Source organism: Lygodium microphyllum, chromosome 17 (assembly GCF_053477565.2).
Source record: "Lygodium microphyllum isolate KBCC chromosome 17, Lygodium_microphyllum_v1.1.10, whole genome shotgun sequence".
NCBI classification, from domain to species: domain Eukaryota; kingdom Viridiplantae; phylum Streptophyta; class Polypodiopsida; order Schizaeales; family Lygodiaceae; genus Lygodium; species Lygodium microphyllum.
The window spans coordinates 106,932,422-107,220,779 of record NC_141151.1 but is presented as its reverse complement, the minus strand read 5'-3'; the positions used below and the strand labels follow the sequence as shown (position 1 = coordinate 107,220,779).

The 288,358-nt window shown below is 40.2% G+C and overlaps 3 protein-coding genes across 3 annotated transcripts; all 3 read right to left on the bottom strand.

Moving 5' to 3' along the window:
* Positions 1 to 101,546: 101,546 nt before the first annotated feature.
* LOC148022240 (uncharacterized) lies at positions 101,547 to 105,044 on the bottom strand. The gene is made up of 3 exons (XM_087697874.1): positions 103,419 to 105,044; positions 102,154 to 103,048; positions 101,547 to 101,843 (listed from the first exon to the last, which is right to left on the bottom strand). Exons 1-3 carry the CDS (start codon positions 104,430 to 104,432, stop codon positions 101,659 to 101,661), a joined length of 2,094 nt encoding a protein of 697 aa, XP_087554000.1. The 5' UTR covers positions 104,433 to 105,044; the 3' UTR covers positions 101,547 to 101,658.
* A 2,543-nt stretch (positions 105,045 to 107,587) lies between these two features.
* On the bottom strand, positions 107,588 to 108,604 carry LOC148022239 (uncharacterized). Its single transcript, XM_087696722.1, has one exon. The coding sequence runs from the start codon at positions 108,602 to 108,604 to the stop codon at positions 107,588 to 107,590; it is 1,017 nt and encodes a 338-aa protein (XP_087552848.1).
* Positions 108,605 to 156,025: 47,421 nt separating this feature from the next.
* On the bottom strand, positions 156,026 to 271,635 carry UBP14 (ubiquitin-specific protease 14). Its single transcript, XM_087697873.1, has 20 exons — positions 271,316 to 271,635; positions 270,600 to 270,771; positions 270,411 to 270,523; positions 269,979 to 270,315; positions 216,181 to 216,275; positions 208,716 to 208,849; positions 208,556 to 208,612; positions 208,379 to 208,456; positions 207,772 to 207,826; positions 207,611 to 207,652; positions 159,469 to 159,549; positions 158,431 to 158,632; positions 158,284 to 158,341; positions 158,063 to 158,185; positions 157,857 to 157,945; positions 157,683 to 157,769; positions 157,433 to 157,594; positions 157,222 to 157,352; positions 157,020 to 157,143; positions 156,026 to 156,907 (listed from the first exon to the last, which is right to left on the bottom strand). Exons 1-20 carry the CDS (start codon positions 271,409 to 271,411, stop codon positions 156,729 to 156,731), a joined length of 2,415 nt encoding a protein of 804 aa, XP_087553999.1. The 5' UTR covers positions 271,412 to 271,635; the 3' UTR covers positions 156,026 to 156,728.
* Positions 271,636 to 288,358: the final 16,723 nt, after the last annotated feature.

Sequence of the window (288,358 nt, the reverse complement as noted above, 5' to 3'; positions counted from 1 at the left end):
ATTGTGCTAGAGATAATGCCCTTAATTTTTACGCGTCTACTCATGTGCACTCACTTCAGATGGAAAAACTAGCTTTAGCTTCTTGGGCATATGATTTCTCAAGTTTCATGCTTCATGGCTATGGATACTCTAGCTTCGATCCAAATGGTTATGCAAGTAAGATTTATGAATCATTACACTTCATATTTGATCTAGGAGCATTTGCACATATATGGACCTTTATTGGCGACTTGGATTATTACCTTCTTGCATTACCATTTGATCCACACATTTTGTATTAGCCATTTGTTATAATGTAATCGTGATACTTGGCTTAGAGGATTCATCACAATTTTGAGAATGAATATCCTCTATGGGGATAATTTGTCATGAAGTAGCATGCTAGGCTTCATAGCCTTTTGTTTAGGGCCATCCACACTAGATTGTCGGGGCATTCACTATATGTAAACCTTGTATATCATGTTGTCAGAGGGGTTTTTGTCGAAAGGTCATATCCATCGGGGATTAGAGATAGAAGGAAGTAGAGATAGGAGATGGAAGAGAAGAAAAAGAATAGATAAGAGGTAAACACGATAAAGATAGCATAAAGAATCGAACTAATATGTATTGATAGAACTTGGAATCCCTTGTCTGGCACTACTCAGAAGCACTCTCCAAGCATTAGATCTCATGGAGTTTCCTTGTAGACTAAAAATATGGATCAAAATTACAGCCTCCTCTTTGTTGCTTGGAAGCCAAATCTAATGGCTCCATTGGCTTCGAAAGGGGGATAAAACACAGCTGATCTAGGATTTCCCAGTTCACTCCTTCCAGTTCAAAGTGTAGTTTTCAGCCTATCAATTGCGATTGCGACGGTGCGATTTTGTCAATCTTTCTTTTATATGAAAATCCCATAATTGGCTGAAAAAGTAACTTGTTTTTTGCATGCCATCTTAATCTAGAAGCTTTCCTAACTTTTCAGGATTTTTACAATCAATGATTTCAAAAATAGGCTAAAATTGTTCAAAAATCTGATATTTTAGGACCATCTATGCCACGGACACTAGCAGTAATGACTCAGATGTCGATGACTCTCTTGATCAATAAGAAAGTCGGATGATGATGCACTCTAGAGTTTTTCACACTGTGCTCGCGTAGTGGCACGACATCCACCCCATCTGAACCTGCACATCCTCCGGTATGTACTAAAATCCTAGTTGTTATCAGATTCTGAGGAGGACCTCTATAACCATATCCTTTGCTTCTTCATCTTCCATATCTTCTTGGCTATCCCTTGTATCATGGCCACTATTCTCTTCCAGTTTTGGTAACTCATAAGCATTAGATTCTCACCTCTTGAATAATTTGATTCTTTTTCTTGCTACCGGAAGTTTTATGGCTATCCCATCTAGCTCATTTAATGCATAAGTAGCATTATTAAACACCTGTTTTACCACATAGGGTCCAAACCATTTTTTGGAAACTTTATGTATGGCACTATGCTGGTTGTCTAAACTGCTATCATAAACCAATACCCAATCTCCATCTTGTATGGTTCTTGGCCTCAATCTATGTCTTTTGTCAAACAGTTTCTTGTTCTGTATCCTTGCTGCCCTTAACTTTGCAATTGCTGTCTCTTATGTCTTCTGACTTTCTTTCCAACTGTCTAATGCGTAAGGCCAATAGCTCCTCTCGATTCAACTCCTCCTTCCAAGGACTCCATGTGACTGTCATCTCTTCTATCGGCATGATAGGTTTTTAACCATACATCAATTCTGCAGGCATATATCATGTAACATCACTATGAGTTGTTCTGTCAGCTCACAAGGCAAAGGGAGCAATCATGGACACTCTTTTACCTTCTCTCCACATGCTTTTGCCAATGCCTTCACAATAGGTAGATGACCTCTTTCACTTTTGCCATTTCCTTCAAGGTTATAGGCTAAAGTTAAAGCAAGCTTTATCCCCAACCATGCAAAGAAATCATGAGCTTCATCTGCATCCAACTCACGCCTATCTGCTATAAATTTGCCCATACAGCCATACCTACAAAAGATCTCTTCTAAGAGAAAAGTGCACACATCATTTGTTGTCTTAGTACGTAGAGCTCTCCCTTCCACTTGATTAGTCAAGTCTTCACGGGCAAGCACAAGATATCTCATTTGCTAAAGGCCTGTAGGCATCATGACTAAATCCACCACCCACTTAAAATGAAGAGACAATGGATATGTGGGCTGCAATCCATTCCAATGTCTCACAGATGAATACATTTGATATGTCGTACATGTTTTCACAAAGTGAGTAGCATCCTTATACATATCCTGCCACCAATATCTTTCTTTGATCTTTGCAAAAGTATCCCAAACACCTCTATGGCTAGCCCACAAGCTTTCATGGAATTCTTGCATAACATTTACTTGTGAAGCTCTATTACCCAAAACTCGCAATGGCATACCTTGTTTCTTTTTACCATGTTTCCATAAGTATCCATCTTTTAAGAAAACCCCATAGGCTTTCCTCTTGATCTTCTTAAACTCCTCATCTAACCGTTCATCTCTCTTTGTTAATGTATTGAGGTATTGACCAATTCTCAGCCACTCTCTTGCATATTTGTCTTTTAGAAATACTTCTACACAAGATACAAAACAACTAAAGTGTCTTCTCTTTATTGTCCAAGCTTCTGTTAATGATGTAGCAACATCTTACATTGCTTAGTTCATTCTTACAACATCATTTTCAGCCGCAAGAAAGTCATCTTCTTCCTCCTCATCCATCATCCCATCTTCATTCTCATAGCGTGCCCGAGATAACATGTCTACCACTGGGTTATCTCTTCCTGCAATATGCTAAAATTCAGGGTTCAAAAGATTTTATGTATGCAATCCACCGGAGCATAGCAATGTCCAGGGTAGTACAACTACTAATCATACCCAATATCGGCAAACAATTGGTCTCAATGACTACACGAGCATCCATAAAATACTCCTTATCACGTTTAAGGGCTGCCATAATTCCCCATAATTCTCTTTTTACCTGTGGATACCTTCTTTGTCATTCAGTCAATACTTTAGCACCAAAGTATATTGCATATCTTTGCCCTTCCTTATCATCTTTTCCAATTGCCCATCCAATTCCGATTGGGCTTGTATCAACAATAATAATGATAGGCTTTCCATGTAAATAGTCAACCTTTCTCAATGTAGGAGCAGATTTTAAGAGTTGCTTCAATTTCTTCATTGCTTTTTTATGCTTCATTTCCCAATGAAATCTATAGCCTTTCCTCAGGAGTTGATATAGAGCATCAACTACATGTGCAAAGTGAGGAATCCATATCAAATAGAACGCACATGCACCCAAGAATCTACGCACCTTTGATACATTCATGCATACATCTTGCATTCTATCAATCCCATCTATTTTTGCTAGTGATGGACTTCACCCATAGGGCCCACACACATGTCCAACAATCAAAACCTCTTCAACTCCAAAGACAGACTTTTGTCTAGAAAGAGTTAAATGCACCTCTTTTAGATGCGTCAAAATCATCTCACAATCCACAATATGGTTTGCAACAAATTGTCTGCACCCATGAGCATCCATCTCTTCATTCTTTTCATCCAATTGCACACCCTTTGATTGGAACATCATCCAAGAAGGGCATTGTCAATTGTGGTATAAAATCCTTGAGTACCCTATTCATAGCATTTGTCATGTGTGCCACTGAGTTTGTTGCACCCTGTGGAAGACTACACATCCGTACTAACCCCAAGGGAGTCTTCATAGTTGTGATATCCTTGCTTTCAACTGCAAGCTGAAACTGATCATACCCCAAGTAAAGATCACCCAAAGAATTGATCACTCTTCCTGCAAAAGCCTCTACAAATTCATTAACCACAGGACCTGCATCCACATTTCTTATGGTCACTTTATTGACCGATTGCATGTCTTGAATAAATCTCAAAGCCCCATTCTTTTTTGGCACAGTAAACCAACGATTTGAGTACGGGGTTGAAGAGGGCTCCAAGATCTTCATGTGAATCTTTTCATTTAGCAAATCCATCAGCTTTGGCAAGTAAGCTTTAGGTACTGGAATAGGCCTCAAGTTCCATGGTACACATGGCACAGTAAATAGTACCATAGGAGAGACAACATTTGGATCCACACAACCTATTTCAATTGCCTGAAATGCAAATGCCTTTCCATGCCTAGCCAACATCTGCATAAAACAGTCTCTTTGAGTAAGCAAAAGAAACCCTTCTGCACCAACTTTCAAATCTTGTAATGTTTTAGATTTAAATTGATGACCTATATCTTTAGGATCCCCTAAGCTTGGCTACCTTCATACTTTTTCATACAAACTCTCACTTTCTGGTGGAAGTGGCAAAGCAATTGGTTTCATCTTTTTGTCAACTTTCTTATACTTTGTCTCCACAAGTGCTTCAGCCCATTATAATCCTTCCTGCTGACCAAACAATGTTATAACATCATACATGTCCAAAGAACATATTAACAACACTCTGTTTCAACCTCATTTTTTGCATGTATAGTTTCTGAAATTTCAGCATAGTGTCATTAATATTCAGCCCATAAAAGATTCCTAAAATGTTTTCATTTTCAATTAACAATCCCAATGCTCTCAGTTCCGTAGTAGCCCGTTTCATAGATATGGATTTAGCCTCGCACATAGCTTCCATAGACTTAAACCAACATGAACTGTTTGTTGTAAACTAAGAATAACCACTAGTAAATACATGCTTCATTCCATCAAGAGGCGAGTACATCCTCTGAACAACACTAATGTAGCCCCACATTATAACAATGCTTAATGAAAATCCAGGGTCTTTGAATTCCCTTGCGTTTGGAGCCAAAGGAGACTCTCAAAGCGTATCCTGATTTCTAGAATGATTAACATAAATAGTAAGAAATTGGACTGCTATTCTCCCATCCTTGCTTCTGACTCTTGCATAAGTAGAACCATCATCAAGCACCTTTGTTTCCATACTCACTCTTGTAATATAGGGCTGTCCCAAAATCACTGCATATGAGGAATTATCTTGCACAAAGAAGTGTTGCTCTTCTTGTACATCACCAATTGTCACTTTCACATTAGGACATGCAGCATGAAGCTCTCTCAAAGAATTATTTGTAGCCCTCATACGCCAACCATGATCAGTGTCCACAGGCCATGCACCATTCTCATATAATTCAGGCTCAATGACATTAATCTTAGACCCATGGTCAAGCAAAGCAACACAAGGAGTTTCACGTTCCCCTATTTTCACTACCGTTTCAGTGGTAGCCCTGGCCCAATGGTTTCTTGTATAATAACTTTGAGGAATAAATCCTAGAGTCTTTTCCCCATGTTGTTGCATCTGCCTTACTTCACCATGCATATTGCTACAAGGCAATGCATTTTCAGCCACTTTCTTCTCTTTTCCACATGCTGTCCACTGATTAGTAGCATCCTGCATAGATAATCCTGTACTTACTTCATGCTCATATTCAGCCCAAATACCCAACAAACCAATTTCCTCTTCAAATTGCAGCAATACACTAGTGGTATCACCAAGAAACTAACGCTTCCTCTTAATTATGTTAATGATCTCATCATGAAATTCTCGCTTGGCGATGCCAAGCACCTCTCCCAAGGTGAATTCCACCCTACTGTTTAAGATCCATTCTTCAAGAACCTTCTTAAGATCTATGGTTGTCTCAATGTCAGACTACAACTTATATCATGGCTGCTTGCTCTTTTTTTTGCCCTCTTGTTTGCTATCCTGTTTTTGCTCCTGACTAACCTCTTCCATAACATGCTTGAGAGGTGGCTGATTTGTAGCTTTAGGCTGATCTACACTTCTTATTGTCACTCTTTTAGATGTCCGTGCATTATCTTCATCTCTCTTTTGTTTCTCTTCCACAAGTACATCTGTGTTTTGTACCTTTGCTTAATATGCATACACTGAATATGCATCTACTGGTGATTCCCAGCCAGCTATGTCACGAATGTCTTGCCCTGCATGAGACATTTCACTACCAGTAACCTTTCTCTTTTTAGTGATATGTAAAGCATGTGTCCATATTTCAGCCTTTGAACCAACCATCGCTTGGCCATGCATTCTATCCAACTGTAGACCAAAAGTAGAAGCTTGTAATGCCACATAAGCTTTTCGAACAACCAAGTCTTCCAACAACTTCTGCATACCTCCCTTTCCAAAATTCAAAGCAAGAGGAAATCCCATTTCTTGTGTATGGATCTTGCCATCTTTCCAAAAGATGAGCTCTCGTGCCAAGGCCTCTTGATAGATAGCACAATCCTTTCTCTCATGCTGCAAACTATCACACCACGTACATCTTTTTCTTGGCTTAGGGGGCTGTTGCCCGTCCCCTTTCCTCTTGTCCTTTTTCATCCAAATTTACAACCTTCAATTGAAGATCTCACATGCCTTTGACCAATTCATCTAAGACATATTCCCTAACAAAGGAAACAATAGTAGGTATAGCCATAGGGTTAGCCACAGAAGTGGGTGGCTTACTGGATAATTCAACTGTTTTACCTGTAATAGTGGGCAAGCTAGAGACATGTAATCTTTCTCTTCTTCTATGCTTTTTCACAAGTGCAGTAATAGCTTCCTTGACATGTCTCCACTCTGTTTTTAGACATGTCTTTGTAGTCTGGTCCTCTAGCAAATCATCAAGCTTCTCTTAAAGCTCAGGATCTGTTGCTTGTAGAAACAATTCAATTTTCTGACTTGCAAGAGCTTGATGTTCTGCAAGATTCAACTGCTCAAATTGACTTTCAAATTCTCTTAACAATTCTATAGCCACAAGACCCTTATTGGTTTGTAAAATCCACTCTTGAAAAGTCTTGTACATAATCAAATTGGTATCTTCAATGTAAAATTCTTCCCTGAGTGTCTTCTTGAAAGCTACCTAGTCAGCATCATGCATGTATAAATCAGTAATTTGCGCTTTCAGCTCATGTACAGTAACACGTACAAAATAATAGCTCCATGCAAGTTGAGCCACTCCAAAGAATTCCATCTTTTGAGCATAGGTATGTACATATGCAGACACATTCCTACCATTGAATAACTTCATCTCTCATGCTCAACTGCTTGCAAAGCATTCATCACAACACTTTCTGTTTGAGCAGAAGCTTGCATCACCTGTTGTTGTTGTACATGCATAAGCATATTCATATTTTGCACCAACTGTTGCAAAACATCACTGGAAATTGTCCTTGAAGGTTCTCCCATCTTGTCTTTCCTTCTGACGACCTTTCATATCGGGTTCACCAATGTCGGAAGGGTTTTTGTCAAAAGGTTGTATCCCCCGGGAATCAGAGATAGAAGGAAGTAGAGATAGGAGATGGAAGAGAAGAAAAAGAATAAACAAGAGGTAAACACGATAAAGACAAATCACAAAGAATCAAACTAATATGTATTGATAGAACATGGAATCCCTTGTCTGGCTCTACTCAAAAGCACTCTCCAAGCATTAGATCTCTTGGAGCTCCCTTGTAGACAAAAAACGTGGATCAAAATAACAACCTCCTCTTTGCTACTCGGAACCCAAATCTGATGGCTCTGTTGGGTTCGAAAGGGGGGAAAACTGTATGACACTTGCTCTAAGATCTTCCAGTTCACTCCTTCCAGCTCAAAGTGTAGTTTTTAGCCTATCAACTATGATTGCGATGTACGTGATTTCGCCAATCTTTCTTTTTTATGAAAAATCCCATAACCGGTTGAAAAAGCAACTTGCTTTTTGCATGCCATCCTAATCTAGAAGCTTTTCTAACTTTTTAGGATTTTGACAATAAATAATTTTAAAAATAGGCTAAAATTGTCCAAAAATCTAGTATTTTTGGACCATCTATGCCACGGATACTAGCACTAATGACTCAGATGTCATTGACTCTCTTGATCAATAAGAAAGCTGAATGATGATGTACTCCAGAGTTTTTCACATTGTGCCTACGTAGTGGCACGACAATGCGCATTACAAAGTCTATTTAAAAACACCCTTACCTATGAATTTTCTCTAAATATAATACACATTTTTTCTCTTCAATCTATGAATAATCCCTTTATATGGTACCTTTCTATGTTCAAAAAATATATAAAAATGACTTTTTAAACATCTCTTCTTTTGAATCCGTGTGATATACTCACATATTTATGAGTGATCCCTCCAAGTATTAGATGAGGGTTAGTTTTAGGGTCTCTCTTAGTTTGACTAGGCTAGGATATACATCTTGGTCAAGTTTATATGAGATGGGGGTTTTTTTATCATATAGAGATTTTGACCATTTTGGAGAGCTTGCCTCCTTCCATTCACTTTAGATGCATATGAGCTCCAACATGTCAACTGTATATTCTTAGTCCAACATAGCTCAGGGTGTCTTTGAGCTTGTTAGCCATTGGCTTGACATATTATCTTTGCCCTTAGAATGGTCTAGAACCTTAGTCTTAGTAGTTTCTTGTATGAAGTAGACTTAAAATGTCTCATGAAGTTGTATGCCTCATGTTACAGTTATATATGTAGTTTTCAGGCATGACTTGAAGAGGTATCTATGGTATCTGTCTTCTTTTTTATCATTCTTGATACTCATGACTTGTTGTATGATGGATATTCATGATGATACATGAGATCTGATAGTTGGCGCCATGATTCTCTGTATTTTTGTCTATTTTTAACATATTCTCTAATTTATGTTTTTGATTTGCAAATTATTAGTGATGTAGTGTGTATTTCCATATCTCTGTGCCATTATTTTTTGAGTTTCCTATGAGTTGCTTGATATTAGGTGTTCTCCCCATTGCTTACAACAGTGAAATGTATTTTTATATGAGGCACTATAATCCTATTATGCATAGATTAGGGGTTACAACATTTTGGCAATCTTGCAATTGTCATCTTGAATCTCCGGTGTAAAGCTTTGTGAAAAATAACTTTGTCTTATGGACAAAAGAAAATTTGTTGTATGCAATTCAAAGGGTTTTATGTGTCTATACCTTTTTATCGCTTCTTTGTATCTTTGGTTTAAAACACCGGAAAAAAAACCTTGTTTGATGGTAGAAATTTGGATTTTCTGTATGAAGTAGTGATACATTTCCTACAACAAGATGATGCAATTTCACCATTTCACCATTCTTAACTTGCATTTCTTATTTCAAGCCTACTTAGAAAATGCCTTTGTTTGATGCTAGAAATCTATAATTTGTTTTTGTCACAACCTAAAGCATTGATATATTGCCTGAAGAGGATGATGCAATCCACACAGTTAATTTTGCCTTTCTACTTGCATAACAGACAATTAATTTTGTTATTTTGTCTAGCAACAAGTCTCAGAAATTGAAGTAACAATTCGCAAAGCAACAATAGTAGGAGTTTTAGAAGATTGCAAGAGGAGAAGCACGAAGATTTTTAGTCGTGGATGAAAATAGAGACGGGTTTTTCACAAAGAACTTTCAAAATGCAAGGATTATTGTAGGGATAGCCTCTTTAGCTAAATCTAGTGTGAAAGAGGAAGCACTATCTTTTGCCTACTACATGAAGCCTATGCAAGATTCACGAGAGAGCATTCAAGTTTCATTTTCAGTTTTGAAGGAGAGAGAGCATTCAAGTTTCATTTTCAGTTCTGAAGTTTAAAATTTCAATTTGATTAATTACAATGGGTAAATCAAAGGAGAAAAAAGAAAAGAGGTGCTTGCAAAGTTTGTTTTGAGTTCGAACATATTTCAAAGAATTGTTCTTATATTCATGGGTCTTGTGAAGGAGGAAAATCTTGCAAGTATTTTAGCATGTTTGATTTATGTAATGAGTTTAATGGTATTTGCAAGAGGCTTTCATCAGCAAAGAAAGGTTCAAGTTTGAAGATGGATAAAGCATGAGAGAAGTTAGATTCTTTTGAGGATATTCTTCATAATGCTTATGAATGGCATGATGATCATGAAGGCAAGAAAGTCAAGTCTTGTTCAAGTGTTAAGCATATTGGGATATTTCTTAGAAGAATTGAAAACCTCAAGGAAAGATATGAAGATATTTTGGATTCAGATTTTGATTCAAGTTCAAGTGATGATGATGATGATTGGTGCTATTTACCTTTGGTCTTGTCAAAGATTAAGGTAAAGGGAGTAAGAGAGGACAAGAGCCAAAGAAGCCAAGAATCCTTGAGTGCCCCAAACCCAACACAACAACTTGCCAAACAGGAGAGTGGATCATCACACTCTTTACATCAAGAATCTCAAGGTGTTTTCTATATTTTGGTATTATGCAAACTATCATAATCAATTTTTGATAATCTTTAAACACAATATTAGTGAGTTTGGGAATCTCCCAATTCCCATTTTTTGAATACTAAAAAGGTGGCACCCAGATAACATGCTCATAAGTTTCTCAAAACCATATGATGTGACTATCATTGGAAAGTGCTTGAAAAATGGAATCTATTGAGCTATAGAGCACTTGATTTGGAGTTATGATCAATGGGTTGTCATTTGCAAAAGGAGAATGTTTCAAGTGATATCTTGGCCATATGCAATTTTACAATAGTTATTTGTTTCAAAAAATTTAGAAGAATCAATTCATGAGAAGGATGTTCTTAAGGAGAAGCTTGAAGAAATGCAGATTGAGCATGATAGACTTTTGGGTATGATTACTAAGTTGCAAAGTGTCAACAAGCAGCAGAAAATGTTGAAAATTAGTCCTTGGATTGTGATGTTGTGAAGGTTGATATCATTGAAGTACTACAGGATATTAGTAAGTAGATTAAGATAAGGGAATTTACATATGATAGATGTCATAAAGTTGATGCTATACCTTTTGTATCACATGAGAAACACGCACAAGAACAGTCCATCACTGATTCTCATGATGCTTATGAGCCTCAGCTCATGAGATTCTTTGCCTATCATTGTCAAACTTTGTATTTCCATCATACTTATACTTTGTATACCTATGTTTTGTGACACTTTTTTGAGTGGATTATGCAAACACAATAGAGGGATATAAGTATCCTATTAGAGAGGCTCTACTTATCATTTCTCTATGTGGCTTATTTCATGGTGCAAGGCTATGAGTAAGCATAATATTTCTCACTAGATATGTCAGTGTTGGATAAGGCATTTGATACCATGACATGCAAGGGTTCGAGTCATGGTTGTTCCAGCCGTCCCCCCACTGGGTTGTGCCGAGTGTTAGCCATTATCTTGAAACATTATCTTTGCCCTTAGTATGGTCTAGAACCTTAGTCTTAGTAGTTTTTATATGAAGTAGACTTAAAATATCTCATGAAGTTCTATGCCTTATGAAGTGTGATCATTCTTGATACTTACCACTTGTTGTACGATGGATATTCACAATGATATATGAGATTTGAGAGTTAATGCCATGATTCTGTATGTTTCTATCTATTTTCAATATATTCTTAGATATATGTTTCTATTTGCTGATTATTAGTGTTGTAGTATGTATTCCCATGTCTGTATGCCATTCTTTTTTGAGTTTCCTATTAGTTGCCTAATGCAATATTAGGTGTTCTCCGCACTGCCTACAGTAGTGAAATGTATTTCCATATGAGGCACTGTAGTCCTATTATGCATTCTCCATAGGGGCTAGAACAAAGCTATAGTCTTGGGTCCTATAATTGATCTAGAATGCAAACTACCATAATGCCCATAGTTGTGAGTGCATAGTTCAAGGTTTCATCACCATATTTGCAAAATTTCTATCATACATGTCTATATTCTAAGATTTCTTGCATGCAACTCATCACGTCACAACAAGTTACGTGTAAAGCCTCATGCAAAGCTTATCTGTGTATCATCAGAGTTACTAGAGATACCAAATACTGCTCAAGCTCAAGTTGCTCACCAACATTTTTATTAAAGTTAGCCTAATGTCCAATATAACCTTGAAAAAACTAGGAAAGACACCATCTCTTATCTCACATGTGACAAAGCGATATATCATAGGTAGGAGGTCTTGAACCCAATATATTGTTACCAATCTATTCACGAATGGAGGAGGCCTTAGTATGTTGAAAAAACCTCAAGTAGCATGCCTTTGATAAGAGGCCATGACTTCATTTATTTAATACTTGGATTAGACCCTACATGTAATTAACAATTATTTTGTAGCTTAATCTATAGAATGGTATTATGCTTTAGCTAAGTCCTTGAATCAATATACCAATTTGCTAGATGTTGAATAAAAATCTTATATGTTTTTATTGAGGACCTACAGGTTTATCTTAACGTGGATATGTTATCAATATTAGCATTACCAACAGTACTACCACCACATATGCTTACTCCCTAGCACTACATTGTATTATAATCAACGTCATGATAAAATTGTTGACTATTAAGACCCCAAAGCATTGCCATGCAAAGAAATAAACTTGGAGCTAACTCCAAGTGATGAGCTTTGGAACACACACATATGTATGTATGTACATACATGTGTGTGTGTGTGTGTGTCCCTCTCTCTCTGAGGGCCCTTATATACTTCAGGCTTAGAAGGCACAAAGCCACATATATCCAGAGGTGCTACGTGTGTTGCCACATCATTACAATACTCCACTCCTTTAGGTTTTTGCCCAAAAAAATAGGATCGATTCCACAAATCATTGTGGAGCTAGTAGATTACATAAGGCACTAAGTAGGGTGGGCTAATGATATCTCAAATGAAGCACAAATCCAAAGGTGAGGGATTGATGGATCGTAGAATGACAACTATCCAAATTGCCATAGTGTAGTCCATAAGGAGTTGAATGTGATGAAACTACAATAACTTTTGATTGGGAGCTTTGATTAAGATGAAAATTGAGTGAAAATGAAGTTCACAATGTGCTCTTTCCATCTATATAAGTTGTAGAAAAACATGTCACACTTAGAAAATCCTATGGCTAAAAGACTGCAATAGACAGAGCTGTTGCATCTTGGAATTTAGTGCTCCAAGGTGGCATAATCTCCAGCTACCAAATGGGGTTGCTCATCATCAATGAAAGAATAAGGGAACCTAGGGGAGTCATCATCATGGAGGCCTTGCCATAATCTTGAAGTACCTCATTGCATAGGGCTTTCTCAATCATGGCAACAACCTTCTCGTGTATGTACATGTCCAAACATTCCTCATCCAATGGGGGAAGCTCTTCCATTACTTCCATCACATCATCTACATATCATTTAGATTGATATACATGAAACACAATATGGATTCATGTAGTAGGGGCCAATTTCAAGGTGGTAAGCTACCTCACTAACCCATTTAAGGATAGAGAGTACTAGCTTTACAAATAGTACAATCATTAGACATGCTTCCTCCCTAGCACTACACTTACCAAAGGATTCTATTGTTGCACTATCAACACACATCATAATAGAAATATTAATTGTCAACAACCTTAAAGAGCTACCATGCAAAGAGCTAAACTTGGGATTCACCCCGATTGGTGGACCATTAACACACCCACGATTTAGGTGGGTGACAAACTTAATTAACCAATAAGCTTGTGACATGAACAAAAGGTGCTCATTTTCTCTCATAGGGCCCTCACATATTTTGGGTTTACAAGGAACAAGTCCATATGTATCTAGAGGTGGCATGTGTGCGGCCTATTAGCCCTCAATCACAACAAAAAGGTTGTTGAAGGAAAGTTGGAGTGGAAGAAAGGAAGACTAAAGAATTGAAGGGTACAAAAGTCAAATATTGTCAAATCACAATCAAAATTAAAAGATCTTAATGTGGTAATCTAGGCACCAATCATCCATAAGGTGCTCTTGTAATGTTTGCAAGTCATGACTTATAGATAAATATATAATATATGATTGTATATACTCAGAGAGATCCACAATCAACCTCACATGAGTTTTAATTATTCTCAGAGTTACACTTAAAAGATGGTAATTGTTGAGAAAGTTGCCAGAAATATCTATTCATTTTGACCTAAAAATGTTTCTATAAAAGCAAAAGTCTATGAAAAATGGACAAGGATCAATCATCATAGGGGTGGATTGCCAACTTTAAGTAGGAAACCCCAACCCTAACCCTAATGGATATAATGTGTCAAAATTGAATAAAGAGCTTATCCTTGTGTGTGCGAAATTTGGAGCTTCCATTCTTTGACCTTTTTTTCTGATTCTTGATTCTTGAGAGAGAGTGAGAGTGTGATCTTATGTGAAGACATATTGTGAGAGAGTGTGAGGGACTAGTTGAGGAAAAGCTATTATCCTTGCTCTTCTTCTCCTTCTCCTTCTCTATCTTCTTCTCTTGGCAATGGACCCATGTGATGGGGATGTGAAGGAGTTAGGGTGGTGGGGAGTAGGTAAAGTATACTACAGCTTGAATCTCTTGGTTTTTGGCATGCATAGGGAGTGTGAGGGGAAGCTTACTAGTTTATAGTATGAGCCAACTAAGTGAGAGATAGTTGCATCGTGGGAGAGTTGAGCTCTTAAAAGAAAAATAGTGTTATCCAACCATTGAGCTTTGCTTGAGTCAACCGTTTTGATTTTATTGTTGGAACCTAGGAGGCAAATGATTTACCCACGCTGTAAAGATAAGTAGGATTAGATGCATATACTTGCAACCCTAGACTTTCCATTCAAGAAAGAGGGATAGGTACAAGAGACTCATGAAAAAATGAGTCAAGAGGGGATGGAAGATCCCACTATACACATGCTACAACCTTGCATATAATCATTCTCAGTGTCAATGCTCATACTAAATCCAAATACATTGAAGAAACCTAGGATAAAAGAGGTTTGCACCCCTCTAACAAACTTGCACTTCAAAAGATACTCATACGGTAGCATTGGTACTTCAAGGATAACCCTAGAGCTACTAATTTTTGAAGAGGTCTTAGAGAATGCTAACTAGTAACCAAACTGCACCAAGTGTTATTTGATTATCATAATGACAACCTAGTACCAATATTAATGTAGACCAAGGGCTGCTGATGAGGAAGACTATTGTGAATCAAAAGATGAACCATTAGAGTATGAGAGTCTTGAGAACTCAGATAATAATTCCATTGTATATGACTCCGATGTGTGGACAATAGAGAAAAATTTGGCAAACCCAAAGCCCTCAAAAGATGAAGGTTTTCTTATTTATGTTGTCATAGTCAAAATAAAATTTGAATTGCAATGGCTAGAGCACCTTAAGGTCTTGGATGATGAACTATTAGGCTACGAGCCTAGAGACTTGATCCCCACTCTTGAAGTCCTTACACTTAAGGGAGGAGAAAACTCTAATTCTAAATTACCAAGGAAGTTAAAAGAGTCTGATATCAAATTCCAAATATAGCACAAATAATAACCTTGATATTTTTCAACTTGCGAACACGTGAAGAATGAAAAGAGATCTTCTATCCATGTGTGAAGAAGGAATTGAAGAATGCTCAAAGGGATGCAAATTCTAATATAGGAAGTTGGGAGAAACCTTACGATTCTCAAAAACGCTTTAAGAAATTCAAGAAGGGGGATTGTATCAATATGATGCATGGTGCAAAGAGACAATGTGAATTCAATGAGCCCATCAAGGGACCTATAGAGCCAAACTAAACCTAGTAGGAGAAGAAGAGACACCCGCATGAGTATATATCACTGAAGAGCTCACTGTAGAGGAACGAGAATAAGTTTATCAACTTGCACAATGAATTATGAGATGTGTTGGCTTGGAATTATACTAACCTCAAAGGAATTCCATCTCTTGTGTTAACATGTGCATTTTAATGCCAAGCCAATAAAAAGGCTATCCTACCCAATGAATCAAAGATATGTATGTCATTTTCAAAAAGAGCTAGGACAAGCATCTCAATGTAGGATTCTATGAAATTGATCATATAGACTTGGTATCACCCATTGACATGGTACTTGAGAAGAGTGAGAAAATTTGAGTATGCATAAGTTACAAAAAAGTAATGATAGCTATTAAAGAGAGACCACTACCCACCCATTACCCCAAGAAAGACCACTACTCATTATCCTACATTAAGCACATGATCGAGCACATGGAAGGCAAGGAGGTGTATAACTTTCTTGATGGTTTCTTAGATTATATTCAAGTGCAAGTCCATTCAGATGAGAGGTACAAAACAATCTTTGCCACAATGGGGAGTATTTGCATACACAATCATGCCTTTTGACTTTACCAATGTACTAGCCACATTCTAATGCTTGATGGTGAAAGCTTGATGTGCATGATCTTCAAGGTTATGTTGCATGGCTTGAAGTCTTCATGGATATCCTCTATGTCAAATCCATCTCGAAACACTTAGAAAAGTTAAGATTGGTCTTTCAATGATGTCTTATCTTGGGCCATGTTGTGTCCAAAAGTGGCATTGCAATAGATGTGGCAAAGATTTGGGTGAGTATGGACTTATGGCCACAAACAGATTGGAAGGTGATTCAATTCTTTCTAGCACATACTGGGTACTATAGGTGCTTTGTGGTGAATTACATTTCAATAGAAGTGAGAATCCTTTAAATGGTCCTTATGATGTAGGATTGGATTAAGGACTACCAAGCTACAAACAAAGTACTAAAAAGGGATCTGGCAACTAAACCCATTTTATGATCCCCAAATTGAACCAATCATGTTTCATGTGTATATTGATCTGTCTAAAGTTGTAATTGAAGCAATGATGTGCCAACTTAGCAAAGAAAACATGGATTTTCTAATGAGCTTTATCAACAAGCAAAGAATTGATGCAAGAATTATTTTGACCATAGAAAGAGAGAGATTGAAATGGTATATACAATTAAGAAATTTTGTTACTAATTGTTTGCCAACCCATTCACTTTCTTGGTGGACCATCAAGCATTGTTGTATCTAGTAAACAAACCATGTGCCATATGTTGCATCACTAGATGACTCCTACTTCTACTAGATTTCAACTTCATCAAGATTATGCATAAAAGAAAGCAACAATATATGGTTGATTACATGTCCATTGAGTAACAAGTGGTGAAAAGGTGATTGAAATTGATGATAATCAAGATGCCCACTTGTGTCAGGATCCAATAGGAGGATTAACTCTTTAAGGTAGTTCTAAAACTCTAGATGGTATCATGCAAATCTTAGAAAAGGATTTACTTGAACACCTGATAGAAAATGCAAGACTCATGCACCTTCTAATCAAGACCCCAACCTATCAAATGATTAAATGAGAACCATATAGGTTAGGGCAAGCTATCTACCTGGAGGGTGCACCTATAAAAAATAATCTATATAATGTGTGTTCAAAGGGCATTAAGAAATACCCTTTCTTTACATCCTATAAGGCCATAAAATGACCCCTTTTACTTTATTAAACTTACAAGTTTTTTTAAAACTATAATTAAAAAACCCTTTTGTAAATAGAATCATGTAAATTTTATTAAATAAAATATCATTTCATTTGAACTCACGTTTTATCTTACATGTTCTATAAGTTGGACTCCCCAGGGCTACCTATTGAGATGATACATGTGTGAGCACGAGGATAGAGGATGCACTACAATAAGCACATGGAAGGATCACCATACAATTTAGCCCAAAACCCATTAGTTAGACCAATATTAGAGAGCATAATATGGATCCTTTCCTAAATGGTCCTATTCAATCCAAAACCCATTAATTAGACCAATATTAGAGAGTGTACTATGGACCCTTTCCTAAATGGTCCTATTCATATTCTTAGCCACACCATTTTGAGCAAGTTTCTCAAGGGTTGTCAACTCTCTTTTGATACCACAGTTTGCACAAAATTTTGCAAAGGCATGAGAAGTGTATTTCCATACCATTTTTAGCTCTTAAGCACAATATTTTTGCTCGACTAATTCTCTAAAAATTCCAAGAAATTTTGAATTGCATCTATCACTAATTTCGCAAAAATTCCAAGAAATTTGGAAATGCATCTAGCAAATCACTCTTCCTATGATGAGGGTAAGTCCAAACTTTCCTAGTGGCATCACCTATGGAAGTGACCAAGATTGTAAAAGTTCAAACATGAAGCTTTCATTTTAGTATAATTCATATGTGCCCCAAATAGTGATTTCATAAAGAAATTGATGATTATTTAGTAATAGCTACAACATGGACTTTAACCCACCCCAAAAACATGCAAATGATATAAAGTACAAAATTTAGGCTCTTTGGCAAAAACAAGAAAATATTTGCACTTTTTTCATATATGATCTTCAAAGATCACAATGTAACCACATTCATCAAGCTATTCTCTGATCAAATTCTCAGTCAAGTCTAGAACAATCCGTACATTTTTGCAAGACAAAGGAAGATCCATTAGGCAATGTGACATATGTATATTCCCAACTATGCCACACACATAGTTATTACCAAGATGGACACCTCCTTGTATCCCAACATCATAAGTAATGAACCACTCTCTATATGGAGTGACATGGAACGATTCGCCCAAGTCCAAAAGTTGATTAATTATACATGGCAATCAAAAATGTATCACAAAAAATGAATGCATATATGCCATCTCCATCATGATTGCCACATACATTAATCTCTTCTATCTTTGCCTTGCCCTACTCTTCCCTTTTTCCATTATCCTCATTATTATTTTTTCTCTTTTGCTTATTCTTCCACTAATAGCAATCATTCATTATATATCTCTTGTTATTACAAAAGAAGGATTCCATATCCTTCTTGCTATGAGACATACTCCTTGACTTGTCTCTCTCACGAGAGTTTCCCTTGAGCCTTTCTCATACAAGTCATCAAGCTTCTTCCATATAGTAAATGCATCAATTTCCGTCTCTTTTATATTTAAGTAAACAGACTTTGAGAGTTTCAACATAATAGTTGAATATATCAACTCATCCATTTCTTAACATACATCTTCATCCATACACCCTTAGGCTCAACACATTGCATTTGATTGGCTTTATTTGCTTATTTTGAACCAATACATTATACATTTTCTCTTTCCAATAAGAAATATTGATGCCATCCAAAATTTTTCAATGTTGAATAATGTTTTTTTATAAATAGATGAAGATACCATAATATTTATAAAATGTTTTACACACCAAGATACCGAGATATGCCCAACTACAAGTCCAAAGGAGACTAACCAATTGTAATATGAGTGCCTTCCAAAGCCAAAAAATGGTTAGTAAAATTGTATCAATGGCCCAAAATTGAGACAAATTCATACACACCAAGAAACCAGGATATAGTTAACTAAAAGACCACAAAGCTGTTGTTATTCTTTTTGGAACTTTGTAGCTATTAATCTCAAAGCAAAACAATCTCCAAAACACAAATATCTTGTCTTTTTAGTGCAAAACCACTTAATCTTAATACAAATTTGCAAAAAGAGTTTTTATAAAAAAATAGATGTCCTATAGCTTTGAAAAGACCAAAAAATGTGGCAAGAAAAATGGAAGAATAGCCCCATGTCTCAAAAATCATTAAAGCCTCCTAGAGTACTTATCCCATAGACATCACCATCTAACAAAAAAATCAAGTCTCTCTCTCTCTTTGCTTTTGGATGTTGCATAGATTATAATAGGCCTCCTACTTAAAGGCCCTTCTTAGACCCCCTCTTAAGCCATGCTCTTTTGGCAAGTAGTCTCCCCTACTTTCAAATGTGAAGCTATTGTACTACTTAGGCCCTAGACTTGCTACATATTTTATACTTATACAAGGGGTACGACATGGATATTGGCCATTGACCTTTATCCCAACACATATGAAATAATAAATATGGCATCACTAACACACTCACACACCATATGGAAGGACCATAAACATATCTTTATAAAAAAGCATATTGATCCATGATAAAATTTTAAGCTCGAGGGGGTTCACTATATATGTATCCTCTATATAACGTGTGTTCATGGCCTATTTATAAATATCCTAATACGTGAATTTTTCTTGAATAAAATACGACCCTTTTCTATTCAATCTATAAGTAACCCCTTTATATGACACCCTTTTGTATGTAAAAAATATATAAAAATTGTGTTTTAAAAACCCCGTACATATATTCATGAGTGACCCCCCCCAAAAAAAAAAACCTTGCAAACACCAAGAATAAATCATCATTGACCTGCCTCACCCTACAATGCTAGGCAACATTATAAGTCTTCTTGTAGGGGGGAGGCATGGTTATCTAAGATAAAGATAAATGTTTAAAATTTCCAATTCTTAATGTATCAAGCCGAGTTCTTTACATAAAAAATGTCATATGAAAACTTTTTGCTGATGCATAGATGATAGGATGACAAGAAGAAACACCCACTAGAGATGCCAGAAATGAAGACAAGATTACCTTTACCACAGAGTAGCAAAACTAGTACAATTTAAGGCCAAAGTTGTCAAAAAATGGGGAGTTAAATTTCTAGCTATTGAGCAACTTATACATGGTTATTGCAAGCAAGGACTTGACAAAGAGCTTTCTTGAGAAATTGGTCGTAAGCATATAAAGAGGTGACTTATATACTAGAGAAGAGTATTACATGCATGGATTTCATTAGAACTTACAATCTAGGTCCTAAGACTAGATCCATTGTGTGTAGAACTAGAGTCCAACACTAGAACCATCAAATGTAAAACTAGAAATGATTGAACACTCTATTACATCACACTCACACCTAGGCTTGTGGAAGAATATCTAGGAATTATGAAAGGGAAGGGAAAGGATGATAATAGCAAGAAGTGTGTAACTAAGGAGGATTTGTGTATTACACCATAGGCTTTCTAGACTATCTTTACATACATCAAAATAATTTGGTAATAGAGATGGAAAATGAAGCAATAATGAGATCTCAAAGGATTCTCTAATAGGATCCAAATGAAAAGCTCACATGTGTTGATGCCAAAATGGGCATAATTGTATGTGGCAGTGCTCTAACGAAGGTCATTAACACAACCTTAGGAAAAATACCCCCCAAAATAGTGTTTCCACCTACCAAGTAAACCCTAGGAAGTCCAATCCTATCTAGGAAAGTCTCAACCCCAAATAATTTATACTCCAACTCTTTAGAGGAAGAAGGAGAAGAGGGGATAGTCAAGAAGAAGAAATCACCTAAGAAGAGGAAAAAGGAGGAAGCAAATCAACATGCTAAGGAGGAAACAAAAGACCAGGAGAAGAATGAGAAAAGTAATAGGAGGACCTCCTCTAGAAGCATAGTTTTATTCTAAGATAAACTAGAAGAATCCAAGTGGGACTTTCACTCCATAGAAGTTGACCATGCCAAATAATATGAAGACATCCTTGTGACTATGCAAATGTCCTTTAAGGAAGACCTAAGGAACAAAAGGAGTTCTTGATAGAATAGGTTGAAATGGAATTAACTAGGGTAAGGCAAGGCAAAAGCTCTAATAGAGTGAATAAGAAGGTAGTGAAAAAATCATCTTCATCAGTTGCCCGAGTGAGCTTCAAAAGTTGTTGGCAATGGTGCAAGCAATCCAAGATGATATGACTAAGCTAGAGGACACAAAGATAATAGAAGAAGTGAGGCCGTCACATCTCAAACAAGGTAGCTTGCTCAATCAAGAATTGATTTTTCAAGAATAACCTAGAAAAATGACTTACACCCTATGAATGTCATTACCATATGAAATATATGCGAGGAGACCAAGAAAGATACAGCTAGATTAGTCAAAGAGTAGTAGGAGATCTAATTGCAATAAGATGACGAGAGTACATCACTAAGACTATGTGCAAGATTCAACACAAAGAATCCTAAAAGTGCAAACCCAACTAGAGGAAAGGATTAAGGAAGAAATAGGATGAAAGAAATGGTGGTAGAATTGGAAGAAATGCAAAAAAAGTATGAGCAAGATAGATCCCCCATGGCAGAACTCACCATCCAATTGAAGCAAGAGAAAGCAAAATAACTACTCCAATCAAGGAGCTATAGAAAAGCCACTAGACATAGAAGCACGATGGTGGCCTATATTTGGTTATAGATCACCATAAACTCTATCTTCAAAGGAGAAACTAAAAGTTTATGATGCACTATTGAAAGCACAAGGGGTGGAAGAAAAGTTCAACATAAAAATGGCTAGAGACCTAGCAAGTGCAGTTTAGAGAGTGGTTTATAGTTTGCAAACACATTATCTCCCTATGGAAGGAGTTCTATCTAAATGCACTCCTCTCAACCACTATGCCACCCATTGCTAATGTGGAAGAGTTGAAAGCATAGTTTGGAGTAGCTATCACCTACTTTCAATATGACTTTGTTGTCAAAACCAAGAAATCCATGTATAAACAAGTCAAACTAGGGTTGGTGAAACACCTTTGATATGATTCCTATGGTAATTAGGAGTATAAATAAATGGGTTTTTGTAAAATTAAATCTTCATAGCTACCATACATATCAAGCATCTATTCCCATGAAGTAGAAGAAGGTTCCACTAAAACTTTATAGCACCAGAGATGACACTACCAATTCATTACATTGATCCATGGGAGTTGGATCTGCCCATGGAAAGGAGGGTTGAAGAGTCCCAATCCCTATGGGAGTGTTAGCGTGTTTCCCGCAGCACAGAGGAGCAGAAAATGGAAAAAAGAAAATAGCAAAAAAGGCACAGGATAAAAGCAGAAAAAGGTGCCTTGACCGATAACCAGACCCTGAAAAATTCAAATGTTCGGGCATAACCCTCAGAAAGTCTTTGTCGCCCCGAGACAACAAAAGAGTAAAAGGCGCACCATTAAATATGGAAGCGCTCTTGAATCCTTGTAAAAGAGTGCCAGGCTTGCTCCTATGCAAATTGTACGCATTAGTTGGGAATATGATAAAATTAGAGTGGTGGGAAATGGAAAAAGGGCCTAAGCTACGGCCGGCCATGTAAAAAAAGGGAAAAAGGGGATGACTGCCCAAAAGGGATTTAGGGTTTTGTATATAAAGTTGAAAAATGAATGAGAAGCTCATTCTTGTGTGTGGCAAAAAGTGGCTCTCTTCCTCTTCTCTTCTTCTCTTCTCTTGCTTGTGTGTGCTCTTGAGAGAGGGAGTGTGAGAGTGTGAGGGAGTGAGTGTGTGGGAGTGAGGTATTAAGAGGGTGAAGCTCTTCACCATCTCCTCTTCTCTTCTTCTCTTCTCTTCTCTTCTCTTTTCTCGCGCGCGCAGCTATGGAGGATGGAGCTTGGAGATGGAGGAGCATTGAGGATGCTTGAGCTAGCATCAAGAATCGTGGAGCTACCGGAGTGCAAGAGAGAGGAGGGTACTCGATCAAGCATCAAGGTAAGCTCACTACACTCGTAGAATCGACGGCGCGTCGGGTAGGTGAGAGATAGCCATTAGAGCTCGCTTGGAAGGCTTGAAACAATAAGCGGTCCGTGGGTCTTGGCGGTTGAGCGAAAGCTCCCACAGGGAGAAAGAAAAGATACCTGCAAGTACACAAGGGCACTACAACTAGATGATGATAGCTCACTAGGCCCAAACACAAAAGGTGATAGATATCCCTATGCCCATAGACCTCCCTGCACTTGTGTAATGATAAGAGGATCATCATGAGATACTCTAATAATATGAAGAACAATACAAATATGACATTTTTATGATATTTAATTTTAATATTTTCTAGGATTTGAGTTTAGGAACATTTTACAAATTTAGATTGTCAAGAAACTCATCAAAATAGGCACAAACATAGGGAAAAAAAAGATAGATTAGCACAATACTATAGCTCTTAAGGAGGCATGAAAGCTCTTAGGTGATCAAATGTCTTATCTCATCAAGGAGCCTTGAGAGGCATGGAGGATACATCCAAATTTTCATTTTCACTATCTTAGAAGTAGAGGGACGAGCATGGTTCAGATTTTGCTACTCTCTCTCTCTCTCTCTCTCTCTCACTAAAGGGCCAAAAAAATCTATTCTTCATATCTAAGGAGATGGTTCACATTTTTCTTCACACACACACACACACACACACACTCTCTCTCTCTCTCTCTCTCTCTCTAAAGGGTCAAAAAATTCTATTTTCCATATCCAAGGAGACAATAAATTAGCTACAATCTCAAGGAGGATGACATATATAGCTTCCCTAAGAGCCCCAATATGTGCATGACCGAAAAAAGATATACATGTTCTAGGCTAGGGATTTGAAGGAGTCATTTGCTATTTTCATCAAGAACTTAAACAATTACCCCAAACTAGCTTTCATCACTACTAATGTTTTATGAGATTTCAATTAAGATCATTGAAGCAAAATCAACAATATACAAAGACATCTTACCCCTGCTCTTCTTTGATATCAATATCGAAATCGACAGTGTTACGATGGCACAATATCCCTAAGAATTAATACTTCCATCCTACTATACCGCTCTAATAGAGGATATGGTTGATAGTAGGTTTCCCCATTGTGCACACTTATTCCTTCTAGAATCATTGGTTGCATTGTAGGAGTTAATGAGAGTTTGTCTCCAAAGCAAAGGTTGCCTCTCTCAAATGTTGTAACCTCTCCTTGCATGTTTGATTCAGCAAAAAAAGGAAAAAATTTAGAAAAAAGATCAACAAAAATACATCAAAGCTCTAATTAGGTTAGGTGCACCCACACCCATTATACCTAAGGGTCCTCAAAATTATAGATACTTGACTTAGCCACTTAACTTTATTGCTAACCCCTTAGCCCTTCCTTACCCCACCTTATAAACTTAGGACACATTAAGGGCATGACATCTTTCCACCCTCCATTACACACCATACCATCCACCCTATCACTAACTAGGTCTTCAAGTGTGAGATACATGCCAAGGGGATTCTTCAACTTGGTGACAAACCCATCTCCTAGTTGCACTTGCACATAATCCCACTACTTTACTATTAGGTAGACCAATTCCCAAGGAGAGCACAATTGATTTGTATAGGTACACAAAAGATAGAGCATGGGTACCCATTGTTAGGTGTGGGATTTCTATATCTTTGTCCCTTGCATGGTTGAACCAAGAGCCTAGGAGTTAGTATAAACTATAAGTAAAAAGTCATACCTTTTGAGATTAGGATCAATGTCCCATACTCCCACCTTTTGTGGATTTCCAAGATTGAATTCACAAAGAGAGAATAAAATGAGTCTATGTGCTATTATGATTATTCTTGTTCTTTCCTTTTGGAAAAAGTATAAGATGTTATTGGAAAGTGTGCATATAATGGATTAGGATTCGAGGCATGTTGTTCGTTATAGTATGTTTTCAATGTGGTAAAATAGTCAAAAACACCTAGTGATCCTACAAGTTTCTTATGAGTAAATCATGGGATTAAGAATGATCTTTGAAATCCTCAGAAAGAAGATGTTCTTTCTCTTCAAGATGAAGAAGGTTGTGGTTGGAAAATCTCTAAAGGAGCATTGCCTCACATGAATGTATGTTAGAAGGGAACTCATTTCCTAGAGGAGATATCTCAAATCCATGGATAAGAAAGAAGATAGTCTTTCTCTTTAAGATGAAGAAGGTTGTGGGAGGCAAATCTTTGAAGGAGCATTGCCCCACATGATTGTATGTCAAAAGGGAACTCATTTCCTACATGAATATTAACTATATCTAGAGCATGAAAATTGCACGAATTGCAAGAGAAGTAACACAAAGAAGATAAAGATGCCCCTTTAGATCATGATATCATTAAAGAGATTTAGGATGTGGAGGAAAATTAGAGTGCTCATTTGAAGGAGTTGGAATTTGAGAATGTAAAGAATAAGGACTATAGTCTTTTGTTTTTTTTGAGCACCCCACCTCTGAATTACTAAGAAAGTTACAAAGTTTGATTGTAGGTGCGCAGATCGGTCGCAGATAGCTCACGTGGTGAATCCCGAAAGGTCCCCAAGAACAAAGAACTCTACCTTTTTGCACAAAAAACCATGTAAAAGCATGCACGACAAGAGGCAAGAGACAAATTGGGTTCAATCTCCCCCATGCCTTGTGTGAGCGCTTCACAAAGCATGTATTTAATGTATATTTCTAATCTTCATGCTCAATAATAGCCCAATTTACAAAAATATGACAAGCTTTTAGCTTTTGAGTTTGCTTTCTACAAAAATAGGAAAATAAAGCTAATGGACGGTGCCCATAGAGTTTGGCACGCCCAATCTCAATGTCCAAATAGAAATAACATATCCGGGCGCATAAGCGCATACAAAATAATAATCGATAATCAATGTCTCAATAGACATAACAAAATATAGGCGTGGCGCCTATCAAAATATAGTCCAAATGTCGAATACCCGCTAGACTCCAATGCTTTCCTCCGCCACTGCTGCTATCTCTACACATCAACTGAAGCATTCACAATCGTTAGTAAAATAATACAATTAAACCGACAAAAGTGAATACCTAGCAGTCTTCAGCTACATAAATAAATCAACTGGTTAGAAATAAATCCTAACCTTAATTTATTACGAGTGCGCACTCTAAACTCATAAACGTTTATTAATTTAATATGCATTTTGCGAAATCACCCGCTATGGAATCACCCATGTACACACTAAATTAATGAAACGCCCGAAAAGGACAGGCGTCCCCATCAACTTCTCGCACAAAGAATCCTCTTTGTGTATGAGCCCCGGTCATCTAAGTAAGTTTACGGAATCCACCGTAAAACCTCACGGAATCCACCGTGGAATATGCCTCCTGGCATCATACCCCCGGGGTGAGATAGCAATTGACCTCAATTGCTATTAGCTCAATGTGGAGCTAACAGAGTGGGGAAAGCATTTAAGTCTCTAGCGTGCATCCATTGTGCTTCCTCTACAGGATGGTTCTTAAATTTTACTAAATATCTAGAATACCTTCGGCCAGTTCTAGTGGTCATGTAGTCAGTGTCTATAATGGCTTCTGGTTCAAGTATTTCAGTCTGTTCCTCTAATAAATGTGGGTTTTCATAGACAGGGTGGATAGGTAATTGGCCTCTAAATGGTCTCAATAAACTAATATGAAATGTATTATGAATTTTCCAATGAGATGGCAATTCTAACTTGAAGGCATTGTTATTAATCTTATAAATAATTCTAAATGATCCATAGAATCTAGGAGCTAACTTGACAACTGGGTGTCTATCTACACTTTGCAGTCTACGCTTTTCTATTCTAAGCCAAACATAATCATCAACTCTGAAATTCATGGCTTGTCTTTTCTTGTTGGCTTGTTTGGTATATGATTGTTGGGCTTTAGCAATCATATCCTTAACCTCATCAAAAATACTATTATGCATAATAGCAATATCATCAGCACTCTGAATTCTATTAGACAAAAATGCAACAGGTGTAGATAATCTATATCCATAAATAACTTCAAAAGGTGCTTTCTTTGTAGATGTGTGCGGTGTATTGTTGTATGCAAACTGTAATAAATGTAAATGAGTGTCCCATGTGTGAGGTTTAGAGATAGTGTATGCACGTAAAAGATCTAAAATAGTGCTATTTGTGGCTTATGTTTGTCCATTGGTTTCTGGATGAAATGCAGATGAGAAATCAATCTTTGTGCCTAGATTTGCAAACAGTGTGATCCAAAAATTGTTACAAAATCTAGAATCTCGATTTGAAATAATCACTTTTGGCAATCCATGGTTAGTAAAAACAGTTTTCAAAAATAACTGTGCTGCTTGTGATGCTGTTAAAGTTTTCTTACATGCAATGAAATATGCTTGCTTACTAAATCTATCTACTATTGTCCAAATCATGTCATGGTTAGATTTAGTATTTGGTAAACCAGTAATGAAATCCATAGATATATGTTCCCAAGGTTTAGATGGAATAGATAAAGGCATTAATAATCCATACTGTTTACCATGATGTCTCTTTATTCTTTGACAAATCAAACATTCAGAAACGAAATTAGATACATCTGCATCCATATGCGGCCAATAAAAATCTTCAGTTAACATGCGTAATGTAGATATGATACCTCTATGACCTTGATATGGGGGACAATGAATTTCATTTAAAACAAAAGATCGGAATGGAATAGTAACACACAGTCTCTTTTAAAAAAACATAAATCCATCATTATATGACAATGAATCAATAGGAATGAAATTATTTTGAACTAATTTTTGCCAATCAGAATGAAAAGTAATATCCTGGTGATATGTGTCTTTCATAGCAATCAAAGAATCAAAAGATATGATAGAAATATTATGAATTGCAGGTCTTCTACTCAATGCATCAGCAACTACATTTTCTTTTCCAGGTTGGTATTGAATGATAGGATGAAAACTTTGAATGAAGGAAGCCCATTTGATATGACGGTCAAAAATTTGGGGTTGGCTAAGTAGATGTCTAATGCTTTGCTGGTCGGTCTTTATCATGAATTTTGAACCCATTAAATAATGCTTCCATTGTTTTAATGCTTGTACAACTGCTAATAGTTCTTTGTCATAAGTGGAATATTTGAGCTCAGAAGGTTTCAGCTTAGAACTAGAATATGCTATTGGATGGTTGTCTTGCATTAATACGGCTCCTATTCCTGATCCGCTAGCATCGGTCACAACTAGAAAGAATGGTCTGTTAAAGTCAGGCAATTGTAGAACAGGGGCATTAGTTAATGCACGTTTCAGTAAATCAAAGGATTTCTGCTGAGTTTCAGTCCATTGATAAACAATTCCTTTCTTAAGAAGTTTTGTTAATGGTAGAGCAAGTAATGAGAAATTACGTACAAACTTCCTATAGAAACTAGCAAGACCAAGGAATGAGCGTAATTCATGTACATTCTTAGGAACAGGCCAATGCAATATTGCGTCAATTTTCTTAGGATCAACTTTAATTCCTTCTTTTGATACAATATGACCTAAATATTCTATTTCTGTCTTAAAGAATTCACTCTTGTCAGGATTTGCAAACAATTGATTTTCTTTCAGTAATTGAAAAAATAATGATAAATGCTCATAATGCTCTTTTTCACTTTGACTAAACACCAAAATATCATCAAAGAAAACAATCACACAATATTGATATTTCAGAAAAATATGGTTCATCATTCTACTGAAAGTAGCAGGTGCATTAGTTAATCCGAATGGCATGACTAAGAATTCGTAATGGCCAAACTGTGTCCTGAATGCAGTCTTAAATATGTCGGATCTATCTAGCCTCACCTGATGATATCCAGACTTAAGGTCAATTTTACTAAATATAGAAGATCCTTGCAGTTTGTCCATAAGGTCATCAACTCTAGGTATAGGATACATATTCTTTACAGTGATCTTATTTAATGCTCGGTAGTCAATACACATACGATAGGTATTATTCTTTTTCTTGACTAGGAGTACAGGTGCACCGAATGGGGAACTGCTAGGTCGAATTAAGCCTCTATTTAGTAATTCTTCAACTTGACTCTGGATTTCTTTTTGCTCTATTTGATTGTGCCTATATGGTGCTTTGCAAGGTGGTTGTGTGCCAGGAATTAGATCAATCTTATGGTCTTCTGGACGTGATGGTGGTAAACCTGGTGGTAGGTCTTCTGCAAAACAGTCCTTAAAATATGCAAGAAATTCCTTATGCCTAGGGTGCAGATGATTTTCCTTTGCATGCAATTCATTCACCCAAATGAGATATGATTTAGTATTCTTGCGTAGTGCACGTTTTGCTTGAGTATGCGAAAGTAGTGGAAAAATATGAGATGCATGCATACCATATAATGTAATAGATTTTCCTTGAAAATTAATATTCATTGTGTGCGTGGAATAATCTATATTTGGATTATGCTGGTGTCTCCATGGCATTCCTAAAATAATGTCGCTTGATTGTAATGGGACAACTAAGAAATTTCTTCTTTCAATATATGGACCAATTTGAATTTCTAAATCTTGTACTTCTTGTGTGCCATTGTACCTAGTGCCTAAAAATGCAGCTTTTATGCAATAATGCGTAGGTACAGTATGTAATTTTAATTCCTTTACCAATTTTGCTGAAATAAAGTCATGGGTACTCTGTCATCATGCAAGATAGTTCTTTCTTTTCCATGCACCATACATTTCATAGTCAACAATGAATGTGAAGTAGGCATACCTGGTAAAGTGTCAGAAGTAGTAGAAGGATCATCCTCATCTTCAGTGAAATCTGGCATATCCTCATGCTCGTCTTCATCCATAGCTCCAAGGTAGTTGATATGTGCTGATGGCTTCTTTGAATGACAATTTGCTGTGAAATGCCCTGGCTGGTGACACTTGTAGCATACTATTGGCTTGGCTTTGGTCACATTATTTGCAATGGCTGGGAGTCTGGGTACATTTGGATTTGCTTGTGGAATAGACTTTGGATTTGGATTGACAGTGGATGGTAATGCAGGTGGTTTAGGCCAATTCTTGCGGAAAGATGGTGATGAGAAACGACCTGGATTAAACCTTCTGAAATTGGAATTGAATTGTTTAGATCCATAATTACCGTTGGCTTGGAATTGCTGTGGTCGTCGATCTCTTCCGCGTAACTTATCTTCAGTGTCGTGAGCTAAGGAGATGGCGTCTTCAAGGGTAGCAGGCTTGAACATGTTCACTTCAGCGTAGTAATGTCCAAGAAGTCCAGACATATACTTCCGCTTATGTGTCGTCTCTGGTACGTCTTCAAGCATGCGTAGTTGTAGGAGTGCATTCCAAAAACGCTATGTATACTGTGGAATAGGCTCACGATCTCGCTGTTGAAGTAAATCCCATTGCTTAATGGCCTTCTCATGAAATTGCGGTGGAAGGAAATTCTGCATGAACTTGTTCTTGAAATCTTCCCAAGTAGCAGGACATTCTATGCTCTTGCGGACTACAGTCCACCAAAGTGATGCTCTGTCTATCAGATGATTAGTAACACACTTGATTTTATCTTTTTCGGGATAAGTTTCCTCATGGAAATAGTCATCAAACTGGCTATTTTTGTAGAAAGCAAACTCAAAAGCTAAAAGCTTGTCATATTTTTGTAAATTGGGCTATTATTGAGCATGAAGATTGGAAATATACATTAAATACATGCTTTGTGAAGCGCTCACACAAGGCATGGGGGAGATTGAACCCAATTTGTCTCTTGCCTCTTGTCGTGCATGCTTTTACATGGTTTTTTGTGCAAAAAGGTAGAGTTCTTTGTTCTTGGGGACCTTCCGGGATTCACCACGTGAGCTATCTGCGACCGATCTGCGCACTAGTGGTATCAGAGCGGAGCAGAGATCAAGAGCTTCCAATCGCTACCAATCTCGGGCGAAGGCGGAGCTCCAGGAACAAATGGGCTCTACAGTCAATCTCATCGCGAACCGTCGATACAGGCAGACTTCTGGCGATCAAGAACCCCTGTTTCCACTGTCAGATCGCGAAGGACCAGGCTCTGCAGGCGGAGGACCACGCATACATCTTCATCATCAAGTCGTGGAGTTACAGAGATAAGCTCTTCTCAAATTCAAGTTAATTACTTTATCAAAGCTTAATCTTAAGCTTAGGAAGGCTTAATATTCAAAATCGTGGAGAAAATGGCTTCAACCCGTGAATTTCGGCGGAAAAAACGGACCCCCCCTCACGAAATCGATGCCGCCTGCTAGTCCTTCATTAAGCTTCATAAGCTTAAGCCACTGCAAGTCACACAGGGCAGACAAGTTGGCAAACTCCGGGTCTCGCACTTCTGAAGTTAAGTTCCGCAAGTCGATGGTAATCAAGTTCTGCAAGTTCTGCAAGTCGGCCTAAGTTCAACAAGTCAACAACTTTGCAAGTCTGCTAAGTCTGCAACTTTGCAAGTCAGACTAAATCAGAACTGACTAGTGCTCAAAACTCCTAGAAGACTTGTTCGTATGCAAAAACTCTGAACTGGAAAGTTGTTCGCAGCAAGCTGTTCTACCTATCTACAAGTTCGTTGAAGTACTTTCAGCTAACGGATACAGAAATATTGCAGATTTTTAGAAAATATGCAAAGAAATACCAAAAAATACATAGCCTTGTAACCCGAAATTTGAGCTACGCTCATCCCGCTAACCTGATTTTGAGAGAGAAAGGTTTGTTGAGTTTTACAGGATAACTACCCCACATATGGATGATCCTATGACTGAAGACGACTTACCTGAGCCTACCATGGAACAAAAGCTGGATCTAATCATGCTACAATTGGAAGAAGAGCGAAGGGCTAGGCAAGCATTGCAAGCGCAATTGACAAAACTACAAAGAGCATCCACCGACAAAGAAGAACCTCAAGCTGAAGATTTGATTCGACGTACCATCGATGCCATTCTTGAAGCACAAACCATTCGCAAGGAATCCAAGATAAGTAAACGAAGTTTCAAGTTTCGCACTTTCAATGGCATAAGAGAAGGAAAGACTGTTTTATCATTGGTACATGCTAGTGTTAAAGGTAGTAGCAGCTAGCAACCTTTAATCTAAGAGTCATCAGGGATGCATTTACGAGCTAATGGGTACAAAAGCAGTGAGACTACCTAGCATGGTGTTCAAAATGCATGGATCTAGAGCATGGCTATGGTAGATGGAACACAAAGACAATGTTCATGATGACGTAGATTAGATAGACCAAGTGTTACTCAAGTGAATTAGGTTCCAAGATGGAAGCTTAGACTCATAAACATAATCTTGAGTATGACACTGACTATGATTGAAAGGACAAAGTACAATTGTATTCCATCATTGATTGATAAGAAGGTACATTACTGTTAACCCTCAGACGTAACCCTCAAATGAACAAGGTGAAAAATCCAAAAAATCTAAAGCAAAAGACAAGGCCAAGGCAAAAGTGAAATGGAAGACGAAGGTGCGCCAATAAAAATATGGAAACACAAGAAGTGAAGAAAAGTCCTAAATCAAGGAGAAAGGCACATTAAAAAAAGTGCAAGTCAATACTTTTGTAAAAGAGCGCAAGGTGCACCATGATTTATTTTAAGAGCGTCGGCCCGTGCAAATTGTAAAAGTAGATGGGCGGTAGGAGGGAAGCTAGGAAGATAGGAGGAAGATGGGAAAAAGGGCCTAGGCCACAACTAGCCATGTAAAAAATGGAATAAGGAGATGACCACCCAAAAGAGATTTAGGGTTTTGTATATAAAGTTTAAAAGTGAATGAGAAGCTCGTTCATGTGTGTGGCCAAAAGTAGCTCTCCTCCTCCTCCTCCTCCTCCTCTTCTTCTTCTTCTTCTTCTTCTTCTTCTTCTTCTTCTTCTTCTTCTTCTTCTTCTTCTTCTTCTTGCTTGCTTGCTTGCTTGAGCTTGTGCTTGAGAGAGGGAGTGTGAGAGTGTGAGGGAGTGAGTGTATGAGGGTGAGGGACCATGGTGGAGAAGCTCTCTATCTTCTCCTCTCTTCTTTTCTTCTATTCTCTTCTCTTGTCTTGCTCGTGGAAATGGAGCTTGGAGCATGGAGCATGGAGCTTGAGGATCGAGCTTGCTTGAAGCTTGCACTTGGATCATGGAGCTACCGAAGTTCTTGGGAGAGGAGGCAACTCAATCAGGCATGGAGGTAAGCTCACTACACTTGTAGAGAGATAGCACATCAGCTATGTGAGAGGTAGCCATTAGTGCTCGGCTTGAAACATTTGAACAATAAGCGGTCCGTGGGTTTTGGCGATTGAGCTTGAGCTCGCCTCTACAATCATTTTATTGGCTCATGATGGTTTCCTTTTTCTCCATTGTACTTATGGGATTCAAGCAACCTCTCTAGTAAACTGTTTGAGTCTTGCCCTATTGCTCCATACAAAGAAGCTATCACATGGGTGTGATTGCATAGTTCTCAACACCCCTCCTCAATCACAAACCAAGAAAGACATTGAGTATACAAATGTTGTCATGAGTATAACCTTGCTAAGTGTGGGTATGCCACAAACATGGTAAACATCAGAGGCTATCGCAGAAAGGCTAAGTGCGGACACCAAAAAACATGGCTAACATCCAGGGGTTGTTACAAGGCCTCATTAAGTGTGTAGAGGCTATTTATCCATAGGCTACATAAGGAGTTTTACAAGGTGTATGTCAGGAGCATTAATGGCAATGACATACAATAAAAAGTTCTAGTGAAAGATGGAGACAAGGACCGACAGGCCCTTGTGGTTTTTTTCATCAGATATGTCATGGTAGGTATAATAGACCTTCTTTTCTTTGTCTTCTTCTTTGATGTAGTCCATTTTGATTTTTTTGATGCTCTTTTTGTCTTCATGGTCTTCTTTTTCTTGGTTTTTTAATTTTTGGCATGTTTGGTCTTCTTCGTCATTGACTTTGCTTGCATTAATCTTCATGTCTATGTTCCCCTCAAGCACAGGTATCATCATCTTTGAGATTTGCATGATGACCAAGGCAGCTGGAATGTTTCAAAAAATTCAAATAAAATCATTGATTGCATTTTAGAGTAGGCATCTACATTTCTTCCTGTAGATGGAATAAAGGCATCTTCTATGTAGTACAATTTGGCAAGGAGAGTTGTATCACTCTTCATAACAAACATTTTCATAAAGGACTTGATTTTGGTCATTCCCATAATTAAGAACGAGCTTCAAATTTTGAGTTTGCACCGCAGAAGAGTTATATTTCAATGTGTTGATAGACACAAGAAGATTAGTATTTATCAACACTGAATGAGTATTAAAAAAAACCTATCAATAAAACTTTCCCTCAATGATTTGAGTGGTGAATATTGCTTGCACCTTTAGAGGAGCTTGATGATGCTTCTTTGATGCTTTGGAGCTTGTGGCTATAGTTGCCACAGTAGGGTTTCAACAGGTCAACTAGTTTTTTCTTGATTACAACAGCTACAGTAAAGCATTTACCACAAGATTTGGTGGGGGAGAAGCTTACATAAAATGCTTCAAATGCCCTATGGCTATAGACTGAATCGTGATGCGTGTGAGTGCCGAAAGCTGTATGACCGCTAGGATAGGGCATAGATCTGGTAGCGGGCTCGAGAATCCACAATGCTAGGTAGAGGAAGTAGCAATGTTGTGCTGTGATGTTATAGAGAGTTGCGTAGGGAGTTAAGGGAGAGAACTCCAAATGGATGCTCAGAGAGATAAGGCTTGTAGAGAGAGATCTAGAAGCTCCAAGGAGGCATGGTGCAGGCAACTATGGCTGCCCCAAGAAGGTGGAAAATGAAAATGAAGTTGAATATGAAGTCATGAGCTACCATTGAGCTGAGGTTGAGATAGACAGAGAGAGTGGAGAGAAGAGCTGATTAGAGCTAAGACATGCTCACCATGGCTTTGATATCATGTTGAAAATGCATGAATCTAGAGCATGGCTATGGCGGATGGAACACAAAGACAATGTTCACGATGACATAGCTTAGATAAACTAACTGTTACTAAAGTGAATTAGGTTCCAAGATGGAAGCTTAGACTCATAAACACAATCTTCAGTATGACACTGACTATGACTGAAAGGACAAATTACAATTGTATTCCATCATGGAATGATAAGAAGGTACATCACTTTATAGGGTCATGATGGTTTCCTTTTTCTCCATTGTGCTTATGGGATTCAAGCATCCTGTATTTTAGGCATCCTCTCTAGCAAACTGTTTGAGTCTTTCCCTATTGATCCATACAAAGAGGCTGTCACATGGGTGTGATTGCATATTTCTCAACACATGGAAGGTCAAATTTTTCCTTCCAATCTTGGTTCAAGTCCAACACCACCTATTGAAGCACCTGGATTCACTTCTTCACTTTTGCATTCCATTGCTCTAGTGCCTAGCACACTGCTCGAGATGGCACTTGGGTTTGGTGGAAGTGATACCTATGGAGAATTGGAAGAAGTCCAGGGTTGAGGTTGTTGGCAATGCATCTTCCTTGATACTGACGAGATCCTTTGTGGCAACCTACTTACCTTTATTAGTACACTGGCCTTATCTACTTGGTTGCTAGGCAGTCGGTTTAAAAGAATCCTGAGTATGGGTGGTCTAGATTGAGGCAACAAATTTAGACTTGGCCATGGATCCTAATGTAGAGTGGGAGTGAGAGGGAGTAGAGCCATGGAAAGGGTGATGTCAATGCATTGTGATGGATGGGGCAAAGGCATGAACGTCTATGGATGAGTAGGTGAGTGGTCTAGGCATTGGAGTCTGACTCATCGGTTTGTCAGGCAACGGAGGCGAGAGTTGGGAGCACGATTTGGTCATGGTGGCCCAGAGTTCTCACATCTAGAGCTTCTCCCATCTCTCTAGCCACTCCACTTCATAATCTCACTAGATTTCTTCAATGATCTCCAGGGAGAGTAGGGTCGTGCCATCAAGTTCTTTACTTCTTCTGTGCAGGACTAGCGGAAGACATACTCCTACTTTAGCTATTGCACTCTATTTGTGACATCATTAGCAAAGGCCAACTACACGTGTTGGCATGTCTCTAGCCTTTGGCGATGCTCTCAAAGAGTGGTGTCCTTTTGCTGAAGTTGCTCAGAGAGTGTGGTGTTGGCCTACTTGAGGCAATCCACCTAGGTTGCCATGTCATACTACTAGTGCTACTACCTAGTCAAGAACCCCTTCATGGGGTTTAATGACTAGTGGGCTATCTCTTACTAGCTGAACTCGAAGATGATGACGAGCTGTTGGGACGAGTTGGTAGGAAGGGGCATGGCTGTAGGGAATGTGCCATCTAGACTATTGATGGTAGAGGTGGGAATGGCTTGATGTCATCTATGATGTGCTCCTCTTTTGGACATTTTTGGCCCTTCAATTGAGGAGGGAGAGTTTGGTGGAGAGGCTAGTGGCAGAACTGGACTTCTTGGGGAAACTAAAATGTTGGGGCTCCTAGGGGGGTGGGAGCCTTGGTCGGTAGGTTGCTAGGCAGTGGAGCTAGGTGGCTCATCTTCCTTTTGAGGACTTGGTTTTCACCACTCTCCAAGGTGGCCTGCTACTCCTTTCTGAGCACCTACTCTTCGATGCTCTCTACGGTGGCCTTGGCAGGGTTGCAGGTGGATTCTACCATAGCTCCTATCTCAAGATGAGACTAGGAGATATCTACCATTGATAAGAAAAGCTAGCGATAGGGTCAACAAGGGTAGGTGGGGGGAACAGAAGGGTGAAGTGTTGTCCACATATCACCTTGATGGTTTTGATGGTGGAGTGCTTATGGGATAGGCATTTTGCCTCAATGAAGAAATGATCTAAAAGTACATGTGCCCAAACAATAGGAGTATTAATATGAGAGAAGAAAAGGGCCGTTATCTTTGTGGAGACACTTAATGCCTTGGCCAATAGGTAATAGAGGGCCTCGAGCAAGAATTTGGGGGTATCAAGTTTGCTCTTGTGGTCATCGACGACCAAGTTAGTTAGTCAATACTCTTTGTTGACAATGGGGCCAAAGGTTTCTTCCATGGTGGCACTGAGGAGGGATGGTGTGTCTTATTTGCCATGGGCAAACAAGTAGAGCATTCTATGCACTCTCTTTGTAGAGAGGTTGTATATGTGTTGCCCTAGATCTAGATGGTAGAGCCATTGATCAATTATTGCTGGATTGGATATCGGGTTGGATAGTGGTAGAGCCTCGTGGGAGGTTGGTGAATTGGGGGTGAATTGGGTGAGTTATAGGGACTAGATCCATACTTGATCATCTTTGAGAGTGGTAGGGTTGATGGCTGTAACCTCAACATCAGTGGAGACCTAGAAGGATGCCATAGCAAGGAGATCTAGAAATAAAAAGAGTGAGAAGGGGTAAATGAGAGATGTGCACAAGAGTTGGATAAAAAATAAGGGTGGCAAGGAAGAGTTTTTCTTTCTTAAGAAACGGTGTGATTAATTCAAATAGAAAATGGCCAATGCATGTGTGTCATTTTATAAAATAAACCATGACCAAATATAATTAGAATGGGTTTTTTATAATCTGCCCGCCCGAGCTATTCCTCAATGGTACGTTCTTAGTAGCCCATCAAGAGATATCCTAGGAAGCGCCATCTGATATTTTCATAAAACTCTCGAAGTTTGCTAATTAGGCTCACTTAAGTCTACTCCGCAGTGGAAGTTCAGGCTGCTCCCATGAGGATCAACCTGAGTTTTTCTCGTCAAATCTATTACTAGGGGCTAATTAATATTAGCAGATTCTAAAGCGATGTGAGTCAGTCTTTATGGTTTCTAACGATCCATCAAGTGCAATTTTTATTCCTTCTTAGGAAAACTCTCGGCTTACCGAGACCACCCAGCCATAGGTCTGGATCTCTCGAGGGTCCATCCTTCCACTTCCCTCAAGAGAGTAGTTTTAGTTATTTAATTACCTACCACTTTAGGTTCAACATATAAAATCAGCTTCCTTGAATTATCTCCTGATACAGATCCGTTACATACCTTTAATTTACAACACAAAAACATAGTAAAGCAATTCCTTCTTTATAGTTCCTTTTAAAAAAATGACTTTTACAATGTCTTCTGTTTGAAGTATTATTCTCTCCAAGTTCCGTTCCCCAACTAGTATTGGAACCCCCCGAACACAGTCTAGAAATCGAAGGGTAGTTGGCAGTTTGTAAGAGCCTAAGGAGTTTATGATCAAAGCCCCCTAGTATCCTCACCTCCTCCTATCGACTAGAGTTTCCTATGACAAGATGTTTCGCGTCATGATTGGTCTAAAGTCACTAACGTGAAACAAAAAAAGAAAAACCCCTTGGAGTAAGTTTTATTCACGTTGGCCTTGGGCAGGTCTAGTGCCATCAAGAATACTACCTCAATTGGCGTTCTGTGTTCACCAAAATACTATCTTAGTCGGTGATTTGTATTCACTCATCCATCTTTTAGCCTAATATTTTTAGAAAAGATTAATACCTAGCTTACAATCACAAATATATTATTTCGAATGCATTATACATAAACTTTTAACAAGTTTATTTCCAAGACAAATCTTTTCTTTCCAAAAATAATAACATTAAGGAAAATTAGCATAAGTGGCAAAATAACTTCGAGACAAATCAACATAGGTTCAAAATAACTTCAAATAGTCTTTCTGGATTCCCTCTTCCTTGGGGATTAGTTTGGATTGAATTTAAGCAAGAATTTCATATTTGAGGATAACTTCCTTGGATTTTTGTGGGTCTTTGCTCGCAATAAAAGAAAATCTTGATTACTTTAATTATAAAAAATATCATTTGGCAATTGTATCCCAAAGTCTCTTATATACCAAGGATTAGCATTTGTGATTCAGATATTTCATTTGATCAATACAAAAATAAAAAATATTAAATCTTTTAGGAATACAATACCTTCCTTGTACTCGCATAGGTTCATCTTGTACAAATCCAAGTTAACCCTTGAAATTGGCAATTAAGAATTCCTCAAAGAAATTGTATGCATGAATTGAATAAAATTTTATTTTTTGCATGCAGCTTCTGTTTCCTATTCATGGTATAAAGGCATGCTAGCTGCTTTTATTTAAGAAAATTAGTACCGGAAGATTCGTGATGGGTGCTTGGTTGATGATATTCGCAGCTTTGTTTCTAATCCTTGTACTCACCATTCCGTTTGTAGTAATTGTGTACGCATCGTTATTGGTAGCTCCTGCCTCCGTGACCTTCGTAGCTTTCTTCTTTGAAGCCATGGTCTTTAATTGCAAGACTACAAAAATAAGGGGAATTTGGCAAAGGAGCTTGGGGGTAATTAGATTGACGGAATTTTGATTGATGGGAGGGGAACAACGATCAGGAAAGATTTCAAGAAATCGAGAAGAGTCTTGATTGAATAGGAAGAATAGGAAAGAAGGGGTGGAGGAATTGAATTTGAGAGCTTGTAGAATATCCTCCTTGTCTTCTTAATGAGAAATTCCCATGCTCACGCTTCTCTTGCCTCACTTCCTCTTGTTCTATACTCCTGAGAAGAGCCTCTCCCCTCTTGCTCGAACTACTCTCAATGGCTCCCTACGCCTCTTACTCATAGCTAAATTAGAGAGGAAGGGTTGTAGCTAAGAAGAAGAGTTCTTTATGTAGGGGATCTTGGAAAAATTAGCAATCTGATGCTCAAATCACAAATCTGATGGTTCCATTGGCTCCAAAAGGGGGATAAAACCCCAATAAACTTGTTTAAAAATCTTCCAAATCAGTCATTCTTCTTCTCCCTATTCGGAATGTTGTTTAGTGCCTATAAACTGCAATCGCAACGTGCACAATTTTGCCAATCCTTCTTTTTTTTGTATTAAATCTCCAAAACTGGCTGTAAAAACCACTTGCTTTTTTTACATGACACCTTCTTCTAGAAATTTCCATATCTTTTTAGGATATTTACAATAAGTAATATTCAAAATATAAAAAATATACTAGTTTTGTCCAAAAATCTAGTAATTTTTGGACGACTAATGACTAATATGACTCATAACCCTTATTCACGCGGTAACTTCCGTGACGGGTGGCTATAGTCCTTGTTTATCTAGAAAATGTCAGGTTATGATCCCTAGGTCTTTTTTCTCGAGATCTTCTCTATTTAATGATTTAAAGTCCATTTGTGAAGAAGTTGAAAAAAATTTAAATTAAAGTCAGGGATTTCACATCTTCTCCCCCTTAGAGGAATCGAGATGTCCTCATCTTGAATGAAACTGGGGATATTGGCTACATAGTGATTCATGATCAATCCAAGTGGCATTCTCTTTAGGGTAGTCTTTCCACTGGACGAGATATTCTTTAAGGGTTTTGCTTCTTAGAGTCTTCTCTTGCATGTTAAATATATTTTCTGGTTGAAATTCAATGACTCCCTGACTTGGCATTACAAATTGTTGGTCATTTAAGTACATGGCCTGGGTTAGGGACATAGGCTTTCAATAGATTGACATGAAATACATTATGTACTTTCAAGTTGTTAGGGAGTTGCAACTTGTAGGAATATAGCCCTATACACTTTAGTACCTTATATGGCCCACAATACCTAGGACTTAGCTTCTTGAATTCCCCCAAAGATAAGGAACTTTTCTTCAGGAAAACTCATAGGAAAACCATGTCACATTCTTTGAAGATGCATTCTTGCTTTCATTGATTGGCATATGCCTTTTGTCGATCCTTGGAGGCTTGAATATCTTGCCTTATAGCTTTCACTATCCATTTTTTCTAGCATTTGCCTAGATGCTTCTACCCATAGGGTAGGATCGGAAAAATTTAATGGGGTAAGACAATCTTGCCCCATATAGTGCTTGAAAAGGAGTCATTTGAATACTTTGATGGTATGATGCATTGTAGGTAAATTCAAGTAAGGGTAGGCATTGGATCCACTGTTTGGGTTCCCTATTACAATAAGATCTCAGTATGTCCTCAATAACTTGGTTGACCCGCTCTGTTTGACCATCGGTTTGGGGATGGTAAGTAGTAATGAAGAAGAGCTGGGTTCCTATAACTTCAAACAAACTCTTCCAAAAGTTTGAGGTGAAGAGAGAATCGCGGTCGTTGATGATTCTTTGAGGTAATCCATGTAACCTACAAATTTCATTAATGAAAATCCTGATGATATCAGAAGCCTTGTAATTGGTTTTTACAGGAATAAGATGTGCGACTTTTGGCAGCATATCAATGACTACCATTATGGTGTTATATCCTCCTTGTACTATGGGTAATCCAACTATGAAGTCCATGCTGATATACTCCCATTTCATTTGAGTGATGTCAAGTAGATGGAACTTTCCTGGCATCTTGGCATGCTCGGCCTTAATTTGTTGGTAGTTTAGGCATTCGGTGGCATGCTTGAGTACATCACCCTTGAGTCTTTCCTAGTAGAAAACTTTTTTTGATTGTATTAAGAGTCTTAGCATAACCAAGATGACCTGAAAATGGGGAATCGTGAGATTCCAAGAGTATTTTCCTTTTGAGTTTTTGACTTGCAAGAATACATAGACTTGTCCTATAATAGGCAAGCTCCTCGTTTATGGAAAAATTTTAAAACTTAGTATTGAGTTTTAGATTTGAATCCTTGATGGAAATTTCTCTTAGCAAGTCCTGATAGCTTGGATCCTTTGCCGCCATTTCTAGGAGAGGGTTATTGGGCATTTAAATCATTGTGGCAAGATTTCCAGCCCTAGAGGGTTCTTCTAGGATTAGAGCATTAAGGAATGATTTATGGATTAGGGCATCTGCAATCACATTCTCCTTGCGTGGTCTATACTTGATCTCAAGGTCAAATTCTTACAAGGTTTTAATCCATCGGCGTTGTCTCATATTGAGATCTGGCTGAGTAAAAATCCACTTTAGGCTCTTATGATCAGTGATTAGAGAAAACCTATTATCAAGCAGGTAATGTCTCCATATTTTAAAGGCATGAATTAAAACAAGTAATTCTAGATAATGTGTGGCATATTTTCTTATGTGGATCTTTAATTTTCTTGAAGCATAGGCTATTGGATGTCCTTCTTGCATAAGCACATAGCCCAAAGCAAGAGAGCTTGCATTGATTTAACTTCAAATTCTTTGTTGATGTCAAGTAGCCTTAGGATAGGGGCAATTACTAAACTCTGCTTAAGCTTCTCAAAGCTAGATTGTTCGGTGGACATCCATGTAATGGAGACATGCTTTTTGAGAAGGTTGGTTAGAGGTGTAGCAATTGAGGCATAGTCTTTAATGAAGATTCTATACCAACTCATTAGCCCTAGAAAGCTTCTCACTTCCTTGACTGTTGTTGGGGGTGGCCAATCTTGTACATCTTGAACCTTGTCATGATCCACTGAAATGTCATCTATCGATACTATGAATCCTATATATTAAATCTGGTTCTTGAAGAAAGCACATTTCTTCTTTTTAGCATACAGTTTGTGGGCTCTCATTATTTTAAGAACAGTTCGTAGCTGTGGTTCATGGTCTTCTTTATTCTTGGAATATTTAAAGATATCATCAAATAATATGAGAACAAAGTCATTAAAGTAGGGACGGAAAATGTCTTACATCAACTTGTTGAAGGTGATAGTCTCATTTGTTAACCCAAATGACATCACAATAAACTCATAATGAGTGCACCTTGTGTTAAAAGCAGTTTTAGGGATATCTTCTTCCCTAGTTCTTATTTGATAATATCCTGATCTAAGATTAATCTTTGAAAAGACCTTTGCTCCATGGAGTCGGTCAAGCAACTCATCTATCCTGGGACGTCAATAGGAAGGGAATACATTATTTGAGTAGTTTGGGAGCTCATATTATTCTTGGAAAAGATTTTCCTACCACAATCTAAGCAAAGCATTGTGATATATCCATCGTATAGTAATTAAAATAAATAGAATAGATATCCAAAAATCTATATTTCAGAGGAAGATCAGGTCCATCCTTCTTGTAGTTGTGGCAACTAGAGCGTCCTACAACCATGACTTGATCAATCGGTATAACCCTTGTAACCTCCTCATAGATGTACCGGTTTAGTTTGACCTATTGCCCTCTAGTGAACATGTTTGAGTTTATTCTAGCCTCATAGAAGAGATAAATCTTGGCAACCTTAAGGGCTTCCATCCACCTTAATCTCTTTAAATTATTTTGGAGGTAAGCAAGACTGCTTGCATCAATGTAACAATACCCTCTGCTTAACATCCATCGCCTTTTGTAATACATGGGTGAAGGATTGTATATATGATCTAATATCTGCATCATATTGTCAAGATTGTGGGAGAGAAGGAAGGAGTCTCGCTTGAAGCTTTCTTGCTTGCACAATGGGGGAAGACACATAAGGGTGGAGGCTGAAAATAGTTTTCCTCTTCTTAGTTGTGTAAGCCAAAAGAACTCAAGTACAAAGAAATAGAAGAACCCTATATATGGGTCTCAAACCAAACTCAACTAACTAAGGTGGCATACTAACTGAGCCACGAACTAGAGTAGATAAGGATAGCTATCATGTAGCTATTATTCATGGGCGGTGTACCAACCGCGTCTGCAACTGACAAGTCGGTGACATAAATACACAACAGTCACCCTGGCGTATCACGAGTGGAGCTCGATATCTAAAACACTCCCCCTCGAGCTCAATCCCAATTCCTGCACACCAAGCAGGTCTCTGAACTTGCGCAGCTTCTCTGCGCCCAATGCCTTCGTGAATATGTCAGCTACCTGATCCTCTGTGCTGACATAAACTAGATCAATAAGACCTAGTAAAACCCTCTCTCGCACATAGTGATAATGCACCTCAATGTGCTTTGTTCTAGCATGATAGACTGGGTTATTTGCCAAGTGTATACTACTCATGTTGTCACAATAAATGACAACTGGTCCATCTGTAGGCTGATGCATATCATAAAGTAGCTTATGCAACCAAGCTACCTCACATGCAGCCATTGCTGCACCCCTGTACTCAGCCTCTGTGCTCGACAAGGCAACTGTAGGCTGTTTCTTGCTGCTCCAAGTGACTGCAGCACTCCCAAAAGAGAACACATATCCACTGGTAGATCGTCTATCAGAAATACTACCAGCCCAATCAGTGTCAGTGTATCCATGCAACTGTATCTGAACCCTAGTCTCATAAAATAGTCCATATTGCAATGTGGACTTCACATACCTGAGTATGCGTCTAGCCGCATCCAAATGTGGTTTCCTTGGAGCCTGCATAAACTGACTTACCAATCCAATAGCATAGCTCAAATCTGGCCTGGTAATAGTCATATAAATCAAACTTCCTAGTATGCATCTGTACATAGTAGGGTCTTCTAGAAGCTCACCTGCATCTGTGCTCAGCTTTACATTCTGCTCCAAAGGAACTGAAATAGGCTTACAGCCTGTCATCCCATATTTGGACAGCATGTCCAATCCATACTGCCTCTGCAAGAGCTGTATCCCACTTGGTGATCTAATCACCTCAATGCCCAAGAAATAACGCAGCTCTCCCAAATCCTTCATCTCAAACTTCTGCTTCAATAGCATTTTCACATGAAGGATATCTTCATCACTGTCACCTGTCATAATCAAATCATCAACATAAATGACAAGTAGTATAATACCTTTCTCTGTTTTTCTTACATAAAGTGAGAAATCTGCCTTGAAAATCTGAAAGTCAATAGTGACAAGATACTGTCCTATCTTGTCAGACCATGCTCTAGGTGCTTGTTTCAAGCCATACAAGGCTTTCTTCAACCTGCAAACAAACTCAGGATGAACAGCATGCACATAACCTGGTGGCTGCTCCATATAGACCTCTTCTTGCAAATCACCATGCAAAAAGGCATTCTTTACATCCATCTGATGTAAAGACCATCCCTTTGATGCAGCCATAGCAATGACTGCTCTTACGGTTGCCATCCTTGCAACCGGACTAAATGTTTCTTCATAGTCAATGCCATATGTTTGTGCATACCCCTTGACTACTAATCTTGCCTTGTATCTATTCACAGAACCATCTGCATTGTGCTTCACCTTATAAACCCACTTACAGCCAATTGCATTTTTACCTTTAGGCAAAGGTACCAATTCCCATGTAGCATTTGCTTCCAAGGCATCCATTTCTTCATCCATGGCTTTCTCCCATTTTTCTTCTCCCATGGCTTCCTCAAAAGAAGTGGGTTCTGGTTCCTGTATCACTTTAACCATATATGCATAGTGAATGGCTGTAAATCCATCATATTTTAGCCTATCCACAGGATACCTAGCTCTCATAGACCTGCGCAAAGTAGGTTCACTCCTAGGTACTCTCAAAACATCCCTGGTCTTCCTTACTCCAGGTGCAACAATAGAAGGAATACCCAACTCATCATCAATGCTCTATTCTGAGCCACTGGATTCACCATCCACATAAGAGTGACCTGCATTCACATCAAACATGGGCTGATCAACCTTCTCTTTTCCTTTTCGTGATACCTGCATACCACTATCTGCATTACTTTGAGAAGATTCTCCTGATCTCAATCTGCTTGTCCATGGCGAAGAATGTGAACCACTACTAGAGGACGCTCTAGGTCCACTAATATTTTGTGACTGCTGCTGTGAATTTTGTGCAGCATTACCATTTTGTGCATCTACATCATCAATCACATTTACTGGTTTATACCAGCTACTCATCTCATCAAAAACAACATCTCTGCTCACTGTAAACTTACGAGTAGAAGGATTATAGCATCTATACCCTTTTTGCTGCAGAGAGTAACCAATAAAGATGCACTTCTCAGCTTTTGGATCCAACTTGGATCTCAACTCATCTGGCACATGTACATAGGCAATGCAACAAAAAATTTTCAAATGAGAAATATCTGGTTTCCTACCAGTATACCTCTCCTCTGGAGTCATTCCATGTATTGCTGTAGTGGGAGTCCTGTTCATTATGTAGACTGTTGTAGCAACTGCTTCAGCCCAATAAAAATCTGGCAAGTCTTTTTCATTGAGCATGGCACGAGATACCTCTCCAACATGCCTGTTTTTTCTTTCTGCAATTCCATTTTGTTGTGGGGTATGACTGCATGAATATTGCTGCTTTATGCCATGCTCCTACACGAACCTTGCAAACTCATTTGAGAGGTACTCTCCCCCTCCATCTCACCTTAGGCATTTTATCTGCAAGCCTGTTTCTTTTTCAACCATAACTTTAAGAGTTTTGAAATGCCCAAAAACTTCACTTTTCTTTTACATAAAATACACCCAAACTTTTCTGCTATAGTCATCAATAAAACTGACAAAATAATGACAGCCTCCAAGAGATGCAGCTTTAGTTGTCCACACATCAGAGTGGATTAATTCCAATGGCTTCTTACTCTCTTGAACATGTCTAGGAAATGGTTTCCTTGCCTATTTTCCAAACTGACAGGCTTCACATACCTTATGCATTTCTGCAACCTTGAATTTCGGCAAACCTGCAACAATATTTTGGGCATGCATTGATTTAAGTCGCTGTACATTAACATGACCAATGCGTTTATGCTAGATATCAATATCTGCAACTACACCGGTCCCATGTGCAAACATTGCTGCACTCAATTCAGACATGTCTGCATCCAATGTAAACATTATGCCCTTCTTCTTTCCTTTTGCTATCAAGCGACCTTTATTTTTCATATCCTCAACAAAGCATCCATGAGGATTAAATCTGACCTGCAAGCCCTGCTCAATCATTTGACCAACAGAAACCAGATTCTTGGTGATATTCGGGACATGAAATACATTGGACAGGTATTTTTTTTTTCCATCCTACATAGACAAATGAATTTTTCCAATCTGCACAATAGGATGTGCAGTATCATCACCAGTCTCCACAAATCCTGGTTTTTCCATTTTCCTTGCATCCTCCATCCATTCTGCATGACCTGTCATATGGTTTGATGAACCTGAGTCAACATACCATACACCGTTGCTTTCTTCTGCACTTGTCATAGAATTGTTCATGTGCTGCACCATAAACAGATGCTCATTTCTTTCATCACCCTGTCTACTAGAGGATGCATAATTTCCTTGTTGCAGTTTTCCATTCATGATGTCATTCTGCTTTTTATAGCAGTCTTTAGCCATATGACCCATTTTACCACAATAGTAGCATTCAACATTACTGTTTGCATTTTGGCCTCTTTGCCATCCACCACGACCTCTTTGGCTCCCCCTGCCTCTAGAGTCACCACATCCTCCTCCATAGGACTGGTTTTCTTGAGTTTGCTGCATATTCTGAATTCTACCACGGCCTCCATATCGGCCTCCTCTACCTCTTCCAGCATTTGAGTAGAAGACAGCTTCTTTTGAAGTTCCTCTTGAAGAAGATGCACTACCATTTCTTTGCTCCTCAGAAATTAGAAGAGCAATCAACTCCTCAAAATCAGGAAATCTTTCACGAACTGAAATGGATGTCCGAAACTGTGCATAATCCTTTCCTAGACCATTCAAGGTCACAGAAACTAAATCATCATCTTCCACTGGTGACCAATGGAAGCAAGTGCATCTGCAATCTTCTTCACCTTCATGTGGTAGTCGTTGATGCTCATATTTTCTCTTTGCACATTGTGCAACTCTTGCTTGAGCTACATTTTCCTGGCTTGCGTATTTGTGCTATATATTTTTGACAAAGTATCCCATGCCTCCTTTGGCGTACTTGCATCCTGAATATGCACAATCATAGAGTCTGAAATGCTGATAGACAGCCAATACATAACTTTCCTGGCTCTCTCATGCCATGCTTTAAATGCCTGCTTTGCTATTGATTGGGAACATCAGGAAGAACTGGTTCTTCTTCATTTCCTGCAACAAATTCCCAATATGCTTTTCCCATGAGGAAATTCGTCATTCTAAACTTCCATGCTTGGAAGTTGTTCTTGTCAAGATTTTCAGTGACAATCTGTGAAAGAGAATCAGACGCCATTACAGAACACTGCAAAAAATTCTGTCACTGCAAAAAACACAGCTTCACCCTCACAAGGGCAAATCTGCAAAACTGGCGAAAGTGGTATTTGACCACACAGTCACTTCCTAGTGACGATTTTGCATAAACAGGAACCAAGGATGATTCTGTAACTCCCAATGTCTCTGCGCACAAGCATACAATGCAATTTCTACAGTAACTTTTCACCGACCTGTAGAATAGTGGCTGCACAGCATAAAACTGGGCCTTTTCCTGAGTGCATGCAGAAAACTTCCGCCTCCAAAACAGGCCTCGAAATGGCCTTAAATCAAAAAAACAAGGTCGCCAAGGGCTAAAGCCATCTCCCGCAGCATATACTGCCCTCTTGCTTCACCGCGAAGGGCGTCTCAACCTGAGACAATGCACTCCTGCACTTTCCGGCTGTGCTACCTGCAGAGATCTGCTCCCAAAACAGAAAATGAAAGCAACACTGCTCCTCTTACCAGAACACCGCGAGCTTGGCTTGCTTTCTTGAGCTCCTTACCACGAACAAGGCTCTGATACCATGTCAAGATCGTGGGAGAGAAGGAAGGAGTCTCGCTTGAAGCTTTCTTGCTTGCACAATGGGGGAAGATACACAAGGGTGGAGGCTGAAAACAGTTTTCCTCTTCTTACTTGTGTAAGCCAAAAGAACTCAAGTACAAAGAAATAGAAGAACCCTATATATGGGTCTCAAACCAAACTCAACTAACTAAGGTGGCATACTAACTGAGCCACGAACTAGAGTAGATAAGGATAGCTATCATGTAGCTATTATTCATGGGCGGTGTACCAACCGCGTCTGCAACTGACAAGTCGGTGACATAAATACACAACGGTCACCCTGGCGTATCACGAGTGGAGCTCGATATCTCAACACATATGGTTTCTCCAACTAAAGCTAGAGGAGTGCATTGCTGACATGAACATAACTTGGAAAATAAAAAATCATTCCCAAGGTTCATCTTTCTGCCAGAAATCAAGAACATATATCAATAAGAGAAGATTTCACTACTTAAGGAAATGTAATGTTTTAAATTGGTAGTCTAGCCTTCTCTCTCTCTCTCTCTCTCTCTCTCTCTCTCTCTCTCTCTCTCTCTCTCTCTCTCTCTCTCTCTCTCTCTCTCTCTCTCTCTCTTTGTTCTATGGATACAGAAATTCAACCTTCAACAAGGCATCCAGACTCCCAAATCACATCCATATCAATGTTTAACTCATTCCAAAAAGATGGAAGATGGATTCCTACAATCATTAGCAAAGGTAGTTGGATCACCATGCAATAGGAAAAACATGGGAAAAGGCGAAGATATGAGAGCTCGTTCATCTCTGCTTGGAAGGGTAGAATCCAAGATTTCAAGCTTGGAGTAAATAAGAATATCATAAAAGAGGTTCTTGTCCAACATGTGTTTATGCATAAAGAGCTCAAATCTTCCAATGCATAAACCAAATTGTAAGGATTTAATTCTTAAAGTCTTTCTTTTGTTGAACTTGGTTTAAGGTTTTGCATTATAACATTTTTTCATTTGTCTTGTAGATGTCTATCCCTCTAATCTTGAGGAATGGCAACCAGTCGAGTCTATTGTTGATGTGATTGATGTGATGCATGGCTTGATTGGAGAAGAGATGTACAAAGGTAGAAAGAAGATAGAGCTTGCAGACAATAAAATATTCTTCTATGACCATTCTTATATTTTTCCCACGCAACGTAGCCAATGGGAATCAATATCCCCTCTTCCTTTGCCAAATTTTTCAAGCTTTGAGTGGCCTGTGCCAAGTCCAGCTACTAGTAAGGGCTATAGATGTAAATTGTTTTCTGAGATATAGAGAGCATTAAAATGTAGTATCTCAAGTAGGCTAAGCAAAGTTACTTTTTTCATGTCTATTAATATATGTATTGACTTCTTTTCTAATACTGAGATAAGAAAGTCAAAGGCTATGCTTTCAGTTGAAGAGACTAACATATGGTCATGTTATACAATTTGTTGATGAGGGATGGCACACTAGGACAGAAGGGAAAATTATATGTAAGATAGATCAAGACTCTATAGCTTGTAAATATATGATTGCTACTCAAAATTTCATCCTTAGCTTTTAACAGTAGATGGCATTATGTTGGCGGTAGCCTGGTTGCTTTAGACCAAAATCTTGATAATTTTAGCAAAGATCCTATAGTGGATCTTAATGTTTGGTACACGAGGACATTATTGCAATCCTAAAGGTTAGATCATCATGTATGCTACATCAAGTGAGGATGGATTTACAGAATGAAGATATTGAACTACCATACTCATTTGTGTTCCAACTTAATAACAAACCAAAAAGTTTTTATTTCATATTATATTCATTTAGGTGTATATTTGCTTTCCTTCTTGATTAATAGACATTTGTAACATATTTTTTTTTAAAATATCAACGAGGAGAGAGAAGAATATACAATGCAAAGATATTGAAGAAAATATCTCTTTACTATCAATATAAAATACATGCATAAATTTTTGTCAGCCATCTCCATGACTTCTACACAAGGGCTTACAATCTGAGGCAAAGCTACTTTTTTGAGAAGGAACATCCTCTCTAGTATTGAGATGGCAAGCTCAACACGTCAGACATTGATGATGGACCGTCTGGCTAGATGAGTCCACACGTCTACACTTAGTACATTGGTGGTCATTATGATACTCACATAGCCACTGACTTATCACTTATTATATTTAGTTTGTTACACCCACCTACAGTTGGCAAAGATATAACACCAGTCGATTAGTGTAGTTGGTTATGCACTGTTTGACTTAGAAGGACACTTTCCTTTATGTTGTATCTTATCTATACTTTGTGTACATTGCATAGTATGTGGAAGAAGAAGAAAAAATCAGGAAGAAAACGTTTTGGCCTCCATCTCTCTTCTTGTGTTCTTGAGTGAGCTTTCTCTTGTGCATACAGTGTGTGTTTAGTACAGCAGCTCAAGCACATCCCCCCATCACGCAATTCTTGACATGGTATCAGAGCCGCTCCACTCAGAGAGGCTGATTTTGAAGGCTCAAGTGAAGGAGAAGAAGCAAGGTTCGAGCAAGCAAGCAACGGGTAAGAAGCTCTCCCATTCTTCCACTCTCTCTCGTGATAGTGCCTGTGGAGGCATCGGAAGCAGGGTCGAGCAAAAATCTCATATTGCTGTGAGATTTGTGTGTGAGTAGATCACTATGTATTCTGCAAATAGGCCCTTTAGAGTTTTTCCATAGTTATTTTGGGCGTCTGAGACCGTTTTAGGCCCCGTTTTAGAGCCGCAAGGTTACAGACAACAATTTCAGGGTACACTGTGATTTCAGCTGTATTGACCAAAAGTGGGTGCGTAGGTTACAAATTGTGAATCTGTAATTTTTGAGGTGTTTGCAGGAAGTAAACATAAGATTTATCTACAAACAGGTTGTAGATTACATGTACTATTGAGCAATTAGTGAAAAAGGTTGCTTGGTGTATTGATGTGCACGTGTTGTGAAAGATTGCAGAAGACTAGCTTGCTGTGTTGTATCCTTGTTTATGATAATGGCAGAGAACAGTGGAAATCCAATTATTGAGAAGCTCGATAATAACAACTCAAGTTTCGTGTGATGAACTTCCTCATTGGAAAGGGCCTTTATGAGTCTGTTTCAGGTGAAGAAAAGGAGCCAGAGCTAGGTATCCCTCCGACTACTGCAGATGAGTTAAAAGCATGGAAAGAGTGGAATGAAAAAGACAAAAAGGTGATGTACTGGCTATCTACAGTCATTGATAATACTATGCTGGGACATATCAGGAATATAGAAAATTCACATGCAGCTTGGACAATTTTTGAGAGCATGTTTTCAGTAAAAATATAAAGGCACGAAAGATTCAACTCAAGCAAGAGTTGAATGCCTTGAAGAAAGGAAAAATATCTGTCAATGAGTATATGTTGAAGGTGAGGAGCATTGCAGATGCTTTAGCAGCGATTGATGCAATGCCGGATGATGATGATTTGGTTTCATCCACTCTGAGTGGCCTTAACAATGAGAAGGCATGGAAACCATTTGTTACTTCAGTATATGTACAAAAGCCATTTTTAGATTTTAATGAGCTGATCTCTATCATGATTACTGAAGAGATCAATATGCATGGTGATTCTTCTGAAAGAAATGGTGAACAGGTCCAAGCATTTTACTCGAGTTCAGGAAGGGGACATGGTAGATCCGCTTCGAGAGGCCGTGGTATGGGACGTGCTGGTGATAATTAGCAAAACAGGTTCAATCAATAGTTTGGTGAAATGCAGGTTTTTAGAGTCAGAGGAAACTTTAGAGGCAGGGGGAGCTCTAGAGGAAGAGGTGGATGGCAGAACAGAGACTTTGGAAATTCTGCTATTGTTTGCCATTATTGTTGCAAAACAAGACATATTGCAGCCAATTGTTATGCTAAGAAGGATGATATTCGTAGTGGTAAATTGCAGCAAGGAAACTATGCATTATCTTCACGACAGGGGATACATGATGATGTATGGTATGTCGATTTAGGTGCATCTAATCATATAACCATTCATGTTGAATGTTTTGGAGAGATGTAGGACTTATAAAATCCAAGTTATGTGCAGATGGGTGATGATTCGTGCCACCCAATTTCACACATTGGAAAGGTTCCATTGTCCTTGTATGATGGCTAGACAAAGAGTCTGATAGATGTATTACATGTGCCATCAATCACAAAGAATCTAGTGTCTGTTGGCCAAATGGTAGAGCAGGGGTTGCAGGTCCGATTCAATGACACTCCAATATCATGCTCAAATGCATGATAATAAGGGCATATACATTGTTAGGATGAAAGCCACCAGTGCCTTGGAATCACCTGCTATTTACTACAGTAAACATCCAGTTAAACATCGAGTTTGCACAGGTATGTGCTGAATATCTCAAAATCTGTGAGGAATTTGAAAAACCTTTCTTCTGAAAAGTTGTAGATCACATTGAAATGGTCAAGAGAAGTGGGCCATTTCTCCAAAAACCATTTCTGTAGCAAGATATAGCTTCTGCAAAAAAATAGGGTGCATGCATAATCTCCTTTGATGATGTTTTCTTCAGATATGATGTCTTGATGTCAAATGGCCACTACCAAGCCTTTAGGCTTCAGGCATTCAAGCTCTGATACCATGTTGGAATCGAGAGAGAGACAGAGTGGAGCGGAAGATGAGCCTAAGCTCATTGTTGTTCTTCTTTCATTATTCTTCCATCATTCTAACTGAAAGAGACTTACACACATAGGTATGACTGACCAAGACTAAATGTGGTTAAGTCATTGAGACTACACCGACTTATTGAATGTCATATACGTGTACAACTGTATCCAGCTAATGTTAGTCGCACACATAAAGATAGACTGACTAAAGAGTAATGGGAGCTTGATATTCTAATAGAATCTATAGATGATGAATATGGCATTCTACATGTTAAAACACCTAGCACTAGAAGTGTAGGAAAGTATGTTCCACCACATGCTAGATCAGTTGAGATACATGGTAGTGCACCTTAATTAAGAAGGTCAGAAAGGGGAAGGTATCTAGTTGATAGACTGAATGGGTTCATGAAGATGCATTATGCATACATGGTATCTTATGTACAGCATATGGAGCCTACTTGCTTTGAAGAAGCAGTAGAGAGCAAAGAGTGGAGACAAGCAATGGATGAAGACATGGATGCACTAAGGAAAAACAAAACTTGGGATTTGGTGAAATTACCTCATGGCAAGAAATCCATTGGATGTAAATGGGTTTATAAGGTCAAGTGTAAGTCGGATGGTTTCCTTGAGAGGTATAAAGCAAGGCTAGTTGCAAAAGGATATGCACAAACTTATGGTTTGGACTATGAAGAAACATTCAATCCAATAGCTAAAATGATGACAATGAGATCGGTTTGACTTCTATCTATGGTTGGAAACTTTATCAAATGGATGCGAAAAATGCATTTTTGAATGGTAACTTAGAAGAGGAAGTATACATGGATCAACCAGAGGGCTATGAGATCCAAAATACCCACATTATGTATGCAAGTTGAAGAAGGCTTTATATGGATTGAAGCAAGCACCAAGAGCATGGTGTGATAGAATCAGCAAATTCTTATGCAGTATGGGACTTCAGCAGAGCAAAGCCGATCATTCACTTTATGTCAGACATACAGAAGATGGTATGGATGTTGTTGTCATCTATGTTGATGACCTCATTATTATAGGTACATTTGAGAAGGAGATTACTAAAGTCAAGCATGGGTTACATAAAGAGTTTGATATAAAGGACCTTGGTTTGTTGAGATACTTCTTGGGTATTGAGGTTATTGACACCCCTCATGGTATGTGGCTGATACAAAGGCAATATGCACTAGAGATGTTGGAAAAATATTGCATGAGAGGATGCAAACCGGTTGATACACCATTGGATTGAGAGAGAGAGGTAGACCATGACAAAGGCACAGGCAGTAAGGGTAGCAGACATGCTCCCTATAATCCATTCTTTTTTAACACATAGTCACACACCAAAGTCAACTGTATGTTAAGTCAGTGTGACTTAACCTTATTCACTAAGGTAAACAACTCACAGAAGACTAATGAGCTTGAGTCTCAACACTCCCCCTCAAGCTCAAGTAGGATACTTCACTCCAAGTAACTCTCTGAAATGCACAAACTTATATTTACCCAATGACTTGGTAAAGATATCTGCAACTTGGTCTTCTATCCTCGCATGTACCAAATCAATGTCACTTGCAATCGCTTTTTCCTTGATGAAGTGATAGTGTACCTCAATGTGCTTAGTCCTAGCATGATAGATAGGATTACTGGCTAGGAGCACACTACTCATGTTGTCACAATAGAGTGTGACAGGCCTGACTTTCTGCATGCCCAAATCATCAAGAAGCTTCATGATCCATGCTGCCTCACATGCAGCTAGTGCAGCACCTCTATACTCTGCCTCAATACTAGAGACTGCAACTGTAGGTTGCTTCTTACTGCTCCAGCTGACCATACTACTACCAAGGGAAAATGCATACCCACTAGTAGATCTCCTGTCGTAGGTACTTCTTGCCCAGTCAGCATCTGTATATCCTATAAGCTCCAAAGGCTTACCATGCTCATAGAATAGACCATAATTTGATGTAGCCTTTACATATCTCAAGATCCTCCTCACTACATCCAAGTGCAGCTTCATAGGATTTTTACTAATCAGTCCAATTGAATAGCTAAGATCCGGTCTAGTAATGGTAAGGTAAATCAGGCTACCCACCATTTGTCTATACATAGTGACATTCTCAATCTCATGTCCAACATTTGCAAGTAGCTTAACATTTTGTTCCAATGGAGTGCTCAATGCTTTGCAATCCAACATACCATACTTGGTTAACATATCCTGTGCATACTGCTTATGCAACAACCAAGTACCATGAGGTGTAGAGACAATCTCAATCCCAAGGAAATACTTCAGATCTCCCAAATCTTTGACCTGAAATTCAGCATGTAACATTTCCTTGATCTCTCCAATTCCTGTGACATCATCACCTGTAATGATCAAGTCATCCACATAGATGACTAATACCACATAACCAGCTCTTGTCTTCTTTGTGAATAGGCTATGATCAGCCTTGCCCATAGTAAAACCAAGTTTTTGTAAGCATGCACTTATCTTAGCATTCCAAGCTCTAGGTTCTTGCTTCAGCCCATATAATGCTTTCTTCAATCTACACACTTATGTAGGAAAATCTGGATGTGCATAGCCCTCGGGCTGATCCATGTATACTTCCTCAACCAAATCACCATTGAGAAAAGCATTCTTCACATCCATTTGATACATACTCCATCCTTTATATGCTGCCAAAGCAATCACTGTCCTTACGGTTGCCATTTTAGCAGCAGGACTGAATGTTTCCTCATAATCAAGACCATATTGTTGTGCATACCCTTTTGCCACAAGTCTTGCCTTGTACCTTTCCAATGTGCCATCTGATTTGCATTTCACGTTGTATACCCATTTGCAACCAATAGCCATTTTTCCTTCAGGCAAATCAACCAAATTCCAAGTGTCATTTTCAGCCAATGCAGAATATTCCTCATCCATTGCCTTACACCAATGATCATCCAAAATAGCTTCAGAAAACTTTGTGGGTTCCTTGAAGCTAGTGACTTTTTCCATATATTCATAGTGCCTCACTGTGTAGCCACTGTATGTAAGCCTATCCACAAGCTTCCTAACTCTTTCTGATCTCCTCAACTGAGGTGTACTATGAGACTCTCCTCTCTCATGAGGTGGTATATATCTATGTCTCACACCAGGAGTCACAATTGATGGAATACCAAACTCACTATCCAAGCTGTGAGTACTAGGTGAATCATAACCACAAGTGAGTGGCCGTGTAACATCATCAAGTTTTCCTTTTCCTTTATCCACATCTCTTTCCCTCACTGACATACCCATGTCAGTGGACAAAGATGCTGAAGTCCTCAATCTACCTGTCCAAGGACTAACTGATATAGTAGCATCTTTAGAAGGCCCAGAAATTTTTGCACTTTCATTTGCACCTGCATGTACATAAGGCTCCTGACAACCATAATCATCATTCATCAAAGTGATCTTCTTCTCATGCCATGATTTCAACTCATCAAATACCACATCTCTTGAGACCAATATCTCATGAGTAGAAGGATTGTAGCATTTGTACGATTTCTTATCTTGTGCATACCCAATAAAGATGGCCTTTTCTGCCTTTGGATCGAGCTTCTTCCTCTTTTCATCTAGAACATTTACATATGCCAAGCATCCAAAAACCTTAAGATGGCTAATGTCCGACTTTATCCCATAAAGCCTCTCATAAGGAGTCACCTCATGTATACCTGCTCTGTTGGTGTACGATTCATGACATACACTACAGTCATTACAGCCTCTACCCAATATGCATTTGGTAGGCTTTTCTCATTCAACATGGCTCTGGCCGATTCCATGATCACCCTGTTTTTCCTCTCTGCCACACCATTTTGTTGTGGTGTGTACCTGCATGTCAATTGCCTTTTAATTCCATGAGCTGCCAAGAAGTGATCAAAGTCTTTAGAAACACATTCTCCACCACTATCAAAGTGATCTTCTTCTCATGCCATGATTTCAGCTCATCAAATACCACATCTCTTGAGACCAATATCTCATGAGTAGAAGGATTGTAGCATTTGTACGATTTCTTATCTTGTGCATACCCAATAAAGATGGCCTTTTCTGCCTTTGGATCGAGCTTCTTCCTCTTTTCATCTAGAGCATTTACATATGCCAAGCATCCAAAAACCTTAAGATGGCTGATGTCCGACTTTATCCCATAAAGCCTCTCATAAGGAGTCACCTCATGTATACCTGCTCTGTTGGTGTACGATTCATGACATACACTACAGTCATTACAGCCTCTACCCAATATGCATTTGGTAGGCTTTTCTCATTCAACATGGCTCTGTCCGATTCCATGATCACCTTGTTTTTCCTCTCTGCCACACCATTTTGTTGTGGTGTGTACCTGCATGTCAATTGCCTTTTAATTCCATGAGCTGCCAAGAAGTGATCAAAGTCTTTAGAAACATATTCTCCACCACTATCAGATCTCAAGCATGAGATGTAGCAAGCCAATTCTTTCTCCACGTGTCTCTTAAAATCCTGAAAAGCATCCATGACATCACTCTTGTGCTTTAGAACATACAACCATGTATACCTACTATAGTCATCTATGAATGACACATAGTAACGTGATCCCCCAAGAGATGCATTTTGTGAGGGTCCCCATACATGAGAATGTACAAGCTGTAATGGTCTAGTAGTAGTGCTTACATGCCTCATAAATGGAAGCCTTAATTGCTTTCCAAATTGACAAGACTAATATACATGTCCCAATTTTGCATGCTTGAACTTAGAAAGTCCAAGTACAACTTGCTTATGCTACATATTCTTCAACTTTTGATTATTTACATGTCCAATCCTTTTATGCCACATCTCAATGTCCCTTATTGCAGCATTTTCATGTGAGTACATAGCAGCATTCAATACTGGAATTTTCATATCCAATGTAAACATCCTACCATTTCTTTTGCCTTTAGCAATGAGTTTGCATGTTTGACCATACTCTTCAATGTAGCATCCATCTCTATTGAATCTAACTTGTAGATTTTGTTCAGCCATTTGTCCCACAGAAAGCAAGTTTTTGGTTATGGAGGGTACATGTAATACATCATAGAGACTCTTTTTCTTGTCACCATGCATCATCAAGGGAACAGTACCTGTATGCATAATGTCATGTTGTGTATCATCCCCTATGCAAACATATCCATGAGCATCTTCTACCAATGTGTCAAACCATTCTCCATGAGGAGTCATGTGGTTAGATGCCCTTGAGTCTATATACCATACATCATCTGCTTTGCCGTGTACAGGCAACATTTCTTCACATGTTGCATTGCAAACAACATGTCATCCTCTTGCATACCACTAGAAGAAGCATAATTACCATGTTGCTTCCCTCTTGCTCTCTAATCATTCTGCTTTTTGTAGCAATCCTTAGCTACATGCCCGTATTTGCCACAATAATGGCAATCCTTATTTGCATTTGATTGATGTCCATGACTCATTTGAGGCTGCTGCCAAGTGCCTCTTCCTCTAGGTGAATAACCTCCTCTTCCACGAGTATTTGAGGCACCTCTATTTGCTTGAGGCTACCTATTTTTCCATTGAGTAGCTTGTTTTCCAACGGGTTGCATATGCATTTCTAGCACCTCTTCCTCGAAAATTTGATCTTCCTCTTCCACCTCTACCCCTTTGATTTGAGTAGAAGACACTGTCCCTGCTATTTTTAGACCCACTGGAACTTGTATTAAATCCAAGTTTCACTTCTTCATGCAAAAGAAGTGCTACAAGTTCATTAAAGTCAGGCTACTCCTAACGCACTGAAATGGAAGTATCAAACTACTTATATTCTTGTCCAAGTCCATGGAGGGTAGTAGCTACCAAATCATCATCCTCAACTTCAGCTCCAATTGAGCCTAGTTGTTCTACAATGGATTTGATCTCACTGACATAGTCCTCAATAGACCTTCCATTCCTGGATATGTGGCTGAATTTTTGCTTCAGTTGTGTCTTTCTTGCATGAGTGACATGCCCATAATTCTTCATCAATAAGTCCCAAGAATCTTTTGGGGAAGTACAATTGGCAATTTGCATAGCCTTTGTGTCTGACACACATAGTGACAACCAATGCAAGACCTTGCTTGACTTTTCCAACCAAGTCCTGCGTGCCTTCAACTGATCCTGTGTTGGAGGTCTTGTTGAGATATCGAGCTCCACTCGTGATACGCCAGGGTGACCGTTGTGTATTTATGTCACCGACGTGTCGGTTGCAGATGCGGTTGGTACACCGCCCATGAATAATAGCTACATGATAGCTATCCTTATCTACTCTAGTTCGTGGCTCAGTTAGTATGCCACCTTAGTTAGTTGAGTTTGGTTTGAGACCCATATATAGGGTTCTTCTATTTCTTTGTACTAGAGTTCTTTTGGCTTACACAACTAAGAAGAGGAAAACTGTTTTCAGCCTCCACCCTTGTGTGTCTTCCCCCATTGTGCAAGCAAGAAAGCTTCAAGCGAGACTCCTTCCTTCTCTCCCACAATCTTGACATGGTATCAGAGCCTTGTTCGTGGTAAGGAGCTCAAGAAAGCAAGCCAAGCTCGCGGTGTTCTGGTAAGAGGAGCAATGTTGCTTTCATTTTCTGTTTTGGGAGCAGATCTCTGCAGGTAGCACAGCCGGAAATTGCAGGAGTGCATTGTCTCAGGTTGAGACGCCCTTCGCGGTGAAGCAAGAGGGCAGTATATGCTGCGGGTGAGGGCTTTGGCCCTCGGCGACCTTGTTTTTTTGATTTGAGGCCATTTCGGGGCCTGTTTTGCAGACGGAAGTTTTCTGCACGCACTCAGGAAAAGGCTCAGTTTTATGCTGTGCGACCACTGTTCTACAGGTCGGTGAAAAGTTACTGTAGAAATTGCATCGTATGCTTGTGCGCAGAGACATTGGGAGTTTCAGAATCATCCTTGGTTCCTGTTTATGCAAAATCGTCACTAGGAAGTGACTGTGTGGTCAAATACCACTTTCGCCAGTTTTGCAGATTTGCCCTTGTGAGGGTGAAGCTGTGTTTTTTGCAGTGACAGAATTTCTTGCAGTATTCTGTAATGGCGTCTGATTCTCTTTCACAGATTGTCACTGAAAAGCTTGACAAGAACAACTTCCAGGCATGGAAGTTTAGAATGACGAATTTCCTTATGGGAAAAGGATATTGGGAATTTGTTGCAGGAAATGAAGAAGAACCAGTTCTTCCTGATGTTCCCAATCAACAACAAATGCAGGCATTTAAAACATGGCATGAGAGAGCCAGGAGGGTTATGTATTGGCTGTCTATCAGCATTTCAGACTCTATGATTGTGCATATTCAGGATGCAAGTACGCCAAAGGAGGCATGGGATACTTTGTCAAAAATGTATAGCACAAATACGCAAGCCAGGAAAATGCAGCTCAAGCAAGAGTTGCACAATGTGCAAAGAGAAAATATGGAGCATCAACGACTACCACATGAAGGTGAAGAAGATTGCAGATGCACTTGCTTCCATTGGGTCGCCAGTGGAAGATGATGATTTAGTTTCCGTGACCTTGAATGGTCTAGGAAAGGATTATGCACAGTTTCGGACATCCATTTCAGTTCGTGAAAGATTTCGTGATTTTGAGGAGTTGATTGCTCTTCTAATTTCTGAGGAGCAGAGAAATGGTGGTGCATCTTCTTCAGGAGGAACTTCAAAAGAAGCTGTCTTCTACTCAAATGCTGGAAGAGGTAGAGGCAGAGGTAGAGGAGGCCGATTTGGAGGCCGTGGTAGAAATCAGAATATGCAGCAAACTCAAGAAAACCAGTCCTATGGAGGAGGACGTGGTAACTCTAGAGGCAGGGGGAGCCAAAGAGGTCGTGGTGGATGGCAAAGAGGTCAAAATGCAAACAGTAATGTTGAATGCTACTATTGTGGTAAAATGGGTCATATGGCTAAAGACTGCTATAAAAAGCAGAATGACATCATGAATGGAAAACTGCAACAAGGGAATTATGCATCTTCTAACAGACAGGGTGATGACAGAAATGAGCATTTGTTCATGGTGCAGCACATGAACAATTCTGTGACAAGTGCAGAAGAAAGCAATGATGTATGGTATGTTGACTCAGGTGCATCAAACCACATGACAGGTCATGCAGAATGGATGGAGGATGCAAGGAAAATGGAAAAACCAGGATTTGTGGAGACTGGTGATGATACTGCACATCCTATTGTGCAGATTGGAAAAATTCCTTTGTCTATGCAGGATGGGAAAAAGAAATACCTGTCCGATGTATTTCATGTCCCGAATATCACCAAGAATCTGGTTTCAGTTGGTCAAATGGTTGAACAGGGCTTGCAGGTCAGATTTAATCCTCATGGATGCTTTGTTGAGGATATGAAAAATAAAGGTCGCTTGATAGCAAAAGGAAAGAAGAAGGGCAGAATGTTTACATTGGATGCAGACATGTCTGAATTGAGTGCAGCAATGTTTGCACATGGGACCGGTGTAGTTGCAGATATTGATATCTGGCATAAACGCATTGGTCATGTTAATGTACAGCGACTTAAATCAATGCAGGCCCAAAATATTGTTGCAGGATTGCCCAAATTCAAGGTTGCAGAAATGCATAAGGTATGTGAAGCCTGTCAGTTTGGAAAACAGGCAAGGAAACCATTTCCTAGACATGTTCAAGAGAGTGAGAAGCCATTGGAATTAATCCACTCTGATGTGTGGACTACTAAAGCTGCATCTCTTGGAGGCTGTCATTATTTTGTCACTTTTATTGATGACTATAGCAGAAAAGTTTGGGTGTATTTTATGAAAAAGAAAAGTGAAGTTTTTGGGCATTTCAAAACCCTTAAAGCTATGGCTGAAAAAGAAACAGGTCTGCAAATAAAATGCCTGAGGTCAGATGGAGGGGGAGAGTACCTCTCAAATGAGTTTGCAAAGTTCTTGCAGGAGCATGGCATAAAGCAGCAATATTCATGCAGTTATACCCCACAACAAAATGGAATTGCAGAAAGGAAGAACAGGCATATTGGAGAGGTGTCTCGTGCCATGCTCAATGAAAAAGACCTGCCAGATTTTTATTGGGCTGAAGCAGTTGCTACAGCAGTCTACATAATGAACAGGACTCCCACTGCAGCAATACATGGAATGACTCCAGAGGAGAGGTATACTGGTAGGAAACCAGATATTTCTCATTTGAAAATTTTTGGTTGCATTGCCTATGTACATGTGCCAGATGAGCTGAGATCCAAGTTGGATCCAAAAGCTGAGAAGTGCATCTTTATTGGTTACTCTCTGCAGCAAAAAGGGTATAGATGCTATAACCCTTCTACTCGTAAGTTTACAGTGAGCAGAGATGTTGTTTTTGATGAGATGAGTAGCTGGTATAAACCAGTAAATGTGATTGATGATGAAGATGCACAAAATGGTAATGCTACACAGAATTCACAGCAGCAATCACAAAATATTAGTGGACCTGGAGCGTCCTCTAGCAGTGGTTCACATTCTTCGCCATGGACAGGCAGATTGAGATCAGGAGAATCTTCTCAAAGCAATGCAGATAGTGGTATGCAGGTATCACGAAAAGGAAAAGAGAAGGTTGATCAGCCCATGTTTGATGTGAATGCAGGTCACTCTTATGTGGATGGTGATTCCAGTGGCTCAGAACAGAGCATTGATGATGAGTTGGGTATTCCTTCTATTGTTGCACCTGGAGTAAGGAAGACCAGGGATGTTTTGAGAGCACCTGGGAGTGAACCTACTTTGCGCAGGTCTACGAGAGCTAGGTATCCTGTGGATAGGCTGAAATATGATGGATTTACAGCCATTCACTATGCATATATGGTCAAGGTGATACAGGAACCAGAACCCACTTCTTTTGAGGAAGCCATGGGAAAAGAAAAATGGGAGAAAGCCATGGATGAAGAAATGGATGCCTTGGAAGCAAATGCTACATGGGAGTTAGTACCTTTGCCTAAAGGTAAGAATGCAATTGGCTGTAAGTGGGTTTATAAGGTGAAGCACAATGCTGATGGTTCTGTGAACAGATACAAGGCAAGATTAGTAGTCAAGGGGTATGCACAAACATATGGCATTGACTATGAAGAAACATTCAGTCCGGTTGCAAGGATGGCAACCGTAAGAGCAGTCATTGCTATGGCTGCATCAAAGGGATGGTCTTTACATCAGATGGATGTAAAGAATGCTTTCTTGCATGGTGATTTGCAAGAAGAGGTCTATATGGAGCAGCCACCAGGTTATGTGCATGCTGTTCATCCTGAGTTTGTTTGCAGGTTGAAGAAAGCTTTGTATGGCTTGAAGCAAGCACCTAGAGCATGGTCTGACAAGATAGGACAGTATCTTGTCACTATTGGATTTCAGATTTCCAAGGCAGATTTCTCACTTTATGTGAGAAAAACAGAGAAAGGTATTATGCTGCTTGTCATTTATGTTGATGATTTGATTATGACAGGTGACAGTGATGAAGATATCCTTCATGTGAAAATGCTATTGAAGCAGAAATTTGAGATGAAGGATTTGGGAGAGCTGCGTTATTTCTTGGGCATTGAGGTGATTAGATCACCAAGTGGGATACAGCTCTTGCAGAGGCAGTATGGATTGGACATGCTGTCCAAATATGGGATGACAGGCTGTAAGCCTATTTCAGTTCCTTTGGAGCAAAATGTGAAGCTGAGCACAGATGCAGGTGAGCTTCTAGAAGACCCTACTATGTACAGACGCATAGTAGGAAGTTTGATTTATATGACTATTACCAGGCCAGATTTGAGCTATGCTGTTGGATTGGTAAGTCAGTTTATGCAGGCTCCAAGGAAACCACATTTGGATGCGGCTAGACGCATACTCAGGTATGTGAAGTCCACATTGCAGTATAGACTATTTTATCAGACTGGGGTTCAGATACAGCTGCATGGATACACTGATGCTGATTGGGCTGGTAGTATTTCTGATAGAAGATCTACCAGTGGATATGTGTTCTCTTTTGGGAGTGCTGCAGTCACTTGGAGCAGCAAGAAACAGCCTACAGTTGCCTTGTCGAGCACAGAGGCTGAGTACAGGGGTGCAGCAATGGCTGCATGTGAGGTAGCTTGGTTGCATAAGCTACTTTATGATATGCATCAGCCTTCAGATGGGTCAGTTGTCATTTATTGTGACAACATGAGTAGTATACACTTGGCAAATAACCCAGTCTATCATGCTAGAACAAAGCACATTGAGGTGCATTATCACTATGTGCGAGAGAGGGTTTTACTAGGTCTTATTGATCTAGTTTATGTCAGTACAGAGGATCAGGTAGCTGACATATTTACGAAGGCATTGGGCACAGAGAAGCTGCGCAAGTTCAGAGACCTGCTTGGTGTGGAGGAATTGGGATTGAGCTCGAGGGGGAGTGTTGAGATATCGAGCTCCACTCGTGATACGCCAGGGTGACCGTTGTGTATTTATGTCACCGACGTGTCGGTTGCAGATGCGGTTGGTACACCGCCCATGAATAATAGCTACATGATAGCTATCCTTATCTACTCTAGTTCGTGGCTCAGTTAGTATGCCACCTTAGTTAGTTGAGTTTGGTTTGAGACCCATATATAGGGTTCTTCTATTTCTTTGTACTAGAGTTCTTTTGGCTTACACAACTAAGAAGAGGAAAACTGTTTTCAGCCTCCACCCTTGTGTGTCTTCCCCCATTGTGCAAGCAAGAAAGCTTCAAGCGAGACTCCTTCCTTCTCTCCCACAATCTTGACAAGTCTATCTTCCAGTAGCTTGCGCTCATCTTCAAGACCTGTGACTAGGTCCCAATAGCCTCTTCCAATTAAAAAATTAGACATCCTGAATTTCCATAGAACGAAATTGTTATAGTCTAGCTTTTCACCAACTATCTGAGTGATAGTATCCTTCTCTCCTGTATTTGCCATTTTAAAGCCTTAAGCTTTGCAAAACCAGTCAATTTTTCAAAATGCCACAAGCAATATAGTTCAATGACCTGTAGTGTAACTAGTTTTTACTGTAAAATTGCAGCAATAACCACTATTGCATTTTCAGATAGTACATGTGCTTCTGTTTCCATTCAACTGCAGTTACAATGCATCAACAACTTTGCATAACGAATAGATTTTAGTTCACAACAATATCATCCATTCTGAACTTATTCCAGTTTAGCTCATTTCAGACTCCAATTGCATAACATAAGTATCATTGCTCATACATTTTCCAACCTCCACTCTCAGCAATGGCTGCCATTAATCACTGCTAGTGCATAAGAGAGCATCAAGTACAGATATTAAAGTTTCACTTGATACATTCACTGTTACTGTAGAATTTGTCTCCAACAAAGCTTTTACATGCATCAATAATGGGTTTGTAGCCAATGCACCTACAGGTATTATCTACTATGGCAAATCTGAACCATCTCCACTGACAAGCTTAGGATTATGTGCAGGGATTTGCAAGTACCCATATTTGAAGTGTCAAATTGAGCATTGTTCAGCCAAGCATACATGACATGTACACTCTGGGTTAGTAGCCACACTGAGAGCCATGAAAAACTGCAATTCTTTCTTGCTCTGCATTTCTCTATCTATGCCTTAGCACCTCTTTACAAGTGCAACTGAATAAACTGTGAACTTGTCATCTGTTTGTTAGCAACATTGTACTACTTCTGCTGTCACAGAGACTGTTGAAATGGAGATCCAATCTTCAGAAAGCATTCTGAATGGCAATACAGAAGATGCACAAAATCCAATCTGGAGCATTCATACATCCCAACTCTTAAAGCTTGGTAAAACTAGTTTTGATGATGTCCAATTACAGTTGAAGACAAAGACACATGTGCCTATTCTTTTCTTGTAATGCTGCTATGTTGAGCACCACAAATTTCCAAGACACAGAAAATTTCATTTAGTTATGGCATCCTTCTTTGACTGCAATATCCTGCTTCCAATCAATGACACAGAGGCAAAACATTCAACCTAGAGTGAAATGGAGAATCCTTCAGCGAAGAACCCTTTCTGCGAGCTTTACAAAGGTTCTTAACAGTTGCATGACTGAGGAAGATTCACAGCTTCTTCTAGAAAATAGTTTCCATGCACGGGCTGTTTTCTTGAAGCAAGAAATGGCTTCCCTGTGAGCCCAACCCCTCATTCTTGAAGCATTATTGTTGTTATCCCAAGGAATTGTGTGCAAGGTGCAGAGTAAATACCCTTAAAGGCTCAGATCCACCATTAAATCTGCAGGCCTGCATCGAACAAATTATGTACCAATAAATCTGTGTGTTCCGTTATCAAATTTGCACCCCTGCACACTGAGATGCTCACTCAGTTGGAGCTTCAGTTCGATTAAAAAAAGAACCGAAACAAGTCCACACTGCCAGTTTATCTGAATGCTAGTGCGCATCCCCTTAACTTAGCCATGTAGTGTATAAGGCTTTTCTGTGGTAGGCCTCTGGAGTCAATGCCAAACCAATCTTCAAGCGGACTGTTACTTCCTATATCAAACTTGCTAGACAAGTAGGAATGTATGGCAATGTATTAATGCCATACTGAAGTAAGAACCTGTATGTCCATCGGTGGAGCTACGGGTAGCGACATGCTTGCATGAAGAAGCACGGGACCATGCTCGTGTTTGTTATCACCAAGACCATTCCATTCTGATAGAGGGCAGCCACCTATGCACAGGCATAGCCACTCTCCTCCACGCTATGTTCGTTACGAAGCCCTTCTCCAACAGTAGACATGAAAATCACAGCTCAACTACCCCTTCACCTCGAAGCTCTAATACCATATTCACATTTTGAGAGAGAGAGGTAGACCATGACAAAGGCACAGGCACTAAGGGTAGCAGACATGCTCCCTGTAATCCATTCCTTTTTAACACACAGTCACACACCAAAGTCAACTGTATGTACAACACACATACTAAGATCAACCGACCTAGATCTAATCATGGTTAAGTCAGTGTGACTTAACCTTATTCACTAAGGTAAACAGTTGGCATAAGACTAATGAGCTTGCATCTCAACAAGGATGTCACTATGTTCAGAAAGATGGTTGGTAGTCTTATCTACTTGACCATTACAAGACCAGACTTGAGTTATGTTGTTGGATTGATAAGTTAGTTTATGCAAAAACCATGCAAATCACATTTGGATGTAGTGAGAAGAGTTCTTAGGTATGTGAAGAAGACACTTGGCTATGGCTTGTTTTATGAAAAAGGAATCAATCCTACATTTTTTGGATACTCAAATGCAGACTGGGCAGGTAGCTCTATGGATAGAAGATCTACTAATGGCTATGCATTCTCATTTGGTTTAGCCGTGGTAAGTTGGAACAGTAAGAAGCAACCTACAGTTGCTCTATCAAGCACTGAAGCAGAGTATAGAGGTATTGCATTGGCAGTATGTGAGTAGACATGGCTAAGATTGATCTTATATGACATGGGGATAGAGATTGATGGTGGAGTCATTATGTATTGCGACAATGTTAGCATCATTATGTTGGCAAAGAACCCATTCTACCATGCAAGGACAAAACACATAGAAGTGCACTATCACTTCATTAGAGAAAAAGTCATTGATGGAGAGATTGACTTGGTCCTTGTGAAAATAAATGACCAAGTTGCTGGTATCTTTACAAAGCATTAGGTAAATATACGTTTGAGTACTTCAAGAGTGCACTTGGAGGCTTATGTATGCAAGCTCATTTTGAGCTTGAGGGGGAGTGTTGATAAATATGACATATCCTAAGTCATATCCTATGGTTGTATGTATCTAAAGTAGGAGCATATGTAAAGTGTCCTTAAGTTGAGGGTATCTACCACTTTGAGAATACCACTTGTAGTAGACTATGAGAATCCAAGAATGAAGAAGAAGAAGAAGATGAACATGGAAAGTGACTGAGTCTCCATATCCCATGCCATCCACTCTCCGTTGCACATCTCTCCCTCTCTCTTTTCATATCCTGTATATGGAAGCGCTCAAGGACTTTATGAATGCACTCTCTCTGTGATAGATAAAGTAGTCCTTGATGCCTATCATGTGTAATGTGCATACCAAGAATATGAGAGGCATGTCCTAGATCTTTCATCTCAAAGCTCTTCTTGAGTTAAGATTTAATAGCATCTAGATCATCATGAGCCTCCCTGCCAAAAGCATGTCATCCACATAGAGTACCAAAATCAATATAGATCCATCATGGGCTTTCTTTGTGTACAAGCACGGATCCATAGCACTACAAGTGTAGCCTTATGACTGCATAAATGCATCAAACTTATGATACCATTCCCTAGGTGGTTGCTTCAAGCCTTAAAGACTTTTCCTCAATCTGTATACTAGGTGTTCCTTGCCAAGCTCTGCAAAGCCCTTATGCTACTCCATGTAAATCTCATCATGCAAGTCCCCATGTAAGAAAGTTGTCTTGACATCCAACTGATACATGTCCAAGTCAAGCTAAGCAGCCAAAGCCAAGACTAAGTGTAGGGTGGTCATCTTAACCACATAAGAGAAGACCTCATTAAAGTCAATACCATGCTTCTACTTAAAACCCTTTGCTACCAATTTGGCCTTGTATACTAGCCTGGGGTATCTAGGGGTACTTTTCAACTTGTACACCCACTTGCAAGGCAAAGCCTACTTGCCTTTAGGCAAGGAAACCAAATCCCATGTATGATTCTTATGTAACGATTCAATTTCAGACTTCATAGCCCTCTCCCAAGAGTGACTATCACCCCTGTGCATAGCCTCATCATAGATGAGAGACTTTCCTACATCTGTAACAAAGATATAATTTATGGAGGGCTCATTGTGGTCAGGAAGCCATCTATCTCTACTAAAATGCCTCAATGCAGGCTCAGCTACCTATCCAATATCCTATGTAACATCAAGTCTAACATCCTAGCCATGAGGATCAATTGGTGCATGCTGTCTAGCTAGCTATGTGAAAGCAAGGGGCTCCTCTTGAAAGATAACCCTGCATATCTCAACAACTTGCTTAAGTTGCATATGCATTTTTTCGTCATGGAACACAATATCATGGCTACGGATAACTTTTCGTACCTATGGATCCGAAAGATGATATCCCATCTCACTTGCATCTCCATAGCCAAGGAAAATGCATTTCACACTTTTAGGATCTAGCTTATTGCATTTATCCTTGGGCAAATGGCAAAGGCCCTCACATCCAAAGACACACAAATGAGCATATGAGAAAGGCTTTCCTTTTTATACGTCCTCTACAACCTGAAAGTCGATACCACTGCAAGGTGACTTGTTAATGAGATTCATGACAATAAAGATTGTCTCAACCCAAAAATGTTGTGGTAAGCTTGCTTGGCTAAGCATACTGTGGACCCTCTCCTAGATAGTCCTATTCATATGCTCAACCATACCATTTTGGGGAGGGGTTTAAGGGGCGGTCAATTGATGCTTAATACCCCGCTCATCACAAAACTACTCAAAAGAATGTGAGACATACTCAACCCCATTATCTATCCTTAGGCATTTTAGCCTATGCCTAGACTAGTTCTTGGCTAAAGCAAGCCAACACTAAAATACTGCCAAGACATCTGACTTCTACTTTATGGGGGGGTAAGCCCAAACCTTACCTGAAAAGTCATCAATAAATGTAATGAAGTACTTCATACCACCCCCTATTGACTGACAGGGCATGGGTCCAAAACATCAGAATGTACAAGAGCCAATGGCTCACCTATGCATGATATACCAAACTTCTTATGCGAGTCCCTTGTCTACATGCCATATAAACAATGATCACATGATGCAAAGTTAGAAGAGTCAAAAGGAGGGATATATTGTAAAGCACGAAGAATTTTTATTCCTTTATGAGACATATGCCCCAAACGAGCATGCAAAAGAGATACATGTGGGATAGAACCCACTGCCAAAACATGATCAAGAGTAGAACTAGATACAACCTTGGTTGAGGCTACCAGACTTGACACCTCTTGCAAGAACAAGCCTGCCACGAGTTATCTTCCATACTATAGAATCACCAAAGAATATATAATAACCTACATCATCAAGTTGCCCAGCAGACATAAGGCTTTTAGTCAGTGTGGGTACATGATGTACATTATGCAAAATAAAAGTACTACTAGAGGAAAACTATATAGCAACATCACCAATGCCAACAATAGCAAGAGATCGATCATCACCTAAGCACACAGTACTAGATACACTACGATAGGTATGAAACCACTCACGGTAGGGGGTCACATGAAAAGACGCACCCTAATCCAAGAGCCAACATTGGGCATGCATAGATTGAGCCTAATCAGCTGAGAGACATCACATGAAGAGGCTGCTAAGATGTAGTCACCATCGAACTCCTCAAGGTGCATGACATTTATCTCCTTGATCTTTATGCTGGACTTTGTAGGTATAATACTCTGATCATTGGATTTCTTCTGCACTTTTTCTTTTCCCTTTTCTTAGTGCTCGTCATCGCGTATCTGATGGCACTGCAGTTGTATATGTCTTACTTTCCCACAATAATGGCATGTAAGATCAAACTTACACCCATGAGACTTGCTATGTCCATGTGACTTAGACCAAAACTTTTGAGAGTCCTTCCCATGACAATCATTATCTTTCTTACCACTTCTTCCACCTCTAACAGATAAAGCATGTGAACTATGAGAAGCATCATTGTTTTTCTTGTCAATTAATTCAATCAAAAGAGCACTTTCTACATCTTCAATTTCAGCCCATCAAGTTTGTTGGTACAGATCGCAGTGAAAAATACATCCCAAGACTCAGGTAAAGTGCCAAGAAAAAACAAAGGATGCAGATTATCCTAAAACTCAATACCCTGTTGAAGAAAATTCTTCATGATAGAATGAAATTGGCTAAAGTGAGCAGACAATGGGGTCCCCTCCTTCATGCGAAGATCCATCAACCGTTTAAGCCAATATATCTATGAACCAGGGCTCTGCTTTGCATAAAATTCTTGAATCTTTTCCCATTGATTCCATGCACTCTAATCTTCATCTTCAACAACATTATTATGGACCTCTTCACAGAGTGATAAATTGATAGTGGACTTACATAGTGCATCTAAATCAGCACAGTCATCATCATCCATATTCTCGGGTTTAATACATTTGTTTCTTAGTGTCTTAATCTGCAACTTCTATACCAAAACCTACCATATTTGAGATTGGTGCCATCCAACTTGGAAATGTTAAAAAATTTCTTATCTTTGAGATGACCAACCATAATGAGTCAAACAGAGACAAACTATGTAGAAAATAGCTTGCTAGAATTAACAGTAAACAAGCCAAAACCAACCAAAACAAGCTGAAAATAAGAGAAACTACTAGAATTACCAGTTGTCCACCAAATAGTACCAAAAGTACATCAAAAGGACATGATTAAGCTCAGTAAATACATCACATTCCACATAAAATAGCTTGATATAATAAATGACAACAGTGAGTAAATGAGAGCAAACAGTGAGCTAATAGAGCTGCAATGACAATAGTGCCAAGTCCAATCCTGCATCAAGTGGGTATAATAGAGGCACTACGACAGCCAATGAACATAAGCTAAACATCCAAATGTGTCAAGAGAGTCCATCAGTACAACCAATACATCCCCTGAGTAATAAGCAAGATGTACGCACCACTGGCAAGACATGACAAAGGTCAATGTATGCTTAATGAAATGGATCAAATCAACTCATAAGCATCCAAGAGTAGACATGGAAGCATCTACCAAGAAAATATCATAGTCAAGGATGTGTAAGAGATCCCAGTCTCAAATCTCAAAAACTAATAGCTCAAATGCATAAATCGCAAGCTTTGACTAAATCCAAGACCATAAGCATAAATCTCCCACTAGCAAGTCAATGGCAATTGAGAAACCAAGCTCAGAGATAGCATGTCAATGAATAAGACATCTCATAGCCAAGACTGTACATCATGAGAGCACCAAGAGCATGTAAGCAGTCAAGCATCTGATAACATCCAAGCACATCATGTAATAGTCAATCTCAAATCTCTGACAACCCAAATAAGCATCCAAGAGCTCCAAGTTATGCAAATGAACACCCAACTAAAGCTCCAAGTGGCAATCAAACATAGACAATGTAAGGAGCATGCATCACTGACATATGCTTCAAAGCATGTACCAACGGGTCGTGTATGTCTAGACCATAGGTATAACCTCTGTCACAAAGCATGCCAGTGTACTTTAATGTCAAGTAAGTGCCAACCAATATAGAGCTCAAATGAGGCTCAAAATACATTCTGGAACCATCCAAGGCATTTACCAACCTTATATACATCTGTGTAGTCATATGAGTCACTCGAGAAGCACCCATGACCAATAGGTAGAGCATACGCTGACCAAATAAGCTTCAGCCCTAGTTATTACAACAATAAATTCACTGTCAAAACTGAGTTGATCAATCCTCAAATGAAGCTCAAAGCCACTTCAAATCATGGGCATATAATATACCAATGTACTAGCATCAATAGTACACATCAAGAGTGCATATAGAACATCCAAATCATAGCCAGAAGCAATAGGCCCATAAAATCCCTATTAAAATATGTTTAGCCATGTTGTATACAATGGTGAATACATTGTCAAACCAATCTATTTTAGTACTAAAATCAACTCCAAATCCAACCCAAAACATGGGCATAGCATTCCCATACATGTAGACATCACTTCAGTATAACCGGGCATCATAAGACCAATAAAGCTAATCATAGAAGCATCAAATAGAGGGATGCCTTGTATTTCTAGCCAGCAAACCTTAGCCAAAATAGAGTAGATGAAGTGGTTAAATCAGTCCAAAATCAACTCCAAGCAATGACATAGCATCCCCGAATATATAAGCATCAACCAAGCATAACCAGGCATCATCCAATCAATGGCAATGAGTGTAGACATGAAAGATAAGTGTTGCCCTATTTTATGATAGTTTGTGGACTATTAAAACAATCCAAAACTGAAGCTTATCACTCAAATGGAATGCCAAGAGTGGAAGGATTAATGCCCAAGCATCAAAACCAAGTATATAAGTGCTTGTCTAGCTGCCCAATGAAGATATGCTATAGGAGATGAAAAAAAAGGGTATGTTCCACACGATGTGATGCTACACCAACAAGGTGAGGGCTATGGGGGCTGCTCCAACTTACTCGATAAGGCTCCCAAGAAGAATGCAATCGATAGGAACCTCGATGGGCTGCCAACAAAGAGATGACTGTTGTAGGTATTCGAACGGAAGTTGAGAGTGTTGGACCAAGCTCGAGCTCGCGAAGAAGAAGGCTCTAATACCAATTGAAGGGGGGTGAGCCCTGAAGTGGAAGCATAAGCGGGAGCAAGAGCTATGGTGGAAGGAGCAAGAGCAAGAGAGAGAGACACACACAATGTGGGAATTTCAATAGTCACAATGTGTGACTGTCCTTCCCTTTATTCAAATGTCACTGAAAGAATAAAGAATGAAGTGATAGTGATAGGCACCCACCGCATGCAGTGTGCAAGTGCGGGTACTATCAGTGTAGTAATACACGGGCGGCTAGGCAGAGGCATCTTTACCCCCAACAGGTCATGAACTAAGGGAAGATTTTCTTGGATGACCTCCAGCATGAATGAATGCTCAAAGAACACCATATTGACGAATATGGGAATTTCCCATAAGTTTGGGACAAGTGGTCAAATCTTTGGATTTGTCATAACTTGAAAACTATAACTCTAAATTGAACACTCTATAGCTCAACAGATTCCATTTTTCAAGCACTTTCCAATGATAGGTCACGCCATATGGTTTTGAGAAACTTATGGGCATGTTATCCGGGTGCCATCCTTTTATTATTCAAAAAATAAAAATTTGGAGATTCCCAAACTCACTAATGTTGTGTTAAAGTTGGTACAAGTTAAAAATGGTCCACAAGGAGTCACATCCAAGTGGAATGTGATGGTTCTCCATTTTCTACGAGTTACCGTATTGGACCCACTTACAAATCAACCATTTGTTGGATGCCATACATATTTTCAAGAATGTAGGTAGCTTATTATGGGATCACAACATAGGAAAAAGAGACACTATAGGGACACAAATGGATTTGAAGGAGGTAGGCAAGTTGGAGGCACTTTGTCCATAGTCAAGCATTGATAGTCACTTGCAACTATCTTAGGATCCTTGGGTTCTGTCCACTATAAAGAAGAGTGTAACTTGAAGCAAATTATTAGGTTAGATGGGTATGATACACAAAGACAATGTACAGGTTGTCAAATTTAGTGCAATGGATCTCATAGAAGGAGATCAAGACATCCTCTATTAAATTTGTAAGGTGGGGAGTGGTGGAGACGGTCTGTCTCTTTGAGAGGTACCTATCCAAAATCATGCTCACGATACAAACTCACCTCCTAGTGCATCTTGTAGATAAAGTGGATATTGTGAGACTTGCCCATAGGCTATGGATGTTCTTCTTGGAGTGCTTAATAAAAACTCTAAAGGGCTTTGTGTGATAATGAGCTTAGCTGAAAGGTAGCATGACTGAAGGTTTTGGCTAGTGTCAAAGGCATTAGTATATATTTCAAAGTGGCTGTCAACCCTGGATTTATACAACAATATACTATGGTCACTTAAGGATGATGATAGATTGACCGAAGATGTGGTGGTTAGAAATGGAGTAGAAAAAATGATGGATATTGCCATGGGAGAGAAAGTGAATCATTTTTGTATGTTGCATCATGCATCCATGGAGAAGTGGCTTCCTATGTACGAGCAGGCCACCAAAAAAGACCGAGAAGAAGCGCGACTAGAATTTTGACATAGTACATGCCATTGATCAATTCGATATCCTGAGGGCATGGAGGAGATGTTGTGGTTTATGTCTATGTGGTGGTTACATAGAGCATTGATCATAGCTTCTCACAAAGGGGTAGAGGTCTCTACCGAGGAGTAAAAATTCTCAAAGGGATATAGTCCGCACGTGATTGCATGCTTTATTTGTTGTCGTATCTAGATTTCATACACAATAACTAATCTAACCATTTTGATGTATAGTAAAAAATCTATAGTGCGGCATCTGGCACAACTCGACATACACTAAAAGTCTATAGATAGGTCACCATAAAAAGAGGAGTCCACTTTATTCTCAAAAAGTTATTGGCCTCCTGTCTCTTTGTTTACGTTACCAGTGTGTGCATCCCCTACACACTCCAAGCCTTCTTCACCCTCCACCCCCTACAATATCAACCCCTCCACCTGCATACTCTTCTTGTCTACAATGCTAGGATCATACACTCATGCACTCCGAGGAGTTGATGGCATGACATACCACCATCAAGGTTGTCAAGGATTTGGATAGAAGATTACATATTCAATATGACATATAAGAGTGAATCAACATTGGAAAATTTTAAAAAAAAGGTCGTATACATGTTCACAATGACCAAAGACAAACGTGTCACGCAGATCCGTCTATCTTTTCTTAAAATCTATTTCCAGAAATCCAGATGGACCTTATTGAATGGTTGCCCCAACCCCTTCCAACACTACTATAAACCACTATATGTTGAATATGATCATGGAGAAGCTACGGTAATCCATTGAGATAACACTTTGCAAGTTTCCAAAATACTCCATCTCATCTTCCATGGTATTCGGATCTATGGCCCACTAGCGGCTCTCTTGCTCAAACTTTGCCATGACACCACAATCTATTATGGAGTGCATTTTATCAATGTGCTCAACACAAAAATGTTGCTAGCCATAGGTCGAGTCATATTTGCATTCGCTTACTCAATTCGTTGATGATTTTCTTTTAAGGGTACTTTAGTATATGTGTTTTAATTAGTAGTATTTTTTTCAAAGTTATATTGTCGTGCTTTATCTAAATCTTTATGTTGGTTATGCTAAGATCATTTTCTGCCTATGTAGGTTACCTCTGACGATACCCAAAGAGCAAGATGAGTCGAGGGATGACCAATGAGGAGTTACAGGAGATATTCACATATATGTCTCCAGATCTATAACGTATCCCCTTGTCCACTTGTAGGACATGTCTTAGCAGTCCATCGGGAAGAGAGTCCAGAAAGCGCCGCCCCGCACTCCCATGGAATGTCATGGGGTTTGCAATCTAGGTCTTCCCGAGTCTGCCACGAAGCGGAAGCATTCTGGCCGTTCCCACCTAGGACCGACCTGAATCAGGGTTTTCCTAATGGTCAAGTTCCTAGAGCGGTAGCTAGCGTCGAGCCCCAGACAAACTACTTGACACAGAAACATCAGGGTCGAAGCAGATTTATACTGCACTTGATTCAAGGAGAATGGAAAACGAGAGGGATGCAAAGCTCGATCTCTGTGCCCTAAGGCATAGTCCCATTCCATTCCCCTAAAACAGCATAAATCGGGACTCTAGCTTCCTAGATTCTAGGTCATCGTTACCTTGCTGTCAATTCCGTTGAGAAAAGTTCCGAGCCAACTGGGACCACCCTTCCATAGGACAAACCCATGGTCGCATCCACCGCACTTTCCTCAGGGTTGCTTTAGTTGTCTAATTACCTATCACATTTAGTTCGACAAGCAAAAATAGCTTCCTTAATTAGCCAATTAATCACTAGTTCCTTCATGTAACTTAAGCACTGACATAGAAAAACAATGTCAAACAAGTTCCTTTTCAACAATTGATCTTATTTAACAGTCTTTGGAATACATCATATAATCCAGCCTGAAGGCTATTCCATAATCCGCCCGAAGGATAATCCAGCAATCCTCAGGGATCACTATTCCAAGTTTTCACCTGTAGACTAGTATGCGGGCCTCGAGATCCAATCCCGAGTCACGTCGACCTCTTGTGCAGGACCCGGAGGCAAGGGATTTATGGCCAGAGCCCCCCCTAGCACCCAAGCGTCCTCCTGCTCCAAGTAGCACCCATGGAGAGACCTCTCGTGGGGGTTCGGTCCACATACCCGGCGCGGCCAACAACCCCCTTGGATAGGGTGAGGCAGACAGTCGGGGGTAACTGATGATGCCTCTCCCTCCAGGCCTTCAACCTGAAGCATTAATTATTTTTCCATCTTTATTTCCTTGAGCAAAGAAATACAAACAGTGCTCCTAACTGTACAAACACAATCAATCCAGTGGTCGTTTGTTTGGCCAACTGCTAAGGTGTGAATTCCTTCTCTCCGAATGCATCCAACATTCGATTCGGGATCAATTGTAACTTGGCAAGATCCCTAAGGGTTTTCTTGTTTTTTTACCCTTTTATCCTTGGGTTAGGGTTTATACCCTGTTAACCCAAATTAACAAACACCTTAGGTTCCTTAAACTTAAGACAGTAAATCCTGGACATCCTCACTATCCTAACTTGATTAGTCAATTTCTTGCTAGGCAATTCATAATTAGCCTAACTTGGCAAATCAGCCTCAAAGAAGGGTTATGTAGCAAGATGACTACTCATCCTCTTGCAATTTAGACTTGTACTTAGAACCTGCCAACCCTTGCTCTAAGGAGTGGCAATACTATTTTGTGGTTTAGGCTCAAAACCATGCAACGTTGCAACTTGTTACATAGGAGTCGCATTTGACTTGCGTGATTAGTTCTCTCATCAAACATATTCCTTGGTTGAGAATACCCTTGGTCAAGATGTAGGGTTTGGGAGTCCTCTTGACCCAATCCAACCCTAGCCATACTAGGTCAACAAGGTTTGGCCCTAGGGTTTCTAAATTCAAACGGAAGTCTAGTATTTGGCTAATTGATCCTTAGGGTAAAACCCTAGATCGTTCTTGCATAGGCGTTTAGTTAACCCTAACATTCCGTGAATGTGGGTAGGACCTTTGGGATCAAAAGTCTTGACTTGGCATCTCAAGTGCGATACTAGGCACAATTTTTTAATGTAATTAAACCCTACCTAGCACTTTGAGGTGTTCGTCATACTAACTATTTATGTTTTTATGAATCCCATGTGGGTTATGCCATTACAAGCGATTTACCTAAATCGATCTAATTGTCTTGCGACAAGAGGTGATCTTTTCTTAGAGATGCTAATATTTTTTCTAAAAGATGTAAATTGCAAGATATAACATTTCATGCAAGCATGCGATTCATAGACATTTTCCTTCTATGCAACTATAAGATTTACAATGACCATTTCTTTTTCCTTGCCTAAGCTACAATGATTGACAATTTAGGGCTACTCGTATAACCCTACGTTGATTTATATCAAGAACTATGCCCATAAACCCTTCATTTAATGCAATTGAATTCAGACTTTAATATGAAATGCATCCTTTTCTAAAACAACTTCAATAAAAGAAGTCCATGCATGAATACGATGGAACCATTATTGTTTTAATTCGTCCTTTAGCACTTAGCCCAACCTCAGATGTAATTTTCACCGCATGAAATTTGCAAGATACATAAATCCCTTTCATGCAATCCAACTACTTAGACAACATCTAATGGATGTTAATGATTATCTCATATGAATCACAACTAGGAAGTTATTACCTAAATGCATTATGCGCTGTTCTTTTTTGTGAGGCAATCAAGGATGCATTTAGGCAAATCCACCTTTTACTTATGCAATATGTGTTTAGGATTGCAACTTGGACGTGCAAACAATTTCAAATGCACATCATCTCTAACCTTGACCGAATCTACCGAAATTCCTTCCACTAATACAATGAATCCTAGATATTCAATTTGTCGCTTGAAAAATGCACACTTCTTCTTCTTGGTGTAAAGCTTGTGTGCCCTCATTGTTTCAAGAACAATGCGAAGCTAGGGTTCATGATCTTCTTCCTGTTTGGAGTAGACTAAGGTATCATCGAAAAAGACGAGTACGAAGTCATCAAGATATGGCCTAAAGATATCTTGCATTAGCCTGTTGAAGGTAGAATGAGCATTTGTCAGCCCGAATGACATGACTAGAAATTCAAAGTGTCCATATCTTATGTTGAATGCCGTCTTTGGGATATCTTCTTCCTTGATCCTTATCTGATAATATCCAGACCTGAGATCAATCTTGGAGAAGATCTTCGCACCTTGAAGACGGTCAAGAAGCTCATCTATTCTTGGAATGGGGTATTTGTTCTTAATGGTTGATTGATTCAACCCTCTGTAGTCAATACATAGCCGAAGCGTCCCATCTTTCTTCGTCTGGAACAGCGCTGGAGCTCCCCATGGTGAACTGCAAGGACGAATGTGACTTGATTCTTGCATTCACGATCGTCATGGCATTCATAAGCATCATGAAGAAGATTCTCAAAGGAAAATAACCTTTGCTATGCTTTATCCATCTTGGAACTTGAATCCTTCTTTACTCTTCCTGAAGAAAACTTACTTTGTGGCAAATATCATTGAGCTCCTTGCATAAATTAACCATGTAGAAATACTTGCATGATTTCCTTCTTCATAAGGCTCATAAAACATAAGGAAAATAGTTTGAGATATGTACATGCTCAAAGAAAACTTTGCATCTTTGTACTTTCTAGGATTTTTCCTTTGTATTATAGTCAAAGGGCTATATAAATCTCAATGCTTTCTAGAGTTTTCAAAATAAATATGCTACCATATGCACTCTTCCCAAAACATATTGATGAGTGTGGTTGCATGAAAAACCATTTATAGAAATTGTGATTATAAAGAAAACTAAGGTACAATCCTTCAAATACTTGTGAATACATAAGATCTTTATCCTTGTCTCCTTCTTTTCAAATTGCCCACTTAGCATTGCATGTGTTCTTTCCACCACATAGTGAGCTTTTTATTCCTCTCTTTTTTAGGTCTTCCTTCTACATCTTCTTCTTCATCTTCATGGTTGCAAGATGCCATCATCAATATTTCACTTTTGTTCCTCCAAGTTCTTTTTGGTAGGCATGAGTCATAACTCTATTTACTTCTTGCTACAAGAGAGCATACTTCAAATTTTCTACTAATGGAACTCTAAAGGCTACAAAGGAAAATATATTGCAAGTTGTCAAACATATTATTCTAATCTACAAGTGCTTGGCTTTGAAAAGCAAAGAACTATTGCTATATGAAACATTGCTAATATAGGGCTAGATGAACAAGAACCTTTATCCTTCAGAATTCTTGAATAAGAAAACAAGAATTCTCAAAACAAACATGATTCTTTAGGCTATTCATCAAACCAATCCAGCATTGTATTCCTTTCATTGTACAATTTGGGCTCTTTGTAGAATAAGCAAAAAGGATTACTTTCTTTTTTCCACTATTCTAGCTAATGTGTTTTGAGAACTCTCTATGTGGATAATCTATCTCATCTAGGAATGAAGATTCTCCCACTTCTTCTCCTTCATTCTATAATACTTGTGATTGTTGCTGTCTTCCTCACAATTCTCTCAATTTTGTGGAATCCATTACTTCAAATTTTGTAAGAAATTCAAATATCTACCATGAAACAATGTCAATTTTGTTGGAATTTTAAACTAGAAATACATGAATGTCAATTTTGTTGGAATTTTAATCTAGAAATACATGAAAAAAAATAACTACATGATTCTATAGACAAAAATGAAAAATTAAGCCTTTGAGCTATATCTTTCTACTTTAGGAAGGACTTGAATGCTTCAAGTTTTACAAGGAATTTAGATTTTTGCCTGAAAACATAGCCATTTTTAATGGAGTTTTAAAGTAGAAATGCAGAAAACATCATTGCATCATCCTAGTTCAAGAATCTACAAGAAATTTGGATTTCTTTCATAAAAATAGTCTTTTTATTAAGTTTCAAACTAAAGGTTTAGGACAATAATTGTAGGATTGCAAAAGTGTTATAGCCCTAAGTTTCTATAAAGTGCATAATGGGATTGCATTGATGTATGAGGAAATACAACATTATTGATGCAGAAGTATTGTAGAAAATGACTTTGCCGCTTAAGAAAATGAGAAAAAAATCATATATGATACTATAGAACCTTGAGAAACCAGCACGGAGCATTTATGACAGCATTATGAAGACAAAAGATAGAGAATATTATTGTAGTAAACACATAAATGAAGCAAAAATATGGTGCAAAGTTTGAAGACAAATTTGTATTGGCAAAAATCCCGTACTACAATAGGGCATGATCAACAAATAAGATAAAGAAATTGCCTCTTCAAGCCATGCCTATAGTAATCTCTAATAATTACACGATATAAGATCTTTAAAGTCTATTCTCATAAAGACACTAAAATAGACTAAGGTAGAGACTAAGAGTAATACAAGAAAGATAAGTATAATGCTTAATGCGAAGGCTACCAAGCACAAAGTTTTAGTAATATCCAATATGTCCTAAAAAACAATCAATGCTCTTGTTGTTGGTGGGTGTGATGGGAAATCCGTTATCACCTTGAATTTTGCAATGCCTATCTTGTCATGCCATTCTTGGATAGCTCATGGCCAAAGACGATACCTTGCTTAATCTAGTTTCAAGGGATTCGAGGAGACTTAATAGTATATCACCTTTTAAAGACCAATTGAAGTTTCTCAAGGTGCTCCTCCCAACTGGAGTGGACATAAAGATCATTAAGAAACACCTAGAGCCATTGTCTTTGTCACGTGCTTGCCTAACAATGCTGTGGCAGCATGTTTTAGTGGTCCATCAGGAAACTATCCTAGATGGCTTCTCTGCCCAGCACTTGTGAGAATGCACGGGGTTTATCGTTTAGGTTTCCTAGAGCCCACCCTGTAATAAAAGGTACCGGCCATAACCAGGAGGATCAACCTGCAAGCTCTAGGTCCTAATTTGAAAATTGAGGTCTCGATACATTAGCTAGCTCTATCAAAGGTGTCCCACAAGGGCTTCTTGTCCGACTGGATGAACCGCTTGATTAGATGGGTCCACACGTCTACACTTAGCACGTCGGTGGTCATTATGACTCTCACATGGCCACTGACTCATTACTTATTATATTCAGGTTGTTACACCTATTTACAGCTGCCATAGTTATAGCGCCAGTCGATTAGTGTAGTCGGTTATGCATTGTTTGACTTAGTAGGCCACTTTCCTTTATGTTATATCTTATCTATACTTTGTGTACATTGTAAAGTGAGTGAAGAAGAAGTAGAAACCAGCAAGAAAACGTTTTGGCCTCCATCTCTCTTCTTGTCTCTTGAGTGAGCTTCTCCTTGTGCATTCTGTGTGAGTTCGGCACAGCATCTTAAGCAAATCCCCCCACCACGTGATTCTTGACATAACATACTCTAATATAAATCACAATGGATATCTTAGAATTATCTTTCACACCTTAGGGTTTTCATCTTCTTCAAGAAGACTATCATCATATAGATTTATTGAACTTTTTGGTTTCTCCTCTAATGGAGACTTCAGTTTGTCTTCATACCCCATGTTATCAATACCAAGTCTTTGTTGAATTTTTAAGTACTCTTCCTCTGAAGGTATCCCCCCCTTTTCATATTCCATGATCTGATTAATATAAGAATGCAAGGCTACATAACTATCTTGAAAATTCTCTCCCTCAACATCAAGAGTTGCTAGCAATTCCTCTTCATAACTTATAAAATTCTTATCATTTTGACCCCATGCAGCAAGGATTGCCAACTAGTAATCTTCTCTAAGATCAAAAAGGTGTTGGATATAGATTAGCAATACACATCTCTTTTTGTTGATGAGGTAACTGGGAAATTTTGGGACGCATTCAAGAGGACTTGTTTCAATCTCTACACTCAACTCTATCTCCTTTTCTTCTCACTTTTGTAATGTTCTCACTTTAGCAACATCAAATCCCTGCACTAACTGGTTCTCAATATCCTCTTGAAACATTTTACCCTTCTCTTCAACTTCTTTATCTTTGCCTGCAACATCCTCAATCTTCTTCTTTTGTATTGTATTATCTGAAGAACAACTATCCATATATTGAAGATATACAAGAAGTCCAACATCCTTTTGTACAAGAAGACATTGTTGCTGATTCTGATGAAAATGACAATCTGCTTTCCACTTCTTGAATTCTTCATTAATAAGGCTAAACCTTATTTGCAAATTTGTTCTAGTAGCATTAGAAGCTTCCATTACATCGTTATAATGGACAAATCCCTCAATCTCTAGGCCTTCCACATGTCTATCATAAAACACCTTAAAAACCTTTAGTTTATCTTCAAGATCCTTCAAAAGCTCTTGCAAATCAAAGGGAACATTGAGCATATCTTTGATGCAAATAAATCTAGATGAATTTCTAGTTGCAAGAAGAAAATCAAAGAGCTTTTCATCACAGGTGACCTCCAGATCCTCCTCCTCCATTCCCTCTAAAGAAAACTTTCTTTTAGTCATCTTGATTACTCACAAAAGCAAATCCAGAAAACAAAAATAAGGGTCATAATATACAAATCCACATTTGCTCGTATGCAATAAACTAAAGAAAGATTGCTAAGAAAATTTAGGAAATACAAGATGAAAGAAATGAATTAAAACTTTATGCAGCAGAGAACTTTGTTTAACATTTTCGACCCATGAAACACGAAAGCAATGATTCAGACCGCCTCACAGTTCACAAAATCGTGTTTCACATGTCAATTATTAAAAAAACTTGATGAATTAGTATTTTATACATCCAAAAAATTTGAACAAAACAATGCCTCAAGAACATCAAAACCCCATCATTTTACATGTTTACTAGACCAATATTGCTAGAAAAACAAAGTAAAACCATTACAAAATTTCTAAGTCCCTGATGTATCTTTCTCCTTTTAAACCAGCTAACATCTTCAATGCTTCGAAATTCAGGATTGCAAAGAAAAATATTAAGAAATGTGTGATACTTGATATTTGCAAGCCTTGCTCCTGAGAATAAATGATTTCTTGTAAGCATATGCTTGGTTTGGCTTGTGATGCTTACAAGATAAAAAGCTAGTCAAAGACAAGACAAGATACTTGAAAGAAATAGTAACCAAAACCCAAACCTGAGTGTTTATATATATATATATATATATATATATATATATATATATATATATATATATATATATATATATATATATATATATATATGCCAATGGTCACCGCACGCTTGATAAAAAAGTAACTAATTCGGAGGACATGCGCTTTTTTAAAAAAAACTTGAAAATCAGAGCCATAAAAGCACTATCATGCTGAAAAAGTAAGTGACATGTGGCACAACTTCCCATGCAAATAGTCTTCAGTCGCACGTGTGAAATTAACTACGCATTACAGCTGCCACACATGTAAACCAACATCGTTATAAACCTTATTTTTGAACCGCAAAAGAGTTCTTTCGAATATAAAATGCTCTCTATTCTCAACCACACCAACACAATGCTAATTTGCAGTACAAAACTATTCTTCCATGTAAGGGTACTAAAGGAGGTTTCATCGATAGCATACGCACTCAACACTCAAGAATGTAAGTTTTTTTCTAAAATATGAGTAAGTTCTGAATCACTTGAACACTCTTGCTAAATCATCTCCAAAAATGCCAAACATATGAAACCCGATGGGTGCTAGGTTTCTCTTGTCCACATGAGGCCTCCTCGCGTTTCATATGACTAAGGCCTGCAAGTTTCTATTGTAACGTGGGTGCTAGGTTTCCTCTGTGGAAAAATATATACTACAAAGTCAAACTTTTAAAAATTATTATTCAAGAAGGACAAAGATGTTTAGGGCAAATAATTTTGCCCAAAAAGTAGTCTAAAATCTAAGTTGATTCTTGTAGAAGGTTAAAGGTGAAGATACCTCGTAGGATAGATGAGTTTAATACGACTAGGCCTGCCATGTTTGTTATGTGATGTATGAAACACAAATGGTATTAGGTTCTTTTTTCTGAGTAAGGCCATATCGCGTTTCATCCGACTTGAGCCTACATTGTTCCCATGTGTCGTATGAAACACGATATGGTGTTGAGTTTCCTAGTCTTCAAGGCCTACTCACGTTTCATACGTCTTTCATACTATTTTATTGAAATTGGATTTAGACTTTGTGATTAGTGTTTGTGTGTTGCTTCATGATTGTAGATATATTGATATAAGAGATTAGGAGATATTTCCTCATTTGTTAGTATTATTTGTTTTTTTGAAAGTTTTAGATGGCTAGAACTAAGTCCACTGCAAGGAAGCAGAAAGTTGATCCTAGAGGTCTTGCTTCAAAGATACATCAACCCTCCAAGCCTTCCAAACTTTCAAGGAAATCAAAGCCAAGAAGAACGTTCTCACAACATGTGAGATGCCTTAAGGCGATTAAAAGTGCAATGACGGCTCCGAATAATGCAATGTCAAAGCTGTTTTTTCATAGGCTTGTCAGAGATATCTGTGACAAGCATAGTCTACAGAGTTTTAGATGGACTAGGGAAGGTCTCAACTGTATTGAGGAGGCTACATAGGATTTTTTTATTGAGTTTTTCCAAGATTCTTATATTTGTGCGACTTATGCACATAGGCTTACGGTTATGAATAAAGACATGATTATTCTCAAGAGACTGAGATACAGGTTTTCAAAGGTCCTTGAGCCAGTCCCTCTTTCTTATGTTAAGGCTTTCAATATTTTAAATGGCCACAGTAGAGTAGGGAGATAAATGGAGGGATTTTAAAAGAAAGAAGGAAGCAGAAAAACTCTCATCTTTTGAAGAGGAGTTATCTACATTTCTTGAAAGGGCTGACCCTAAGGGCTTCAATGTTTCTTGCTTTTTACCTACTGATATTAACAAGATATCTTATATGGTATTTTTGGACTTTGATTGTGTTCAAATTCTCTAGAATAAAGTAAGAGAAGCAATGACTCGATTCTTCTTGTTGGGATGAGGTATAGTTTACCAAAATTTGTTTAACCTTACCATATTTTTCTAGCAATAGATGTTCATGTTGATGCTTCCTATCTCCATTCCTTTGCTAGGTGTGTAATGCATGAGCTCCCCTTCGATATACAACAAAAGATTGAGGTTCTTGATCCATCCATCTCATAGTATGTGAGGAGTGAGCTTGATGCAAGTGCTTTTGACCATTTGGTATAATTCAATTGACTTTGAATCTTTGGAGCTTCTTCTAATTCCATACAATGAAAAGTAAGTAATTTGATATTTTTTTAGATTTTATGAGATCTTGTTTTGCTAGATTATTGAAATATTTTTGTTTTCAGTTCTCATTGGAGCCTAATTGGAATAGACTGTGTGGAGAGGCAATGTTTCCTCATCAATTCTATAAAAGGAAGCCATGGAAATGCCAAGTTGTAAGTTATATAATCTAGGGTCTCCTTGATATTTTGATCTTTTTGTTGCAAGTAATCTAAATATTTTGATCTTTCTTTTGTAATAACTCTAAATTTTATTGTCTTTTTGATACGGAGTTTGCAAAAGATTGATTGAAGTGCTAGAGAAAAGGCCTCCCATGCCTTATGACTTACTTGCAACAATGCAATATAGACAAGTTGCGGTGAGTTCTTGATTGGACTCTCATTGGGGATCGTACCCCTAACTATTTGAGACTAAGAAGATGCACATGTGCATCTTACTTGAGTTGAAATGACATAGAGAATGTGACCATGTATCGACAAATGGTGGGTAGCTTGATATACTTGACTATTACCCCGTCTTGACTTATGTTACGCAGTGGAGCTGATTAGTCAGTTCATGCAAAAGCCTCACAAACCACATTTAGATGCTGTCATGAGGATCATGAGACATGTAAAGGGTACTACAGATTATGGGATGTTTTATGCATATGGAAAATCTCTTGACTTGACAGAGTTTATTGATGCTGATTGGGCTAGTTGTGTCTATGACAGGAGGTCAACCAGTGGTTATGCATTTGGATTGGGCAGCAATATGATCAGTTGTGGTAGAGTAAGAAATAGTCTATTGTTGCATTGTCTAGTACAGAAGCTGAGTACAACATCAGATGGATGTAAAGAATGCCTTCTTGCATGGTGATTTGCAAGAAGAGGTCTATATGGAGCAGCCACCAAGTTATGTGCATGTTGTTCATCCTGAGTTTGTTTGCAGGTTGAAGAAAGCCTTGTATGGCTTGAAGCAAGCACCTAGAGCATGGTCTGACAAGATAGGAAAGTATCTTGTCACTATTGGCTTTCAGATTTCCAAGGCAGATTTCTCACTTTATGTGAGAAAAACAGAGAAATGTATTATGTTGCTTGTCATTTATGTTGATGATTTGATTATCATAGGTGATAGTGATCAAGATATCCTTCATGTGAAAATGCTATTGAAGCAAAAGTTTGAGATGAAGGATTTGGGAGAGCTGCGTTATTTCTTGGGCATTGAGGTGATTAGATCACCAAGTGGGATATGGCTCTTGCAGAGGTAGTATGGATTGGCAATGCTGTCCAAATATGGGATGACAGGCTGTAAGCCTATTTTAGTTCCTTTGGAGCAGAATGTGAAGTTGAGCGCAGATGCAGGTGAGCTTCTCGAAGACCCTACTATGTACAGACGCATAGTAGGAAGTTTGATTTATATGACTATTACCAGGCCAGATTTGAGCTATGTTGTTGGATTGGTAAGTCAGTTTATGCAGGCTCCAAGGAAACCACATTTGGATGCGGCTAGACGCATACTCAGATATGTGAAGTCCGCATTGCAGTATGGACTATTTTATGAGACTGGGGTTCAAATATAGTTGCATGGATACACTGATGCTGATTGGGCTGGTAATATTTCTAATAGACGATCTACCAGTGGATATGTGTTCTCTTTTGGGAGTGCTGCAGTCACTTGGAGCAGCAAGAAACAGCCTACAGTTGCCTTGTCGAGCACAGAGGCAGAGTACAAGGGTGCAGCAATGGCTGCATGTGAGGTAGCTTGGTTGCATAAGCTACTTTATGATATGCATCAGCCTACAGATGGGCCAGTTGTCATTTATTGTGACAACATGAGTAGTATACACTTGGCAAATAACCTAGTCTATCATGCTAGAACAAAGCACATTGAGGTGCATTATCACTATGTGCGGGAGAGGGTTTTACTAGGTCTTATTGATCTAGTTTATGTCAGCACAGAGGATCAGGTAGCTGACATATTCACAAAGGCATTGGGCACAGAGAAGCTGCGCAAGTTCAGAGACCTGCTTAGTGTGCAGGAATTGGGATTAAGCTCGAGGGGGAGTGTTGAGATATCAAGCTTCACTGGTGATATGCCAGGGTGACCGTTGTGCATTTATGTCACCGACTTGTCAGTTTGCAAATGCAATTGGTACACCGCCCATGAATAATAGCTAGATGACAGCTATCCTTATCTACTCTAGTTCGTGGCTCAGTTAGTATGCCACCTTAGTTAGTTGAGTTTGGTTTGAGACCCATATATAGGGTTCTTCTATTTCTATGTACTAGAGTTCTTTTTGGTTTACACAACTAAGAAGAGGAAAACTGTTTTCAGCCTCCATCTTTGTGTGTATTCCCCCATTGTGCAAGCAAGAAAGCTACAAGTGAGACTCCTTCCTTCTCTCCCACAATCTTGTCAATATCATCATGGGACTCAAGCATCGTATTTCTAGGTAGTAATGTATGATACTTTAGCAACTTGAAAAAAAAACAGAAGATGTCTTGAAGACCATAAGAAGTGTTTTTTATTATAATGGATTCAAAATAATTAACGAAGCGTATAATGTACTTGAACAGCTCGATCACACTCGCATCGCTCCACCCATACTTTTCTTGCACACTTAGGAGTGCAAATAGCATCTTCAAGAGAGATACTTAGCACCCATCATATAATGGTATAGATGTTTCTTCTCTCATGGATCAGATGACTCGGTGTCCATGGGAAATTAATGCATCTATCATTGCCTCCATCTCAGGTTCCAAGATTGGAGGAAGGTTTGAAAGGCCCATTGTCTCCTCTAGTATCGAGGGTGGCGTCTACAGCGTGCCCTCCAATTGGTATATCATCTCAAGTAATCCATCCATCGCATGCCCAAGAAATTTTCTAATGGGCCACAATAGATGCATTCCTTGGGATGAAGCATCACTCTCTGTACAAATTTCATAGGCACGCTTACTACTTTTGTATATGATATTCAATTACTTTGCGAATGTAAAGCATGATTGATACACGCTTTTCTTACCATTTGCTCAAAGTCTGAGATCGCCTAGTCAATGATCTCTGATTGAAACTCGTCGAAGTGTCGTACATGTTCTATGGACAAGAAACACTTTTATTTGATTGTCAGCTTGCATTGAGCACAAGGACACGGGACATGTTGATTACGATATGCCTCGTGATATTGGACATCATGACCATCATCATTTTTCATTTGGTCTATGCTATGGAAAACAATAGGTTTTTTGTTCCCCTCACTGGTGACCTTCCTCCATTTTAATCTCTACTCCTCTTTCTCTCCCTTTCCCTTTATTTGTTTCCCTCCATCCATCTCTCTTTGTCCATTTGTCTCCCTTCATCCTTCTCTGTTTCTCTCCCCACCCCTCTTTCTCTCTCTCTCTTTCTCTTTTTTTATTTGCCTCCCTTCATCCTTCTTTGTTTCTCTCTCCCCCCTCTCCTAATTTTTCTTTCTCTCCCCCATCTTCCCTCCTGCTCTCACTTCTTCTCTCTTTTCATTTCCCTCCCTTCTCTCTCCATTTCTTTCTCTTTTCCTCTCCGCTCTCACTCAAAGTGTCTTGTTACAATTAAAACGAAAGATAGAAAATAAAAAACTTATAAAACAAGGACATTGAAAGACTCTCTCTCTCCACCTCTCTTTGTGTCTCCCTTTATTTTACTATCATTACATTCTCTCTAATTCTCTCAGTGTTTCTATTTTTCTCTCTCCCTCTCTCTCTCTCTATTTATTGTTCTCTCTATTTCTCTCTTTCTCCCTTGCTCTGTCCTTTTTTCTCCCCCTCCCTCTCTCTCTTTTCTTTTCACTCTCCTTAACCCACCCTTTTCTTCCACCTCTTCCTTCACTCTCTGTTTCTCTTTCTCTCCCCCCTCTGTTTCTTTTTCTCCTTCTCTTTCTTTGTTGCCTCTCTCTTTGTTTCTCTCCTCCCCTCATTGTTTCTCTCACTCATTCTCCTCTCTCCCTCCCTTTATATTTTATTTCTCTCTTCCTTTATCTCTTTGTTACCCTTCCCCCCTTTTTCTCTCTCTTCCTCTCCTCTCTCTCTCTCTCTCTCTCTCTCTCTCTCTCTCTCTCTCTCTCTCTCTCTCTCTCTCTCTCTCTCTCTCTCCTCTTCCTTCCTTCTTCTCCCTCCCCTTTCCTCTCTCCCTCTCTCTTTCAATGCATTTGATTATAAAGAAAAACAAAAAAAGAAAGAAAAAATCACAAAAACAAAGCATGAAGAGGAAATGTACCCACCACAAAGGCTCAAGGATGAATTCTTTTTTGCCTTCTCTTCAATGATGCCCCTTTTTCCTCCCTTGTGCACTTCTCCCTCTTCTTCACGTATGGTGGTGCCAATGGTGAGGAGCTCTCCTTCTCTCTCTTTCCCTCTCCCTCTCCCTCTCCCTCTCAAGGCGATGAACTCTCTTGCTCACTCTCGAAAATGTTTGCGGAAAATGTTACGCTCGGGTTTTCACTGTTTTTTTTCTCTGATCGGCATCGCTATTTGCATCACAATTAGCATCATTATCAGTGTCATAGTATATAGCAATGTTATTTGCGATGCCGCTATTTTGCATCACAAAAACCAGTGTCGCTATGTCCCCATTCCCTTGCAGTGTATATCAAGAAAGTTTTAGGTTCTTTATTTACAAAGTATCTTTTCAAGTTTGAAGGAGATTTCAACAATTAAGGAGTTTTTAAGTTTATTTGTATAGGATTACTGAGCTACAAGAGTCTAAATTTTTGTAGGAAGACCTGCAAGAACACATAGTCTTGCAATTCTTGCTAGATCAACCTACATTCTTGCAATTGTTACAATAACAGTCAACATTCACACATTTTCTACAACAACAATCAATATTCTTGTTGTTCTTACAATAGCACATTCTTGCAACTTCTACAATAGCAAGTGTTATAGTAAGCTAAGAACTGCAAGCATAACAACAATTGGAAGGTCAACAGTTCCAACAACTTGAAAAATCAACCATTACATATTATATTAGTTTGGATTGATGCTCAAAAATATTTTATAAATAATCTAATGCATATTAAAGTCATGGGAGATTATGATGTAGATCATAGAGTGATTGATGTGGCTACTCTTTATCATTGGAGTAGTGATTTGCTTATTCAATTATGATTCTATATATTTATTGTTGTGGATGTCATTCTACTTTATGGATTTCCACCCTTGGCATCATGCTGAGATTGTAAAATATGTGGGACAATGTATATTCATTTTTGTAATCTTGTAGGGAGACATTATCAAGCATGTAGCAAATGGTTTCAAGCTTAGAATATTAATCCAATTGAATCATGATGACCCAAAGAATCATTCACAAGCTCAACATGAAGTGAAAGTCAATTTCCTTCAACTAACCACAACAATCTCGAAAGTAAGGTTGCAAGTTTTAATGGATACTTATGTGGTGTATAAGAAGTTTGGTAGGCACAATATTCAAGACTTTCAAATAATTAATTTTACTTGGTTTTTTGACATATTGGTGGTGGAATTTGGATCTATTGGCTTACATTTATCAAAACAACTTATAGTCCTACTATAAGTAGTGCAAAATTTTCAAAGCATTATTACGATTCCATTGTGAAAAGTGTAGTTTTTCCTCATTTTAAAGGATTGCTTTCAAAATTGGTTGGTTTATGCTATTCAGAAAGTTAATATTGGTCAATTTAAGATATTCTTCAAGCCTTCATCATGCAAACAATAGATGTGCTAGTTGGTTATGAGATTGAGGCTCTTAAAAGACGAGTTGATGAATATGGTTCCATGTTACAGAAATGTAAGATTTTTTTGAGTGTTTTCAAAGAATGGACTACTAATATGTAGGAAAATTTTGATTAGGATATCCAATTGATAGCTCAAGATAATGCACGGTTGAGAGCTGAAACAATCTCCTTTATTGTAGGTAGAAACAAAATGTTTCAAGATATAGATGTGGATCTTGATGGATTAGTTTTGATGCAGTCAAATATTAATATAATGAAGAATTATTTGATGAAGCTTATACAAGAGAAATGGACTACCATCGCTAATAGAATGTCACAAGTGATTAGTCAACTTTATGCTCTTGTGCAATTGAGTTTTATATCTAAAGATTTGGAATTTGTTATCCATGTGAAGGATTATTTGAAGGAAAGAATGGGTAGTTTGCAAAAAGAATATGATAAATTGGTTATAGTTATTTCTTATTTGCAAAGTGGTAAGACAATTGGACATGTTGCTAATATGCATGCTTTTGATGGATCTAAGTCTAATATTGATGAGGTGTTGTTAGACATAAATTAGCAAAGGAAAATCAAATATAACTCCAAATAGGATCCATGAAGGGGTGTTATGTCTTTGGTTGTTCATGAGCCACATGGGGATGATATGCCTCAGGAGGTTTTAGTTTCTTATTCTCATGTTATTCATGAACATCATAGCTCATGAACTATTTGCAAACTGTTAGTGGTCCTTTTGTTTATCCCATCACTATATGTATATGCCTTTCTTTTTGTTGGCAATCTCTTGAGTGAGTTATGCAAGTGCATTACAATGCTATGAGTATCCTATTGAAGAGATTTTGCTCATTAGTTCTCTTTATGGCCTATTTCAAAGCGCAAGGCTATGCCTCATTAGATTTGTCTATGTTTTGATAAGTCATTTGAAATTAGAAGGGTTTGTGTCATGCATGTGGCCAACCATCCACCATGTTATGCCAAGTCTTAGGGGCCACGATATTAAGCATTATACTTATCTTTCTCGTATTACTCTTAGTCTTTACCTTAGTCTATTTTGTGTCTTTATGAGAATAGACTTCAAAGGTCATATGACATGTAGTTATTAGAGGTTGTTGTAGGTGTGGCTTGAAGATGCACTTTCTTTATCTTCTTTGCTAATCAAGCTTTATTGTAGTATGGGATTTTTGCCAATATAGATCTAGTTTGACAGTTTTCACCATATTTCTACTTCATTTTTATGTTTTTTACAAAAATATTCCCTATCTTTTGTCTTCATAATGCTATCATAAATGCTTTGTGGTAGTTTCTCAAGGTTTTATGTGGTTATCTTTGAGTTTTCTACTCATTTCCTAAAGCAGCAAAATCATTTTTCGCAATACTTTGTAGTACTATGTTGTATTCCCTTATACAACAACGCAATGTCATTATGCATTCTACATAGAGTTAGGGTTGTAATAATGTTGAATACACACTTTAATAGCGAGGCTACTTTATAAGTTGTTGGTTATCTAAAAATGGATTGGTGAATGTAACCTTTATATGAAGTAGTCAACAAGACTCTAATGATTCCCCCATTTTTATGAGCCTCAAATTGGACAATAACCTTTCGTGTGCACATTGATGCTTTAGAAATCACAATTGGATCCGTACCGTGCAAACCCGATGAACATAACATGGACCTTCCTATGAGTTTTGCTAGTAGCACGACAACTCATTGAAGTAAAAATGAACTATTCAACAATGGAAAAGAAAGGTTTAGCAATTGTGTATATCATCAAGAAGTTTCATAGTTACTTGTTGGCTACCCCATTCACCTTTTGTTAGACAATCAAGCACTTCTATATGTGGTGAACAGAACCTATGTTATAGGCCACATTGCTCAACGGCTAAATCGATCACATAACTTACATCACCAATAGAGAGGAATCAATTGGGGTTGAGAATAATCTCCCCAATGCACATTTGTTTTGTATTCAATAAGAAGCCCAACTATTTAAGGCCCCAGCCTCACACCCCATTGGATGGATGAGATTATTCACATTCTAGAAAACCGACTGCCAAATTGACCCATTGAAAAGGCATGGCTCACCTATGTATTGATCAAAATTGGACCCTATCAAATTATCTTATTGGTTGCTTGTATGAATTAGGATAGAATGGTCTTCTTTGAATATGTGTATGTGATAACCAAGAAATCAGTGCAAATCTAGGCACCAAAATGTGCTCAACATGGGAACATCTTTTGTGAAATAACATTTTGCTTTTGTAACTCTTTGCAAAATTTCAATTATGAAGCAATGTAAAATGTGTAGTCCAAAAGGCTCACATTAAAAAATGTAGAAAGGAAAAGAAAGGTCAACACCTTTTGTCTCATGCTAAAATGAAAGGGTCTTCTAGGCCTTAGTCCATGTATGCAAATTCAATTTTATAACATCAAGAAAGGAAAAGGAAGAAGCTTGTCGGGTGATTTGGGGAGGTGGGAGGTTGAGATGGTTACAACCTCTCTCTTCCTTTATCTTCTCCTCTCACGCTTCAATTTCCTCTCTCCCTCATTTGGCAAAACACTTGCTCTCTCATTCTTGTTTCTTTCTCCCTTGTGCTTTCATTGCTAGATCTCATCAAGAGTGAGGAAGAGGAAGAGAGTGAGGATGGAAGCATTGTTCAATTTCTTGTGTGTCTCTCTCTTGTGTGTTTTAAGAGCATTGATTCTTGGTGAGAAAAAGGGCTTTCTTGCAGGTTTTCATGGCCAGCAATGTATTTGCAGCCTCTACTTGGCCGAGTGACATGGTATGAGAAACTGGAGCAATGGACACTATGGGACAATCAATCTTTGTCCAACTTTATCCTTGAAAGATTTAATCTCATAATTTCATTCACATACCTCCACCCTAGGGGTGACCACATCTAAGGATGTGATAATTGAGCTCTCATTGATGAGGATGCTAATTTTCAACACTCTTCCTTATTACTACTAAAGAGAATTGGGTCAACTACTACTATAGTCACAACAACTGAGGCCAAGTCGAACCCCTATATGGATACCAAACCTATCCATTGCAAGGAAAGTGCAAACTAAGGGTGATGGCAGAAATCGAAACCATTTTGGACTTCTCATGTGTTTTACTAAACAAAGAAGGGGTTGGAATCAAAATACTATTAAGATGCCCATTCAGATACCTCACGCATTATAAAGTCAATTGTGTTGACAAGAATATCCACTTGAATTTTGCTTATCCATGAGTTATCTCAATATTTAGTCATGGGGATCTAACTCTAGGGCAGATGCAATTTACTATCCCTACCCCACCGTCCTAGTGATCTATTTACACAGCAAAAACCACTCTCCTTCCATAACTTCTAACTGCTCAAACTTAGTAGAGATAAGTATTAATAGCCCATTGCTCCATGTATAGTGGAGGCCAAGGAACCAACCCTAAATAAGATCAAGAACTACTTAGAACGCACACCTTGATAGAAAGTCTCTAGACATAGAGACAATCATTGAGGTTGCATACGATACCTTGATGGATACCGAAGGCCCTAGTGTGCACCCAAGGATATTGCCAAGGTTGTAAATATTATTGGCTCCCTAAGCAAGCCACACTCATGTAATGGTGCCATGAGGAGCTGTTATCTCATCCTAGATCAACTATTAGCAGTACGATAGCAAGGAAAAAGACAAAAAAATCTGCCAAATTTCCATTTATTTATGTAACATGGTTCCACTATTTCATGAAAGCCAGGCTCCCTCCCATACAAAATAATGCTTAGTAGCTAGTATTCGATATCCATTTTATTCTTTTGTTGAGACTAAAATTATGCATGTAAATAAGGCCATGATTAGCTAAAAAGGACCAAAAAAGGGGTAGGATGCCTAAGGGGGATGGAAAATCTCTACCCTAATCTTTTTGTATTTAAAGGATGAGAAAGAATAGAACAAGCTATTCATGTGCAAATTTTGAGATGTTGCTTTGAGTTGTGAGAGAGGGAGAGAGAGAGAGAGTGTGTGTGTGTGTGTGTGGGTGAGTCAAGAACCAAATGGGTGAAGCTTCTTCTTCCTTCTCTTGACCACTCTCTCATACCTAAGCTCATGCTTCCTTCTTGCATGCAAAGGCCATAGAGGTTTGAGAACAAATGGAGCATACTCATGGGTTGTGGAGCTTTGCAAAGCATCTTGCAAGCTTGAAGGGAGGCACACAAGCTCGTACAAGAAAATATTGACATTCATGATGTGAGCAAGAGGCTAGGCGAGAGATAATCATCATACTTTGAAAATCGAATCACTTGAAAAAACAAGAGGTATCCAAAGTCCCATCATTGAGCTCTTAATAATGTAACATCCGCCAACACAAGCACTCAAAAGTGGAAAAATAATAGTGACCCTTGTGCTACCACTTTATCTAGAGATTTATCACAAGAAGATCGAGTCAAGCCAACCTCATCATGCTAGTCCCACATAATATCTCACTAGATTTCACACAAAACCTCCACAATTGTTGCATCTAATGAGAAATTTTGGCCCATGCTGGTTTATAGACCAAAGCACCCATTGCAACCCCTCAATTCCTCCTTCCTAAATTGTTACACCACCAAAGTTTGACCGCCTAGAAGACTAAACAACATGGCAACCATCAATACTCATATCACAATTATCCCTGATTTCCCAACACTTCAAAAAAACAATTATCCCTGATTTCCCAACACTTCAAACAAACAACTACAATACATCTCAATTTATCAATTGAGCAAGACCTTGATGTGTCTCCCTTCAGGATCAATGTGTCCTCAAGCCACTATCTCTTGACCATTTAGAAAACAACTAATACTATTGCTCAATCTACAAAATGGTGGAAGAACTAGCCTAATGAACCAAATTCTCTCTAACAAAATGCTTCATATGCTAGATTCAACCTTTGGTACCTTGCAAAACTCTTTGCCATGCTTGATTTAGGTCTAGCTAATGAGACATGGTTACACTCACATCACAATAGAACCCCGCATGGGAAGATCAAGAGTATCTATATTGGAAAAAAAATTCTCTAAGAAAAACTCTCCTGTGAACTTTTTGAGAAATAACTACAAAAGTGTCATGAATACTTTCCAACAGTGTATCTACTAAGTCCAAAGTTGAGGTAGTGAAACAAAAATGTACCTCCTCTAACCACATTGCACAGAGTTGATGCTACTTTGATATGACACGGCTACAAAATGTAACCACCTCATAACCTCGGATGAGAGTCATGCAGTTAGTTTGCTAAGACACAACCCCACATACTGCGAGTCTACTTCCTTACAATCCATCATTGGGTCCTACAAGTAGATGCATTGAAAGAGTTGCTTCACACCTACTTCTAGATGAGATCTTGATTGAAGAGAAGCTCCATATTGCCAATCATTTGAACGGCCTCTCGTTGATAAATGATACCATGTCCTACCTATACTTACTCATGGTCCACCAACCTTCTAATTTAGACACCCTGGCTAGGTATAACCTTGATTTCTATGACTAATGAGTCTCTAACACAACCATTGTACATAAACAAACCACTTTTTGATTGTAAATATAGATAAGATACTTATACTTAACTAAAACTAAAACTCATAAATTCATGCACACACTACAACCAAGTCCCCAAGCTTGAAAGCTTGGCTTCTTTTTTGTGTGGGAGGAAGAGAGCCTAAAGCCATTCTCCAAATCTTCCAACTCCTCTGAATGAGGGAAATTGACCATTGCAAAGATCCTAACCATCCACTCAAAGTGGACTTTTTGGATCAAAGGTTAAAAAGGTAAAAAGGATGTAAGTGAATTAAATTCTATTCTTTCTTGATGTAAAATTGTAATAGATAGCTTTCTTTTTTGCAAATGTCAACTCAATGGGCCCCTCCAATGCAACCCTACCTATTTTGTTAATTCGGAACTATTTGGATAAATTTAAATGGATATTTACCACGTAGCAAAGGTAGACTTTAATTTGAAGGTAAGCAAGTGGGGAGTTGGACCCTTGTAGTTCCAGATCTTGAAAGCCTAGTGAATAAGTACTAGACCACTCTAAAGCTCATAGTAGCTAGTTATGGCTTAGCTAAATACGTTTGGGCCATAGCAACTCACATTCATTTCATGACATGCACAACTCTCATAAAAAACCATAATTTGAATTCCATGCCCAATAGGTTCACCTATTCCTTAAAGTATAGCCAACAATTTGGAGAGTGAGAAGCAAGAATTGAACTTACCATAGAGCTTGTAGAGGAGACACTAGGGTTCAAGGCAAGAATAAGAAAGTATAATAGATCCCAAGAACACCACAAGCCTCGCAAATATGTTTCATCACGTATTTGCCTACACCAACCATCCTAGAGTTATAGTGCCAAAATGGTTGTTTCACTCACACACACACACACACACACAGTGAGAGAGAGGAGATGCTATGTTTGTGGTGCCTCTAATGGCTCTCTTATGATATGAGAAGCACTTTATTATCTTGTCACTCCTTGCAATGTGTAAATTTTTCAAAGGGAAAAATGTTGGTGAGAAAGTTTGCAAGGTTATCATCAATATGAACTTTGATATGCCCAAGTCACTTATTTTCAAGCACATGACAAATGAAGTGATATCTCACTTCTGTGTGGTTAGTTTTTACATGAAACACACAATTATTTGCCAACATGATGGCATTTTGACCATCACTACAAAAATGGTATGTCTTCACAAAGGCCCAAGTCTTCCACTTAACAAGCGAGACATATGGCTTCTTTGTATGCCACCATTGTGGCTGCAAAATACTCAACTTCAATGGTAGATAATGCCACGCATTTCTATAGCAAGACATCCATGAGATTACACCACCACATAAGGTAAAGACATATCTTGTGGTTGACTTTCTATTGCTAATATTCCTTGCATAGTATGTGTCTGTGTATCCAAGTACACCATTGCTCTCCCAAAGCATATGCACATATCTCTTGTACCACTCAAGTACCTCAAGTTGCCTAAAACAAATATCATTATGATTTTTGATGCAGCACTAGTTGCAGACACCCTCCCACTCTGATATCAATTGTTGGAGCTACAAGGAGAATAAAGATTGCACGTGTGTGTGCGCGCACACACACACATCAAAACTATTTTTGTGGTCCCTCCAATATATCTCTTGTGAGCAGCATCTTATTGCCTTATCACTAAAAGAATAAAGAATGAGTATGCACATATATATTTAGGGTTAGTGGGTAAGATGGACAACTAACCTCATTGGCCTTTACCCCAACATGCCCTCTAGCTTGAATGCATTACCAAATCCCTAATACAGTTCTGCAAAATTCTCTTGAAGGATCCAATAATGAAGCTCAACACCACAAAAGTAAAACATAACATTATCAATTATAGTAGTGCATTGAGTCGCATTGTGACCATCAGTCTTGGAGTGTCCTTACAAGAAATCTTATCATCACAGTATGTGCCCACCTTTCCATTACCAAATGAAAAGACTAAAGAGAACAATACTCAAGAGAGTAAAAAAAAAGACAGAGATGAGAGACAAAGAGCCCTAACCCTATTGATGAGTAGGACAAGTGAAAAAAGAAACAAAGAGAGACAAAGAACCCTAACCTTACTGATGAGAAGAGACATGTTAATCCAAGAGGATAAAAGAGCAAAGGAGGGCACAAACATATTTGGTCAACTATGCATTGATGTGGCAAAGCTTAAGAGAGTACGAGAGCCTGGTAGTTTGAAGAGGCTATGGAGGATCTCATCTCTTGGATGGCAAGGATCCACCAATAATTGAAGAAATTCAAGATGTTTCATGTCAATCCAAGAGGATAGAAGCGCAAAGGAGGGCGCAAACACATTTGGTCAACTATGCATTGAGGCAGAGCTGAAGAAAGTACAAGAGCTTGGTAGTTTGAAGAGGCTACGGAGAATCCAAAGTGGATGGAAGCCATGCAAGTGGAATATGATTACATCATGCCTAATCACACTTGGGACCTTGTAGCTTGTCCAAAGGATCGCAAGATGATTGGCATTTAGTGGATCTATAAATCTAAAGAATTGCATTATTTGCATTGTTTGTTTGTCACTTCCTTATAAATTTCATGTACTCTACTTATCCTCCAATTTTCTTATAAATGCAACAATGCCCCAACATTGGCTAGCCTTGCCTCACCAAGAGCCTTTGCACCTAGGGCATGGGTGAGCAACATATTTTTCACCCACAAGCATCCCAATATGAGCCACGAGCAAAGTTAGAGGTGCCCCCATACACCTTTCAATGCAAGAGGGTGGCTAATTAGCTTTGGACAAAGGGCAACAAGGTCCTAACTTCCCCATCATTTCTTAGAGGAGGATCAGAGTCATAGGCCTCCAAGGGAAGTCATGTCAGCTCAATCCACATTGCATTGTCAAATATCTAGGAGTGGCAACTTTGGAGATGGGAGGGCAATGCCCTAGATGAGGTGGACTCGCATCCAAGTAAGTGGTTTCGGCCTGCTGCAGGAGCCGCTCAGAGGCCATGAGATTCTTTGCCTACATAGCTTGGGTTGGCAAGCATGCCTTGATGCAGGACAACATGGACTTGGTCGCATCACACACCAATGTTGGGTAGAGCATAGCATGATGATGCTTTCCGCCAGACCTTTGGGCGATGTCTCAGAGATAGCTAGCAACCAAGGAGTCTCCTTCTTCCTATGGCTTGTGGCACAGGAGACTCTAGCAGTTGGCAGTTGGTTGCCCGAGATGCAGCAAGATGGAGGTTGCCAACACAACCCAATACAGCGCCTTGAGACTCGGAAGCATTGCCTATGGTCGTGTAAGGCAGCGCAGCTGGTGTAAAGAGTTGCCTGCTAACTACTACCTCAAGTAGAACCTAGCAGCCAAGGGTCTCTCACGGGGGGCTCTATGTTGGCAATCAGGGCCGCCACCTCCTATGCAAGGTAGAGATGCACGATACAATCTCACCATCGAGGCTGGCTCATGTCCAGTACTGGAGCCTACTACATCGCATCAAACGAAGCCTGACAAGATGGCACATCTAAAAGGCACACAGCATCAGATGATTTTCAGCCAAGAAAATCATCTGGTACTCGCTAGGAGCAGCTACAAGGGGGCTCTCTACACTTATGGGAGCTTTGGAAGCACTTCGTTCAAACTTGGGGCGGCCATGGCCTGTTCTTCACCTTACAAGATGGCCACTCTCACAGCTGCAGGGGGGCTCTCGACATTGATGGAAGCTTTGGTAACAATTTGTTCACACTTGGGGTGGCCATGGCCTGTTCTTCACCTTACAGGATGGCCACCCGTTTATATGAATTGTTTCTGATTCATAAACAGCTCCAGCTAGACTGTTGGGCAATTCTACTTTGTTGTATTCTCTTTTAAGAAACATAACCAGCCACACCTTTTGCAAAACGATTTAGGTTCCAAAGATAGTGTTCACTAAACTGATGTGTATACCAAACAAATCTGAGTTAGGGTTTTATTCGCCACCGACCGAAATGGATCCTCCTTGCAGAGTAATGTTTCCTTAACAATATCCCAAAAGCCCATTGAAAACAGCATCGAGTTCAAAAGCCACTCAAATGTAAAGAGACTTGTAGTAAATTTGAAAGGCCCCAAATGCGTGGCAATGATAAATCTAATATCATAGAATAAATGTAATTCATTCCAAAGTTTATACACCCTAAATGCTGCTATACAAGTTATATATTCTTGCTCATGAATGGCTTCACTGTTGCTTGTTGATTTGATGTCCTTTCTTGAATCAGGTTGTATATCCTTCTTCTCAGTACATCTTTGTCCAGTGGAAGATTCTTCCTCTCTTTTTTTTCATTGAGCTCCATCACAGGATTGTCCTCGAAAGGCAACTGGCTTTTAATTCCCATGCCTGCAAAATACTGAACAGTCAGTTTTTCTCCAACAAAGAAATCAATTTCAAAAGAGGGCTCCTAACCAAACAAAGAGCTTTGTATGTACATGTAAGTGATCAAAGTATTTGGCACTGATATGTATGCATGTATGTGCCAGCTACAGACTGTGATGCGTATACTTTGGGCTACATATGCATAATGCACAGCCTATAACAAGGTATCTTAACAAAAAAACTTGGACAGAATATAAGAACTAACTTCTAGACAAACACAAACAGTCTTAGGCACAATAAAAGATTGGACAGCACCAACAAATTTTTAAAATACCTTTAAATGAAGACACAAGCTTCTGCATCTGAGTTTCCAATTTCTCTTTCTCTGGCTGAAAATCACTCTCTGCCTCATCTTTGCTACACGATCCTTGATCTGTTGTATCATCCAGAAATGTTGTATCGCTTTCACTTGCAGTTTCCCATTCTGAGTCATCCCCTCCCTCAAATTCTTCAACCCTGCTAGTTTCAACATATTCTGCTTCAAAAGGAGCATCCCCATGCCTTCTTGCTGCTTCAAGGAACAACCAAGTAGTTTTCATGTTCTTTTTCACTAAATTCTCTGCATAGTCTGGTACAGCTGCATCGATGCTTCCAGGGTTTCCAGTTGAACATTCATTGATGAACATGATGGCATCTAAGAGACTTTCTTTTGACAGACCCAATAATTCATATGCCTGAGCTCTTCTCCACAAGCTCCTCCCATGGCCATTAAGTGGTTTATACAGACAAAGAGCTCGAGTTGCATCACTGATAGCAGCCTCAGGATCTTGAAGAAGGAGATGGCATTGTGCACGGTTACTATGAAGCACTACCCTTTCCTTTGTTGCCCTCAAAGGACATAAAGACAGTGCCTCTGAATATTTGTAAACTGCTCCAACCATATCTCCAGCCGAGAATCTAGCATTCCCTTCTAATTTCACCACATGTGCCGCTTGTTGCTTGACATGAAGATCATCTTTGGACATAGACCTTTCCCATTTCAACCTCTGCCGCTGAGCAGCAAATTCATCAAGCATATACCTGGTCCAACTAGAGATTCGGCAAGGCATAGGCGACTGAATGTCCTGTTGTAGCAGTGTGTCCAAAATCACTTTTCCAAGTTTCTTTCTTTTCCCCAAGCATGGCAACACTGCAAGATCTAAAAGAGGTACCACAGCAACATCGAGTATCTGCATAGAGTGCATGGAGAAGTCAGAATGGGCACAATTTGGAGCTAGTCACAACATTCAGCCTCAGCAATATCCTATCAAGCTTTCAACAGCGTTTGATCAGGTGTCTGGTTACATCAGCTGTGGTGCTCCATTAACTTGAAAAATGTATTCATGTCCAGAGATACTTCAAGCAGATGTTTTGCACATGAACTGCACTAAGCACTCATCTTCCAATCCAACAAAAACAGGACAACAGGAGTATACTTGCATAAGAACATCCTTCCAACAATATAAACAACAACAAAACAAAGACGCTATGGAGAGACGGGACAAATTGCCTCAGCTTTGATATTGTGGGATGATATTGACTTGTAGCAAAACAGGTTACCTGTCTGCGTGTATGTGGATCTTGCAGTAGAAGCAGGAGACAATCAACAGCCATGTACTGCCAATCATCAGAGGACCGAGCTGTATTGCAGAGTGTTTCAATGGCAACTGCACTAGCTGCAACCGCACTTCTTCCATGCTTGTGTCGACAGATTGTAAGCAGCAAACCCATCCCTGCAGGAGAATTCTCATTCATGAGCCCACCCCACATGCCAGGAACCTTAGTGAGAAACCCTGGCCTGCATATGGTGGGCAGGTATCTCTCCTTGAGAGCAAAACAGTTTATAAGTTGCAAAGACCAGCACTGCAACTGGCTAGCCCATTCTTCACCCTTTCTTGCCTCCATTTGTCCACCTCGCATTCCCCTGGTCAGCAATTCCCTGTGATATTTGAGCCTTCTTTCTTCAGATCGGATGAATTGAGTGTAAACAATGTCTAGTGAGCTGACTGCGAGCTCCATTGCCAATTCAAGCACCTCTCCTTGAGTGGCTATGGCCGGGAAGGTTCTTTCAAAGGAAGCTATGTGACCCAATGCCCTAACAGCTACCCTTTGCTCAACCCAAGTCAGTCTGCCTTGAAGAAGCTGCAGCAATGGTGGGATGACACCTTCCTGAACAGCCTTCTCGGCAAAATCACCTCTGTTCATGGTATATGACCCAATGATGTGAGCTGCATAGTAAGGGATGAAGATATTCTGCTCCTTCAGAAGCCATCTCCTGTTTTGGATGCCTTTCCAAATGAGAGAAGCCATGCACTGGAAGATGCCGGCCTCAGCAAGCTCCGGGTCATTTGGGCACGCCATGGCAGCGCTCCAGATGGAACTGATGGAGGAGCCATGCCCATTGGGGTCGTTCGGAAGCTGCTTAAAGAATTGCGAGAGGCGGGTGGCACGAGTTGAGGGGTTGGGGTCCTTCATAATACAGAGGAAGCAGGAGGAGGAGCTGGAGCAGGTGGGGTCATGCTCCTTCTGGGCAACATTAGTGTCGGGGACCAAATTGGATCTGGGGGTTGGCATTGCAACCAGATGGATAATGAAAGTACGTAGACACTTGCAAAGAAAGGCCGATCAAGCACTAAAGGCTTGATTGTCCCAGACAGGGATCAGAGACGAAGATGGCCTGATCCCTGATTTGAACCCACGTCACAGTTAATCACAGGTAAATTTGTTGAAGCTTGCAAAGAAAGACCTGTCATGCTCTGAAAGCTTGACTGCCACTGTCACGGACAGGGATCAGGGGCAAAGAATGCCTCGGGCCTGATTTGAATCCATGTCACAGACAATCATAGGTAAGTATGTTGAAGCTCGCAAAGAAAAGGCATGTCAAGCTCTATAAGGTAGACAGGTCCAGACAGGGGTCAGAGGCAAAGACGGCATTGGGCCCTGATTTGAATCCATGTGACAATTAATCACAAGTAACCTTAAACCACCCCAAGAGCACCTCTAGATCCATGGGGGGGTTAAAACGGAGGGCTGGCTTGGTGTGGACGACAGGAGGACAGTCTGAGAGAGAGAGACTGAGAGCAGATGATGCTCATGAGTCATGATAGCATTCGAGAATAAGAGAAGATCCGAATTCTGGATGGAGATCGAAGAACCAAACTATCTTCTTCTTATTCTCGAGAATCAACGATAAAGCGATAAGAAGAAGAGACTGCCAAAAGTACACAGCAAAAAGGGCAGGACCCCGGGGCCTGCACGAGCCCAGGTAGGCCTACGTTAGAAAACGAGCCTTTATGAGAATTTAGAAAAGGAGACAGAGAAAGGAATTGGTCGTTACCTAATACCTAGGGCGTAGCGGCTAGGCTACTCCCTGTCTCTTGTCTGCGTATGCAGACGACATTGTAATTTGTAGTGCTAAAAGTGTCTTTGAAAAGGCATCTCAAATGAAAGTAAGGAGAGAGAGAGAGAGAATATCCAAGGATTAATGAATTGTAAACTTTCCAAAAAGACCTTCCAATTTTGAATTTGGACGCGCATCGATACGTGCTGCCGAGGTCCACCAAACCCCGGGTTTGAGCGCTCGGTCACACACCCACAATACTCAACCCACACTCAAACCACTAGGCTAAATTTAAAACCCTATACACAAAAAGATTATAAAGTTTTCGAAAAAAAACTCATCTAAAATACAAATTCACAGGGATTGAAAGAGCGCAAAAGCTAAAGCTACCCACCTCATCCCGACTTCAAATACCCAACATATATGTTGTACTAAAAAGCTACCAAGCTAGACTATTTATTTCTTCCCATCTAAGGGCGGATTCACAATGGGGCGGCGGAAGTGAGTGATGTGGAACTCCTTGTCCGGGTGGAAGACTTTACATTTTTCTCCTGCCGCCGCCCTTCAATTCACACGGAGACGGCGGTAGAATGGTATTCACACTGCCGCCGCCCCTTGAATTCACACGGAGGCGGCGGAAGCAAACAAAGTGATTTGGTAATTTGAAGGTCAAAACTAACAAAAAAATAGCAAATCACAATAAAAATTAACTGTAATGAGAGACCAGGATTACAATGCTTATAGACCAAAAAAACAAACAAGGTTTAACCATAATGAGAGAAAAGGATTATAAGGCTTATAGACCATAATAAGAAATAAAATACTATGTCCACCAATGTCAGTCAATACTGATGAGAAGTTATTACAAATCATGAAACTTGAGCTTCAAAGGAAGATGAGGATGTATCTGCATCGGAAAGATTATCACCAAAGAATTCTTGAATTCGTTTCTTTGAATGTGTCCTATACATTGATCTTGCAATGTTGTTGCGTCGTTTAGCACCAGATCCGAAATCATGTTGTGCGGTTCTTCCTCCACGGTCGTCCCCTTGTTGTGCTCGTTGAATTGCATCTTCTGGTTGGAGGGGACGGATAGCTTGAATTTCGGCCATAGAAGTTATTGCTGTTCTTTGATCCTCTTCCATCGAACTGCCAAGTTGTAAGCACGCTTCTGCTTCACGCACCCAATCCATATCAAAAGAGTCACCATGACGGATACAAATATTATGTAAGACAAGACATGTAGCTACAAGACTAGGCACGTGGTGAAGGTCCATATCACATCTTTTGAGCAAGATGCGAAACCTTGCCTTCAACATGCCAAATGCTCGCTCTATAGGCATCCTAGTGCTAGATTGTATGAAGTTCCAATAGTACTTCATGTGTGATAAGCCTTCCTTACATCCCTTAAAGGGCACCAACATGTATGGTCGTGCAGGATAAGCACAATCGCCAACCAAACAGTAATTGCCCAACAAACCCCTAACACATCTTCGCCCGAGTTCACTTCTTGTGAAGTTCAAAGAGTCATGGATGGAGCCAGCCCAACCCACATCATAGTCCCAAATTGAGCAATTTGATGCAACCGTTAATTGCAAAAGGATTGAATAAAACCCTTTGCGATTAAAGTAATCCTCATGGTTCTCTCTCGGTGCAATAATAGGAATGTGCGAACCATCGATAGCTCCTACGACATAGGGGATGCCTCTAATGGCCTCAAAGTCTCTTGATAGTTTCTCAAATCTAGCTCCAGAAGGCCACTTGATATACATATCTTTTAGGCCTGATGATAAGAAAGCTCTACAAAAATCTAAGACTATGCCACAAGCTGTGCTAGTGGCACATCCATATAGGTCACCTAAGACCTCCAAAGTTGTACCACTAGCTAGCCTATGCAAAGCAATAGATACACGAGTCTCAATGCTCAAGGTTTCACGCATATTGATGCGTTTTTTCTTCAATTGTGGAGCAAGTTTGCCACACAAGTATTGGAAGGTCTCTCTACTAATGCGAAGGCGTTTCTTGAACATGCTTGCTGAGTAAGAACCTAGCAAGAAGTGCTCAAGAAAATGTTTGGCCCGTGGATATGCCCAAGCTTTTCTACGGGTATGCCCTATCCAACGATTTATACTTTTTTTTGCATGCATACATCGACCCATACACTCAACTAAGTACAACCACATTTGTAACATAGACTCTTCATCACTCATGGGGGGTGGTGATAGAAGCTCAGTAATCGCAAGAAAGCATAACCATGCACAAAACAATGCAATTCTTCTTGGGATGGCCATGTCCACCTGCAAAAATATGCAACACACATTATTTAGATTTCTCATTGCTTACAACATTTCACACCAACACACTAGAAGATATAAATAACATTGCAAAATCATTTTGATGCATTCAAAAATTCGACCATGGTAGCATGGAGGGCAGCTAGTAGATCCAAACGTTTGTTTTCGGTGGCCTCCTGATGAATAGAAGACTCCTTCAAATGATCAAGTAGAGCACGGCCTGTGTTGGCCATCTCATTCAAGGAGTCCTCTATTTTGGCAGGTCCCTGACGTCCTAATGGAGGTGTAGGTTGAACCTTGGCAGTGGAGTTTTGTGGCTTCCCCTCCTCATTTTCCTCATCTATTTGTGTGTCTAGGGGGTCATTACATGACACAGAGCTAGCATGTGATACACTCTTTACCTGTGCTCTATTGTGATAATATTCGTCTACGACATCAAACCATTTACAAGTGTATTTTCTATTGTTACCAGACACACTATTGTGAGCTTTGTCTACCCTGTATTGGCCTAAAACATGTGCCCACTTCTTCCTACATGCTTTGCTATCTTTGTCAAAATCATGATAAGTAGCAGATAGTTTATCTGCCACTTTTGCCCATAAATTAACCCCCTGTTTTTGAGGGTTGCTAAATTCATGGCTCATGCCACCTCGCACGTGGATTAGCTGATCCACCCAAAAATCTTTCCATTTTCCTTTGCTTTTATTGTCGAGGTCGTCGTCTTCGGTAAGGTCAACTGCTGGCGCCTTCTTCTTGGATGCCCTTGGCCTCTTGGATGAAGTAGACTCTTGCAATTCGTCCTTGTGGTCAGCCCCATGCTTCTTTGAAGTTTTGGCTCGTGATGGTGTAGTTTCTTTCGTTGGATTTGGAGGTGAATTTTTTGATAGTTCGTGATGAGGACTTGGTGGCTTAAAAGCCACATTTGGAGGTGGGGGTCTAAAGAAGAAGGGAGAGGCGGGAGAGGGAGAGGTTAACATGGCCGTAAAGCCATGAGGAGGCATTGGAAAATGTGCGGATGAGAAGGGGTATTGTGGTGGCGATGTAAACATTTGGGAGAGAGGTGTGTCATCCTCCATTTGAGAATCAAATGGTTGAGAGTGAGTAGGGTCCATAAAATGTACCTGAAAGAAAACAAAAAAGAATTAGTCATGATCAAAAATTTATCCTTCAAACAAAATTACAAGCATAAAAAAGAGAGGCCTTTGTTGGAGAGATGGGAGAGAGAGAGGCCAAAGAGAGGGCATATGGTGGAGAGAGAGAGAGAGAGAGAGGCCACATGGTGGAGAGAGGGAAAGGCCATATGATGGAGAGATTTGCCATATGGTGGAGAGAGAGAGAGAGAGAGAGAGAGAGCAATGCCATTTGGCGGATAGAGGGAGAGAGAGAGAGGGTGTATGGTGGAAGAGTGAGAGGCCATTTGGTGGAGAGTTGTCATGTAGAGGATGTAGAAGCCAAAGAGGGCCAAAGAAATTGGCAAGTACCTTCGAAACCTTGTTGATTTGCACCTGCACATCACAATTGAAGCAAATGTGTTAGTATGCTATTGAATAAATCTATTGTGCAATCAATAAAAGCTTGAAAAAAAAAAGTTCAAACTTCAAAGGTGGTCACCGAAATTGCTTGATAGAAGGGCAAACAAGTCTTGATTTGGACTTCACAGTGGCAAAGGAAGTACAACACAAAGCTTCAATTTATAGGAAAAAAATGCAAGAGCTCCTTGAACAATGTGTAGACGTTGGAAAATGCAACCGTTGGAAAATGCAAATGTTCATGAGTGAGCTGTGAACGCCGAAATCAGCGCTTACGTGGCATCTTTGTCAGGCGGCAGCGCTCTTGGGCGAGGGGGGGGGGGGTCGGTACAACTGCACGGCGCACCTGCCGGGACGTGGCATGAGCAAGCCACTGCTGCCGCCGCCCACTGTGAAAGGGGGCAAGCACGTGGCGTGCTCTGGTTCGCAGGATCCGAGCGGCAGCTGCTGCCGCCGGTCCTTGTGAAACCAGCCTAACTTCCATCCCAATTCCTCTAAGCATTATCTGCCTCCTTGTCTCCCATATCCCTTGTAGAGTCAAGACTCTGACTACATGAAGGTCTAAAGCAGTTGACCCTAGTCCATTGCATCTATCACCAAGAATCCACATATCCAAAAGTTCTACCTCATTCCTAAGATAGCCCATGTGGAGAGCCACTCTAGTCCAGACATTTCTAGTTATGCAACCATTTAGAAATATGTGTTGCATATTCTTTTCTTCTCCACATTTACACGCCCTCCAAAGGCCTCCTTCGAACTAGTTTGTTAGCAGAATTGAATGCTCCATATAAAACCCTCCAAGCAAAGACTCTAAACTTGAGAAGCATCTTATTAGCCCATATCCCTTTAGGATATCTAGCCTCTAATACCTCAATTCCCTCGATTCTTCTTATTCTCCCCACTATGCTCTCTTGGCTATCCAAAAGCTTTCTAATGGTTTGAGTATGCAATTTAAACACAATGCTCTTCCATATCAAGGAGATGGGAGGGGATTGGAGGAACCAAATGCCAATCCCGCACCTTAAAATGAAAGATAATATCAAACATAATGGAGATTTCTACTCCAAAAAGTTATTGTGCAGCTTGCCTATCAAAGCGTCCACTTCAACCCCTACATCAAGCAATTGAGGACTTCCTTCAGCCAAGCATAATGCATACCAATAGAAGCATAGTATCTAGAGTGCCCAAACTTGCCCCTACTATGAGGAGCTACCCAAGAAAGGAGTCCCAAGTTGATCTCAAAGCCAACAACCTTTTCACAAAAGCTTATGACCTTCAAGGCTTTTTCCAAATTTTGCATGTTGGTTATGAGCATCATTAATAAGTCATTGCCCAACTAAGTTTTTCCTTCTTCTAGCATCCTATCAAAACAGACAAAATTTTGGATGAGTAGCCACCGCAAAAAGCAAAGGGCTCAAGGGAGAACTGTAGCATGCTCCCCTTTGGACCTAGAAAGGATCAATCAAGGAGCCATTAATGGAAATAAAGGCAGTACCCTCATTTGCCAAAATGAATGGAATATTAGGGAGTCTACTATTAGACCCATTTTTGAGTAAGGTTCTCTTGATGACCCCTACCCCACTCTTACAAAAACCATCTCAATGTCTACCTAGATCATAACAATTTTTCACCTTGACTCCAATTCCCACTCCAAGGTCATAATGGCATTCATCACACTGTCTAGCAAGCATCTACCTTTAAGAACTTGTATTGAGTGTAAATATGATTTTGTAAGATGGGTGATAGATTGAGAGCCATATGCTTGGTGAAAATCTTGTAAATCATGCCCATTAGAGAAATAGGACACCAATGATTTCGTGAAAAATAGTGAGATTATTTGCAAATCAAAGAAATAACACTTTTGCACCAAGATTGGGGTAGGCAACACAAGCTCTAGCACCTATAAATCATCCTAGTAGTAACCTCCTTCACGTTGTCCGACATATGGATCAATAGCTCCACAATGATGATGCAAACAAACCCGAGGTGTTCATAGGTCCCAAAATTTTTAGGGCCACCTCTAATTCATCTAGTCAAAAGTGTCTTGTCGACATGTTGTTTTCCTCCTCTGACATGACACCAAGAACAAACCTTAAAATATTGACAAATTATTGAATATCCATGGGACCCTCCTAGTAGTATAAGGATTGAAAATGCTCCTTACAAATGCCCACAATTTCTTCAAAGCAACCTACAAGGCTAGACTTCTTCAAAGCACTAATGAAATAAGAACATGTCTAAGGATGTTTAGCAAAATTAGCCTCTTGTTGTAGAGTAAATGAACCTTCTCAATCTCTCATCAACATAGCTTGACTAATGCACTATGCTTGTAGCAATTCATAAATTCAAACTCCCTCAATCTTCTACCTCTTATTGTCCTTAGCTAATTTGAGCTCCATTCACTCCCCTAGCAAAGCAAAGTCCTTGCAAGAAGGCAATGCAAGTTGTACTATGGTAATGTTGCCTAAAGAAATGCCCTCAATTAGAACATTTATGGCTCTTCTAGCATATAGTGAGCATATAGTTAAAGTTAATGTGCCTAGGATTAGCAGCTAACCACTTATGTTTCCCCAAGAATCCTTTAAACTCAAAGGCATGCAATGCAAGGGCCACCTAGAGACCAAAAAAATAGTTGTGATCCACCTTGAGCTCATCTATCATAGGAAGCTAATTCCCTCCAAACATGCAATACCATCTATTGAGCATTGCCCAATACCTCAGATAGCTCAATGAGTTATATGTTAGCATTCCTTCTTCGAGTTGTAAGTATTCTTTCAAATAAACTAGATGAGCATGATTAGCCAAAGCTGCCCGCACCTCGAGCTCTTCCTCTCATAGTCTTATAGTTTGTGAAGAAGCATCCAAGTCTCTAACAACCATATTAAAATCACCATAACAAGGAGGCCTTTCTCAATGTGCAACCCCTACAAATTAATCCACAAAAAAGCTTCCATGTTTGGGTGTCATTAATGCCATAGAGATTTATTGTGTCAAGGGCATGTCCAAGGTTTGATGTAGGTTTTCATAAATGTGGCACATCTAAAATCTCCACCCTGCATACTTGCAAAAAAACAATTGTAATCATGATGAGGAAAAAATACTACCATTGCAAAAGTGCATCTTGTGCTCCTGCACCCACATCACATCCACATTCACCTAGGAAATCCATTTCCAAAGGAGGCCTATTTTAGCATGCCTATTTGCCCCTTTTATGTTTAATGTAGGAAATCCAAGGTTGTCCTATCATTGACTTAGTTCCAAATTCCCACAAGCCCTTCAAACCCGTTGCCCTCTGTAACAAGTGGGATACGCAACAACTAGGGTTTAGACACCCAGTCACACTGGCCGGGGTATATAAGGTGTAAGAGCCCAGATTAGGGCAACCAGTTATTATCAAGATCATACCCTTCACCTTCATCTCCAACTTCCACGGCTTCCTCCTCTCTTCTCTCCTCTTTTCTCTCTTTCTCTCCCCTCTTCTAGTTTTCTCCCTTCTTCTTCTTGCTCTCTTTCTCTCTCTTCAGCTCTTCTCCTCTCTCCTCTCAGCTTCTTTCATTACAAGTGGTATCAGAGCTTCAGGCTTTGGTCCTTTTCTCCTTTCCTATTTCCTTCCTTTTCAAATCCCAAAAACCCTAGTTACTCAACTTACAGGTACAGGTACAGCAATAAGGACCACAGTTAACTTCAGCCTTTTGGAGCAAGCAGGAGCTATGGCTAGAAACTCAGACATATCTAGATGTAAACGGTTAAGTTGGAGGTTGAACAGTTTAGAGGAGGGGAAAACCACATTTACTTTTTGTTCCAGAATTCTCTCTCTTCCCCATCAAGCTTTTCCCTCAATCTCCCATGGTGGACTACCCCCAAATCCCTTCTTCCTGCTCCAACTAGCCCTGGACCTCAATACTTAACCACCCCACAAGCTTCCCAAGGTCATTCCCTACTTGGCAAACACCTCGGTGACCATCTTCAGCCCACCTGGGACAGTAAGCAGCAGCCCGCAAAATGTGGCGCATTTTGCACTAAGCTGCCTACCTCCTCCAGCACTCCTGCCCTTCTCCTCCTATTGCTTTCCACTCCCTACCACTCCTAGACACTGATTCAGCACACTCCTCTCTTCCCCCTGGCATTTTGACCCCGGGAAATCAACTCCCATGGTGGACAACAGGTGGGATAGTTTGGAACAGTTTGGGGTAGCCATGGATTCTTCAAATTGAAGCCATCTCTGACCCTAAGAGCTCAACCCCCACAAGCCCTCCATCCCGTGAATGAATCCTAAGAGCTCAATCCCCACAAGCCCTCCAGCCCTTGAATGAATCCTCTCACCGGGATGAAGACATGGAGTTCATCACACATGGAAGCTTTGTGGGTAGCCATGAAATCTTCATGTGAAGCTTCCCATCTTTGAAGCTCAAGCTCGAGGATAAGCTCGTGAACCTTCCTCATCAATAGGAGCATTCGAATGCTGAAGTCTTCTTCTATGGATGCCCCAACCAACCGGACTTGATCAATGGAGAACTCAGGGATCATGATGATTTATGCTTCAACGGTCTTCCCAAGCATTAAAAAGGTATGCCAATCTAATCTTAATCTCTCAATTTAGCCACTTGCTGAGCTTAATCCTTGTTTGGAGAGATTCAAGATTGCACACGTTTAATAGCTCAATCCTCTTCGTGTGCGTGCATCATACCTCTTCTTGAAATGGCTAACATTCACCCCCATTTGGTCTTGTGATCTTGGATGAGCCCAAAATGAATAATAGTCATTGTAAATTGGATAAGTAGCAGTGAGTCATCGGACTGCCAAGATAACCCCTACCCCCAACCTTTGTCATTCCTTGCATCTCATGAAAAGGCCAAATGTCTCCTTTCCAATGCATCTCATGCTAATTACTAAATAAAAATGTATGCCATGTATACTTCGACGGTCGGGTGGCTAAGGAAAAAGGCTGATGCTAGGCGAGGTGGTAAGTCAAAAGAGAGGTGACCCTCCCTTACCACATAAGACCCTGAAGGGGTGCACAACCCGGCCCGAGGGGAGCTTTGCCCACCTCCCAATGATCCGGAGCCTGATACTTGTATGAAGGTGTAGGTTCTTCCATGAGCTCCACTCCCCCTGATCCAATGATCCCTCTTGGACACCCCACAATGCTAATGGCACCCATGTATGACACTTAAAGTACATGCAGTCAAAAGAGATATATGGCAATGAATGTACTTATGCATTGATGGCAGGGCCGATGGGTATGCAATGATGCTTGGAATCATGCTTAGTATGCTCACTATGCTATTGATGTTGCTGATTAGGCCCCTTGGACTATGCTCTATCCATGTAAGGCTTTGGCAATAAGAGACATGCAGTGTTTTGGTCACAGTCCTGTAGGTTAGTCACAAAGATCTTATTGCAGAAAATTCTATTTTGAATATGGAAGTGAACCCTATAGATCACCTCAAAGAGGGCTTCGTCCTCTCTGGTTTGAATCAAAAACCTCCCCAATCAAAGCTACAGTTTGAAATTTATGCCCATTTTTGTGCACTAGGGTCACTATGGATAGGGTCCAAACTGCTCCAGGACAGGCACAGTAAATCCATTACAGAAAATTCTCATCATTTTTTGTCACAAAGGTTAATAGCTCATCTCAAAGAGGACTTTTTCCCCTCCGAATTGAGCCAAAAACCCCCTCAATCGGAGTTTCCTACAAAGAGTTACACCTCTTTTAATGACAACACGTCTTGTGGACTGCATCCAAATGGCTGGCCCCAGAAAGGCAAAAGCAAGGCCCAAGAGGAACTCTAGAGGGAGATTAGAGACTCCCAGACCTCCATGAATGAGGAACCAAGCCTAGCACATGATTACCAGGGTGACATACAAGAGGAAATGCATGAAATAGACCCATACACCCTTCTCAATCACACCCTCTGTCAGCATGAGCTTCGTCATATGGAACGACATAATGATATGGTCACCAACCACCGCCAAGTGATGTCCAAGTTTAATGAAGTGATTAAGCACATGGCTCTCTCAAACTCAAAGACTTAACAAACCTTGGAGCAAGTCACTACTCTTGTTGCTCAATTAGCGACCGCTTCATCCCAACAGAAGATTGACCGATGACTCTAGGCATGAGTCTAGATGTCTTCCACATTAGGAACGGTTGCATGGTCCACACGGTATACTTGGCACTAAGGGAATTTCCCCTTCTACCTACGAGATCGGTGAACCCTCTCATGCACATGATGAGCCCCTATTGAATTCCCCCGTCCACCATGCGACCAACATCCATTTGAGGCCTTCTCCCACCCTTGGTCGGATTTCCCCCGCTCTCCCTAGGAGCCCCCATGCACCCCATATGAATCAACCCCAATAAGGACAATATGGTACAAATGGCCAGCTTGGCAATCATGGACAACATGGTTATAGTGGACAACATGGGCTTAATGCACCACATGGGATGTATGGACAGCAAGGCATGTATGGCCACCATGGGATGTATAGACAGCAAGGATTTCATGGGCAGCATGGCCCCAATGATCTACATGACAAGGTCATCCTAACAAAGTAAAATGGGCAATCCCCCTCACCATTTGACTTGGAGGAATGGACGTCCAACTTGGAGTCCTACTTCAATATCTACCCCGCATTGACAATCAACAAATACTTTTTGCTTCTCTCCACTTGGAAGGATTTTCCCACACATGGTGGCACTATATCAATCAAGAGAATTAGCAGTTCATTGGATTGGGAAGATTTTAAAATGCATATGGTCCAAGTTTTTGTGTCCCCTATGGAAAAAGAGCGGTTGGCAAGACGATGGTATACTCTTGACCAATGTAACCTCACCATAAGTGAATACACAAATCAGTTCATGAACTTGACCATGTATGTGGAGAGTATTAGCGATGATGCTAAATTGCACAAGTATATCTATGGGTTGGAACCGAGCCTATCATCAGATGTCATGGCCCAAAAACCTACCATAATGTTTGATGCAATTGAACTAGCTGAGAGATATGCAAGAAAGTACCGTAAGAATGAATATTTTCAGCAAGGTGTTGGACAGCCCCGAACTCTTTCATGATTAGCCCCATACGGAGGTGGTTTTCGAGGCACTTCTATGCCCAATAACAACCCCAAGATACCCACTTACCCCGCCTTCCATGCTGAAAGAAAAAGGGGCACTTTTGGGACAGCATTGACCTCTAATGTTGAGAATAAGTATACTGAAAATAAGCAATCCACTGCATCACCTTCCCATGGATCCAATAGTCAACAATTCATCTCCCCAGATGTTGTGAAGGAACGAAAGGAAAAGGGCCTATGCTTTAAGTGTGGAGATAAGTACACTGCCGATCATGCCTCCAAATGCCAATACAAGACAGCCAAGGTCAAAGTCCATAGCATGTATGTCATGGACTATTGGTACAATGATGAAGATGACCTCCCCCCTGACCAGGCTGAGCCTACAGAGGATGTTGATCACAAGCACTTCTATGACCCATAGGATGGGTTTCCCTTCATGACCCAGGTGATGATCCATCATGGATACTTGATTTGACATCCTACCCACCTACCACTTCCCTTTGTTTGATCTCTTTGGATGCTTGGACGGGTTCTTACAACCCCAGCACCCTTTGCATTCAAGACAATATCAATGGAAAGCATGTTTTTATCCTTGTGGATAGTGGAAGTGCTCACTATTTTGTCAATAAATTAGCCATTGATTGGTTGAAATGCACCCCTATGGCATTACAGCACCCCTTGAAGGTCCAAGTAGCAAATGGAGAAGAAGAAATTAGTACACATGTATGTCTTGTAGTTCCCTTATGCTTGGCTGAAAATTATGTGGCACTGGTTTATCTGATTGCCCTAGATATGGGCCCCATTGACATTGTCTTGGGCTGTGATTAGCTGAAACAATTGGGGAAGATTGCTATGGACTTTTCTCAGCTTTACATGGAGTTTATGATGCATGGACAACCTATTCACCTAGAGGGAGTTCAAGATCATGTTGATTTTTAGCTATATCAAAGCAACTCAAACGGAAGTTTAAGAAATGCTCACAAATCTTTTTTTTGCAATTCAATAAGGACAATCTTGATCAGCCCTCTGTAGTATCTAATGATTCAGCCTTTGAGGCCTTACTTGAGGAATACAATGACCTATTTTACATGCCTACATCCCTTCCCCCCAAGAGACAAGTGGACCACCCACTTGACCTAGAGCCCCATTCCAAGCTAGTGAATAAACCCCCTTACAGACTCTCCAAGTGTGAGCGTGAAGAGGTTGCAAAGCAAATCAAGGAGTTGTTAGATATGGTTTTCATTGAACCGAGCTCTTCCCCCTATGCATCCCCTGTCCTCTTAGTCAAAAAGAAAGATGGCTCCTTTCGCATGTGCATTGACTACAGAGACTTTAACAAAAGAAAGATGGCTCCTTTCGCATGTGCATTGACTACAGAGACTTGAACAAAATTACAGTGAAGAACCGCTACCCCATCCCATGGATTGATGATTTGCTGGATGAATTGAAAAGGGCATGATTTTTCACTAAGATTGACTTACGCTCTGGCTACCATCAGATTTGTATGCGGGCAGCAGATGAGGTTAAAACGACCTTCAGGACAATCGTGGACTTTATCATTTTCTAGTGATACCTTTTGGGTTGATTAACGCCCCCGCCACCTTTCAAAGCCTCATGAACAAAATCCTACAGCCCTTTCTGTTCAAGTTTGTGCTTGTTTTCTTTGATGACATCCTCATTTACAGCAAGTCATCTATGGAGCACTTGACACACGTTCGGAGGGTGTTTGACATATTGAGAGAGCATCGACTGTTTGCCAAGGAGAGAAAATGCACATTCATGCAGACATCTATGGAGTACTTGGGACACATTGTGAGCAAAAATGGTATACAGGTTGACCCGAAGAAGGTGCAATGTGTTAGAGACTGGCCAACTCCTTCCACCACCACGTGTGGCTTCGTTGGTCTCTCTTCATTCTACAGACACTTCATTAAGCACTATGCCACGATAGCAATACCTTTGACTTTTCACTTGAAAAAGGAGTCATTCTTTTGGGATGCCACAGTGGATCATAGCTTCAAATAGTTAAAGGAATTTCTTACTTCAGTCCCCATCCTTGTTTGCCCTGACTTCTCTAAGCTATTTACCATTCATTGTGATGCCAGTGGTGGCTGGGGTAATGGTGCAATATTGTTGCAAGAGCATGGTGTGATTGCATTTGAGAGCTGCAAGCTTGATGAGAAGGAGATGCAAATGAATGTATACGACCATGAGATGTTGGCCATCCTCCACGTAATTAAGAAATGGCATCACTACTTGTATGCCAGTCGCTCCCAAGTAAAAAGTGACCACCGAGTCCTCCGGTACTTCTTGACTCAGTCTACTTTGACTCCTAAGCAAAGGCAATGGGTGTCAACCTTACAGAACTATGACTTTGATATTTCACACACTTGGGGAAAGGATAATATTGTGGCTGATTTACTCTCTCGGATGTGGGCATGTAGAGTGTCCTCTATCTCAGAATTGCACAGTGATTGGGTTGAAGAGCTTCAGAAGGCTTACTTGTTAGACGATCACTTCAACCACACATTTCAAAAATTACAGCATGGGGTCAGGGCTGAAAACTCCCAATATCAGCTCAAGCATGGCCTTATTTGGTCCCATGGCAAGATTTTCATCCCCCACACTTCCCCCTTCATGCAAAAGATCATGGAAGAGATGCATTCTTGCCCCACTGCTGGTCACTTGGGTGTTTTCAAAACATATGACAGGATTGCCAAGAGCTTTAATTGGAAAGGCTTATCGAGGGATGCCAAGGACTTTGTGACCAAACGTGTTCCATGCCAATAGAACAAGGATAGTATACTCAGGCCCGTTGGCCTCTTGCAGCCTCTCGCTATCCCTAAAGGGAAATGGACCCACATCACAATGGACTTTATCACTAGCCTTCCTTAGACTAAAAAAGCATGGAACAGTATCTATGTGGTCGTTGATTGCCTCACCAAAGCTACCCACTTTATCCCCACTAAGATCCAATACACTACCTCTTAGCTGGCCATTCAATTTATGGAAAATGTCTTCAAGTTGCATGGCTTGCCATAGGTCATAGTACATAATTGGGATGCAAAGTTTATGAGTAACTTATGGCAGATAGTTTTCATCTCCATGGGGACCAAGCTTGCTCCGTTCACTCCATACCACCCTCAGACTGATGGCCAGACTGAAAGAGTGAACAAATGGCTTGAGACATATTTGAGGCACTTTTGCCATGATGTACAACACAGTTGGGATGTGTGGCTTCACTTGGCTGAGTTTGCATATAATAACTCCATGCACTCTAGCATTGGAGTTTTCCCTTTTGACGCCTTATATGGGTATAAGGTTCCCCTCCCCACAATCTTATTTAATGATAAGATCCTCAAAGTCAGGCTGAGTTGGATCGCATGCAAGCTTTACTTCAACAATGTAAAATGAACCTTCAAAAGGCCCAAACACACATGAAACTCTATGCTGATGAGAAACGAAGGCATCTGGAATTCCAAGAAGGGGAATTGGTCCTTTTGAAAGTGCCTAAGTCTTGCTACTCTACTCTTAAAGAGGGTAGCAGTAACAAGCTGGCCCCCCACTTCTATGGCCCACACCAGATCCTGAAGAGAGTTGGTGACTTGGCCTACCGCTTAGAACTCCCCACTACCACCAAAATCCACAATGTGTTTCATGTCAGCCAATTGAAACCCTTTGTAGGCTCCTCAGTGGACTATGCGGAAGAGCTTCCCCCCCATAGATGAAGAAGGCATCACTCAATATATCCCTGAAGCAATCATTGGGCAGCGAGATAAGCACTTACGATCTCGATCCATTAAAGAATACCTCATCAAATGGCAAGGCCTGCCCTTAAAAGAAGCCTCTTGGTACCCAACAACCATCATTAATGAGTTTCCCTACCTCCATGAGGCCCAACGGCTAGAAGACTAGCCGATCATGCCCCAATTGGCCACCCTCCGCCTGCGGACTACACACTACTTTAGAAAAATTTTGTACTTATTCAAATATCAAGCATGTGCATCCTACATAGCCTAAAAGTACTCGTCATAAGCTCTGTTTTAACATGTGGTACGTGAAAGGTGAGAAGGATCGAAGCTTGCACACGAGCTATGGCGGGAGAGCAAGAGCAAGAAAGAGAGAGACAAGAAATGGGAACTCCAACAGTCACAATGTGTGACCGGGCCTTCCTTTATTTACTAGTCACTTAAAAATGAATGTAAAGAATAAAGTGATGTGACGGGCGCCCGCCACCTGCAGTGTGTAGTGGCGGGTACTGTCAGTGTAGTAATACACGGGGCAGCATGGCGGAGGCACCTTTACCCCAACAACCTCCCACTTAAAGGTGAATCTGCCCCAGTGAGAGAGAAAGAAAAGAAAAAGACAGTACAACTGTACATAGGTACAAGGGATGAGGAAAGGCAACATCTCATCCAACGCCCATCAATCTCCTGAGGAAGGCAAAGCGCTCAGTAGTGAGGCTTTTCGTGAGCAGATCTGCAGGATTCTCGTTAGTGAAGATCTTGACAAGGTCAACAGAATTGTCCTCCATGACACCACGTATGAAGTTATACCTCACCTCAATTTGTTTTGTCTTCGCATGGAAGACCGGATTCTAGCCAACTGAATGGCACTCATAGAATCCGAATGTAGTGTAGGTATAGCATCAATCCCAAGGTCAGCAACTAGACGGCCTAGCCATATGGCCTCCTTGCAAGCCTCAGTGGCTGCAATATATTCGGCCTCAGTGCTAGACAAAGCCGTACACTTCTGAACCCTGGACATCCAAGAGACAGCACCTCCAGCATAGGTGAATACATAGCCAAAAGTGGACTTCCCACTATCCACATGTCCTGCATAATCGGAGTCAGTGTACCCCACGACCCCTGTATCCTGGCTGCCATAGCAAATACACATATATGTTGTGCCCTTCAGGTACCTCATGATACCCTTCACGGCATCCCAATGTTTCCTACCAGGTGTAGCCATATAGCGTGCCACAACACCAACTGCAAAGGCAATATCTGGACGAGTGGCTATCATGGCATACATCAAACTGCCCATGGCTGAAGCATAAGGGATCTGGGCCATCTCGGCCCTCTGCTCATCTGTCTCCGGACAATCGGCCTGTGATACCTTCACATAAGAAGGCAATGGACAGCTAATAGGCTTTACGTCCTGCATGCAGAAGCGCTCAAGGACTTTATGAATATACTCCCTCTGTGACAAGTAGAGGAGTCCTTGATGCCTGTCGCGTCTAATGCGCATACCAAGTATGTGAGGAGCCTATCCCAAATCCTTCATCTCAAAGCTCTTCTTCAGCTGAGATTTAAGAGCATCTAGCTCATCATGAGCTTTCCCTGCTATCAGCATATCATCCACATAGAGTACCAAAATAAGCAATGAACCATCACGGGCTTTCTTCGTGTAAAGACACAGATCCATAGCACTCCCACTGTAGCCCTGTGACTGCATAAAGGCATCAAACTTATGATACCATTTCCTAGGTGCCTGCTTCAAGCCATAAAGACTTTTCTTCAACTTGCATACTAGGTGCTCCCTGCCAGGTTCTGCAAAGCCCTTAGGCTGCTCCATATCGATCTCATCATGCAAGTCTCCATGTAAGAAAGCCGTCTTGACATCCATCTGATATAGATCTAAGTCAAGCTGAGCAACCAAAGCCAAGACCAAGCGCAGGGTGGTCATCTTAACCACAGGAGAAAAGACCTCATCAAAGTCTACACCATGCTCCTACTTAAAATCCTTTGCTACCAATCTAGCCTTGTATGCCGGCTTGGGGTGTCCAAGGGTACTTTTCAGCTTATACACCCACTTGCATGGCAAAGCCTTCTTGCCCTTAGGCAAGGCAACCAAATCCCAAGTCTCATTCTTATGCAAGGAGTCGATCTCAGACTGCATAGCCCCTCCCAGGAGTGATTGTCACCCCTGTGCATAGCCTCATCATAAGTGAAAGGCTCTCCTGCATCTGTAACCAAAATATAATGCATAGAGGGCTGAAATCTATCAGGTGGACATCTGTCTCTAGCAGACCGTCTCACTATAGGCTCTGCTGCCTGCCCAGCTGCCTGTCCAACACCCTGACCATGAGCACCAGCTATAGGCTGTCCAACTAGCTATGCAGGAGCTATAGGCTCCTCCTGAAAGATCACTCTATGGATCTCAACCACTTTCTTAGGCTGCCTATGCATCTTGTCTTCATGGAAGACTACATCATGGCTGCGTACTATTTTCCGCGCCTGCGGATCCCATAGGTGATAGCCCATCTCTCCTAAATCACCATAACCAAGAAAGATGCATTTAATGCTCTTTGGATCCAACTTACTCCTCTTGTCCTTGGGCACATGGCAGAATGACTCACATCCAAAGACACGGAGATGCGCATAAGAGGGTGGCTTACCAGTCCAAACTTCCTCTGCAACCTGGAAATCCAATCCACTAGAAGGCGATTTGTTTATGACATGCACTGCCGTACAAACTGCCTCATCCCAAAAGCTTTGTGGTAGGCCTGCATGGCTAAGCATAGAGTGGACACGCTCCTGAATAGTCCTGTTCATGCGCTCAGCCAAACCATTCTGGGCGGGGGTGTAAGGGGCGGTCAACTGACGCTTAATACCCCTGTCATCACAAAACTGCTCAAAAGCACGTGAGACATATTCTCCCCCATTGTCAGTCCTAAGGCATTTCAGCCTATACCCAATCTGGTTCTCAACAAGAGCAAGCCAACGCTGAAAGACTGCCAAGACATCGGACTTTTGCTTTATGGGATAAGCCCACACTTTCCTTGAAAAATCATCAATGAAGGTAACAAAGTACTTCGCGCCACCCATAGACATACACGACATGGGCCCACAAACATCTGAATGCACCAAAGCCAAGGTCTCACTCATGCATGGCCTACCCGATTTCTTATGCGTAGACCTATTCTGCTTACCATAAAGACAATGATCACACGAGTCAAAACGTGCATAGTCCAAAGGCGGAAGATACAGCAAACCAGATAACATTTTCATTCCCTTCAAAGACATATCCCCCAAACGGGCATGCCAAAGTGATACATGTGGGATAGAGCCCACTGCCAAAACATGGTCTACAGAAGACCCAGATACAACAAGAGGATAGAGGCTGCCAGCCTTGGTTCCTCTAGCAAGCACAAGTCTGCCTTTGGTAATCTTCCAGGCAGAATCCCCAAAACAGACATGAAACCCTGCATCATCCAACTGTCCTGCAGACATAAGACTACGGGTAAGCGTAGGTACATGACGTACATCCCTGAGCAAAAAGGAACTGCCAGTGGAAAACTGCAACTGAATATCTCCACAGCCCACAATATCAAGAGACCTGTCATCTCCAAGTCTGACTGATCCAGATACAGTACGGTAAGAGTGAAACCACTCACGGTAAGGCGTCACATGGAAGGATGCACCTGAATCCAATAACCAGCATTGTGCATACATACTAGGTGTCTCAGTCAAGTGTGAAGCATCAGAAGAACTAGCTGCTAGTATGAACTCATCACTACCATCGGAATCCTCGGTCTGCATGACATTAATTTCTTCAATCTTGACGCTGGACTTCGCAGGTACTATGCTGCGATCAGAGGACTTCTCCTGCACTTTCTCTTTGCCCTTATCCTTGCGCTTCTCATTGCGCAACTCATGACACTGTGGTCTGATATGGCCCTTTTTCCCACAATGATGACAAGTGACATTAGTGTTGCGCCCACGCGACTTACTACGCGACTTTCCACGAGATTTAGACCGACCCTTCTGCGAGTCACGACCACGGTTACTACCACGATCATTCCTATCATTCCTGCCTCTAACCGTCAAAGCATGTGAAACACGAGAGGCATCCAAGTTTTTGCGATTAACCTCTTCCTGCAGAAGAGCACTCTCAACATCATTTAGTTTCAGAGTAGCACTAGAGACACATAGGGCAGTGCAGAATACATCCCATGACTCATTCAGAGTCCCAAGCAAGAAAAGAGGAGTTACTTCCTCTCCAAAGGTGATATCCTGCGAAGTCAGGTTCTTCAGTATAGCATGGAACTGGCTCAAGTGAGCAAACATAGTCGCATTATCCTTCATGCGCAGATCCATAAGCTGCTTCAACCAGTATATCTGTCTTGCCGGACTTTTCTTATCATAAAGATTCTTGATCTTATTCCATAGATCCCATGCACTCTGTGCTTCCTCAAATACATTATAATGTACCTGTTCAGTGAGACACAATACAATCGTGGACTTGCATAGCTCATCAAGTTCAAGCCAGTCGTCATTGTCCATAGTTTTAGGCTACTCCCCACTCAACTGAAGTGGCTTAATCTGAGATTTATGCACCAAGACCTGCCAAATTTGACTCTTCCAACAAGAGTAGTTGGTACCATCCAACTTTGTGATGTTAAATATGGAATTATCAGTCGAAGAGGATGCCATAATGCAGGCTGGAAATGCACAGACAATGTAAAACTGCTGGCTGTTTTACTGCAAAAAATGCCCAAAATCCATTCAAATGAGCTCCAAATGGTGAGAAAAGTGTGCCAAAAGATGCTGCTCACTTAGTACTAGGTGCGGTACACCAAATCAGGATATTTCAGCATAAAAAATACTGCTCAGTCCACCAATAAATGCTTGTTGTAATAAATTTCAGAATTGCAATAATGAGAGTAAACTATCCCAAAATTGGATCTAATGTCAACTAAACAATGCTAGGTCCAAAGCCGGCATAAAGAGGACAAAGTAAAGCCAAATGATAGTGAAAATACATGAGCATAACACCGAGAGATGTCAAATAGCATCTGCCAGTAAGAGGCACACCCCAGACAATCTAGGCAAAATATAGAACCAACTGCCAAAACCTGACACAAATAGGTGTCTGCTCAAAAGAAAGCGGATCCAAAATTGAGACTCGGCTCATAAGCATCCTGTGAACCAAGACATATACTCAATGCAACATCCAATTGTCGAAGTATAATCCCAAAGTCTCAATACATCCATAACTGCTCAATGACATAGACTGCTCCAATAGCATGTAATTCCTGCTCAAGGTCAAGTAAGCATGCAAGATGCGCCCACTGGCACAAAAGGCGTACAATCGAGTTAAGGGCTCAAGCAACCCAAGACAAAGTACCAGTGACAAGTGACCAAGTCAATGCGTCATAAGCTTCCCAAGAGCATGACATACATGAAGCAACTGATGTAGCAACCACTAAGTAAGACATAATCCCAATGGCAAGATCTCTGTCAAGTCAATACATCCAGTAGCAAGCCAAAGTCAATATCCCTGTGAGTCGGAAGTGCTCAAAACATCCAAATCAGAGCTCCAAAATATCTGTCAAGCATGGACGAACTAAGAGGCATCAACCACGGACCAAAGCATGTAATGCATAGAGCTTATCCGTCACGTACAGACAATAGGCATAAGCGGCCCAAATGCCAATCAAGTCGACCAAACTGCCAATGAAAAACCAATAACAACGGAGCAAATGCGATGCTCAAAAGCATTCCGGAATCACGATCATGAGTTTGAAGTCGATCCCCAAAGTGTAATACATCATGACATAACCCATAGCATACATCCGGTATCGATAGAGAAGCAATACATGTGACAAATGAGCTTCAGCCCGCTCATGTACATCAGCTCTAAACAGTCCAAAACTGTCAATTTTCAGCCCAAAAACAATGCCAAATCATAGGCAAATCGAATGCATACATTCCCAAGACATTAGGTATCATGTAGACCGCATACGGGCATCAAACAAGGTAACCGAAGTAGAGTATAAGCATCAAATGCCAATGCCAAGTGTGGCTACCCTGTTTCCAGCACTGTACAGTCCCAAATCAGCCAATATTTCAGGCCAAAATCATGGCATAATCATGTGCATACATTCCCAAGGCACTAGGCATCATGTAGACCGCATACGGGCATCAAATAGCACAATCGGAATGGAGTATAAGCAACAAATGCTAATGCCAATGGTGCTGCCCTGTTTTCAGCCTGTTATGACAGTTTATGACAGTCCCAAATCTAAAGAAATCAGCCCCGAATGATCAAGACCAATGCCCAAATCTTGAATGACATCAAACATGAAGTCTATAGCCCTCTTGATCAAGGTAGAGAGCAAGAAGCAATAGCCAAGTGTGGAGCTGAAGTAGACGAGTGCTAACAGCCTGAAAAAAATGGTGCAATCTGCTCTGTTGGTGCTGAACTTGCTGCTGCTCCACATGGGCTGAAAAGGGGGTAATGGGGGGCTCAAGAAGGGCCTATCAAAGGCCTATGACAATCCTCTTTGAGCCTTGATAGGTGTAAGGCACAATATGAGGAGAATAAGCTTCAAGGGTTTGAAGCCATGGCTGCCCTTGCTATTTGCAACCCATAGACTGAAATAAATCCCTGAAAGAATGATCAAATACCTCAGTATCAATGCCTTGAAGGTGCCTCAATAGGCCGGAAAGGTGCTCGGGAAGCCGGGGAGTGACGGGAGCTCGGGGAGGTCGGATATGGCTGCCGAGATGGAGATCCAATGCGTGAAGGGAGTCGATGCAAAGGTAGAGAAGCATCGAGTCGAGCTTGAGCAAGAGGAAGCCAAGCTCTGATACCAGTTGAAAGGTGAGAAGGATTGAAGCTTGCACACGAGCTATGGCGAGAGAGCAAGAGCAAGAAAGAGAGAGACAAGAAATGGGAACTCCAATAGTCACAATGTGTGACCGGGCCTTCCTTTATTTACTAGTCACTAAAAAATGAATGTAAAGAATAAAGTGACGTGACGGGCGCCTGCCACCTGCAGTGTGCAGTGGCGGGTACTGTCAGTGTAGTAATACACGGGGCGGCACGGCGGTGGCGCCTTTACCCCAACAATATGCCCTATTTGGAGCAGCCTATCAAAAGTTATGACCTGTTTACTTCAGTAGGCCGGTCCTAGATTGCATGCTATCCCTAGTCTCTACCCATCCAATTTTCATTGTCAAAGGGCTTAGAGTAGTACTCTGCAACCCTCCCTTAGCCCACCCATCACTCCCCTCTATTTCTCCTTGTTTTTTAGGACAAAAACCTTCAGAGTGGGGATAGATTGTAACAAGTAGGAAACACACCGACTATGGTTTAGACACGCAATCACATTGTCCGAGGTATATAAGGTGTAAGAGCCCCAGATTAGGGCAACCAGTTATTATCAAGATCATACCCTTCATCTTCATCTCCAGCATACATGGCTTCCTCCTCTCTTCTCTCATCTTTTCTCTCTTTCTCTCCCCTCTTCTAGTCTTCTCCTTTCTTCTTCTTACTCTCTTTCTCTCTCTTCAGCTCTTCTCCTCTCTCCTCTTAGCTTCTTTCATTACATCCTCCTTTTTGAAGTTAGCATGATTCTTGAGTTAATCATAGAAAGAAGTCCCATGATTCTCCTGTTCAAAGTTAATCTATGTGCCAAATCAATTTGAGCCCTTCCAACCAATCTTTTGTGTGTTGATTTTAGAAGCAATTTTATCTTAGCATCAATTCTAGGGTACTCTTGGTCTAGATGTTCAAGTAGTAGCCTATTAATTTGTACAAATGCATTAGTATGACCTCCATTATTCATGGGAATAGTGGCTTTACTCCAAAAATTCGTAATTGAAGGGGGCTTGGCCCATGTGCTCTTTGATCTTTTGCTTATTGATGTGTTTCTTGGGTTACCAATTTTGACCAACAATGGTCATTCACCTTCACTCCCACATTGCTTTCTTTCATTGTCTTATCTTTCTTTTACTCTCCCCTAACCACTAAATCCCAAGAGGAATATTTTCCCTACACCTCTAAATCTTCCCCAAGATCATGAGCTAATAGGCATTCCTTGAAATATGTCCCCATATACCACAATGGTCAAGAAACAAGAAAATTAGGATCATTTTGATGCCTCTTGCTTCTTTGCTATTTTGGGATGCAAGATTAATGTTTGGGGCTGAAAGAATAGTATTTTGGTGACCTAGAACATGGTTTTTCAAATATGTATGGGCTACATATGACTTGTTCGCAATGAATGTACGAGACTATTTTTTGGATTACAAACACATTGTTTATTGTCTAAACTCATGTATTGTAATTTAAATGCATATGGGTTGAATATAATTGCATTTATACCAAGCCGTAGTCTCATGTCCTAGTCTATATGCTGATGTATATGATTTGGAGACAAGTTTTTATGATATGGTTATAATCTATAGTTGGATTTCATCATATATTGGTTTCCTATTATTTCTTATCATATTCATTTATAGAAATTCTTCTCTCAGTGGTGCTTCGAGCTCTTCTCACTTCAATCTCTATGACTTTCGGATGTACACACTATATCCATTGATAATAGCAACTCAAACATCAAAAAACTTGAGGAAACTACCAAGATCCTTGATTTTTCCTATGATTACTTCCCCTTTAGCAATGCCAATGTCACACCCAGGTATGATTTCATGGTAGAGATCCTACAAAATGGGGTATATATTCTCTCTCTCTCTCTCTCTCTCTCTCTCTCTCTCTCTCTCCCCCCCATGTTGATTGTGAACTCTTTTTTTTTTTAAGATTAGCCAATGTATTAAATGATTTTCTTATGTCTATTCTTTTGAATTCTCATGCTTGCTTTCATAATTAGGAAGTGAGATGGGATGTCTATTTCCATGAGGGGAGCTTGGGAGGTATGACGATGGAGATATTCAAATGTGTTGTTATGCTTCCTCTTCAAATGTCTTGTTGTGCTTCCTCTCATGTTGGCTTCCTCATTTAATGAGATTGATTCTCTTCAATTGTGATGATCAGTCAGACCATGGGCTTTAATTATATAAACATGAAATTGCGAATGTGAATTTAAAGATATGGGTTGCATTGGAAGTTGAACTATCATAATTATCACGTTGTGGGAGAAGCATCTTTAAATTCTTCCACACTGTGGGAGAAGATATGTGAATTATCACATTGTGGGAGAAGATATGGGTTGCATTGGAAGCATGCTTCTCCCACAACATGATAATTATGATAGTGTTAACTTTTTTGCATCAAAACTTTACAAAGATACATTTAGCTTTGAATTTAGGATGGTGTTTCTCTCAAAATTCACTTTCCCCCTTCACAAATGAATTCAACCATTCGTATGTATATCTTATAAATTATTTTGTGCTTTTAGGGTTCTTGAAACCGTTATACACACACATAGCATGTGTGCATGCGTGTGCATGTGGATACCCTCCATTCCTTATATTTCCTCCCCTGCTCCCATGTTCCCATGCTTATGCCAAACCTTTCAATCCATCCATTAAGCCTTGAATTTCATGTTTGGAGTTTCATCATAGCTAGAATTCCTTCTATTTCACTTGTTTTCTTTCTTGCAAAACTTGTTGGTTTGCAGAATAAATCCCTACTTTCAACACAAATGAGCTCATTCTTTTGCTGCTAAGGATGTCTAATGATGCACAACTTCTTAGGCATTCTTCAAGCTGATACACACTCAAGTGCTATTCTTATCAATTCTAATGCTATTACATACTAGTTTTTGGGCAAGTGGTCCTCTCCATTTCTAGAGGGTGATAAATTCCAAATCAACATTTAAGCCTAGATGACATTGAAGGAGATAATGATTTGTAAGTTGAATTCTCTTTTCCTTTTTGCTACCTTGAGTTTGATATAGGTAGATTTTGCTCCCACCTAGAGAAAGAGCATTACTCGAAGTCTAGGACTACACTAAATATTTGAATTTCACTAGTTTTCTATACAAGCACTCACATAATCCAAATGGTCTCAAGTGATTGATCCTATAGCACCTAAGCATTGTGTCATCCAATTTGGATCGAATTACCAAATATTCCTCTAAATCTCTCCCTCTATTTAGATCCCTTCATTATTTAAATGGCCTCAAGCGATTGATCCTATAGGACATGAGCCTGATGTCATCTTGTTTGGATCAAATTGCCAAATATTCCTCTAAATCTCTCCCCTATTTGGGATTGATGGCCTCCCACTCTAAGTGGAATGAAGGCCCACAAATGTCCTCATCCCTAGATGACACCCACTCAAGTATTAGTGGAGATAGATATCAACAAAAACCTACCTTGATTTTTGAACATTATATGCCAATAAGGCAAAAAATAGCCAACAAGCTACCTTGCTTTTTGAACATTACAAGCAATAAGGAGATTAGAAAATAGACTATTATTTGCAAGAATATCCTAATTTTAATTATTTTACATCTTTTAAAACAAGGAATTTTATTTAAGACCATTTAGAGATAAAATTCAATAACGACCCAACAACACCAGCTCCTAAAAGTAATGGCAAAACCAATGAAAATGATTTTCAACCAAGTGGTAGACAAGGGAAGAATAATAGGATAGCCCCCTCGAACAATAATAGTTTGAAATCCCAAAAATAAAAAATACTAAATATGTCCCTTTACTCATGGAATTTTCCAACGAGTTGTATGGACAAATTGAAAAAGGGGGATCTAGTAACTCAAAAGAAGATATCCAATGCTCAAGCTAAGGATAAAGCACATGGAGATATTAGCCTCAATGGCATGTGAATACCATAGGGCCAACATAGTGCACGTGAATACCATAGGGCCTCCTTGCAAGCCTCAATCACTACAACATATTCTATCTTAGTAGTAGATAAAGCCATGCATTTTTGTACCCTAGATATCCAAGAAACAGTACCTCCAGCAAAAATGAAGACATACCCAGAGGTGGACTTCCTACTATTTGCATGAACTTTATAGTTGGAGTTAGTGTAACCCACAACTGTAGTATCATAGCCATCATAGTAAATGCATATATCTAGAATGCCTTTTAGGTACCTCATGATACCCTTCATAGCATCCCAGTGGCACCCGCCAAGTGTAGCTATATAGTGGGCCACATCTCCCACTACAAATGCTATGTCAGGGCGAGTTGGCTATCATGGCATACATCAAACTGCTCACTATGGATGCATAAGGAATCTAGGCCATCTCGGCCTTTTTCTTATCAAACTGAGGACAATCTACCTAACTGGACTTCACGTGGGAAAGTAAAGGATAGCCAAGAGGCTTAACATCATGCATATGGAATCATTTAAACACCTTCTATATGTATGCCTACTATGTCATGTAAAGAAGCCCTTAGAGCGATTGCACATGATGCACATACCAAGAATATCTAAGACCCGTCCCATGTCCTTCACATTGCAAAGCTCTTCTTAAGCCAAGTCTTCAAAGCATCTAGCTCATCACAAGCTCTCCCAACAATCAACATATCATCGACATAAAGTTTCAAGATAATAAGGCTACCGTCAAGGGCCTTCTTCATGTAAAGACACAAATACATATCAATGTGAGTATATACTTTGCAAATGCATGAAAGTATCAAATTTATGGTACCATTCCCTAGGTTCCTACTTAAGGCCATAAAGCCTCTTTCTCAACTTGCACACTAAGTGTTCCCTATCCTTTTCCATAAAGCCCTTAGGCTACTACATATAGATATCATCATGCAAGTCACTATGCAAAAAAGCCATTTTCACATCCATTTGATAGAGGTCTAGATCTAACTATGCAACCAAGGCCAAAACCAATCGTAGGGTAGTCAGCTTGACTATAAGACAAAAGAATTCATCATAGTCAATACCATGCTCTTGCTTGAAACTCTTAGCAACCAATTTGGCTTTATATGCTAGCTTAGTGTTCCAGAAGTACTCTTCAACTTGCATACCCACTTGTATGGCAATACATGTTTCCCATTAGGTAAAGGAACCAAATCCCATGTATAGTTTTTCTACAGTGAATCAAACTCAATTTGCATGGCCCTCTTCCAAGAATGACTATCACCTCTATGCATGGCCTCATAAGTGAGAGGCTCACCAAATCTATCACCATAACATAGTCCGTGGAGGGCACAAATTGATCACATTGATATCTATCTCTAAATAGGTTGTGGAGCCTGTATATCCTACATCATGATCATGGACCACTAGAGTATTAGTTGCAAGTTTTCTAGCTGGCTATATGGTAATAGGAGGCTCTTCCTAAAACAACACCATGTGTACCTCAACTATATGGTCATGCTACTTATCCATCTTCTCCTCATGGAAGACAACATCATGGCTACATATGACCTTCCAAGCCTATAGATCCCATAGGCAATACCCCATCTCATATGCATTTCCATAACCAAGAATGATGCATTTCATTAACTTAGGATCCAACTTATTGTGTTCTCCTTGGGTATATGCCAAAAATCCTTACATCCAAAGAGTCTAAGATGCATATATGAGGGAGGTTTTCCAAACCATGCCTCCTATGTAACATGACAACCAATAGTAGTGCATGGGGATCTCTTTGTCAAATGTACAATAGTAGTATTTGCTTTAGTCCAAAAGTGTTGTGGTAAGCCTGCCTAGCTAAGCATACTTTGGATTCTTTCATAAATGGTCATGTTCATACGCTTAGTAATACCATTCTAGGGTGGGATGTAGGGGGTGATCAATTGATGCTTATTAATACTCCTCCCATTGCAAAACTACTCAAAATCCTTTGAGACATATTCACTCCCATTGTTAGACATTATGCATTTTAGCACATACCCATATTGATTCTCAACAAGAGCAAGCCAACACTAAAAGATAGATATGACATCTGATTTCTACTTAATAGGATGTGCCTAGACCTCCAGTGAATAATCATAAATGAATGTAGTAACAAAGTAATTCATGCCATCCAATGACTGACAAGACATGGAATCATAAATATCAAAATGCACAAGAACTAGAGGCTCATTCATGCATGTAATGTCAAACTTCTTATGAGAACCAGGTGTTACCTACCATAATGACAATGGTCATAAGAGTCAAAATATTTGTAATCAAGAGGCAGAAGATACTACAAATGAGTAAGCATTTCCATTTCCTTTGAGGACATGTATCCAAGGTAATGATGCTATAAAGATACATGTGATAGGTCAGTCATAGCTAAAACATGGTCAAGGGATCCAGATCTAAATAAAGGATAGAGGTTGCCAGTCTTAGCACCTCAAGCAAAAACAAGATTTCCATAGAAGGTAGGTTCCAATAAAAGCATATAAGTTTTGAAAGTCTAAATACGAACTTTGTTAGTTTGACCGTCAAAACTCATTAAATTGACATTCATCAAATGTAACAACATTAATGAACTCATTGTTAAATATTAATTATACTTAAGTTAGGGACTAATTATAATTATTTCATAGCTAATTCTATTACTATCATTATCTAACTAAGTATTGTATAGCCTATTATATCTATATTAACATTATTGCCTTATGGTATTGTTATCTTAACCTGTCAACTCTAAATAGACAGTACCTTGAATAGTATCATTATCTTAACCTATCAACTCTAGCTAGACAATATCTCAAATAGTATTAACTTCACACAATTTAACTACATTCCATTAACTTAGCATACATTGAGCTAATGCATCAACTTTATTTAAACATAGTGTACATTTAGCTCAATATTCAACTAACATACATGGTATTAGTACCTTAACCTATCAACTCTAAATTAACTCATTTTTCCAAATTCATTAATAACTAAGATAACTAGTTAACTAATAAGTAAATATTAATTAAAGTTCCAACTAATAATAATTGAGTATAAATACTAGCTCATTAATCACTAATTGTTAAAAAATAATTATGAATAACTAAAATAATTAACTATAAGTACTAATTCATGGATAGCCAACAATTATTAACTAATTCATAGTAACTAATTGACTAATTAGTGAATCTAGTAATGGGTTCGAACTCAATAAGACTAAGGTTATTAATAACTAATAATCTCTTAGATATGGCTCCCTTACCTAGAGAAATTGTTAAACTTTTGCTTTAATTAAAGTTTCCAAACACTAGTGATAGTTTCATTAAAAATTTACATGCATTATCAAGCAATTTGCAACTCATGATTCACATAGCTAACAAGTCCAAGATACAAATAGATAGCCAAGGGACCACCTTAGGTGCTAATTTCATTCAATTCATGTGATTTCAAAGATTTTGGTGAGTAACATCCTTTTTTGTACCTTAGATTTTGTTTCATCTCCATCCCCAACTTCCAAATAATAAATTTGTATTATCTAGTTTATCTATCATAATGCAAGTAGTATTGTTTGTACCATAATGTGCCATTGCATCTTCAAACCATCACCTAAATATTAAACATATATACTAAGAAGTAGCTACAAATAACCTACTAAGTGGATATGCAAATATGCCCAAGTGCACTTTTTTAGTACTAGACCAAACTCCAAGAATAGCAAGTAAAAAAATCATCCAATGTGGCATGGAGTATCTAGCAATTAGTGTTTCCAAATCATCCAGAACTTGCTACATAAAAAGTGTCTCTAGCATAGTCAAAACCAGCATTTGCACATCATATGAATGGCTCATACATGGCAACAACACAAAAGAAGGCAATCCCCTTAAACCTTCACTTTTCTTAGAATATATACTTGAACAAAGTGGTTGTTGTTGTGAGCCCAACATGCATGAAACATTTTTTTACAAAACACCATATTAGAGATATTGGGAATTTCCCAAGTCCCATTTTTCAACAATGGCTTACTTCTATGAGTAGGACAGAGAAATATGTTCAATTTTGTCTTAAAAGGGTACTTTGTATTTGAGAAATGTGAGATCATACATCTTGAGAGTTCAAGTGAAGAAGGTATGTAGCTACTAGAAGGATTTTTATTTCATTCTACCTTTTGTTGTGTAACTAACAAAATGTGATGTTTTATGGTGGTGGAAACATCAATGAGGCTTAGCTAGGATATATACTTAAGAAATTTCCAATTTTTATGTAAGAATATATTAGTTTCATGGGAGCATGAGGAGCATTAGAACACAAATGAAAAAATGTTTTCATGGCCAAATTTTATGATGCTTTGAATTTTAAGGGAAAGGGAGCAAATGTAATATTACATGTATCATGAGTTTCTTCTTTCAAACATGATATCAATTAAATTTACATACATAAGTTTCAAGAAATAAAACCCAAAAAGAGTTACTAACTCGACAATTTTTAACAACTTGTCTAATCTCAATGGCTATGATGTGATGATTCTTTTTGTTATGTAAACCAACACACATATGTTGAATAATATGTCATTGTATTCAAGTCTTTTTGTATATATATGCATATAGAAATATCTTTGTGTTTAAAAGTTCCATCTATCTAACCAATATGTGGACAAGATGAATATTGACTTTGGCTAAAGCCAACCAACTTAACATGTTGAATAGATAGATAAACTTTTACCTCAAAAAATGAAGAATTATATACCAAGACAAAATTAATAATTTTCTAAGATTGAAGATTTAACCTTTGACTAATTGTTCATTTTTCCAAAATGTATACATAAACTTTATTGCCAAGTAAGACTTAAGTTAATCATAGGTCATTTTTTTGTTGCAATGGTTTGGAAGATTTTTTATAGTGAATTTTATTTTAATTCAATTGGTTATTGTGATTTGGCCCTAATTTGATTTATTCTCAATCTCCAAGGATTTAATTAGTTGTGCACTGGTTGCATACACAATGTGTGTGTGTGGTCGTGTGCATGAAGGTGTGCACATGCCTCCATTCACTAGGATTGCAACTAATCTGGAGTCCATGGAAGTGTAACAATGCACATGAAACTACCTAGTTTATGGGGTTCATGTGTTAGGGGTACATAGGAAGATACATTACTACACATGAACATGTACACAAGGCTGTCCATAGAAGTTGGGACTATAGTACATTAGGTTTGTGAATGCCAATGTTGTGTGCTAAATGCAGTGTGCTAATGTGTTGGTTGGATAGTACTAGGTCCTCTATTCAAGGGCTTCTATGCCCGAGTCACTATTCTCAAATTAGTGCACAAAGGCACACTTATGTATGTACATGTGTACACGTGCTAAGTGCAGTGTGCTAATGTGTTGGTTGGATAGTACTAGGTGCTCTATTCAAGGTCTCCTATGCCCGAGTCACTGTTCTCAAATTAGTGCACAAAGGCACACTTATGTATGTATGTGTGAACACGTGCATGCTAGTTTATGTGCATAGATTGGATGGAGTGGTTGCATGAGTCGAGTGTGCCTTTGTGTGTGATGGAGTAATATGCAAGGGTTTCATATACAAGATTGTGCACTATGGTAAGTGCACAGGGGTTGTAGTACACTAGTGTACACGTGCAAAGATAGTACACTAAGGGTCATGTACTAGTGCACTAGTATAGTAAATGTTCACTAGGTGTGCTTATGTAGGTGAGTTGTGATTATATGTACAAGAAGAGCATATAGGATAGTATTTCGAAGTGGTGTAGCAGTTCACAAGGTGTATGCATGTGTGTGAGGGACTAGTGCACTAGGGGGGATACTAGTGTAGATATGTAGGGTGCTATTGCACTAGGGATGTACTAGTGAATGTGCTACATGGTAGTGTGCAATGCAATGAGTGTTGTGATGTGGTCAAGTGCACAAGTGGACTATGGAATGCCAAGGGTATGGGTTGAAGTGCAATGGTGTGCACCACAACACGTGCACAATGGAGGCTATAGTGGACAAGTGCAAGGTGGTGCACTAGTGTACATGTGTGCTTAAGTGTCTGGGGGACATGCAAGCTACACAAACAAATTACAATCGCGATCCTTAGAGGCCTTTTTTTACTAATCTACAAGCCTATCAAACTGCTATTCTCATCATTTGTAGTCACCTCCATTATCTTCATAATCTTCTGCCCACTATTTTTGAGCTGCCTATGTGGCATTTTTTCTCGTGTGCAAGCCACCTTGTTGCCATTACCTTTTATACAAGCCTGATCTAGATAGTTCTTGTGCAAGTCCATTCTAAGACATAAAGGTTTGAGATCTTGTATTCGCCCTTGCATAGTGTGTTAGTTGCATTTAGCATTCATTATTCTCTTGTATCTAAGTTACTCTCCACCTTGTTGTTCTCCTATTTACCACCATTTCTTTTGTTGTACATGTGTTTATCTTCTCTGTAAGAGTATTTCTTTACAATGAGCACATGTATGATATAGTGGATGTGTTAAATCATGAATTATAAGCTAAAGAAAGTTTTAAGTCACACATTTCCAAGAAAATGTAGCAATAACTACAATTTTAATTCTCCTAACCCAACCTACATTTTCTAGTTTGATCTAGATATCCCGTGTAGCCCTCCAACCCTTAGAGAATTTTGTTTTTGAAAAGGAAAAAGTAAATTTTTATGTAAAAACATCTCAATCCCAAATCCTTATTGTCATCATTAGACTCGTGTATTAATCAAACATGTCTACATAAAACAACAACAACTCCTAGCTCATATTAGTTCAAGTTCTTAGATCTAAAAGCAATAGCTACATATAAGAGCAACAATAAACCTAACAATTTGGGTTATATTTAGGTATGCAAGTTAACTCATCTATGTCCTAGACAACCTACTCACTTTCTAGTCACCTTTATCAAAAGTACAAAACTCAGTCAATATCAAACATGGCCCAAAGAAGCAAACCAATAAAGCACTATATATTCTCCTCATACATGTACTACACCACATCCAATGCAATGACATCTAGGTCCCAGACAACATACTCACTTTCTAGTCACCTTTATCAAAAGTACAAAACTTGATCAATATCAAACATAGCCCAAAGAAGAAAATCAATAAATCACTATATATATTCCTCGTACACACATTGCACCACATCCGATACATGGAATGATGAATAATACACAAACTTTTACATGCTCTTACAATGCTTAAAGTACATTTGCATGCATGTAAACAACTTCAAGAATTAGTGGCACACCTATTCCAACCTTTAGCCATCAGTGTGGGATCTATTTCAAGTAAACCACCAAAGCACTATATATTCCTCGTGCACATACTATAGCACATTCAATACATGCAATGATGCAAAATATACAAACTTTTTTAGGATCTTACAATGGTTAAACTACAATTATTGCATGGGAGCAACTTCAAACATCATTGGCACTCCCCATATTCCTGACTTTAAACATCAATGTGGGACCTATTCCAAACTTCACACCTCAAGATACATGGCAATAGCTTTAGAGATCAATGGTAGACCTTTTCCAAGCTTATTTAACCCACAAATGGGCACTATAAGCATAGTTTATCCAAACAAACTCAAATAAAGGAATACGTTTATTTGCCATAGGGTTCTTTGTAGTAAATACCTATGCTATCATACAACACCTACATGGATAGCACCCATTTCTTATGTAAAGATGACCAATCTAGGGCCCCCTTTACCATCTTCAAGTAACCTACATATTGATGGATATATCTATGCTTTTATCATCTTCAAACAACCTACATATTGATGGATATATCTACATACAAATGTAGAGTAGTCCCACTTGGTCCTAGGCAACCTATTCATAGTTGCAACTAGCCTCTATCACTCAAAGAATACAACATCTATCAAAAGTAGAAATAGCCGACAACACAAACTAGAAAAAGTTGTTTGTTTCTAGGTTATAGAATGTACTACAAAAAGTCAATGCAACTATGTGTGATAAATAGAATTATTATGGATCTTATAATGATCAAAATACCTTTGCATGCATGGCAAAATCTTCAAACATCACATAACACATAATTCCAAGATTTAGGTGTCCTTGTGACCTATTCCAAGATTTAGACCTTTGCATTCTTGTTTATGGCTTCAAACATCAATTTCAAATCTCATAAATGGCCCTTGCATGAAACAACTACCACTAATTGTACCAAACCAACATTACATGTGGTAAAGTAAGAAAAGCAACAACTTCATTTGCTAGAGGACTCTTAGTAGCCACCAATAGCTCTAATATCATTCATCACATCATGAATAACAACTAGCATCACTCATTCATTACATACATTGCAATAACTATTTTTGACATAAAACAAGCCAATCATAGGCCCTAGACATCTTAAAACCTCATATATACTCTTTAGACATGGGCAATATGTTAGGGTATAGTGATGCAGAAACATATGCATGGACTTATCCTAGATTCTAAACACAAAATAAAAAGAGAGAGAAAGAGATGGAAGAATGCGGAGAATGTTGAACATTGAAGATGAATAAATCATGGTAGCCTATTTACTAAAGATTGTATGCAAATGTTGACAACCTAAACATTACAAACTCTATGTACAATTGACTAACTTGATTGTGACTAGCAAATGCCTAAAATAGGCAAGAGTGGGGCCTTAAAAAGGATCACATAAGCTTTGTACAAACTAAGTGAATAGAGCAAGCTGGCTAGGCTACCACATGGTAGTCCAACTTACCCTAGTCATACTTGCTTGGCTGCCCATGCTCACCTTGCCAATGATCTACTTGACATACCTACTATTGCTAGAGTGATGGTGTTGCCCTACCTATGTTTCCCACCCATCAAAGAGGTGTCCATCTGCTAACGTCCCCTCTCATATCCTAAACATAGGATAAGGCTCAAGGATCTGGAGTGCTATCTAGTAAGAACGTTCTAAGGAAAAGCTTTAGTGAAAATATCTGCCAAGTTCTCTTCCGTCTTGTAGTACTCCACATCGATTGTACCATCCAATGTCTTCTCTTAGATGAAATAGTACATGATCTCAATGTGCTTTTTTCCGCATAAAGTGCCAGGTTCCACACAATATCTATGTGAATCTCATTGTCCCATAGGAGAGTGGTAACTTGGGCTTGAGGATAGCCAAGCTCTCCCAACATCTGTCAAAGCAACAAATTCTCACATGTGGTAGAAGATGTTGCTCAAGCCTCAACTTACATAAAAGATGGGGAAACTTTCACTTGCTCTTTCCTTTCTTGTCTTCTCTTGAAAGGACATCTTGATTGTCCTTTCATAATCCTCCTATTTCCTTGTCTTTGTACTTGAAAAGCTTTTTATTCCTTGCATGACTATCGTAAGGTTTTCATTTTGAGGGCCTATTCTATCTATCACGATCCCATATTTCTTGGGTCTCGTATCATTCCCTTTTCCTTATCTCTTTATTTTTTCAAAATCTAATTGTTTTTTCTACATGTCTCTTCTAGGGATCCTCTCTATACTTGGTTCTTTGCTCGATTTGTTCTAAAGAGATGGGTCTGTGTGATTGGTGCGATGAATGTGGGATCACTTAAGATATCCTTAAGTTAGAGTACAACAAGAGAGTATCATGGTTTCTTTGTCCTTTGGACATTCCTTTTGTGGAGACGAACTTCCTGAGCCTGTAATGAGCTCTTGCAACTTTGAAGTCACCTCTTGCACTATTTTTATCCAATAAATATTGAAACTTTACTTTATGATATTTTCAAAATTTGTGTCCACCATCAAGATTTTGGGGATCCTACTGATATGTGAATTACTAGGTTGTATTATTCATATGTCCTATTTAAGAATATATTCTATACAATTTAGCACAATCATATAATCTATATAATACCTTAATTATCGTATAATAACTAGTTTTTGTATGAAAGAGTCTTTCATACAATATAATTTTTCTTACGAGACCTTATATGAAAGGACTAAACATATTGTTATTTGATGTTATCTAGCTTTAAAGCCTATAGTAGCACCAACACAACTATGTTCACACTGCTTTTGAAAAATACATTTTATTTTATATGTTTATTTCAAAATAAATAAATAAGAATAGTTCAAAAAGAGAGAAAGATGTTAGATATTAGTAATACATTGGTGCTAGGTTGTATGCATTCTACACCAATGTATTTAGGATTAGCAACAAATACACATTAGATAGGAATGAAGATATTAGTAAATCTTGGTCCTAGTTTGCATGTATCCTACACCAATGTGTCCATGATTAAGAATGAATACACGTTAGGATAGTAACACCTTGTTGCTAGTTTGCATACATCCTACGCCAACATGTTTAGGATTAGAAAAGAATATAAGATAAGCTAGAGAATATTGGTCTAGTTTCCTTGCATCTTGCACCATATTTAGAATGAAGTAAAAATTTATTGATAAGCATATAGTAAACATCTACTTGGTGTAAGCATGATGTAGCACATGTGTGTGGATACAAATGTGCTTATCACAATAGTTGTTGTAGAACATACATGTGTGGTGCACTCTCATCCTTCTGTTGTAGTAGAAATGACCTACTATGGTTGTGCCATACACCAACATTCTTGTAGAAACATCTAGGATTTAGTGTTCAACATACATTATGAATGATGTGGAAATCCACATATATTGATCATAAGCGATTGGCTTATGAGAGTAAAAATGATTAGCCTACAATAATGAATTTAACCTTTTTAAATTTGTTAAAATATAATTATCAAATAAAAATAAATAGTAAAATATTGATATCTATATTAATAAGCAAAATATGTTCTTATTAATAAATAGTAAAATATTGATATCTATATTAATAAGCAAATATGTTTTTATTTAAAATTAAGTAAGTTTATATCTATATTTTAGGTCTTTATAACATATATTGGTGAAATGTGAAAGGAGAGAGGCTCACTCTCATCAAACAAAAGTGAAAAGCTATCATCAATGGTTTAATTAGGAGAATGGTTGATATGTAGAAAGAAGACTTTGCATGCCACTTTTAAACAATTGGTGCTTACAAGACTTTCCTACATAATTTAGCTGGTCAAGGGTACGAGGAGATATGTGATTAGATTGGCTATGCCATATTTGAGATTCAATGCATGTTAGGAAACATCAAAAGAGAAAAAATACCAAAAGATATAGAATCTTCTATTCTAATTGTAAATGAGAAGTTGTAGCTAGTCTCATAGTATTGTGGAAAAAATTCAAGGAAAGAGGCTTTATATGGGTCCCTATAGCTATAGAATAATTTGTAGATCCCATAGGCCAAGGTAGTCCTCCCATCCTACTTGGAGAATTCCTTCATGTGGGGAATATCCGCATAAGGAGTGCATAGTCCCACATGAGCCATGTGTTGGCATGGAGAGTAGAGAAGTGACCACATCTCATAGGGAAGCAAAAGAAGCCAAAGACATTTAGTCACATAAGCAACTTAATGCACTTTGTTTAACCATCAAAATATTTTTTTGCAAATCTAATTACTTGTGCTTATCCTTCTCCATCTTGCAATTATAGTTTTAGCATGATTTGAGTAGTGAGAGTGGTAGACAATAGATTTCTAGACGTAATATATATTGCAAAATGTTTGTAGAATTTGAATGGACCCCTACCAATACAAGCATAAGCTGAGTTAGAGAGTGTGCATATTAGCTTTCACCATCTTGGCATCATTCATTGTTTAGGACATACTATGCATAGTTATAAGGGGCCTCTATACTTATGTTTCATCATTGGAATGGCTCAAATCTCCAACATTGGGAAGATGTAGACAATTCCAAGAGAGATCCAAATTTCATTTCTCCAAGACACTTCAATAGCCCATCCAAGGATGATAAATAGTCCATACAAATCTAAGAGAATACCCTTTCCTTTTGATGGTTGGGTTTGTGAACATGATGAGTGTATTGCATTTTTAGAAAGTACTACATAATGATTTGCATACCAAAAATATCATGTTTCACTTCACCAAAACATCAAGGAGGAGGTTCACTAGGCTCATTGACTAGAGCATGGTGATGGAGTTCAATCTAGAAGCTACATATTGTCATCAACCACCACCAGCAAACCTAAAACCATTCATTTATGCAATCTTAACAAACATGGATTGTGATTACATGATTCCAATTTTGGAATAACATTATAATAGCATGTTATCATATAATTTGTACATTAATAAACTTAATATTTGTACTAGTTGATTGAGAAAAAAAGCTATGTAGATAATCTTGCCAAGCTTTGTCTAGGCCTGATGGGCAATGCAATTTTGAAGTAAGCCCACCCAAAAATGAAACAATCTCAACAGAAAACTATGTATAAGGAGACTACCAAATTGCTAGCTTTTTGTCATGTGAGTCTCTTAGGGTGTGCATCCTTATTTGGATGTAGAAATCTCCTATGGGATAAAAACATACGAGTGCCTTATGCATGAAGTCAATGCTTTTTTTGTTAAAGGAGCTAGATTCTATTGTTTCATAAAGGTGCTTAAAAACATTGACCTAAAGCCTAAGCAAGCAAGATTGGATTATATGCTCGGATCTCAACAAAAGGTAGTCCTTGATTGTTTGATAGCTCTTTGATTCATGTTTTTCAAGTGAATTTTGCTAAAATATGCGAGATCTAGAGCATGGCAGATGCAAAACTATGGAGGTTGAAAGAGAAAGAAGAGACTCATGAAGACATTGACCCTGACAAAGACCAATTGTCACACAAGTGAATTAGGTTCCAAGATTGAGACTTGGACTCATAAACACAATATTGTGCATTGGCAGTGACAAAACACTTTACTGGAAGGAAAAGAGTACTATCATTGCATTAGAAAAAGAGTGCAAGTACAATGCTTTATAGGAATTGAGTGGTGGTACTTTCTCCTATTGTGCATATGGGATTTTGGTCTTGAGCCCTCATTGCTCCTTACAAAGGGATTGAAGTAGGTGTGATTGCAAATATCTCAACACCCCTTCTCAATCACAACCAGAAGTACAAAGTGTGTAGAGGCTTTAGTGAAAGCAACACCTGCAAAGTGTGGGCACACCATAAACATGGCAAAACTCCAAAGGCTATTGCAAAAAAGGTGAAGTGTGGGTACCACAAACATGATGGAAATGCAGAGGCTATAGCAGGGGCCTCACAAAGTGTACAGAGGCTGTAGTACATGGCTTACTGAGGAGTTTACAAGTTTATCTCTAAGGCATTAGGGCTTAGGAATACAAAGCTAAAAATTTCTATCTGAATAGAAGGACGGATGAGGTTTGTCCTATTGGTGTTCTTCTTCTTCTTCTTCCTTTGCTCGGTTTTATTCTTCTTCTTTGACTGCAACTAGATGGGCCTTTTGGGACCTCTTTCTAGCGTGGTAGAACTTATTGCTGTGTTTGGTCCTTTTGCAGAAGTCACAGAAGAGTTGATCCCTCTTGCCTTTGTACCTGTTGCCAACATATAATGCATGTTCATCTCTAGAGGTGCTTGGTTATTCCTTAGTTTTTAGCTTCTTTTCCTCCTCTAAGAGTGATGACTCGATCAGGATTTGGCATGTTGATTAAAGCTGTTGATACATTATTATATTCAGGAAGGAAAACTCTTAAGTAGAACACCGATGCAAACATCTTCTTCCATTTTAATGTTGATTCCTACAAGTTGGGTTAGAAGTCCTTCCATGTAATTTAGATATGTGGAAAGTGATGAGCTGGACTTCATTTCAAGCCTAAAAAACTCAATCAAGAGACCATACTTTGATGATTTAGACTGTGCACCAAACAAGGTGTCAAGTCTCTTCCATGTATCCTATGAAGTCTCATAGTTATGCACATGGTGGATATAGCTATCATCTAGCTCCAATTTGATAATGGCCTGAGTCTTATCATCATTCTTTTTCCAAGTGACAGCAAGGTCTACATCACGAGGCTTCTTTTCTTTTTCAGTGGTAATGTCCTAGAGGCCCTTCTTCATCAAGATGAGTTTTATGCAGGTCTGCCACGTATGAAACCCGACTCCTTTGAAACGGGCATCTGGAGAGTCTTTGCCCATGTTATAATTGCATGAACAGAAGCAAATCAACTTCATAATTATCATATTTAAGTAGCAAAAGAGTTGGTTGAGATGTGTCAAAAAACACAAGTGCTAAGAGCACTAAAATGAGTGTCAATAGACACTATGTTTCTTCCTTGAGTCTTCCAAATCTACAAAATCCTTCAAGTTCTTTCAAATCCAAATCTTTTCCTTCTTGATTTGATGTTGGGACCTTCAAATCTGAGTGAGAGTGGGTTGTTTCAATTGGCAAGAGAGAGAAAGTGATGAGATTTTTGAGCTTGGTGAAGTTTGGCTATGGAGTCATAGTTAGGGTTTCTGGGGGTAGCCTGGTTTTTCTGACATTGCACGAGCTATACTTGATCATTTTGAATATAATTTATATGAGGATGAAGCTTACTTCAAGGGCTATCAATGCCCTATGGTAATGGTTGGGATTGTGCCCTGTAGAGAAAGCAGCAGCATCGCAACTTGATCAGGCGCGGCGCAGATTTTGATAGAGTGACGAATCTTCAACATTGCTAAAGCCTATGACAGCCAGTGTTGCAATGTGATGTGCCATAGAGAAGTGCCTGATGTTGAGGAAGATTTCCCTAGAAGACATCATGATGAATGGTGGCCTATAGTGTGAGATCCATAAGCTCCAAGATGTTTAGGTACTGCCTGGCTATGGAGGCCACAGGACAGATCCTGAGAAAAATGACAATGCTAAGGCTATACTTGCCCAATCTCATTGATTGAGATGCCAAGGAGGAGCTCTGGAAGCAAAAAGACACTTCTCTAAAAGGAAGTTCAGAGAGATTTGACCTATGGAGAGAGATATGAAAGCTTCAATCTGAGAGGGTGTTGCTGGCTATGGCAACCATGAAGGCAAGCTTGAGGTGGAGATGGAAAGTGAGTTCATAGGCTAAGACTAAGCTGAGTAGAGATGGATCAGAGGTGAAGAGATACTAAAATGAGCTAAGCCATGCTTAGTTGTGCTCTGATACCATATTAAAATATGCGGGATCTAGAGCATGGCAGATGAGGAAGCTAAGGAGGTTGAAAGAGAAAGAAGAAACTCATGAAGACATTGACTCTAACAAAGACTAATTGTCACACAAGTGAATTAGGTTCCAAGATTGAAACTTGGGCTCATAAACACAATCTTGTGTATTGACAGTGACAAGACACTTTACTGGAAGGAAAAGAGTACTATCATTGCATTAGAAAAAGAGTGCAAGTACAATGCTTTATAGGAATTGAGTGGTGGTACTTTCTCCTACTGTGCATATGGGATTTTGATCCTGAGCCCTCATTGCTCCTTACAAAGGGACTGAAGTAGGTGTGATTGCAAATATCTCAACAGCCTTTAGGTTAAATGCTTTATCACTTTGGTAACTGGTCCTATTATGGGCCATACCTATCCCAAAGATAAATTGTTTGGGTAGATGAATGAATGAGTATATTATATAGTTATTGGACTAGCACCCTAAACTTAGGTGATGTTAGTTCATGTGTAGCATATGGTTATATGTGTTAGCTGGACTATGTTGTTATGCATTGGGCAAGTTTAGTCCATAATTGTTTGAATTTTTAAACATGTTGATTAGACTATGTGGTCCTTCATTAGGCAAGATTAGTTCATGATTGTTTGATTTATGTTGAAATAGACCAACATACTATCCTATATAGGCAAATGCTATCATATAAAATTTCAAAAGGTCGTGTGGAGGTGTATTGCCTTTGTAGTTGGTCAGTCAATTTTCTTAACCAAGTAGACAGATTATCGATATGATTTAGGACATGTGCACATAGTCTAATATAAAAGTAAAATGGTTTCTATATAGACAAGCACCCAAACACATGTGAGCACACATATATATTTATATATATTCGTGTGTGTGTGTGTGTGTGTGTGTGTGTGTGTGTGTGTGTGTGTGTGTGTGTGTGTGTGTGTGTGTGTGTGTGTGTGTGTGTGTGTGTGTGTGTGTGTGTGTGTGTGTGTGTGTGTGTGTGTGTGTGTGTGTGTGTGTGTGTGTGTGTGTGTGTGTGTGTGTGTGTGTGTGTGTGTGTGTGTGTGTGTGTGTGTGTGTGTGTGTGTGTGTGTGTGTGTGTGTGTGCGTGCTCATACTTGTAGACATTACACATGTCTGTATCTATTATAAACTCATCGTTTGATCATATGTTAAATCACTTGCTTTTATGCATGTAATTATACATGCACATATGTGTGCAAACATACACAAGTTGTTCACGTGAATATATGTATCTTTATATTGTGTATGTTTGTGATTGTGATTGTTCCATTGTACCATTTTTTGTTTTTCTTTACTTATGTAAATATGGTGATTAAAATACAAAAAACAAAACATCCTATCACAAAAACTAAAAATTTCAACAAGCTTGCTAAAAATTTTAGAAGGCCTACTAAGCTTTTTGTAAGTTACTAGGTTACTCTTGACTTGGTCACAAGTGAAGAAAAAATAGAGTGATCATGTAAATAAAGTTCTCGCTTTAGCGTTTTGTGAAAAATTTTGAGCAATTATGTAAATATTCAACCTTGTCTACAAGAATGTGGCTCCTGAATGCTTCTCTCCTGATCCCCTACCTATCAATGTAAAATAAGAAATTTATGCTATTGACAATATTGTACTTAGGCTTCTATCACTATGATTACCATGTGAAACTAGAACTGAGCAACTTTTTTCAAAGCAACCAAATAGAATTTGTAACTTAGTTATGAATAGGGATGAGCCTTACGAATATTCGAGTATCAAGAGATTTATCAACCATATAGCACAATATGATTACGTATTTCAACTCCACAAATGTAGTGGTCTCCATTTAGATAATGATGTGTACATTATTATTATTACTATTACAAATAATGCAAACGCTTGTGGCATCTCCAATGAGTTTTTTCCTTAAGTTCATTAGGTTCTTATTCTCCAACATATGTATTCCATAAATTTAATTAATTCTTGTTATTCAATGTTTATTTCCTTAAGTTATTTTTATTGTGGTATTAAATTAGAGATTTTAAGTATTCAATAACTACTTATATGGTTTATTTTAATTGTGACTCAAGTAAAATTATTATTCAAACTCATAAACCAAAATGTACTAACACATCTAATGTTAGTTGACATGCTTTAGCAAACTCGTGTTTGACGAAGATGATCACATCAAGCTAATGGAAGAACAAAAAATTATAGACAATAGCTTTAAGTCATTAGGAAAAGTAGGTCCATTCTACCTCTAAAAGCCTCTGATGATAGTGCATTTGAGTATTTACTTACATGCACTTTGAAGAAGGTGAGAGAGATATGCCCAAACCAATTCTTAGGAGAAAAGCTTTTCCATGTCATGCAATTGTAAAGATACGGCACCGTTGAACTTCTTGGATGGCTAACATGAAAATTTGGCAAAAGTTCTTCTCAAATGCTTTGCCAAAGTTGATAGGGTAAGGCCACATAATAGACAATTTCCTTTGTACCTAGTGTAACAAATACACATCCATCATATACTTAAAAGGAAAGTGAATTGGGCAAAGAAGCTCATCTACATAGGAAGGGCAAGTAGTAGGGCTATCTCTACAAGGGGAAATCAAGAACCAAAATGCGTAATCTCAATAACAATGACCCATGAACAACATGGGCTTTCTAGATCGAGATGGTGGAGAGACTCACTAAAGACGTTGACATGCTTGATAGAGAAAGAGATAAGGCATGAGTTAGTTGCATTCGAATCAAGTATTGTATGAGTTAAATGTGTCCTTGATGTTTTAATCGTTTACTTTGTAATTAGATCCTGTACAAGTTAATTGTGTTCCAATTTTGTACTACGTAATTGTGTTTTATGTGTTCAAATTATGCATGAACTAATTATATACATTTTAATCATGTACTTTATATTCCAAGTGTGTTCTAGTTAATCCTATACTTCACATTTAAATCATATGTGAGTTTACTATGTTTCAATCATGATCTAATAATGTATTTAATGCTTACGGCACGTATGAATTAATTGTATTTCTGTTGGAGAAATTGAATCAAAAACTCATAAACTAATTTCTGATTGCACAAAATTGAAGTGAGATCCAAGAGAAATTGAAGAGAAACATGCATAAAGAGAAGCACAGTATAAATTAGGTGCAATCCTCCTCCATGCATTGGGAGGGTTCTCTCAATGCATGTATTTATAAAGTTTTACTAATCTTATGCCCAAAATAGCATATTGCATCTTACTTTATTCTCATTTTATGAACTATTCCCCTCTCCCTAATGTCTACAAAACATCTAAAAATCTATACAATATCTTAGGCTCAATAATAATAATAATGCCCAATCTTAGAAGCATACAATAAAAATGTCTAGCGCTTCATGCACACAAATACATTATCATGCCAATATTATTTATTGATGCTTTATCCATCACTTTATAGATTTCATGAATTTCTCTAATTTCTCAATCTAAATATCTATCCACCACCAATAACATAAAATACATTAATCCTCATCATGTCCAGCTTGAATAATGCAATCAATGATATATCTTCACACATGCAATAATTCATGATTGTGTAGCAAATCAACAAAAAATAAAAATCTATGTAAGATGTAATAATCAAGTCACTTTACATCAATGATCAATACATTAATATTAATTAAAATTTTTGGGAATAGAAAAGAAATTGTCTTGAATTGACAAGATAATGAAACAACATGGGTGATTAGCCACATGTAAGTGTTGCCTTATGCAACATATTGGCACTAAGTTAACCAAGAATTAAAGAAGAAATAAAACCCCAAGAAATTAATAATGCCATCAATGAATAGGTGTATTGCCTCAGGCAATAAATTGGCACAAGTATAAGTGACCATGTATATTACAAACATTGCCTCATGCAGTGTATCATGCGGCATACATGTGAGTGGTGGGTTGAAATTAGATTATCATAAGTTGGAGAAAGAGATGTTTACTAAATCCATTGGGATTGTTCTATAAATGGTTCTTATATTTGACTAAATATCAATGGTATTCATGACCAGTGCTATGAGTAATAGTTTTATCATGGCCAAGAATGATCATAGTGACTAAGATCTCGATATCTTCTTCAAGAAATGGTGGATTATCAACTATTAGAGTAATAGAAGGGTTACCTTTAAATATTTTTAGTAAACTAGTATGAAAAGAATTATGGAGTTGTTAATGAGTTGTGATTCCTAAATGAAAAATACTACCATCAATCTTGTGAATAATTCTAAAAGGTCCATAATATCTCGAAGAGTACCCAATCTTTTAAATGATCTGATAGCTTAGTAATGGTCCATGTTATTATGGTTGACCGAAATATCATAGCTTTATAATGTTTATCTTATCACAATTGTGATTATCAGGTCTTATCAGCAACTTCATAGAATGTTTTCGTATGGTCATGTGTTACATCAACTTCTATGAATATATTGATGGATATAGTGGACATGGGTGTAGGAAATTTTTTACCATATAAAAACTCAAAAGATGCACATCCACTAGCCAAATGAGGCGTGTTATTATAGGCAAATTGAAAAACAAAAAGATGTTAATCCTAACAAGCAGTATGGTCAATAGCATATGACCTAAGAAGATAAAAAATATTGACATTTGTTACATCAGTTTGGTTGTTACTCCCAAGGTGGAAAGCAAATATAAAATCCATTTTTTAGCCTAGATTTTTGAAGAGAGTAACCCAAAAATGATTGCAAAAATGGTCATCTTGATTGATAAGGATAACCTTCAGAAAACCATGATGATGAAATATGGTGTCAATAAATAGTTTAGCAACCTAAGGTACATATAGGGACTTTTTAGATTATATGAAATATACTTGTTGATCAAACCTATCAACGATTGTCCAAATCATACCATCATGGGATGATGTAGTAGGTAAACTAGTTATGAAATCCATAGAAATTCGCTCCCATAGTCCATTAGGTATAGGCAAACATATAAGTAAACCATGAGATTTTCCATGATGACATTTGATATGTTGACAAACAGTACATTCAAATATATACTTGGTGACATCATGCTTCAAATCAAGCCAATAAAAATATTATTTACATGTAGCTAATGTAGACTAAATGTTTGTATGTTCCATGTATAAGGGTGCATGCATTTCTTCCATAGAAATGTATGTATAATTTGTAGCTACACACTATTTCTTTTGGTAATACAAACTCCATTTGCATATGTATAGTGATAACCCTATAAGATATAGTTACACAATTTCTTTGGGTGAGACAAAAATCCATAGTGATGGCCCTAAGAAATGTAGTTACACACCATTTCTTTTGGTAATACCAAAATCCATTTATATATGTATAATTTTTTTAAAGATATGGTATTTTTATTTTGAATTACAAAAATCATTCTTATTAGATGCATATGTAGGAATCATTGAATCAAAAGTTTGAATTTCAACTATAGAAATATGATTTAACTAGACATTCTTAATATTATCAAAGGCAAGAAGTGTATGATGTAATAAAACGTTCTCATGAGGTCTATAATTAAATACATTGGCAAGAACATTAACATGCCCAAGATGATTCTGGCTTATAGGATGAAAATTTTGTGTAAAGAAATCCCAATTAATAGCTTATCAGATTATAGGATTAAATACTGAAAAGGGAAGTATTTAATAGCCTGTTGATCAATTCTAATAAGAACTTTGGACCCCATAAGATAATGTTTCCATATGTCTAGAGCATACACAATGACTTGTAACTATTTTTCATATATACTAGAATTTTTCTCAAAAGGTTTGAAATTTTGGCTTGCATAGGCAATAAGATGATCATTTTACAATAAAAATGTACCTATGCTAGATCCACTAACATCAGTCATGGCTAGAAAGAAAAAATAGGTCAAAATTGGACATTTAGCGTACATGAGTATGGATCAAGAAATACCTTATTGTATCAAATGATTTTTTTTGTTTAAGCTCACAATGAAAAATAACATTTTTGTGCAATAGAAGTGTTAATGGAAGAGCTATCTATGAAAAAAATTTCCTAAGATTTCTATAGAAATCAGTTAAGGCAAGAAAGGAATGAAATTTATGGACATTTTTAGACATAGGCCACTCATTAATGGTACACATTTCTTTGGGTTAACTTAGTATACTTTCTATAGAAACAATGTGAACAATACACTCCATTTGAATTTGAAATAAAGCACTCTTATTAGCATAAAGATTATTATGATGTAGTAAGTCAAATTTTTTATCTTTATGTTCATTTTCCAATTTACTAAACACTAAGATATTATCAAACGACGTAATGACAAAATGTTGATAATCAATAAAAATTTTATTCATGAGCCTAGCAAAAGTTGCAATTGTATTTGTTAAACCAAAAGGTATTAGAACAAACTCCTACCAAGCAAATTACCTATAAAAAGTAATTTCAATTGTGTCAACTAAATCCATTCTAATTTGATTATATGCAAACTTTAAATCAATTTTACAAGGATGACCAAAAGGCACACCCAATATAATATTTGAAGATTGTAAAGGAGCTACTGAGAAATTGTGCTTTTTAAAATAGAAACCCATGGTTATTTTTAAGCTTTTTATTTCTTGTGTATCATTATATCTAATTCCTTGAAAAGAAATTTGTCTTATACAATGATAGTATGGTCTCTAAATGTAGTCTTTAACCGATTTTTTGGAAATAAAATCATGCCATCATCATGTAGAATCCCATCATCAAAATCATTGATAAAACCTTTTGTATGAAGCAATATGTGTATAGATTTAGAATTACTTGATGATGGGTTTTTCTCATTGGCTACCTCTTATTGAAGTGAATTTGTCATCCAATCAGGTGTGTAGTCTTGAACCTCTTCTATCTTGTGGAGTTTTGCTGTAGTAATCTTTTGGGAAGGCAGCTTTACATGACAATTAGCATTGGACAATACATTAGATGTACGTGAAACTAGGCTTGTGTCATTACGAAAAGAATTGAAATACATTTAGAATTAATAATTATTGCTTACAAACTATTGATCATTTCCTTGTTTGTTTGTAGTTGGAATTATTTCTATGCATTATGGGTATAGGAGATAGCTTCATAAAACGTAGAAGGTTGAAGGTTGTTCAACTTTGTTTGAATTCTTAGTTGCAAACCATCCAAATATTTTCATTATAGTGTATCCTCAACAACATTTTCCAACATGAATAGAAGAAGAAGGCATTGCCAAAAGTTCTCAATGTATGTAGCTATAGTATCTTTGCCTTGCCATGAGAAGTTGCATCATTGCATCTAACCTGTAGGTGGAATTGTAGAGGCAAAAAATGATTCTTTTACCTTCTTGGACTCGAAGTTGTTCCATGTAGTGGGCATATTTATAGTGTGGTGCAAAACACTCCACCAAAGAGAAGCTTTGTCAACAAGTAATTAGTAGCACGCTTAATTTTTCACATAAATTTTCATTTTCAGTAATTAGTAGCACGCTTAATTAGTAGCCCACTGTTATTCATCCTCTAAAAATATATATGTGACCTCAACTAAATTATGTGAAAGTCCACTTCTTGTTGCTAAAGATAATTTCAAACAAAGGGAAATAGCCTTCATTGTCATTGGGATTCAATGCTTAGTGTTGTGTAGACACACTCTTTGTTAAAACTTTCCTTATTACTAATTATAGAAGTCGTATCACAACAGTGAGCTAGTGGTATTCTAGGATAGAAAAATGAAAAGATCACTTTGCATACACAAGTTATTGAGTCTTCTTGTACTCGACCAATTAGATGTCACATTGAATAAATCACTTGATAGGTGTATTGAGGGACAAGGGGCAATAGAGGTCTTGGAGGTTAACCAAAATTTAGGTTGTAAAAGCTTAGGGAAGTAGGAAATATGCCTTAATAAGGCTTGCAAATCCTTACAAGCTTATGAGCTTTTATAAGCTACAAAATTTGATCACCACATGTGATGAAGGGGATACTATAACACACACCCCCCCCCCCCCCCCCCCCTTCTTAGCCCCCCTCCTTCAATCATAAGTACAACAAATAAGAGAGATTATAATATCCTCCCCTCCTTTCAATAGTAAGTAGTCATGCTAGACCATCATGCAAATTTAGAAGTATGTCCAAATCACCGTGTTTTTTGGGGAAAGCAAAGACAACAATAGTATTGCGCTTTTCGAGTGAAAAATACAATACAAAGTAGTGCAAAGTACAACTACTATTAAAATTAATCCATTTATGGTGGTCTTGGGCTTTTCTTTCCATCTAGCCTTTAGAATTGGAACTTGAAAACCTCTCCCTCCCTCTCTCTCTCTCTCTCTCTCTCTCTCTCTCTCTCTCTCTCTCGCTTGAAATAAGAACTATTTCGAGGAAAAAGAAGAGATTTAAAACCACCTCTTTCTTTGAATATATGGATGGAAACTTGGGGATCATGTAGAAAGGAGAAAAAGAGTGGTTGTCCTTGTAAGACAACTACAAGACCCAAATATAGAGGAGAAAGCAAGAATTTAACTAGTGGGACAATAGTGTTTCAAACAACAAGCAAAGGGATGAAGCTCTGAGGATAGAGATAATGGAGAGCATCATGCACATGGTAGAACCATGGTCAATGTTCGCATGTCCTCCAATCACTGCTGAACTCTGACACCAATGTTAAGAAAATTGAACGAAAAACTAATAAACCAATTTCCAATTGCACAAAATTGAAGTGAGATCCAAGAGAAATTGAAGACAAACATGTGTCAAGAGAAGCATGACACAAATTGGATGCAATATTTTCTCCTCGTGCATTAGGAAGGCCCTCCCCAAAACGTGTATTTATCATTTTTTATTCATCTTATGCCCAACATAGCAAATTGTATCCATAGTTCATTCTATTTTTGTGAACAACTATCCTCTAATACCTAAATAATAATTATCTAAAACCCTATACACCCTCTAAAATTTAAATATATCTAAAAAGCTATACAATATATTGGACTAAAAAATAATGATAATGCCCAACCTTAGAAGCATACAATAAAAATGTCTAGATATTAGTATGCTAATATTTATTATGCATACTCTATCTAACGCTTCATAAATTTCATGATGTTCTCCGAATTCTAGATCTAAATATCAACCAACAACATAAACACATTAATCCTCCAAATGTCTACCTTGCACAATGCAACGAACATTACATTCTCACATGTAGTATCACAATTGTGCGACGAATCGATTGAAATTAGAAATCTATGTAAGATGTACAAAATAAGTCACTTTAAATCAATAACCAATAAATATTCATAATAGTTTCAATCGTATAATTTGTATTCCAATCATGCACAAGTTTCTCATGTACCTTGCATTCATATCATGTAATACGAGTTAATCCTATACTTTGATAATGAGTAATCACATACTTTAAATGTAGATTGAATAATTGCATATTTAACCCCTATCCCCCATCTTCTCGATCCTAAACATTTCTATTTAAATAATAAATTCATCAAATAGTTATTACTAAAACCCTTTCTACATCCTATCTTACTCGTAGTGTTATTTTTGAAACATCTTTAAAATGTCCTTTTTTAACTTATTGAATAATACCCAAAAAAAATTGTAATTAAGCTACTTATTCAATTGATTAATCTTTTAAACCAAAAATTTAAGTTATATGATTAATGAAACACTTAAATTTTACTTTCTAATTCCAAAATCAAACTTACATTCACTTTTTAAGGAAATAAAATCAAATGAACAAATTTGAACTTCAAAAAGGCTAACACTACAATATTGTACTTTAAGAGTAAAGTGTGAAACTGTTAATGTTTTAAAAAATTCTAAGATTCCGGTTGCATTTTTATATCGTGAACAAACTAAAATAAAAATAATGTTAAAACAATTAAATTGTTTATTACAACATTGTGCTGCGCTAATCATTAATCAATGAATAAAATTTAATTAATTCCATCACGATCCTTTTATCCAATTTAAACCTTTGATTCGGACGTCCTTGTAATCCCTTAAGATCAGGAGACCGATCGAGCAGGCACCTCACACTCCATGCTCAGAATCAGGTTTTCGCACGAAAAGATTCTCTCGCATGAAGAATCTCTTGAACAAAACAACTAGATCTCATAAGTAAAAGCAATGATTTAAGCGCACAACGAAGGAAGGCCACCCCAAAAGTCCAAAATCCCTAATAAACAAAAGAATACTCTGTATTAAGCACAAGGAGCAAAAGGTTTATTGAATTGCAATGCCCGTTTTATTGAATTTGCTTGATAAATCTAATCACAAGGAGCAAAAGGTTTTATTGCTATGATGACTACGGTCAATTTGAGGAGAATGTTAAAGAGGAAAGGGAAACAGTGAGAACATACGGAGAAGCTATTGGCCAATGTACTACTTGCTCATCAGAGGAAGCTCCCAGGCAGAGGTCACAAAACCCCTTACCTCTTGTGGGTACTACTTAGCTAGGAGTACATCCGAGAGAATAGATGGCAGAGAAGGTTCTTCTGTTACAAAAATAAAACGAATGAGGTCCGTTTTGGGAACTTGGACATGGCAATGCTTACAGCCTTAGAATTCAGCATTGCAAATCTAGTCTGCTATGGGCTCCTCTGTCAAATCCTAACTGTCTCATACCTACAGTGCTGCTCACTATCTTCCATGTAGCTGCACCGTTTTCCATCCCTGGATAGGGGGAACTTTGTGAACTTGATTACCGTGAGGATAATTGCATAATTTTATTCAAATCTGCTGAGAGAAGATTGATTGGCCAGATATCCTAGCTAGTAGCTAATTTGCATTTAGCTCACTGCTTGGGATTTAGAGTCTAGTTCATATGCACAGATTTTAGAAGACTTGAATTGATAAAATCAAGCAAATAACAACACTCACCATGAAGGAATGTGCTTGCTTTCACTTCTATACAGGGCAAAATGAAATGGGTGCCCTATTTTCAGTTTGTCAACATGACATTTTTAACATCGAGTAAGCTTTTTTCCATAGATCTATGATGATACTCTTTGAAAGAAATACAAGTACCCCATGTCTTTGGGAGGATCTCCTGAAACTGCCACTTTGACATCATTAAAGATCACCCACCTGCCCTCCTTCAGGATATGAGCAACATAGTGACCACTCTGAGTAGACATTCCCATATGGCTCACAAAACCCAGAAGCTTGTATTCTTGCCACACAACCAAAAGGAGTGTAAGGAGTAAAAAACTATCTAAATTACTTTCAAGCTCCTCATGCTACTAGAATCGTTTGCAAAAAGATATCAAAGTAATGATACTCACCACCTGCTCCATCATGATATGATTCCTCTGCCTCTGTGCCACCTGTATCAGTATCAACATCCATTGCGATCGATTCATCTGGATGGCTAAATATCCACTCGGCAGCTCTCTCCACATCCCCCCCCTGAAATAGAACATCAAAAAGTTAAGTATTCTCACCCTCCAGCAAATTAATTATGTAATCCCATGAAGTAATACTGACCACTGCTTTCAAAGCTCTTCTGGCCTGATCAGGTTGAAAACCAAATGAAACAAGTGTTTCCACATACTGCTCATTTACAGCAGTTTTACCAGTTCCACCCTTTTTGCTTGCTTCCACAGGAGCATCAATATCTGAAAAATAATCCACTATCAAATAAAAGAGCACCAAATGACAATCAGCCTATGAAACTTTATGTCAAGCAAGGGAATGCCTGGATCATCCATGTGAGAAAGAATCCATTGCATGGCTGCATCTAAGCCTGCATTGGAAGTGTTGATAACAGCTTTCTCACAACGTATCCGTGGGAAGCCCATCTCCATAAGTTGGCCAACAACCACCTCATCCACAACAGGACCGTTTTGAGTGGTGTCATCTTCCAAAGAAAACAACTATGTTAAACATGAAAAAGGAGAAAATATTGTACTGCACTTTAAAACCAATGTGAACAGATAGCAAGCAACCTTCTGGCAACAGTTCTTCATTTGGTTGCAAGCCTTTGCTTCTCAAATGAGTAATATTCAAATAATCCGGCACATCCACAAACACATCTGGAGTAAAGGCATGAGTAAAGCTTCATGAAAGAAAATTTGCCAAACGAAGAGCAGATGTTTTGGAAGACATGCCCAAAAACATACCGAGCTTCTTGGGGACCCAGCCAGCTTCCATTACAAATTTGCGCATGTGCAGCACCAAATAATCAGGAAAAGTAGCAAATCTTGAGCTTCTGTAGTGATTGAACAACAATGTCAGATGGAGAAAAATACTTCCCAGGAAAGTAAAATAGGGAATCACCACCACATCGCTTTGTATTCATATCAATATATGTTGGAAGTGTACTCACTTGATAGCTGTGGTTCTCCCATTGATAGCACTACTGTAAAAATCTAGCACTTGTTCAGAGGCAGCAAAGTTCTCCAAACATGCAGACAAAGGTACTCTTGGTCTGACTATCTCCTCATCCGAACTACTCCAAAGAAACAAAATGTGCACATTAATCATGGATCAAATAATGCTCTGAAGTGTATAACCACAAAAAAAGGAGCTCAGTAGTGAGTTACTTACATTTTCTCGCCTGCTGACTCTTTTTCTTGCTTCCTTTTCAAGTAAGCAGATACTTCATCTAATTCACATGAAACATGCTTTGAAAACACCTGTGCTATTAATGATAAAAGTTTTCATTTGAAACACCACCGATTAAATTGAACTCACCTTGGTTTATTGCAGCTTGCAAAGGAATGTTTAGTGACAAAACATTATCTGCCCTCCTATTGTACTTGACTTTGCCTGAAGATGAGCAAAGAATCCGTTCTTCCGCAAGGAATCTAAAGCAGCAAGAAGGGTCATCTTGCACATTCGACTTGTGGCATTGCTGTACTTGATCCAGAAGATGCTGAAAGTACTCTAAAGCATCCTGAAAGTCCAGAGAAATCCCCCAAGAATAGCAAAGAAAGCCACACAAACTAGTTAAGACATCCGGTCTCATCCACTGAGAGTCGAGACATACAGGCCTAAAGTCACATCCACTGCTACCAAACAAGTTACTAAGTGAGAAATAAGTAGATGCAAGCACAAAGTAACTGGATAATGCAAAGAGTGAGGATATAGTAGGTGCAAGCACAAAGGAAATGGAAATGGCAATATATCCAGAAGAATGCTGGTTCAACTGTTCACTGGTTCTGGATGCTTATATGTAAGCTTATGCGGGACTAAAATCATCAATCAACATATGCGCTCAAGAACTTGCACCACTTCAACTTTTAGGGTTCTGCTATCAAATGTGTGCTTGGCCATAGCCCTAGTATGCTCTATGCATGGATGTAACAGTGTATGCTCTCCTAATCCTGCACTCAAAACTATGGAAAAAAGAGTTGATTCATAAATGATTGAGTAATTAGTGGTGGTGTCATGTTTGTGGTTTTGCCAGCAGCGGATCCAGTGCCAAAAATGAGAACACATATTTTGATACAAAGAATGGGGAAAAAATACTCGCCAGAGTTTAACAGAAAACAGATTCCCCTTGACATTGAGAAATTTGGTGAAATCTGTTACACACCAAACTACTATGCAAACAGGGATACCGATAAAGGAAGTTGTACCACAAAGGTTATGAAAGCACAAGTTTGCCATATCAACGAGCTCAAACAACAAATTTGGTTATCAAGTTTATCACGGAACAAAGTTGTAAGCTTTGATAGACAGCATTGAAAAGCCACCACCATTAACTATGTGAAAAGATAATATAATCACCTGTTGTCGTGCACTGCTAAATTCTGGATGGCCAGTACCAATCAAGGACTTGAACATGAGAGGTGAAATGCCATTCTGTTTCTGGACAAAATCAATATAGAGAACACCCTGCATTACTAAAGAAAATAGACTTTGCACTTGCTTTGTTCATATACTTGCAAAACATGTCTCATAAATGGAGAGAGTTTTCAGAGCTTCTGAGAATAGAAGAAAAGCCAGCACAAACAATCCAACACGTGAAGAAATGAACAAGAGCCGATGATAAATCCTATGATGCAAGAAAAATAAAGATCAAATGTACATGAATAAAATGAAGCTGCAAGAATATATAAGGGCACCAGCACTGAACTCCATGATTTTGCCTAGAGAAGGCACTTTTATTAGCACACTTTTATTAGCGAAACTGGTGTGTCTGCATTGTTTTGATTAGAACAAAAATGGGGACAATGTTCCCTGTAACAAAATGGCCCAGAATGGACACAACAGTAAAATGGGTTTTTTGCTGGCCCAAATGTGGCAAATTAGTGATATTCTTCTCTATCTCATTGTCAGGACTTTTTCGGCTATGCAAAACTCGACTAGAGATGAAGGGAGGATACACAGAAAAGCCACAAGGTGGTGAGAACAGGATGGTCACGAGACAACTTCAACAATGACATTCAAGGCTAGTATCTTGAGCTCAATGAGGAGGTGTATTATCATTAGCTAGAAATTGGTAGCATAAAAGGCAAAATATCAAGACTATATAGTTTGAGGTCATTGATCTTGGGGGAGTATGTCTCACAGATACATACCTTGATGTAGTACCATGTTGAGCTCTAAGGTTTGACACATGTTTGAACTTTGGTTTTTGACATGAGAGACATATGATATGTCTATAGATATGGCTCTAAAAATAGTGACTTTATAAGCATGACCATAGTAACCTTAGTGATACGTTTGATAGCCTGAATATGGCACTTAATAATGATGATTGGACATGTGAAATGACATGTGAAGGCTAACCAAGATGATGACAACGGCAACAATGTGAAAACTAACATGATGAGACGGAAGAAGATTTGTTGAGCATGGAGTAGGCTGAGGCTGAAGATGACATAGTTATTGTTGATGTGGATGCTATTATTCATGTGTGATGGGCATGACGAGTGTTGAGTTCATAGAAACAGCAGTGGATCACAGAGGCGACACTAGACACACTGTTTTAGGCAAACATTATTCAAATCATAAAAGCATTAAAAACTTAGCTTAAAGAAGCCATTGCTTCGAGCAAGAAAAGCAAGGTGACATAATCACCTACCCCATAAATTGAAGAGCTTCAACAACCAATTTACAAGAAAGCACATGCACAAAGATGGAAAGAAAGCCTTGAGAAGGCTATAGAAGGGGAGTACAGGTGCTGTGTTGGACACATGGAAGTGATGAAGGGAGCAGAGGAGATGTTGCTACACCAGGACCACCAGTTCGTGGAGCAATGCTCACACATAGAGGTGACCATCGATTTTGTTGTGAATAAAGAAGAGGAGGATTGAGAAGGGAAGAGAAGGTGCTGCTGATCGTGGACTTAAACCCTGCTTGCACGTAGATAGTGAGTTGTTACAGGGATGTGAAATTTTAGTGAAATTTTGAGAGGCTTTAATCGTGCTAATAACATTTGATTAAATTATTAATCAAATGTGCAAGGTTGTTTAGGACATGTGATGCACATGGTAGTTATTTCATGGTGACAAGCCAAGGACCCCAAGGATACAGTGGGTATCAAAGACAAAAGTTGTGATAAGTTATGCTGACTGGGTTTTGTTGGTCAATTGGAATCAAATTTGACCCTATGGCAACTGTTTCACCAATAAGTGTCAGCGTGACACTAGGGACTAACATTAATTAATTAATTAATGCCAGTCTAAGGGCCAACAGAGGTTGGAAACCACTTCACTTCACAAATGGTCTAGCCAATTAAATTACGGATGGGCACATTTAATTTTGGGCACGGTTAGACAGGCTGATATTTATTTTCAAAATTATTTAATTTTAAAATTTAATTAAATGGCTGGATAATGCTGGAAAATGGGTTTAGAAGGCTGCAACTCGGCAAAAATGCCCATGCAAGACTAAAAAACATCTTTGGAGGTTGGGGAGAGACATTCAATGCATTTCAGCGTGCAAGAGAGAGCGAGATGTTGCTGATCTAATCTACAGCCATTGGAGGACCTTCTGAGGCTCCCAGGGGCAAGAGAAGATCCAATTGGAATAGGCAACAGCAATTCTGGCCTTCCCAGGAGTTGGTGACAATAGCTTGGAGCTAACGACAATAGTTTGGCCCTCTTGGCAACTAGCAACAACATTAAATGCTGTTTGGTGCAGGCAACGATCAGATTCTAGGCCTTTCTCGCACCGAATTCTTGAATTCCCTCTTTTCTAGCATTCTCTCATCTTCTCTAGCTTGTGCTTAGTCAATCTCAGCATTTCTGAGCCTTTTGGATCAGATTTCAGTCAAATTTGGTGGATAGAAGAGAGATCTTTACTCTAAACCCTAGATTTCTACAAAAATTAGGGTTTTACAGCCACCTCGAGACCTATGCCAATTGATGAAGGCACTAAATTCAGCACCTGAAATTTATGTATTTGTCACGGAATTCAGATGTCAACCCATTCATTGTAATTTGAGGCAGCATTTGGCCAATTGGAGGTTCCATTTGAGCAAGTCCTTGGTGAAAAATCAAGGGGCAATTGGCCTGAATTGATTGCTAATTGTTGCTAGAGCAAAAGGGGCTTTTGGAACAACAAAGGAGATTGTGAATCTCAACTTGTACTCATTCCATTAGCAATCAAGTTAAAGAAATACTGAAAGGGGCGCCAGTTTTGGGACCAACAAGGTGTCCAATGTCCGAGATTATTAAGGTAATTGGTGCAATTTAAGTTATGTTCATTTGTTGATTGCTATAATTAAGTGCTTAATCAAGGAATTACCTGTTGGGATAAAGGCCCTTTCTTACTTCCGTGTAAAGTATGTGTGCATTATTTAGTTGTACATGTGAATGCACCCTTACGTGCCCTAAGTATAAATACATTTTATTCTTTGTGTACCAACACATTGTTGGTACACTCAAAATCGAATCGTACTTTTAGTCTCTCTCAATCACTCTTACTTGCCTACTCACTCCTCGAGATCTTGCTCACTCCTCTAGCTGAGCTCCAACAACTGGTATCAAAGCTTACGGCACAAGATCATCAAGTTGTGCAAGTGCTCGCGACAGGCGTGCAGTCGGCCGGAGTTCGTGACCACATTGGAGTTGGGGCAACCATGTTGTGTTGACCAGCATTAGCAGTCTGCACCACACAGGTAGCTGGCGGCAGGTAGTAGGCGTGTGGCGACCAACAGGCACCACGACTCATCGGGTAGGTGACATTGCAAGCCAACGACAACAAGGCGTGTAGCAGGCGTCGTGTCTAGCGGGGAGTGGTGATTACCACAAGCAGTCAGGCACGCAATGTCACGCGACATCCCGACGAGTCAACAAACCCCCCTCGTCAATTTTTTTTTCAAAGAAATTAAAAAAAAAGAATCTTTAATTTCAAAATTACCCCCTTTTCTTAACAAGGATTCACCTGTGGTAACACAGATTATAGATTTGTGCAAATTTGGGCCCGAAAATTTAGGGTTTTTCCCAGATTTGATCCCGTATGTGCCTACAGCGACATTCATATCAGAAATTGCAGAGATTGTGTGTGTTGACCTCAATCAAATTTGAGATTTTGCCAAATTTGTCAGAATTTCACTCTTTCGAGTAGAATTTCCGGACATTGGACCCCGAAAAATTGCAGCTTTTTATATTTTGATGAAATTTTGCTCAACTTGGACAGATTGGCTGATATTTATGCACTGTTGAACCTGGAATTTTGGGATTTTGTGCAGAATTTGGTAAATTTCTGTAGTATTTGCCCGTGTGGTTAGCTGGTTTATGTAAAAACAGCAAAGATTTATTCCTGTTTGGGCAAGAACAACATTGTATTTTGCTGGTTCAGCTTGTGCTCCTACAGTCCAGTGCATTTACTCGTGTTCGTGATAAAAATGGCTGCAACTTCTTCCAATACTGACATCAAGAGTTTGACGGAAATCAAACATTTTGATGGTCATGGCTTTTATCTTTGGAAAGACCATATGCAAGGCATATTGTTCTTAAAGGATTGTGAGGATGCTTTGCAAGAAGATAAACCCACACAAATGTCTGATGCAGATTGGGCCAGAGTTAACAAAAAGGCTGTGGCTTACATAAAGATGGGTGTCATTGATGACATTTTGACAAACATTAAGGGTTTAGATACATGCTATGAAATATGGGAGAAGCTGAAAACTACCTATGAGATCACCACACTTATTAATCAGGTGCATTTAAGGTGCAAGTTGGTGAATATACGGCCGGATGAGTCCAAGCCTGCAGCTAAGCACTTTGAGTGCATTTACTTGCATTAAATTCAGCTTTAAGGATGCAATTTTGGATTTTGATAATAAGTTGAGGGTGATCTTTCTGATCATGACACTGCTTGATTCTTGGGAGACCTTGGTGGTTTCCCTCAACAGTAAACCCAATCTCTTGTACAATGGTGTGAGGGGTTCAATCTTGAACGAAGAAATAAGACATGTGTCTAGTGGAGAAGGCAACAACTCAGCTTATAATGTAAGAGGCAAGGCTGAAAAGGAAAATGCAAATGTTAGACAAAGAAATAGAAACAAGAGCAAAGAAAAGGAAAAGAGTGACATTACTTGCTATCAATGTGGTTGGAAGGGCCACAAGAAGCCTGATTGCAAGCATTACAAGAAGAAACAAGAGAGAGAGAAGAATACAGGAGACAAAAAAAAGAAAGAGAATAAGACAGGTGCATCTGAGGCAGCCAAAGGCAAGGGAAAGGCTAATGTGGCCTCCAAAGTAGCCATAGAGGAGCTTTCAGATACAAAGGCTGATGTATTATGTACACCTAATTATGATACCCTTGTACGTCACATGCAGGATGTGCAGATTACCAAGGCTGATGTGATTGATGCACTTTTGTCAGTTGATGATGGTGTCACTCAGACTTGGATTATAGACTAGTGTTTCTTTCCATGTAACTCCTCGTTTGAAGTGTTTCGCTATGTTCAATGCAGGTCGTTATGGAAAAGTATATCTTGGAAATAACCATGCTTGCAACATTGATGGGATTGGCATTCTACACTCGCCTTAAGATAATGGGCAAGAGCTTGTGTTGAAAGATGTCAGACATGTGCCTGGCATCAAGAAGAGTTTACTATTTGTTGATCAGCTTGACTTGTATGGTTATACTACAATGTTTGGTGGTGGTTTGTGGAAACTGAAAAAGGATTCCATGCTGATTGCAAAAGGAACCAAGAAGAACACCTTGTATTGTTTACACTGTAGAACTTTGAATAGCAAGTTTCTTGCACTTGCTGAAATTGGTTATCATTTGGAGTTGTGGCATAAGACACTAGGCAGTATGAGCCAAAAAGGACTTGATGTCTTTACCTCTTTAAAGAGGGTTGATGGAAAAGGCTCCAAACTTGACTTTTGTAATGACTGTCACTTTGGAAAACAAATGAAATTTTACTTTTACTCTAGTGTCTCTCATAAGTCCAATGTCTTGGACTTAGTGCATTCTGATGTATGTAGTATGCCCGTGAAATCATTGGGTGGTGCTGCATATTTTGTCTCTTTTATTGATAATTGTTCCAGGGAGATTTGGGTTTATCTGTTGAAAAAGAAAAGTGAAGTGTTTGTTATTTTTAAAACTTTTCATGTATTTGTGACCACTCAGACAAGTAGAAAGCTGAAATGCTTGAGAACTGATAATAGGGGTGAGTTCACATCTATTGAGTTCAAGTCTTTTTGTGACTTGCATGGAATTAAGAGGGAGCTTACAGTTCCTTTTAGCCCTTCTTCAAATGGGGTGGCTAAAAGATATAATAGGACTTTATGTGAAAGAGTGTGGTGCATGCTATCCACTGCTCATCTCCCTCATGAATTTTGGGAAGAGGGTCCCTCTCTTGACCCTAGCATTTGTCCTTCTTGCCTTAGCAGTAATTTCCAATATTCTCCAAAGGATAGGGAATTTTCTTCATTCTGTCCCCCTATGAAGTAACAATAGATTGGCTTAATACATACAGGTGAAATATCACTTCATTAGAGATGTACTTGACAGCAAGAGCATTGAGCTTGTCAAAGTGCATACAGATAATAATCCTGCAAACCTTGCAAAGGGTCTTCCAACAGAGCGGTTTGCTCATTGCCAATAGATGATGGGAGTTGGATAGATATATTTATTTCAGCTTTGTACATACTTAGACTTAGCTGATTCTTTTCTTCTCTTAAGGCACATTGCCTTTAGGTGGGAGGTTGTTGGGAATAAAGAGCCATCGTGTCTTTTATATGTGCACAGGTGTGAACATACCCTTAGCACATTGTACTTTCATACATATATCTATCTAAAACCTAAAGTGGTACACTCGTCATTGTACCAAAAACGTGTTCACTCTATACTCTGCTCTCTCGCACTCTCCCTGTCTCTCTCACTGCGCGTAATGACGGTCTGCCTCGATCTCCGTGCCTAATCGATTCCTTCATAGAGTGGTCATCTTCACAACAGGTGAGAAGACCTCTTGGAAGTCAATCCCTTCCTTCTGTGCATACCCTTTGGCAACTAGTCTTGCCTTGTACTTGGGTTTCCCATCAATTGTCTTTACTTTGTAAACCCATTTGTTTCAAAGAGGCTTTCTTCCTTTGGGCAATGACACAAGATCCCAAGTATCATTAGCATACAAAGATTTAATCTCTTCATGCATAGCTGGCTCTCACTTACTACTGAATTTGCATGGCTTGGCCTCTTTATATGTGAGAGGCTCACCCTCATCTGTGAGCATCACATAGTGCAAAGAGGAGTCATACCTATGTGATTGCCTACTTAAACGACCTGCGTACCCAATGATCTACATTTTCAAGAATTGGATCTACATCTGGAAGTATGTTATTTTCAGCATTTATTGGCTGCTGTAAGCCATTTTCAGCATGTTGTTCATGGTGTATAGCACCTTCATTTTCATTACCGACACTTGCATTTTCATAATCAGCAAGTCTATCTTGCTGTTCATGACCTCCTTGTGCTTCTATTTGTTGTCCATCATCATCTAGCTAAAAAATAACCAGCTGATCATCAGTTTCAGCATGTGGTACAACATCATGAGGCTCATCATTTAAAGTAATAGGTGGCTGCAAATTCTGAAATTTGACCTTTTTCATGTCTTCGTTGGAGGCCAAAGCACCTTTCAGGCATTTTGCCTCGTTAAACACAACATTACAACTGCAAATACTTTTCTTAGACTCAAGTAGCCACATTTTGTAGCCAAATTCACCCTCATCACCATAGCCTATGAAAATGCTTTTGGTGGATTTCGGGTTAAGTTTGTTCCTTAGCTCATCTCTAACATGTATGAAGGCATCACAATCGAAAATCTGCAAATGCTCATATAAGGCTGATTTGCCAGACCAAACCTCCTCAGAAATGCCATTATTTAAGGACCTGTTTGGAGAGCGGTTGTAAATGTGAACCGCGGTCTGCATCCGTAAAGCTAGCAACAGATGCCTTCTACTTTCCAAAGCAGATGCACAACTCCTTTGTGCCTTTAAGGTATCTCATAATACCTTTCACTGCATCCCAACGCTTCTTGCCAGGGGTTGCCATATATCTGCTAACCACTCCCACTGCAAAAGCAATATCAAGATGTGTAGCAACCATAGCATACATCAAATTGCCAACAACTGAAGCATATGGTATCTTGGCCATTTCAGCCTTCTCATCATCAGATTTAGGGTTGTCCCCTGCACTAAGTTTCACATATGGAGGCAATGGAACCCCAATTGTTTTCCCCCCCGCCATATCAAAACACTACAAAACTTTGGAGATATACTCCTGCTGAGATAGATAAAGTAAGCCTTTAGATCTATCTCTGAGTATTCGCATGCCAAGAATGTGATTTGCATCACCCAGATCCTTCATGTCAAAGCTGCCGTGAAGACTTTGCTTCAATGAATCCAAGGCATGAGAATCCCTGCCAGCAATCAACATATCATCAACATACAAAACCAAGATAATCAGGTAGCTATCTACTGCCTTCTTGGTGTACACACAATGATCCACTTGAATTCTATAAAAGCCTTGGGACTGCATGAATGTATTAAACTTATGATACTATTCTTGTGGTGCTTGTTTCAGCCCATACCAACTCCTTTTCAATTTATGGACCATTTGTTCTTTCCCTTGTTCAACAAACCCTTCAGGCTGCTGCATATATATGCCTTCATGCAAATCACAATGTAAAAACGCAGTCTTTACATCCATCTGTATGAGCTCCATATCCTCAACTGCAACCAAGCCCAAAATGGTTCTCAATATAGTCATCTTGACTACATGAGAGAAAATCTCATCAAAATCAATTCCATGCTCATGCTTGTACCCCTTTGCAACCAATCTTGCTTTGTACTTTAGTGAGGAACCAAAAGTGACCTTCATTTTGTAAACCCATTTGCATGGAAGGGTTTTCTGCCCTTTAGGCAAATGCACCAAGTCCCAAGTGCCATTTTTGTCAAGAGATTCCATTTCTGACAGCATGGCTTTATACCATTTCTTGCTGTCCTATCTGTCCACTGCTTCCTTGAAGCAAGACAGTTCACCACAATCTGTCAACACTGCATTCTCAGCCACATTAATTGCACCAGGAACAAATCTGTTAGGTTGTCTAGTAGCCCTAGACGATCTCCTAACCCAATGGTCATTGTTTATTGGCTGTTCCTGCAAATTTCCATTTTCAGCATGCTGTCCTGGCATTTCAGCCTGCAAATCAGCATTAACAACTTGCTGTCTTGGCTGTTCCTGCACATGTAATGGCTCATTTGCATGGGCAATAGCTAGCTGATCATTTCCAGCATCATTTCTTGCATTTACAGGTTCATTTACAGCAGGTATTTGCTGCTGTACAGCGGGCACATTTTGCTATCCAAAATGTATTTCTTCCCGGAATACAACCCTACGGACCTCCTCAGTCTTTTCGGGTTGTTTGTGCATGCGATCTTCTCGAAAGATAACGTCATGCTGCGTACTATTTGCCTTTTCTCGGGATCCCACAATTTATACCCCATTGCACCCTCGTCACCATATCCTAGAAAAATGCATTTACGGGACTTTAGCTCAAGTTTGTTGCGTTTTTCTTTACGGATGTGCACAAAAGCCTCGCAGCCAAACACTTTCAGATGAGCATAGAAGGTGTCCTGCCCGACCAAGCTTCTTGGGGAACTCCCCCTCCCAAAGACCTGTTTGGTGACCGATTAATCAAGTGAATGGCCGTCATAACAGCCTCTGCCCAAAAACCATGGGGTAATGTAGCATGAGACAGCATCGTACGGACCTTATCCTATATGGTCCGATTCATACGCTCTGCAACTCCATTTTGGGGTGGATTATGAGGGGCAGTGAGCTCCCTCTTTATCCCTTTGCTGTCACAAAATGCCTGAAAGGCTTTGGACACATATTTCCCACCATTGTCAGAGCGAAGACACTTAAGTGTCTTATCTGTCTGATTTTCAGCCAATGCCTTTTAAACTTATCAAGCACTTCATCCGTGCTACGAATAAGGTAAACCCATACTTTCCGTGTAGCATCATCGACAAAGGTGACAAAATATTTCTTTTTCCCTAAAGATAATCCTGGCATTTAACATACATCTGAATGTACTAACTCTAGAGAAGAAGATTTCAAAGAAAGAGACTTTTTGTGAGAAGTCTGTGCATGTTTGCCATAAATACAATGATCACAGTGCTCAAGATCAGCATAACGAAGACAAGGCAAGTAACCCAAACGAGAAAGCACTCTCATTCCTGTTTGACTCATATGTCCCAACCGGCCATGCCACAAAGAAACAATTGGATGCTTGGTCATGGCAACAACATGGTCACGCACACTAGATACATGAAGTAGATACAACGTATCACTCTTGCAACCTCTGGCAATAACCCTAGATCCCTTAGAGATCTTCAATTTTCCATCACCAAAGGTGGTATGAAAACCATCATCATCTAGCTGCCCTGTGCTAATCAAGCTCTTCTTGAGCTGAGGTACATGCCGTACATGCTGAAATGTAAAGACAGAGCCATGTTAAAACTGTAACTACACACTGCTAATACCTGCAATCTCACATGCATAGTTGTCCCCAAGATGGACAACACCATGTCGACCCCTTGTAAATACGAAAAACCACTCACGATGAGAGATGACATAAAAGGAAACACCTGAATCAAGAATCCAAGTATGTATGTCATCATATGTATCTGCAAGTAGAGCATGTGCGCCGAAATGTGAAGAGACAAAGAGTACATCACTCCCACTGTCACTGTCATGAGTAACTACATTCACCTCTTCAATTTTTACACTGCTTTTCTTAGGCTGACTATCCTTCTTTTCATCCTTGCAATCATCTGTCTTCTTGTCTTTTCCTTTCTCTTTCTTCCATTTGTAGCAATCACGTTTAAAGTGACCCTTCTTGCCACAATGATGGCATTCAACATCTTTGCCACATGATTTACTGCGTCCCTTGCCATCATATTTGCCCTTTTGCTGTGATCTGCCCCTAGTATGCAAAGCACTGGAAGACTTATTGGATGCATTGTTCTGCCGATTCATCTCTTCCATAAGTAGAGCACTCTCTACATCAGCATACAAAAGGATCACATTAGAATCGCTCATAGCAGTCTTAAATGTATCCCGACTCTCTGGTAGAGTGCAAAGCAAGAAAGTAGCCTTAAATTCCTCATCAATCATGAACTTCAAGGCAACCAGCTGGCTGAAATTGGAGTTAAACTCACTTAAGTGAGTAGACATTGTTGGACCTTCTTTCATACGCAAATCCATAAGCTTTTTCAGCCAATACACTTTACTTGCAGCGCTCCTCTGTGCATACAGTTCTTCCAGTCTAATCCATATAGCATATGCAGAATCCAAACCTTCAATGTTGAAGAGCAAGGCATCAGAAATCGATAGCTCTATGGTTGAGCATACAAGTTCATTCAACTCATCCCAATCGTCCTGATCCATGTCCACAGGCTTTGCTCCTTTAGTTTTGATCGGCTTTGCCTACTTCTTTTGTAACAGGATATTGTAACACTGTTTTTGCCACACTGCAAAATTATGTGCATTTTCAAGCTTCTTTATATGCATCAAATTACTGCTGTCATTGCTGCCAGCCATGGTTTTCAGCTCAAAAGTGACCAAAAAACCAGTAAATGTAGGCCCAAATTGTCACCCAAGTGACCAAGGTACGAACAAGTACCAATCAGCAATAAATGACCGTGGAAGTACAGATTTCAGATCTGTAATTCAGTTTTCAGAAGCACCAAACCAAGTGCTACAGCATTATCCAACTTATTACAGCTGTTCCAAAGGGCATGTGCATCACATTACATGAGAAATACTAAAAATTTCAGCTGCAATTTCTGTTGTTCGTGTACCCACGGGCATAAAATTTGACACAAACGGTCAAAAGCCCCAAAATTTTGTGCTCAAAAGCGTCAAACACACATTTGCATTTCCTTTGTCATGCATAGGACTGTCCAATTTTGCCAAAATAAAGCAATTTCAGCAAAACTCCCAAATTTTACCAAGTGTTAATGTCCAAATTGCGCAGAATTCAACCTGCATATACATAAAATGACCAAATGCAGCACAAATTTTGCCCAAATCGCAAAAGCCCCAAATTGCACAGGGTCCAATGTGCCTCAATGTTGAGAAATTGGGTCAATTTCAGCCCAATTTCGCATATACATGAAAAGCCCAAATGTCGGGGACAAAATGTCACAAATTCCTACAATTTCTGAGACAAATATCACTGTTGCATCTTGCGCGTATGAAATCTGGACAAATCCCCAAATTTTCCAAGTCCTGTGTGCACTAATTTCAGTCAAATTGAAAAAATTTCACTAAAAATGTGAAAAGCCTCAAAATTCCCGGTCAAATGTGCATGGACTTTGCAATTTCGGAGTTAGATTGTCCAATTCTATGTTGAGATCCCCAGATTCGAGAAAAGCCCCAAATTTCTAAGCTGATTTTGCACAGATCTGAAGTCTTGTGCTTACACGTGCAAAACCCCGTCAGTGGGTGAAGCAATTATCAGAAAAAAAAAAGGTTGAATTTTGGGAAATGAAAAAAATCTGGCGGGTTAACGGACCCGTCAGCCATGCGATGTGATGCCGTTAGACACGGCGCCTGTTCGCCGTCCTGTGACCTCTGTCCTGTGACGCCTCGTCATTGGCATGGCTGCTTGGTACCCGTGTGCCCTCTCGCCTGGTCGATGTTCCCTGTCGTCTGTCGCGCAACTCAACTAGTCACGCAGCAGCAACCTCCTCGTTCGTCAACACTACAGTCCGTCGCACACTTGGTCCATGCCTGCTACAGTCGACTGTCAATGCCTGCAACTTACACCTGTGACTCTCTTACTCGCCTTTGAGCTCTCGTTACCACGTTGGTATTCTGCCTCAACCTGACGACTGTCTGCAGCACCTTACGCTTGGATACCAGTTTGAAGAAATCAATTAGGCATGGAGATCAAGGCAGACAGTCATTACGCGCAGTGAGAGAGACAGGGAGAGTGCGAGAGAGCAAGTAGAGTGAACACGTTTTTGGTACAATGACGAGTGTACCACTTTAGGTTTTAGATAGATATATGTATGAAAGTACAATGTGCTAAGGGTGTGTTTACACCCGTGCACATATAAAAGGCACGATGGCCCTTTATTCCTAACACTCTACGTGTGCTTTTTGCTCTCACTGTTGTATTGGACTTAGAGCTGTAGCAAATGGTTGCGAAAACAACTTTTCTGCATGGTGACATTGATGAGGAAATCTACATGAAATAACTTGAGGGCTTTGTAGCTCCTAGACAAGAGCAGTTGGTGTGTAAACTAAAACAAAGCTTATATGGGCTGAAGCAAGCACCACAGCAATGGTACAAAAAGTTTAATACTTTTATGCTCTCTCATGGGTTTACACGCAGCCATGCAGATCATTGTTTGTACATGAAAAAGGATACAGATGACAGCCCCATCATACTTGTTTTGTATATGGATGATATGTTGCTAGCTGGGAAAAGAAAGACTAGCTTGGATACTCTCAAAGATTAGTTGAAATCAGCCTTCTCCATGAAAGATATGGGGAATGCAGAGCATATTCTGGGCATGAGGATTCGCAGGGATAGAATGCAGAAATTGTTGTTTTTATCTCAAGAAAAGTACACTGAAAAGGTACTCCACAAACTTAACATGGCTGAAGCTAAGCCTTTTGGGATACCTTTATCTCCTTATCTTAAGCTTAGTAAGGCCAAGAGCCCAAAAGATGGCGTGGAAGCCAATGCTATGAAGGGAGTCCCTTATGCATGAGCTTGTGGCTCTCTTATGTATGCTATAGTTGCTACTCGTCCAGACATTGCTCATGCAGTGGGAGTTGTTAGCAGGTTTATGTCAAATCCTGGAGAACCACATTGGGAAGTTGTCAAGTGTATTCTTCGATAGCTAAAGGGTACACAAAGAAAGTGTATTTGCTATGGGTAGGGTGCACTTAGTTTGCAAGATTATTGTGATGCAGACATGCCAGATGACTTGAACACTCGTAGGTCCACTAGCGGGTATGTCTTTACAGTTGTTGGTGGGTCCGTTTGTTGGCGTTCCAGGTTGCAAAACATCGTAGCATTGAGTACTACTGAAGCTGAATACATATCAGCTACTAAAGCTTCTAAGAAAGCTATATGGTTAAGCAGACTTGCAAAAGATCTCGGCATGTCTATGGATACTATAGTATTGAGATGTGACAACCAGAGTGCTGTGTATCTAGCTAAGAATGCTATGTATCATTCACACACAAAGCATATAGATGTGCGATATCACTTTATCAGACAAATTCTTGAAGATTGTCTAATCACACTGACCAAGATCAAAACACAGGACAACCCTACAGATGTTCTCACTAAAAGTCTAAGCAAAGCTCAACATGAGCATTACGTACGACTAGTGGGAGTTGGTTAGAGTTTCACTTTGGACCTTTAAGGGATAAAGGCCCTTTTTCACCTCTCCAAATCGAATCATACTTTCACTCTCTCTCTCAATCACTCTTACTTGCCTGCTCACTCCTCGAGCTACTGCTCACTCCTCTGGCCGAGCTCCAACATTACCACCCTTTCCCAGAAGGAAGATTGGTTTCATGGTTCCATTGTCGAGATATCACTCAATCCTTTGATTTGGTGGATCGGAGTCACCTAATTGCATGCCAAAGCTTTGTGCTAGTGCTGATTTTTCCTCTTAGCTGAGAAATTACAACAATATGTCTTCATACAATGAGATGCAATCAAGCAGGAATGATGTCTCTCAAAATGAACATTCACATGGGAATGAAGAAAACGCAATGTCTGATCCTGGACAAGGTTCAAGCCATCGACACTAAGCTGAAAATGTTGATGTTGGGCAAGATGCATGGCCTTCAAGGCATAAGGAGACTGATGACCAGCAAAGTGAAGAGGAATTTGATTACCAGTTCAAGAATCGGATAAGAACATCAACAAATCTCTTTGCTAAATTGGCAAAGGATCCTTAGTTTACCCGATTTTTCAATGCTCCAAAGAAGGACAGCAAGGGCAAGAAGAAGAAATCTTCTACACCTTTGGGACAGCAAGGTGCACCGAAGGTAATGCCAAAGTCTTCATTTGAAGCTTCCAAAGATGCTAATGAAGCAAAACAATTGGTACCTACGAGGCAAGGAATGCAAATGCAAGGCTATCATGGAAGTGCCAATCCACCAGATTTTCAACAGCTAGGCATGCATGCTATGATGGGACACAAGGATACTTTGATGGAAACACGATTTTTCATGCTATGGTTGGACAAGGACCGCATACGAGAATGTATGGCACAAAATTCTATGGTATGCAATAACCAATGCATGGTGTGCAAGGCCAAATGTATTCGGGTATAAATGGAAATGTGCAAAACCCTATGTATGGCAACATTGGTTTGATGCGTGGGACAAAAACTAGCATGTTTCATAACGTATCTGCTCACCCAAATGCTTATGGGGCTCAAGGAATAAGTGCTAGCATGCAAATGCTCCGTTTGGTGTTGGTTTTGACGTAAATTCAGTGAATGCACCCTTTTTGCAACAACCAATATATGACAGCTTGACACCCAAAGGGGCAGCAAAAGATTACAATGAGGGTGGAAAAGCAGAGAAGTTGGAGTCCTTCAATGGTGCACAAGATAGGCTGAAAACTTTGACTTTCATTCAACAGTTTTGATGCAGCCTATTCAAGGGGAAAATTCACAGAGTCCTCAAAGATTCGAAAGGCAACCACTTTCTTAAAAGGGAATGCATTGCAATGGTGGTCCACTCTTTTAATGCAAGGTAGAGCGTTGTCAACCTGGGTACAATTCAAGCAAATGTTTGCATCGAATTAGTTGACAAGTAACCTTTGAGATGGACATTATGACAACTTGGAACAAGTTGGATGCTAAGGAATGCAAAAAGTTGAAGTAAAATAATAATAAGTTTTGAGATGCATCGCTGCCTATTACTTCTTATTGCCCCATGCCCCCTCATAAGCAAGTGGAAAAATATGTTTGTGGGTTGCCCAAAGGAATCAAGGATTTTTGTATTAAATCCACCGTGTCTAGCATATGTCTAAGCTCATAGAGACTACTGTTACAACCAATACTTTGCTGCACGGAAAGGATTCGGGCTTTGTAGAGAGTGAGGAGAAGCTGAATAAAAAGTTCTTTAAGGCTAAGTAAAGAGGCAGATCTGAAAATCAACCTGAAAAGAGGCCAAAACAGCAAAGAAAAAGCTCGAAAACAATGGCACAACATAGAGAGTTGATGGATACAAATAAATGTTTTAAGTTAGAGAAGGATCACATATCATTTCTGAAAATGTATGTTGATTGCTTCTCTCAGTCACTTCCAAGACAGCTACAGCCTAAAAGAACAAAAGATCATGGTATAGATCTTATCCCTGGAAATAGCCCACCTAATAGGCCACCCTACAAAATTAGTGCAGCCCAACATGAGGAGATTATGAGTGAGGTGAATGGGTTGTTAGAAAAGGGGTTGATTCAACCCAGCTCGTCTCCCATTTGTTCTCTAATGCTTTTGGTGCAGAAAAAGGATGGTTCATGGAGTATATGCATTGATTATCATACTCTGAACAAGATCATGATAAAGAATTGCTTTTTGATTCCTTGAATCAATGACGTCATGGATAGATTGCAAGGGGCAGCCATATTTAGTCATATAGATTTAAAAAGTCAGTATCATCAGATTCTTATTAGACTAGTGGATGTGTGTCTAAGATAACTTTCAGAACATCTTTTGGGCTATATATGTTCTTGTCGTGCCTTTTTGGGCTTACGAATGCTCCTGTCACTTTCAATCAAATAATGGATCACATTTTCAGACCATATAAAGAATTTGCGGGCACTTCTTTGATAACATGATTGTCTATTCAAAGAACGAGGTGGAGCATAGAAGACACTTGGACATTGTATTCAATGAATTATATGAGCATAGACTGGTTATAATTGACAAGAAAAGTGAATTCTTTTTATATGAAATCCACTTTTTGGGATGGGGCATATTGTATTGGCTGATGGTGTTCGCATAGACCATACAAACATTGAGGCAATACAATCATCGCCACCTTTGAGAAATGTGCATGAGATCCATAGCTTCTTAGGTTTATGTTCTAACTACAAGAAGTACATTCGCGAGTTTACTGAAATTGCATCTCCATTGCATGCTTTGAAGAATAAGGATATGCCATTTAGATGGACGAGTGAAAATTTCAGCATTTGAAAAATTGAAGGAAAAAATGACTTCAAATCTTGTGCTTACGTTGCCCGATCTAAGTAAGTCATTCGTAGTTCAGTGTGATGCATGTGGTAACAGCATTGGAGCTATTATTGTATTAATGTTGGTTCAAGTTCATTCCATTTTGTTGCGCTCTGAGGCGCAAGAATCGAGACATGCAATGCTTGCTAGCAACAAAGAGACAAAGAGAGAGTACAAAGCAAGGAGTGAGAGTGAACACGACTTGTGGATACAATGACAAGTGTACCACTTTAGGTTTTTAGATAGATATATATATATATGAAAGTACAAGTGTGCTAAAGGTGTGTTCACACCCGAGCACATATAAAAGACACGAGAGCCCTTTATTCCTAGCAACCTCTCACCTAAAGGCAATGTGCCTTAAGAGGAGAAAAGAATCAGCTAAGTCTAGGTATGTACAAAGTTGAAATACATATATCTATCCAACTCCCATCATCTATCCGCAATGAGCAAACCGCTCTGTTGAAAGACCCTTCGTGAGAAGGTCTGCAAGATTATCATCTGTATGCACTTTGACAAGCTCAATGCTCTTGCTGTCAAGTACATCTCTAATGAAGTGGTACTTCACCTATATGTGCTTCATCTTTGCAAGAAAGACAGGATTCCGTGCTAGCATGATAGCACTCTGACTATCACAATGAAGAACAGATAACTCTGTAATGTCAAGCTCTCCCACCAGACGTGAAAGCCATAAAGCCTCCTTGTATGCCTCAAGGCAGCCACATACTCTGCCTCTGTAGTAGACAATGCAACACACTTTTGTAGCCTCGAGATCCAAGAGACTGCTCCTCCCGTGAAGCTAAACGCATACCCAGAAGTGGACTTTCAGCAATCCGCATGACCAGCATAGTCTGCATCCGTAAAGCCAACGACAGATGCCTTCTGCTTTCCAAAGCAGATGTACAAATCCTTTGTGCCTTTGAGGTATCTCATAATACCTTTCACTGCTTCCCAATGCTTTTTACCAGAGTTTGTCATGTATCTACTAACCACTCCCACTGCAAAGGCAATGTCAGGATGTGTAGCAACCATAGCATACATCAAACTGCCAACAGCTGAAGCATATGGTATCTTAGCCATTTCAGCCAGGTTTTCATAAAAGTCAAGTGGATCACTGCTTGTACACCAAGAAGGCAGCAGATGGCAGCCTGATTATCTTTATTCTATATGTTGATAACATGCTGATTGCTGGCAAGGATACTCATGCCTTGGACTCACCGAAGCAAAGTCTTCGTCGCAACTTTGACATAAAGGATCTTGATGATACAAATCACATTCTTGGCATGCAAATACTCAAAGATAGGTCGAAAGGATTACTCTATCTATCTCAATAGGAGTATATCTCCAAGGTTTTGCAACGTTTCAATATGGAGAGAGGGAAAACAATTGGGGTTCCATTGCCTCCAGGTATGAAAACTGCATAAATATATCAAACTTATGATACCATTCTCTTGGTACTTGTTTCAGCCCATACAAACTTCTTTTGAGTTTACATGCCATATTCTCTTTCCCTTTTTTCACAAACCCTTCACGCTACTGCATATATACATCTTCATATAAATCACAATGTAAGAATGCAGTCTTTACATCCATCTATATGAGCTCCATATCTTCAGCAGCAACCAAGCCTAAAATGGTTCTCAATGTAGTCATCTTGACTACAAGAGAGAAGATCTCATCAAAGTCAACGCCATGTTCATGCTTGTACCCCTTTGTAACCAATCTTGCTTTATACTTTGGTGAGGAACCAGAAGTAACCTTCATCTTGTAAATCCATTTGCATGGAAGGGTTTTTTGCCCTTTAGGCAACTGCACCAAGTCCCAAGTGCCATTTTTCTCAAGAGATTCCATCTCTAACAACATGGCTTTATACCATTTCTTGCTATCCTGTCTATCCATTGCTTCCTTGAAGTAAGATGGTTCACCACAATCTATCAACATGACATAATCAACCACATTGTTTGCACCAAGAATGAATCTATCAGGTTGTCTAGTAGCTCTAGACGATCTCCTAACCCAATGATCATTGTTTGCTAGCTGTTGAGCATTTTCAGCTTACTGTCTTGGCATTTCAGCCTGCAAATCAACATTAACAGCTTGTTGTCTTGATTGTTCCTGCACATGTAGTGGCTCATTATCATAGGCAATAGCTGGCTACTCATTTCCAGCATTATTTTCCACATTTGCAGGTTCATTTACAACAAGTATTTGCTGTTGTACAGCAAGCACATTTTGCTATCCAAAAGGTATTTATTCCCGAAATACAACCCTACAGACCTCCTCAATCTTTTCGGGCTGTTTATGCATGCCATCTTCCTGAAAGATAACATCATTGTTGTATACTACTTTCCTTTTCTCGGGATCCCATAATCTATAACCCATTTCACCCTCGTCACCATATCCTAGAAAGATGCATTTACAGGACTTTGGCTCAAGTTTGCTGCGTTTTTCTTTACAAATGTACACAAATGCTTCGTAGCCAAACACTTTCAAGTGTGCATACGAAAGTGGCTTAAACAGTGCTACAATATCCTCTTGCTGAAGAAGCAGCCAAAGCCGATTAAAACCAAAGGGTCAAAGCTTGCAGATATGGAATAGGAAGATTGGGATGAGTTAAACGAGCTTGCACGCTCAACCATCAAGCTATCGATTTCTAATGCCTTGCTGTTTTAAATTGAAGGTTTGGATTCTGCCTTATTGGCTGAAAAGCTTATGGATTTGCGTATGAAAGAGGATACAGCAATGTCTACTCAGTTGAGTGGGTTTAACTCCATTTTCAGCCAGCTAGTTGCCTTGAAGTTCTTGATTGATGAAGAATTTAAGGCTATGTTCTTGCTTTGCACTCTGCCAGAGAGTTGGGATACATTTAGGACTGATATGAGCAATTCTAATGCAATTTTTTGGTATGTTGATATAGAGAGTGATCTACTCATGGAAGAAATGAATCGGCAGAACATGTATCCCCAGTAAGTCTTCCAGTGCTTTGCATACTAGGGGCAGATCATAGCAGAAAGGCAAATCTGATAGCAAGGGACGCAGTAAATCACATGGCAAGGATGTTGAATGTCATCGTTGTGGCAAGAAGAGTCACTTTAAACGTGACTGCTACAAATGGAAGAAAGAGAAAGGAAAGGACAACAAGACAGATGATAGCAAGGAAGAGAAGAAAGAGAGTCAATCTAAGAAGAGTAGTATCAAAATTGAAGAGGTGAATGTAGTCACTCATAACAATGACAGCGGGAATGACATACTCTTGGTCTCTTCACACTTTAGTGCACATGCTTTACTTGCAGATACAGATCATGACATGAATACTTGGATTCTCGATTCAGGTGCTTCCTTTCATGTCACAACTCATCGTGAGTGGTTCTCTGACTATACAAGGAGTCGACATGTTGTTTTCCATCTTGGGGACAACTATGCACGTGACATTGCAAGTATTGGCAGTGTGCAGTTGCAATTTCAGCATGGTTTTGTCTTCGCACTTCAGTATGTACAGCATGTACCTCACCTTAAGAAAAGCTTGATTAGCACAGGGCAGCTAGATGACGATGGATTTCATACCACCTTTGGAGGTGGAAAATGAAAGATCTATAAGGGATCTAGGGTGATTGCCAAAGGTTGTAAAAGTGATACCTTGTATCCTCTCCATGTATCTAGTATGAGTGATCATGTTGTCCTGACCGAGCAGCCAAGTGTTTCTTTGTAGCATGGCCGGTTGGAACACATGAGTCAAACTGGAATGAAAGTGCTTTATCGTTTGGGTTACTTTCCTTATCTTCTTATGCTGATTTTGAGCATTGTGATCATTGTGTTTATGGTAAACATGCACAGACGTCTCATAAGAAGTCTCTTTCGCTGAAATCTTCTCCTCTAGAGTTAGTGCATTCCGATGTATGTCAAATGCTAGGGTTATATTTAGGGAAAAATAAATATTTTGTCACCTTTATCAATGATGCTACACGGAAGGTATGGTTTTATCCTATTCATAGCAAGGATAAAGTGCTTGAAAATTTTTAAAAATTCTTGGCATTGATTGAAAATCAGACTAATAAGACACTTAAGTGTCTTTGCTCTGACAATGGTGGGGAATATGTGTCCAAGGCCTTTCAGCCATTTTGTGACAGCAAAGGAATAAAGAGAGAGCTCACTGTCCCTCATAATCCACCCCAAAATGGAGTTGCAGAGCGTATGAATCCGACCGTACAGGATAAGGATCATGATTTTATCAAAGATGTTTCAATCATGGCTTTCGAGCATGCTACCAACCAATGTGCAAACATTTCCTCCAAATCAAGGAATACTTAGACATGTTATGATTCTTCTTTGACTCTCATTCTATCATATGAGATCCAAATATTATATATACAACAAGAGTACTAGGACCTTGGGACTACCTTTGGTCTCTGCGAGATAGACAAGATTCTTGGAACAAGCCTTCTCTAGACTATTGGCTTCATTTCGAGACTTGTCCCAACTTCGATTCCAATCTCCATCTCAACACATTCTGACACAATGATATTTGTACTATTGGATAGTCGACATACATCTACCAAGAGTCCACATACTGTGGGAAGGCTGACTATTCATGAGGGGAGGAGTAGGGACACGCTGAAAGCAAACCAAGAGTCTAGTGTTGTTGAAGACACAAAGCAGGATGGTCAAGTATTGACTTATGAGAGTCAAATTCTCCACGACGCAAAAAAGAATTTGTAAGTCTATGAGAAAGAGCTCTTGGTTGTAATTCATCCACTGTCTATGTCGAAACATTATTTGTTGGAGGCTGATTTTACAATGTAGACAGACTATCAGACTTTGAGGTACTTTTTGACGCAAACAAAGTTGTCAAAGAAGCATATGAGATGGGCAAATTTTCTCTCTATATCCTAGGATAAAACTATTCTTTTGTATCAACTTATGATCACTTTGGCATGAATTTCGTCTCAATTTTCAATAAAATTTCTGATCAGTTTCAGCTCAGTTTTTTATTAGTTTAAGAACTATTTATGGTCACTTTTGAGATTAGTTTTTGGATTGATTGCTACTTGGTTTTTGCAATGAGTTCTTGATCAATTTGCAATCATATTTGCAACAACTTGTGATTAGTTTCCAAATCAGCAGTGATCAATTAATGATGAGATTATGCCGAGTTTTCAATGGTTTACAGGTGGTTCCATGGACAACATGTTAGTAAATGCCATTGATAGTTTCAGCCATGGTTTATGCTGAATCGATGCTTTTCTATGGTTGATAGTCAAAACAGTTGAGAAACATGAGTTATGGATGCATCCAATGAGTTTCTAGCAATAATTTGGGACTAATTTTCAGTTTTATGTTATGTATATGCTGGCTACAAATTTTCAACAAGGGCATATAGCATGGTTGGACAACAATGTGCAATGTTGTGACTATGATGCCTTTTAGCAATTCCACTACAGTATGCTTTTCCTTTGGCACAATGCAATGCAACCGAAGATGATTGCAAGGATTTAAAGGGAGAGGTCTGTCACGAGGACGTAAAATTTTGAGATCCTTTAATCTTGTTGATAATATTTTATTAAGTTATTAATTAAATGTGCAAGATTGTTTAGCACAAGTGATGCACGTGGTAGTTATTTCATGGTAACATGCTAAGGATCTCGAGGATACAATGGGTGTCAAAGGCAAAAGTTATGATAAGTTATGTCAGCAAGGCTTCGGGAATTGATGTCAATTTTGACCCTACGACAATTAATTAGCTAATAAGTTTTTGTGGTGACACTAGGGACTAGTCTAAGGGTCAATAGTGATTGGAGACTACTCCAGGTTGCAAATGGCCTAGCCAATTTAATTTGCACATTTAATTTTGGGCAAGGTCAAAAAGGCTTAAATTAATTTTCAAGATTATTTAATTTTAAAATTTATTTAAACAACTGCATAATGCTGAAAAATGGATTTACAAGGCTACGACTAAGCAAAAATGCCCACAAAATTTGAGAAAACGTTTTGAGCAGCTAGGTCTCAATCATTTGATTACACATAGAGAGAGAGAGAGAGAGAGAGCTACTGGTCCATTTTCTAATCAAAGAACAACAATTTGCTGCAGAAGGCAGTCGTTTGCGGGCCTCAACAGATAGGGGACAACAAGGAGTCACCTTCCAAGGGCTAGCAACAACATTGATGATAAAATGACAACACTTTGAAGGTGTCTAGCAGTAGATAGCAGCCATCTTCCAATGGATGGCAGGCAGCACACAAAATTTAGGGTTTTCTTGCGAAGAAAATTAGATTTCTCTCTCATCTTGACTTTCTCTCACCTTATCTAACTCATTCTCAGGAGATCTCAACATTTCTCAGACATTTTGAGTAGATCTCAGTCAAATTTGGTGGACGGCAAAGAAATCTCTACTATAAACTCGAAATTTTTGCAAAAAGTAGAGTTTACCAACCACCTTGGGACCCGTGTCAACAGGAGAAGTCATCATACACTAAAATCAATACCTAAAATTCATGGAAATAACAAGGATTTCAAATGCTAAGCCATCCATTGTGAGTTGGTGCAACATTTAGCCTGTTGGTGGTTCCATTTGTGCAATTCCTGGGTGAAAATCAAGGGATAATTAGCCCAAATTGCTTGTTGATTGTATGTACAACAAGGGGCTTTTGGATCAGCAAAGGAGATTGTGGAATCTCAACTTGGACTCAATCCATTAGCAATTACAATTAAAGAAATACCCAAAGGGGTGTAGTTTTAGGACCAACCAAATGTCTATTGTACAAGATTATTAAGCTAAATTATGCATTTCAATTTGTGTTTATTTGCTCATTGCTCTAATTAAGTGCTTAATCAGGAAATTTCCACCCTCTCCAAGAAGGAAGGCTGGTTACAGCCAGGTTCAACAAAGCAAGAGTCCAAAGTATTGCCCAATACTCAAGGGGGAGGTAGCATTTCCACTCCACCAGTTGTGGACAACTCTCGTGTGTTGTGGATCTCAAATGTATTTAGTATGCATCCAAGGTACTATGTTGTTAGTGCGTTTGCCATGAGATCATTACTTAGTGTACTAGTCACTGTGAGATGTGTGCAGATGAGTATGAGTTTCACCCGAGAACTCAAACTATACTTTTGCATCAGTTTATGATCAATTTAACATGAGCTTTTGCCTTAGTTTTGAGCCAAAATTTCTAATCAATTTCATCTCAGTTTTTTATCAGTTTGAGAACCGTTTATGGTCACTTTTGGAATCAGTTTTTGCATTAATTGCCGCTCAGTTTTGCCAATGAGTTTGTGATCAGTTTGGGGTCAAATTTGCAACCGTTTGTGATCAGTTCTCAGATCAGATTATGCTAAGTTTTCAATGGTTTATAGTTGGTTCCATGGACAGCAACATAATTGCAAACACCATTGATAGTTTCAACCATGGTTTATGCTGAATTGATGCCTTTCTATGGTTGATAGTCTAAATAGTTAAGAAACATGAGTTATAGATGCATCCAATGAGGTTCTAACAACACTTATGGACTGATTTTTAGTTTTAAATTATGTATGTGCTGGCTGGAAATTCTCAGCAAGGTTTGGGGCATGTAACATGGTTGGACAACAGTACACAATGTTGTGACTATGATACCTTATGGAAATTCCAATGCAATATGATTTTCATTTGACACAATGCAGTGCAATCGAGCACGATTGCAAGGATTTCAAGGGGGAGGTCTATCACAGCGATTTGAAATTATGGTGAAATTTGGAGATGCTTTAATCTTGCTTATAACATTTGATAAAATTATTAATCAAATGTGCAAGGTTGTTTAGCATGTGGGGTATAAAGGCCCTTACACTACTCCCGTGTATATATTAATTTACACATGTGAACACACCCTTACGGGTGTAAGTGTACCGTACCCTAAGTATAAATACATTCTTTTATTCTTTGTACGTACCACACTGATACACACCCATCCCTCGACTCTTCACTCTCTCTCTCTCACTGCACTGAACAGCTACACATCTCGATTGACGCACACATTTATTGAGTGCTTCCTCTTGCACTCTTCAAGCAAGTTTCAAAGCATTGGAAAACGTGTCTGTGTTCTCAAGGACCGGACCTAGCAGTCATTGTCTATCTGACCAGCAGTCGTGACCAGCAAGCACATGCAACAGGCAAGTATGGCAATCGTGACCAGCAAGCATAGAGCGACAGGCAGTTGAAGCAAGCGAGAGAGGCAGCAATTCTAACAATGTTTACAGCAGGCGTAATGGGGACCAGGCTGGTAACAATTGTCGACATCAAGCGCAGGCAACGAACAGACCTGCAAGCGATGGACACACGTTCAGCAGGCTATGGGCAGCAGACGATACGTGCAGTCGACACATCACAGGTCAACAGCTCGGCTATTCGTCATTTTTTCCAACATTTTTTGACAATTTCTAATTCATTCCAGCAAGCAAACCCTCTGTTCATTAACAGGGGTTCACATACGCAAGCAGAGAGCCCAGATCTGTGCAGATTTAAGCCTGAAAATTTGGGGCTTTTTTCAGATTTGATGTTGATCATGCAAAACAATGACATTTGACCCAAAGATTGCAGACATTGTGCGCATTTGCCCCAGAAATTTTGGGGCTTTTCATGTACAAGTGAAATTTTGCTCAACTAAGCCAATTTCACTGTAATTTGTGCACATTTGGACCCAAAAAATTTGTGGGTTTTGCAGAATTTGTGAAATTTCTGCAACATTTGCCTGTACTTGACACTCAAGATGATGTATTGATGCAATTGGGGCAGATTTACTGCAAAAATTTTGGGCTTTCACATCGGTGAAGCATTTTGAGCTGATTTATGACTTGACAACGAAATTACAGCAGATTCACTCGAGTAAGAGAAATTTGGACTAGGGATGTTTCAAATGTTATAAAAGGACAACTTCTCTTGGTACATGTATTGCTGAATGCTCATTATGCAGTAAAACAATGGTATATACAGCACTTGGGTTATTGCATTTGGACATTATGGTGATGTATTACTGAAGTGGGAGCCGTCATTCATGCAAATGTATCAGATTTGATTCACGTACATGCTGTAATCAGTACTTGAGACTAAAATTGCAACAAATCTACTTCTTCGGCACCTTTGGAAGTTCAAGTGTGTGTACTTGCTGTTATATTCCGCAACCTTGCTATTGGCTGAAAGTACTCAGCATTTTATTAGAGTTTTTACTGCTGTAAATGGTTGGCAATGTATATACATCTGACACAAATAATCTTTTTGAGATTCACAAATTTGACAAAAATGGCTTTGAACTTTGGAAAGATCGAATGCACGGTATACTTTTTCTGAAGGATTGTGATGATGCTTTCGCAGATCATAAACTTGTTACTTTGTCAGATAAGGATTGGGATAAAATGAATAAGAAAGCCATCACTTATGTCAAAATGACCATCACCGATGATATCTTAGTTGATATCAAGGGACTCACCACTGCATATGTAGTTGGGGGGAAACTCAAGGCTACATGTGAGAATACAACTCCTATCAATCAAGTCCATCTCATGCAAAAGTTGGTTAACTTGAACCTTGATAAAAAGCCCGTCTTAGAGCATTTAAATGCTTTCACTGGTATTTTGAGTCAGTTACAGAATCAAGTTTGCTGGCTTTTGATCCTAAGCTAACGGCTATCTTCTTGCTCATCACTTTGCCATATTCATGGGAAGCATTGGTTGTGTCATTGAGCAACAATCCGAACTTGACATTTGATGGTGTGCATGGTTCTATTTTCAATGAGGAGATTAAATGCAAGGCAAGTGGAGAAAACAATGGATCAGTCTACGGACGAACTAAAAATATATCAAATGCTGCAAATAAGTACAAAAATTGTAGCAAAAACAAGGAAAAATAACAAGATGTTACTTGCTCTCAGTGTGGACACAAAGGGTACAAATGCCTGATTTCAGGTACTAAAAAAATGAGCAAAAACACAATAAACAAGCTAATGCAAAATGCAAAAAGAATGAGAAGGATGGCAGCTCTACCCCAGAAGAAACAAAGAAGGCAAATGTGGTATCTAATGTTGTTATTGAGGAGGTGAAGAAGATAAAGATGCTATTTGCTGGTTGCATCTTCAAATCCAGATGCTTTGACAATGGAAGACATATATATCACTAAAAGGGATGTGATAGATGCCTTCTTGTCAACTCATGATGGTTTATCACAATTGTGGATTATTGACAGTGGTGCTTCATTTCATGTAACTCCATCTTTAGAGTGTTTTTCTTCTTATGCAGAAGGTAACCTTAGAAAAGTCTATCTAGACAACAACCATTCATGTGATATTGAAGGAACGGGCACCATACACCTGGCTCTTGAAAATGGTCAAGAATTGATCCTTCATGATGTTAGATATGTGCCTGGCATTAAGAAAAGCTTGCTTTCTATTGAACAGCTAGACAACAAGGGTTACTTCACTACCTTTGGTAATGAAATGTGAAAGATACAGAAAGGGTCTATGCTAATCACTAGAGGTAGGAAAAAAGGAACTCTAATCTCTATTGCAAGGCACTTTCTGGAAAGTTTGTTGCGACTGCTGAAGTGCAATCACACATGGAGTCATGGCACAAGCGTCTTGGACCCATGAGCCAAAAGGATTTACATGCCTTTTTTCACTTGGAGGAGTTGATACGAAAAACTCAAGGCTTGACTTTTGCGATGAATGTGTTTTGGGAAAATGTGTAAAGAGTTCATACTCTCATGAAGCCTCTAGGAAAGCAATTATATTGGATTTAGTCCATTCTGATGATGCACCATGCCAATAAAAGCTCATAGTGGTTTTTATTATTTTGAGTCTTTTATTGGTGACCATTCTAGAAAGCTATGGGTTTACTTACTTAAGAAAAAAACCAAGGCATTGGACGCCTTTAAAAAAATTTATCCATTTGTTATTACTTAAAAAGAGTTTAAAATTAAAATGCATAAGAACAGACAACGAGTGGAGAGTACGTATCTAAAGAATTCAATAAGTTTTGTGATACCAATAGGATTAAACGAGAGCTTACAGCTCATTATAATCTGTCATCTAATGGTGTGGCTAAGCGAATGAATCGCACTCATGTGAGAAGATTCGGTACATGTTGTACACAGCTAATCTCCCGCAATCGTTTTGGGGAAAGGCACTTATAACCACGGTGCATGTTTGCAACCGATCTACACATCATGCACTTGAAAGTGGCATCCCTGAAGATGTTTGGTTTGGCAAACCAACTTCATATGACCACTTAAGGGTCTCTGGCTACGAATGCTATGTACATGTACTTATTGATAGTGCAACCAAACTTGACATGAAATCCCATGGAGGCATCTTCATGGGTTATGGAGATGGAAGGTGAAATGGGCTATAAAGTTTGGATTCCAAGCATGAAAAAGTTGCTACGCAACCAAGATGTGATATTTAATGAGTCAAAGCTACTGAAAAATGCCACATCTAATGACTTGGATAAAAAGAATGTAAAATTTCAGCATGATCAGCCACTTAAACAGCCATCAATCTCCATTGAAAACGCATCTCCATTTGATGTTGGTTATGATAATCATTGTATCATCATTAAGCCAAATGAAAATGGGCAACAAAGGGATACTAAAATACAATTTGGGCAACAAAATCAACATGCTAAATATGAATTACAGCAGCCTAAAAATGTATTACAATAACCTGAACATGCAGTTCAGAAACCAAATAGTGAGGTCATTGACATTCCTTTCGATGTGAATCCATAGCCTAATCACATAAACCATTGGGTAAGAAGGTCTACACGTGTCAGAAGACCTATACAAAGGTTCCATCCCTCTTTGGACTGCATTTTACTCACAGACGAAGGTGAGCCTCTTACATACAAAGAGGCATTATCATGTGAATTAAAGAAAAAGTGGGAGCTAGCTATGCAAGAAGAAATGAAGTCATTGTATCAGAATGATACTTGGGCTTTGGTTCCATTGCCCAAAGATAGGAAAGCTATTTCAAATAAATGGATCTATAAAATCAAGTGTGTGGATGGCAAACCCAAATACAAAGCCAGGCTTATTGCCAAGGGCTATACACAGAAAGAGGGGATTGACTTCCAACAAGTCTTTTCACATGTTGTCAAAATGACCACTCTTCAGATATTGTTTGCTAACATAGCATCCATGGATCTTGAACTTGTGACAAAACATGGATCTTGAGCATGGCTATAGCTATGGAGGTTTGAATGTATTGACTAGAACCATGACAATGTAGGTAACTGACACTAACTGTTACTTGGTTGAATTAGGTTCCAAGATAGAATACTTGGATTCACAAACACAATCCCAGGTAGGATATGACAAAGACTCACAGTGAAGTACAAAGTACAAAATAGAATTGTATGAAAAGTGAACCAAGTACATGTCTTTATGGCTTTTCAGTTTCTCCACTCTCCTCACTATGCATATGGGATTCAGGACAGCTCTTCCTGGAGCATACATCATTTGTCTATTCCTCAACACCCCCCCTCAAATGATGAGTCTCTACTCTACCCTTGCTGGCTTTTGCCCCCCTTGCATGTGTACATGGACCAGGAGAGTAGCTCTTTGGCAACCTAGTCAAGTTAAGGCTTGAAACTTTACAACTTGGTAGGGTTTTTACATCCACTATGGGAACCAAATTCCTTAAAACAATCTATCAGAGTTGTTGATAGTAGCGGAAGTATCTTTTTCTTCTTCTTCATTCATGAATTAACCTTGGTGGTGGTCATTCAGCATATGCTGTGCTCTTTTCTTGTGAAAACACTCACTGGCAATATGGCCAATCTTACCACAATAATGACATTGCATCCGACTTCTGTTGTGGGTATTGAATCCTCGACCTCTTCCTTTGGGTCTAGTAGCTCCTTTGGTGTATAAGAGATTTTCCCTTGAGCTAGTCTCTTTTACATCTTTGCTTTTAAATTTGCTTTCTCCATCAAGCAGTGAGTGCTCAATATCTTTGAGTGAGAGACTGGGAACATTACTTAGAGTGGACACAAGATTCTCATATGGATCCTTGATTACACTTTCACAAGCAGTACAGCTATTGCTTCATCTTCATCAATATTCTTCTTAAGAGTTGCAAGCTGGGTTTTCACACTCTTGAACTTGTTAATGTGTGTGGTCATAGAAGCACTATCTTTGATATCTAGTTTATAAAACTACATGAGTAATTTTACTTTTGAGTTCTTTGCTTAGGTACCAAACATTCTGTCAAGTTTCTCCCAAGCGGTTCTAGCATTTCTAATGCCAAATATATAATGTAGCACATCATCACTCAGTCCCTATGCAATGATGCCTAATGCCTTGTTATTCATTTTCTTCCATTCTTTGGTTTTGAGCTGGTCTTTTTCAGCGAGCCCGTCTTCATCATCTTCCCCCTTGTTATTTGCATCATCTTCAAACAAGTCCCACAAGTCCTTTCACATCAGGTGATACATTGTCTTCTCCTTCCAAGCATGAAATCCTTCACCATTGAATTTAGCTATTTGCTCAAGCTCTGCCATGTTGCTAAACTTCAGTTAACCAACAAAAGATTGTATTTTAATGTGTCAAGGGACACAAGAGAACCAATGTCAAATTGACACTAGTTGAGTATTAATGGATACTAGTCGATACTTGATCTACTTTCTCTCACAAACTTTGTGGATGACTTTAGAGCTCCCTCGGGCACTTCCAGAACTGTAATGAACTTCAGAGAGTATTGTCAGTGATTAAAATCACTGTTGATGACTTCAGTGAGAAAAAACTGTGAAAAAATGTCAAATTTTGAAGTTTTGGCTATGGCTTCCTGGATTAGGGTTTAGACCCAGGTCTGGTTTTTTGCTGATTTCATGAGCTAAAGTGGATCATTTCCAAAAGTTTTTTAATGGAAATGTAGCTCTCTTCAAGCTCTACAAAACCCCTATGGTGGCTGCAAGAATTGCGTTGTGTACCGTGAGCACAATTGTATGAATCGTCATGCTGTTGCAGACTGCGCCGTTTCTGAAGATCACGCAATGCCGCCTTCTAGGAGGACCAATGTTGAGGTTCAACATGCCAACGAGAAGCACCCACAGTTAGGGAAGTTAGCCACAGAGAAAAGCTTGTAAAGATATGGCTTGTAGTGTGAGATCCAAAAGCTCAAAGGTGACAGGGTCTGGCTGGCTATGGCAAACAAACACATCCCGAGTAGGACATGATAGAGACTCACAGTGAAGTACAAAGTACAAAATAGCATTGTATGAAAAGTGAACCAAGTACATGTCTTTATAGCTCTTCACCTTCTTCACTCTCCTCACTATGCATATGGGATTCAGGACAACTCTTCCTAGAGCATACATCATTTGTCTATTTCTCAACAGAACTTGATCAGATGGATGTTAGAACTACATTCCTACATGGTTATTTGGAAGAAGAGCTGTACATGAAGCAGTCAGAAGGCTTTGTTATGCCAGGAAAGGAGCACTTAGTGTGTAAGCTTAAGAGAAGCTTGTATGGTTTGAAATAGACTCCTAGACAATAGTATAAAAAGGTTGATGCCCTCATGCTCTCACATGGGTTAAAAAGGAGAAATGCAAATCATTGCTTGTATACAAAGAAGGCCGATGATAGAAGCCTTATTATACTTGTACTTTATGTAGATGATATGCTTATTGCTAGTAAGCATAAAAGCCAAGTTAATGCATTGAACAGACAGCTGAATTCAGCCTTTTCCATGAAGAATTTCTGTGCAAAAGTTTAATGCCTTCATGCTCTCACATGGGTTTAAAAGGACAATGCAAATCACTCCTTATACACAAAGAAGGCCGATGATGGAAGCCTTATTATACAATGAAGGATTTGGATGCAACTTAACACATTTTGGGCATGCGTGTGACAAGAGATAAAAGAGTAGCATCTCTTATTTCTCTCATAAGAAAAGTACATCAGCAAAGTACTTAATTGTTTTTCTATGGCATATGCTAAGCCACTTGGTGTTCCATTACCACCATACCTTAAGCTTAGCAAAGCAAATTGCCCAAAAGATGATAAGGCAACCAGCTCTATGAAGGGTGTTCCTTATTCTTCAGCTTGTCGTTCACTCATATATGCTATGGCTACCACTAGATGTAACCAACCTTCCTTTTGTGGATGGGTGGTAAATCCCTGATTACAAATTACAGCAGCAAATAATTAATGCAAATCTGAAAATACAAATTTACCTACTGATCTTAGACAATGCACACCCGATTGGCTCCAAAATTGGCGCCCCATTCAGTATTTCTTTAGCTTTATTGAAGAAAAAGTTAATATACAATGGTATTCTCCTAATCCCCTTCGCAATCCAAACTCCCCTTGCTGTCCAAAGTGACCAACAAGTCTTCAATCTATTTTGCATTTGGGCACTTAATTGGCCTTCACCCACTCCATAGACAATGGAAATGCCCCAAATTCAATGGCTAGCTAGTCCTCCACCTAAATTTAGCTGAAATTCACCTTCAGCCTTGTTAAATCCAAGTCTTGGAGCTTCCAATTTCTGGCATTTACTGCTGCTACAACAGCTTATAGATGCAAAGAACTGAAAAAAATCAGTCATTTACTGCTGCTACCCTATCTCAATAGCCTGTAGATGCTATCAATTGCTGTTGATTGGTCTTCTCCAACCCCTAGCTGCCTCAGAAGGTCCTCCAACGGCTGCCAATCAGACCAACAGCATCTCCTTCCTCTCTCTTGCTGACTGAATCCCGAAAAATGCCTCTCTCCAACCTCTAAAGACGTTTTTCAGTCTTGCATGGGCATTTTTTACAAGTGGCAGCCTTCCCAAATGGTTTTTTCAGCATTATCCATAATTAAATATTAATTTTCAGTCTTTAAATACTGAAAATTAATCTAATAATTATTTTGATGCCCAGAAAAATAACTTGACTAACCAATAACTAAATTGGCTAGGCATCTTCCATTCGCGAGTGTCTTTGCACCATCTTTGACCATCAAATTGACATTAGGTATCATTAAATGCTGCATCTCTAGTGTCACCAACTGACACTTATGGCCAAGTGAATAACCTAGGCCAACAACTGGCATCGGATACCACCAAGTACCTGTGCCGCATTACTTATAGCAACTTTTGCCTTTGATATCCTGTGATTTCTTCATGTCTCGGGCTCGTAAATTTACTTTAACCCTAGATGCATCTCACATGTGCAACATTTACTTAATCATGTGATTAAAAATTAATCCACATGTTAAGTGAGGTTTCAAAAATACATGTCCTCATGACACTAGACTTGACATTGCTCATGAAGTGGGAGTTGTGAGCAAGTTTATGTCAAATCCAGGGAAAGCATATTGGGAAGTAGTAAAATGCATCTTATGGTACCTTAAGGGCACACAAAGAAAATGTATTTGCAATGAAAAGGGTATGTTAGATCTGCTAGGGTATTGTGATGTGGACATGGCAAGTGACTTGGATACTCACAAGTCTACTAGCGTATACATATTTACCTTGACTGGAGGGGCAGTTTCTTGGTGCTCTAGATTGCAAAAGATAGTAGCACTTTCCACCACTGAGTCTGAATATATTTCAGCCATTGAAGCTTCGAAAAAAGCTATTTGGCTTGGTCGTTTGATCAAGGATTTTGGCATGCCCACCAAAACACTTGTACTTGGGTGTGGTAGCCAGTGTTGTATACCTCGCTAAGAATACCATGTTTCATGCACGTATGAAACATATCGATATGCAGTATCACTTTATCAAACAGGTTCTGGATGATGATCTAGTCACACAAACTAAAATCAAAACACAAGATAACCTCACAAATGTTATCACTAAAAGTCTTACAAAGGCTCAACATGAGCATTGCATTCAGCTAGTGGGAGTTGGTTGAAGGTTCGCTAAGGACCTTTAAGTGGAAGGTGATTGGTTGTAAAGACCCTTTTACTCCTGCTTCCATGTATGAATTTGCTTATACATGTGATTGCACCCTTGTGGGCGTAAGTGTACCGTACCCTGAGTATAAATACATTATGTTATTATTTGTGTGTACCACACTAGTATACACCCATCTCGAGTCTCCACTCTCTTTGCACTCTCCACTGCTATGCACACCACCTAGGCACTTCCACCATAGTTACTTGGAACGGGGAACGGGAACGGGACCCCCTGAAACGGGGGGAACGTCCAAGGTCGGGGAACGGGAACGGGGGGAACGGCACATGTCTTAAGTGCCCCAAATATGCCCTGCATGACCCAAACTGCCCCAAAGAATGTCCCTCTAATTGCCCCAATACCCATCAATGCATGAAATTGACCCAAATGTCCCAACATTGACTCGATTACCCCCATAGCTCCAAATTGCCGTGAATTGCCCCAATTATCCCAATTTCCCTTGAAATTAGACAATATAAATGGATGAATACCTTGGAATTGAGGATCGGCTCAAATTTGATTCTGATTTGCAAGAGTTGATAATGCATCAAATTTGAACTTTGCATAGACTCCTAATTAGATTGTGGGTTGTCTTGACACTTTGAATCTTCAACCTGAGAGAGAGAGAGAGAGAGAGATTAGTGTGTGCACATTAAACAATGGAGATGGGTGAATATGTGGTAGGACTATGACCCAAGTTTTTTTTTTAAAAACAAGAAAAAACATCAATTTTCAGTAAACAGGCCTGGAATGGCCGTTCCAAACAGGGAACGGCAAGGGGAACGACAGGGAACGGTAGGGAACGGCAGGGGAAACGGCAGGGAACGTTCCCTGGCTGTTTCACCTCCTTGGAGGGTTTGGAACGCGTTAGGCCGTTCCTACAGGCCAGAACGGCCGTTCCCTGTTTCTATGACTTCCACTCTTCCTTCAAATTGCTAGTTAGAAAGTGGGTGGGAGCCCTTATACCTCCCCTTCCTGGAAGGTCACCCATCCCAGTATTGTTCACGCCAATGCGCGCTTAACTGAAAGTTTCCCACAATTGGCTAGCCATCTAGTCCCCCAAAACCTTAAGGTAATGGATGACCTTCAATCTATCAAATTATAGAAATCTTCCTCCATTTGGCCTAGGATTCAAACCTAGTCACCCGTCCCAGTATTATTCACGCCAATGCGCACTTAACTGGAAGTTTCCCACAATTGGACTAGTCATCTAGGCTCCAAAACCTCAAGGTGATGAATGACCTTCAATCTATCCAATTATAGATATCTTCCTCCATTTGGCCTAGGATTCAAACCTAGTCTCAACACATTGCCACTGCACTGATAGTGAGCTAGTTTTCTCTAGCAAGTGTGGACTGCATTTCCAACTACCCCTCTCAAGCCACACCTTGGTTGAGGTCCCTAATGCCACCCAAGCTCAACAACCTAAGCTCTGATACAAAGTTAAAAATTGGGTGGGAGCCCTTATACCTCCCCTTCCCAGGAGGTCACCCATCCCAGTATTGTTCACGCCAATGCGCGCTTAACTGGAAGTTTCCCACAATTAGACTAGCCATCTAGTCCCCAAAACCTTAAGGTGATGTTAGATGACCTTTAGTCTAGACCTTTAGTCTATCCAATTATGGAAATCTTCCTCCATTTGGCCTAGGATTCAAACCTAGTCTCAACACATCGCCACTGTACCAATAGTAAGGTAGTTTTCTCTAGCAAGTGTGGATTGCATTTTCAACAAATTACAATGTACAAAGTAAAGGGTACCACTTGTACCAACCATGTATAAACAAGATCTTTGTTAGTAGAGATGTGGTATTCATTACACATGCTGGTTAGCCTTTCATAGACTACAAAAATCAGCCCAAAGTCAAGTCTATGGATATGTTTCACAATTTGCTACCATTGTTTTAGCGAAGTGCACTTGATTTTAGTCAATTTTAGCAACCTACTCAGGGTTTACAACAACAAACACATGTTGGACAACAACCTGATTTTCAACCCATTGATCAAGGCATTGCTAATGATGAAGTGGCCAATGAGCGGCTGCTATTCAAGAAGCTAAAACAGTGCCTAGACGGCTGTTGGATACATTATGGAACAGCAAATAGTCCATTCCACTTCTCAGTTGAACTAGAGAAGTCACTCGTCATGCATATGGTAACTTGGTTACGTAGGCACTTGTAGCTACTTCATGCAACAAGGAGCTTGATTCTTTATATGATGTTTTACAGGATGAGCATTGGATGGCAACTATGCAATCAAAGATGCACTCTATCCATAAAAATGGCACATGGGAGTTATGTGACTTGTCTATTGGCAAGCATACTACAGGCATAAAGTGGGTTTACAAATTGAAACACAGATTTCATGGTAGCATTGATCGCTACAAGGCACGTCTTGTTGCCAAAGGGTATGCCCAACAACATGCAATTGACTATGATGAGACATTTGCATCCACTTGACGTGTAACCACCATTCGCAATGTTATTACCTTGGCTATCCATTTTGATTGGCATGTGCATCAATTGGATATGAAGACTGCTTTTTTGAACAGTGATCTTCATGAGGAGGTTGATATCACACAACTGCCTGGCTTTGTTCAAAACGGCTCTAAGAGCAAAGTCTGTCGTCTGCATAAGGCCCTCTATAGTTTAAAGCACGCACCTATAGCATGGTTCAAAAGGATATATACATATTTGATTGCTCTTGGCTTCAATAATTCACACATTGAAAGCACTGTTTACATCCGCAAAGATGGCAATAACCTCTTGATTCTCATTCTTTATGTGGAATGATGCCTTATTCACTAGACCTCATGAGACATAGATTGTAGCCTTAAAAGTCTGAATTGCAACATGATTTTGATGTCACAAATCTTGACCACTTGCACTACTATATTGGCATATAGTTTACTGTACCTGAGGAGGGCATTATTTTGCAAGCAACAATTTAAGTACATTCAACAGCTCCTTGACCATTTTTAAATGCAAGACTGCAAGCCTATCTCTACTCTAGTTGAGATTTGGGGTCTCTCAATTGGCAAGCTTTATACATAACCTTGGTACTACACATTGATAAGCAATCAAATGTGTCTTTCTCTATCTTCAAGGCACTCAAACATTGGGCTTTTTCTATCCTAAAGGCACTTCTCTTTGCTTGCATACATTCACAAACAATGATTGGACTCATTGTTTTGACACGCAGGTGATTGGGCTCGTTGTTTTGGCACACGAGTGTCCACTAGTGGTAATTGTTTCATGCTTGATGATTCATGTATTTCTTGGCTAAGGAAGAAGCAGTCTACACTGGCCCCATCTAGCTGTGAAGCTGAATACAGGGCAGCATTTACAGCCACATTGGAATGTGTATGGATAGCAGTCACCCACTGCTATATATACTAACAGTCAAAGGGCCATGGCAATTGCAAGAAATCCAATATTTCATGCTTGCACTTAGCACATTGAGGTGCATTATGATTATGTGAGAGAGAGGCTCCATGCAGGGGAGATTGACTTGGTTTTATGTCCCTACACATGACAACTCGATACATGTGTTTACAAAAGCTCTCTTTAGAGAAGTTGAAATCCTTTCGCAAGGATATAGACTTACTACCATTTGGGAACTGACCTATCAATTTCCTATATACATTCATGTCATTCACTCCAAGGGATTTTGTTACACTTACCGTGTTCCTCCGTAGTTCTAGTGTGAACACTCCCTTATCCATGGACACTTTTACCTTCTAGTGGAGAAGGGTTTTTCCCCCATGTAAACACCCATCAATGGATGTAGCACTTAAACCCTAACCAAGGTACTTTCACCATCATTCTCACATAGTGGATATGAGTCATGGTCTTTCCAGCACTCTCTTCTCTCTTGTTGTTTACTTGTTCACTGTGAACACACATCAATGGGTGTGGTACTTAGCACAATAAGGATTGTACTTTAATCATCATTCGTTCATAGTGGATGTGACCTTCCAGCACTCTCTTCTCTTGTTGTTCACTTGTTCACTACGAGTGTGTATGAGAGTGTGCGCTGTCGAACCCTAACCTAACATTGTTAGCAGATAGCATTCGAAGCTTCTTCTCAATGGAGATTCCGCGGACAAAGGTCTTAAGCTAGTAAAGAGAAAACGACTTTGTCCAAACCTATGATACAATGCGAATCCTATTGTGAGAGTGTGCAATGGAAGAGGAACGTGAACATGGAGAGAAAGGGAGAAGAGAAAGATAGCGAAAATGAAAGAAAAATCTGCACTGAATCTGAAAAGAATGCTCAATACAATAGTGGACTCATCAGCCCCTTGACAAAGCCCAAAGCATCAATGAGGGCACCAAATCACGTTGGAAAATGATGACAACACCAGAGACAAAATGGAGACAGTAACAAATACAAAAACGGAGTGCGCAGCGAGCAGCCTCTACAAAAGAAAAAAGATGAATGATTGTGTGCTGCCAACTGGGGCTGGGAAATTGCAGTAGTCGAGGATTGATCACAGCCTACAAGGGCTGCTCAGGCTGTCAAACACCTAGCAAATTAAGGAAATACACATAAAACTCGTTGACAAAGGAAATGCACACTAAACTAAGTGGAAATGATAGTCAAAGCTCCAAAGTCTGGGTTAGACTCTGATGGAGCTCACAACTCGGAGATGAAAAATTGATTGAAGGGGCCCCTCCAAATCTTGGGAGTGTTTGAAGGCCTAACAATCTCGTGTGACAAGTCACAAAGCATAGAAGCCTATGGAAAAGGCTTCATGAAGAAATCCACTACATTTTTTACCCTCGGAAAGTAGGCCACCGCTTACTCAAAATCCATGATTGGCTCCTGAACAAAGTGATATTGAACCTCAATGTGCTTCGTGCAAGCATGAAACACAGGGTTCTTTGTGAGAGCTAAGGCACTATGGTTATCCATGCGCAATTGTGCAGGTCCTATCTGTGGAAAGCCAATCTCTATCAACAAGCAACAAAGCCAAATTGCCTTCTGAGCTATAGAACAAAGTACATAATATTAAGCCTCCATAGAAGATAAGGCCATGGTAGGCCACTTATTGCTCCTCTATGGAATAGCTATCAAGCCGAGGGAGAGAGCAAAACTTGGACACTTAAAAGCTCCAAACACAACATACCATAACTGCTTCCACACAAACCATGCTTTCATAACAGCACTCCATGTCAAGTAATCAAGGCCATGTAATTTGTTATCGGCATAATGATATGGAGAAGTCATCTAGAGAGGATATGAAAAGAAAATAAAGGAAAGAAGAGGGGAGAGAGAGAGAGAGAGAGGGAGAGAGAGTATAACCAAACCAACAACACTGAGTGCACTAAACAAAGTTCACACGCAATATACACAAACTGATCACAAAAATGACTACAAAAACAAAGAAAAGAGATGGATTACAACCAACAGACACAATCAAAACCGGCAAGTGTTGTCATCTAGCTACAAAGGCATTAAATGCAGTAAACGCAGCAGCTGTGCAGCAAAATGCAGATTGATCAGTAATAAAATAATGCGAAAATTGAAAACGCAGCTTGCTGAACCAAAAACACAATCTATTGAAGGCACGAAATAGTGCAATTGGCAACAAACAGTTGTCGCCAAACTGTATGGGTTTGGATCAGTTAGGGAAAGTCAACGATCGGCAAGGGAAGACGTGTAATCAGCAGAAAACACTAGCAAGAGTGTAAATCCTGAAATCTGATACCATGTCAGAAGTGGATACAGCAATGGAAGCCTAAACAAATGCAAAAATAAACTGTAGAACACAAGACAAAAGAGAAAGAAAGAGAACACACAAAAGAACATTGTAAAAAAGAGAACTCAAAAGAATGCTTGGGAAACGGAATCCATGTACCAAACACAAGACAGTCATGTACAATAGTGAGTCACTGGCTGCGTGGGCATTGGAACTGGCTCCCTCTCTCAAACAAAACCTCAAGTGATGAATGAATGAGATTGAGGACGGAGCCTAGAATATATAGGCAAAAATAATGCCATAAATGGCAGCGGTCAGCCAGCATTTAATGCTGGTTGGCCAACAATAAATGCCTAAATAATCACCAAAATGACCACTATAAAATGCCTACACCCATCATGTATCCATAGACTACAGTTTCCTCCCACTACATTTCTATGACACGAACTACTTGAAGTTATACCTTGAAGAGGATAACTTGCAAGGGTTTTTAAGAAAGCGATACATTGAAGAAAAGGTTTCCTCTTTCATGGGATTTCCTCCTTGCATTTGACCTCTCTCTCCCTATAAGTACACTAGAGTTCTTTGAATAGACATTATTCTTTCTCTTCTTTGAATAGACATTATTCTTTCTCTTTACATCTTCCATAAGTAAACTACTCTCAATATTAGAACTAGTCAATCCACTAGCAACATTGAGTTATTGATTGCAATCCTAAAAGTATCCCAACTTCAAGCAATGTCACAAGCAAAAACATAGCTTTGATCGAATCCTCAAAAGTGATCTTTCAAGCAAACAATTGACTAAAGATATTGTTAACCTCATTCAAATGGTTGGACATGGATGTCCCCTCCTCCACACAAAGGTCTATGAGCTTCTTTAACCAATAAACCTATGATGCAACAATTTGCTTTTCATAGAGGTTCCGTAACTTCTTCCAAACTCCATGTGTTGGAATTTTGTGGGGTGTGTGTGAACGTGTGGGGAGAGAGAGAGAGAGAGAGAGAGAGAGAGAGAGAGAGAGAGCAATTCTAACCATATGCACCATCCTTAGTATTCTTTACATATGCACCACCCTTAGTATTCTTTCTATTAGAAGTCAACATAATGATAGAGTATGCTGGCTCATCCATCTCATCCTAGACATCTTTGTGCATACCTTTGAGCTTTGCGTCTTCCAACTTAATGGGCTTGACCTGTTTCCTCTACACCAGTACATTATATATTTGTTCCTTCCAATATGATAAGTTATCAACCAAGATAATATCAACTACACAACAAAATAACCCCAATTCATGTGCAGCCATAACAACCAACCAATGGAAAAGGCAGTACCAAAACGGGCTGAGCACTCTTAAACACATACGAATCTTTTTGCAAATTTTTCCTACAAATTTCCAACTATTTATCTCAAGTAAAACAGCCTCCAAAAAAACCATATCCTTTTCCCGCAATGTGAATGTGGTTCTAACTTGTTTGACCTTAATCCAAAGGTTAGAATAGAGGGTTTTTTTGATGAAGATAATAGTCTGATTAAGGTTAGAATGGAGGGTTTTTTAATGAAGATAATAGTCAGTAGCCTTTAGAACATCAAAGGATGTGGAAAAAAAGGCACCAATATCTTGTTGAGAGTCATTTCCTGGACGTGCATGGCCACATCAGCAGTGCCACATGGCAGGTTGCCACGTGGCAGCAGTGCGACAGTCTGACTGCATCAGTCGGCTGCATTTAATGCAGCCAACCTGATCATTTATTGATATTATTTACAGCCTATAAATAGGCTGAATTTCCAACAGTCTACATATTGTCTCTGACAGATTTAAATTTGCTGATTGCGGAGATTGCTCTTGGGATTGACAGAGATCAAGATCCTCGAGGTGGAGACATACGCAGATATTCTCTCTACACCCGTGTATAATTCCACATCCTTATACAACATTCTTCATTGCAAATTTTTTGTGTTTCACTGACTCTTTCTCTCTCTCTCTCTTCTCTCTCCGTTCACACTTTGTCACGGTCATTTGCTTTTGCATTGCTTCACTCTGACATGGTATCAAAGCATTGAAGGACTAACCTAGGGTGGACCTATCTAAAAAGGAGTTTTCAGCGCGACACAAGGTTGCGTTTTCAGCGTTCAAGTGTGAGCAAGTGGGCTGCGCATCAGAACAAGGCCGAGGCAAGCGTGGGTGTGCGAGAAAAGAGAAGATTTGCTGAAGCTACTTCTATTTTTTGCTCTTAGAGAAGGAAGAAGAATGTGTTTTTAGCCTTCAAATTCAGATTTCGCTTTTTCATCGCCTCCAACGGGTGAACAAGGAACGAGACGAGCAAACCTCAACCCTAGCAGGCTGTACTTTCACAATTAGAGGAGGCTGCTTTTTGTGTTTTGTGCAAGCATTGTAGGTGTAGATGTCTTCTGAGGCCGAGACAGAGTTTCAGGCGATCATGGACTGAAAGGTGCCCTACCGGCTCTTCCTTCAAATCAAAAGCTCGATGGTGAGAACTACCACATTTGGCGGGCCACAATGCTTGCTATACTAGAGTCCTATGATTTGGCGGACCTTATTACGAAGACTATCGATCGTTTTTCTTTGCGAGACAAGTCTAGACTCTCTTCCAGTGAGAAGGCGGCATTGGCAAAGGCTCGAGCACATTGGGATAAACTCAATCCTCGCATTCGCTTGTTTTTATTTCTCTCATGTACTACAACTATTATCTCTCATATAGAACATTTGACAATGGCTAGGGAGATATGGCTAGAGTTGGATTAGATGTATAATCGGATGATCGTCATGAAGTGCATTTCTTTGGAAATGCAAATGAGGACTATGAGGGTCAACAAGTCATCATCCATACAGGAGCATATCAACATGCTAAGGCAGCTTCAAATGCAGATTCAAAACACAAGAAAGGTGATCACTTCTAAAGACATGGTAATAACTCTCCTTTCACAATTACCGCCTCACTTTGGTGGTTTTTATTCCGCCTTGATTGCTTCAAGGGAGTCTAAGACTCTTCAGTGGGAAGAGTTGGTTCCTATGGCCTAGGACCAAGAGGAGCAACTAAAAGGAACAAATGCTTCGAAATCTGAAGCTTTGGTTGGTCAATCCTCTCAGAAGAAGGGGAAGGACCAAAAGAAGAAGAAAGAAGACAAATCTAAGAAGGACAAAGACAATGAGTCTATTGGTCACATTTGTGGCAAAACAAGTCACTGAAGGATTGCCCCGATAAGGAGAAAAATGAGAAATCTTCAAAGGATTCCGAAGCGATGTCTGCTCCCTCATCAGCTACTTTCCTCCATTTGGAGGTGGTTGAAGGTCCGACCCTGCTGACTTCTAATGTTGCGTTTGCTACCCCATTTACTCGGGAGTGGATTGTTGATAGTGGTGCCTCTAGGCACATGACTCCTTCAGCACGTGTTACTCATTTGGAGCCTTCTCATGGTCAAATTCTCATTGGAGATAGTTCGTCTATTCCTATTCAGGGACCGGGCAACATGCATCTTATTCCAATCGGGCGTGGTGATGCCCATGCATCTCACGTACTTTATATGCCAGTGTTGGGGTATCATCTTCTCTCAGTGCACAAGATTTGTGCCCTCGGGCTCTTGGTTGAATTTCATGTGGATTCTTTTCCGATTCTTAATTGAGGATCGAGAGCGGTTCTTTCTTCATAGTTTTGAGGAGAATGGACTCTACAAGTTACAATCTTCTTTTGCCTTGACTTCTCTTCTTCTTACCTCCCAAACCTCGTCCGAGCTTTGGCACACTTGATTTGGTCACCTCAATTATGAATACCTTCGGAAGGCATCTAAGGACCAATTTGTTCGAGGTTTGCTAGATATTGTGGTGAGTCAACAACCTTATGTATCCTGCATCCATGGGAAGCAGACTTGTGATGTTATTCCTAGCAAGGATTCGAGACGGTCCTCAAAACCCTTAGAGCTTCTTTCCACTGATCTTTGTGGACCGATAAGGACGAAATCCCTTCGAGGGAGTTTGTATCTCATGCTCATTATAGATGATCACAATAGGATGACATGGGCCTATTTCTTGAAGCTGAAGTCAGAGACTTTCTCCAACTTCAAGGATTGGTTACTCTTTGAGGAGAACCGATTGAGGCGGAAGCTGAAGACCTTACGATCGGAAAAGGATGGAGAATTTGTTTCTAATGAGTTTGCTCGGTTTTGTGCAGATCGTGGCATACACCAGGATTTTGCCAATACAAACAACCCTCAAAAGAATGGCATTCTAGAGCAAAAGAATCGCAGTGTGATCAAGATGGCTCGTACTATGATGGAGCATCGTCAAACACCTCAATGTCTATGGGCTAAGGCTATGGGTACTTCAATTCACATCCTTAATCATTCCCCTACTTCCATTGTTGTTGGTACGACTCCTTTTTAGGAGTACTTTGGATCACAACCCGATATTTCTTATTTCAAGGTTTTGGGGTGTGATGCTTGTGTTCACATCCCGAAGACATAGTGTGACATATTTGAAGCGGCTCTTCCAAAAGACAAGTGTTTGTGGCCTATAGCTCGCAATCTCAAGGATACCAATTGTATAATCCTATTAAGTGAGATGTCTACACGAGCCGTGATGTTCAATTCGTGGAGGTTCCAACCCCACAGGGGGATGAGGATCACCCTGTACTTGGAGATCCCGCTGATAGCTAGGCCCGAGCGACCACTCCTCTCGAGCTTGTGTCTCTTGAGGACTCTTCTTCGAATGAGGAGCCAACTACCCAACCACCAGATTCACTGATTAGTCCTCCATTGATGGTGGACCTTCCAGAAACTTTAGCATATGGAGAGTACAAAGGCAAGATTCGGTCTCCTCCTCGTTGGGCTCGTGAAACGCTCCGAGATTCAGGGATCGAAGGGGGGTCCCTGAGAAGTGGCAACCACAGGATGGACCGCGGAGGTCACGACGGCACCACGCACATACTATGAAGCTTGTTTGCTCTAATTACTATTTGATGTCACGTGTTATGCAGGATAGAGAGCCTACATCAGTGAAGGAGGCTTTACAATCTAATCATTGAAGGAAGGTGATGGAAGCCGAGTTTAAGGCTATTGAGCGGAACGGCACTTGATATCTTGAGCCCCGTCCCTCTCATAAGAAGATGATTGGTATCAAATGGGTCTTCAAGACCCAGTATCATAGTGATGGCTCTTTGGACAAGCACAAGGCTCACCTTGTTGCTAAAGGTTTTGCACAGCGCCCAAGTATTGATTTCCATGATACTTTTCCCCCTACACCTCGCATGGCAACTATTCCTGATGTTCTTGCCTTGGCTAGTCATGGGAGATGGCATGTCTTTTAGTTGGATGTGAAGTCAGCCTTCTTGAATGGTAATTTGTGTAGAACAACCTCCTAGCTTTGGTTCCTCCGATGGAAAGATTTACAGGTTGAAGAATGTCTTGTATGGTCTGAAGCAAGCTCCGCGTGCTTAAAACGAGAAGATTGATTTCTTTCTTCACCAAGTTAGCATATTGGCACTCTAGGATCGATCCGCAGCTTTATGTGCACACTTCCAAGGATGGTCGTGTGTTGTTTGTTTTGTATGTTGATGACTTGATTGTTACAGGTGATCATGCCCAGAAGGTCGAAGAGATGAAGGCAACCCTACATCAAACATTCGAGATGACGGATTTAAGACTTCTCCATTTCTTTTTGGGCCACAAGATTTATCAGTCTCAAAGGGGGATTTTCATCTCTCACCAGAGATATGTACAAGAACTCTTGGCAACTTTTGAGATAGAGGATTGCCGGTCCATTTCTACTCCTATGGATCCGAACTAGAAGGCCACTTCACACACAAACTCTCCTTTGGCGGATGCTACCCGCTATCGTCAGCTGATTGGATCATTGATTTGGCTCCTCAACAAACGAGTTAATCTATGTTTTGTTGTAGGTCTTTTGGCTGGGTGCATGAGTGCACCTCAGCAGGTGCATTGGCAGGCCGCTCAAAGGATACTTCAGTTTCTGAGTGGAACCTCCGACCTCGAGATTTCCTATCCAGCATATACAAGTGCTTCTGATCTTATTCTTGCAGGTTGGAGTAATTCAGATTGGGCTAGCAATGTGGATCAAAGGCGGTCTATTACAGGTTATTGTTTTACCTTGGGTGCTGGTGTGATCTCTTCTTGGAGTAGCAAGAAGCAACCCACAGTAGCCCTATCTTCTACTAAGGCAGAGTATCGGGCTGCATCTTCTACCACATGTGAGACTGTGTGGCTTCGGCATTTGTTGGAGGAACTTGGTTGCCCCCAAACTCGTCCTACTATTTCGAGTTGTGACAATGAGAGTTGCATTGCCTTGGCACAAAATCCCGTATTCCATGCCCTGACGAAGCACATAGAGATTCAGTGTCACTTCATCAAGGAGAAGCTTCTGGATGAGACCATTGATGTGGAATACTGTAAGACCAAAGACAATCTTGCAGATTTGTTTACAAAGGCACTTCTCCAGGCTTTACTTCACCAACACTCCAAATTCCCTCCGTCTGCTGCCTTGTCCAAGATTTGAGAGGGGGTGTTGAGAGTCATTTCTTGGATGCACACAGCCACATCAGCAGTACCACGCGGCAGTAATCGAACAGTCCGACTGCATTTAATGCAGCCAACGTGATCATTTATTGATATTATTTACAGCCTATAAATAGGCGGAGTTTCCAGCAGTTTGCATATTGTCTCTGACAGATTTTAGTCTGTTGATTGCGGAGATTGCTCTTGGGACTGACGGAGATCGAGATCCTCGAGGTGGAGACATATGCAGATATTCTCTCTGCACATGTGTATAATTTTGCATCCTTATACAGCATTCTTCACTGCAAATTTTCTGTGTCTCACTATCTTTTCCTCTCTCACTATTCACTCTTTGTCATGGTCATTCGCTTCCGCATTGCTTCACTCCGACACATCTACCCATAGAAATGCATCCTTTTGATCTATTTGTACATGAAAATACTCAAGTAGCACTCGGATCAATACTAGAGCCCACAAGAAGCATAGAAATAACCTTCTCTCTTTCTTTTTCTCTCTATTATCTATAACAAACCCGAGCAAGCCTTGTGCTTGGGTAGCAAGAAGACCCTGAGCTTCCCGATAAGCTGACCCCCTAACTAGCTAACCTTCTACTTCACAAACAAGTTGTCCCAATTATTAAGGAACCCCTTGCTTGCATACATCAATACATGAACCAAATCTTTTACCTAGAGCAATCCAAAAAACCAACTATTTTGCCTTATTTCCAACCAATATTCATTGTCCAAACACTTTGGAATCAGCTTATAGTAGTCCCCCAAGGTGAGCCTCAAAATGAAGCTTGACTCCTCGAACTCATGATAAACTTTCACTCGCACTACTTGCTCCAACTACAAGCTCCCATAAATGCAACTTTGATACTAGTTGAGAGAAAGCAATGGTGGGATGCAAAGTTGATGGAATGAGAGAGCAAGAGGGTGTGAGAGAGATACAAAAAGAGAGCAAAGCACACAAGAAGTTTTTGGTGGGTACTCGCTTACCCTTATCCTACATCATCTTCACTTATATATGGTTGTACAGTGTGTATGAGTACAAGGGGTACCCACCTGGCCTTTCACCATTGGCCTTTACTCCAACAAGGAGGGTTGGTGATTGTAGGAATGGTAAGGGGGCTGGTGGCTGATAGGGGACCAAGAGCCTAGAGGACAGCAGAGAGGCAAGCAGCAAGGAGGCAAGGGCAGCCCAAAGTATCTAGGCGGCAAGGTTGCAAGGCTATGCGAGCTGAATGATAATGTATAAGTGATGAGAATGAAGATGATACAATCAAAGGACCTTGAATCTTTGTGTCTCTAGGATCAGGACGAAGGTGTTTGGAGGTTGTGTCCGAGTGTATTACTGAAAACAGATCCCAAAACACAGCAGCAGCAATCTACTGTAGTCTGATGACGACTGAGTAGGTAGTAGGTAGTGTAGACAGTTGTGTGGCAGCAAAACGCAGGTCTCCCAGGATTGCTTGTAAACACCCTAACCTCAAGTTTTATGCTGTCGTTTTTTTTTCATTAGACCCACACACTAGAACATCCGCAAGGGGGGCACTTTCCCCTCCAAACATTAGCCACGAAACAATGTAGGCATCTCCAATGGACACCAAAGATAATTTGCAAGCCAAGCTAACAGCAGGAGCTTGATTGCAACTGGGATCCTCCTCAGGCCACCCACCAAGGAGGGTTCACCCCAATGTTTACACCGACCAATGTAAACATAGGTGTCCCTATCCATGATGCACCTTGTGGGGCTTGAGTCCACAACATCTAGGTTATGAGGTACAACGTTTACTACTAGGCTATCACTTTAGGGATGTTTGAGAGAGTGTTTACATACATAGAATATAGTAACTACAAGATGTGCATGGGGTAGCTATGAAGACAACAACAAAGACAGTTGACTAAGACTCAATACTACTGGACATGAAACTTTCCTTTCCTTCACTCATTTTTCCCAATCTCATCCACCTTTCACCATTGGCAAAATCAGCATGCTAGATACGCAACATAAAATCACAACAGTTAAAGTTCTTCGGACATTGGCAAACTCACATTCTCGACCTTAGCTGATTCCACAGCATCTGTTTGAACCACCTATAAAAAGAGAGAGAGACCCATCAATGAAACTGTGCACATGATCTATCCAAGTGCAATATTGCTATATCTTAATCTGCACCCAAGCAGCACATTATTTTGAAGTCCATTTGCATCACCTTTTCCTCAGGTATAGAATACTTTCCAGATAGCAATCCATGTGCCAACTTTGTCCTGAAAACGGACAAACAATCATAAAAGGAAGAATATAGAGACCTTTCAAAGCCAATGCAGGAGATAGACAGAAAGAAAGAGGACAATCGAATTGAACAGCATACACTCAGTGTCGAGACCGTGAGAAAACTGAAAGGAGGCTAGGTACAAGCAGCGCAGAAAAATATTTCAAAAACCCTTCTTTGAGAAGTATAAGTTCTTGCATTCAAGGTACAGATTCATTCCTCAGAAGATGGAATGAGTACAAAATGGTGGAATTGTTAATAACATGGAGTCTTTTAAAATACAGTCAGGAAACTTAACACGATGAAATTCCATGTCCCAAGGCAGCATTGAGACTTGGGCTCTTAACAAAGCAATAGGGGTTCAAACTTTTTGTCAAAACATAAAATGTACATCCCCTAAATGATGTCAAAACCATTATCTTCAGCTGTGTTAGTTGTATAAAATCTCAATTTTTAAAAATTACAAAGGATAGCCCTATTGCAGACAGTCACTTGGAAAAATGTAAAATCTCTTTAGAAAAAAGCCCATGTAACTTTTTGAACTTACAGCTGCATGTTTAGATCCACGGTTGGATCAGCAGGAGCATGTTGAAATGCATCATGTAATGAAAGACTCTCAAAGTATCTGCAAATATTTTCATAAGAATTACTGCTTCGTGCCATTATGATTTGAGCCACTTTCAGCCTGCCAAATTAAACTTAGAATATGTGACCATAACCCTACCTTTGTTGAAAATTTTGAGTTGAAAAGACGGCTTGCATAATGGAAGCAAGATAGCAACTGAAGAAGGCCAAGAAAACAAGCAAAGTGGTCAAATGTTGCATACAAATTAATTTTGCAAACAGTACTGCCATCAGAAAAGTAGTGTACAAATTGAAGTAACCTATTTCCAAGGTTAACAAGCCCCGTGTAACCAGGGCCAAACAATGGCTCAAGCTCCTTGCCACTTTCTTGTATACGGTTCCAATCAAAGTTAACGTTCTGGTCCAGCTCTTTTTCAGCTGTTGTCATTTCAGTCTGCAGAAGCATTCAGATATGAGAGAGGACTTAAATATGAGAGAACTCAAACAAAAGCACGCTCCTTGTAACCACACAAACCCATGCAACAGGAGTCACATAAGTACATCCCCAAGAGGCTGTCATGCCAACGAAACATCATACCAGGTGTGCAGAGATTATGACAATTCATGCATTGCCTTCTCTAGCAAGGGGTCAGAAGAGACTTTCAGCAGACAACTCCATGAAAACTAATAGAAATAGAACACAGCATCACATCACAAGGAGATGATTCTTCACTTGAATGTTATACAAGAGGGACAAATACCCTCCTTGTTGAGAGGTTGCACACAACACTTGGTATGCAGAATCAATTATGCTTTAATCACACAGCTTGATTACACAAAAAGTTTGTGATGGAGGAAAATAGCACAGGGTAGGAAAAGGTTCTCAAACCTTTCTTATTAAACAAAAGAGAAATCTCAGAGAAGACACCAAGCTTGTAAAGGATCAATGCTTGGTATGCAGAATTGATTACGCTTTGATCACAGATTGATCACAAAATGGTTTGTAATGAATAAACTCAGTGCAGGAAAATAGTACAAGGTGGGAAAAGGTTCCCACCCCTTTCTTAAAGTCTCAAGAAAAGAAATTCTTAGAGAAGACACCAAGCTTCATAGCATGTGTTTTCAATATTAAAACAAAACGAGAAATTCTATTTTTTTTTAAATAGTAAAACACCCAACTTGTGCAGGCAGCCCTCTTCATACTTGCACAGTGCCAATCTTTTACGAGTCTTCATTCGTGCACATTGAGAGTCTTTGATGAGCTTCCATGATATGGCCAAGCTAAAGCATGAATAATGCGGTGCAATTCTTAACTTCTGGCACGTTGAAATATTGGCCTCAACACATGCACATATTTTATCACTGTGTTGGGGAGCAATTTGAATCTCTAGAACTAGACTATATATGCACATTGTATCATCAATATTTGAACATTGACATTGATTTTTGCTTGTGTTCATGCATTCGATTTCCATGCTCTTGCACATTCCTTTTCTAATGCCATTACTTTCATGTTTCAACATAAACTTGTTAGTAACCTGGTAGCAAACCTGTAGGCCATCTCATGGGCTATAGGTTGATGCCCTTTGATCAAGGTAGTCAAGTATGATCCGTCTGACCCATGCAGCCCATGGACTTAGAATGGTACCAAACATACAAAAAAAAATGTCGGATAAAATCCATTGTTGCATACAATAATTTAAAAATGCATGAAAATGTAAGGTTTAGGCTAGTAAATGTTACTTGCTTTAACATGAGAGTGGTTATCCATGAGATAGAGTGTTACAATGCATTATCCATCCAATACTAATGCAGATTACAAACCATAAATGTCTTTGCTTCAATTTTCAACAATGAGTCATGAACATAATGAGAGGTTGAGACAAAATGTAAATCCAAAACTCTAGTCATAAGTAATTTCCAATATCCAATTTCATTTATAAGATTGAAACTTGTACAATTGATCGAAAAAAGAAGCTAGCTGCAAATTGCAATATGGATCGTGATTCATGAATGATGGTAAAGCAAGTGGTAGGTACAAAAAGTAGTAGTTACAAAAAGAAACTAAAGGCTAAGACTCAAGGTGAGATGTGTGTAATGCAAAGGCTTCATTAATAGACTTGCACATTGCAATAGAGGTAAAAAATATAGAGATATAGGTAGATGTAGGGCAAGGGAAAGAAGAGGAGACAAAGGAAGAGGAAATAGAAATAGAGCTACACATAGGAGATGAGACACAAGCAGCGTAGAGGAGCTTATAAGAGAGAGTTAGAAGAAGAGGTGATAAATGAGGTACAAATAGAGGTCAATGAGGATAAAGAGGAAAAAGGTAAAGCCAAAAACCTACCCAACTCACGCATCCAATATTTAAAATATTTTTTTTAATGGATGGAAACTGGATGGATTGTACGCGTCCAACCAAACTAGACAGATCGTACTATATGGATCCATTTGCGGACGGAATGCAACCCTGCCTTTGATTCATGATTTGGGCTCCCTAGGCATTTAAATTGCCATTAAATGCAATTGTTGCCCCTAGTGTGTCCCAAACACTAAGTAATACTAGGGTTAGGGTTTCCTATGACGGTTAAGCTGTTTAGGGTTAGGATTAACTATAAAAAGGTATGTTGTGCATCACCAGCACATAAGTGTGGCATTTTTCATTCTGATCACCTTGAGCGTTGCACTCTCTTATTCATTAACACATCGCCTCTCATTTTGTGATTGAGTTATTGTGCATTGATTAATTCTCACATTATCTTTCATTTCTATCAACTAATCACACAATTACTTCACTTGGGCCAACACTAGTATCATAGTCAGTTATCTCCATCACCATTGCTTGCAACAATCTTCATTGCCAACATTGCCATTGGTCACCATGCCTCAGTCAACTACTGCCCAACGCCATTGCCATTGCATCGGCTTTTATCGCATCAATCAATGGCCATCAAAAATTGCACATCACCATGCCACCATTGTCATTGCCACTCAGTTCATTCTTCCATGCAAGTGCCAACAATGGGTTCTTAAATCCTCAAGCTCCCATCATCACCAACAACCAACTCCGCCATTCCTATTGCTACCTTTGCTAAGGTTTGCATCTTCAACTTTTTGTCGTTGTTTCGCCTTTATCGTTTAGGTGTGTTAATTTTGCAACATCACCTGCTCTGTGCCCAACATCCGCCTTGTCTCGACCTATTGCCACCTTACTTGAAATGCATCATGCCTATCCTACGCCTGACATTTGTTGCCTCAGACAGTCACATTGCCCAACCAATCGTCAACCTACACACATGATCGCTACCTCCTTTAGTCAACATGATTAAAGCCTCACGAGTCGCCACCTACAATCAGACCACCTATCCACCAACCAATCAACAAGCATGTTGTTGCATTCCCAGTATACACCAATCGCTAAGAAACTCCCATGTCAAATCTGCCGCCATGTTTCACCTTTAGCCAACAAGCTCTCAACACGTTTTTTTTCCCTTTTCCAAGTTTCCTTCATAAAAGGTTTATTATCTTTTAATTCTTTTAGCGAGCAAAGCCCCTATTCCCACCTTTCCCCTTCCTAAGCACAAATTGGGTCAAATTTAGAGTTTTTCATAAAATTCATCCAATCTAGTCTAATTTTTACCAAAAATTCGGAATTTTTCCAAGATTTTCTTAAATTTTTCACCGAATTGCAGAAATTTGCCACAATCATCACCAAATTTGGAGCTTCTCATCAAAGAGCCTCAATTTCTCTTTAATTTTGATGCCAAAATTTAGGGATTTTTGTCCAATTGGCTGAATTTCACCAAAATTTCACCAAAGCATTTGGAGCTTTTCAAAAATTCGGCATGTTTCATTGAAATTGAGTCCCAATTCAACTTTGGCTGTGACATTTTGCTTTTTAAGGCCACATTGCATCATCCAAGTAAAAATTATTCAAAATTTCTTCAAAATTCACTCCAATTTTGCAAGCAAATTTGGGACTTTTGACGACTTTGGCCATATTCATTTGACTTGAGGCCAAAATTAGTATTTGGAGTAAGATTGAGAATTGCCCGGGTACAAAATTCATGAAATTTTTCATATTGTCCTTTAATTTTCCAATAAAATTTGGGGATATTTACTATTTGGGCTCAATTCTGCAAAAACTTGATCGAAAATTTTAGGGCCTTTCTAAAATTTGAAAAATTTCATCAACTTCACGTGTGGCATTCAACATCAATTGGGTAATAATTTTATCCAATTTCTCTTCAAATTTTGAGTAAAATTTGGGTCTTTTGCCCATTTTCACCTCCTAGGCACTTGTAATTGAGGGTTTTGTCTCAAATCACTTTCTTCAACCTCAATGTGCACAAATATCGTATTATTTGGCTGCTTGGCCCTCTTTTTCCCCAACTTTGAAGAAAATTTCTATTATTTGGGCGCATTTGTTGGGCTATCTTCTCAAATTCTATTGCTATTCACATGATCAAAGCATACTCAAACATTAATCCCTGATTTCAGCAAATAGCTGATAGCCACCTTGTTCGCATAATATTTTATTTCTCTCTCCTCAATAGGAAATAGCCAAAGAGATATATTATTTTCACATTATTCAACCCTATTGAAGTAGCCAACGGCTCTTCTATCAATGGTTTATTATTATTCATGGATTTATTTTCTCTCTTCACTTCGAAATTATTATTTTGTTACTTATTTCCACTCATGGCCAACAATAATAATGATTTGCTAGGCATGCTTAGCACCACCAACAAGCTCAATGGCACCAATTATCCTATGTGGGCATACGTGATGCAACATGTTATTGTCGAGAAGAATTCATGGAATATAGTGCATAGCACCGAACGAGGGCCAACTTCTCCAACACCAACACCACCCACCTCCAAAGTGAGAGGTGGCTCTCATGATGCCAAGTCACCCTCCTCTTCCACACCAGTCCCCCCTCAAAAGCAAATTCAATGGGATGGCCAAGATGCCCAAGTGCATACCTTAATCACCCTATCAATGAAGAGAGGTATCATACCACACATCTGATCATGCAAAATGGCCAAGGATGCATGGGATCAACTTGCATCCACTTGGAACACGATTGGAAGTCCAAAGCCTTTATCGTAGTCAAGCTTGGTGGCAAGTCTGTACAATCCACTTTCATAAAATCATGATCCTATCAATATTGCTCCTTTTGTAATGAAAATTCTGCCTGTAAACCAACCACCAGAGATCCAGACCAGTACCACTATGGATATGGTGAAAGCTTTTAAATCAAAAGTGCTTTAGAAGGTACTCCCATGTCTTCTAGTTCATTTGTATGAGTTTGTGCTTCACATTCACAATTCCTGCTCTTCCCTCCCACTTTAAATACATGTTTTGCATCATCTACATTAAATTTAGGACCCTCATTTAAATCCAGTACAGGGTGTTGCACCTTGCACTATAGTGCTTAGTTGCAAGGTCGCTTGAAAGCCAAGAACCTTACCTACATTCAAAATCAAACATTCCATAGGTAAGGGTATTCTATGCACACATCAAAGCGAACGCCATAGGAGTCCATACCCATCCCAAAACCAGCCTCACTCCCCATTAGTGGTGGTAGTATCACTTCATGAAGGTTGAGAGGGGGTCTTCCCCAAGGAGGTAGCACAATTTCTCTACCCTGGTATCGATCTTCATTAATGGCTGCCCACTTGTATGTTGGATTCTAGATCTCCCACTCAATCAATGCCTTATGGTTTATCTAACTGGTTCAGTCATTATCCAACATAAGGCTACATTCTTAGGATACTAGGTTACCCTCAGGATCCTTAGGCTAGCCACACCACCATTATTTAGGTTAAGTTAGGCTTGTATCTTCTTTGACAATCTTGCTAAATCTTTAAGATGCATCAGCTACCTAGGTAACCTAGGCCACTTTGGCTACCATAGCTAAAGCTTCACTCTAGGATCTCCTTATGGAAGTATCATCTTGTTAGCATTTCCTATGTTTCATGCTGGCCATCTCCTAGTTGTGAGTTCCATCAGAGTCTAACAAAGGCATTGGAACTCTTGACAATCCTTGCATTTCAGTTTCCAGCCTGTCATTTCAGTGTGTGTGTTCACACTATCAATTAGTGATCCAATTCAGTTTTGTGCCTAATATGGGCTGTGTTCACACTGTTCAGGGTAGATTTATCAGGGTGGAAGCATTTCAGCCTGGTCAGACTGCATTAAATGCAGCCATCAGGGATGGTCAGCCAGTTTTGGGCTGTGCTGCCTACATACACCTGGCCCCTATGTGCTACTCATTATCTTCTGATCATTGTGATTGTTGCCACTATTCTCTCTCTCTCTCTCTCTCTCTCTCTCTCTCTCCATAGGCTGCATCTCTTCTGTCCATCAGGCTGATCCGGTGCCCTCACTGATACCTTGGGCTGTATGCAGGGACCGATCAGTCCATCTTGTATTCACCATCATTTTCAGATCAATGCAGTCCAATCCTTCAATTCTCTGCGTTATTTGCAGTCACTCTCTTCTCCTCTCTCCATGTTCGTGTATCTCTACATGATGTTGATCACAACTGGTTTCTCCACTTGAGACCTTGCAGTACTGCTTCTTGCTGCCAAGAGGGCTGCTGTCATCACTGCCCTAACATGCAGCTTGCCATGTCATCAAACTCTGCCATTATCTGTGGTGCTTTGCTGAACACATCAGTTGCACAGCTGGTCGAATATGTTTCTCCATCCAGCTTCAAGTCTTTTGGCCGGTTTCCTGGCATAGTTATCTATCACAGGACATCAGAGGACAACATGCTCCTTCAGCATCTCCCAGCCCCTCCCTTAAGGAGTGGTTGTTGCACAACCTTGCATTGCTTCAGCATTCCTTTGTTTCACATACATCCATATACTTGGTTTGTTCAATAAGTCTCATTCCATTTACTCTCTTTCATCTCTAAGTTCATTTGTTAGTTGTGTGGCGGTTCATATATTATGCATTTTCTCTGCCACCCTAGTGTATCCTCACAGTACCCACCTCTCAGCTCTGCTTGCACAACCTCATGTATTGGAGATGATTTTCTATCCTCGTAGCCATCAGGGTAGCTGGGAAATGTACACATGCTAGAGATTTGTTAGCCACCTTGTTGGCATAAATATAGCCATCTGTAAAAGTTCCAATACAGAGTTGAGGGACCACAACGTCATCATCATACAGAAGATGAGATCCATGCAAGCACTGATTAGAAGTCAAATATGTTGCCCATACACTAGCCAAGATCTTTTGCACCAGTCTTGAGACTGCAAACTTGGTTGCATTTGAGAGAGAGAGTGCATGAATCCTGTTTCAAGCGATGAACTCGTTTGCCATTTTACCGAGTGTTGATGTATAGTGCTGCCTTCTAGGGACATGCCCCACGTGCACAAGAAATATTACATGGCTTTACATCTCTATTATAGCTAGCATAAGTCAATTGATGTGTTCAAGTGACTTTGGTACGAATTTCCATCAATGTTCCACCAAAGCCTGTCGGCCCTTGCTAGAGTCAAAACATATCAAATGTATACGAATAAAACAGAGCACAAAAAGTAAACTTACAGGAAACTTTAAATCAGTTGGCCATCCAAATCAGATGAATGAGCATAATACAAAACTTAACATCTGTGTTATTTCCTTGTACAATGATAACAAAATGACAGAGCCACATCTTTTGGTTCTACTCTTGCAACTTCAATTCCTCTATTGTTTATAGTTAAGCTAAGCATCCAAAAGACAACTTAATGTTGCATATGGCATACAGGAAGGCTAAAAGGACAGTACCTTCTTTAACAATGAGAAATCTATACCGAAGTGTGCCAAGTGTTGTGCAAGCAATGGATCCTCCACAGTGTCATCCTCAATATAAGAAAATACATCTGCCACAGTGTGGAAAGTGAAGCAAACATGTTACTTCAGATTACTTAATAGCAAATGGTTTCCTCAAATAAATACCTCCAATCGCATTATGAGACAATTTCAAAGCTAAATGCTTTTCATAGGGCTAGTAGCTAATGTGCTATTCAAGCATCAAAACATTTTCACACACGAGTATGCATGCACATATTACGAGACCACAATTATTTGCATTCATTCACATGGGCATGCATATATGCACATGCGTAATGACCCTTAAGTGAAGCATTGTTCTATTACTTGAGTGAACAAAAAGTGTATGGACATAAGTAAACTTCTATTTGAAAAATACCAACATCTTTCAATTTGTGGCCCTCATGAAGTGATTGGGCACAATGATAACACATGGCAAACTATATAGAGATGAAACATTTGTCTTCTAAGTATCTAGATATGCTAGAACTCTAGCAGCCAATATTATGGATTATTTGTTTAAAAAGGACAAAAAATCACAAGAATTCCACAATGTACGAGACATATCTCAATTTAAATCGAACAAAGAAGACAATGGAAAAACTCACCAATATGTGTATCTACTAATCAAACTCACAATAAAAGAAATTTGTGTTTAACCAAACAAAAATGGTGGTTGATGCCAATGTGCTTGGTCTTTGAATGGAAAACTAAATCCACGCGAATGAATCACTGTGGGCTGCCGTTGGTCATTACCCAATTTCTCCAAGAGCTGACCCAAGTAAGAACTTTCGATGTAGCATCATAGTAGGCTTGGTATTCTAACTTGTATAAGATTGTGTATGTGACATTAATGTGACATTAAAAGTGATATTTAATGTCACATTAAGGTCATAAATATGGAATGTGACATTAAAAGTGACATTTAATGTCACATTAAGGTAAATTTAGGGGACATGCACGAGAATGACCGTCCGGGCTCTTGGGCGCCCGAACGGGATTAAGGGGAGCCTAGAGAGTAAGAGAGTCCAAGAATAGTAGGACTCCAGAAAGTTGACGGCTGGCAAAGGAATCCGAGTAGGAGGGCCAGCAGAGATCTAGGCGTGGTTGGGAGGAGAAGAGACTCGTGCTTTTCATCGTTTTGGTGGATCTGACTCTCCACCATCTATCATTGGTATCAGAGCCTATGGTTCAATGTCTCAGATCGTTAATCGTTCGTTAAATTGTCAGAAATCCGTCAGGTTGTCAGTCGCCAGTCAGGCCGTCAGTCTTTTGTAAAGTCGCGTGAGTACCAGGCGACGGGCCGTGAAGAAAAACGAAAGGGAGAAGCGCCACGTCACATCGCGTGAGTACCAGGCGACGGGCCATGAAGGAAAATAAAAGGGGAGAAGATCCACGTCACGTAAGTGACATTTTTTTTGGAGAAACGACTGGCGTAAGAAAAAAAAAAGAAACGGGGATTCGTTTCTGGTCCGTCGACTGGCGTAAGGCGAAAAGGGGATTCGTCTCTGGTCAACGCCTGTAGAACGAACCAGCGCGAGACAACACGATTCCGTTTCTGGTCAACAAAAGATGAGGCATCAGCTGCATCAGTCGTGAGGCATCAGCCGTGAGGCAAAACGTGATCTGATGGTGCTCAACGGAGGCAAAATGTGTCACGATTGCTGTGCGTGAGACAACTGCTGTGAGATAGACGGAAAAATATCATACACGACTGAAGCCACTGTCTGCCATTAAAAATCAGGGAAGTACTTTACTTGTATGCAAATTTCTTATTTTTGCTTTCCAATTCCAGTGTATTAATGGCAAAAAAAGGGAAAGAAAGGGTAATGGAAAGTTCTAGTTCTGGGGATCAACCTATGGTAGATCCCCATGAACCAGACATACAAGAAGAACAATGGGAAGAATTTTTTGCCACGCGAGAGCAATTCGATGATCTTACTGCTCGTGTGCAAACTCAAGGGGTTCAAATGGAATTTTTAACCCAAACACTTACTGAAATAAAATCTCAATTAACTTTATTGTTGGAAAGAGATAAAAATAAGATAGAAACCTCGGATGTCCCATCTTCATCGAAAGATTTAGATGTGACTATGCGAGATCCTAAGGAACCCCAAACTTACCATAAATTGAGGGATAATCCAGTTTTAAAGGATATGAAACCACCTCAATTTTACGGGGAGGAAAAAGACAGGAATAAAGACACAATCTTTAATTTCCTCCAAAAATGGGAAGATTTACATAAACTTAAAAATACCCCACCACATCTCCAAGCACTGGAGGCTAGTTTAACTTTGGGGCCCAAAGCATATAAGTGGTGGCGAACTTTAAAGGAGGCGAATAAAATACCTGAAACTTGGGCTCAATTTGAATCCGTCTTTTTAAAAGAATTTCTTCCTGAAAATGAAATGGAAAGAAATTGGGAAGATTGGGATTATGTCAGACAAAAGGGAAGACCCCTGCTGATATATCTGGAGAAATATCGTGAGATAATCCTCAAACTGGAAGGAATAGATGAATTCCAAAAAACAAGAGAATTCATTAGGGGACTAGATAAAGCCTGTAAAAAGGAAGTAAAACGGAGTTTACCTAAGACGCTGGAAGAGGCAATTAAATTTGCATTAATTTATGAAGATAGTATGCGTCCAGGTACACTCACTAGTCTCACTGATACGGAGCCCAAGTCTAAGGAATTGGAAACCTCAAAATTTGTGGGCAAATTTAAAAGGAAAATGCCATTTTTCAAGGGTAAAAAACAACCTTTTGAAAGAAAACCATATATGAGGCCAAAGTTAAGTCCTGATGACTTTGATAAGGCCAAAAAAGAAAAATTGTGTTTTAATTGTCTATCCCCTAACCATGCTGCTTGGAATTGCCCTCAAAAGAAAAAGGGGGAAGACAAAGGAAAGGATAAGGACAAGGCCAAGGGAAAAGAAAAACAAATCCATGTAGTGCAGACCTTAGAATTAAAGGTCCATGAAAAGTATAAATCTTTAGAGGTCTTGCACATGGATATACAACATAAGTATTGTATGTCAACTTCTATGTGGCAGCCTACTTTTGGGCCACATGATTTACTTAGAGTACATGGATTGATAGCTAGAAAACGGGTTAGAGTCATGATTGATGACTCTGGCACACATAATTTTATAAATTATGCACTTGTCAAAAAATTGAAACTTCCCCAACAAAACAATGAGCATCAATATGTTGTTCGTATGATGCAAGGCCAAGACAATAAAATATCGGACACAATGGTATCCAATTTGGAAATCGAGATTCAAGGATATAAAGATAAGCTTGATTTCCAAATAATGAACATGGAAAGAGCTGATATTGCTCTAGGGAGAGAGTGGCTATGGGGATTGGAACCATCCTTAAAACGTAGCTATCACCATAATACACTGGAATTTGAAAGGGATGGTAAGACTTTTGTCATTCAAGGTGAACATGAAGTATCTGATAATCCTTTGTTGTGTTCTACTGAAGTTCAGAAGCTGATAAAGAAGGAAGTTTGTGAGGTATATATGCTATGGTCTCTTCCTGTACAGAATACTTTTACTCTCTGTAATATAAAGCAACATTTTTCTTATGTTTGTGAGTTGAATGTTAATAATGAATTGAATAGTTTGTTAGATGATTTTAAAGATGTGTTTCCTTTTGATTTACCAAGTGGCCTTCCACCAGATAGGGGTGATATAAATCACCCAATTGATATAAATAAGGATACACACCCAATTTCAAAACCACCGTATAGATTAAGTGAAACACAGCATCAAGAAGTTGAAAAACAAATTAAGGATTATCTAGATAAAGGGTTTATTCAACCTAGTAATTCACCTTGGGCTTCACCAATTTTATTGGTAAAGAAAAAAGATGGTTCTATGTGACTTTGTGTTGACTATAGAGCACTTAATAAAATAACGGTGAAGAATAAATTTCCTATGCCCAGAATGGAAGATCTTTTTGATCAATTGTAAAGGGCAAAATTCTTCACAAAGATAGACTTAAGATCAGGATATCACCAAATAAGAATTAAGGTACAAGATGTTTCCAAGACAGCATTTCGTACTAGATATGGGCATTATGATTTTTTGGTGATGCCTTTTGGCCTCACTAATGCACCAGCTACCTTTATGAAGCTGATGAATAGTGTTTTACGGCCCTATCTAGGACATTTTGTAGTAGTCTTCTTGGATGATATCTTGATCTTTAGTAAATCAAGAGAAGAACATTTGGAACACTTACAATTAGCATTCCAACTGTTAAGAACACATTCCCTTTATGCGAAGAAAACTAAATGTGAATTCTTTGCACAAGAGGTCAAATATCTGGGGCATATTATCTCGAAAGAGGGAATCAACATGGATCCAGAAAAAGTAAGGGCAATTATTGAATGGCCACCTCCAAGGAACCTGGAAGAGCTGCAGATCTTCCTAGGTTTATCTGGATTTTATCGTCGATTCATTCGAGATTATGCCAAAATAGCTGTTCCAATGACAGACCAACTTAAGGGGAAAGGAAAAAGTTTTAATTGGGGAACAGATCAAAATGAAAGTTTTCAAAAACTTAAGGTAGCTATTGCTACAGCTCTAGTATTATTAATAGTGGATCCCAATAAACCATTTGTGGTTGAAGCTGATGCCAGTGATAAGGCAATAGGCGCGGTCTTATTACAAGAAGGTCGACCAGTTGCTTTTGAAAGCAAGAAATTAGATCGTGCAAAACAGAATTATTCTGTTTATGAGAGGGAGCTGTATGCAATAGTACATGCAATGAACAAATGGAGGCACTATTTGTATGGTGCCAAACTTTTACTTTTATCGGATCATGAAAGCATTAAGTGGCTTAATGATCAACCGGATTTACACGGGCGTAAAGCCAGATGGGCCGAACTCCTCCAAGAGTTCGACTATGAGATAAGATATAGAAAAGGAAAGTATAATATAGTAGCTGATGCACTCAGCAGAATGCCCATCATTAATGAATTGAGTTTTACTCAGTTCACTTCCAACTTGCTTGAATCTTTAAAAGGGAAATGCTAGGTTGATCCGGCATATTCCAACATATGGGAAGCAATAAAAAATGGGGATCCAAATGAAAGTGCTTCTACTGAGGAAGGAATATCTGAGGATGTTCAACAAGGAAATGGAGCATCAGGGGTTGCTCAAACTGGATTCAAGTGGAAGAATTTTACCATTGATAATGGTTATCTACTCTACAAGGGTAGGGTATGTGTCTCGAAAGATAAAGAAATAAGGCGCCAGATACTCTTTGAGTGTCATGATACCCCTAGTGCGGGACATCCAGGAGTTAATAAGACTTATAGTCTTATTAAAAGGCAGTTCTATTGGCCTGGAATGAATAAGGACGTCCTTGACTATGTGGTCAAATGTAATAAATGCCAGGTTAATAAAGCTGAAAATTAAAAATGGGAGGACTTCTCCATCCATTAGAAATTCCTTCGGGAAAATGGGAGAGTATCTCCATGGACTTTATTGTTGCTCTACCTAGAACACAGAGGGGGCACGACTCTGTGTGGGTGATTATGGATAGGTTAACCAAAATGGCTAGGTTCATTCCAACTTCAACTGATGTTAAAACACCAGAATTGGCTAGATTGTTCGTAGAGAACATATACCGATTGTATGGCCTTCCGGCAAATATAGTTTCTGATCGGGATAGAAAATTTGATAGCCATTTATGGCGTGCGGTATTTCGAAAATTGGATACTAAACTTAGCATGAGTACGGCGGATCACCTGCAAACAGATGGGCAAACTGAAAGGGTTAACCAAATTCTTGAAGATATGCTTAGGGCATATGTAAGTAAAAGGCAAACTAATTGGGAAGAGTATTTACCGATAGCAGAGTTTGCATATAACAGTGCCAAGCACTCTTCCACTGGATATAGTCCATTTATGTTAATGTATGGGTTTCAGCCCAGAGCTCCTTTTGCAGTAGGACTGCATAAGGAAAAGGTTCAGGCAGCTAAAAAAATTTTGGAGGATATGAATAGTATGTTAAAATTTGCTCAAGAAAATATTAAAAAAGCTCAAAATCAAGCTAGAGCATATGCAGATCCTCACCGAAGAGACATCTCCTTTGAAGAAGGAGAATTGGTCTATCTTAAGGTGCTTGAACAAACTAAAACTAAAACTATGAAAAAGGGACACTGTCCGAAGCTTTCACCAAGGTATTGTGGTCCTTTCATAATACTTAAAAGGATGGGAGAATTGGCTTACAAGCTCCAACTACCTGCTGGTAGTAAAATACATCCAGTTTTTCATGTAAGTAAATTAAGGAAAAAGCTGGGTGATTTGGATAATCTAATCTTAAATGATGATATTGAGGAGTTATTCTATGACCAATCTAATCCACATGAACCAGAAAAAATATTAAATGTTGGCAATAGGCGAACGAGGAATACTATTTATCAAGAATGTTTGGTTAAGTGGAAAGATTGTTCAGAAGAAAGCTCAACACGGGAGCGAGTAAGTACTTTAAAGAAAAGGTTTCCCGATTTACAATTAGACCTTCCAAGTATCGTTTTCGAGGACGAAACCGATTCTTAAGGGGAAGGAAATGTGACATTAATGTGACATTAAAAGTGATATTTAATGTCACATTAAGGTCATAAATATGGAATGTGACATTTAATGTCACATTAAGGTAAATTTAGGGGGCATGCACGAGAGTGACCGTCCGGGCTCTTGGGCGCCCGAACGGGGTTAAGGGGAGCCTAGAGAGTAAGAGAGTCCAGGAATAGTAGGACTCCAAAAAGTTGACGGCTGGCAAAGGAATCCGAGTAGGAGGGCCAGTAGAGATCTAGGCGTGGTTGGGAGGAGAAGAGACTCGCGCTTTTCATCGTTTTGGTGGATTTGACTCTCCACCATCTATTAGTGTATTTCTCAACTATTCAATCAAGCCAATGCAAAGAGAGAAAAAAAAAAAGCACTAAAAGGTCAGCTACTATAAACGTCTCATATGCAAGAATCTCCAATGTAGATTCATAGAGGTTCTATTCTACCTTTGTTCAGATCGTGTATCTCTTGGTTATGCAACTCTAGCTGATGAAAAGAGATGCAAAATCAAGATTAGGTTTAAAGATCATTTGAAGTTTCGCCCAGTAAGCAACTCTCTTAAGTTATAAGGCAAGCCCGAAGCTTGAATTTGGTCCAATAAGTAGCTCACTGATATTTAATGATAGTCATTAATTAGCCTCTAATCAAGAATGAGATTGGATTAAAGAGCAACAATACTCATTTAGAAACTTGATCTTCGCTATTTGCGGCCTTCTCTCTCATTTGAGCAACGCCAAGTTTGGAGACAACCACTCTTCTCTTCTTTGCTACAGACATTGCAATTTTCAGCTATAAATATGAGCTCACAACATGTAGGGAGTGAGGACAATATCCAATCTTCTCCTCTCAACATAGGAAATCCATTGGGCAGCTCGATAACCTCATTTACACCAAGTATTGCTATTTTTTTTTATCAAATACCATGAAAATAGATGCACAAAGTTGAGATCATGTCCCCTCATCTAAGATCTCAAGCCTTGTGCACTTTTGGGATAACTTTATCGCAAAGAAGGTGAATATCTCAAAGTTTCATCGTGAGAAATCCCTTCATTTATGAAAGGAACAATGTGGAAATGCACGTAAATTATGCAAAAGGCAGTTGTCAAAACAAATGCTGCATGAAATTAAGCTCAAATGTTGGTTATCATTTTTAGGGTTTAACAAGCTGAAGCATTCATGTGCGTTTTGAACAAACTACAACTGGTTGAAGGCCAATACTGAAGGTGACAAGGTCATTGTGCACTTGTGGATCAATTGGGGTGAAATGGTGTTAATATAGCTATTCTATCATCAGATATGCATAGGAAAATAAGGAAAATGCAAGGTAGTACCTAATGGAATACATATTGCAAGGATCAGAGCAATTGTCATTTTGTTTTCAAGCATGAATGGAATTGTGGCAACAATGCAGATCCAAAGTGCAAGTTTGAATTCGCTCAATTTGACAGTGAACTCGATATGCAAAAGTTAGGGCAAAGCACTAGGATTCATACATGAATAGAATTGAGGCTTCATGAAGGAGATTAGATCAGTTTGGAACTAAGATTTAAATATATTACACGTTTGCAATGCGTTGCAATGTGGGACCAAATTTACAACATTCATGCATTTGGTCAAGATTGGTGAGAGCAACTACACACAACACATTAGAGACAAGTCTGAGCTAATTCAAGAGCAAGGCACTGTTGAGCTAAAAATGCATTAGCCTTACTTAAACAACCCCAAAACTTGTTTAATTAATGAATTTTTAAAAAAATTTAAAGAAACACAATCCTAGAGAGTTGTTGTGTTCCACATGCAAAACCCTAAATTCGGGTGCCCCAAACTTTCGATAAATATGCATGCAACCCACCAGTCTCCCTTAATCTCATTTTCGCAGGTTTCAGAGCTATATCTATGCTGCCCACACCCCATTCACACAGGACATCGCAGTCACAGCTTCCACCAGCCACTCACTACCATCTACAGTAGCAACTAATTCGAGTCTTCCATGCATGTTTGCTACTGTTGCTAGGTCCCATAAGCTATCGCCTACTTTTGGGTATTCGATCCGATTCTATTGCTCTTTCAATATTCCAAAGGGAGTTTTTTTTATTTGGATGGTAGTTGGGTGCTGTCGCCTACACTTAGTTGTTGTCGCCACTAACTAACAACTTTCGCCAAGATCTTTTCTCTACTTTGAATGTTGCGTTTTGATTTTCTAGCTGCTGTCCTAACATTCTCTTGCCGCTATTTGCTACGTTTCTCTGCAGATTTTCTCTCTCCTCACGTACCTGTGTGTTTAGTCTTTCTCCTCCATTGTTAGTTGCATCAAATCCAGAATTCTTCAGTTGCGTTTGCTAGTGTTCAACACTCAGATGTTGCCTTTACTACGATTCAAGATCCATTCGAAGTACAACACACTCTACAACTCATAACCTCTACCTCGATCCCAAAGATACGAGAGTTTGAGGTTCAATATTCACTGCATAGTGTGTTTGTTACATGAGTGCTATATATTTATTAATTCAATCACTTTATTATTCAAAGTGTTCATAATCTCTGAGTTACCCTAACCCTAACCCTAATTGTGCTCCGAGTTTATTAGTCTATGCTTTGTCGTATAATCGATTTCATACATTTCGCATTTAGAGCATTTCTTCATGTGATATCATAGCTAGATACTCTTTGAGAAACCTTGGCCTTTGATCAGAAAGCTCATTCGCAAAAGCAAGAACAACAAAAGAGTTAGATAACTTCGAACATATTTACAACACGCTCTAGTCTCCATAGCCAAACATGGATAGAAACGATCAGGAGGGCCTCCCAGCTTACTACTGCCCAATCTGACGTGGATTGGACTACCATGGAGTCCACACACCATATCAAATTTCTGCCGCTAAGTAAAAAGGTGCAATTATTGCAAGAAGAAAGGGCATGTAATTGAAAAATGTAGAAAGAGGATGGCAAGTGAAAAGAAGAAACAATCAAGCATGAGTGTTGCTAAAAATTCAGCAAATGCAAAGGATGCAACCACACATTTGGTTCTCCTTCACATGAGCATGGTCTTTCACTTGCTGAAAATTGCACCACTTGGTATTTTGATAGTGCCACTTCTAAGCACATAGCGTCCTTTCGTGACTTACTTGTATCATATCCAAATGTACAAAAGGGGGGATCGGTTGTCTGTGCAAACAATGCTTCATGTGCCATTCAAAGCATTGGTTAGATTTCCATTATTGCAATGGATGGAAAGACTATCATGCTTGAAAAGGTCTATACGAAGCATAAAGAAAAACTTGCTTTCAATTTCAGTCATTGCGTCCTTTCGTGACTTACTTGTATCATATCCAAATGTACAAAAGGGGGGATTAGTTATCTGTGCAAACAATGCTTCATGCACCATTCAAGGCATTGGTTAGATTTCCATTATTGCAATGGATGGGAAGACTATCATGCTTGAAAAGGTCTATACGAAGCATAAAGAAAAACTTGCTTTCAATTTCAGTCATTGCATGTATTGGTTTTGTGGTCAAATTCCACATGGATCGATGCAATGTCTATAACTATAGTGATAGGGATGCCCTCATTGTCACTCGTACTTTGTACAATGGACTCTATCAACTTGATTTATATGAGGAGAGCATCAAAGGATGCATTACATGTTGATGCCACCATTGTGGATGATACTGAGCTATGGCATGCTTGGCTTGGTGATCGTAATTATGGTAGTTTGCTACGTCTAAGAAGCAAAAGTATGGTGCTCGATCCCCCTCCGTTGAAAGCACCTACTCACAATGTATGTGAAAGTTGTGTACTTTGGAAAATGCATCGTGCTTAGTTTTCCAAGGATGATATTATGTGTGCTAATCAAAAATTAGACCTTGTGCATAGTGATGTTTGTGGACCCATGTGAGTGAAATCCATCAAAGGATTACTTGCATTTTGATACTTTCATTGATCACATGACTCATTATTGTTGGGCATATGCTTTGAAGCACAAATCCGAAGGGTTTGCATGCTTTAGAACATTCTTGGCCTTGGCTGAAAATGATAGTGGATGCAAGTCGATTACACTCCGTACTGATTGAGGGGGGGAATATATGTCATAGCAATTCAACTCCTTGGCTAAAAGGGGCATTATGTTGAGCTAAAAATGCATTAGCCTAGTTTGAACAGCCCCAAAACACGCTTAATTAATGAAGAAACCTTATTATTTTAAAAAGAAAGCAATCCTAGAGAGTAATTGTGTTCCACATACCAAACCCTGATTTGGATATCCCAAACCTCCTATACATAGGCAAGCAGCCCACCACTCTCCCTTAATCTCATTTGTGCACGTTTCAAGAGCTGTATCTCTGCTACCCACATCCTGTTCGCAAAGGACATTGTAGTCAAAGCTTTCCATTACTCTCTACTAACACCCGACACCTAATTCCAGCCTCTATCACCCACTACCAGCTATCGCCTACTAATCCGTCAGCCAGACTTGCGTTTGTTGCCAGAAGTTCATCTTCAGCTGTTGGGCCTTCTGGAACTATCGCCATCATCCAAGTGTTGTTGCTCACATCAAACTACCTACGTTTTGGTCTCCTATCTCCTTTGGGGGGTCATCCTCACTATCGCCTACACTCTGCACCCTATTGCCCACATCAAACTGTTTGCATTTGCCTCCCACAATTGTCACCAAGTTTTCTCTCCCCTCTACATTTGCATTTGCTGCGTATTCTCTCTTCTACTACCTGTCTACATCAAATCCAATCCTCTATGGCTGTGTTTACTGGAGCTCGACACAGTAACACTACCTTGCTGCATTTCCTGATCTGTTTTGGAGTATGACATGCTCTCCAACTCATAACCTCTACTTTGATCCTAGAGATATGAGAGACCAAGGTTCAATATTCACTGCATAGTGTGTTTGCTTCATGAGCATCATATATTTAGTAATCATTCACTTCATTATTCATTGTGTTCGCTGTCTCTAAGTTACCCTAACCCTATCTATGTTCTATGTTATTAGTTTGTGCTTTGTCATACGATTGGTTTTATATTTTGTGTTTAAAGCAATTATTCACATGGTATCAGAGCTAGGTACTCTTTGAAAAACCTTGGCCTTTGATCGAAAAGCTCATCAACCAAAAGGGTTAGATGACTTCAAACACGTTCACACCACCACTCCAGTCTCCACAGCCAAACATGGACAAAAACAATCAAGAGTGGATCTCCCAGCTTGCTACAACCCGATCTAACATTAGTAGAGAACCATCGAACTACCATGGAGTCCATAGACCATATTAGATTTCCACCGTTGAGTATGAACTCATCCTTATGCACAGGGCTCAATAGGAGGTTGAAGGTAAGCCTGAGTTACCTTCTTTACATTTGCTATGCAGAACTAATGATCTTGCGAGTCCTTTGAAATCTCCACTACGGATTGGCCATCCGCAAGTGGAGCCTAGCTTGGATCACACTCCACTTTCACAATACTTCTTTTCTCCAATGCCAAATACGAACCATCTTATGCCAGATTCTATGCCAATAGATTCTGTCTTTTCTAATGGATTGGAGAATGCTCGTGAAGAAGGGACTCTTCAAAATATCCTTTGCTTTCTAAATAATGAGGAAGACGGATATTTCTTTATAAACTCAAAACTAGATAAGAAGCTGAAAGAAGAACTTGTAAGTATTTCTTCCCTTCCTTTTCCTTCTAACAATTTTGTTTCTCATGGTTGATTTGGAGCAAGTGCATCTTTATTGAATTCTCAATTTAATGCATTTAATGAATATAAAAAACCAACTACGTTTTCCACAACAACATCAATCACTAATCCACTTGGGCTCTGGCCCATCCCTCCCTTATCTTCCACTACACCTTCCTTTCCGCTTCCATTAAGTACACCATATTTAATACCATACACCACATCAAGGGGTTCTGCACACTTAGGCACTGCCTTTAGGACCTCTACATAACCATTTCCGAGTGGTGTATCTATGACAGAGACTAGACCTCCCACACACACTTTTGGATTATTCCCTTGAAAGTGCATCCCAAATATACTCAAGTGCGGATCATATGCTGCCACAGTTTGTATCTATGGCATTACCTAGTGGACCATCCAATCATTGTGTTGTGCCCTAGCCCACAGTTGGACGGGGCTAACGTGTCCCAGTGCCTCCACCTCCACCTACAACACTATATGAAACTATAACAATTTCAATATCTCTGCATCAATCAGCACTTACTAGACATCAACAACCTACTTCTCCCTATCCACCATTACGCCCTCATCCTCCTTATCCACCACCAGCACCATCATCTTATCCTCCAACATACTCCACCTTCACACACACCTCATGGTTCTGGCTCTTCATCCGCCAAGTATGATTTTAATGACAAGACTAGTTTCAATGGATCAAACTACACAATTTGGTCTAACTTCATGAGACATGTCTTAGACTCTCAAAATCTATGAGATTTACTGCAGGCTGAAACACCAACCCAATCCCGCACTTGTTCCATACAAGGTCGTCCGCTCATGGAAGGTTTGTAATGTCTCTCCTGTTGTCAAGCTTATACATGGCTTATTTCTTGAGTTTCACTCTCAGCTTCAACATTTCGACTTAGTATTAGAGCATTGGGCATACTAGACTAACTACTGTGAGGCTTAGGATAGAATCCATCACATCAATTTGAATCATGAGCTTCAGAACTTTAAAATCACAAACAAGGATGCCTTGAAAGTCAAGCTGGTTGAGTACCGAGGTCTCCTTACTGAGTTCTCAACCACAAGGGCCCCTAAGTCTGATGATCAAATTACCCTATTCCTTAACAAGCTGCCAATAAAATATTTCCATTTTGTGCTACAAGTGGTTTCACAACCTTAGATACCCACATTTTATGAGTTTGAGTATGTGCAATTGTTCAATCAACTTTATAAAACATCCTCAATAAAGGGGACTCTCATTGCATCTTCTTAGAAGGGGCAATAGGGCAAGGGCAAATAAAGCTCAAACTCAAATCAAACCGAGATCAAGATAAGGCTAGTGAATCCCAAGGAATCTCACAATCAACTCTCAAACCTAGATGGTAGAATGTACCTAAGAAGAATAGGTATTATCAACATTGTTAAAAGACTGGCCATTATGACAAGGAGTGTCGATCTAAGGCAAGAGATGCACAACCCAAATCCAAGAAGCACACCCTTGCACCCCAATTGGGTAACCCCCCATGAAAAGGTAAAGTGGTGGCAACCCCCAACAGGGGCAATGGTAAAGCCAAACTAACACTGCCACCAATCAGCCATCATAGTCAGCGAACTCAACTCTAGAGGGTTTGTCTAACTGGTTTGCAAAGGCCCACATCGTCTCCTCAAAGACATCAGATGCATGTCTCGTTCATATTTGCAAGTTGTCTCCCAACGAGGTGACTACAGAGGCCCACTCATCACAACCAAGCACATCAACACATGTTTGACTTGTGGACAGTGGAGCCACTCATTACTTGACTCCTATAGAGGACATTTTCATTTCCCAAGCCCCTACAACTGAGAGAGTCTACGTAGGAGATAACTCCTCCGTCAAGATTCAAACCCAAGGTCACGTCAATTTTTCCACTAACCACAATACAAATGTTGGATTATATCTATCATGTCCCCCTTGTTGTCCGTTCACTAGCCAGTTGGGGCAAGTTGTTTTCTTCACAGCAACCACAATCGAGGTCCGAGACTCTCAAACCAATTTAGTGATCACCTGAGGCAAGGCACAGCCTAATGGCCTATGACCCATTTTCTTGCCGAGCCAACTACCGTTGCTCAGGTTTCCATCACTTTCAAGCCTTGGCCACCACACAAGAGCCTACGAACTCAAAGCGTCTTTGGCATTTTCACTTACGACATCTTGGCTACGACTCTTTTTATGAGTTGTCGTGTCAAGATGGTTGAGGACCGTCCACACCTAAAACTATCTCGAGAGGTCTATAAAGCATGTTAGCTAGGTAAGCAACATCATATACCCTTCCCTCAGTAGTCTACCACACATGCTAAGAAACCCCTTAGGCTCATTCATATAGATCTTTATGGTCCCACATCCACTATTGCCTTGAGTGGCGCATTGTACTTCTTTTGATAGTGGATGATTTCTCCATATACATATGGATGTACTTCCTCAAGCACAAGTCTGATGCCTACACTTATTTTAGTGCTTGGGTATTGCTAGTTCATAACCAAACTGGTCGTCTTGTGGGTGCTAGAGGAGTGATTCTAGTGGTGAGTTTACCTCCCACAAGTTCTTTGAGTTTCTACAAGAGCAAGCCATAGCATGTCAGCTCACTTCTATCAAATCCCCTATTCAAAATGAAGTCATAGGACGTAGGAACCAAACAATCATGAATATGGCACACTCTATGTAGTTCGCAGCAAAGCTGCCTCAGTGCATTTGGGTTGGGATTCTTAACACTTTAGTATACATCCTTAATCAATGTCCCACTATAGAGATCCCTAAAAAGACTTCGCACAAGGCATTTTTTGGCTCTCGGCCTGTTATTTCTCACTTCAAAGTCTTTAGTAGTCATGCTTATACGCACACTCCTGATGACAAGATAGAAAGGCTCACTCCTCAAGCTGGTCTCTTGATCTCTATGGGCTATTCTTTCAAAGCGAAAGCCTACCTTTTGTTTGATCCTCGAACGAACAAGGTGATCAATAGAAGAGATGTCGTCTTTGATGAGAGGGACATCGTGCAATCTTCTACACCGAACTTTGTGTCCTCACTTCCACGCGCACCGCATGAGATCATGCCTTCTAAGCCGCATCTATTGCCCGCTCCTAACCTCCCTACAAACGCTTCAACTCCCCAATCCCCTCCACAAGACCTGTTATCTCGCTCGTACCAACAAACCATGCAGGATTCCATGATCCTTCCACCGGATTCCACTCCGGAGGGCCCTAGAAAGCCTACTCAACTCAGCCCTCAAGTTTCATATGAATCATTATTTACAGCTAATTACATTGCATGTTTTGAGCCCAACAATTAGCAAGAGGCTCTCAAGGACCTTCTATAGCATGAAGCCATGGCAAAGGAACAAGATAGCATCAACTGAAATGGAACTTGGACCTTGGTGGATCGTCCTCGTCACGAGCCGGTCATTGGGACAATGTAGGCCTTTAGGACTAAGCTAAAGGATGATGGTACTTTAGATAAATACAAGGCTCACCTTGTATTGCAAGGTTTCAAGCAAAAGCACGGCACTGGTTATGAAGAAACCTTCGCATCTACCGCTCGGTTGCATCTTTTCATCTATTGATTGCGCTTGCTGCTCACCATGGTAGGCCGATCTATCAGATGGGTATCAAAAGTGCCTTTCTGAACAATTACTTAGAGAAGGAAGTCTATGTGGAGTAGCCTTCCGGCTTTTCTATTGTTGATTGGAACGATAAGGTATTTCACTCTACGAGCGCCGAGCTCTTGGTACCACAGGATGGACAAGTTCTTACAAACTCGTGGATACCATTCTACCCCCTATGATCCAAATCTATATGTGTGCACCACAAGCACGGGAGTCAGCTATATCTTATTATACGTTGATGACATACCTCTGACTACTAAAATTCTGCTGGCACAATAGAAATCAACGCAAAGCTTTGCAATACATTTGAAATGACCGACCTAGGTTTGTTGTCTTATTTCTTAGGAATGAAGATTCTTCAATCCAAGGGAAGTATCTTCTTGTCACAACAAAAGAACGTCCTACAACTAGTGGAATAGTATTGCACCGATCAAATACTACCGACCTGATCAATTATTAGCATTATTTCCAGCCTATAAATAGGCAGAGTTTCCAACAGTCTTGGCATATTGTCTCTCACAGATTTCAGCCTGCTGACTACAGAGATTGCTCTTGCGGCTAACAAAGATCAAGATCCTCAAGGTGGAGACATACACAAATATTCTCTCTACACCTATGTATAATATTACATCCTTATACAGCATTCTTCACTTCAGATTTTTTGTGTTTCACTGTCTCTTTCTCTCTCTCTGTTCACTCTTTGTCATGGTCATTCGCTTCCGCGTTGCTTCACCTTGACATGTTATCAAAGCATTGACGAACTGTGTGGACCTATCTGAAGAGGAGTTTTCAGTGTGACACAAGGCTACGTTTTCAGCGTTCAAGTACAAGCAGGTGGGCTACGCATTAGAACAAGGCTAAGGCGAGCGTGGGCGTGCGAGAAAAGAGAAGATTTGTTGAAGCTGCTACTATTTTTGCTGTTAGAGAAGAAAGAAGGCTATGTTTTTGGTCTTCAGGGCTAGAATGTACCGCCAACGTTTCCAAGGCTCGAACCTCCCGAAACGCGTTAATCCGTTCCTATGTGCCGGAACGGCTGTTCCCTGTCTCTATGACCATTGCGCTGCATTCTGCATGAGCATGAAAACTTGCATCTTCCTTTGCATTATCTCATGCATTGACATTCTATTCATGTAAACATGCATCTATGCGCATTCATCCCTTTTCAATCACTCTTGGAGTGGTCGACTTTGGATTTACCATATTGATAGCATTGCATATGGCAGTCTCCATAAGCAAATTTTTTTCCCTATGCTTGCATGCTAGCTTTGCTTGTCTTGCTTGCTCGTATATTGTTTTACTCATCTCTCCGCATATTCTCAATATGATTGGCATACACACTAGGTAATCCCTAGTCACTTATCTTGGTAGTGTGTGGAATTATTTTACTTGTTTTATGAAGGTAGTGGGGCTACCCATCCTTATTTTCCGTACCTTGGGACACAATGACTCAATAGGGCGAATACTTGATTTGAAACCCCCACTTAATGCTAAATCTTGTGACACACTAAAACAAAGCCCTCCAAAGAAAACAAACCCAACAAGTAAAAAAGTCCATTGTTGATTCTATCCACCTTCGCAAGTTTTAGTAGGTCCTTGGGTAGCCAACGAGAACCCTTGGTCTGATACCTTGGCCTCTCTGGGGTGATCACTTAGACTCCCTTGGTAAAATAATCATCGCCTCTATAGTCTTGGCAACCGGACAACCATTGTACATCCTTTGCCCGATGCCCTGGTTGCTTTGGGATGGGACTCCTCGGGGTAAAAGAAACTAAACGAAAGGGCTTATTTCTCATACCTCAATTTTGGACCTGAGAGAGGGTGTTGAGCTAAAAATGCATTAGCTTGACTTATAAACCCCAAAACATGCTTAATTAATGAAGAAACCTCATTATTTCACAAAAGAAACACAATCCTAAAGAGCAAGTGTGTCCCACATGTCAAACCCTAATTTGAGTTCCCCAAATCTTTCTATAAATAGCAGCCCACCACTCTTTCTTAATCTCATTTTTGCACATTTCAAGAGCTATATCTATACTGTCCACACCCTGTTCGCGAAGGACATCACAATCAGAGCTTCCTATTATTGTCTACTATCATCTTGTACCTAATTCTAGCCTCCATTAGACACATCCAACTGCCGTTTGCTGATCCTCGCCGCCAAACTTACATTTGCTACCAAGTATTCATATTCAGTTGCTAGCGTCATCATTCAAGCTGCGTTTATTATTATCAGGACCTTCTAAAGCTAACGCAATCATTCAAGTGTTGTCGCCCACATCAGACTGCATGTGTTTTGGTCTTCTCTCTCCTCCACGCGACCCATCCTCACTATCACCTACACTCTATACCCTATTGCCCACATCAGACGGTTTGCATTTGCCTCCTATAACTGTCACCAAGTTTTCTCTCTCCTCTATAATCTGTATTTGCTGCATATTCTCTCTCCTACTGCCTGTTTGCATCAGATCCAATCTTCTGTGGCTATGTTTGCTGGTGTTCAACACACAGAGGCCATCTTGCTATGTTTCACAATCCGTTTCAAAGTACAACACACTCTCTAACTCATAACCTCTGTCACGAGAACGTGAAAATTTGCTGCTTTGCTTATATTTAATTGACATTTGATTAAAGGATTAATCAAATGTGCAATTAAAAGATACACATGTTGCACATGTGAGGTGCAAGCTACTTTCTCACAGTTGAAGACCGAAGGACCCTGTGAAAAAGATGGGTGTCAAAGGCAAAAGTTGTAACAAGTTACACTTGTTAGATTCTAGGTGAATTTTGGTGTCAGTTTCCCCCTAGTACCATTAATTGGCCATTAAGTGTCAATGGTGACACTAGGGACTAGGCATTAATTAATGGATTAATACTTGTCCAAGGGTCAATTAATGCATGGGACCACTTTGAGTTGCAAATGGCCTACCCAATTAATTTTTGGATGGGCAAGGTTAATTTTTTGGGCATGGATTAAGGGCTCAATTAATTTTCAGAATTAATTAATTTTGAAAATTAATTAAATTGCTGGAAATTGCTGAAAATAAATAAAGAAAGCTGCCACTTGGTAAAACTTTCCCATGCAAGTGGAGGAAAGGCTAAATAGGGCTAAAGGAAGAGGGAAGTCTCGCTTTTTTATTTTGGAGCTGTTGGAAAGAGGTGTTAGACTGTTGCTGCCAGCTTTTGGGGCCAATTCCCAACCATTGGAGACCATTTTGGTGATGGAGATTGCATATTCTTGACCTTGGGAAGCTGGAAATTGCTGCTGATGCACTTTCTCCTGAAGATCACAGTCTCTGATGCTCCTATTGTTGTTGGTGCATCCGTTTGAGGCTAGTATAGCAGGGCAGCAACTGATTTTGATTAGCTCTTCACGACAAATCTCAAAATTTTCTCTCTCTACAGCATTCTCTCATCTCCTTCAGCCTATGCTCAGCCATTCAAAGGAAATCTCAGCCATTTTTGGGGGGCTGATCTGTAATTTCTGCAGTAAACCCTAATTCACAACAAAAATTAGGGTTTAGCAACCACCTTGGGATCCATGCCAGAGATTAAAGGCTCAAGGGACTGAAATCAGCAGCTGATAATTGAAGATCCAACCCATCCCGAATTGATTTGGGGCAGCATTTGGCCAGCCAAGGGTCAAATTGGAGAAGAAGTCCTAGGTGAAACAAGAGGTAAGCGACCTAAAAGGCTTGCTAGACATTTATAACAGCAAGAGCAATTGGTTAGCAGGAGGAGATTGAAAAATCTCAAGTTGTACTCCTTCCAATTGAATGAAAGCTAAAGAAATACCGCAAGGGGCGCCAATTTTGGGGGCTAACAGGGTGTCTACTGTCCAAGAATGTTATGGTAAAGTGTGTATTTCATTTTATGTGCATTTATATATTGTTGTAACTCTTAAATTAAGTTATCACCACCCATTCCAAGAAGGAAGGTTGGTTACAACCTCTACCTTGATCCTAGAGATACAAGAGCGAAATTCAGTATTCACTGCATAGTGTGTTTGATGCATGAGCATCGTATATTCAATAGTCATTCACTTCATTATTCATTGTGTTCGCTATCTCTAAAGTTATCCTAACCTTAACTGTGTTCCGTGTTATCATTTTGTGCTTTGTTGTACAATTGGCTTTGTGTTTTTTGTTTTTAAAGCATTTCTTCACACATTATACATCAATGTACTATGCCTTACACACCTCAACAAAATAGTATAGCTGAAAGAAAAAGTCGCACTTTGATGGAAATGACACATTGTATACTATCACACAATAAGCTACTCCCAAAGTTTTAGCTCAATACTATCATATATACAATGTACATACCAAATCACAACCCAACTAAAGCATTGGCTGATCCTATATCTTACGAGGCTTAGAATGGCCGAAAAACAGTGGTGACATATATCCATGTCTTTAGTTGTTTGATATATCCTTTAGTACCACAACCATGAAGACATAAATTGGAAGACAAGGCTCTCAAATGCATCTTTATTGGTTATAGTACAAAAATCTGTATTAACCGATAGCCTACCAAGACTACAAAGGTGATGATTATCTTACCAAGGGAGTCCAAGTATTCACCCTAGAGAAGACAGGGCATCGAACAAATGATGCTCGTCGACTGCCCAATGGCCTAGCAAGCCCTACAAAGGCAGATGGAACCACATTGAACTTTTTTTTGTGAAAAGTTAATTTTAGGGGGTGGCGGCCAATTAAGTAACAATGACCCAGAAGATGGGAGTAGAGATGGTACACCCAACACATAATAAAGCAATACAAGCTTACCCAACCACTCGAAGATGTCAATGACAAGGAAAAGGTGAAGAACCATCATGTGAAGAAAAACGGCGGTGTAAGCCGCCAATGGAAACAGCTTAGGATCCGACAAGTGGTGCTCTGCACAATGGGAGGCATAGTATGCTACATACTGAAGAATGCTCCTGCAACAAGTGCCACTTAGACAGTGTCCCTCGTGGGAAAATTATTCACTTGCCTAAGCACCCTAGTACAAAGATGATGAAATCATGCAATGCATAGGTAAAGGTACAACAAGGAGGAAAGACTAATATTGAAGACAAGTGCCGAAACCTATAGAATACGAAGAAGGTTAGAAACCCCCTCTCAACCTAGATGTCGATGCCGAAGAAGGAAGAGAGGCATGAGGATGTCGGTCTTCATGTGGAGCCAAGAACCATGTGGATGAAGATGATGTGGTATCCCTACTTGAAAAGCAAGGATAGAAGTCACCGCCATGATAGCATTAAGAGTGATGTTGCACAATCAAAGCCCCCATGCTGGTAGAAGAACAAAACTCCAAGTAAAGAGATCAAGAAGGACTAGTACAAGCATGTATGTTAGCGCTACAGTGAAATACAAAACTCTGCAAAAGAGATCAAAATCTACAGGCATAGAGGTGATAGTGAGATGCTCCAAAAAACAAAACTAAAAATAAAGAAAAGAAAAGCCAAGTGCAATGCAATGAGTATGTAAATATACAACTTTCAAAGAAGGGAAAGGCTAAGTGTGTGGCCACTATCGTATATAATGGGTGGAAAAGTGGTCCTAGAATATGCAATGAATATCCTAGGAATGGATACATAAAGTGCAATAGGTAAGCCACTAGCAAACCAATCAATCAATCCTTTAGGAGTGGTGAAGGAGATATAGGCTATTGAGATTGTCCTCGTGCCACATATCTAGTAGTCGCTAGGCAAATAGAGCAATAACAAGAGGGGTAGCCCCACTGGACCAGCCAGCCGGAGTGGACGCAATCGTAGCAGTCTGCGATGGTTTTCTAGGAGGAAGACCTTGAGCCTTGGTACGACACTACTTGTCCACATGGCCCAACCTCTGATAATGCATGCAAAACCTATTTTTCTTAGGAATTTGCTACCAAAGGGGTCGTGTTTCTTTGGTTCCATCAGAGGACGTGGTGTCACCCTTAATTTGGCTTACCTTCGCATCTTGCAAGTTTTTATCACTATTGGTTTTCCCTCCCGAAGAAAAGGCAACAAACCCTTGTCGAGAAATCCTTCACCCTTTACCCGCAATTTGCGTTTTTGCGTCTCTGCGTTTTGCATTTAGGGTTTACAGCCCCAAAAAGGGGCGCCGTCCTAGATTGACTCTGTCTATTTATAGGCCGCTCTCTCATTCATTCCTTACGGCTGATTCATTCAGTCCGTCACCTCTTCTCTCCAACCTCTCCACTACCCTCACACCCCTTCAGGAGGACATTGCGGTTCATGGTTCGTGGCTGTCTTCATCATCTTCCTTGTGCTACAACACCCTTGTTCCCTTGTATCACATTCACTCCATGATTCAGGTCTTCATCATTCCATTCATCTGAGTTTCTTCTCTCTTCCCTTCTCTTCTCCATATTTGCCGAGTCCACTCCGTATTCCTCCCCGCAAACCCTACTATCTCTCTGGTACGCCATCTTTTGACATGGTATCAAAGCTCTCGATCTCCTCAAACAATGGCAAAGATCCTTCACTCCAATGAAGGCAAAGACCGGTGGCGGGTTCGACATCCACTTCTCTTCTTCTTCCACTGCATCAACATCTCGTTTTTGCAGGTTTCAAGTGTTTTCAGCTTGCTGCCCACGCCCCTTTCGCGGAGGACATCACAATCTCAGCTGTCCCTTGCTGTCATCTATAGTCTAGCGCATTTTTCCAATCTTCCACCCGCAGTTTGCAGCTGTTTACAGCAAAGCGACTATTGCTGATCACTCTTCATTCAGAAAATAATCTCGTTTTTGCAGATTTCAGGTATTTCAGCTTGCTGCCCACACCCCAGACGCAGAGGACATCGCGGTCTAAGCTAGCCATTGCTGTCTATAACAGTTTGGCGCCTGTTTCCAGCCAACCACACACTATTCGGAGCTGATTTCAACATACTGATTGCTGCTGCTGGTTTTTCTTGCGTTTTTAGTCTTTCTCTCTCCTCACTTGCGTTTTTAGTCTTTCTCTCTCCTCCTCATCTCACAGAAGACAAAGACAAGTGGCAGATTCGGTATCAACATTTGATTTCTCTATCATTTCCATTGCGCATTGGGAGATATCCTTTTTCTCCCTCCCACTTCCCTTCTCCAGTTTGCCACACCGGTACCATGACGTCTCCACCGGCAAATTGTCCTTCTACTGGGTGCTACTAGTACGGCACGAACGGTCATCCCACCATAGATTGTTGATGTCAACCTTTACTCCCCACCCCTCCGGAGTATATGCATCTTCCACCAAGGCAATAAGCCGCACCCGATGTGCACTAAGTCCTTTCAAGCACACGGAGACTCTCCATCAGTTGGCGCCTGATTTTCAGCCCTCTTCACGCAATTTGGAGCTGATTCCAGCCAAGCAACTGCCGTTCCTGTGCATATCTACTATCGTACAGCCTGCCACGTCATCACAATCCTATTGCTTGCGTTTTTAATCTCTCTCTCTCCTGCAAGCTGTCCTACTCACATTTTTAGTCTTAGGTTATCCTACTTGCGTTTTTAGTCTTTCTCTCACCTGTTGCCTACGTTTTTAGTCTTTCTCTCTCCTGCAAGCTGTCTTGCCTGCGTTTTTAGTCTTTCTCTCTCCTCACTACTGTCTACATCAAATCCAGCTTCTCACTACTGCGTTTGCTGGTGTTCGACATTCGGAGGCTGCCTTGCTGCTGCGATTCGGGATCTGTTCAAAGTACGACACACTCTCCAGCTCGTTACCCCTGCCCTAATCCTTGAGATACAAGAGTTCGAGGTACAGTATTCATTCACTGCATAGTATGTTTGTTGCATGAGCATTGTATTATTCAGTAGTTATATCACTTCATTTATTTACTGTGTTCATTGTCTCTGAGTTACCCTAACCCTAATTGTGTTCTTTTATCAATCTGTGCTTTGTCGTACGGTTTCTGTTTATGTTTCTGTGTTAGGGCATTTCTTTACATGGTATCAGAGTCTAGTACTCTCTGAGAAACATAGGCCTTTGATCTAAAAGCTCTACACAAGAAGCAAAAACACTCTGAGTTACCCTAACCCTAATTGTGTTCTTTTATCAATCTGTGCTTTGTCGTATGGTTTCTGTTTATGTTTCTGTGTTAGGGCATTTCTTTACATGGTATCAGAGTCTAGTACTCTCTGAGAAACCTAGGCCTTTGATCTAAAAGCTCTACACAAGAAGCAAAAACAACAGTAGGTTTAAATGACTTCGAATATACAACAACATTGATTCAATCTCCAAAACCAACTATGCCGAGAACCGAGCGAGAGTGGGCCGATCAACTTGCTCCACAAAGTTCCAACATGGTGGAAAATACTTTTGATTACATGGAAGAAAAGCTAGGCAAGTTAACCTCTGAAGAATACAAACTGTTCATAGCTTATAGACGAAAGAAGATTGAGAAGCTCGATCGAAGAATTGCCCTTCAAAAAAAGCTTCTAAATGAAGGTATGCATGAATTTCTCTCTTCAGATGTTGCGCGTAAATCTGATGATGTTGCAGGGTTGTCGAGACCTCCATGAAGGATGGGTCCCTCTCTTAGAGAACAAGACCTGAAGTATGTCCCTTTCTTTCATCCTCTTCCATCCACTCCAATGCAAGGTACTTTAGATTTGTCTTTTGTTCCTTCTTTTACCTCTTCTACTTTCCAATATTATGGTAGAGATCATGTGGAAGAAAGAGTCCCGTCTGTTGACTACAAAAAATGTCCTCTTGAGGACCAATTCCTGTATGTTAACACACGTCGTGGGGATTATAAGAAAAAGCCAAGTACCTCTTCTTCTACCCTTCCTTTTTTTCCGTCTACTTCACAAAATTAGAATGAATTTGGTGTTCCTTTTTCTTCATTGTATGGTACATCATCATCTTCACATTTTCATTTCCAATCATTAAATGATAAAAATGAACAAAATGCATATGTATCTCATACACCTCATTTTCAAAACCCACCCATCCCACCACATTCATCCACTGCTTCTCCACTTCCATTCACACCACTTTTCCATTTCAGACGCCTTATGTCGCATCACACATCACACCAGGGGATTATGGAAACATAGGCACATCCTTTAGGACCTCATCCTTACCTTTGCTAGGTGGTATTCCACCTACTTCACACACACCTTCGAAATCATTGCAACTTAGGTATCCCCCCCAGTCTCTCCCGAGTGTGGATCAGTTGACTCCACAGTTTGCCTCCATGGCTTTACCTAGTGGACCTTCTGGTCATACTGTTATGCCCCAACCTAACTTTGGACAGCAGGGCTTTCGTGTCCCAATGCCTCCACCTACACCGGCACCTTATGAAAACATTCATGTTCCAGTGCCTCCGCCTCAATCGGCACTCATTGGACACTCACAGCCTACTTCTACCTACCCACCTCTACCCCCTCCTACCTATCAAACATATCCACCTCCACCATCTTATCCCCCACATCCATCTTAACCCACCTACCCGACACCTCATGATTCTAGCTAATCTTTTGCCAAGCATGCATTTAATGACAAGACTCGTTTTAACGGGTCAAACTTTACCACTTGGTCGAACTTGATGAGACATGTCCTTGACTCCCAAAACCTATGGGATCTTGTGCAGGGGTTGGAACCCCAACCCAATCCTGCACTTGTCCCATACGAGGTTGTCCACTCATGGAAGGCTAGGAATGCCTCCACTATTGTCGAGCTGATGCACGGCTTATTATTTGAGTTTCATTCTCAGCTTCAACATTTTGAATTAGCGTCTAAGCGATGGGCACACTTGATTGACCGCTATGCAGCTCAAGATAGAACCTATCGTATCAATCTTGACCATGAGCTCCAGCTTTTCAAAATCACTGACCGGAATGACTTGAAAGTCAAGTTGGCTGAGTATCAGCGTCTTCTCGTTGAATTCTCCACTACGGGAACTCCCAAGTCCTCTAACGACCAGGTCACATTGTTTCTAAATAAACTCCCCAAGAAATATTTCAATTTTTTGGAAGGTATAGTTTCAAAGCCTGCCATGCCTACATTCTATGAATTTGAGTGTCGTTGTTACATTACGCACGGTTATTCAATCAGTTTTATATAAATTCCTCTTCAGAGGGGACTCTTGTTGCTCATTCTTAGAAAGGGCAACAAGGCAAGGGAAAACAAAACCAAACCTCCACTCAAAATCAAAATCAAAATCAAAATGCATTTGAGGAATCACAAGGAACATCCCAATCTCTCAAACCTGGGTGGTAGAATGTACCTAAAAAGAATAGGCATTATCAACATTGTCAAAAGGCTGGCTATTTTGACGAGGAGTGTCAATCAAAGGCTAGAGGCACAGCACCAAAACCTAAGTCACAAACCCCCGCCCCTCAATCGGGCAACCCCCAGCAAGGGAGGCAGGGTGATGGCAAGGGGCAGTTTAAAGGTCAGACTCATACTACCACTACTCAGCCATCTCAGTCAACAATGTTCTTAACTCTAGAAGGATTGTCTGATTGGTCTGCATAGGCCCACATCGTCTCCATAGAGACATCAAATGCAAGTCTCGTCCACATCTACAAGTTGCCTCCTAATGAGGTTACCGCAGTGGCCCACTCGTCACAGCCGATCACTTCAACTCCTGTTTGGATTATGGACAATGGCGCTACACATCATATGACTCCGGACATTTTCCGTTCCCAAGCCCCTACAGTCGAACGGGTCCGCGTAGGAAACAACTCCTCGATCAAGATTCACGCTCAAGGTTGCGTCAATTTTGCCACTGACAAGAGTCCGAATCTGGCTTCGCTGGACAATGTATATCGTGTCCTTCAACTTGGAGTGAACTTGTTATCTCTTCAACAACTTTACCGGTTGGGGCAAGCAATCTTCTTTACAGCAACCACAGTCAAGGTCCTTGACTCTCAGATTGGTTTAGTGATTGCTCACGGTGAGGCACAACCTATTCACCTATACCACATGACACATTTTCTGATCGAGCCGACAACTGAGGGTTCCGTGTTCCATAGCTTCCAAGCCTTAGCCACATCTTGGGAGCCTACAAACAATGAGCGACTTTGGTATTTTCGCTTAGGGCCTCTTGGTTATGACTCTCTTTATGAGTTGTCCCGCCGTGAGCTAGTTAAGGGCCTTCCACGCCTGAAGCTAGCTCAAGATGTCTATAAAGCATGTTAGCTCGGGAAGCAACACCGTATCCCATTCCCTCAGCAAACCTCACATCGTGCTGAGACACCTCTTAGATTGATTCATGTTGATCTTTGTGGGCCAACATCCACTGCCGCCTTGAACGGCGTGTTGTACTTCTTTTTGATAGTGGATGATCATTCTAGATATATGTGGGTGTACTTTCTCAAGCATAAGTCTTATGCTTTCACATACTTTTCTGCTTGGGTGTTGCTGGTTCATAACCAAACTGGTCGTCATGTCGGTTGCATAAGTGATAGTGGTGGTGAATTTATCTCCCACAAGTTCTCCGAGTTTCAACAGCAACATGGCATTTCTCGCCAACTTACCTCTGCTAACTCCCCTTCTTAGAATGGAGTCGTAGAGCGTAGAAACCGAACAGTCATGGAAATGGCACGCTCTATGCTGTTTCCAGCAAAGCTTCCTGGGCGCCTTTGGGTCGAGACTGTTAACACTTCAGTGTACATCCTTAACCGGTACCTGACTGCAGCTCTTTCTCAAAAGACCCTGTATGAGGCATTCTTTGGCTCTCGGCCTGTTATTTCCCACTTCAAAGTCTTCGGGTGTCCTGCATACACACACACGCCTGATGACAAGATAGGAAAGCTCACTCCCCAAGCTAATCTCCTTATTTTTGTGGGATATTCTTCTGAGGCGAAAGCCTATCGTTTGTTCGATCCTCGGACAAACAGGGTGATTGTTAGGCAGCATGTCGTCTTTGTCGAGAGGGATATTGTGCAGTCTTCTGCGCCGAATTTCAATCCGATTTCTTTTTTCCACATCATCGGAGTTCGTGCCTACTGAACCTGGACTACTTCCCGCTCCTGACCTTCCCGCAAATTCTTCAATTCCCAAGCCCCCTTCGTGAGACCCATTATCTCACTGGTACCAGCAGACCATGCGGGATTCGGGGATCCTGCCACCAGATTCTACTCCAGAGGGACCTAGAAGATCTACACGGCTTGCTCCTCGGGCATCATTTGCATCATTGTTTACAGCTGATTACATAGCGCATTCTGAGCCGGATACATAGCAGGAGGCTCTTCAGCACCCTCAATGGCGAGCGGCCATGGAGAAGGAGCTAGAGAGTATTGACCGAAATGAGACTTGGACATTGGTGGATCGTCCGAGCCACAAGAAAGTCATCAGAACAAAGTGGATTTTTAGGACTAAGCTAAACGCTAATGGACTTTAGACAAGTACAAGGCTCGCCTTGTAGTGCAAGGGTTTTGACAGAAGCATGGCACTGATTATGAAGAGACCTTTGCCCCTACTGAACGATTGACTTCGTTTCGGTTGCTACTCGCGAGCCGCTCACCATGGTTGGCCGATACATCAGATGGATGTCAAGAGTGCCTTCTTAAATGGTTTTCTCGAGGAGAAGATCTATGTGGAGCAACCACAAAGCTTTCCTTTTGGAAACCCGAGGAATAAGGTATTCCGCTTGCATAAAGCTCTTTATGGGCTAAAGCAAGCGCCATGGTCTTGGTTCCATAGAATGGATCCCGAACTTATATGTTCGATCTACTGCAGAGGGGGTTAGCTATATCCTGCTATACGTTGATGACTTACTCATCACAGGTTTAGATTCTACTACCATAGCGGAAATTCAGGCTAAGCTTAAAGCTACATTTGAAATGGCAAACCTTGGTTTGTTGTCCTATTTTTTGGGGATGGAGGTAGTTCGTTCTGAGGGCTGTATTTTTGTGTCACAACAAAAGTACACACTTCAACTTGTGGAACAGTACACTACGGATCAGACATGGCCAATGGCCACGCCTCTTGATCCTACTGTCCACTTATCGAAGGATACCCCAGGACAATCCTTCGATGAATGTACCTATCACTCTGTTGTAGGCAAACTTCTTTGGTTAATTCACACTAGGCCAAATTTAGCTTACTCAATTAGCATACTCAGTCAGTATTTCACAGCACCTAGGATGTCACATTGGATTGGATGTCTTCGTGTGTTGTGTTATTTATAATGTACTTATTCTTATGGCCTGATATATGGTTACGGTTTATGTTTGCAGGGGTACACTGATTTCATTGGGCAGGAGATCCCATGGCCGCTACCTCTTTCTTTACCTCGAGCCGGCTCCCATTTCTTGGTCCAGTCATAAGCCCTTCCTCTGTCGAGGCTGAGTACCAGGCTCTCTTCGATGGCACCACAGAGGCCATCTATCTAAGGAGTTTACTAGCGGTGCTTCACTTTCCATGTGACTCTCCCATAGTTGTCTACTACGACAACCAGAGTGTCATTGCCCTTGCGGGCAATCCGATCATCACACCACGAACACGACATGTGGGAGTCCACTTCCACTTTTCCAAAGAGCAGGTTAAGCTATGCACTATTTGCCTAGAGTTTGTGCCATCATCAGATAATTTTGCAAATATCTTGACCAAAGCGGTCAACCGGCCAATTCTTCAATACCTGCTACCCAAGATCCACTTGGGTAAACCCTCCCCTACTTCTTCAACTTGATGGGGAGAGGGTGCTTCCCTCTTGCTTTCCCTTCCAGTTTGAGAGGAGGCACGTTCTACTATTGATCATGACAGTGATGATGCTTACAATTTTTAGATATTACATTCATTTATTTTTTTATATTGTATTATGGACATTTGTAACTTCATCTGCACTGTCAAGATGACCTGATTGTAAAAGGGCACTTTGACAAGTAAACAATTCTCTTACGAGGGCATTGTCCACGTGGCACCGTTGCATGGCATATTACATGAGCATGACCTCTTGCATCTCTCTTTGCATTACCCCATGCATTGGCATTCTGTTCATGATGCATTACGCACGCATTTATCCCTCTTCAGTATTTTAGAGTGGTCGAGTCTAAGATCCATCATATTCGTGGCATAACACATGGCAGTTCTCCTAAAGGCACTTTCCCTACCCTTGCTTGCTTGCTTGCTTTGCTTATCTTGCTAAGCCCACCATCATCTTTTTTGCCTCTTCCCATATTCACCACATGACTAGCACACACACACACTTTTATCATCCTTAGGCACTTATCCTAGTCAGTGTGAGGGATTGGCTTACTAGTTTTGTGAATGACTTGGGTTTAAAACTCTCTTTATCTTTTCCTATCTATCACTTCATCAGCCACTGCTCCTATATTACTAATGTATTTTCAAAACACTTTTTAAACAACCTTAAACCACCACAAAAAAAAAAACACAAAACAAACAAGTCCATTGTTGTTTCCATCCACCATTGTAGGACTTGGTAGGCCCTTGGGCACCCAGGCTCTCTTGGTAAGATAACCATCGCCTCTATAGTCTTGGTGGGCCACTAGGCAGTTGACGTGCACCCTTTGTCCGATGCCCTGGCTGCTTTGGGGTGGGATGCTTTGGGGTAAATTAAAATTTAGGCTGGTCTACTTTTCTAGCCCTATTTTGGGCCTAAGAGGGGGTGTTGTGCTAAGAAATGCACTTAGCCACTTAAACAGCCTACCACATCATCATAATCCTCTTGCCTGCGTTTTTAGTCTTTCTTTCTCCTACAGGCTGTCCTACTTGCGTTTTTAGTCTTTCTCTCACCTGTTGCCTACGTTTCTAGTCTCTCTCTCCTACAAGCTATCATGCCTACGTTTTTAGTCTTTCTCTCTCCTCACTGAGGTCTGCATCAAATCCAACTTCTGACTGTTGCATTTACTAGCGTTCAACATTTGGAGGCTGCTTTGCTGCGATTCGGGATCCGTTCAGAGTACGACACAGTCTCCAGCTCATGACCCCTGCCTTGATCCTTGAGATACAGGCGTTCGAGGTACAGTATTCATTCACTACATAGTGTGTTTACTGCATGAGCATCGTATTATTCAATAGTTATATCACTTCATTTATTTATTGTGTTCATTGTCTCTGAGTTACCCTGACCCTAATTGTGTTCTTTTATCAGTCTGTGCTTTGTCGTATGGTTTCCGTTTATGTTTCTGTGTTAGGGCATTTCTTTACATCCTTCCCCACCCTCTTCCACTCAGGTTCAAAAGGCCACTTCTGGGTGCTTTCCAACTTCTTCTTCCGAGCCCTAGATACCTTCTTCGGCAGCACTTCCTTCGTCATCAAATGCTTCGCAGTCCATGAAGCATGAGTGGTTGGATTCCCTTTCTCTCAAACTGGGATTTAGAGAGGGATTTTCTTACTTCGCCCTCAAAGGGGGCTTCTCGTTCTTCTTCAGCTTCACACGGGGCTCCTACTTTTACTCCTTTCGATTCAAAGAGGAACCCTATGTGCCATGAAGTTCTTCACACCACCTTTCACTTTCGAGGAGTGGCTCTCCTTTCAGTAGTCATTTCCTCTACTCATACCCAAGATCTAGAGGATCCACCTAGATCGGGGCCCTTGGATCTTCAATAGCAACTTGGTAGCTAGGCCTTCGTATTCCTTCTAGCATGGAGTCACGGAGCTAGCGGCTTCTCTCCCGAGGTTGAGTTTCGGGTTCTACAGCTTATCCAATCTCCTGACTATCTTCAAAGATCTCCTTTCAGGTGGTATTCTCAGATTACAGGGTGGATCTTCTTCGTCCCTTGGTCAGCATGGAGCCACCTCCCAAGATCGAGTACAAGCATATCCTTAAGGTTCTCGGCACCACACAAAGTCCGACATTCCTTCTATGCATTGCATGTTTTCATCATCTTTGTACTAGGGGGCGCTTGGGCAAGTGAACAATTTTCCCACAAGGGACACTGTCCAAGTGACACCTGCTACTACATGAGCATTTCTTCAATATATAGCATTGCATCTCCAACTCACTATTCTCTTGTTCCCCCTTTTTGGGCTTGAGAGGGGGTGTTGAGAAATCCTTCAACCTTCACCCACAGTTTGCGTTTTTGCATTTTTGTGTTTTGCATTTAAGGTTTGCGTTTAGGGTTTGCAGCCCCAAAAAGGGGCGCCTGTGAGAGTGCGCAACGGAAGAAGAAACACGAACACAAAGGGAGAGAGAGAGAAAGCAGAAAGTGAATGAAGAAAATCTGCACTGACTGTAATGCATGCTGAATACAAAACTATGGACTGATCAGTCCCTGCACGCAACCCGAAGCGTCAATGAGGGCACCAGATCAAGCTGATGATGACGGCAGCACCGAAGACGGAGGAAGATGACAGAGTCGGAGTGTGCACCTGCCAAAGAAGGAGGGAAGATGATAATACAACTGACTGTCAAGTGGGAAATGGCTATAAATAGCCAAAAAACCCAAAAACTGGCCGACCTAAAATTTGAAGCCATAAATATGTCCGACCAACATTTAATGCTGATCCGACCAACATTTAATGTTGGTAAAAATGCCAGGAATGCTCAGAAAAATCCCGAAAAGGGTGGACAATGTCCGGCAGGTGAGGCAGGCTGAAGAATGCAGAAACTGCCCCGGGAAATGCACATAAAATCCTGACTAGAGGAGAAAATGCACTGAAATGCAATAAACTGAGTGCTCTAAAATGAGCTACCTCCTCCATCAAAACAAGTGATAGACAAGTCAGAGCTCCTAAAGTCCTCGTCTAACTCAGATTGAGACTCACAGGCAGGAGATGACAAGGCATGACAAACATGACTGCTAACACCCCCTCTTAGATCCTAGATGTGGCGGAAGGCCAAGGGAGAAACGGATCCTGGGGTGGCAAGAGGAATGCCAAGGTTGATGAAGTCCGTCGACGAAGATTGCCGATGAAGAAACTCCTCGCGATCCTGGGAAGTCCCCCTCTAAAACAATAGGGGCCAGGAAATCCACAGCCGCATCACCAAGATCGTCCCCCTCTGAAAGGGATGGGGGGTACGAGTGAACCACCGGAGGAGAGGGTGGGGGATGGAAAGGAACCTGTGGAAAAGAGGATGCACAAGTGGAAATGGGTGTAGCAATAGATAACTCCCTCGGAGGTCCCTGCATAAGAGAAGGGGAATGGAGCCTATAAAGCCCACTCTCCTGCCAACCTGTCGCAATAACAGCCCCTGTAGAAGAATCCTCAATACAAACGGCCTGCTTGGTGAAGACAACCCGGGTACCAAGCCTAGTAAGGCCATAGACTGAGAGGAGTGGAAAGCCCAAGTCGGGAACATAAAGAGCCTGGGAAAGGGAGCTCGACGCGCAGTTGGGAAATAAAGGCAAAGTGCCAACACCACAAAGAGGCACCGAAACAATGTCACCAACAGTGATTGAACCCTCAGAAGGGCATAGATCCTACAACAAATCACCTCGAGGAGTCATATGACTAGAAGCTCCACTATCGACCAGCCAAGGCCTCTCAGAAGATGAGGCAACCATTGAAGAAGGCTCCTCCAAGTCAACAATATGAAGGAACACTGACTCATGGGTAACCGTTGGAGTAGAGGTAGAAGGCTCAGATGTTTTAGCTCCATCCTTCGCTCCTGGACGAAGGTGAGGGTATTTCTTCCAACATTTCTCCTCTGGATGTGTCCCCTTCCCACAGTATGGGCATTTAGGCTTCTCCGAGTCGGATTCAAAACCGGAAGAACTCTCCTGTCTTTTAGCTTGTGACTTCCCTTTCTTTTGTGTCCCCCCTCGCGAACCTGCAACAAAAGCTTTGATGGAGGTGGATCCACTGGCTATCTCTTTGGCGTGCTCGTCATGCTCCAAAACAAGCGGGGCAAGCTCCTCCCATAGAAGCTTCTCACGGGTCCTCGATGTAAGAAGGCTGGTGTAAAAGACATCAAAACGGGGAGATGGCAGCTAAGTCAAAAGAATCATGGCCATATCCTCGGAAGAGATCATCCTGTCAAGGGACGCAAGCTCATCCCTCATGTCCTCCAACCTGTTGATACGATCCTTCATGGAAGAAGAATCATCAACAACGAGCATTTGTAATTTCTTCTTGAGAGTAATCCGATGGGGAAAAGCCTTCTGATGGTACAAAAGAAGCAAGCTTTGTCCACACTTCCGCTGCTTTCTGCAACCTGCGCACATGCACTAGGACAGAATCCTGTAAGCTCATAAAGAGGAAAGATCGAGCTCGTGAGTTGAGCCGATCCCATAAGGCCGCACGATCCATCAATGATCCAACGTGGGATCCTCCACTAGACGGGAAATAGGGTGGGTAACAAACTCCCAAAGATCGAAGTATCAAGGATACACTCCACCTTACACGACCAAAGCGAGTAGTTGGAACCATCAAGCCGATCTTCTTTAGGCAAAGAAGGGAGTACGGGCACCTGTATAGAGGGTGCCATGGAAGGCATATGAAGGCCAACAGAACGAGCCTTCTGTGAAACATGGAGAGAACAGGGAATAGAGGAATAGAGACCTCATCCTCTGAATCAGCAAAGAACTGGTGATAAGACATCTTCGTATATATCTGCAATCACCAAACAATCTATAACCAACAGACAGTCAAGATGGAGCCGCCTATGTCAGAAAAGACCCAAAAGATGTTGTCGCCTGCAAGAGGAGAGAGAAAATGCTACCACCTGGAGAAAAATAACTGTCGCCTATCCTCCAAATGATAACGCCTTCTCCTCTACTGATGTTGACCACCTCCTGTTGGCTGCGTTTGATGCAAACGCAGGCTGCAAACACCTAAAAAACTGTTGCCTACTCCTCCTGATGCTGCAAAACAACAAAACGCAGGTACGGAAGGCTGCGTTTCAGCCTGGACAGCACCGTCAAGGACTGGAAAGGAGGGAAGAAAGGCTGCACTTGATGGTGTCCTCCTCTGCAATGGAAGCTCTCCTCTGTGCTCTCAATTAGGCTCTGATACCATGTGAGAGTGCGAAACAGAAGAAGAAACACAAACACAGAGGGAAAGAGAGAGAAAGCAGAAAATGAAGGAAGAAAATCTGCACTGACTGTAATGCATGCTGAATACAAAACTGTGGATTGATCAGTCCCTGCACGCAGCCCGAAGCGTCAGTGAGGGCACCAGATCAGGCTGATGATGACGGCAGCACTGAAGACGGAGGAAGATGACGGAGTCGGAGTGTGCACTTGTCAAAGAAGGAGGGAAGATGATAATACAACTGACTGCCAAGTAGAAAATGGCTATAAATAGCCAAAAAACCCAAAAACTGGCCGACCTGAAATTTGAGTCCATAAATATGTCCGACCAGCATTTAATGCTGGTAAAAATGCAAAGAGTGCTCAGAAAAATCCCGAAAAGGGTGGACAACGTCCGGCAGGTGAGGCAAGCTGAAGAATGCAGAAACTGCCCCAGGAAATGCACATAAAATCCTGACTGGAGGAGAAAATGCACTGAAATGCAATAAACTGAGTGCTCTAAAATGAGCTACCTCCTCCATCAAAACAAGTGATAGACAAGTCAGAGCTCCTAAAGTTCCCGTCTGACTCGGATTGAGGCTCACAGGCAAGAGATGACAAGGCATGACAAACATGACTGCTAACAGCCCCATCCTGCTAGCAAATTAGTCAGCTCATGTGTGAGTCTGTGCTGCAGAGGCTGTGGCATTTCATTTAGCATTTTATGTAGTATTTTCAAGTGTATTCATCTGGCATTTTCTGGCGCCCTTTTTAGGGCTAGGGCGCATTTAATGCTGGCCGAATACATTTATTGCTCCCCCCATTTTATGCCTATTTATTGCTAGGCTCCTCCTCTGTGTGTACTTCAGCCATCACACATGGATTCTTCACGAGAGAGGAACCAGTGTTGGGGTGCCCACACAACCAGTGACTCATAGTTGTATGTTGTTGTCTCAAGTTCGATATGAATTTCATTTCACGAGCATACATCTGAATTCTCATCTGTATTTGTGTTGATTCATTTCTTTCTTTCTCTTGTCTTGTGTTTCAGCAGTTTATTTCAGCATGTTGTTTAAGCTTCCATTGCTGCACCACTTCTAACATGGTATCAGATTTCAGGTTGTGCACACCTTGTGCTGTGTTTTATTGCTGATTTCAAGACTGATTTAACCCTCTACTGCCCCGGCAACTGCTGTCAACCTGATTGCGACCAGTTTTTGGCTTCCGTACTCTGCGTTTTGATCAGCATCTGCATCACATGCCTGTCCAACACCTCCCGATGCCTGTGTTTTCATCATCAAGCTGCTGACGATGGTTCCCTACACCTGCTTATGCAGTGTGCAGCCTGCGTTTTGCTATTTTCAGTACTATTTTGGACTGGGCGACTATCAAAACAGGCCGTTTTTGCTGTTTCTGGCAGTTTTGAACTGATTTTTTTAACTTTGTGCAACAGCTTTTGGCTTATTTTGATCAGATTTTGGGTCATATTGCATGTGAACTCTTTTTTTTTGTGTGTTTTTGGTTGCGTTTCGGTTGTATTCACTCTCCAACTACCTTCTTTTCTCTATTCTTTTCTAAATCCTCTACAGATGGCTCCTCCATGCACATCCAGTGATGACAAGCTCCATGGACCTGATTATTATACATGGAGTGCGGTGATGAAGGCCTGGTTTATCCAAAAGCCGTTATGGTACGTGGTTCGCAGAGTCAACTCATGTGTGAGTCTATACTGCAGAGGCTGTGGCATTTCATTTAGCATTTTATGTAGTATTTTCAAGTGTATTTATCTGGCATTTTTTGGTGCCCTTTTTAGGGCTAGGGCGCATTTAATGCTAGCCGACTACATTTATTGCTCCCCCCATTTTATGCCTATTTATTGCTGGGCTCCTCCTCCTCTGTGTGTACTTCAGCCATCACACGTGGATTCTTCACGAGAGAGGAGCCGGTGCTAGGGTGCCCACACAACCAGTGACTCATAGTTGTATGTTGTTGTCTCATGTTCGATATGGATTTCGTTTCATGAGCATACATCTGAGTTCTCATCTGTATTTGTGTTCATTCATTTCTTTCTTTCTCTTGTCTTGTGTTTCAGCAGTTTATTTCAGCATGTTGTTTATGCTTCCATTGCTGCACCACTTCTGACATGGTATTAGATTTCAGGTTGTGCACACCTTGTGCTGTGTTTTATTGCTGATTTCAGGACTGATTTAACCCTCTACTGCCACAGCGACTGCTGTCAACCTGATTGCGACCAGTTTTTGGCTTCCGTACTCTGCGTTTTGATCAGCATCTACATCACCTACCTATCCAACACCTCCTGATGCCTATGTTTTCATCATCAAGCTGTTGGTAACCATTCCCTACACCTGTTTATGCAGTGTGTAGCCTGCGTTTTGCTGTTTTCAGTACTATTTTGAGCTGGGCGACTATCAGACCAGCCCGTTTTTGCTGTTTCTAGCAGTTTTGAACTGATTTTTTTAACTTTGTGCAACAGCTTTTGGCTTATTTTGATCAGATTTTGGGTTATATTGCATGTGAACTCTTCTTTTTTTTTTTTTTTGGTTGCGTTTTGGTTGTGTTCACTCTCCAACTATCTTCTTTTCTCTATTTCTTTTCTAAATCCTCTACAAATGGCTCCTCCATGCACATCCACTGATGACAAGCTCCATGGACCTGATTATTATACGTGGAGTGCAGTAATGAAGGCCTGGTTTATCCCAAAGCGGTTATGGTACGTGGTTGGCGGAATCAACTCATGTGTGAGTCTATGCTGCATAGGCTATGGCATTTCATTTAGCATTTTATGTAGTATTTTCTAGTGTATTTATCTGGCATTTTCTGGTGCCCTTTTAAGGGCTGGGGCGCATTTAATGCTGGCCAACTGCATTTATTGCTCCCCCCATTTTATGCCTATTTATTGTTGGACTCCTCAGTGCTCATCTTTATTTGTGTTCATTCTTTCTTTCTTTCTCATCTTGTGTTTCAGCATGTTGTTTATGCTTCCATTACTGCACCACTTCTGACACATCCTAGACTGACTTTGCCTATTTATAGGCCACTCTCTCATTCATTCCTTACTGCTGATTCATTCAGTCCGTCACCTCTTCTCTCCAACCTCTCCACTACCCTCACACCAACCTCTCCACTATCCTCACACCCCTTCAAGAGGACATGTTTGCTGAGTTCACTCTGTGTTCCTCCCCACAAACCCTATTGTCTTGCTGGTACGTCATCTCTTGACAACCCTCACCCCTCTAAGTGGATATGTATGGAGAACTTCTTATAGACTTGATCGTGCAGTCTTGCATAATGCAAGATCTGGCACTCAAACTCATAGAAGGTTGGCAATCTAGATAGTGAGATGATATGCTGAATAAAATGCAAGTATTTGTCAGGCAACTTGTTCAAGAAAAACATGACCTGATCATTGTCTAACTTCAGGGAGCCAGTAGTAGAAAACTCGACTAGTAAACGCCAATACTCAGTCAACTTGACTTCCAGATCAACTCCTTGCTCAAAATCGAGATTGATACGTCAAGTGTGATCTCAAGCCGCATAACAATCAATTATTAACTCCAACGCTCGAATGCGAGGGAAAAATGCTATAACTGAGAGTAGAATTCAAGAAGCAACCCTTGCATTAACTCAACATTGTATGTGGCATTGCTTACGAGGGAAAAATGTTGTAACTGAGAGTGGAATTCAAGAAGCAACCCTTGCATTAACTCAACATTAGTTGTGGCATTGTCGGCTCTCCATTGACTAATGTAAGCAGGGTGAGCTAATCAAGGGTTCAAGGACAAGGTCCCAACATCCTTGACATTCAAGGACTTGTTACATAAAGTTTGACCAAGAGGTGAAATTTGACCCATTAAAACGGGTCTTATCCGTGAAGGCATTTTTGGCTATGGTAACAAGAGTAGTAGTGCTAGGAGATGGACGTGATGAAGGTAGGATGGATAGGGAGGATAGGGAGGTGGAGTGGAGTACACTTGGAAAGTAATCCCAGAGTGCCCGCCATGCATACGAGAAGTGTACATAGCGGATCCAAATGTGGGAAGGGCGGACTGGGTATAGGCATGATAACTGCCTATAGAGCCCAAGGTGGAATATAAGAACACAGGTAGCAGAGGATTGAAATCCCTGTATAAGAGTAACCCAAGGGATATGTGACAGCAGTCCATAGGCAGAGGATGGATATCCCTGCATCTGAAAGGTCCTATAGGGGGTTTTGTAAGTGTCAAGGGTAGCAAGAGGGATGCCCATCACAACCATCCCAGAGTGGAAGGATACGGTAAAGTGGGGGCATGTGGAAGGTACAATATTAAAGGGTGGCATCCCCCCTAATGATACACCAAGAGCTGAAGCATAGCAACATGGAACACTAAACGAGAACAAGGAACAAGAACGGGGAATGCCATGATTTTCCATTCCATGTGGCTATATAATCACATGGAATAGGCATGGAACAGGGAATAGGGACGGGGAATAGGGACGGGGGACCCAAAACTGGCCATTCCATGTTGCTATGAGGTAAAGTGATTGGAGGGTAGCTAGATGGTGAAATGGAGAAAGAGAAAGTGCTAGAAGCTTAGATGGAATATTCAACCCCTAGTGTGCTTTGAATGAAAGTGGAGTGTAATCCAAGATTTTGGAATGAATATGTGGGTAGTTCAGAATGTGGAAAAGATAGTGGGGGGATGGGAGAGAGTTGAGAAGTATGGTTTAAATGCTCAAATGAAACAAATAGTAGAGATATGCTTGATGAAGGGTGTCTGCTTCGAAAGTCTCCTCTATTAAAGTCTGAAAACCATCCGGATCCTACACACCACAAGGAGAAACAGAAGAGGGTTTTGGCTCATATAACTCAAAAGGGTTATATGAACCTGACACAAGGCCTAGCTGTCATGAAGAAGATGGATCACCAGACACACCGAATGTCGTGGTCTCTCCAAGATCGAGGAGATGGCTAGTCTCACCAATCGGTCCAAATGGAATACTAGCACTCATTGGAGGAGTGTAAACCGAACAATATGTGATGCGCAAGTACTCCTCAAACGCTTCATCTATAAGATGACCAAAACAAGAAGAAGAAGATGGTAAAGGTAAAGGTGTGTCTATGTCCTCCTCAAGACCATAATGCCTTCTCAAAGCCTCCAATGATGGAGAAGCCTAATAGGACATCATAGGATCCCTAGAAAAAAGTACTTGAGTCATTATGAGTCAGAATCAAGTTGCATGTGAGTCTCGCACAAAGACTAGCCTCCACAATCACCATAGGATACTCTTTAGAAGAGCATCAGTTCTAATGCCATGTGAAGATATGCTAGTGTTTACATTAAGGAAACACAACATGTACGACCAAGACTAAAACACAATGACTCGGACAGAGACAAGCAAAACTCAAAACCTAATGCAAAATGCAAAACACAAAAACTCAAAACTCAAACACAAAGAGAAGAAACTCTAAAGTGAATGAATGTTGTAAATGAATGTAAGAGTGTACAAAATGCCCAAGGGTAGAGCAATGCAATGTCAGAGAGTGACGTCAACCAGAGATGGATCCGAAGTGCAATAACTACCAATCAAAGATGAGAGAGAGTGCCGAGGCAAAGAACTATCAGGCAACAACAGGAAAGGCGTTTGTTGATGTAGATGGCCTACTGAACACCAAAAATGCAGGTGCTGCAACAGTCGCTCAATCGGAGAGATGGCAACAGCCTATTACCTGGCACCAAATGCTAAAACTGCAAGTTGATCAGGTGCTATGATGATGCAGCATATGGAGACCTCTAAATAGCAGGAGGGTGATGGCTGAAAATAGGTTGCCTAGGGCTAGATAGTGATGGGCTGCACTCGGTGATAGCTGGACAATAGATGGTAGGTGGCCAATGCCTTAAACCTGCACAAGAGAGAGAGATGTTAGACAGTCATTTCCTAGACAGTCGTATGGCAGAGGACATGTCAGCAGACGACACATCAGCAGTCAAACAGCAGGCAGCATACAAGTGCCACGTGGCACAGCAAGTACAAGTGCCACTTTTATGGGCAATCAGACAATTTCTGCATTATTTTAGGTGCAGCCAGCTGCATTTAATGCAGCCGACCTACTGTTGTGATTGCTATTTTTCCTGGCTATAAATAGCCAACCCCTGGTGCACACTTTTTTTGGTCATTATTCAGTGATTCAGATTTTGGTCTTGAGATCTGTTGACTGAGACAAGCTGTGCTCGGGCTAACGAAGATCGAGGTGGGAGCTTGTACTTCATGTTGATCATAGATGACTACAGCAGGATGACTTGGGCCTATTTCTTGACTTTGAAGTCGGAGGCTTTCTCTCACTTCAAGGATTGGCTTCTCTTTTAAGAGAACTGTTATGGCCAGCGACTAAAGACCTTGCGTTCATACAAGGGAGGTGAATTTATGTCTAATGAGTTTGCTCGTTTTTGTGCAGATAGGGGCATTCACCCAGGAGTTTGCCAACACCAACACTCCCCAAGAGAATGGCATTTTGGAGTGGAAGAACCGAAGTGTGATCGAGATGGCGTGCACCATGATGGAGCACCAACAGACACCTCAATTTCTGTGGGCCGAGGCAGTGGCTACCACAGTTCACATCCTCAATCGATCTCCCACTTCGGCCGTTGACAGGATGACACCTTTTGAGGCTTACTTCGGGACTAAGCACAATCTCTTATTTCAGGATCTTAGGGTGTGACACTTATGTGCACATTCCGAAAATGCAGCGTGATCGGTTCGAGGCGGCTTCCCGACAACAAGTTTTTGTTGGCTATAGCTCCCAATCCCAAGGTTATCGTTTGTTTGATCCCGTCAAGCGGGATATCTACACGAACCGAGATGTGCGATTCGTGGAAATTCCGGCTACAGAGGGGGGTGAGGAACACCTTGTCCTTGGAGGTCCAGGGAAGAGTTTGTCAGAGTGCAGCGGTGCGGAAGAGTAGGACTGAGAGAGAGAGAACGCAAAGAGAGAAGGGAGAGAAAGAGACAATGGACAATGAAGATCTGCTGTATAAAGAATGCTGAATACAAAGATATACACGGGCGCAGTGCGCTGGACTGCGTGTCTCCACCTCGACGATGCGACCTGCTGTCCATCTCGAAGTCTGCTGCAGTCTGCACTGTCTGCTGTCTGAAATCTGTGAACAGAGACAGAGACTGCGTGTCACCAGTCTGTAATCTGCATCAGAGAAGAAGTGTGTAGACTGCTGAAAGTGTCGACTATTAAATAGTCGAAATCTGCCACGAACTGGGGCGCCAGAAACAGGGCGCAGCCTAGAAACAAGTCGGCTGCATTAAATGCAGCCGACTGGGCTGCAGACAGTCGGACTGCCACGTGGCAGTCCGACTGCACAGTCCGACTGACTGTGCAGGCTATGATCTCTAACACCCCCTCTCAGAGCCTGGACAGGGCAGAAGCCTGAGGGATCTGGAATGTTGCCGAAGTAGAGCCTAAGGAAGCGCCTTCGTAAACAAATCCGCAAGATTGTCCTCCGTCTTGCAATACTCCACAGTGATGGTCTCATCCAGAAGCTTTTCTCGGATGAAGTGGTACTGAATCTTAATGTGCTTCGTCCGGGCATGAAAAACAGGGTTCCTTGCCAAGGCAATGCAACTCTCATTGTCACATCGCAGCAATGTAGGACGAGTCTGGGGGCACCCAAGCTCCTCCAACAATCTCTGAAGCCACACAACCTCGCAGGTGGTGGAAGACGCGGCCCGATACTCCGCCTCAATAGACGAAAGGGCTACCGTGGGCTGCTTCTTGCTACTCCATGAAATAACACCTGCACCCAAAGTAAAGCAGTAACCTGTAGTAGACCGCCTGTGGTCCACGTCACCGGCCCAATCCGAGTCGCTCCAACCTGCAAGTACAAGATCTGACCCATCTGTCCCTGTGGGGTAATGAATCCCCAAATCAGACGTCCCCCTCAGATACCGAAGTATCCTCTGAGCAGCCTGCCAATGCACCGTCCTAGGTTCACTCATGAACCCTGCCAAGAGCCCAACAGCAAAACATAGATCAACCCTGGTGTTGAGAAGCCAAATCAAGGACCCAATCAACTGTCGATAGCGGGACGCATCCGCCAAAGGAGAAGCTGAATGGGAAGTGGCCTTCCAGTTCGGATCCATAGGAGTAGAGAGGGCCCGACAGTCTTCCATCTCAAAAGACACCAAGAGCTCCTGTACATATCTCTGTTGGGAGATAAAGATCCCCCTCGGAGACTGATAAATCTCATGGCCTAAAAAGAAATGGAGTAGCCCCAAATCCGTCATCTCGAACGTCCGATGTAAAGCTGACTTTGTCTCCTGGACCTGCTGTGCATCATCACCTGTGACAATCAAATCATCAACATATAATACAAACAGCACACAACCATCCTCGGAAGTGTGAACATACAGCTGCGGATCGGCCTTGGACCGCCGATATCCCAACTGAGACTGGAGGAACGAATCAATCTTCTCGTTCCAAGCTCGCGGGGCCTGCTTGAGGCCATACAGAGCCTTCTTCAGCCTGTAGACTTTCCCATCTGAAGAACCAAAGCCAGGAGGCTGCTCCACATAGATCTCCTCCTTCAAATCACCATTCAGGAAGGCCGACTTTACATCCAACTGATAAACAGGCCATCTCCTATGGCCAGCCAAAGCAAGAACAGCTCTAATGGTTGCCATACGAGCTGTGGGGGCAAAGGTGTCATGACAGTCAATCCCTGAGCGCTATGCAAAACCCTTAGCAACAAGGCGAGCCTTGTGCTTATCCAAAGTACCATCACTGAGATATCTGGTCTTGAAGACCCACTTGACTCCAATCACCTTCTTCTTCGCGGGGCGTGGCACAAGTGACCAAGTGCCATTCCTCTCAATAGCCTCCAACTCAGCTTCCATAGCTTTCTTCCATGGGGCGGACTGTAAAGCCTCCTTCACGGAGGTGGGCTCTCGATCCTGCATAACACGGGACATCAAACAATAATTGGAGCAAACAAGCTCCAAAGAATGCGCCTGGTGCCTCCGTGACCGCCGTGGACCATCCTGCGGTCCCCACTCCTCAGGAACCCCCTCGATCCCTGAATCACGGAGTGTGTCACGGGCCCAGCGAGGAGGAGGCCGAACCTCCCCTCGTCGTTCTCCATCAGCAAAAGACTCTGGAATATCCACCGGTGGTAACTCCTCAGAGGTGTCCGGTGGAACAGTAGACTCTGTGTCAGAAACAGAATCATAATCAAAAGGCACGGGCTCCAGTGGAACTGTAGAAGGAGCCCAACTCTCCCCTGGATCTCCAAGAACAGGATGCTCCTCACCCGTTGAAGTAGCCGGAACCTCCATAAACCGCACGTCACGGCTAGTATACACATCCCGCTTGACGAGATCATACAATCGGTAGCCTTGGGACTGGGAGCTGTAGCCAACAAATACCTGTTTTCGGGAAGCCGCTTCAAATTTATCACGGGGAGCCTTGGGAATGTAAACATAGGCATCACCGCCAAAGACTCGAAAGTAAGAAACATCTGGCTTCGCCCCAAAATAAGCCTCAAATGGAGTCATCCCTTCCACAGCCGAAGTAGGGGATCGATTAAGGATGTGGACTGCAGTAGCCACAGCCTCGGCCCACAGAACCTAAGGGGTCTGTCGGTGCTCCATCATGGTGCGCACCATCTCGATCACACTGCGGTTCTTCCGTTCAAGAATACCATTTTCTTGAGGAGTATTGGTATTGGCAAACTCCTGGTGAATTCCTCTATCTGCACAAAACCGAGCAAACTCATTAGACACAAATTCACCTCCCTTGTCGGATCGCAAGGTCTTCAACTTCCGGCCTGATCGGTTCTCCTCAAAGAGAAGCCAATCCTTGAAGTGCGAGAAAGCTTCTGACTTTAATGCCAAAAAGTAGGCCCATGTCATCCTGCTATAGTCATCTATGATCACCATGAAGTACGAGCTCCCACGCAAGGACTCATTCCTCATAGGGCCACATAGATTCGTAGATACTAGCTCCATCGGTGAAGTAGACCGCCGCGAAGCTGTGTGGGGAATGGCATCTCTATGCTGCTTCCCCCGTATGCAGGAGACACATGGCTGCTGGCTCACCACGATATCCGGCAACCCTCGAACAAGCTGTCCACGTGACGCCTTCCGAAGATAGTCATAGTTCAGGTGACCAAACCTGGCATGCCATAACTCAGACTGTGACTGTGAGGTAAGAAGAAGAGTAGAGAGGGCAGTGGAAGACTTCAGTTTGTAAATGCCGTTCTCCTCATATCCGGATGAGAAAACCTTCCTCGATCCACGATCAAGGACTCGCACAGTAGAACTGTCAAACTCCACCAAAAGACCAAGGGAGCAAATCTTATGAACTGAAAGGAGATGGTACCCTAATCCTGGTACATGCAAAACCTCTGAGGTATGGGTGCCACCTCGTCCATCCGGAATAAGCTGCATCTTATCCCGACCTGCAACAGAAACTGAAGAGCTATCTCCAATGAGAACTTGCCCACGCGAGGGTTGCAGCTGGGCAACACCATCTGATGAAGGAGTCATGTGCCGTGAGGCACCACTATCAACAATCCACTCTCGAGCTTGGGGAGCCGTCATCGCAGCATCAGAAGCATTCGGTGAAGCGTCCTCAATGACAGTTAGATGAAGAAATGCAGCTGATGAGGGTGCAGCCACCGCTCCAGAATCCTTGGTGTCCTTCTTCTTGGTGTCCTTCGTGTCTTTGTCAGGGCAATCCTTCTTCCAATGGCCAGTCTTTCCACAAATATGACATGTGGAGTCTTGGTCCTTGTCCTTCTTGGACTTGTTATCCCCCTTCTTCTTCTTTTGGTCCTTCCCCTTCTTCTGAGAGGCTTGACCTGTCAGCGCCTCCGACTTGGAAGCATTCTGTCCCTTTAACTGTTCCTCTTGGTACAAGACCATAGGAACCAACTCTTCCCAGCGAAGAGTAGACTCTCGCCCCGAAGCAATAAGGGCAGAGTAAAATGTACCGAATCGTGGCGGCAACTGGGACAATAGTGTGATCGCCATGTCTTCGAAGGAAATCGGCTTCCCCGCATTCTGAACCTGCATCTGTAGCTGCCTTAGTTTGTTAATGTGCTCCCGTAGCGAAGAAGACTTATTTACGGACAAGGTCCGCATCTATACCTCCAAAGAAACCCTCTTCATCAGGGTCATCCGATTGTACATTTGATCAAGCTTCAGCCATATTTCACGAGCCACCGTCAAGTGCTCGATATGAGCGATCACGGCTGTAGTGCATGATAGAAAGAGAAAGGATCGAATCCTAGCATTCAGTTTGCCCCAATGAGACTGGGCCCTGGCCAACTCCGCACGAGCATCGGAAGAGAGTTTGGAATCATCTCTTACCGAGGGCCGGTCAATCTCCTCCTGTACCAACTCCGCCAAATCATAGGACTCAAGGATGGCCAACATCATGACGTGCCAAATGCGGTAGTTGTCGCCGTCGAGCTTCTGATCTGTAGGAAGAGCCGGTAAGACAGGCACCTTCCGGTCCATAATCGCCTAGAACTCCAAGTCCATCTCTGTAGACATCTTCACCTGCAATGCCTTCTCAAACGCAAAAGCAGCCCCCTCTGACTGGGTAAACTCAGCCTGCTAAGGCTCTTCCGCGTCCTGAAGCTTCTTCACCCGCCGGAGGCGATGAAAAAGCAAAACCTGCACTTTTAGGCTGAAAACTCAAACTTCCTCCACGTCAAACAGCAGTAAACAGCAGCAAATCCACCACCTGTACTCCTTTCCTGTGCGCCCACACTCGTTTCAGCCTTGTTCCAAGGCGCAGCCCTCCTGTCTGCCCTTAAACGCAAAAAACGCAAATTTGTGTCGCGATGGAAACTCCTCTTCAGGTTGATTCTGCGCTCAGTCAGCCCTCAAACACTGCTCTGATACCATGTCAGAGTGCAGCGGTGCGGAAGCGTAGGACTGAGAGAGAGAGAAAGCAGAGAGAGAAGGGAGAGAAAGAGACAATGGACAATGAAGATCTGCTGTATAAAGAATGTTGAATACAAAGATATACACGGGCGCAGTGCGCTGGACTGCGTGTCTCCACCTCGACGATGCGACCTGCTGTCCACCTCGAAGTCTGCTGCAGTCTGCATTGTCTGCTGTTTGAAATCTGTGAACAAAGACAGAGACTGCGCGTCATCGGTCTGTAATCTGCGTCAGAGAAGAAGTGTGTAGACTGCTGAAAGTGTCGACTATTAAATAGTCGAAATCTGCCACGAACTGGGGCGCTAGAAACAGGGCGCAGCCTGGAAACAAGTCGGCTGCATTAAATGCAGCCGACTGGGCTGCAGACAGTCGGACTGCCACGTGGCAGTCCGACTGCACAGTCCGACTGACTGTGCAGGCTATGATCTCTAACAGAGTTGGGCTCCCACAACAGTTTCTTTGGAGCCAGAGCCTCTTGATGGAGATTCTTCTTCTTATTCAGAGTCTTCTCTTCCACCAGCCACCCCCGAGGAGCTTCCACCAGTGGATGTACCCGAGTCTTCAACAGATGGAGAGCGACAGGGAGAGGTTCATCCTCCTCCTCGTTGGGCCCGTGACACACTCCGAGATTTAGGGATCGAGGGGGTTCCTGAGAAGTGGGAACTACATGGACATTCTTCAGAGCTTGTTTACTCCAACTATCGTTTGCTGACCCATGTTATGTAGGATCGTGAGCCCACTTCAATGAAGGAGGCTTTGCAGTCTAATCATTAGCAAAAGGCCATGGAAGCCAAGTTGGAGGCTATTGAGAGGAATGGCACTTGGTCTCTTGTGCCTCGTCTCTCTCATAAGAAGGTGATTGGCGTCAAGTGGGTCTTCAAGACCAAGTACATTAGCGATGGTTCTTTGGACAAGCATAAGGCTCGCCTTGTTGCTAAAGGTTTTACTCAGCGCCCAAGCATTGATTTCCATGATACTTTTGCCCATACTGCTCGTATGGCGACTATTCGAGCTGTTCTTGCCTTGGCTGGCCATAGGAGATGGCCTGTCTATCAGTTGGATGTGAAGTCGGCCTTTCTGAATGGTGACTTGCAGGAGGAGATCTATGTTGAGCAGCCTCCTGGCTTTCGATCCTTGGATGGGAAAGTTTACAAGTTGAAGAAGGCCTTGTATGGCCTCAAGCAAGCTCCGCGTACATGGAACGAGAAGATTGACTCGTTTCATCAGTCGAAGTTGAAATATCGGCGCTCCAAGGCTGATCCACAGCTTTATGTACACACTTCCGAGGTTGGTCATGTGTTGTTTGTGTTGTATGTTGATGATTTGATTCTAACAGGGCATCATGCACAGAAGGTCTGAGAGACCAAGACAGCTTTACATCAAGCATTCGAGATGATGGATTTGGGGCTTCTTCATTTCTTCTTGGGTCACGAGATTTATCAATCTCAGAGGGGAATTTTCATCTCTCCTCGGAGGTACATTCAAGAGCTCTTGGTGACTTTTGAGATGGAGACTTATCAGCCCATTACTACTCCTATGGATCCGAATGGGAAGGCCACTTTACACTCAGATTCTCCCATGATGGATGCTTCACGCTACCGTCAATTGATTGGATCCTTGATTTGGCTTCTCAACACTCGTGTTGACCTTTGTTTTGCTATGGGTCTTTTGGCAGGGTTCATGACTGAACCCCAATAAGTGCATTGGCAAGCTGCCCTGAGGATTCTTCAGTATTTGAGGGGGACCTCTGACTTAGGGATTTCTTATCCCGCAGGTACAGATGCTTCAAAATCTAGTTCTTGCAGGTTGAAGTGACTCGGATTGGGCTGGCAATGTGGACCACCGACGGTCTACTACAAGCTATTGTTTTACCTTGGGTATAGGCGTTATCTCTTGGAGTAGCAAGAAGCAGACCACAGTAGCCCTTTCTTCTACTAAGGCGGAGTATCAAGCTACGTCTTCCACCACATGTAAGGTTGTGTGGCTTCGGAGATTGTTAGAGGAGCTTGGCTGCCCCCAGGCTCGTCCGGTGCGACAATGAGAGTTACATTGCCTTGGTACGAAATCCTGTATTCCATGCTCGGACGAAGCACATTGAGATCCAGTATCACTTCATTCGGGATGGGACTATCGATGTGGAGTACTGCAAGACAGAGGATAAACTTGCAGATTTGTTTATGAAGGCGCTTCCCCAGGCTCTTCTTCGACAGCATTCCAGGTCCCTCAGTCTTTTGATCCATCCAGAATCTAAGAGGGTGTTAGACAGTCATTTCCTGGACAGTCATACGGAAAAAGAACACATCAGCAATCGGACAGCAGGCAGCGTACAGGTGCCACGTGGCATAGCAGGTACAGGCGCCACTTTATGGGCAGTCCAACAAATTCTGCATTATTTTAGGTGCAGTCGGCTGCATTTAATGCAGCCGACCTGCTGCTATGATTGCTATTTTTCCTGACTATAAATAGCCAGCCCCTAGTGCACACTTATTTGGTCATTATTTAGTGATTCAGATTTTGATCTTGAGTTGCAGCAGTTGGACAACAGTCGACTGCATTTAATGCAGCCGACTTGCATTATTTTTTGTGTTTTCTTGGCCTATTTATAGTCCCTGATTTTGACAATCTTTCTCAGTTGGTTTTAACAAATTTCAGGCTGTAGACCTTGGAGACTGCTCTCGAGGCTTACAGAGACTGAGATCTTCGAGGTGGAGACATACACAAATATTCTCTCTGCACCTGTGTATATTTCAACATCCTTATACAGCATTCCTCACTGCAGATTTTTTGTGTTTCACTGTCTCTTTCTCTCTCTCTCTTCTCTCTCTATTCACTCTGTCTTGGTAATTCACTTCCACATTGCTTCATTCTGACAAGTGTCCCATTCTATGGGTCTTTGTTGTATAGTCTATAATGAGTCATTATCATTGTATTATTATATTATATCACACTATCCATGATCTAAGAGCAGATGTCAACAGTTTAGTCAGTGAGTCTAACCGTATGTATGTGTGGGTTGGGCATTGTAGTCTATTATAGGTATTCTTTATTGTCATCTTTTTGATCATTTAGGCCATTTATTGCCGACCAACTACACCTTGATATTAGTCAGCCTGTTTATTTCTTGGCATTATTTTATGCCTATATATTATGCTCCCTACTCAATCAATATCAACATCCACTTGCAGATTCCTAGTGCATGTCCTATTGGAGAGATGGAGCCGGTGCTAGTGCCCACGCAGCTAGTTGCTCACTCTTGTACACAACTGTCTGGTGTTTGGTATATGGATTTCATTTCCTAAACATATCTCTAAGTTCTCCCTTTGCAATGTTCTTTTGTTGTCTTCTATTTTCTGTTTTCTATTGTGTCACGGAGTCTATTCTCAATAGTTTTCTGCACTTCTATTGTTGCACCTACATCTAACAAAAGTGCAACTAAACGAGAAAAGAAAATCTTATTAAGGCGATCAAAGCTATTGGGAAGAGGTGTTGGATTGTTGTTGCCTCCTATTGGGATTGTTTCCTAACCATTGGAGACCATTTTTGGTGAAGGTGATTGTGTATTCTTGACCTTGAGAAGCTAGCAATTCCTATCAATGCACTTTCTCCTAAAGATTACAATCTCTAATGCTCCTATCTCTGTTGTTGAGTCCATTTTGGGCTAGAAAACAAGGACAGTAGCTCAATTTCACTAATTTCTCGCAACAAATCTCTAAATTTTCTCTTCTACAGCTTCCTCTCTATTTTCTCAGCCATTTCAAGATTTGTCTCAAAAGATCTCGGCCAAATTCAATCCTAGGAGAGTGCAAATGAAGAATTTATGTTGTAGACCCTAATTTTACACAACAAAGAGTATGATTTGATAGCCGCCTCAAGAAATTTGCTCAAAATTTGGAGCCTAGGACTTGGAATTCAAAAGCTGAAATTTGGAATTTCAAGGAATTCCAAGAGGCCAAATTAATTTTGGGGCTAAATTTGTCATCCAAGGAGCAAGGCGAACGCCAATCCTCTCTTCGATCAAGGGGCGAATCAGATTGAAAGCTTGCTGGTCATTATTAACAGTGAGAGGCATTTGGATTAGTGGAGGAGATTGAAAGAATCTCAATGTACTCCAACAAAGGAATGGCTGAGCATTAAAGCAAGAAATGTCTTCATATAGTGAGAAAGGATCGAGTAGTGGTGATGCTTCTCAGTCGGAAAATTCACAAAATGAAGGGGGGAAATCCATTGACTGATCCTAGACAAGGCTCGCAGCATGGGCAGCAAGCTGAAAATGTTGATGTTGACCTAGATACAAGTGCTTCTAGGTCTCTTGATGCCAATGATAAGCAAGAAAGTGAAGAATACGATGACAAATTCAAAGATAGATTGAATATAGCACCTGATATGTTTCCTTAGTTGGCAAAGGATTCTCAATTTACTCAGTTTTCTAATTCATCAAAGAAGGACGGCAAAGTGAAAAAGAGGAAGTCATCCTCTAGATCTTCAAGACAATAGGATGTACCGAAAGAAATGCTAAGACCATCTCATGATGCATCCGATGTCAAAAGATGACGTACCAATGAGACAGTAGGGTTTGCGGGGAGGAACGCAGACTGAACTCGGCAAACCTGGAGAAGAGAAAAAAAAAAGAGAAGAAACTTTGATGAATGGAATGATAAAGACCTGAATCATGGAGTGAATGTGATACAAGGGAACAAGGGTGTCGTAGCACAAGGAAGATGATGAAGACAGCCACGAACCACGAACCGCAATGTCCTCCTGAAGGGGTAGTGGAGAGGCTGGAGAGAAGAGGTGACGGGACTGAATGAATCAGCCATGATGAATGAATGAGAGTGGCCTATAAATAAGCATAGTCAATCTAGGATGGCGCGCCTTTTTGGGGCTGCAAACCCTAAACGCAAAACGCAGAAACACAAAAAACGCAAACTACAGGTGAAGGGTGAAGGGTTTCTCGACATCCAATGTTGTTAATGAGCAAAAATTGTTGGTTCCAATGGGGCAATCAACGCAAATGCAAGGCCAGCTTAGAAGTGTCAATCAAATGGGATATGCATAACAAGGTGTAGGCCATCCGAGATGCCTTGGCAGTGGTTCGATTTTCCAATCAATGGCTGGAAATACTTCAACCATGGGAATGCACGGACAAAATATTCATAGTATGCAATCACCAATGCAAGGAATGCAAGGCCTAATGTATTCGGGAATGGCAAGTGGACTGCAAAATCCCATATATAGTAATGTTGGCATGATGCTTGGGGCACAAAGTACCATGTTAGGTAATGCATTTATGAAACTTGGTATGTCTTGGCATCAATGGGCAAAGCAAAGGATTATAATAAGGGTGGAAGAGGAGTGAAGTTTGGATGGAGTCTTTAGTGAGGCACAAGATAGACTAAAAGCATTGACAAGTATTCAACAATTTGACATTGCCTATTCAAGAAGAAACTTCACAAAGTCTTCAAAAATCCAAAAGGCCACTCCTTTTTCTAAAGTAATGCATTGCAATGGTGGTCTACCATCTTGATGCAAGGAAAAGCACCGTCATCATGGATTCACTTTAAGCAAATGTTTGCTTCTACATGGTTGACAAGTACTTTTGAAGTGGATGTAATGACCACATGGCATAATTTTAATGCATCGCAATGCAAGAATTTAGAGCAATATAATAAGATGTTTTGGGAGGTGTTGCTGCCTATTACTTCTTATCATGTTGTCCCTCTTTCTGAGGAGATTGAAGAGTATTGTTGTGGGTTGCCTGAAGAGATTTGGGATTTTTGCATAAAAACTACTATAACCAGCACATCACAACTCATTGAGGCAGCGTGTACTACTAATGCTTTGCTGCATTGAAAGTCTCCAGCCTTTCAAGATGATGGGGAAAAGTCACCAAAGTAAATTCTCAAGGCTGAAAAGAAGGGAAGACCTGCAAATAAGTTCCAAAACAAGCAAAAACAGCAAGGAAGAACCTGGAAAAGTATTTCTCAGATGGCTGCAAATAAATACATCATTTGTATGCAAGAGGGACACATGGCTAGGAGCTGTCCTAATAAACAACAAGCAAATAAGGCTGAAAATAAAGAGGATGCAAAGGTTAAGAGTCCCTATAGATTAATTATCAATTAGAGATGCAAACCCGGGTCCCAAGCCTCTCTACAAGCCCTCACCGATTTTATTGGTGAGGCAAAAAGGTGTTTCTATGCTGCTTTGAATCAACTATAGAGCTCTTAACAAGGTACTAGTGAAGAATAAGCCTCTAATGCCCAAAGTTAAGGACCCTTTTTATCAATTACAAGCGCAAAATTCTTTACAAAACTATATTGGAGATCTAGCCATCATCAAGTTAAGATGAAGGCCAAAGATGTTTCTAAATGGCATTTACAATCAAGTATGGGCACTATGAGCTTTTGGTGATGTCTTTTGTCTAGTTGATCAAGTAGCAACACCTGTGGATGACAATGCTCTATGGAGGGAGCAAAACACAGTCCTCCAAGCAAAGGGAATGTTAGAGAAGACAGTGGACACTAGGTGATGATGGATAGCAGTAGAGGAAGTGAAACCTAGTTGTCAAGATTTGTCAATGACAAAGAAGATGCTGAAATCTCTCTAAAATGATGGCTCTTTTCAATATGACTGTTAAGAGAATGGAAAAGCCAAAAGTATCTTATAGCCCTAGCCTATATTTTAGGCCCAAGAAACAAACTTGTTGGTGGTTCATGTAGAATGCTTCTATCCATGGCTGCAATGATTCATTTCGATGACCAAACAACAAAGTACGACTCTAGATGTATTAAGGCCACCAAGTTGCATTCACAAAGCTCATTGTCTATTACAAAACAGACCTACAAATGGAAAATGACCCCATTTGATGACACGAAAAAAGGCCCCAAAGCCAGTTAGTACCACTAACATGGCATTTACAAGGAGCATACATGCCACAAAGAGTAGTCCAACTTAGCACAATAAGAATTTAAGAAAAACCCCTCCCCCCCCCCCCCCCCCAAACCTTTTATTTTAATCCAACTGATCTTTGAAAGATACCTGCAGCCTCTAGATCTGCAGTAATTGTACCAAGCTTCACTGCAAGGGGATACTTGGTCTCCTGATAATGCTGAACAGCATGGTCATTGCCACCAGTTCCATCCCAATTTCGTCTTCCACACAAAATCATACCATCTGTCAGGTTCAGCCAAAGATTGTCGACTTTATCACACTTGGCACATTTCCAGCCAGAAGGCAGCACAACGACCCCATTGTCAAGTTGCTGCAGCTCAAAGGCATAAGAGCTGACTCGCTTTTTATCAGCAGTCCAGGCTGCCACCTGCTCCTTTCGCTCTGCTCCCACTGCTGCCAGTACTCCATCGACTGCAAGCCTGACCTAACGCATTCAAACATTTGAGAGAGTAGTGCAGGTGAACACAACATCCTAAACTGTTCAAAGCTTTACTAAACTAGTCAGTGAAGGCTAGCCACCTTTTCTGGCAGCTCCACATTTGGAAATGGAAGTTCCACAAAATCCGGCAAGACAACAATACTGTAGATTGTCTCATACTCCTGTTCCTTGGTGTTAAAACCTCCATCAACTCCTGAATACCAGCAGGGTTTGAAACATCAGAGAACTGCCAAAGTTGAAGATATGAAAGCCTAAAATAGGCCAAATACCTAGAGCAAGTAGTGTGGGTTTCTTGTGAGGTCGATCCTCATCTTCTGGCTTCGGCCTTTCTTTGATATTCAGGTAAACACAGCTGCCAGTCTTTTGATATTGCCACAATACATAGTCTCTTCCAAAGGCAAGAAATGAAAAAAGATCCACGAAAAGACCACCCTCGGACCGCTGCAATCATTGGAAACAAATGTAAATGAAAAATTAATGGCCAGGGTCAGATGAGATTGTCCAAAAGTGATTATGATTCACACATCAGAGTCAACAGAATCCTTTCCAGAGAGTGGCGAGTCGACAGGATTGCTTCCGGCATGTGTGGTAACGTACATACTTAGTCGTGTGCCATTGAACAGGTGTCTAATTCCTTGCTAAGGTTTATAAAAGTGAATGATTGTAATTGTCAACCAAATTTACCAATGCACCTGTGTTGGATTTCTCAGCATTGTGACTCGATACAACTACTAGGAATTCGTACCTCAAAATGCAACCAGGATGAATTTCTCGGTACAAGAAAATGGCTAAAAAATATACAAAAATGTGAATAGCTAATTGCATAAGCTTTAAGAAACCTAAGTGAGAGTACAGAAGTTCATACGGTGAAAGTAAGCTGGGACCAGCAGATATTCAAGTTACTAGTTTAAGACACACCAATGAACATATATATAAGAGAGAGAGCGAGACGTTTCATAGATCAGAGAACTAGTTGAGACCATACCGGTGTATCAAAAGATATGCAGCACTCCTGCTTGTAGATGCGATTGGAAGGCTCAGGAATCCTGACCTTGGAAAGGTGTGAGCGAAGTAGCTCCATGAAACCTGAGGAGCCCCGGACTACACAAGACAGGATTCACTCTTCTTACTAGACCTGATCAATCAAAAATCTGCTTCTGGAGAACCAAAAGGCAGAAGAAGAAGAAGAAGAAGAAGAAGAGGAGCAGGCAGACGTAGCAGCAGCAGCACAAGGCTAACGTATGACCCTACGCAACAGGCTTGGTATTGCTTCAAACTTCTTAGGTGCCTATATTGCTTCAAACTTATTAGGCGCCTACCTTCCTACCAATGCAACTTCCTAGTAATGTATGATGTTCCCAAGTGTGCGTTGGTAACTACTACCCTAGAATATTTGCCAAGGTAGAAAGGTTGGTTTGGGCTTCGAGTGGAACGTGGAGGAAAAATCGGAGCTAAGAGAGCCATAGGACATGGACTAAAAGCGTTCACGTGGATTGAGGAGGCCAACCACATGGTGGCTCCACAAATTTCAGTATTGCTAGTTATTTCTCAATGTAAGAATATTATAGGCAAAGGAGGTGCCATGATCCTAATCAAGGATTCATTCCTCCCCTAGATGGCTTGGGTATATGACATTTGGTCAACAATGGTCATAGAGATAGAAATGTGAGATGAAAAATCAATAATGGCACCAATATACACATCCAACTCTCTACAACCAATAGTCCTATTTAGCTAGTCAATTGGATGATGACCTATAATATTCATGGAGGGATTAAAATATGACCTTGGAGGTAGGAGATAGATATCATGGCAATAGTGGATTTATTGGTGAGCAGACAAGTGAATTAGCATATGCTACAAGCTATGTAGCAATTATAGGACTTACCAAGAATCTTCTATTAGGGTCAACAACGTGTCTACACTTGGTATAATCATCATAACGGGGACTCTTGGAAGGCCACTGTTTGGATAGAATCTATGGAAATAATAAAGCATGGTGGCTATCAAAAGATTATTGTAAGTTCAATATCCTCTCAAAAATAGCGGCTTCTAATCATTGTTCTATAAAATTCAGTTTTGAAATTCACTTGTGTGGTTGATCTAACAAAGGATTATCACCTTTTAGGTTAAGTGCATCATTTTTCAAAGACCCTCGAGTTGTAATGAGGACTAAGTATGTATGGAGTTGCATAAATGGCCAATTCAAGACCAAATAATGGCATGGATTTTATGCAATAAGACTATCATTGAGGAAGCTAAGAGACATGGTAGAGTTGTTGCTTGTGTAAGGGGAATATCTATGGATTGAATTGGCCAAGCTTTAGGTGCTATCATTTCTTCTCTTAGAATACGCAATAATGATCTTATTCTTTGTCAACTCTTGTAAGAAAGTGAGAATTATATTAAGAAGTAATCATGTTTAGAATTCAAGATGCTAAAACGCAATTAAATGTTTGGTGTGGGAAGCTGATGGGGATGTGCCTACTTCTATTTGAAAAGGAAGGAAACCGTTAGTTGTATTGAAGACAACAATGGGATCGAGTACACCTACAATGAAGATACTATTGTAGCTTTTCAGTCTCTCTTGGCTTTAATTACAGGGTTGGAGTAGTGACACACTATAGCGACTCATGAGATAGTACTCTAGAATGGCTCACTATGAGAGAAAGGGCAATGACTTATGATTGCCTATATTACTATAAGCATTTTAGGCAGCTACCTCCCTATAAATGTAACTTTCTAAGAACCCTTTTCACACAAGGCATAAATTGCCCTTAATTGGCAAGGTTTACATGTTTGTACACATTAGGTTGATAGCACCCTCCCCTGTCATTGAAACAGAGCCTTTGATTTCTATCTCTGCCAAATAGGCAAAGTTTGCCTCAACTATGCTCTTAGAACTGGCTACAAACTATTTTTTCTCTTCTCATAATATTCCATTGACCTATCTATTGCAAAAAGTGTAGGTCCATAGGCTAGAATAACTGGCACAGTTTATTGGGGGCGAACATGCAGGCAGAGTCAATGGCTCCAATTTACTAGTTTGACATATTATACATGTGAAAGACTTATAATAACTCATGTATGATGACTTCCCCTAGTGTGTGTGGGTAACTACTATCCTTACCTACTATCACTGTGAAACATCATGGTTTAATATAAAACATGAGGCAAAGATTGGTTTAAAAACTAAATAGTATAGATCATAATATGAACAATCAACGTTGTATTCCTTTTAAAACAATAATAACAACTAGCTACAAAAGGAGGAAATTTCTATAAACTACATAAAATCTAAAAGGAGTTGTGCAAGAACATATAGGTACGTAGAAGAAATGGGACTTTCTAGGAGGTAAATTCCTTTGGGAAAGGCATGGTAAATCAAAATACCTAACACCAACTACATTGAAGAGTCCTAAAAAGGATTAGCACCTAGGTGGGCTATAGTTGATGAGCATTGAGCAAGAAAGTAATGCCTTGTATGCAAAATCGTCAAGGAGATGTTGGGAGAAAATTTATAATGTGTTTTGGTCATGTGCCTTTCTCCATAAGTAGTTGTGGTGCTTAGAGAAAGAGGGAAATTTATGGTTAAATGAGAAGTAACCAAGGTTGACTACTAGTTTTTACCACATGCTAGCATGCATGCCTACCTTTGAAGAAAATAGTGCAAGATGGGAGTTGTCTAAGGGATGCAAGCTTGGATGGGGGGTAATTGCAACCATGACTACTAATTTGGTGCCTATTGAGAGCTACCATGAATTGACTGAAGTAGTGTGATTTAAGCTAGCAAAGAAAGTGAGAATGCAAGACATCAAGACAAAGAGAGTTAAAAGGCTATTGTTGGGGGTAAAGGCGCCTCTGCCTAGCCGCTTGTGTATTACTACACTGACAGTTTCACCTCCACTGCACATTGCAGGTGGTGGGCGCCCGTCCTGTCACTTTATTCTTTATTCTTTTAGTGACAGTTTGAATAAAGGAAGGCCCGGTCACACATTATGACTGTTGGAGTTCCCATTTCTAGTCTCTCCCTTTCTTGCTCTTGCTCTCCCACTATAGCTCTCAAGTCCAACCTTCGATCCGTCGCTCCCTTTCAACTGGTATCAGAGCTTTGCTTTCGGACCCTTGAGCTTGGTTCCTGGCATTCTCAACATCCCATCGACTCCCTACTTGGATTGGGTCTCCTTCTCGATAGCCATATCCAACTCCTTCGAGCTCCCGTCACTCCCCGGCTTCCCGAGCACCTTCTCGGCATTGTTGGGCACCTTCAAGGCATTACATTAGAGGTATTTGATCATTTTCTTCGGGGTTTACTTCAGTTCTCAGGTCTCACAGGCTATAAACAAGTTTGGGGCAGCCACCATTGAAGCTCCCTCGCTTCACATCTCACTTGTCTTTGAATAAGGCTTGCTGGAGCTTGTTTGAGCCCTTCCTTGGCTTTAACCAGACCCCTCCAAAGCTTGATCACCATTTTTTGCAGCCCCAGGACCAGCATTTACAATTTGCGGAATCACGCAGCCCTCCTATATGTGTCTTCAGCATTGACTATCACAACAATAGCTCTCCCCCTCCATTGGCACTTGGAAAGGCTCCATTTCGGGCATATGAACATGCTTTGATGCTTGGTTTTGATGGTTGATGTGTTGGCATAGCATTTAGATTGATTTAACACTGTTTTGGGACTGTCATAACATTACACAAGCAGTTTATAACAATGTTACACTGACATTTGATGCTATAGCTTGTTTGGCATTGTCATTTGATGCCCAGTTGGTCCCATTTGATGCTCAGATGTTAGGGGAATGTATGCCTATTTTTTGGCAACCATTTGGAGCTGAAATTCTCAGTTTTGAATAGTAAATCACTGTTGTACACAGTTGGACTGAAGTCATTTTACTCATGTATACTTATGTCTATGCTTTTCAGACTATGTTTCGGACATATATGGTGATGTATTAACACTTGGGGCTCGACATAGAGCTTGGTTTTGATTCGGGATCGTTGGTTGAGCTTGAGCTCACTTTGCAAAGCATTTGGATGCTCCGTCTTGGATGTACTTATGGCATGTATGTTGCTTATGTCTGACCGGTCTTGAAATACTTAGCCTATGCCATTACTACATGCTAGTTACATTGTTTGGAGCCGATTGCTACTGGAGCTCGGCCTTGGCTTGACCTTGGATTCTCGGAGCTTACTTGAGCTATTTATTGGCTTGCCAAAGTTGTATCTTGGGATATACTTGATGTCTTACATGCTTATGGATGCTACATACGGATGCTCTATCGCCTACATGTTCAGGATGTACTATTGATGTATTGTCTTGGACTTATGTCATTGGCACTATGTCTTGCCTTGGCTTGAGCTCTTGAGCTCGTACATACGGCTTTTGTGCCAGTGGGAGCATTCTTGAATACTTATCAAACATTGAGCAGGTGGTACTTTTATGCATTGAGCCGTTACATGCTATTGAGCAGTTTACTAACACTTGAGACTTTGGGACTTCTTACCTTTTGGGATGATACATCATATGTCTTGGTTCATTGTATGCTTATGAGCTAAGTCTTAGTTTTGGATCTGTATCTTTATGAACTGACACCTACTTGTATCAAGTTTTGGTAGTGGCAGGAACACTTTGCCCCGTTGCTTGGGGGGTTTGCCTACTCACTGGCAGATGTTTGTATGACATACTTGGGTGTTGGATTCATGTTTATCGACCGTCATATGCTTATGCTATGTCCGCATGATGCCAACTTTGGTCTTGGCAGTATCTGATTGCCTGTTGAGATATCGAGCTCCACTCGTGATATGCCACGGTGACCGTTATGCTTTTATGTCACCGACTTGTCAATTGCAGACACGGTTGGTACACCGCCCATGAATAATAGCTAGATGATAGCTATCCTTTTCTACTCTAGTTCGTGGCTCAGTTAGTATGCCACCTTAGTTAGTTGAGTTTGGTTTGAGACCCATATATAGGGTTCTTCTATTTCTATGTACTAGACTTCTTTTTGGCTTACACAACTAAGAAGAGGAAAACTATTTTCAGCCTCCATCTTTGTGTGTATTCCCCCATTGTGCAAGCAAGAAAGCTACAAGTTGCAAACCAAGTTTGCGGTGTTCTGGTAAGAGGAGTAGTGTTGCTTTCATTTTCTGTTTTGGGAGCATCAATGACTACCACATGAAGGTGAAGAAGATTGCAGATGCACTTGCTTCCATTGGGTCGCCAGTGGAAGATGATGATTTAGTTTCTGTGACCTTAAATGGTCTAGGAAAGGATTATGCGCAGTTTCAGACATCCATTTCAGTTCGTGAAAGATTTCCTGATTTTGAGGAGTTGATTGCTCTTCTAATTTCTGAGGAGCAGAGAAATGGTGGTGCATCTTCTTCAGGAGGAACTTCAAAAGAAGTTGTCTTCTACTCAAATGCTGGAAGAGGTAGAGGCAGAGGTAGAGGAGGCCGATCTGGAGGCTGTGGTAGAAATCAGAATATGTAGCAAACTCAAGAAAACCAGTCCTATGGAGGAGGACGTGGTAACTCTAGAGGCAGGGGGAGCCAAAGAGGTCGTGGTGGATGGCAAAGAGGCCAAAATGCAAACAGCAATGTTGAATGCTACTACTGTGGTAAAATGGGCCATATGGCTAAAGACTGCTATAAAAAGCAGAATGACATCATGAATGGAAAATTGCAACAAGGGAATTATGCATCTTCTAGTAGACAGGGTGATGATAGAAATGAGCATTTGTTTATGGTGCAGCACATGAACAATTCTGTGACAAGTGCAGAAGAAAGCAACGATGTATGGTATGTTGACTCAGGTGCATCAAACCACATGATATGTCATGCAGAATGGATGGAGGATGCAAGAAAAATGAAAAAACCAGGATTTGTGGAGACTGGTGATGATACTGCACATCTTATTGTGCAGATGATGGGAAAAAGAAATACATGTTCGATGTATTTCATGTCCCGAATATCACCAAGAATCTGGTTTCTGTTGGTCAAATGGTTGAGCAGGGCTTGCAAGTCAGATTTAATCCTCATGGATGCTTTGTTGAGGATATGAAAAATAAAGGTCACTTGATAGCAAAAGGAAAGAAGAAGGGTAGAATGTTTACATTGGATGCAGACATGTCTGAATTGAGTGCAGCAATGTTTGCACATGGGACCGGTGTAGTTGCAGATATTGATATCTGGCATAAATGCATCAGTCATGTTAATGTACAGCGACTTAAATCAATGCAAGCCCAAAATATTGTTGCAGGATTGCCTAAATTCAAGATTGCAGAAATGCATAAGGTATGTGAAGCCTGTCAATTTGGAAAACAGGCAAGGAAATCATTTCCTAGACATGTTCAAGAGAGTAAGAAGCCATTGGAATTAATCCACTCTGATGTGTGAACTACTAAAGCTGCATCTCTTGGAGGTTGTCATTATTTTGTCACTTTTATTGATGACTATAGCAGAAAAGTTTGCGTGTATTTTATGAAAAGGAAAAGTGAAATTTTTGGGCATTTCAAAACTCTTAAAGCTATGGTTGAAAAAGAAACATGCCTGTAGATAAAATGCCTAAGGTTAGATGGAGGGGGAGAGTACCTCTCAAATGAGTTTGCAAGGTTCCTGCAGGAGCATGGCATAAAGCAGTGATATTCATGCAGTTATACCCCACAACAAAAGGGAATTGCAGAAAGGAAAAATAGGCATATTGGAGAGGTATCTCGTACCATGCTCAACAAAAAAGACTTGCCAGATTTTTATTGGGCTGAGGCAGTTGCTACAGCAGTCTACATAATGAACAGGACTCCCACTGTAGCAATACATGGCATGACTCCAGAGGAGAGGTATACTGGTAGGAAACCAGATATTTCTCATTTGAAAAATTTTGGCTGCATTGCCTATGTTCATGTGCCAGATGAGTTGAGATCCAAGTTGGATCCAAAAGCTGAGAAGTGCATCTTTATTGGTTATTCTCTGCAGCAAAAAGGGTATAGATGCTATAACCCTTCTACTCGTAAGTTTACAGTGAGCAGAGATGTTGTTTTTTATGAGATGAGTAGCTGGTATAAACCAGTAAATGTGATTGATAATGTAGATGTACAAAATGGTAATGCTGCACAGAATTCACAGCAACAGTCACAAGATATTAATGGACCTGGAGTGTCCTCTAGCAGTGGTTCACATTCTTCGCCATGGACAGGCAGATTGAGATCAGGAGAATCTTCTCAAAGCAATGCAGATAGTGGTATTCAGGTGTCACGAAAAGGAAAAGAGAAGGTAGATCAGCCCATGTTTGATGTGAATGCAGGTCACTCTTATGTGGATGGTGAATCCAGTGGCTCAGAACAGAGCATTGATGATGAGTTGGGTATTCCTTCTATTGTTACACCTGGAGTAAGGAAGACCAGGGATGTTTTGAGAGCACCTGGGAGTAAACCTACTTTGCGCACGTCTACCAGAGCTAGGTATCCTGTGGATAGGCTGAAATATGATGGATTTACAGCCATTCACTATGCATATATGGTCAAAGTGATACAGAAACTAGAACCCACTTCTTTTGAGCAAGCCATGGGAAAAGAAAAATGGGAGAAAGCCATGGATGAAGAAATGGATGCCTTGGAAGCAAACGCTACATGGAAATTGGTACCTTTGCCTAAAGATAAGAATGCAATTGGTTGTAAGTGGGTTTATAAGGTGAAACACGATGCAGATGGTTCTGTGAATAGATACAAGGCAAGATTAGTAGTCAAGGGGTATGCACAGACATATGGCATTGATTATGAAGAAACATTCAGTCCGGTTGCAAGGATGGCAACCGTCAGAGCAGTCATTACTATGGCTGCATCAAAGGAATGGTCTTTACATCAGATGGATGTAAAGAATGCCTTCTTGCATGGTGATTTGCAAGAAGAGGTATATATGGAGCAGCCACCAGGTTATGTGCATGCTGTTCATCCCGAGTTTGTTTGCAGGTTGAAGAAAGCCTTGTATGGTTTGAAGCAAGCACCTAGAGCATGGACTGACAAGATAGAACAGTATCTTGTCACTATTGGCTTTCAGATTTCCAAGGCAGATTTCTCACTTTATGTGAGAAAAACAAAGAAAGGTATTATGCTACTTGTCATTTATGTTGATGATTTGATTATGAAAAGTGATAGTGATGAAGATATCCTTCATGTGAAAATGCTATTGAAGCTGAAGTTTGAGATAAAGGATTTGGGAGAGCTGCGTTATTTCTTGGGCATTGAGGTGATTAGATCACCAAGTGGGATACGGCTCTTGCAAAGGCAGTATGGATTGGACATGCTGTCCAAATATGGGATGACAGGCTGTAAGCCTATTCCAGTTCCTTTGGAGCAGTATGTGAAGCTGAGCGCAAATGTAGATGAGCTTCTGGAAGACCCTACTATGTATAGACGCATAGTCGGAAGTTTGATTTATATGACTGTTACTAGGCCAAATTTAAGCTATGCTGTTGGATTGGTAAGTCAGTTTATGCAGGCTCCAAGGAAACCGCATTTGGATGCAGCTAGACTCATACTCAGGTATGTGAAGTCCACATTGCAGTATGGACTACTTTATGAGACTGGGGTTCAGATACAGTTGCATGGATACACTGATGCTGATTGGGCTGGTAGTATTTTTTATAGACGATCTACCAGTGGATATGTGTTTTCTTTTGGGAGTGCTGCAGTCACTTGGAGCAGCAAGAAACAACCTACAGTTGCCTTGTCGAGCACAGAGGCTGAGTATAGGGGTGCAGAAATGGCTACATGTGAGGTAGCTTGGTTGCATAAGCTACTTTATGATATGCATCAGCCTACAGATGGGCCAGTTGTCATTTATTGTGACAACATGAGTAGTATACACTTGGCAAATAACCTAGTCTATCATGCTAGAACAAAGCACATTGAGGCGCATTATCACTATGTGTGGGAGAGGGTTTTACTAGGTCTTATTGATCTAGTTTATGTCAGCACAGAGGATCAGGTAGCTGACATATTTACAAAGGCATTGGGCGGAGAGAAGCTGCGCAAGTTCAGAGACCTGCTTAGTGTGCAGGAATTGGGATTGAGCTCGAGGGGGAGTGTTGAGATATCGAGCTCTACTCGTGATATGCCACGGTGACCATTGTGCATTTATGTCATCGACTTGTCAATTTTGTAGATGCGTTTGGTACACCACCCATGAATAATAGCTAGATGACAGCTATCCTTATCTACTCTAGTTCATGGCTTAGTTAGTATGCCACCTTAGTTAGTTGAGTTTGGTTTGAGACCCATATATAGGGTTCTTCTATTTCTATGTACTAGACTTCTTTTTGGCTTACACAACTAAGAAGAGGAAAACTGTTTTCAACCTCCATCTTTGTGTGTATTCCCCCATTGTGCAAGCAAGAAAGCTACAAGTGAGACTCCTTTCTTCTCTCCCACAATCTTGACATTGCCTTGGGATCCGATTCTGGCATTGTTAGCTCTCTTTTATTGAAATCTGAAATTTATTACATTAAGCATATATGTGTGGACTGACATGGATTTTTCATGCTGAAACACTCTAAATGATGTACTTTTACTAGTACTTGGTGGGCACCAGCTTTGGTTCCACTTTCTTCGCCATTTTTTCTCGATTTTGGTGATTTTTTTGTCATTTTTCTGTAGTAAACAACAAGCAGTTTTGAACTGTCTACAGTCTTCCAGCCTGCATTATGGCGAGTTTGTCCACTGATCATGCTATTTTCAACATCACTAAGCTTGATGGTAAAGTTATTGTTATTGGAAGAGCCAGATTTGGCAGGTGTTGGTGCAGAAATCGCAGATCAAACCTTTGAGGTTAAGCGGGCATTCGCCTGCAACTATGTTAGATGAGAAATGGCTTGAGCTTGATGAGTTATGCAAATCCGCTTTTGTATTGTCTCTCGCATAATAGGTTCACTATAATGTCTTTGAGGAAGAACAGAGTGCATGGCAGTTGTGGGAAAATATCAAAAATCTCTATGACAAGAAAAGTCCAGTGAGTTAGATGTATTGGCTGAAGCAGCTTATGGATCTACGCATGAAGGAGAATGTGACTATGTCTGCTCACTTGAGCCAGTTCCATGCTATACTCAAAAACTTGACTTCTCAAGACATCACTTTTGCAGAGGATGTCACTCCTCTTTTCTTGCTCGGTACTCTTAATGAGTCATGGGATGTATTCCGCACTGCATTATGTGCCTCTACTACCTTGAAATTATCTGATGTTGAGAGTGCTCTTCTGCAGGAAGAGGTTAATCGTAAGAATTTGGATGCCTCTCGTGTATCTCATGCTATGACAATTAGAGGCAGAAATGATGGATATGGAAAGCATGACAGTGGTAGTGGCTGTGGAGGGATTCTCAGAAATCTCGGTCCAAGTCTCGTGGGAAGTCACGTAGCAATTCCTGGCAGGAATGTAGATGTTACTTGTCACCATTGTGGGAAAAAGGGCCATGTGATTAAGATGACCACTCTGCGCTTAGTCTTGGCTTTGGTTGCTCAGCTTGACTTGGATTTATACCAGATGGATGTCAAGACGACTTTCTTACATGGGGACTTGCATGATGAGATTTATATGGACTAGCCTAAGGGCTTTGTAGAACCTAGCAGGCAGCACCTAGTGTGCAAATTGAAGAAAAGTCTTTATGGCTTGAAACAGACACCTACGGAGTGGTATCATAAGTTTGATGCCTTTATGTAGTCACAGGGCTACAGCCGGAGTGCTATGGATCCATGTCTTTACACGAAGAAAGCATGTGATGGTTCTTTATTGATTTTGGTACTCTATGTGGATGATATGCTGATAGCAGCGAAAGCTCATGATGAGCTAGATGCTCTTAAGGCTCAACTCAAGAAGAGCTTTGAGATGAAAGATCTGGCACAAGCCACTCACATACTTGGTATGTGCATTAGATGCGATAGGCATCATGGACTCCTCTACTTGTCACAAAGGGAGTACACTCATAAAGTCCTTGAGCGCTTCCGCATGCAGGACGTAAAGCCTATTGGCTGTCCATTGCCTTCTTATGTGAAGGTATCACAGGCTGATTGTCCGCAGACAGATGAGCAGAGGGCCGAGATGGCCAAGATTCCCTATGCATCCCCAGTGGGCAGTCTTATGTATGCCATGATAGCCAGTCATCCAGATATTGCCTTTGTAGTTGGTGTTGTGGCAAGCTATATGGCTACACCTGGCAAGAAGCATTGGGATGCCGTGAAGGGTATCATGAGGTACCTGAAGGGTACTACAAATATGTGCATATGCTATGGCAGCCAGGATATAGGAGTCATGGGGTACACTGACTCTGATTATATAGGACATGCAGATAGTAGGAAGTCCACTTTCGGCTATGTATTCACCTATGCTGGAGGTGCTGTTTCTTGGATGTCCAGGGTGTAGAAATGCACGACCCTTTCTACTACAGAGGCTGAGTATGTTGCAGCCATTGAGGCTTGCAAGGAGGCCATTTGGTTGGGTCGTTTAGTTGATGACCTTGGTATTGATGCTATCCCTACACTGCATTCAGATTCTATGAGTGCTATTCAGTTAGCCAAGAATCCGGTCTTCCATGTGAAGACGAAACACATTGAGGTGAGGTATCACTTCATACATGGGGTCGTTGAGGACAAGTATGCTGATCTTGTCAAGATCTCGACTGACCAAAATCCTGCAGATTTGCTCACGAAAAGTCTCTCTACATAGCGCTTTGCCTTCCTCAGGAGGTTGATGGGCGTGGGATGAGATGACATCTTTCCTCATCCCGTTGTACATGTGTACATGTTGTACTGTCTTTTTTCTTTTTCTTTTCACTCCTCACTGGGGCAGATTCGCCTTTAAGTCGGAGGTTATTGGGGGTAAAGGCGCCTCTGCCTAGTCGGCTGTCTATTACTACACTGACAGTCACCACCACTACACACTATAGGTGGTGGGTGCCCGTCACCGTCACTTTATTCTTTATTCTTTTAGTGACAATTTGAATAAAGGAAGGCCCGATCACACATTGTGACTGTTGGAGTTCCCATTTCTAGTCACTCCCTTTCTTGATCTTGCTCTCCCGCCGTATTTGGTAAAGGTAAATTAGAAGTGTTGTAGAGTGAGGAAAGTGAGGGTCATTGAGCTGACTATATCTCAACTTTCTAAAATTTCTAAAAGGAAGCTGTCTTGAAGTTGACTCTTAAAGAGCTATGGAGGATGATCATGGGTACATTGTGTGGGTGATTTAAAAAAGAGGGCTCATAGAGGCCTAACCTTCGTCCTAACTTTTGTGGCCCAAAGGTACTTATTTCATACTAATCTTATATTTTTGTGCCTAAATAAGATAGCTACATGTAAGAGCATTTAAACAGTAAACCTTACATGTAAGAAGAACGATTGTAACCATTGTATTTAATTTAAGGCAAATGACCAAAAAAACTCAAGCACAGATCACAAAAGGTGGAGCTAAAAGTCTCAATAAATGCTAATATTTACCAACTGGTAGAAGATAGCCTTGTGAGTGTTTGCATACCTATGGTGACCTATTTAGGGGCATGATGTGCCTATGCTCTAGCTTTTTGAAAGGACCAATGAAATTGATTTTTCTAAAATAGCCTTCAAATTTTCAAGGAGAATATCTACATCTCACAAACTTACTTCATTTATAAATATGACAAACTAGGCATATTCATTTATAAATCCCTCTAAATTAGTAAGTTAGAAGTCTTGGCCACACATTGTGGTTGTTGGAGTTCTCACTTTGAGTTTCACTCTCTCTCTTGCTCTTGCCCTCCATCCGCCATAGCTCTCACCACCAAGCTTCTTCCTCTTGGGTTCTAGTTCTCTTTCACACAGCAGATATGTGTATTTGCTATGGTAGCCATGATATAGGAGTTGTGGGCTACAAAGACTCCGATTATGTAGGACATGCATATAGTAGGAAGTCCACTTCCGGCTATGTCTTTCCCTATGCTGGAGGTGCTATTTCTTGAATGTCCAGGGTTTAGAAGTGAACGGCTCCCTCTAACACTGAGGCCAAGTATGTTGCGGCCATATCTACTACCAAAATTGTATTTTTAAAATATTAAACTAATCATCTCTCTTTCTCTAATAGCCAGACATGTGCAATCCATTTGTAATAAGTAGTGGTTGAAAGCTATGCATCATGAACAATTACATCGAACAAGTGCAAAAGTAAATGGCAATGCCTGAATGAGTTGGAATATGTATGGACAACAATTATTGGGAGGAATATGTTAGACATTTGTGATGTTTTATGCACGAAACTGTATACTTTACTCATTCTCTTGAGAAACCTTACCAACAAACCCCTTAATTGGAATAAAGATGAAAGTTCAAAACTTGAGCCAAGCAAATAAAACTCCATTTCCAACACCTATTGATCCATTGCATATTCATTTTATGTATCTTATAATTAACCAACAAAATGTTTTGCAAAATGGTTGAAAATGTACAAGGGATGTGTAGTGAAATCACAAGTCTATGCTTACACCTATCACGATGGCCTATCTCCATGTCTCTATAGACCAAAGTGCACCAAATTCTCTATTGTGGAATGAGTCGTGATGTTAAAGTGCACGCCATTCTAACAAGACAAGATGCATTGAATTTCTTGTTATACTCTTGTGTGACACATAATGTGACAAGGGAAAAACTAGTCTTCAACTTGTCCTTCTCTCATAATATTTGAAGACGTACAAGAAACATGCAACCATTTCTTCATTAATTGTGGGGAAATCACATCAACCTATTCCCACTACTATAGAACGTAAAAGTGCACTAGTTTTTCCATTGCAAATGAGCCATTTCACAATCGAGAAGGAATTTTATAATACGTATAGATGCCCTATGGTGTGAGTAGAAACAACTTCTCCTTTTGATTATCTCAACTCGTTGTATTTTCTAAATCCATCTTCTAAGTGAATATAGAATCTATCTGTTACATTCTACAACACTCCCTCCATGTGGCACAAAGGAAATCCATCCTTAATGGTTGCCCAATTAAGAGGTTTAAAGCCTATACATATTCTTAGTTTATGCCTTTTGTATGTGTGTGACTACGATAAGAGATACTTGTTTCATTGGGTCTGTGTGAGAAATGGTATAGATTACTTGTCCAAATATTCTTTAAGTATTGTAGATCTCTTTGTGCACCATGAAAATACCACTTTAAATGACACAAACAAGGGCAAGAATGTAAGGAATAGAAAGTTTTGCTCATTCATAGGCAACCTTGCTCAAATAGAATAGTCAATATACTTGTTAGGCCCCAAACCAAGGCCCTAGACCACTACACTCTTCCCTACTCATTTAGGAGTAAGTGCCATGTAGTTAAAACAGTATTCCACCAATAGTTGTACCTTTTCAGTTCAAGATATGCCCTTATGACAACATCTTTTGGAAAAATGAAGCAATATTAAATGCCTTTCTTATCTCTATTCTTTATGTGATCTATTTTTTCTAATAAAGCGAGAGAGGATGTTGTTGATATTTGTGTAAGAATAATTCAAGGTTTCAAGAACATAGTTCTATTCCAACACATGTTGTCTTTGGCGCAAGTTTTTTGATGTGATAAAATAGGCCATTACACATGGAAATCTTGCAAGCCTCTCATGGGACATGCAATTGAGGCGATCCTTGTAATCTCTAATTGAGAGAAAGGTTGCCTTTTCCATCTGAGTGTAGAGTGGTATGGCATTCTAAAGCAATTCTTTCCTCTAATATATGTTAGACAAGAATTTGTTCATTACTAGAACATTAACCAGAGCAAGAGCAAGAGCAAGAGCATTGCAATATTTGGAGAAGAGAGCATGTCAAGAGTTTTCGAATACCTTTTCAAATCAAGGAAGTATTGAAGAATTTCAAGATGCTCATGGAATCATAGTTCCAATTTGAGGGGGTTTGAATTAGAAGATACCAAGGATGAACATGACCATGTGGCTCAATCATTGTCAAACCCTTTTGTTCAAGATTGCCAAACTTGAAAGGCTTGTAAAGGCTAGATTGAGTTGACAATTATGGGATGGCATTGCACGAGAAGTGTGATTGTTCCAATTACATGGTGGTTGAGGAATGTAAAGTTAAAGTGGATGTAATGGTAGTGAGAAGAGCAAAAGTTGAAGCAAGCATGAATTGGGAAAATAAAAAAAGAGTCAATTAGCAATTAGTTGTGATAGTTCTTGTGGAAAAGCATAAGAGCTAAAGCAAACATGAACAAGTAATAAAATCGTTCTCAATTGGAAGTGCAATCATGTTACTACCTAAATAATCAATTGGGCAGTTGAGGTTGAGCATTATGAGGAGGAGCAATTCTTGCAAGGCAATCCTATATTCATTTCAATATTTGAAATAGATATGAAAGGTACTATTTAAGGATATGCTATTCACAAAATTTGGAGAGATGCGGGTTCATGAAATTCTTGAGTTCATGTTTTCACAAGAAAAGTCAATAATTTACCAAAGAAGGATTCTTCAAAATAGTACAGCTCTTTAAGAAGTTAAGGGTCTAGTGAAATTTTGAAGGATGCAGGAAAGCACGAAACTTAGGAAAAGGTGATGCAGTTAGAAATTTAAGAAAACAATACTGTGACAAAGGAAGAGGTCGATTATGAAGGCTTATAGGAAGAGGTGAGTCAGTGAGCCATAATTGAAGGTAAATAAAGGTATGAGCACACCATCACTCATTTATTAAGAGTGTTTGAGGACAAGGTTTAAGAGATCCATCTTAATGTTGAAGACCATTTGAAACCTAGTAGGGTTTTATCCAAGCAAAAGCTAGTGGAACTATACAATAAATTTTATGATGGCTTTACTTGGGAGTCCACAAATATGAAGGGATTAGACACTTTGATATATTAAGATAAGATTAATTTGAAGAAGGGTGCTAAGTTGATCATTCAAAGGAGATTTCAAATGAACCTAAACTATGCCCCCAAGCACATTAATGAGGAGATTGGGAAATTATTAAGAGTAGGCTTCATCAAGCTAGTTAATGAGGTAACATGGGTATCACGGATTGCATTAGAACCTAAATAATATGGCAAGTTAATCAAGATTTATATGGATTATAGGAAACTTAATGTAGCTAACATCACATATCCATTTTCTATACTATTTACAAATTCACTACTTGATGTAGTTGGACATCAAATCTAAAATTGGAGAGGAAAGGAGCTCAATATTATTTTCAAAATCAAACCTCAGGAGGGTGAAGTGAAAAGCTTACCTTTAAATTTGACCCTAAGGCCTCTTAGAGGTTGCCTTTTGAAATTGAGCCCAAGGAAGTAGTAGCATGAGCTAGCCTCTTTTATGACTCTTGCCGCGGTGGATTCCGTGAGGTTTTTCGGTGGATTCCATAAACTTTGTTGACTAGGGCTCATACACAAAGTGGATTCTTTGTGCGAGAAGTTGATGGGGACGCCCATCCTTTTCGGGCATTTCATTAATTTAGTGTGTACATGGGTGATTCCATAGTGGGTGATTCTGCAAAATACATATTAAATTAATAAACATTTACGAGTTTAGAGCGTGCACTCGTGATAAATTAAGGTTAGGATTGATTTATAACCAGTTGATTTATTTATGTAGCTGAAGACTGCTAGGTATTCACTTTTGTCAGTTTAATTGTGCTTTGTGGAGCACTCACACAAGGCATGGGGAGAGATTGCACCCAATTGGTCTCTTGTTCATGTTGTGTATGCTTTCTACCTTGAGTTTTGTGCAAAAAGTAGAGTTCTTTTGTTCTTGGGGACCTTCCGACATTCACTACGCGAGCATACATCATCCGATCTGTGCACCACTCTTAGAGGCTCAAATTTGAGATTGAGCATAGGGACAAATATAATTATTTTAGCTGAGTTTTGAAATTGAGCTTGAGGAAAGAGGAGCTTGCCTCTTGTAAACTAAAATTTGAGGTTTGTCTTGCTAAAAGGAGAGAGATTGTATTCTCAATCTCACAATTCAGCTAAAAAGAAATGTAGTATCTAGGGGCTCAATCTTGGAATCGAGCTCAAGCAAGGAGAGG

What these genes read in the sequence shown, in the direction of transcription:
- LOC148022239 (XM_087696722.1), bottom strand. Translation starts at nt 108,604, where the DNA reads ATGGACCCTACTCACTCTCAACCATTTGATTCTCAAATGGAGGATGAC.
- LOC148022240 (XM_087697874.1), bottom strand. Translation starts at nt 104,432, where the DNA reads ATGCCAACCCCCAGATCCAATTTGGTCCCCGACACTAATGTTGCCCAG. An exon ending in ATCCACATACACGCAGACAG is followed by an intron (nt 103,049 to 103,418) that starts GTAACCTGTTTT and finishes CACTCTATGCAG; the next exon opens with ATACTCGATGTTGCTGTGGT. An exon ending in GCTTGTGTCTTCATTTAAAG is followed by an intron (nt 101,844 to 102,153) that starts GTATTTTAAAAA and finishes AGTATTTTGCAG; the next exon opens with GCATGGGAATTAAAAGCCAG.
- UBP14 (XM_087697873.1), bottom strand. Translation starts at nt 271,411, where the DNA reads ATGGAGCTACTTCGCTCACACCTTTCCAAGGTCAGGATTCCTGAGCCT. An exon ending in ACTCAAAATTTTCAACAAAG is followed by an intron (nt 208,457 to 208,555) that starts GTAGGGTTATGG and finishes AAATATTTGCAG; the next exon opens with ATACTTTGAGAGTCTTTCAT. An exon ending in GGGAGAACCACAGCTATCAA is followed by an intron (nt 157,946 to 158,062) that starts GTGAGTACACTT and finishes CAATCACTACAG; the next exon opens with AAGCTCAAGATTTGCTACTT.